Genomic DNA, 243793 nt, shown 5'->3' with positions numbered 1-243793 from the left:
GTGTAGCCTGATGAAGTTTGCAGATGACACCAAGTTGAGTGGGGAAGTAGACACTCCAGAAGGGAGAGCTGCTCTGCAGGGAGATCTGGATAGGCTGGAAGGGTGGGCCACCAAGAACCTTATGAAGTTCAACAAGGAAAAGTGTAAGATCATGCACCTGGGAAAACACCATCCAGGAGTGCAGCACAGGCTGGGATCCACCTGGTTGGAGAGCAGCTCTGTGGAAAGGGACCTGGGGGTCCTGGTGGACAAGAAGCTCAACGTGAGCGAACAGTGTGCTGCTGCGGCCAAGAAGGCCAACAGGATGCTGGGTTGCATCAAAAAGGGCATTGCCAGCAGAGAGAAAGGAGTCATTATCCCACTCTACTCAGCGCTTGTCAGGCCACACCTGGAGCACTGTGCACAGTTCTGGTCCCCTCTGTACAAAAAAAATATGTGGACAGGTTGGAAGGGGTCCAGAGAAGGGCCACCAAGATGATCAAAGGACTGGGAAGCCTGCCATATGAGGATAGGCTGGGAGAACTGGGTTTGTTCAGCCTTGAGAAAAGGAGGCTCAGAGGGGATCTCATCACGATGTACCAGTACTTAAGGGATAGCTACAAAGAAGATGGAGACTCCCTTTTTACCAGGAGTCCCATGGAGAGGACAAGGGGGAATGGACACAAGTTGCTCTTGGGGAGATTCCGATTGGACACAAGAGGGAAATTTTTCACATTGAAGACAGTCAACCATTGGAATAATCTCCCCAGGGAAGTGGTTGACTTGGCCACATTGGACGCTTTCAAGAGCCATCTGGGCAGGGTGCTGAGCCGTCTTGTCTAGACTGTGCTCTTACCTAGAAAGGTTGGACTAGATGATCCCTGAGGTCCCTTCCAACCTGTGATTCTGCGATAACAACAGAACCTCTACTAAGGCCTAATTACAATTATTTCATTCATAAATAGCTTGTGTAGAAAGTGTTTTAAGTAAACGTCAATGTCGGTGATTTCAGCAATTGAGAAGGATAAAACACAAGCAGTGTGGTTACTCACAATGGTGAGGCTGCCTTAGATAATTAAAACCCCTCATCCCCGCCACCAGGAAAAAAAAAAAGACCCAAAACAAAGCTGCAAGTATTAAAAGAAAAACCAACAGTCCCTATTCAGGAAACAGGCAACTCAAACAAGAGTTGCCAGTGATGTAATTTCATTTAACGTTGCCTGAGTCACAAGTTCATGAGGAAGTGGTAACACCTACAGAATTACTGTATAAAAGTCAGACTATGAAGCATGAAACGAAAATAAAGACACTTAAAAGACAAAGCAAACCGCCCAAGCAAAATCATACCTACTTTATAGGTTTCTTCACCTCTTACACTAATTTGTCACTAGAAATTAATTTGCTTGTTCATCCACATCCCTCCATTACCAGTGAGGCACTGAGCACTGGGTGTGGGAAGAGATATTGACAGGGAGCGAAAGAAGAGAGGGGTGGGGGGCAAGGACACCAATTTACTAGTTGTCAAAAACTAGAGTTTAAATGCATTTAGAGTGGGCCAGACTTGGAACCTCCTCGGCCGTTGCCTTTCTTCCAGGCCTATTGACATGATGTGGAAAGAATTTTAGCAGCATTTCTCCACAACATTTTAGCCCATGCTGGTTTTGATTTACAAAGTAAAATCATTCCAGAAATGAGACACCAGCTTGCATTTCAGATGCACCGGACTCCTGCGGTACTGCCTTGCAGTGATGCATCAACTGCAGTTTAAGAGGGTGCAGGCATTAGATGAAAAGAGAAATGGAGAAGAAAAACACTACTGACCTCCTCCGTAAGAATGAAATCACTATAATGTCTCCCTTTTCTTATTCAGGTAGTACATAATAGTATTTCACTAAACAAATAAAACAATGAAACATTCTGCTGAGATTTTACAAAAATCAAATGCCCTGATGCCAAAAGTGCAAACTGAAATTACACACAAGCCTAGATTTTTGGATGCTCAAAGACTACTGAAGCAGCAATCCACAGCCAAAGAATCTAAGAACAGAAAGTAACTGTATGGCAAAGAAGTTAAAAAGAATTTTTTTTTTAAATTGTGTTTTTGATTTGCAGCAGTACGACACTATATGTATGCTTCAGTATTTTCTTGTTAGCTTACTAAAATATTTTAAGAAGTAATTTGAAATTTTTAGCTTTTAACATGAAATGCATATGTGCATGTGACCTTCAGTTCCAGAGGCAAAGTCCATTGTACTTCATATCAATGTCCCATATAAACATCTATCCAAAGAACAAGAGGAATCAGGCATTTAGACTGCTATAGTAGATGGAAAGGCAATGTGTACTCCATACCAGCCAGAAAACATAACACGTTTGTTTTTAGAACTCCTGACTGCCCCTTTTTATCCCCAAGCTGAAGAAAGTGCCTGCAAGAAGCTACAATGGCAAGGGAGTACCAGCCTGATTAAACTGAAAGAAACCAGACTATTTCTGTTGCAAAGTTCAGACAAGCGCTGATGGGTTCTAAAAACCTTTCCACCAGATTTGAAAAAAAAAACGCTATGGTTAAATTGCAACAGGCAGAAAATATTGTCAATTATTAAGGGCAACAATTAGAGCTTGGAATTATAGATGGTTGGAGTACTCATCTGCATCCTTATTCTGGGGTGAGATCATTTGAACTGTGAAATTAGGTGCAAAAAATTGCTGCCCTAAGATACAGAATACCTTAAGGTACTTAACATCAATGCTACTCAAGCTTATTGCTATTAATTCTTTGGGGATTAGCTTTAGTTTCTCTTCTGCGGTGCCAATTTCCTTGCCAGGCTGAAATAATCCTCAAGTAACTTACCCAAAAGACTTCACTACAACCTGGACACAACACCAATATTTGGCTGGTGGCAGAATATGGACTGCTGAATTTCAGCTACTGTACTTAAAAGAATAGTGGCTACAAATAAGCCCAAGCCACAGCCTATTTTGGTTAACACTACATGACTTCAAGCAATAGTCAACAATACTTCAACAAAACAAGGGGGCAGAGCAACAGACCAATTTCTCTGGCCTGGGATAACTAAGAATGAAAAACATAGACATTCTTTGCCAAGTACATATATCCAATTTCCATACATTTAAAGTTGAGGAATTAAATAGAAGTTTAAGAAAAAAAAGCCGGAGTTAAGAAAAAAAAAGCCAGGAGTCCTCTGTGTCAACCTAGGAGTAGTGCTACCATAAAGCAAGGAGTCCTGCAGTCTGTCCTTTTGTCAATCACCCCTCACTATGGTCAGCAGTAGTGGACCAAAAGGTGTCAGTAGAAGTAAAATGAGACTGAAAACACTGTCAACAAATCATTAGGGTTTTTTATTTCAAAACCTATCCAGTGCTGCACAAATATGAAAACAAACCTTTTAAAAATTATTACACTGGACAGCTGAAGTGATAATAGACAGGGAAAGTCTGCATTAATTTCAAACCTAAAGCGTTACCTGTGTGGTGCCACAGTATTTCTAAAAACTGCTAGGGTTCTGGAGAAAGCCCAGGCAGCTGCAAGGAAATTGAAATGGGACAGGTAGGTAGGCTTTTTGTAGGTGAGGAATTTACACATTGCCAGACTGCGACAGTGCAAAGTCCTTCCAGTGTGGTATTTCTGTCTTCTACAACAATTAATCCAGGTGCTCTAAAAGAGAAAAATGTGCAAAACACCATGTTGAATGAAGGTTTCATTTTGGCAGGATATGCATGAGCACATCATCTGCACTGAAAATATAAAAAAAAAGAAAAAAGAAAATTAATTAATGAAGCCATGTCAAAATATTCAGGGAAAAAAATACGGTAACAGGCTCGGGACATCTTCCAGACTATGTTTCTTAGAAAGTCTTATGAAGTTTACCATGTTGCAGATATTTCTTTAATGGCTCTTCTTTGGCTTCTTTTTTGAAGGGAAGTATTTAATTATTATTTTTAAAACCCTAAAAAATTGGGTACAAAATTTTGGAAAAGTAGCAAGGAAAAATCCCACCACCTAGCTGTTCATGCTCTCTTCAGCTTTTGTGTACTCTCCGTGCAAAGTTACAGTTCAGCAAACATTGAATCAATGGACAGCAGAAGAATGGCTATTAGCACTGTTAGAGCACTGCAGAATAGCTGGCAGGATAGGAAAAAAGGTTGACTATGTGTTAGTTTGCAAGATATTTATTTTTGAAAGAATGTGAGCTATCCTTCCTATTCCCATAAGAAGTTAGGACTCTCCTTGAACTCTTAAAGACACGGTTATGCTCAGAAAAGAAACTATATAAAAATATCCTCATGGATTCTGTCATGTCTCTTAATGATTCTGTAAGAAACAGGCAGAGTTCTTCCTGACCAACAGCACAAAAGCTGGTATCAGAAGCTTAGTGATCTTTTCACACATTACTGGCATTAATGAGAATCCTGCATACCAAAGTCTATTCTCAGTCACATCTCAGCAATCTCACTGTTTTTATGATTTGGCTGAAGAGAGGAACAAAGCTCAAAGGAAAGTTGGATGAACTCTCCATGGCCCAACACTGTCCCAGAGTAGCACAATGAAGTAGCTATTAGCCATTCCAATTAGACTAGTTAACATACATTTCGAAGGAATTGGTTCACTAGTAGGGAGAAACAAGTGCTATGATATGATTCTACAGTGCATACTGAGAAGTTCAGAAACACATAACCCCATTTCAGTAAGAGTTTTCTATAAGAGCACAAGTGAGAAATTAAAAGAAAATGCTTATGTATGGAAAATTATTCAATTTTACTAATACTTTTGCTGCATATATTTAAGCTGAGTAGCCAGATCTTATATAAAGAAAAAGCATTAGAGGGATCATTATACAGGATGGAGAATATCAAAGATGACAAAAATGAAATTTTAGTTTATGTCACTGGACTTCACTGAGGACGCAGTAGCAAAGCCTTACAGAACACTGGGAAGGCAAAAGTATTTTTCCAAGCTCAAACTCAATGGTATTAAGGGCTGGAGCAATCACTACAGTTTCCTTTGATGCGCCAAAGTAACTATTGTGCTGTTGGCTTCTACTGAAGCAGAATCTCCCTTTAGTTCTTGCGAGTCATCAGCTTCCTAGGAATATAACTCCTATAGTTCCATTCCTTGGTGATTTTCTAGACCAACCTGTCTGGGCCATTATGATACTGTCTTCATGGATCTAAGTGTCATTTTCAAATTTGTGCCCTTTCTCCCTTGTAGAAACTAGTATTGGAGGCTTAAGACTCAAACTAGCCCCATGCTAGTGAAATTTATTCCCGACGGACAGACTATGAAACAGCAGATTGTGAAAGCAAGGACGAAAGCAAGTGAAGGCTTTAAAGAAGACGACTCTCATAGAGAATCTCAAGTTCCTCACTTTCATGAATGTGGTACTACTCTGTAACAAATTCTAGACTTCAGCCAGCAAACACTTCGAGAGGATGACACAGAAGAAAAATTCTAGTCCGTAGAAGTGTGAAAGCAAAACAGAGGCTATCATTCCACATGTTTCTGTAATACTCAAGCACAAAAATTATGTGAACAGCTCTCCATTGAGACCTGCGGTCTTCTAACACTATTTGATAACTCCCCAGATGTGATATGTAGCTGTCATAGTTACCTTCTGTGAGATTTGGTCCCACTCACACTGCCATATAATCATAGAATGTCTCAAGTTGGAAGGGACCCATAAAGATAACAGAGTCTGTGCCATTACATTACTATTACAGTTTAGGAAGGTGAGCAGGTTCCTCTGAGGCTGTTCATTCCTCTTCCTAACAGGTTTAGTTTATGCCTGAAAAGCCATGGTAGCTGTTGGGTTCTACAATCATAGTTTGAGTCTGGGCTCTTCACTGATGCCATGAGGTCATGACAGCACAAATAAAATTTAAATCCTACCTCCTTAATGAAGAAAGGCCAAAGTTTAGCTTCTTCCATTAAACAACAATAACAGGAGCTGAGGACTGTGCTGAAATCCTGCCATTACATGCACACAAGCCAGTAAATAAATGTATTTATCTGTTAATAGTACTTGAATGTGCATTAATTCATTTGAATGGATTCTCATGATTTGTCACTCAGTAAATGCCTAGAAATTGAGTAAAAGCAAAGTAAGAACAATTCTGGTCCACAAGGAGAAAGAAAACAACATTATAGTTAGACAACGGAAGTTATTCCAAGTCAAACCAAAGTGTTTCTGAACATCAGAGACATCTGGGAAGCATATGTACAGGAAACAGCTCAGTCTGAGAGAGTTGTATGTTACTGAAATTACAGAGGTAAGGAAATATTATATTAACCCTGAGTTTTGAACCTTTTGACTTGTATACTTCTGCAGCTAAATAGATACATGCAGTTTTACATTTAAATATCTGAAACTCTGCTTATCCTGTTGAAATTACTTTCAAATAATTACTAATATTTATCAGATTTCAGAAAGATGCCTAGTTTTCCAGTTTTAGATAACCAAAAACCACCATACTTTTACACTCCATAGTCAGCAACTCCAAGAGATAAAAATTCAGATCACTCCCTTTTAACGACCCTGGTACTGATTCATGATTCCAGATTGGCTACAGCAAGGCTAACAAAATGGAAGTAATTTGAGCTCATAACTAATTCTGTACATTAACAAGCTGTTTTAAAATGGACACGGCATATTATTAGTCTTATTGTTCATTACCCAACCACAAAAAGATCAGTTTCCTATGATTACTAGCTTTTAAAAAATATATTTGATTCATATATATTTTTGTATTACTAAATAAGACACTCCCTTAGGCTACTTAAGAAATCACATCAATTTAATTAATATGACAGTTAAAAGAAATAGAAATAATAGCTATTTTAGACACTTGATGCAAACCTCGGCATGTTCCAATAAATCTTCTTTTATCATTGGACTCTGGGAGTTGCAGATATCCTTGCTTTTAGGCAAATTTGACCTGGCAAAAATTCTTCTGATGTAGCATACGAGAGAAGCTGTGAAATTATCTACACCAAATATTCAGAACTTATGTTAAGGAAGGAACTAAAATAATTGGATTGACCAAGTAATTTTCGTAATATATAGGGTAAATAAAGACTGCTTGGCAGATAAAGTGATTTGCTTTTTTTCTGAGTTAGTCCATAACCCCCACAATATAAAGCCATAGAAGGGATTTCAAATAAACTTCTACAACCTATTCCAAGATAAAAAACAGTAGATTCACTTTCAATTTTGTAGTAATGTTATTTGATATTTTACTTTTTTCTCAAGTTATCTTTTAAACCCAAGGATTCTCAAAGCACTGTTTTTACTCAGCCATAAACTCTGAAGCCATTCCTGATGCTGCAAAAATTGAAAAATTTAAAATCCAACCAAAATGAAAATCACAATTGCTCTTTTTTAACACCTGTAAAGTAGTGCACGACAGCATCCAAGAATAGCAAAGTCAGAGAACCAATTTCTTATTTCAGTTAAGCATTTCTCTACAAGTTTTGACTGAATCAATCATCCACACCCCCAAAGCAATTTTTACTTTATAACAGTGTTCTCTAAACTTCAGGGGAGCCTAATCATACCAATGCATTTTCGTCTTTCCTGTGTAAAAATAAGTCAAACGACATTTGTTCCATTGCATGAAATTATAAGATCTTTACAGAGAATAAGACTTCCATTGACTCAGGCAAAAACAATCAGTATGTACTTTGAAACATCAAGCAATGTGGTGTAGGCAGTAGGTGTAGGTTCTTACCTACTCCTGCTCTCCTTTAAAGATGCAGTTTAAATCACAATAGCAGAATAATCTCATTCTTAACAATAAATTCCAACTAAAAGGGTACAAACCTGGGAAAGATGAAACAAGACATTTAGACATATTGCTTGGACACGTCCATTCACAAGCAAAATAAAAACTGGGACAAATGAAACACCAAAGTTTACTTAAGCAGCATATTTTATCCATAAGCCATATTTAGAAACTAAAAAAAAAAAAGACTACCATGCTTACACATAACCACATTGCTTTAGTTATTTACATAATAAAAATAAAAATGTGGCGTTATATCAATAACAGACTGCTTTTAAGGTGAAGATATTAATGTCAAAATGTGGATTATATTTGTCTGTATTTGTAGCAGTCAGAATGGGTAAGCAATCATTAACTTGTCAAATAACAGATAAAAGGCAGCACTGCAGTCCAAAGTAGGTCATCCTCCACCTTATTCAGCTGATTTTCAGACTGTTTCATCATCACTCATGTCCCAGATCTGCAACAAAAAAGGAAGTGTAATTTTAGTTTGTGGAGTTCAAATACGCTTTTAATATACCTTTATAAAATTAGTATCACTATTTAGAAGGAAAACTAAATAACATTTTATGGATTGTTGACTAGTACCAATGGAGCTTTACATAAAATTCAGTGTTTTTCTCTTCTGTTAACAATCTACACACAGTTCATTATTTGTAATCTTGGGGGTATTTTTTAACATGTACTTTTCAGCAGTTGTTCCTGAATTGACAGTTTGCTTGTGTGCTATTTATTGCAATTTACAGTAAGCCGTAGACCAAAACCCAGACATTTTGTTTCGGTTTGCTGACTCACTCACATACTTAATGAGGATAATAACTTATAATAAATAGCATACTTCACTAAACATTGCCAAAATTTTTCAAGACATTTATGAAGAACTAATTGTTCTCCACTACTTCATTTTGCACTCAAATATTAGATCTCATAAACAGCACCCTAAAGATGAGAAGTCATATGGAAATTTCCACTTCCCTATTCTTTAAAGAAACTTTAAAACTACACAAATTTTTTCTGCAGTACAATATAATTGTACTTTTACTTTGCTACTTGATCAGGAAGTGGTTCGAGATTGCAGGGGAAAAAGTGAATATTTTCACAGAACATCAACAATCTGGCATCCTTGTGAACACACTAAGGTGAGTGTTACAAATTCATACCAGTTATCAGGGAGCAGAATGCATGATCTGAGGAAAAATACAGGGACTTGCAAGCAGAACTGTTTGGAGGGGGTGGGAGGTAGGGAAAGAGATTCTGGATATCTAATACAAGCTTTTTCTTCCAAAGAAATGTGGGTGCTCTTAAAAAACTGATTTTTTGGGGGTTTAGCTCATGGCAAATACCCTCCTTCCACTTAGAATCACAGAATCATAGAATGTCCTGAGTTGGAAGGCACCCACAAAGATCATCAAGTCCAACTCCTGTCCCTACACAGGACAACCCCAAATTTATACCATACCTCTGAGGGCACTGTAGAAGTGCTTGTTCAATATGGTCAGGCTTGGTGCTGTGACTACCTCCCCAGGGAGCCTGTTTCAGTGCTCTACCACCTGCTGGGTGAAGAACCTTTTCCTAATATCCAACCCAAACCTCCCCAGGCACATCTTCCTTCCATTCCCTTGGGATCTGTCACTGGTGACCATAAAGAGATCAGCGCCTGCCCCATCTCTTCCCCTTGTGAGGAAGCTGCAGACCATGATGAGGTCTGCCCTCAGCCTCCTCTTCTCTAGGCTAAAGTCTCTTCGTTTGTTCAGCCGCTCCTCATATGGTTTCTCCTCTAAACCCTTCACCATCTTTGTGGCCCTCCACTGGACACTCTCTAGTAGTTTTACATCCTTAATGTTCTGTGATGCCCAAAACTGCACACAGTACTCAAGGTGAGGCTGGTCTTGCAGTAGCTTGGGATCTGGACTAACATGGGTACTCAGCTTTGTGTTGGATTTAATAATATCATAATGTCAATTTTATAATATGGAAAACTTTATCTCTGACTTAGAGCATTTCAAACTTGTCTAAATTAGCAGCAACACTGCTGGAGTACCATGTAGTCTTTTTGACTACAAGAACAAGAATGCCATTTCCATGGCATACAGCACTCAAAACTCATAGTTTTGAGTGCTGCATGCACTGCCCATAGCCTAACAAAAAACGAGCAGCATCAGTCCTTTGTCCCTGTGGAAAATGAAACATAATTTGTGTGTTGGCATAAAGTCGCCCACTAAGTTATTCTCTCATTTTACATCCTGACAACTAAACTATATCCAAAGAAATACAGAACATGAACAGTGATTTAGACTGTAAATTCTTCAGGGCACAAAGCAGTGTTTTATATGTATACAGTGTCTAGTACAACGGGACAGTGTTCACAGTTGCATCGTCTAACACACGCATTAGCATTAGACAAATAAAAAATAGAAACAACTCCATTTCTAGACAGCTAAAAATGATCTATAGTTTTACTAAACCCCTTCAAGACAAAATGTAGTGTTTCTAGAATTTGAAAACATTATGAAAAAAGCTCTTCAAACCCAACCTCAGAAAACATATAACATCAAAGATTTCTATGCAGTGCTACAAGCTGTGTAAAATGAAAACTCGGAATGGCAAGATTTTCTCAATTCCTAGAAGCGTTGCAAAATGGTGGTGTAAATTCTTATGGAAAATACTGAAGGAACAGTTTGTTTACAAAAGGAAAAAAGTTTTCATTCTGCCCTAGATGAGCAGCTTGAAGCTTGCCAAAGCAAACACAAATGTCCAGCTCACCAGTCAGGGTCAAGGATGTGGAAAATAAAATACAAAACCAAAAATCTTTAAATAGAGTTTATGATATGATTCAAGCTGGCAAAAAGCAAGAAATCCAAAGTTCAACCTGATAGTCCATCTTTGTCTAGGCCACTCCAATTTTTGAAAACAAAGCCCATAGATTGTAACTCTCACAAACATCTCTCTGTCAAAGCAGCACAATAAATACTTTTAAAAATACACCATGAGGTGATTCAAAGGCAAAAGGAAAAGAAGCCAACTGACAGCCCTAAAAAAGTCTTTCTTATCTACTAAACAGATATACTGGAGTGTAGCCAGCTCCTCTGCTCTGTGCTTTCCCATCATCTGTTCTGATCTGAACAGTGTGGGTGAGAAGGAAAGTACACTGTTTTGTTTTTTACAGAGGAACACTGGTAAGGGTGCCAGTTACATTAGTAATTTTGTGCTATGAAAATACTTCCATCCAGGAACTGGCTAGCTGTTCCGTAATTCCTGTAAAGCTTGGAGAGCACTTTTACTTTACACATCTAATGTGCAATGCTTGCATTACTCTAACACCCCATACAATACAAACAGCAGCTCCAATGACACTGTAATTTCTTTTTATTGAAACCAAAGGGAAGAAACCAGTCTTCGGCCTTAGTAGTCGAGGACAGGCAACCCACAGAGGGCCTCAAGTAATTTGAAGACTAACAGACCAAGCAAATTGCACAGCCAGCAGGAAGATGAAAGCAAAGAGAAAAGAATGGCAAATTTCTCCTGTCAAAAGCACACCTCTTTTCTAGGACTCCTTTAGTACAAAAGGACGTGCAAAAAGACTGAAAATGAGGTTCAGAGGTATTTAACTGCTAAGCAAGCATCCTGGATTGGGGAGAATTATTTTCAAGTGTTTGAAAAGGATGCTATTATTGTACTTCCAGAAGAACAACAGTTTTACAAGACAGTTTACACTTCATCTAAATATCAGAGCAGTCACAACAGCACTGTGTGTTGTAATTTACTAAGGTTTATAAAGAACGAAGTAGTAGTACCTTAATATATGACACGCAGAAAGGAGCAGAGAACATGAAACACAAGGGGAAAATTCAATACAAAAGTTAACAATTACATGTTAACCTAAAGAAAACAAGCTATACTGTGCAAAATAAGTCGTGTTAAATGTCAATACTGATAGCTAAATTATAACACATCATAGGCTCTTAGTTAATAGCAATACACCTTCTCATGAAAAGACGTTTAAAATACACAGACCATGACTACACAAACTTTGGTATTACTTCAAAAGAGAAAACCTTTTAAGAACAGAGATCATAAGATACAGAAAGCCATGAAAGACAATGTCTAAAATGACTGTCATGCCAAGAATCTGATATCTAAACCAAGCTATGAATTTGAATTTTGTTTTCACTTCTCTTCTGTCCTGCAGCACACCTGGGTGAGTCAAACCTAAACACAGCTACAGGCAATAACAGAAGAAGTCATAGAATAGGAAGATAATAAACCAGCTGTCACAACCAACCCAGTTTGTACAAATCTGGACAGATTATCTGAATGCACGTTTCTTCAAATATGTGCTTTTATAGTCAAGCTTCTTTGTAGAGGTTCTTAAATTTCAGATGCAAATTTATTTATTTATTTATTCAGGGTAAGAGAAGAATTCCTGCATTTGTTTGCTTGAAATGATAAGTATTTTCTTACATAATAGGAAGAATGGGAAAAAACCCATGTGTATTAACTTATATGTTCACAAGTTCCCAGTGATGGATTTAACACAGCTCCAGACTGCACATTCAGTAACTCCTACTGAGAGAGAGTTTTGCATTTCCTTCACACAACAGCAACAATTGGTACCTAAAATTTAACTTCCACATCAATGGTTCCAATGGTTCCAAAACTGGTGTTCATGTACTGAAGCAAGCAGGGGGTTTGCATCTCAGAATTAACATACATCTCAGAATTAACATGTAATTCAAATACATAACTACTTTTTATCTTACAAATAAACTTGCAAGAATATGAACACAACCCCAGGAGATTTTTATGTTTTTGCCAGCATGGATCTAGCAGGATTTGCCACAAAAAAATGGCTACCTCATTAAGAGAGACAAAACAAACAAACAACCCACCCCCACAAATACTACTTTCTACACACAACTGAGATAAATTTACATACGCATGTACCAAAACACTCTGCTTAGAAAAACCTGGAATAGTTTTCTTATGCAAATGACAGTATTTACTATGTTATAAATGCTCCAAATATGGTGAAGAGTAGGTAAAGAGTAAAATTCTACAGACAGAGGCAAGGGTCAATAGTTAGATGTTACATACATCAAACAGCACAGCTGAGTAACACATGAGAACATACAGCTTCCCAGATCAGTTAAGGCTCATCATATCTTAGTTTTTGACTTAGAAATGTACACTTACTCAGGAAATCTAAACAAGTGACAAAAAGAATACATTCAAGCATATGTTTAAATTTAAAGCAACTAAATTATTTTATAATTATAAAATGTGAGCTTTTTGATAGATACTAGGTTAAACATGTTTTTATTCTGTGCTCTACCAGAGAGACAATACATTAAAACTTCTGGCAGCTTAAATTACTTTACAAAACATGTGTGTACATGTGTCTACATATACTTGTACTAGGAACGAACTAGACATAGCAGGCCGCATTAACACTCCTTGTGACTTGTTCAGTATTGATCTTGGTCAACCGGCTGTATCTTTCAGGAATGGCAACAGAAATGAAATTGCAACTTGAAATTCATTAAATGCCTGCAAGTTCTAACATGCAACTTTTTCAGACTTCATGGTATAGACTGAGGGATAATTTTCAAGTTTAGCACCCTCCTTTCATCTTGGATACCTGATGCACAGTAAGCACTACCTTTCATCTTACTGAAACCAAAAACACTTCAAGCATTTTGCATATTCAGCAATTCCTTCCCCATCCCCTTTTCCCACAGGAAAAAAAGCCATAAATAAAAAACCAACATGAACATTATGCTATGCTGATGTGAGCATTTAGCTTTGTTAAGAATTTATATCTAGATGAATGTCAGAGCCTGCACAGTGCACTCTATGGTAAAGTATTTTCTTTGCTATCTAAGAAACTGGGGTAATGCACTTAAACAAGGATCCACTCTTTCTCCCAGTGGCAAGAGCTTATCCTACAACAATCACAGTGGTTCCCCCACAACAACTGTTCATCCAGTCCATACCTCACCATTCTTCTACAACAGATTTCTATTTCTGCAGCAAGATATGGATAACTTTTTTAGAAGTGGCTGGCTGCTAACTTTTTATAATGAAACTACAGCTAAAATCAGTTTTGGCTATCATCTGAAGAATTAACTACAGACTATCAGATACTTCTTACTTCAGTTGACACAGAAATTACAAACTTAAAACCACACAAAAAGAAATTAACCTTTAAAAACAAAAATAAAAGCCAATGATCATAAAACCAGCATTTCTTTCTTCAAGCTGCTTTATTTAAATAGTAGGTAGAGAAATCATGGACAATTTTTCCAGACCCCTGTACACAATGGTCCTACCCTAGCTAGTTGACATGGCTGACAAACTCCTAGCAACCTTAGTACCTATACAAGTTCTTTTTTTTCCCCGTTTCTGCCTTCACAGCCTTTCCTGTCTGAATGGTTTATTATCTTGCAATAAAATTCAAGTCCATCAACTCTGTACTTTTTTTCAATGATGGTGCCCCTGACTGATGCTTGTTTTCCTTTCATAGCCTTTCCAAAACTCTGTATTTTCAGCCCATAACCACTGCTTAAAATCTAGGACAAGGTTACAAGGCATTCTCATTTTTATCTCATCCAACAGCACCCATTATTCTTCAGGTTCCTCTTGCATACAGTCTTCTTGAATATATGTATAATATTTCTTATGAGTGGCGTCACTTTTCACACAAACTGCAAACACTATGCCGCTCAAAATCACTTGACTGATTTCCATCTTGCCAGCTGCAGTATGTTTAAGATTCCTGCCATCACCTTTCAGGACACCTCCTTTTTCCTCTGATGACCTCCAATTCTATCAAGCTACAGCTATCTTGAATTTGATTTTCTGTCCCTTTACCATTTACTCTATTTTTCTGTCCTTTTTATCCAGCGCCTACTGTTTTAGGAGCTTGGGACAAAGGGATCACAGTCGTCTTCTGAAAATGTCCTCTTCCAGGATGGGCTTTATACTTTGTTTGACCCACCTGCGTTTGAGCTATTACTGCAACAGTTGCTCAACATACAGATTCAGCAGGCTCCTTAACATGCTCATACACTTGAAATCAGATAATTTTCTAAATATATTGTAGAACTCACATCTGAAGATTCCAAATACTTTGTAAGATATATTTAAGAACAAAGAAATTTGAAAGATACAGTTTAGAAAAAGGCAAGCAAATAATACAGAAAGTATATGTTTACAGTGTAAACTTTTAGCTAGAAAGCCTTTTAAATATCGACTAATAATATGTTCCAAACATATACAAATACTAGCACTGGACAGTAATTAGTCCCTTCTGGTTTTACAGCAGTTTTCCTAGTTATTCATCAGATTATTACATTAAAACATTACCGAAAAGGTTTTTTACATGACTAACAGTTAATGAAAAAATACAATAAAAGAAACAAAAAAATGCATACTAGGGTTTTTTTGGGATAAGAATGCCTCAGACACATTTCCTTTCATTGTTTCTTGTTTTACAAGGGAAAAAAAACAAAGCAGAGAAGCAAGCAAATACAAAACAAATTTCCTCTCTAAAAGTGCTTTGGAGCTGAAAAGGCCATTTTTCAGAGCACAGCACTTGAGTTCCTGGAATGACGTATGCCTGAGAGGCTAGTTTCTACTATTAAGATAGTTTCTACTGTTATTTTCTTTTCCTCAGGCTCTTAAAAACTGAAAACAAAGAAGTGTGAAAATAAACGACCGCCCCCCCACACTAAGCAGGTTTGATGATTGCCATTATCCTATTTTGTGTGGGATTTTAAACTTCATTTTACTACCACCAAAAGGCAACTATCCAAACAAAACGTGTGTTTCAATGAAGCTGCAATTAATGTAAATACTGTCATAGATTAGATCTGATATAAACCCATTGACTAAAATGAAAATGAAAACATTATAGTATAGAAAAGTATACATTCAAATTGTTCTATCATCTTCTTGCTTTGATATGCCCAGATTTTACATTAAAAATAAAAACATGTGTAAGTCTATATCCATTTCATTTGTAAATCCTGCAAAAAAATTAACAATGTAGATGTAAACACACACTTACTTTCAAGGGTTTCACAGACTCGTACATGAAATCTAGCTTACATACATAACTGGATCTCTCGGAATAACTAACACCATTTATACATGTGAATCTATGCCATTCCAGCTACAGACTTTATTTGTTTTGCTGTAAATCAATACCTTGTCATTTTCCACTACATCTTTTTAATTCACAGGTGTTGCATAACTGCTGCCTAAGACCTGTAAATTAGCTTTCAGGTCATACAGAACCAAACATTTGATAGTTTCTGATCAAAAAAGAGCACTGGTTTAACTACACATGCTAGTCAGTTGAATTTCAGAAATAAACAATTCAGAAACAATAAAGAGATTATAAAACATGATACTTAAGGTACATTCAGTGTTCTAATATGGGGTGACAGAATCACAGACTGAGCTTGACTGGAGGATGCATCTGGAGATCCATTTTTTCCACTCAAAGCAGGGCCAACTAGATCAGGTTGCTCAGGGTCTTGTCCAGCTGAGTTTTAAATATTTCTGAGATTTCATCACAGCCTCTCTAAGAATCCTGTTCCAGTGTTTTACTTTAAGTCCGAACATAAGATTAAATCATCTCTTGAAACAGCCCATACCATCACATACCCATAAATATGCCCTCTATCATTACCATCCTCACAATGCTTCTTTATAGCACCTGCCCATGGTTGACAGAGCAACACCATCCTGACAGGAGGAGAAGACTCATCTACTTCCAGTCTTTTAATCAGCTTAAAGATGCTAAGTTATAAAGGTACAGTTCTATTCACCTAATAAACCAGATAACCCTTATATTCAAAAGCAATTCAGATGATAACTAGATGGCTGGTCAGACATGGGACACATTCCTGGATGTGCGTTCTGACAGTCTGTGTGAAGAATCAATCATCTCACCACTCCTCATGGAGAGAGAGAGATCTGCGGTGGAAGAAAGAACTAAGATTGGTATTTGCAAACCATGTCTTATCATGAAGGGAGACTGTCAAGTGTTATGAAAGCCTTTCAGAACGGGAAAAATCTCCCTCTTGTTTTCAAAAAAAAAACCAAAACCCCTCAACTTCTACAAGTCAATAAAGTCCACAGAATTCCTTGAAGTTGTATTGACTGATTAAAGTGCATAGACCATTTTCAGATGAGAGAGAATACCTAACAATAAAAGTATTACTGGAAGGTCACCTAATTCCGATATGAGTCATATTTCAACCCAACGCCTAAGGTATATTCTTGTTTAATCGACTATACTCCATCTTCACAAAGTGTAGATGGCAAAGACAAACAAAATATGCATTATTCCAAATAATTCTGAAATCAGTATGGATTACTTTCAACTCAATTCCCATTATCAGAAAATAACAATTGGCAGAAAAAACATGACACGTATTTCCCATGCGTGGTTATGTCATCTTACATGCACATTTTGTACACGTATTTAGTATGAACATATTTACTCTAGTGAACTGTATATGTAACACGTAAGTAATAGAAAGCTTGAAAAGTAATCAAAATACTAATTAGTTACAATTTTTATTTATCCAGTGACCTCACTGATCTCATCACTTCTTCCATGGAGGTACATGTGGTGTATATACAACATTTCTATCTTGTGGAGGAGGCATCAGGAAGTTGTGGAAAACTTTTTTCTCTTATGCAGAAAGAATGCTTTTCATATAGCTAGAAACTAAACTGATTTCTGAAGACACCAGCTGAAACTAAATGAATAAAGGAAGATGGTTCCAGTATTGAATGCATAAATGATACTGCAATAATCAGGTTTATTTCACATTATACAGTTCAAAACCTTAGAGAAGATAAATGCATTTGTATTAAAATCTGACATGCCAGTTTCTCCCTTGATTATTACTAAAATCCTACATGTCACTTCTCTCATTATGTTTATCAAATAGTATAAAAATAAGTATTACACAGAAAACTGCAAGAGTTGGCATAAAAGCACAACTAGTAAAATATTTAGATATTAAAGGTAGAGATATTGTAGAAATACAACAGACACATCAGGTTTATGGTTCAGTTCTACTAAAACCCTATTGTTTCAAAATGGACAGAAAATTAACATGAGAAAGCACAAGGTACATCAGCAATAACAGACTTCTACAATCACACTGCCTCACTCTTAAAGTATTTGCTATGCCCATACATTACACAATTTTCCACATAATAGAGGCAGCCTCAAGTTCATTTAAAAACCTATGTAGTGACTCAGGAAACAGTTCTGAAACTACATGTCCAACTCAGATTCAGCTGAAAACCTGCACAAGTGTCAGATTAATTTTTATAACACTTCCATTAATACGGAAACAACTGAACAATTAAGAATTTTGATGATACTGTGCAGAGATTTTGTGCTATGAGGGTCTTACATGACTCTTAGGAATCTGTAACTCTTTCTGAAATTGCTTTTGGTTTTCTGACCACATATTTTCAACATCTGTTGGACTAACAAATCATTTGTGAATACCTGTATGTGTCCTAGCTATCAAATCTCCTTATTTAATTCTCTAATTTTCCCTTTATCTGTCCTGCTAGATCTGCTTTAACAAAGTAGAAAACCACTTGCTCTCCTTTTGGTTTTTTCATTCCCAGAATGCAATGAGAAAGCAATATTTGAACAAGCTCTTGCCAGTAGGTGAACCTTATTTTAGCCTAATGGCGCAAAACTGTTGGAAGATGGCGTAATCATGCCAAGTGATTAGTTTCTTTGAGTGCAGAGTTCATCAATTAAAAAATCAAATGCACTCTGTTGCAATTCATTATTTGTAACCCAGTGCTCTGAAAAAGCAAAGAAATACAGCCACTCCAATGTAATCTATCTGGTACAAAATCTTTTTATAAGTCTATTTAGGCTAGTCAAGCGTAGCAAAGCACTGTTACAACACTTCTATAGTATCATAGTAACATGAAGTATGCAGCATGCTACCTTATGGTGCTCTAACACAAAGTATATTGCAGATGTGCTATACTAAAGGTTTCCAGTTGCTTACAAGCCAAACATCTTGTTTTGTCTCAGAATGTGTCCTGTCCCGCCCCCCCCATTATGGGATTACTTTAATCTTTTTGCCTATTACATTACTCCAATTACACTGAGTTTATGGGATCAACAGGGACCGCAGAAAGAACACGTTAATCCAAGTGTGAACGACAGAGTGAGAAGCTATTTTTAAAAGTTTAATTGCAGGGCAGCAAATATAGTTAGTATGTTTTTAAAATGGGAATATAAACCAGGGCTGTTAAGTGAATTTTCCGTAAAATTTATCTTAAAACAAGCAACAGATCTCCTGCACTATGAAAACATACTTTACTTCTTTGTGGCACTAAATTTACATTATCTTAAATGTCCCATTGTTGTCACTTTACTACCTCCTCTTCCCCCTCAAAGAAAGTACTGGAATGTACTTATGAGGTTGTTCTGCTTAATTTTGAACAACTGTTTTAATTCAAACAGAAAATTGTAAAAAACGGCAGGGCCTTCAGGGATATCCTCTCATGCTGTGACTCCTGGCAGGTTGCACGAGCCAAGCGATGCCAGGCTACAACAGCGTTCAGCTGAGACGTGTCCCCAGAGCAACAAACTGCAGCAGAAAGCAGTGCTGACTTTTCATCAGGCTGAGCTTTTCCTTTTGTGCCAAGAGGAGCAGGCTCAAGAGGCAGTTTGACAATATGCTGTGACACCTTTTCGGACAACATTCAAAACCAAGGTCATACTCATTTATAAACATTTAAGTTCATATAACACTTCAAAAATGGTTTTCTTTTCACTAGTGAATAAAATTATTCATTTTACTCAGTTTACAAAGCTCTTCAATTCCTTACAGAACTGGTAATAAACAGAAATTAAAGGGAACAGGGGACTACAGATATTGCAGAGGGTAAAACTGAAGACTTGCTATAAACCAAAACACAAAAGGCACCCTGTAAATAATTGAAACATTAAGCTATAGTTCACAAATCCTCTTTTAAACTAAAAAAAAAAAAAAAACACCAAACCCCCAAAAAACAAAAAAACCCACAAACCTGAGAAGCACTCTCAAAATGTTAATTTAAATGTTTGGGTCTAAATTTGAGAAACATAAGGTCTTTAATAACTACCACGTGGGTCTAAGGCAGGCAAATTATTTTATCCAACATAAACACCTTAAAAGAACTATTTTAACCATCTCTTTACTTTGGCAACATGGGACCGCACTCCCTAAATATGGATCTTGTCTTGTGTAAACTGGTCTACTTTTGCTTCGCCATGCTCACTAACAAGCTGCATTCAGGATTGCAACTCCATATATAATAACCTTGTTCTTATCCGTTCTGACTTAACGCCAAACTTTTCATAACATTTTTCTGGCTCGATGGAATATTCCTACAAAATGCCGGTTCTGGATTCACCTGTTGTGTAATGGAGAACACTTAAAACAACTAAACCCCCACACTTACCTCAAAAACATTAACACAAAGTACAGAGTACTATTGTTCCAAAGCTCCACTGGGAGCTCACTGGGAGAAAAGTGATACATTTTTGTATTTTCTATAAAGCTGACCACTACTCCTGGATTAACTGCTCAAACTGCCTGCTACTTTATAACAAAATTTATTTAAAAGCTCTTATGTAGGTATAATTTTTCTCTTCTAGTGTGATAAACAAATGAATTACAATTCTAATGAAACTGTTCTTTCTCCTCATAACAGTATATAAAAAAAATTTATTTTGTAACCAAGAACTGAGGTTTTGATTTCCTCCACATCAGAGATGCATGTTTTTCCCCATTTTGTTTTTCATTATGGGTAACAGGACATATTTTCTAAGGAGCTAAATCAGAATTAGAGTCGTATCATACCCAGGTTGTGGTCTACGACACTACAAAAATAACATTAGAGAAAAAGAGTTTCAATAGCTATAAATGAAGTTTGGTTTCTTCATAATTGTAAGCGGGGCAGTATCAGCTAAGTGCCAGTCATTTCTGCCTTTGAAATCCTCTCCTTCTTTCTCCTCTCAGTAATGCAAACCATCCTGGATAGCAGATTCTGCATTTTTTGAGCTACACATCAAGACAATTTTAAACCACATCATAAATACTTTTAACATGGTCCTGTTTGTCCAGAGGTCCTTGTTAAAGCCCACATCACCTTATGCCTTAAGTTCCTCTAATTTTCTCATTGTTCTGACAGTTACACTGCATCAACGCCATTCAAAACATAGATTTATCATTTAGGTTTGTTACTCCAGTTATAAATCTCCTTGTGTCTATGTGTGCTGGCAATACATTCTCCCACATCTCACAAACTCCTTGTCTTTAACTGTATGTTATTTCACTGTATAGCCCAAACCAGCTCCTATCAAGTTACAGACAACAAGTCATTCTGCTATTAAGTAAAGCTTTCGTTGTCCACTCACCTATTTTATCAGTTTCTACGGGGCTTTCTCACACATTGACCTACCCACAGGGGATAAATTCTCAAGCAAAATTACAAGATAAAAAGTTGATAACTTGTTCTTTGATATTCCTCAGAACTAAATTATCACATTCAGGATTCAAAAAAAACCAAGTGATGGGCTGCAATAAAACTTTGCTGCTAAAGTAGAATTTGTGAATACAGCTTTGAACTACTAAAGACAGCAATTTCATTTTTTGGGGGGAATTAAAACAGGATATTAAGAGCAGGAACTATTCTATTCGCTGCCCCTCTGCGCCACATTTAATATAATGATCCATGGTCTAGTTTCATTGTAAAGATGAAGCAAAGTTTTCCTTCATCTTCAAAGTCGTGAGCTGCTTCTTCCATTGATAAGACTATGTAGTCAACAAAACTTGGCATAGCCAACCTTTAGAAATTTTTCCAGATATACACAGCTGTAAGTGAGAGAATAAGCTTGTTTAGAATTGTGATTTTTTTATAAATCAGTGCTCTATCAGTGCACTCTGATAGGCAAGCTTTGAAGAAATACGAAGAATCTTCCTAGCCACATATATGTCACCAAATGAATGATTTAAAAAAAAAAACCAACCAAAACCAACAATTCCTTCTTTCTCTAAGACAAAATATCAGTTCAATAACTTCCTTCAGTTACTGTATCCAACAGTAAAGTACAGAAGAAAACCTTTTATGAAAATATATTTTTTAAATTTATTTTGCTCAACTTCGATTTAAACTAGTTTTAGCATTGAAAATAAAGGTTTACCATGAAATTCAGGGATTAAAACGCATATAAAGTTCACCAAGTTAGATACTTCTGTCACTTCTTAGCAAAATATTTCCTCCCTCTGTTCCAGTGAATAATCAGTCATGGAATCAGATAAGAGACTCATTGGAGAAGCACGTACAGGAAGAAGAGAAGGGAATGGGCAAAAGTTGCAACAAGAGAAATTCTGTCTGGACATAAGGAAAAAATGTCAAGTGACAGCAGTTAAGCACTGGGACAAGCTGCCCAGTGATTCAGCCCTGCACCAAAGGGGAATCTGGATGTGATCACCTCCAGAGCTCCGTCCAGTCTCAATTTTCTATGCCTCTGTAATACCCAACTGGTAGTTATGTGTTATAATTTAAGTCGTATTAACATTATTAGGTTACTCAGTTATATCCATCATGAACAATTAAATCCTCTAATGGGTTTAGCATCTTAACTGAATCTTGTTTACTTTAAAGGCTTATTTGTTGGTGGGGTAGGGGGGATCGCTAAGGGAAAGAGGCGGTGGCATCTCTTTTTCAAGCATAGCTCAACATGCACCATGATGAAGTTTCATTCATAAAACACCGAGGTAGCAAAGTTTTAACCAAATACTGTCTACCTATTTTAACACAGAACAAGTAACCTATACTTATTACAAATAGATTCTTTATAATTATTATTTTTAAAGTCACGAAACTGTTTTCTAATTCAAAAGGTTTCTGAAACGCTAAATGATTAGCAGCCATAGTCTGATATAGTAATTTCCTGCTAATCTGATATCTAAATATTGTTGCTCTGGGTGACTTTGATGATGTAAGGAAGTAGCCACTCATGGAAACTTTTGTATTCCTTTGTCTTTGTTGTAACACAGCTCAACTAAAATTCCAACAAAGAAAAAGGTTCCATAATGTTAACCAACAATACTGAGGGATTAAAAAAATCCCAACCCATTAACAATCATATCTCAGGTTTGGATCTATATGCTTCATTTTCTGTCATGGCTTCTTTGAAGATTGTTCAATACTTTAAACTCACTACCTTCAGAAAATTTCTCTAATTACCAGATAGACATGAGACAGATATGAGAGTAGGAAACCTAAAGAAAACAGGTCCACCTTGAAGAAAAGACTATGTATCTGGTTTGTCAGCCTACCTCAGCAGATAAACGACTCTTCAACTGCTCTCAGGACAGCAGAGTATTCTCCCACTGGAAGCTACACCTTCAGAGGTGGCAGACAGTCCAATCGTGCACCTATAACTAGGTGATCGCTCATCGCTAGGCCAATACCCACAGTGATCACACTATTCAGCATAATAAACCTAGTCTTATTTCTCTCAGAACTTTTATTAGTGACTTCCCTGTTCCTTGTCTTATCTAATTCAATAGCAAAAAGTTCCCCCTGATATCAGTTACACGGCATCAGTCCTCAGTTCCATTTCCATCCTGGGGATATCAGTCGAGAGCTCTAAATTTACATTCAAGAGCCCCCACATTAAAGCAAAATTCTGAGCAGAGATTCTAGATTCTTTTTGTGAGTCATGATGACAGGAAAACTGTTGTGGTCAATAAATAAACATTGCTGGGTTTTCTTACATTGTTTTCATATAAAGCAAGGTTTGCTTTTTTTGGCTATGTCAAGTATTGCTTCCAGGGAACTAGAAAAACTAGAAATATCCGAAGACTGGAAGTGTTTTTATTTATGTAAAGAATACGGTGTTCCTTGAAAAGTTAAATTTCTTGAGTTAACCCTAAAATGAAGAGAACATGAACAGCTAAAATATTTTTGCACAAGTTGAAAAACTCCTCTACCAGTTGGGAGCAAGCTGGAACTTGCATGGGGCCCTGCACTCACTGGGAAACATCTTGATTGTTCAGAGCAGACAAAGTCTGTTTAGTCATGTCTGCTGAAGTGGTAAGGATATTACAACACATCTGTGCAGTCTGTTTCCACAGAGGTCAATCACTTCTTGAAGCCTGTTTTTAAACCACTTTCCTCCAGCCAGAACAACACACAGACACCATTACACAGGTTGGCCATACACCTGGCTAACAGACAAGTAAGCTTTTAATAGAAGCACATGAGCAATCAGAGAAACAATCTCAGAGTCCTAGTAGACATGCAGTGCCAACACACTTACACCAATGTCCGGGAGGGATTTTGTAAGAGTCTAAGTATGCCTCAGTGAAATTTCAAAACAAGGACATTCAACGTTTCAGTGCCCACTGAGGATAGCAATAACATATTTAAAACACACAGGGACCCACAGCATGGCAAATGGAACAGGCAGCAGCTGTAACTGGTAGATTAATTCAAATTGGTTTCTTCATTTAAAAAGGATGGGGCAGGTAACACAGGATTCTTTAAGATATTCTAGCAAGTTTTTTAATCCATATCCCAAAAGAGCCAAAAGCTATTCACCTACAGAACACACTGCATGACACAATAACATACTTAGAAACAGCATTGCAGTGGTTCTTATGTAAATCAACTATGCAAGGAGTAAGTGCAGTTTTGTGCTCTACAAACAGCCAAACATTGTTTTCCTGCTTTGGCAGTGGTACCTCAATTTTCAACATACACCCTCTCTTTTACCTATATTGCATTACTGGAAGGAAGAGAGTTTCAAGATGCATCTATACAACGATTATGAAATTACATGTGAAGTGCCAGCTCTGTAGAGAGCAGCTTCATGATGACCTTTCAAATGTTGGTCAATCTTGCTCCACAAGACTGTGTTAAGGTCAAGACAACCAGCAAAATATTATACAAATCCATATACAAATGAGGATACAAATCTTACTGTGTTTGGATCTCTGTCTCATCTAGGGCATGGAAATACATACTCTTCAGCTTAATTTTGCACTCTGGAGCATCTTCAGCCTTGCAGGTGAGAAGGACACAATAACAGGTGGCAGCTTAAGTTATTTATATTTATTTTAACAAATTATTAGTAAATAAAAATGAATAAAATAAATGGTCTAAGCTTATTTTAAAGTCCAATCCTTCAGAACAGAAAACTAGATCTAGGCTTCATGTCCCATTAAATAACTGAGTAGGATTTGGTTTTCACAAGTAAAAGCATCAGGTTCAATAAAAGGAATGATGGATCTCCATTGATGTCTCTCCAAGCTGCAGTCAAGTTCTAATCTGGGCAATGATAACATCAGTGATATTAGTTTAGAAACAATTGCTGTTTGCTTTATTTACAGCAGCCAATCAAAAAGGGATTTATCTCTAAACTAGTACTTTTCCCACATGAAGGAAGAATGAAATTCATATGGAGACCCAGTACAAAGCTGGGCAGGCACATCACATATTTGCTGCTAACAAGAAGAAAAAAAGTCAAAAACAACAAATGATTCAAAAGGCAGAACAAGTTCCACATTATTCTAATTATAAAAGTTCATGCACAAAGATTAGAAGTACCATTAAAACTTATGGAAAATTATGCAGTCAGTCAAGGTTTATTAAAAGACAATGGTGAATGGGATAATTATTTCATTACTGTACGCTTCTGAACTGGACTTGAACATTAGATGAGCAGGAGAGTGTAGCAGAGGTGATATAGTTATACTCCTTGACTTATACAGTATGACATGCTTACATAAATAAAGGTAGTCTTTGTTACTTTGAGAAAATTGTGGTGTCACCTTGATTTATAATCCATTCAAAAAGGCAAATTAGATTAAAGGACAGCACCTAACCTGATTAAATCAAGCAGCAATGAGATTGAAGAATAAATATATTTAGGTTTTATGATTATTGGTGACGGCTTTATGAAAAATGAGTTACAGAAGATTTATTGGAAGTGTTTCATAGAACTGAGATTGAAAAGGTATTAACTGGGGTTCTAATATCACTACAGACTGGAAGCATTTTGCAGTAAAAGAAAGGTGTCAGAAAGCTGACAGCAGTGGCGATGAGAGTTCAAAACAAGATAGATATAAAGTAAAATAATAAAGACAAGCTGAAAGTTAGGTCACAAGATACAAGCAAAAAACTTACGGTTAGTGACAATATAAAGGACAAAGTGGAGCTAGAATAAAAAAATTATTTAAGAAAAAACGTAGGTAAAACACTCGACAAAGCAGATATCATCTGTAGGGACACTGTCATATGGGAGCTGTTAAAAGAGAAAACCCTGGACATGAAATTCTATCAGTGCTACACAAAGATACTCCCTGATAGAAAGTAGGCTTCAGTATTAATGTTACTTTTGCCTGAAGAATTAGGTTTTTCTTTGGAAGCTTTCAAACAATGATCCAACCCAAATTCTTTAAGAAATATGGAATAAAATTATTTTTGAAGTTTAAGAACCAGATCAAACAATATAGGTATCTCCTTGTCTCCTGACAGCACTGTTTTTTAAGAATTGATGACAACGAGCTAGTCACCAACAGTGTGGAACTCAGCTGACTAAGTATGGACAGACCAACAGTTGTCATTAGGATAAATAACTGCTTCAGAGCTGGTTACTGAAGTCATATTCCCAAGGGCTGTACAATGGGAATTCCAGCCCCCTTCTGAACCTAGTCCTTTAAAATTGCTTTGGTTGTTTTGGCCCTAGGCTGCATATTAGAAACAATAAAAGTAGTTATTTCATACTCAAAGCAAGACAGTTCGATTGCCAGTGTCAACATGACAAAGTGCTTATGGCTATAGGAGTGGGGGGAGGAAGCAAAAATGGGGGGAGGGAGGGACACGATGAGAGAAAGCTCTGTAGTTAACACTAGGCAAGTAGGAACAGAATTTCTCTCTCCAGTGGAAGCCTGGACTTACCTCACCATATTTTTTACCTTCTGTATGTTGACAATTCTGTATGACTTGTTGTTCTGGCAGTAATTACAAATCAAATTCATTATAATTATCTTACAACATAAAGATGAAGAAATGTCCTTGGAAACAATTCTGTGTCTTTGATATACATTCAATGCTTATTTAATCAGCATGTCCTTTTTCAGCAGCAATGTAAAGAAATAAACAAGGAAATAGAGTAAGATAATTTATTGAGACAAAACCAAAATGCTATGCTTTATGCTGACCTACACATAGAAGGTAAGGAGATTTTTTTCCTCCCACAAAGTTACTGGGAACAAATGTTCAGTTTCAGCAGTAGAATACTGTTTTTTTGACAGCATATAAATTTGAATTCATGACAGACATATACAACCGCAACAGACTGTACTGGCTTATCACAGTACCTGAGAATATCCAAATTACACCCAAATAAGACTTTTCAAATATAGTAATTAAAATAATGACTGAGATGCATGTAAGTGTTCACCAAGAGCCACAATCAAAGTCTTAACTTAATTAATCTTGAAGAATTCTTCCACTACCTAAGAAGAAATATTTATAATTGGAGACATAATAAGATCTGTAGAGAGTATGCTTCAGGAATTTGCAAAGTTCAAATGGATTTGACAACACTGCAATGTCAATTTGAGTTTTTAAATATTTTGACTCATGCTGTTGTTGATTTTTTTATCAACAGAAAATGCTCAGATGAATATAGTCAAAAGATCCTCAAGAAAAATCCAGGTAACATTAAATTTAAAATTATATACTTTATATTTATATGATATGAGTACACTTACAGAACATGGCAAAAATTTTCTGTCGTAGTAAAAAGCCTGAAACAAGACTGAATGCAAAATCAGTAAGTTAGCTTGATGAACCCTTTCAGATACAACATAGTATGCAGTAATCTTAAATTTTATTTTAGTTTATGTACAGTAAGCTCTCACATACTTTTTTTATAAACTCTTATTTGACAATTTCAATTATTTTATTCCCTAGCACTTCTCCTTTTTTGGACAGCTGTTTCTTCAAACATTTTGCCCCAAGGCAAATCAGCTGTCTTCAGAGCTGAATGAAATTCCCTTCTCTGGCTCAAAGGAAAACTTTTGTTTGTTTGTTTAACTAGAAAGAAGCCAACCATCAAAAAGCAGAAATCCTTACTTATAATCTGGGTCTTCAGATGCTGAGAACATTTTCCCCACAAATATCTCTATACTCTGACTCTGAAATGAAAGAAAATAAGCTCGTCTACCACAGGTTTGAGTCTGTCTGAACTATCTTTACTGAAATTAGGTTTTCTCTAATAGTCTGCAATTAACCATACCAAGGTTTCTGAAAAAAACAGGAATGTTCTTAAACCCTGACTATCACTTATCACAGTAAGATGTTACCATCTGTTAGCTGAGACACAGTAGCCAACTCTGGGTGCAGCCTTCATTACTACCTCATAACATTAAACTGCAGGCTCAGTTTCATGTTACTGCAAATATTGGACTGTCTTCAAAAGACACTGTCCTGCTCCCCTCTTCTGCACTATATCTAGCAAACAAATAATCACACATGAACTGTCAGCAGACAGTAAAATTGTTAAAACTGGCATTACTTGTAACTATTTTCCTCCAGTGCTCACTGGTATTAAATAACGATGTTATAGTAGCACTCCAGGAATCCTGTCATGATGTCATCATTTGCTAAGACATGCTCAAGCTAATCAGAAATCTACTTCTTGAGTTCCCACTGTACTCTAAGGCCTGCATACTGCCTATGGATGGAGTCAGTCAGTGTACCTTATAAAGCCTCACTGTTGCCATCAGTGCTCCTTTTGGCTACCCATCTTCTTGCAAACAGAATATTCTGGACTGTTTATTGATACATCACTACATTTGAAGTATTTTGGTTACAGTATCAACAAATCAAGTGTCAACTACCTGCAATTTTATCTTCAAGCCATGATTCTTAAATGGATAATTTCTTACAGATACCATATATTAAACCGAGCTGTGAACAGTAACATGAAGGAGAAAAAATAATGGTCTTCTAAATCAGTGTAATTAAAAAAACTGGTGCGTGGCTTGGAATAATGCAGGAAAATTATGTTTAAACTAGAAAATTATAGATGGGTATAACTGCCATCACTGATTCAGAAGAGAAAGGGAGACACAGGAAGGGATAGGAGATGCAGAAAATTTGGGAAGAGGAAGTTCATAGAGAGCTATATTTAGGCAGGGTTTCTTCATCTCAGATTTTCCAGAAAATATATTACAGACAATAGTTTTAAGACAAATGAAAGGCACTCAGAGCTGTCCGGAATATGACAAGTATCCAGTTACCAGCAACAAACGAGTTCTCATAAAATCATCCATCTCTTTCCAACAAATCAAACCGCCTCTGAGCTCACAGTCCTCACTTAGGCCTGACCCCTTAATTCTCTTCAATCATCTGATAAATTTAAACTCTAGCTGTAGCCTGGGTGAGATGTAGGCTTTGGCAGAGAAATCAGCCTAACAAGCCCTCTGCTTGCTCACTCTTGCCTACTGCTGCAGATTATCATACTTTTAGTGATGGCCAATATAACTGTTCATGAATTTGTGCTGTGAAATTACTATGGAAAGTGACCTACCTTTGAAGAGCAAAACTTGAACAGAATCTAAAAACAGTTCCTAACAGCAAAAAAAAGGGGGAAATGGAAGTGACTGGATGGCAGTGAAGCCAAGGAGAAACTCTACTAATCAGTCTCAGAGTGAATGATTCAGCTTCAGCCAGCCTAAAATTTGCAGCTTTTCCTTTGCATGTAAATGTTGTATGCCAAAAGATTCTCTTGCTTTTCCAACCATGTCAGTACATCTAATACAAGGTATTACCTTCTCTCTAAACTTTGCTGTGCTTATTCCTTAGATTGCCACAGCTGTATCACCACTAGCTAACTGTTCCACATCACAAACTCAACATTGAGAATCACTGCAACTATTTAACAATGACAGAAGCAATTGATAATTTGGACAATTGGAACACTTTCGGCTTAAGAATATGTCTAATGAGAGACACCATCTTTAACATGAAGCTGCTTCCCAGAGCAAACTAATACATGCCTTCAGTGTTGATTCAAATGAAGAAGACTCGCTTACCCAATTGCCACTTCCCTTCAGGTACTTGCTTCTGTCTTTCAAACAATCATGCATGACCCTCCTGTTTATGAGATAAAATCAGAATGTGTCTTTCAGTGACTAAGATCTTAATTCCGCTCTCTTTGAAGTCAGTTGGAATTTTGGCATTTATTTAAATGATGAAGGATCAGATCCCAGAGTTTTTGTGCAGCAGTTTTGGAAGAATGCCAGTCTTAATAAACTCAATTAAAACATATTTTAAAGACATGACCAATCAAAATATTTATTTTCAGTCTCATAGACTCAACTCAGTGTTTGGCATATCTTTTCAGCTGAAATGCACAATGATGCTCCTTGGCAGAGGTAATACAGCACTGCAACATGTCCTACAGATTTCATTAAACAATATTCTTGTTAATGCAAGCATTTGAATCAGAAGCTTGTAAAGACTTAGCAGTACTGAAATACTATTCCCATTTTCCTTCTCATCTTCACTAATGGAACAATGTCTTTGATAAATCTGGCACATCAAGATCTTAATCCTACTCTTGGAAGAAGTTCATGAACTTACCATGGTTTTCCCCTTGAGAAAAAAAATCCTTGTCAAGATAAGCTATAAAATTTATTCTTCATAAATTAATTCTATTGCTTCAATGAAAAACAAGGGAGCCAAAAAAAAATTGTCAAGGGTATTATTATCACTACTTTCTAAAAGTACTATATAGTAATTAAAGTGGAAATTAAGACTTTTTCCACTGTGGGTTGTTATCACCATGTTCTTATAATTTTCAGTACAAAACATACTATGATAACTTGCTATCTTCAGAGATTTTAGAATCACAAATAGAATTAGAAGTTGAGGTGTAAGGGTATCTGAAGGCTTCCAGGGAGAAAAGGCAGCAACCATTTCTCATGTATACACAATCTAACTCATTTGCAGAGTGCAGAGGTGAAGAGATCAACTGAAAGCAGATTCTTAGTGCAACAATTTCATAGTTCTTAGAAGTCTTGCATTAACAGGTTTTTAAAAGATTAATAGAAGTCCAGCCTTCCTTGTAATCTTTTTTATATCTCACTGATTACATGAATGAATTCTCCAGGATTTCAATTTCTACAGTCTTTTGAAAGCTCAAAGTATTCTATAAATATCCATTTCCACATCTTGCTGCCTCCACTACAGGCACAAAGACCGGCACACGTTCTCTACTCTTAATATTTAATTCATCTCCTTTCTATTATGAGAAGGCTTTTTATTTGAGAACTAACCAAAACCAGTTCTTTACGTGAAATGCAAAATTAAAAACAATTTGTCAGAGGTGTAAACTGCTCTGAAAAAAAAAAAAAGACTCACCATCTGTAAACTGATGATTAGTAAGAGATCAGTGAATAATATTCAACATTCTGAAAAGCTGCAGGGATGGTTCTGCTAATAAGGAATTGCTAACTTAAAATAACAACTGTGTGCTTATCACGTATAAGAACACATAGTGTTAATAGCCAGTCACATAGCACGAAGAACAAAATATTCTATATAATTTTAAAATGTATTTTTGTGCCTACTTCTAACAATGCTATATATATGAATATTTTAATTGGTTTAAAAATTTTAATATATATTTTTAAAAGCATAATACAGTTTTTGTGCAGAGCAAAAGAACTTCTGGTTTTAATTACTGTATCACAGTTAAATTACCTAATGTACATAAGATCTGCAATGTCTTGGAAACAATAGTGGGTGGTGTTTCCTGGAATAAGGCGATATGTCCTATGACTGGAAAGGAACACACACCACCTCATTTTAATGTCCAGTCACACAGCTCAATCCACACAGTCAGGCAAGAATTAAGAATAGGAAACAGAGGGACTTCTTGTCAGGGTAACTATTCAGAGCATGGAAAAGTTAATTTAGTAGCCTGAGGCAAATAGTTAAAAGTAGCCGAAGTCAGTTATATTTGTTTCTACAAAATAGTGTATCTATTGCATCTACTGCTAGATTAAGCAAGACCACAGAAAACATAAATAACTGATCTTAACAATGGTTTTAAGATTTACATATTTCAACAGTACACCACACAATACTGCAAGACATTCTGAAAATCAGTTAAAAAAATTAAGAATCTTTCACCATTTTACTTGATTAAAAGAAAGTTACTGTACTTAATGTATGCATATGTACTGCATTTAGATACACAAACTGAGTATCGAATAGAAGTCTTCCAAGTAAGCCACTGAAAGCCATTTCATACTGAGACAGAAAACCTAATGTGCTAGGACACATTATCCATGCTTTTTTTTACTTTTCTGTATATGATTTAAAAGAACTACAATTAAAACAAGTCTTGCATAGTTTACACCCAATTGTATTTTTTAAAGCTTCATTCCAAGCTAATCTAGCAAAAGTAATCTAATTCATATTCTATCTCCAGCAGGCATAGCTAGAATCAATTTTCAATTATTCACATTGTGAGACTCCAAAATGTTCTCAAAGCATTCATAAATTAAATTGATTGTTCAACACTGCATACCATCATACTAAACTTTAAAATAATGTACATTAATCACTTAGTGGATAAATGCAAATGGTCACATTTTCAACCAGTGCACCAATTAGCGCTGTTAATTCAGAAGTGCACAGCTTGAAAGTTACTCTGCAACATACACTGCATTAGAACAGTCCGCTTTCACAAAATAAAGTCAGAGGTGTACATTACAAATTGCTAAATTTTTTACTGTAGGAGTAGACATTAAATTATGAACCTTTTATCAGTTTCTCAACACAGCTTAATATTTGTTTTGAAGCATATGAGTTGTCTTGCACATAATTTGTATGAAAAACAGGTTATGTAGATCACAATGGACCTTGTAAATTATGCAACTGCTGAGTTCAAAACTCCTACCATTCAGTCAAGATATTCCCTCTAGTTTATCTTAAAAATCACAAGAGATGAGTCTGTTTTTAAACTGATCAAGGAAGGCTTGAACTGTATTACTCTATATGTAAGTCAATAGCAAAACTTTCTTTGGCTTCATTGTAAGATTTTCAACTTGTTCAAAGCTGGTTTTGTACATTTATTACTAAACATGGTTTCAACATAGTTTAGACTTGATCAACATAGTTATAAGCTACATTGTTCTAAGGACAGAAAGCAGCAACATGTGAACAAGCTGTCTAAATCCAACAATAAGCACAATTATTTTTAAGGCAAGGTTTTGCAAAACCTAGGTTTATGGTAGATAGTTATTAACTGATATAAAAATTGATGACCAGCATGAACAGAAGAGTTATAGTCAGCTCTACTTCCAGAGACTTAGGCGCTGGACATACCTACTGCACCCAAACAGAAGACTCAGTATGATACATAATATATTCTATATTAATGAGTAAATGCAAGAATTATAAAAATTCTTGGTCTCTTCCTAGCAGTAGAAACCACTAGAATTCTGAGCCTAAATTCCTTCTTCAAAAAGGAAGACAGAGATGGGAACAACAATTATTTTCCGAAACTGTCCTGACAAAACAGAAACAGCAGCTTTGCTACAGGGGAAAACAGTAGGTCTCTCAGACCAGAAATAGCTCTAATAATTATCAAGCTGAAGTTTAGCAAAAGTAGGGGTTTTTTTGCATGTGTCACCACAGTTCCCAATTTCAGAGGCAGTATTCATGAATAGCTGATGTGGCTAATACTTGTCTTCTAATATCATGTCCTATATTTAAAAACAACCAAGTTAGGAGGTTTCTGAATTAGCTCTTGTTTCTACTGTAATTAAGCCATTTACCCGTCCATGTCAACTCCACTGAAATCCATGAATTTAAAAGTTTTCTTACAATTTTTATAAAAATTACATTAAACAATTTAATTAAGCAATACAATCAAGGGCAACTCATTTCTGCTAACTAAAAAGCATGGCTAAACACTTAAGCTCAGTATGAGATTTCAGTGTAGTTCAACTGTAAGTGATCAAAACTGAGAAGCATTGGCTTAGCAACATACAAGAACTGAGCACAATGACAGATTTATGCCTGTGTGTTCTCCTCCAACAGTTATTATACTTTTGCTTAAAACTACAGAAAAAATTAGGTTAGGACACCTGGAGGTCATTTACTGTAACCCCCACTCCAAATAGGGCCAACACAACCAGGCTCAGGCCCTTTCCAGTTGAATTCTGAGTATCTCTAAGAATTAAGATCCCACAACCTCCTTCTGTACCTGGTCCAGCATTTGACCACCCTCATGATAAAAACAAAACAAAACAAAAACCAACAAAACAAAAAAACTCACACACAACACAAAAACAACACCCCAAATAAAAACGCACACAACCTTTTTCCTTATATAAAATCAGGTTTTCCCATGCTACAGCTATCCTGTCACCAGTTGCTTCCAGGAACAATCTGGCTCCATTTTCCCTGCACAGTCCCCTCAGGTACTGGATGAGGGCACCAAGATCTTGAAAACTCGCGGGCCCCTCCTCCCCCCCCAAATGAGGAGTAATATGCTGAGGTGGAGGAAGAATGTCTGATGGTAAGACAAGCAGACCTGCTAGAGTAACAGAGCAAATAAAATTGGGTCTTCTAGTCAATCCCAAAGAGTTCTAAGTCTCCTGAGCAGTCTATTGGTGTCTGCTGAAATATAAGATTCTCTCCTGGGGTCTCATTTACTCAAGTGTCACAAAAATAGTTTGCATGCAACTGTAAAGGAAATTAATCCCATTTTAAGCCTTCTCAGCCTGAACTAATGTCACTGTCTTCACTCTCTAAAGAATTGCTCCCATGTATAAGAAAAAAGTTGCAACCTCTGCAACTTCTTTTGAAACACCAAGAAACAAATCAAGGCTAAAGGTGCGAATATCTACCTCTTGCATACAAGTATCCACTACCTCCCAGATGTTAGCTGTAAAATCACATACCCCTGGAAGACGTGTCAGATTGACTACTTTACTACTGTGCAATTAAATACTGTATGTGTAAACTAACAGTAAAAACCAGTAAACTAATGACTGCATCCCACTGCTTAAATTCACCCTTTTGCTTTCCTGCATTTGACAGCATTGCATGCTTAGACAGAAATTTTCTGTTCCAAGAGCTGTGCCCTTACTAGGTTTGGGGGATTATTTTTTAAAAAACTTTTAAATTACATAAAACCATGAAAGTGTGGAATGTAATCACTTTTAAACCCAAACCTATTCCTCAGGATTCTATTGAAAGTTCTCTCAGAATGAAGACGAAGACCTCTCTGTTTGCATTGGTAATTTAAAGTAAAACTTTTGGCACTTCACCACATTCTTGTTGAACAGACGACAACACTATTGCTTTCTAAAATTACAAATCTTTATGGTTAAAAGTTTTTTCTTCACAACAGCAGAATCATTTTTTTCAGCTTCACACAAATGAAGTCTGCATTGGTTATAATTAGAGCGGTTTAGCTAAGTGCCCGTTTTCTTTAAGTTAACCTTGGTCTTAATTAGAAACCAGATTTCAATACCTATTCAAAGATGTGACTTCCCTATGAAAAATACTATAACAAATTCTATAGTAAATGAAACAATGGGCAGGTATAATCTTACTTTTTTGACTACAAGGAAAAATTCAGTCAAAAAAAAGAGTTAAGAGGTTCTTTTATTTAGTTAAGACTAACAAGTCCAAACAAACAAAGACAAACACTCAATTTCAGATTATCTTCCTCCAAGCAGGAAAAAGAATATCTTTAAAGACAAATGACATTTGATTTTTTTTTCTCCAAATATTAAAATATCCAACACATTTCATTAGGTAAATCCCCCAAAAGACAATTTGCACACAGTAAAGAACTACTCCCTGACTGCTAAATATTTTTCTATTTAATACAACTGAAACAAAGCACGAAAGCATAAATACTTTCAAAATCCAGCACATACTGAGCCTTTTCAAAGAAGGTTTTACCTCTTCATTTTCAAAACACCACATACAATAGAGGCTTGAGTTTCCATTCTAATATGCTATATTTTGGTCAGCATCTTGTATAACTCAGAGGTTTGCATTTGCACACAGCCAGAGAAGTATCTCTAGAGCTGTCTGGATGCAAAATAAGAACAACCCCTCCAACAAGGAATTCCATCTTTATACCACGTTCACAGCAACCATACTGCCACAGCTACAATTCTGATTCACAGGTAGTTAGCCAATTAACTAAAAAAAAAAAACAAACCCAAAACCAACCACCAAAAAAACCACAAACCACCAGAACAAGCCTTGATCACATCCTGACAGTCTAGAACTGCACTGTGGAAAAGAAAGTGGAGGAGGGAGGGAAGCTCCAGGTTAGCTTGGATGCCTATTCAACACCACGGCTTCTCTGCGAACACTAGCCATATGTATCTCTGAAAATTTTTCATGACTTAATTGCAAGTCTTCCAAGTAAGTTTACTTTCCAGTTGTATGTCCTTACTTAGTTGATTTTTTAAAATTGCTTTCTTACGACTCTTATGCACCAATGGAAACAAAGACAAGCAAGGGCTGCTGTTTTGTTGAAGTGCTGGAAGACATCTGTGAAGGCAAGCCAAATCCCTCCTCTTTTTTCTCTTATTCAAATATTTGATTAATAATAACATCAGCATTCAGAAAATGCTAAGTCTCTTGTATCAACTAACCACTTGGACAGCAAGATAAACTAAACCTGAAAGAAGCAGATTATTTGCCTAACATTTCCAAAGACTCACCATACATTGTTTAAGTCATGATACAATACTCTACAAACATGAAGCCATATCAGTTTGGCTGAAGTATTAAAACCAAAACTCCCTTCAAATAATAGCAACAAAAAAGTCAGACGCAGCCCTAGATATTAGCATAGTTTAGGCACTAAGTGCATACAAAATCCACTGTCCAAATTTTCACTTAGTGTTATTTTTATCCCACAGTTCAAATATCCAAAGATGAGTATTTTAATACATTGGAATGAAATTTGACTATTGAACAGAGGAAAAAAAAAAATAGATTTAAGCCACTTCCAATACAATTTTTATATTTTGATCTTTTAAATCCCTTCCTTAGCAACAAAACACAACAAAGCATAAATACAAAGTTAATTTATTACCTACCTCTCATTGCTTAAGTTTCTTCTTTTCTCTACTAGTCAGCTAAATGTGACAGAGCTCCATAAGAAACAGCATTAGTCAGTGGCCTAAAGCAGAAATGGCAATATAGGGGTTCCATTTGCTGAATGTACACTTTTTTTTTTTATTTCTCCCTCTATATGTGAAGAGGGGAATGTGAGAACACTGTGAAACTAATTACACTTGAGACATGATAACTGATGAAGTGCCAAGTGTAAGACAACGTAATCACAAATCAAATTTTGTAATACCCATGTACCTGTTTATTACATTTGAATTTCTCTTATTTTCCCACGAGAAGCTATCGACGATAGATGGGAAAAGTCCGCTAAATAAGCAGGAGCATTCAAGAGGAGAATTTCTATCACAATTCAGTTATGTTAATTTTGAACTAATTCATAACCTGAAGATGTTGACTGGTTGTCGTGGTTTAGCCGGCAGCTCAGCCCCACACAGTCGCTCGCTCACTCCCCCACCGGTAGATGGGGGAGAGAATCAGAAGGGTAATGCTCGTGGGTTGGGATAAGAACAGTTTAATAATTAAAATTAAAAGAAACAACAACAGAAATGCAATGTAAGGAGAACAACAAGAGGCACAAAACCCCGGGGGGAGGGGAAGGGAGGGGGAACGAACCGCCAAAACAAATCGCACTCAATGCAGCCACCCAAGCCACAAACTGCCCCCTCTCAATATACTGGTCATGGTGTCACATGGTATGGCATGAACCTGCCATTGGCCAGTCGGGGTCAACCGCCTCCACCATGGCCCTGCCCCTCCCAGCTCCCTGCCACACGGCAGACTGGGAAGCTGGAAAGGTAGCTGACCCGCCACGGTGAGGAGAATTAACCCCTTCTCAGCCAAAACCAGCACACTGGTATTGAGTAACTTCAAGGAGTTTAAGATCTCAGAGAAGATCACTACATGCGAAAAGCCTGGCAGATACTGAGAAATACCTCAGAGGCTTCTCTTCTCAAATTAATCCTTCACCTCCAAAAATACACAGAGTACTGTTAGCATCATATAAATACATCAGATGTAATCTATTCTAATTCCCTTCCCATTTCAACAGAGCAAATCATATGGAGCTGTATTTTGTAAAGATATCTGCAAAAAATCTATATTGTTTCGAATTATTAAAAACAGCCCTTGAAATGGGACAATGTCTGCACAGTAACTACAATAACTGTAACGACATAAAAGGGGAATACCACTGAAGACTGTTAATTTCTAATTTAAGCATTTGAATGTCAATACAAATACCTAAATTAAAGACAACTAACAGGAACAGGGAAACCCTGTCTGCACTATGGAAAGAACTGCAGGAATAAATAAGCATTACAGTTACAATCATGAAAAGATCATGCCTAAAAACCTGACTTTATTATCAACGACCCTGCATTTTCCTAAATTATAGATTTACATACACATTTCAAAACTAAAATGAACCAAAATATAATTTAATTAATTCTCAATTTTTTGTTATGTTATTGTCAGAATGTAACCACCCATGTGAAATCAAGTACATATGCATTTATATCAGGCACAGAAAACAGAACAATGCTGAAATAGATGGTAAATAGGCAAATTCGAAAAATAAATCTCCTTGCTGGACTACAGAAATAAATTTTAAAAGAATGCATGCCCAGCTAAGAATATGCAGTTTCAATGTCAGAAGCTTTCTGTTTTGTAACTATATCTATCACAGAGGAAACAAAAATCAGCATTCAATTTTGTTTTGCCTTTTTTTTTTCTTTTAAATAGGTAAGCTTTCTTTCTAGTCTCCCCCCAATCCCATCACCCTCCCCACCCCAGTTATCACGTTATCTGGTAACATTAGAAATCAAAACCAACTTGAGTGGCTTAGTTATTCTGTGAAAGCAGTCAGGCAAATACACGATTAAAATATCTTTAAATGTATCCTCTAGTTATAATAATTTTAAAATAAAAAGGAATAACTGATTTAAGCTTTGCAGACGTATAGTAGTATCCTCAGAAACCATAATACAGAATCAAAGAACACTCTGCATGACAGCAAAGGATCAGAAAAACAACATACAAACAGGCTGAAGAGGTAATGAGCTGGAGTTTACTTTTTCACTTCAACTTGCCCTTCAATTACATTATAACACATCTATTAATTAGTAAGAACACGGTTTTGGTACATGCTGTATTAAAATTACTTGTAATGCAAAAATTCACCCACAGGCATGGCACAGAGAATACTGATGTAGCCTTAATGAAAATTAGCACAGAGGAGCAATGCAATTGCATTTGAACCAGTGGCAAGTATCATGTTGTTGCTGGTCAACAGTACCTTACACCCATACTTACTGTAACACACATCACCTGAGAATGTGTGTGGGTTTAGATAAATACTCCAGGGGCACTTCTTATGATTGAGTCAGTTTGTGTTCAATATAACAGGAAAAAAATAATTAATTTTTCAGATGTGGGTTCATAAAGATAAAACCTCAGCACCCCAGGGACATTTACATGTATGCTCATCAATCACATGACAAATAAAGTGAAGAGGATTAGGAAAGAGGAGAGAGGAAGTCTTGTCACCATTACTCTAAATACCAAAGGTGCACTAATTCTCAATTTACAAGAGCTGAAGAAGCCTTACATGGGCCACTGTGAACCAAAGCCATGCCAAATTATTTACTGAAACAGAAATACTTCTAGTTTTTCTCAGAGTTATAACGGGTAATGCTGTGGTTATTGACTGTGTAGTCATATAAGCAATTTTCTTTGTTCAAAAGTAAATCCTTTATGGGTCATACACGAGTGCTCAAGTCACGCTGTATGAAAGCCTACTATGAAGTTACACTGGAGTTCCAGTCGAAAAACTTCAAATAAGAACGTTTCTGCTCTCTTCCATAGAGGGAACTGATAAACATCTGGTCTCTGGAAATTACTCTGTGATGTTTGGATTTTGAACCAGCAAACTACTCTCACACACTGTGGTATATCATCACATGATACTGTACTTTTCTACGAAAAACCTAGTAAAATGAAAATACTTCATTACCATGAACCCTTGTTTCTTAAAAGTTACATAATTACTGTGCAATCTTTTATAAGATCTTATTTATTTTAGCTTTAATTATTCACTTCAATGAAAGAATTATTTCATAAAATAAATCTTTTCACTTTAAAAAAATACAAGTCTTTTTTTCTTCACTGTATATATTTTGTTTACAGTTGCCAAACTGTTATTTCACATATGCAAAAAGAAAACTGGACTGAATACATATGAAATAAACTATTGGCAAAGGAAGTGCAAGGGCTTGCCATTGAGAAGATTAGATTCACAAGAAATGCCTTTTACTTTTTCCAAAATCAACAAATGTATTAAAAAAAAACCTCATAAAAAGGGAAAGAAAAGATTTGTATGACAGGAGAAGGGATTTTTTCAGGTAAATCTGAATCTCCAAGTTACTTAAATTATCCTCGAAAGACGTACACATTTCAATTGTACATTCACAAGAACACTAGGGTTCACTACACTGAGTAAAGACAGAAAATTATGAAGTACTATTTTTATTCAAGTCCATATTCCCCATTTGTTTAGCAAGACTGAAAACTCCTGATTACATCATAAGAATTCTGATTAGATTTTTGTGGAAAAAGCACTTAAATTCTGCAGCTTTCATTAATTTTTATTCTATCTTGCTTAGTCCATAGCCTACAGTATAATCTGTTTTAGTTCATAAGGCACATTGTATGTCCTTAATTTGAGAGATCAAGAGAAAGAATACATTAAAAAGCAAAGTTCTAACATACTGTATGTACAATTCACTGCAGACTAATAGTTAATTTCAAGACAGGAAGTTATTGCGCACACAGTGTTTCTATCTCTCTAGTTCTCAGCTGTGGTAGAAAATTGTTTTTAGCCAAATACATGCTTGTAAAATTTTAAATGAAATTATTTCATTAATCAGCTTCATCTCACCAAACTTCTACAGATTCAGTTCCCAGAAAAGTTTTCTAGGTGCAGATTTTCTAAAAGGAATCTCAAAGATGGAGTGTTAGCAGATCGGACAGACACAAGTTAGGGAAAAGTAGTATTGCAAAGACGCTACATAACTTCACTTTTCTAAAGAAATATTTTCTAAAGCTTATTATAGTTATCATGTGTATACTTTATACTATCAATAACATACTGCTAAGAATCAGATTAAATTATACCATCAGCTATTTCATGCTATCCCTTGTTTATAACAGTCCAAACATGTAGCTAAGACAAGTTTACATTTCTTACAACTCCACAACAGCCAAAATACAAAAGTAAACACACACCTATGAAATGCTCTACTTTTAAAAGAATTTTAAAGCTAGTAACTTTCTCACAATCTTTTAAAACTTTACAGGTGAAAAAACAATGAAAGTAAGATTGAACTCCCTGACAAAAACCATAGAAGAGCAGTAACAAAACTTGGATAGGATTCAAGGATCCCCAATTGCTCCTTTTCTGCTAGAATGCACATGCCTTTCTAAACCCAAAACAAAAACAAAACATGTGAGAAGATCTACAACAAATGAAACTGTCCTTTTATCCCTGTCACAACCACAAATTTTGGTTCAAGTGTAGTTATTATGCAGAAAGTCACACTTCCACAACACAGCACAAAATACTGTCAGATTAGAATGCTTAAAGTCTTATTAGCAGAAACTGTTACCTTTCAACTCTGTTTCTTCCTCACCCCTTAGTAGGTCTCAGAAGATCCTAGCAGGTACAAACATGCTCTCTGTTAATTACAGAACTGGATTACTGTTGTAACTGATTCCCAGTTTCAGCAAATTATAATCAAATACCTATTGTGCATAACAATCATTTAATGGCCAAAAAACCATAATAAAGCAAGCTTTAATGAAGAAAGCTGGAAACTAGCCAGAACTTCATGGCAGTACACTCAAAAAGAAAGAGTTACAATCTGTATTTAAGATTAAGAGAAGCTTTTAATCCAGATGGCCAGAATTAAACATGGCAGTGCGGGGAAATTTTGATCAAAAGCTAGTACAACATGAAAGTACCAAAATTCCCCCAGTAAACCACAGCTAATTATTTCAAACAGAGGTTGCACATTCATTTTGTACTGTGAAGAACTCTGAGGAAAATATAAATGAATGCATTGCTAACTCTGTGACAATACACTTACCCACTAACTTTTTTGACAGAAGTGTGGAACAGTTGAGCAGCAAAAAATCTATTAGCTGGCATTTATTTGCAAAAATACTTATAAAATATTTCAGATTAGTATACACTTAGTTTTAAGACACAGATGAGTAAACTGCAGCTGCTGCAACAGGAACTTGAAAAGATTCTTAGTTTCAGTACTGTTTTATTATTATAGATGACATCCAAGTTTCAATTTGCTCTCCTCTAATTCACTTTGAACTGCTGACATACCACTTATTAATATTAGTTTTTCCTGATTCATCACCCAGTCAGCATAGAGGATGTGAGATTTCCTATTTTGCATAAGCCACACTATAAAGGGACTGTTCATCATCACAGACTTGTCATTGGATGTGTGTGAACAGGCCACTTACTGTATGGCTCCAGACAGCATTACATTTGATGAGTCGGAATAGTATCATCTGATATCAGTTGTTGAGTATTTCTAAAGCCCTAAAATTAAAATTATTCTTTAGCAACTAAAAACACCATTTTTTAAGAGATCAATATAGCAGTATGATATTTTGGTTTTTCATGACCGTCTTTCTGCTTGTGTGGGTTTTATACAAACACCAGAGTGGAGAAGTACACGTGGAAGATGCTTTCTCAGCTCCTCTATGTGCTGGTTTTGTCTGAGAAGGGGATAATTCTCACTGTGGGGTTCGGCTACCTTTCCAGCTTCCCACGCTCTGCTGCGTGGCAGGGGGCTGGGAGGGGCAGGGCCATGGTGGGGGCAGCTGACCCCGACTGGCCAATGGCAGGTTCATGCCATACCATGTGACACCATGACCAGTATATTAAGGGGGGGGGCAGTTTGCGGCTCAGGGGCGGCGCGGCATCGGGTCGGTGGGCAGCTGCATTGTGCGATTTGTTTCAGCGGTTCGTTCCCCCTCCCCCAGGGGCTTTGCGCCTCTCGTTGTTCTCCTTTACATTGCATTTCTGTTGTTGTTTCTTTTAATTTTAATTATTAAACTGTTCTTATCCCAACCCACGAGCGTTACCCTTCTGATTCTCTCCCCCATCTACCGGTGGGGGAGTGAGCGAGCGGCTGTGTGGGGCTGAGCTGCCGGCTAAACCACGACACTCTATAAGAATTCTTATCTTTTGCAAAGGTTTTTTATGTTGATGAAATAAAACATTTGTAAAATTCATTAATGCATTAGAAATCATGGAGCCTCGTCAAGCCTGAACTTACACAAAACCAGCAACATTTACCCTCCTATAAACACCTAACAAGAACCCATTTTGTAAAACAATTTATTCTGATTCTGATGTGTACACCCCCTTCTTTGATCTTTTTGCTGAGGCTGAGCTAGTGCTGAACCATGACATAAATCACTCTGTCACAGTTACAAGTTAGGAGTACTGATTCAGATGAAAAAATAATGAATCCTTGTCAGGCTCTTTGTAACAGACAGTGGGCAAATCCCAGTGTCTAGAGAACAGTGTTGCTTCACTTAGCCCCATGAACATCAGAGCATGATCTCTCGTTTCTGCATTCTGATGCTATCCCTGTGCTGTTCTGGAGAACCAAGAAGTCATAGAATCATAGAATGTCCTGAGTTGGAAGGGACCCACAAGGATCAACCAGTGATGCGGTTTTTGACAGAGTGACTTTCTGCTCTTAAGATAGTTTTAGTTGGAAAAAGAGGGCTGTATCTTCAATTTGTATTTTTTTCATTTTATAATTTTCTGGAAGCAGTAATCTTTGGAAGTCTGCCAGGCTCCCTTAAATGAAAAGGATCATGCAAAATCTGATCAGTCTATATCTCTGTACTGATGTCCATATTTATGCTTTTCACTTCTGTTATTCATGTGCAGGTACAGAAGGTGGCTTCAGTTATCTCTGTTAATCCATCACCCGCTCCCACCTACAGAACAAAGTCTGCTTGCATGCCCAGGGCAGCACAGCACTGCAATGTTTCTGTAGTTCTCAATTCTACCTAACAGATTAAAGGAGTTGAGAAGAACTTGCTGAGAACAGAAGTGATATACACAGGTTTGACAGAAGAGTGGAAACTAAGGCTGAAAAGTCTGTCTGAAGCCCCAAGCAACAGGTTCGTACTGGCTGCATAACATTTTTCCATTTCTAAATGTTATAAGTTTCCCTGTGAGCTCACTCGGGGTTAATGAAATATTATTGACACAAATCAAAATCAGAAAAAATATTGCAGCAACTGAACATGATCTGAATTAAAAGTTGTACTTCTGGTGATAACAGGATCTCCTGGATTATTTGCAGATTGATCAGTAGAAAGAAAATCTTGTCCAAAAGCAACAACAAGAGCTTTTATGGGCATGGAACTGCTACCCCCTTGAGGCAATGAGCAATCCAATGATGTTAATTCCCTCTTACCCCCAATGTTTCAGACAAAACTCTTCTGCAGTATGAACAACATTAGGGCTTCTGCTGTACCAAGAACTGCTACTGTCACATTAAATGGTGCATTGGTTTATTATGCCAGTAAAATATGAACTGTCACTTGCAATAGCTTACACACAGGCAAAGAAAAGCCAATACGAATGTAACTATTATTATGGTTAACTAGTCATGAAAAACAGCCCTGAAAGAAGCAAGAAAACAAAAAATACCAAAATCACATGTGAAATTTATTAACGAAAAATACAGAAGGAAAAACTAGTTGAGGGAAAAAGATCAAAATTGCCAAAATAGTTGCAAAATGTAAAAAGATTTAGAACAGCAGCATCTAGCCTATGTACCTAAACTTTTCCAGCTCTTCTTCCAGAACACATGGAAATCAATGAAATAATATCTCACTTGGTACTGCATCTGCACTTGCTAACTGAAACAGCATTGCTTCAAAGCTCTACTCTCTCTGCTTCTACAAGAGAATTCTTAGTATAATTAAGTTAAAAATTACAAAATACCATACTGAAATAAACATTGGAGAACAAATTATTACAAAATGCTCATAAAAACGTCCCCCAAAATCAATGTATTGTTTATTTGTGGAATGCTTGCAATTGTTTTTTAAGGGAGTCATAAAAATGCCTCACTCACCAGGAATCCATTCATGAGGACAATGAATTAATTTCCAGAGGACCTGGTTTTTTATACAACTCAAGAGAATTATTTTTGGATACGAATTTTAAAAAATGATTTTAAGGTATCAGTTTTATTCCTTAAAGTGAGCAAAGACTTGCCTACAATGTAAACAATGAAAATTAACAAAAAAACAACCCACAAATCTTGTAACCTAAATACGATACCCACTGTCTGGACTTCTGTATTTCCATGAAGAACATAAGAACATCTGATTTTCATTTTGGATTACAACATTCTGCTAAAAATACTAATATACTGGGATTTATTTTAATTTAATTGCAAAATTTCAAGATGAACAACTTCAGCTACGATCTGATCAGTATTCTGTAACTGGGAATTCACATTCTAACTCTGGAAACAACAATTAAAATCTAGTGTTGAATCCTAGTTGAAATAAGCTTTGATGATCTCAGAGGAAATAGTAGTTCTCATCAGAAAAAACACCACATAAAACACAGATCAATGGGCAGCTTTTCTCACTGCTTAGCCAGGGAAAATTTGGCTAGCGACTTGGTATCTTTGTAATTCCAGGAACTTCCAGTATTTTTCTGTGAAGAGATACTCAATTGCCAGAGATTAAAAACTAGACTTAAAATGTGCTTAAGTCAATGGTGAGAACAATAACGACAAACTTCCATCTGGTATTTCACTTACTTAGCTATTCTGTTCAGTGTATAAAGATGCAGAGAGATCTGAGTTGAACATAAAAACAGTCGGTCACAGAAGGGGCTTCTTTTTGTGTGCGCATGTGTGGGGGGTGAAAATGTACTTAATGTACTTCAGAAATGTTAGTAACGTCAACATGCTGCAGCTTGTAACAAAAGAACAAAAGAACAAAACATGTGACCTAAGAGGCCGAAAACAGTTTTAATAAAATAGACTCCATAACTGCTGTACAACTGTATTTGTAAAACTGCAGATTTAGTCTAGCTTTTTCATGTGCTCCACTCTTTTCATGGTATTCTGGTGAAATAGCAGCATTATTTAGGATACACACACAAAATATAATTTTTTTAAAAAAAATTCCAATAAAAAGTATAAAAAGCCCTAACACAAAATCTTGACAGGAAATGAGCCAGGAACCGATGAACTGAGTTGTGTCTGAACTCACTATTATTTTTGACAATACATTTACAACATTTAAAAAAGAAAAAAAAGAGGTTGCTGTGCATTTAAGGCAGTAAGTATCTTATGTGGATAGCCTTAATTTTCCTTAGGAACCTATGAAATTACATTAGATCAAATACCAGTCTTGAGCAGGAAGAAGTAAGATGGGGTGTGGGGGGGTGGGGGGAAGGGAAGGCAGGAAGATAAATAAAGCTATTTCTAGATAAATGTTAGTGTTTACAATGTAATTTTGATGTTCAATTGTCAAATCTAGAAAGCAGCAGGCCTTGGCAACAGATGTATATTAGAATAATACTCTAGGCACAAACTGTCCCACAGGTGAGGAAGGTTGCTGACAAGGAGCAATGGACTGAAACGGTATTTCCCAAAAATGACAGTTAAATTGCACCTGATACTTAACAGTCGAGAAAAACAGGTACTGACAATTTCTTATTGCTCAACGGGAATAGAGCTATTGGAAGATGCATGTTTCTACAAGAACAATGGGAAATTAACCAGGCTACTAAATTGATTTTATAGGTGAAAAGGATAAACACTGAGGTAAAGCAATTGTGCTGTGGATCCAGAAAACATACACACAAAGAAAGCACACACACACAGAGTAACTAAAGAAAACAAAGGAAATACCAATGCAGTACTTGATCCCAATCTTAAGTACCAGTCTTTGTAAAGAACACATTTAAATATTTAAAAGCAAACAAAAATAAATTCAAATATAAACCAGTTAACAGCTTCACAGCTACCAATAATGTGCTTCATTTAAGTTGTCAAGCAGTTGCTGAAAATGAAAGCGTTTGCAGGCATAAATAGAATAAATTACACATTATTTATTTACCCAGATCAGTATGAATGGAAAAAAGACGGAAGAAAAATTCTTAAGTTTTTTTTAACATGACAATCTGCTCAGGAAAACTGCAAGAAAGAACTCTTTATGAACAGCATTTCTGTATGGCATTCTGATAGAAAATGAAGTCCATTTTTGAAAAGTAACCAGTTTAGAGGCATTCCTGTGTCAACTTACCACCATTATTATAATTAAATAATACAAATATAATAGGAACTGTTTATTCAGAATTTACCATTAAAAACATGAAGTAAGTTTGTAAATCTGGAAGTTGAAAAGATTAACATTTTTATTTCAAATCATGCAGATGTACTGTCGTAGTTTAGCCAGCAACTCAGCACCACACAGTCGCTCGCTCGCTCCCCCACCGGTGGGATGGGGGAGAGAATCAGAAGGGTAACGCTCGTGGGTTAAGATAAGAACAGTTTAATAATTAAAATAAAAAAACAACAACAAAAGTGCAATGGAAAGGAAAACAAGAGGTGCGAAAACCCGGGGGAGGGTGAGGGAGGGGGGAGGGGGATGAACCACCGGAACAAACTGCATGTGACGCAGCCGCTCACTGCCCGCCGACCCAACACTGCACCTCCCTGAGCCGCAAACTGCTCCCCTTAATATACTGGTCATGGTGTCACATGGTATGGGATGAGCATCCCATTGGCCAGTCGGGGTCAGCTGCCCTGGCCGTGGCCCCACCCCTCCCAGCCTCCCGCCAACACGACAGAGCGCGGGAAGCTGGAAAGGTACCCGACCACCACAGTGAAGAGAATTAACCCCTCCTCAGCCAAAACCAGCACATGCAGACACAGGTGATACAAAGTAGACATTCAAAGCTAATGCAAACAGGTGTGAATCAAATAGAGAAATTATGGATGACAGGACATGAGAAAAAAAGGGTTATGATACAGTTAAACACAAAGTAAGCTACAGATCGGCTTGAAGTAATTGAATGAGAGCAGAATTTCATTGCTAAAATGACAGTGATGATAGGTCTTGGAAAACTAAAGTGATACAGAGAAAATTTTAAAAATAACGGCAACAGAAGGTTTAAACAAAACTATATTGGAATAGGACTGGAGCTTTTTATAATAAACTGGAAAATAGAAGGATGAGACATTTTGAATACTTAAAGTAAACATTTGTGGCCCATGAATGAAATAGTTCTATCTCCCAACAACAACAAAAACGGTTACAGCAAAAGGAAAACCAGGAAAGTATTGAAGAGGAAAGAAAAAAAATGGTGGTCTGCATAGTAACAACATCTGCAACTATGTCAATATAAGCACAATGGAGAGAATAGGAGCTGTCTTCACCCAAACAGGTGTAGAAATACCTTTGGGTGGGATACAGTAAGAAAAATTAGCTGAAACCTTGCAAGGCAAGATAAATTCTTACTGTTGTTTTTGTGGACTAACAGATTTTTCCTAATTGCCACTAACATATAATATTGGTAGGAGATCATTTCTATTCTTCCCTTCTGTCCTCCATCTCTAGACTTACAGACAGAATGGACTATTAGCATTTTAAGATTTTGATCCTGTGATGCCCTGGATAGCAGGGAGCAAGAAATTAAAAGTTAATATAATCCAATGCAATTTGGAACACAGTTTTTGCAAGTCAGCACACAACACTTGAGACCAGAAAACACTTTCCACACGGTTGGCTCTGCAGATACTCCTTTACCGTCTACATGATAAGGCATATGAATTTCCAGCACAAAGCGTTCAGGATAGTCAGGTGGGTTGATTTGTTTTTTAAACAGCACTCATGCAGTTCTGGATGATCCTTCTCTATGCTTCTCTATTTACTTAGATATACTGAGAGTGTAAATACACACACTGCACTGGTGCGTCTCGAATGTATTACACCACATAGTGCATTAGACTTTTGAAATAAACCAGTCATTTGGGTAGGTTGTGACAGAAACCACACTCTACTTTTCATTGCATAAAAAAATAACCCAAATAGCATACTCTTAAGAGGAGTTAATATATGACTTTCAAATACTCTGGCATATTAAGCGTGTCACCCTAAGAAACTATACAATATGCACCTGGATTCTTTTTTACTCTCTCTTTGCTGCATCTACCCAGGATTCACTCCACAGCCATAAGAGCTATACTTCAGAAGGTACAAAAGACAATAGATATGAAAAATTATAGGTTTTATTCTGGAGGGGAATGGTTTATTGATGCTGAGAGCTTAATTTAGTAATCAGACACTATTTGAAGAGGTAAAAAAAAGCCCCAACTGATTATGGAATAGTTAGATGAGGAACTTATTCCAGCTTTTGACGTAGTTTTGTCCCAAATTCAAAGTTAAGAAGGCTAGGAAAGAACTTTTCCAATTTACTGAAATCCAATCTCATACTGGATTTCATCCAGGTCTATACCTCACAGGCAAAAGGGACTTAGTCATATTTTTATGTAACTAAATTCCTGAGTCACATGACAGAGGGACAGTCAAATGAAACTCAAGAATAATTTCTGCCATTAAATATTTTCTTTTCATAGTTTGCCTGTAAGAAACAAATGTTGTAAGACTACTTCAAAACTTAAAAGCCTTTCATAATTTGTTATTGCTCATTTCTCATTCAGAGTTACTAACACTCACATTAATACACATAACAGTAATTCTGCATCATGGTAACAAGAGCAAAGGATGACTGCTCAGCTAACTAACCACTCAATAAATAATCTGTAATTAACCAGCTGTTAAAATAATAATTGTTTTGAAAAATCTTTGCCATACTACAGACTTCATACAATGAAATGGAATGCAGCTGTCTAGAAAAAGTTACTGAATGTCACACTAGTTTCTGAGCTAATGAAGCAATGTTAAAATGCAGCCAATTTTATACAGCTGAGATTAATGGAATGATCAAATTGATGCGATATGCATTCACTGAAATCTTGATTCACATAAAAAAAGAGACCTTGCAGTAGCCCAGCACACCACAGTGGTGTCACGAATTTATATTTCATTGCCCCTTCTAATTACACTAACAGTGACTAAATTTTGGAAGTGCCACAGAAAAAAGCCAAATTTAAGTCCTTTGTTTCTAAAGCCACGTTTTCCCCCTTCCTCTTTGCCCGAGGCTTGCGATTTCCATTCTTCTAAACTCATCTATGTCCCTCTTAAACTCAGAACATTTAAAACTAACTCACTCAGCCTACCTAGCATTTCAACAGGCTCCAGACCCCTTTCAAACTACAATAGTGGTCAACCCCTTTGCCTGTCCCTAGGACAGCACCGCTTAGATTTCTGATGGTACTCAATTCTTGCCTTGCTCAGACACACATGACCAGTGTACTGGCATTGCTCTCATTCATCCTCATGCATCCTCGTTACATCTTTGCAGATACTGACTGCTCTCATTATTCTTTCTCTACAAGATCCAGACCATAGACGTCTCCTCCAGAAAAGCAACAGACCTTTCCCTCTCTCACATCCTTAATGAACAATAAGTCATTTAAGAAATACGCTTAAATTGATGTCTTGATCATGTCCAGTTATAAAGAATATTAGTTTCATTTCTCTGTGCAAATGCCGTTTGTTACTTTCTGTACATATCTAGCAATTCTGAGAATTAAAGAATACTAAAAAAAAATTCCATCATTCGCTCAGCATCAGTTAAAAGCTGTCAAACCTGCTGATTCATTCATCAGCATTTATTGCGCTTCATTAATTCTAGATCTAAACATTTTCAACATAATAACGAAGTTATATATAACTCAAAGTGGCAGCAGCTATAAATCCTTCAAGCCTTTGGCAACTTCTTTAATCCAAAGTAATCGTGTTTCCTTGTTTAACAAGTCTTGTGATGTCTGTAATACAACACACTTAGTATTATAGCGCTCTCGCGTGCCTGAAGTACTAATCAGATCCCATATTTAAATACTAAATTAGAGTACTCTCGATGCTTTTCCTGAAACAGATATACTAATCAGAATCCCCCACAAAATAATAATAAAAAAAGGACAACAAAGATCAAGACTGTGACGTTGGGTTTGATACCAGAGTCAAACACTGCAGCTTTCTGGTTATTGCTTTACTCTATTACCTCATCCCCTCACATTAAAATAACATTTCTAAATAGTCAGTCTATCCTATAAGCAATTTTCTCTGCCACAAGTTCTTTCCTTTTGCTTTTAAACAGAAGAGAGTAAAGAAAAATCCCACTTTATAATCAGAATGAAGGATAGCAGAATTTATGCTAGAGCTGGTGAACATCATTATCCTTTGAAAGTGAAGGGTCAATGATCACAATATTCACTCTTCAATTTAGAAATTTCTTTATGAAAATAAAATTTTCCTCTTTCATAATTGAGCTTAAATTCTAGCAGTTTTCCAAATACACTAACCTTTTTCTAGTATTGTCCTGAAAACTCATGTAACATCCTCCACCACCTATTACTTATAAGATAAGGATGTTACTAATGCTACATTTTAAAAAGTGGATTTGTTTGTTTGTTTTTTTTGTTTGTGATCAACATTGTTTAAGTTTAACCTCACTTAGCAGAAAAATCATGTTTGTGACCTTTAGGCCTCAAGGTAACTAAAAATATATTCAGCAGCAAGTATTACCTCATTTTCCAAATCTCCCATAACCATCTCCAATTTCCACTGTATAATAAGAAAATTCACTGTCAGCTCCTTGAACTTTATCAACATGTTTCAGCTATAACCAAGATTTTAGTCTGGTAAATAATCAAAATACAATCTGCAACACAAATCTACATATTAAACACATTAAACAATATTAGATTGCATATTAAATGCATTAAACAATTTGCTCCAATTTCTAAACTCTAGATTAAATCCAGAAAGTAGAAATATCAAAAAAAGCAGCCTCAACAAACACAAAACCTGTAATTCCAAGAAAAACAGGGTTTAAAGTATTTAACTATCCACCTGAAAGCATGAGCTTGTGTTTTACAGTTTGGACTCATTCCAAAGACTGTCCCCAGTTAATCCACCCCTCTCTTTGGGGAACCAAAGACAGCTGGAAAGGATGATGACCATACCAATATCCATGCATGCTGCTGTCATGAATGCGTGCTACAACAGTTGGACAAACTCACAGAGTACATATAATTCAGTATAGAATTCTCTCATAGGAGCTTGCCTGTTCCATTGTGCCATCAGAGGAAATGTGAAGTATTGTGAAAGCAGCAAGAAAGCCTACAACTGTGGCTGTTCTTTAGAGTTCTGCCATGACTGCCTATAATGATAAAGTTAAAACAGACTGCTCAGCAACCATTCACATATGAAAGCTACAACAGATGTTCTTTAATTCTTTATCTGAATGAATCTCAGTCATTTAACTTCCACAATTCTTTTTAGTATTTCTTATAGCGAGCCAAACTTATGCAAAGAGGTTACTTTTGGAGGCTGGAAATAACATTTTATTGTGCATTTGCCCCTTCTTTCTCCATTATATTTTTTAATTCTACTAAGAATTAAATTCTACCGAGAATTAAAATCAAGCCTCAGTTACATGACTGTCTGTCCCTGAAAACATGTATTTATATCAGTTATATATCAGAACTTATTTTATATATATCCTGTGGAAAAGAGAGTAAGCTAATTTCAATGATTGATATACTCTACCAGCCAACTCTGTTCTTTCAAAAAAGTGAGCACAGTAATCATAGGTACAGCAGTACAGCACAGTATTAGCACTATTTTGGTAGGCACCATGTGTGGCAGAGGCAAAGCCATAGATTAGTACATATAAGTCATTCACCCAGGAAGAAAAAAGTCTACACAATTGCCAACTAAGACAACTAACATGAAATGCATGTTTTTACAAGGGCTATTCAAAGAAATAGTATTGTGGGAAGAATGAGTCATAGGATAGCAAACTTTATATACTACAGTTACCCAGAGTGAGAAGACAAAGGGAATTAGAAGTTAGATTACTTTTCTTTTTTCAAAATAACCAAGACACTTTAGCAAAACCAGCTGTTGCACTGTAATAATTTTAAATAGCTTTGTTATGCCTTCACATTCCCTTCCAGCAGTAGTTTTCTCTTTTTCTTTTTAACTTGCATTTTGGGTTTGCTGTTGTTGGCACACTGTCTCAGTAGACACAAGATAAATAAACTTTTCAACAACATAAACCCTTTTAAAACTGTATCTCTTAACCCCTTCCCCTTGAGAGGCTGGAAAATAATTACTTAATTCTTTACAGGTTTACTTGTGTATCCCTTCTCTATTTCTGCAACTTTCCTTTCTACTTTAATTATAAGAAAATAAATAAACATCTTAATAGTTATCTCCATCTAAATCACACTTTGTATCTCTTCCTTAACTATGTATTTTTTGTATCTATTGATTAACCCACAGAATTTCACACTTAACTAGCAGGGGATCAAATTCATTGTCAGGTAGGCTTCAGTCACTACTTTAATATTACAGAAATTTATTTCATGTATAGTAAGTACTTAGAACACATATTTTAAGATTATAAAGTACTAACATGCTTACACATACAGAATATTTCTCCAAAACTACTCGTATAATCTCACTGCTTTAAGTTAATTCCAAGTAGACTAATTTTATTATGTTTACTTTTGTGTTTTAACTGGAATACAGTCAATTCACTTCTTGTCTTAATTTGCTATGAAAATCACTTGCCATTAAATAATCCTATTGCTAAAGCACAAAATGCTGTAAAAAGACAACATCTGCATGTATACCTTCATACATAGAGATTTCGGCATAAATGCTATGCACAGCCTTACTCCTCTGAGCGCACAGAAGGACTGAAGTTTACACTGGTACACGGTGCTTTAACTGAGGACAATGCTGACATGTATACTCTAGAAAATTTTGAAAAGGACTTTCATGGATAAGTTAAAATAAATCTATCAAAAATAGTCCTTACAAAAATTATCAGTGTCTGATTTAGTTATCTTTTCACACGTTACAGAATCATTGTTTTATTTCTTTTACATTACAAGAACCTCTCAGATCAAAGAATCGTAGAATCATTAAGGTTGGAAAAGACCTTTAAGATCATCAGGTCCAACCATTAACCTAACACTGCCAAGTCCACCACTAAACCATAACCTCAAGCACCACATCTACCCTTCTTTTAAATACCTCCAGGGATGGAGACTCCACCACCTCTCTGGCAGCCTGTTCCAATGCCTGACCACTCTTTCAGTGAAGAAATTTTTCCTAATACCCAATCTAAACCTTTCCTGGCTCAACTTGAGGCCGTTTCCTCTCATCCTATCGTTTATTACTTGGGAGAAGAGACTGACACCCACCTCATTACAACCTTCTTTCAGGCAGCTGTAGAGAGCAATAAGGTCTCCCCTCAGCCTCCTCTTCTCCAGACTAAACAACCCCAGTTCCCTCATCTGCTCCTCGTAAGACTTGTTCTCTAGACCCTTCATCAGCTTCGTTGCCCTCCTCTGGACATGCCCCAGCACCTCTATGTCCTTCTTATACTGAGGGGCACAAAACTGAACACAGTATTCAAGGTGCGGCCTCACCAGTGCTGAGTACAGGGGCACAATCACTTCCCTAACTCCTGCTGGCCACACTATTCCTGACACAAATGAGGATGCCATTGGCCTTCTTGGCCACCTGAGCACACTGCCGGCTCACGTTCAGCCGGCTGTCAACCAACACCCCCAGGTCCTTCTCCACAGGGCAGCTCTCCAGCCAGTCTTCCCCAAACCTGTAGCGTTGCATGGGGTTGTTGTGACCCAAGTGCAGGACCCAGCACTTGGCCCTGTTAAACTTCATACAATTGCCCTGGCCCATCAATTCAGCCTGTCCAAGTCCCTCTGTAGGGCCTTCCTGCCCTCAAGCAGATCAACACTCCTGCCCAACTTGGTGTCGTCTGCAAACTTACTAAGGGTGCACTCAATCCCCTCATCCAGATCATTGATAAAGATATTAAACAAGACTGGCCCCAACGCTGAGCCCTGGGGAACACCGCTCATGACTGGACATCAACTGGATTTAACTCCATTATCCACAGCTCTTTTGGCCTGGCTAGCCCGCCAGTTTTTTTACCCAGTGAAGAGTACACCTGTCCAAGCCATGAGCCCCCAGCTCCTCGAGGAGAATGCTGTGGGACACAGTGTCAAAGGTTTTACTAAAGTCCAAGTAGACAATGTCCACAGCCTTCCCCCTCATCCACTAGGTGGGTCTCCTGGTCATAGAAGGACACCAGGTTAGTGAGGCAGGACCAGCCTTTCACGAAGCCTTGTTGACTGGGCCCGATCCCCTGGGTGCCCCGCGTGTGCTGCATAATGGCACTCAAGATTATCTGCTCCATGACCTTTCCCAGCACCAAGGTCAGGCTGACAGTCCTGCAGTTCCTTGGATCTCCTTCTGACCCTTCTTGTAGATGGGCATCACATCAGCAAGCCTCCAGTCATTTGGGACCTCTCGTTAACCAGGACTGCTGGTAAATGATGGAGAGTGGCTTGGTGAGCTCCTCTGCCAGCTCCCTCAGTACTCTCGGGTGGATCCCATCTAGCCAGATAGACTTCAGAGTGTCCAGATGGAGCTGCAGGTCGTAAACTGCTTCCTCCTGGAATATGGGAGATTTATTCTGCAATCCGTCCCTGCCTTCCAGCTCAGGGGGCTGAATACCCTGGGGACAACTGGTCTTACTGTTAAAGACTTAGGCAAAGAAGGCATTTAGTACCTCAGCTTTTTCCTCATCCTCAGTGGCAATGTTCCCCTCCGTGTCCAATAGAGGATGGAGATCCTCTTTAATTCTCTTTTTGTTGTCAATGTACTCGTAAAAACATTTTTTGTTATCCTTTACAGCAGTGGCCAGGTTCAGTTCTATCTGGGCTTTTGCTTGCTTAATTTTCTCCCTGCAAGACCTAGCGAGGCCTCTGTACTCTTCTTGTGTTACCTATCCCTTCTTCCAAAAGCAGTAGACTCTCCTTTTTTTCCTGAGTGTTAGCAGAAGCTCCCTGTTCAGCCAGGCTGATCGTCTTCCCCACCGGTTCATCTTGTGGCACATGGGGACAGTCTGCTCCTGCACCTTCAAGATTTCATTCTTGAAGAAAACGCAGCCTTCCTGGACCCCTTTGCCCTTTAGGACTTCCTCCCAAGGGACTCTCCCAATCAGCGCCCTGAACAGGCCAAAGTCTGCCCTCCTTAAGTCCATCATAGTGGTTCTGCTGACCCCTCTTCTTACTTCGCCAAGAACTGAGAACTCAATCATATCATGGTCACTAAGCCCAAGACAATCTCCAACCACTACATGTTCCACCAGTCCTTCTCTGTTTGTGAACAGGACAAAGCGAGAAGTAGATTGTCACACTATTATTCTTACTGTTACTGTCTGTTACAACGCTTTTGATACTTTTTCCCTCTACCATAAACTATGATCCTGTATTAAATATACAAGTCATGAGCAGCACTCATTTTAACTTAGTGACAGACTGCTGCAATCTGATTGCTGAGGTGCAGAACTGAGAACATTGACAAGTTATTTTAGCATTGTAAGCAAGATAGGACAACTGAATGTTAAATCTATTACAGGTTTAGAGTTATCAGTGGTTCTCACTAGCCAGGTAACAAATATCTCTCTAAAACACATGATTAGTGTTGTAAAGTACTAGTCCTCTTCTAGACAGAGAGAAGTGGAAACGGAGTACAAGGACAGAACAGACTAGAAGCCAAAAACATTTGGATCTAATTGCGAAGATTTTAGGATTTCTGTGTGTTACTCCCCACAAATTTCAAGGTTTGAGACTCATAGAAAATTAGGCCAGGACTGTAGGAAATTCATGTTCATAACTCCACTGTTTTGAAGCGATACACCACTTCAGTGAATCAATATCAGTTTTAGACATGGTTGTTCAGCATTGCTTTGCCTTAAAACTCTGCATAATCATTAGGGAGATGTAGGAAAAGCACTTTGCAAAACTCTATCTCCACGGGCAACCTAGTTGATTTTTTAACTCCTTCGATAAACTTTCTTTAACTTTAGGTTATATAGGATTACATGTTGTGCCTGGATTAGTAGATTTTGTGTCTATTCCTGCTGATGGAGCAGCCAAAACACTCAGGATAGTATTTCCTTACCTATATACAGGACAGGTGAAATGCAAACATGGATAATTAGACAATAATATTATTATATTATTTAATAATACAATAATATAATTATGAGATAGACACATACAGAACTTCTGTCTCAGTCAATTTTCAGAAAGATGGGAAAGTTTTACTTTTGTTACGTAGGGAAACATGCACTTACTGCCCAAAACAGAAAAAAGACAATGAGGGATAGGGAATATTTGACATTGTGATGGTATTGTGCTTGCATTTGCACACACTTCATGCCCTATCTATTCCTATTTCGGATCCACCTGGATGGAGAGCAGCTCTGTGGAAAGGGACCCCGGGGTCCTTGTGGAGCGAACAGTGCGCTGTTTCAGCCAAGAAGGCCAACAGGATGCTAGGTTGCATCAAAAAGGGCATCACCAGCAGAGAGAAAGGAGTCATTATCCCACTCTACTCAGCGCTTGTCAGGCCACACCTGGAGTACTGTGCACAGTTCTGGTCCCCTCTACACAAAAAGGATGTGGACAGGCTGGAAGGGGTCCAGAGAAGAGCCATGAAGATGATCAAAGGACTGGGAAGCCTGCCATATGAGGATAGGCTGGGAGAACTGGGTTTGTTCAGCCTTGAGAAAAGGAGGCTTAGAGGGGAATCTCATCAACGTGTACCATTACTTAAGGGGTAGCTACAAAGAGGCTCCCTTTTTACAAGGAGTCCCGTCGAGAGGACAAGGGGGAATGGACACAAGTTGCTCTTGGGGAGATTCCGATTGGACACAAGAGGGAAATTTTTCACATTGAGGACAGTCAACCATTGGAATAATCTCCCCAGGGAAGTGGTTGACTCCACCACATTGGACACTTTCAAGATTCAGCTGGACAGGGTGCTGGGGCCATCTTGTCTAGACTGTGCTCTTCCTAGAAAGGTTGGACTAGATGATCCCTGAGGTCCCTTCCATTCTGGGATTCTTTGATTCTGTCTCCAGTTAAGTCCAAGAAACCACTCTTTTCCAGTCCTCCCCCACCACATTTGGTAGTTGGGTCTTCACTGCTTTCTCACTAACTGCTTAATAAATGTTAAACATTTTTATGAATCCTTCACAGACTTCAAATTCCTGAAGTCCTCAGTGCCATAGAGGGGTATGCCTAGATCATGGAGATGCTTTAGATGTACTACTCACTAGATTAGCCATTTCATTTACATAAGTCATTTGTAACTTCTTCAGCTTGTAATGTCACACACTGGCAAAGAAATTATGCCAGCATATTGAAACTGTTCAGTCATATTAATCCTAATTCATTTTGATGGATCATTACATATGAACATTGGGCGTATGTCTTCTGCCTTATGGAAAACAATAGTAAAAAAAAATAATTAAGTGTACTAAGTTCCTCAGAGGCACGATTAGTTTCTGAAGACATCAACAAATCCATTCTTCAGATTTTACAGATTCAGTATAGCAGTTCATGTCAAAATTTTGTGTGCTATATTTATCATTAACTAAAAATATTCTAAAATCTTAAATCAAGTACAATTTAATGTCATTTACCATCATGGCACAAACTGAAGCATTACTTCATCAGTTCAGCTACTCCTTGTTTAGATACTGATCTAATAAGAGCAAATAAAATACTTTAAGAAGAAAACCACTGTACCTTTGCAACAGGACATCAAAAAGCACAGACACTTTGAGCTGTCTTGGAAGACAATGGCTGATATTGAGCAGTACTAACCTGATCAATCTGTTCATAAAGAGGACAAACAATCCTGAATTGTTATCTACACAAGCTCATACTCAAAAACTGCATAGGCATCATGAAGAACATAGGCTAAACATTAATGCTACAGCAGTTTCACAGCACCTGGAAAGCTGCTATACTAAAAAGCTACATTTTTTTATAGCTCGTATAAAATGAGGCACTGACTGCTATTTGTTGCATAGGTTTTTTCCTTCATATATAAACTGATGAGGTTATAAGTTTATTCATAGCAGTACTTCCCATTTTATAGCTATGCAATATTTACTGTGAAATTTTATACAGATTTAAACTCTATCAATGTTTTGGAACTACGACACCAATTCACAATTCAATACGTGAAAAAATAACAAAAAAATTACCATCTGTTGCTAACCCAAATGCCATTATTCCATTTCTTTCAGTGGTTTTAGTGTAAAATTTTCCCATATATTTGAAATTTCAAACAAAAAAGCTTGATATCAACAGCAGCTTAAATGAAAATTCTTTACAGTCAAAAATCATTCCCTCTATCTCTGCCCCCAAGTATTAATTCTTACATTTGAATTTGCAGAGTTTTGTTTAATTTTACTAATAACTATACAAGTTTAATTATGTAGCTAATCAGTAGCACCTTTTATGGAAGGATGCCAGAATTTACGAGTCAAAATTTGCACATAAAAATATTTTATAAGGTTCTTTCATGTTTTTGAGGCAAGGTCACATAGGATTTTTATGACAACACAGGTTTATTCATTCTAAGTGATATGGGTGGCGTTTCTATAGCTGTCCTCACTTTTAAAATCTCTCTTTAGAATCCAAACATTAACGCGGGTTGACCAATGAAAAGATGTTTGTAACTGTAAAGCTCCCAGGCTCTCATCCTTGAGGTCTTCCTTGAAGCATTCCTGTGGTACCATACACTCAAAGAATCTTTTCATTCTGTACAACCCTACAATCAACTGTCCTTCCCCCTTCTTTCCCTTGGCTTCAACTAAGTAAAATGACTGCACACGGCCTTTCCCTATCCTGACAAGACAAATATATATTTATTTAAATATCTCATGGAACATGAGTATTTGTGCACATTGGTTGCTGAAGTCAGTCCTAGGAAGAGCATTTGAGTATTGCTAGTAATAATAATTGAAGTTATCCGTAAAGTTATTAGGGGAAAGACGAAGAGATCACGTTTTCATACGAAACAGAGGAACCACTTCACAGATACTTCTAAATTCTTCAAAGAGCACCATAAGGTATCAGCATAAAGACAATTCTTGGGCTTGTTCAATGGCTGTAAAACCCAGTTTGAACTGTTTTCTGTTGATGTAACAACTACCTCTCCTTGGCAAAATTTCAAGAGCAGAAATACCATAGATTCAGCAGAACATTGTGGTGAATAACAGACTGACTACATCTATTTTAGGCATGGAATAGCAAAGCATAATAACCAGAATGCATTAGAAATTTCCATACATTTTAAAAACTATCATAACCAAGACTCATTTTTCATTTGGACTATGTTCAACAGGGATTTTTTTTGTAGAAAAAATTTACCACTATTTGAAGGTCTGGGAAATACTGTTTGATGAATGAAGAAAAATGATGACACTAATTGACATAATGAAAAAAATAAAAAAACCAAACAAAAACTCACCTCTTAAAAGAAAACAGATTAATCTCTTAATCTCTTAAAAAAGAGATTCCAGGGTAGGCCTGAATCTGTCAAAGTGAATTTCTCCTGAAATGCACCAGATTAAAAACATGAAGGAAAACAAAGAAATCTCACACAGAAAAGTCTGAAACATTAATTCTGGTCTACCCGTCAGTAGTGTCTGTTATAGGAAATTTTCATAACATCAAGTAAAATTCAATTCTGAATACTGCTTGGTTAACAGAAAAAATTAAGTTACAGAACTTACTATTATAATATTGTTGAAATTGGGTTTTTCTGTTTTGTTTGGGATTTTTTTTGCGCTATTCATATGTTCTTGTTTCAGCATCAAATAGGTTGCATAATATAGTGCAGAATCAGAAATAAGCAGGATATTTTTAACAGCCAAGCACACTGGAAATTGTGAATTTTCTTCCAAATTTGGATAAGCACTAAGTTAACTTTTAATACCAGCTGCCTATTATATAATTAAGCTCTAATCCCCACGAAATGGCTGAAAAATGGTCAGGCACAAACTTCAAATGCGTGCAGAATCAGAATAAAAAAGGGTTTTCTACATTTTCTCCTATTCCAGGAGCTAAAAATATTTTACTAGTGTGATTTTTTTTTAAATTAATCCCACCCTTCTAGTTCTAATCTGCATGATTTGTGATACAGTAAACCAGCACAGGAAGGGGTTTTTGCAAATACCAAATAGGGTTCATTCACTGACCACAAGAACTTCCCATAAAAACTACAGGTGCTATGGATCACATTGTAACAGTCAAAAAACCTGAAGTAAAAAAGTATAGTAAAGCATCCAAGTAATTTAGGAATTGAAATCCAAAGTAAGAAAGGGTATTTATACTTGGGTCTTACTAAGAACAGAGAGAAATTAAGTTTCTGTACTTCTGAAAATTGATATAGCTTAAAAAGTCTTGTATAGAAATCCAACTACACATAATACAGTGATTTCACGCAAAAAAAAAATCACTTTACCACTGCTATCGCTCCTTCTATCAATACATTTCAATAGATGCTTCAGTCCCAGTGATTTCAAGAGCACTTACATACACATTCAAGTAAGGATAAGCCTGGTTACTTTGCTTAATTGGGCCTTGAAGAACAATGGCAGTTGTTTCTGATGGAAAAGGGTAACAATAAAACGAGTACCGCTAAAGAAGTTTCTTAGAAAATCTTACAAAAGGGAGTGATTCTCCCACAACTGTGGGATAATCCTGACTATGGATTTTACTAATGTGTCAGTTTTTGCTTCCAGAAATGTGGCACATCAGTAAAACTTAATCTTTAACAGAGTAGTTGAGTACACATCAGGAAAATTATAATTTTAGACTAGATTAAATACAGAGAGCTCTCCACACCACTGAAACCCAATATACTTTGCAGGGTTAAGTCTGGCATATGTGGCAACCAAACCAGCTAGTTTTAGAGATGCACTGTGGTATGCAACCATCATTGGGCAGCCCAGCCAAGTTCTGAAGTGGAAGTCATTTGATTCGTTGTTGTTCTGTCTCCAAATCAATGTCTTTAGTTTCTGATGAGTAACTCAAGGGATGTATAGGTTTTCTTTATTTTAAGCCCAGCAATTCAACTTGACCACACATTGAACAAGTATCAAGTTAAAAAGTTCAGGTCAGAGGTAAGGAGACAAAAGTGATCTGGAAAACAGAAGTGCAATTTTTACATGAGCTTTGGCGGCTCCCAAAGTGAACTGTAACCAGTGCAAACAAGGTCTAAATGCTGATGTGGGAGTTTTCCACGGCTTCCATTGGCCTTCAAAGCCATGCATGTCATCAGAGTCTCTCGTTGAAGATATACATAAATATCTAATTGGTACTAAAAAAAAAAGTTCCACAGAACCTAAATTAGAACCAGATGTGGAAAAGGCAGATGCCTGAAATTTACTGTCATTTCAAGATAGAATAGAAACATTTGCAAATTTTATTATTTACTGCATGAATTGTCATGCTAACAAAGTAATGTAGAACATTTATAAATTCCTGATCACAGAATCGTAGAATGGTAGGAGATGGAAGGGACCTCTGGAGATCATCTTGTCCACCCCCCCTGCTTGAGCAGGCACACCTAGAGCAAGTGGCACAGGAACACATCCAGGTGGGTTTTGAATGTCTCCAGGGAAGGAGACTCCACAACCTCCCTGGGCAGCCTGTTCCACTGCTCTGCCACGCTCACAGTAAAAAAGTTTTTTCTCATACTGAGGTAGAACTTCCTGTGTTCCAACTTGTGCTCACTGCCCCTTGTCCCGTCATTGGGCACTATTGAAAAGAGCCTAGTCCCATTGTCTGGACACCCTCCCTTTAGATATTTATAGGTATTGATGAAATCCCCCCTCAGTCTTCTCTTCTCCAGGCTGAACAAACCCAAGAACCCAAGCCTCTCAGCCTTTCCTCATGGGGGAGATGCTCCAGTCCCGATAATCTTGGTAGCTCTCCACTGGACTTGGTCAAGCAGTTCCACATCCTTCTAAACTGGGGGGCCCGAAACTGGACACATTACTCCAAATGTGGTCTCACCAGGGCAGAGTAGAGAAGGAAGATAACCTCTCTCAATCTGCTAGCCACACTCCTTTTAATGCAGCCCAGGATACCATTGGCCTTCTTGGCCACAAGGGCACATTGCTGGGTCATGTTCAGCTTGCTGTCCACCAGCACTCCCAAGTCCTTCTCAACAGAGCCGCTTTCCAGTAGTTCAGCCCCAGCCTGTACTAGTGCATGGGGTTGTTCCTCCCCAGGTGCAGGACCTTGCACTTGCTATTGTTGAATTTCATCAGGTTTCCCTCGGCCCAGCTCTCCAGCCTGTCCAGGTCTTGCTGGATGGCAGCACAGCCTTCTGGTGTATCGGCCACTCCTCCCAGCTTGGTATCATCAGCAAACTTCCTGAGGTTACATTCTATCCAATCATCCAGGTCACTGATGAATACGTTGAACAGGACTGGAGCCAGCACAGACCCCTGGGGACCACCACTAGAGACAGGGCTCCATCCAGACTCTGCTCTGTTGATCATGACCCTCTAAGCTCTGTTGTTGAGCCAGTTCTCAATCCACCTCACTGTCCACTCATCCAACCCATGCTTCCATAGCTTGCCTATGAGGAGGCTATGGGAGAGAGTGTCAAATGCCTTACTGAAGTCAAGATAGACAACATCCACTGCTCTCCCTTCATCAACCCAGCCAGTCACACCATCGTAGAACACTATCAGGTTGGTCAAGCATGGTCTCCCCTTGGTGAGACTCCCTTGACTATTCCTGATAACCTTCTTGTCCTCTACATGCCTGGAGATGACCTCCAGGATGAACTGCTCCATCACCTTTCCAGGGATCGAGGTGAGGCTGACTGGTCTATAGTTCCCCAGGTCCTCCTTCATGCACTTTTTGAAGATTGGAGTGACATTCGCTGTCCTCCAGTCCTCAGGCACCTCTCCTGTCCTCCACAACCTTTCAAAGATGATGGAGAGTGGCTCAGCAAGAACATCCACCAGCTCCCTCAGCACTCATGTGTGCACCTCACCGGGGCCCATGGATTTGTGAGGATCCAGTTTGCATAGGTGATCTCTGACCCAATCCTTCTGAACCAATGGTAAGTCTTCCTTTGTCCCAATTTGTCCTCTCTTCTCTGGGGGCTGAGATGCCTGAGGCCCAGCCTTAGCAGTAAATTATGTATCTCATGTTAAAGAAATAGTGTGTTATTGACTAAAAACCCTACAATTAGTGTCAAATTTGAATGACAAACAATCTGTTACAATTCCTACTCCGGTTACATGCTGAATTATTATTATATTCTTATCAGTCATTTTAAAAAGGTAAGGTAAAGTATGTCAAGATAGTATTAATATTTAGGTCAACAGCACAGAACTTGAAGAAATTGAACAATGCAAGTTGAAAAGACATTTAGTAAGTGAAAAATCTTCCATATCTTACTGCAATTGTATATGAAACTAGCTAAGTGTTTGTTACATTAATTTAAAAAGTGTGATTTAACTTAAGGTGCAATATTTTAATGTATAAGACCTACATGACAAAACCTCCAGTTCTTCTGACCACAACAGAACACTCTGAGCACAATATTCAGTTAAATGTTCTTAATGAATCAACATTTTAAGAGCAATCCTTTCAAGAAAAGGACAAGATTGAGTAGTTTCCCTATAAGATGCAAGTTTATCAGCCTAATATCAGTGATTTTTTATATGGAATTACAACACAATTATGATGTCACTGCAGTAAATTTAAGGTTGAATGACATGTAACATCACAAGTCTATTTTCATTACAGTGGAGCAATGGCATTAGTCAAATTTTTCTACATAGAAGGAAAGGAAATCTTCAGTTACTAGAAGCCATTTTTATGGTTTCCAAACCCAAGAACCATCTACAAAATCTCTGTGAAGAGTTTGAGTGCAGAAAGGCAAGTAACTTCTCAACACTATTTTTGTTGCAATTTTTAGAATGCCATATATCAAGAATATCTTAAATCAACCTAATGAGCACTGGTCTTAACAAATCTAATGACTTCGTTTTAGAGAATACGTTCTGCCAACAGCAGTTCAAAAGTAGCCAGAAACCCGAAAAGCCGTTTCAGAGTCTTCAAACTCGCAATAAAAATTGCACCAACTGCATTGTATGAGAAAAATGAGCTCAAAATACAAGAACAATTCAATAGAAAATATACTAAAAGCACCCCCTCTGCGCTTAAAAGTTTTAAAAACTGACCCAGACTATGGACTGAGAGAGTAGAGGACAGCAAAACTACCTCTTTATTCTTCAGAGTCCACAGTGGCAAAATGTAACAAAAGAATAGGTCTTTTAATCCAAAGAAAGCAAGCATACTCCAGAATCTACAAATAATCTGTTGGACTTTACATTCATAAATACAAACTCTATCAAGACCATTAAAATTGTTAACCCAGATAAAACAGATGAGTTTTTACAAAAATGCTATGGGGAATCAATCAAGAAAAGTTGCTAGTTCTGCGGTAGTTGGGCTAATTTGGATGTGTTAGCTTTGCAAATATTTTGTAAGTCAGTTTTTCCACCTATGAGCAATGATTTCACTGCATAAACCTCAGTGCTGAACTAAAAGATTTCTGGAAGCAAACTAATTCCACTTCTATGTTAAACTTTGAACTTCACTAAGTTGCAATAAACTCACACCAGACTCTACATTTTGTAAAGAATATCTAAAACTTTATAAACAAACACCTGGATACATTCTGAAGCTGCAAAAGAAATGTATTAATTAATATTTGAAAAATAATAAATTATTAACTAGGGCAATTGTAACTGGTTTTACTGCTGTCATTAGCAGACTAGACAATTCTTAGCAGCCTAAAAGTCATGCATGGCAATCAGAGTATAATCACTCTTACTGCTAATGAGTAGCACCTGTTAAAGGGTATATGTTTTCCCTTGTTGGATCCTTCTCATGTATATTTAAATGTTTTCTAGGTATCACCAGGCTATTTTAAGAATGCATCAAGTATTTAAAGGTTTAATGTCTGCAGAATCTTCTCCAATTATTTTAAAAGATTAAAACATGAAACAGAGAGCCAAGTCATCATTATCCCCACAAACCTTATTAAGCAACACTGTTGAGCCCTTTCCAGCTGAAAAAAAACAGCTATACCATTTACACAGGTTACAGTAACTGAATAATCACTTCTCAAAGCCAACTTTGGAAACATCCATGTGATACAACTACAACAAAATTCAATTATAGATGTAGAACACTGTAGACATTTTAGACGTAGTAAGGATTACAAATCATTATTAAAATACAATATTAATCATAGAATCATAGATTCATTAAGATTGGAAAAGACCCTGAGGATCATCAAGTCCAACCGCTAACCTATCACTGCCAAGTCCACCATTAAACCATATCCTCAGGCACCACGTCTACCCGTCTTTTAAATACCTCCAGGGATGGAGACTCAACCACATCCCTGGGCAGCCTGTTCCAATGTTTGACAACCCTTTCGGTGAAAAAGTTTTTCCTAATATCCAACCTAAACGTCCCCTGGCGCAGCTTGAAGCCATTTCCTCTCGTCCTATCGCTTGTTACCAGGGAGAAGAGACCGACCCCCACCTTGCTAAGACAGATACCTGTTTCAATTTCTATGAGACAAACTCAATATCGCAACCTGTTTAGACAGGGTTCTCTCTCATGAGAACATAACAAACATACCCCAATTTCATTCCACATTACAACTTTTGTCACTAGACAAATAAGCAATGCTGCTTTCCCCATATTATAATCCATCAAACAGTATGATAATTACATTTTAGATGGACCTAAAAAGATAATTGATTCTCTTACACCACATAACACAAGTCACTTGTTTTCTTTAAAACAATACTTGAAAACTCAGATTAAAAAAGTTACGATTAATTAAAGAGAATGTCTAACCTACCTAGGAACCTGTGTAAATACTATGGTTGTCAGCCCATACTGGGCTATGTGCTATCATGGCTACCTACTGTCAGTACTTGTATACAGCACTTTTAATGCTTGCACAAACTGCAGTTTACACTGCCAGTGAAACACACCCTAAAAGACAACAGATAGGAACCTTCCTGATATAAATTCAGACCTGTCACTTAAAACATTTCTGTAATTTCACAAAATGTGACAAAAATAAAATGAATAATAATAATAGTGCTATGTATTTCTAACTGGCTATCAGCAAGCATCCCATCACCTATTCCTAAATAAGAATGATCTCTCACATCCAACAATATCTCTTATTCTATAACATTAACAGGAGACTTCTTATCTCACTGGATGGAATACGCATGTGGCTTGTAAATCAGATACCACCGCTCGATTCTATCAGTGATTCATTTAATCACATGGCTCTACAGCTGAACATAAAACCAAGCCCTCTTTACTGCCACCTGTTCATTCTTAATATCCAACGTATATTTTCTTACCTCAGCAGCCTGTGTCTCCTGGTGTAATAAAGTTAGACCTGTCAAATCTTCTAAGAAGGAATGCGAAGAATTAAAAACTTTAGCTAGGAAATTAAACCCTTCTTGTTCATACTGGTCAAGGACCTGTCAAATAAACAAATAGAAAAAGATTTCAAATAAGATGCCCGTAATGTGATTCCTCGTGGTATCTTGCTCACAAAATAGAAGTGCAATCTTTCTGAACATTCAGAAAATGACTGTATATTGTAAACAAGTAAAAATTACAGAGAAAAGAAGGATCATTTCTCCCAACTCTATTTCTAAAGTGGGGAAAGGTGGAGGTAAGAGGGAAGAGAAATGAAATTTAAAATTTCCGGGTTTAAATGTATTTTTAAGCTTATAACAAGACAGATGATATGACACGAAGAAAAACTTAGTTGCAGAGTCATGAAAGGAGCATTTGAGTTATACAAAACATAGTTAAAAACTGTTCCAATGTATCAGTTAAGGGAAGAGCCATGCTGGGACAGACTGAAAAATTCTCGGAGTCAGTGTCCAAGTCCAACATCCTCCCAATCTCCAGAGATTCATGGTTCTGAGACTACTGTACCTTAAAGGACTCCCTATTCTTCTACTCTGATTTTCCCAGATTATCTTTTATTTTGAGAATCTTACAGACTCCTACAAGAATTGTGAGGAAGGTTTTAGCCTACACTCCTCTCAAACCCCTGACCACAAAGAATTTTATTTCGTGCACCTTTAGCTTACCTATTTGGCAGGGTGATTTCAATCAGGTATGATGGAGATTGAGGAAAGGAAAGATGAACATGGCTCTACAAGATTTGTGAAAGCAGGTAGGAAGAAAATGGAAGGAACTTAGGATAGAGCAATCCCAGTACCCATTGTTTTCCTATTTTTGTTCTGAGTTCTACCACTGATCATTTAATATCCTGCTCTGCAGTCATGAGTTTCACAGATGAAGCAGCTGAGCTTAACAGACTGCAAAGCAACTTCTCCTATAGAAATTCATGTAGCACAGTAGGATGCATGCAAGGTCTCCAAAAACACATATTTATATACAAAGGAGCAGTATATATGACATCGATAGCAAGACAGGGGAAGGATCAACAGTATCACTCCATATAGAGATGATGAAATCTTTCAGAAGAGTCCATTGAATTGCTTAATCTATGAAACTGAATGTCTGCCAAAAACAATCTACTGCGAAGGTTATAGTTGCCTTTCTCAACACTTACATCTTCATCTCAATCATTATTTTCCTCAGATAAAAATCAACATCAGTTGAAGAGTGAAGGACAGTAAAAGAGGCTAATGATCAGGAAGTTTCACAGATGGCTGTTATTTTTTAGAATGCTGGATTTTTTTCAGAATTATAGCAATTTCTAAAAACCAGCATCTGTAAAAGCCAGCACCTCTTCAGTTGCTGATTCTGATAATGTATTCCTGCCTCTCACCCCACCAACCACATATGCCGTTCCTGTGTTTTTAAACCCTGTGCACGTCCTCTGTCCCTACATGAGTCCCTATTTACCACATCAACTTTTAGAATCATAGAATAGAATCATTAAGGTTGGAAAAGACCTTTAAGATCATCAGGTCCAACCATTAACCTAACACTGCCAAGTCCACCACTAAACCATAACCTCAAGCACCACATCTACCCTTCTTTTAAATACCTCCAGGGATGGAGACTCCACCACCTCTCTGGCAGCCTGTTCCAATGCCTGACCACTCTTTCAGTGAAGAAATTTTTCCTAATACCCAATCTAAACCTTTCCTGGCTCAACTTGAGGCCGTTTCCTCTCATCCTATCGTTTATTACTTGGGAGAAGAGACTGACACCCACCTCATTACAACCTTCTTTCAGGCAGCTGTAGAGAGCAATAAGGTCTCCCCTCAGCCTCCTCTTCTCCAGACTAAACAACCCCAGTTCCCTCATCTGCTCCTCGTAAGACTTGTTCTCTAGACCCTTCATCAGCTTCGTTGCCCTCCTCTGGACATGCCCCAGCACCTCTATGTCCTTCTTATACTGAGGGGCACAAAACTGAACACAGTATTCAAGGTGCGGCCTCACCAGTGCTGAGTACAGGGGCACAATCACTTCCCTAACTCCTGCTGGCCACACTATTCCTGACACAAATGAGGATGCCATTGGCCTTCTTGGCCACCTGAGCACACTGCCGGCTCACGTTCAGCCGGCTGTCAACCAACACCCCCAGGTCCTTCTCCACAGGGCAGCTCTCCAGCCAGTCTTCCCCAAACCTGTAGCGTTGCATGGGGTTGTTGTGACCCAAGTGCAGGACCCAGCACTTGGCCCTGTTAAACTTCATACAATTGCCCTGGCCCATCAATTCAGCCTGTCCAAGTCCCTCTGTAGGGCCTTCCTGCCCAACTTGGTGTCGTCTGCAAACTTACTAAGGGTGCACTCAATCCCCTCATCCAGATCATTGATAAAGATATTAAACAAGACTGGCCCCAACGCTGAGCCCTGGGGAACACCGCTCATGACTGGACATCAACTGGATTTAACTCCATTATCCACAGCTCTTTTGGCCTGGCTAGCCCGCCAGTTTTTTTACCCAGTGAAGAGTACACCTGTCCAAGCCATGAGCCCCCAGCTCCTCGAGGAGAATGCTGTGGGACACAGTGTCAAAGGTTTTACTGAAGTCCAGGTAGATAACATCCATGGCCTTTCCCTAAAAGGAAAATAGTGGGGGGTAGGGATAATTGTTTCGTTATGAATTTATCTACCTCAACCAAAATCCCAACTTACTCTCAAATATCTTCTTCTTTTCTAGTGTAAAGTTCTTAAAGGTGTCAAATAACTTTTGCATTAATAAATCTTGATACTGTGGGAACTTCCACAGCCAACAGCTTTCTTCAGCAAAACACATCCAGTGAGCTTTTACATTGAGCCCTACAGGAATTCAACTCATTTAGAAATATATTTATATTTAGCTGAAAGACTTTGAGTTTATGGATAAAAACAGACTAGGATCTCCACTCAGTTCTTTATGCCAAATGCCCATTTAGCAGCAAAATTAATTATCTACAGCAGCAAAATTATCTAATGCAAATTTAGGTTTCAAAAAAAAAAAAAAAAAAAGGAAAAAACCCAAACGAGGTGGCTTATGACAAACATTTGGCACCTTCTTGACCACTTTACACTTCCAAAATAAAAAAATAAATAAATGAAAACAGCACTTCAGGTTCTCTTCGTAAATCTGGAGAAATTACTCTTCATACTTTAAAGATTTATTTTGCCATACATGGGGTTTTGTGTATTTGTACAATGACCCATAAACATAATCAGAAATTTAAAAAGGGAAAGAAAAAAAAGATATTAAAAATGCTTAGGAACATTTCTTTGGCTTTTTCTTATTGTTTTTAATTCCTGAGATAAACACACAAAGACAAATTTATCTGACTGTTCACAATGCAATGCAGAGAACTGGACAACTTCAGCATTCCATTTGAGACGCGTCCTGTTAATATTATCCATTCTATATATTGTGAAATTGCACTGCGGATATATATTTAATGACTGTTCCGTGTTCCAAAATTCTAATAAACCAACCAGATGTGCAGAAGTCTCTTGCATCTGGCTCTTCCTGAAACACTGTATACAGACATCAACTTATAAACTTGGATTATGTTCACAGCTCTGCCTGTATATAAACCTCAAAGCTATCAACATTATCAAATGTTTTGCTATTGCTTTGATTTGTTGGAACCACAATACAGAGCTTTTGAGACATCTTTTTAGTGATGTAGGCCAGATTATAGTTCATGGTATGTTGAAACAATATACAGCCTATACACAATAAAACCATAGCCTTATTCTAAAATATTACAGCGTATTAAAGAAATGCAGGGACAACAACAATACAATACTTTGGTCTCTTCCCAGAGGTAAAAATTGCTACAATATGTATGCTACCCTGGGATACGCAAATATTACAAACAGCAGAGAACCGAGTGTAACCTTACTTACTCTATATGAGTCTACCAAATAGCCTTTAAATCTGGTCGATTTTGTTACTCCGCTAACTATGCCTTGATCCTCATTTCCAAAGAGCTGTGACTCAGGCCTGAAGTGAAAATTTCCAGGTATTTCGTCCTCCATAAGTACATTAGCGCAGCATGCCAGGGTGCCCTGTATAAACTGCCCCAGTTTATTCATAGATGTGCTTAACCTTTCTATGCTCCCTGTCATCTATAAATGAATTCTTATGTACTTACACAGAGCAGACTGTATGACTACACTGACATCCACAATGTCTAGCATTAGTTTTGGGTTAATCACATGGAAGAATTTTTATTAAATCCAAGTACCCACTGTATTGTGATTAGCATGAAAGAGACTAGGAAGTCTCCCGTTAAATATCTTATAAAATATTCATATTAATAAAACCCTAATATTAATAAAATAAGATCACGGAAACATGAGTTGAAGGTATATTATTTTTTTGGTCTAGTGAACTTTTTGTGGTTTAGTGGTTTTTGGTTTTTGTGGTTTTTTTTGTTTGTTTGGGTTTTTTTTTAAGTTGAGGAGAAATTTTTAATGTTAATATGATCAAATCTGCTATTGTTATGGAAAGATTTAAAAATTTATTTCCCCTCTGAAGAAACTCCATCATGTCACACTGCTAGACTTGCCATGGCACTACAAAGGCAAATTTATGTTAGGGTAACAAATCTGACTATAAAGACCCAGTATCTCCAAAAACCTAAACCTAAAGTACAACAATACAAAATATTTTTTCTTGTATTAGCATCCACAGAAGCCTGAAAAACTTTATCAAAAATTATACTTGCTGATTACTGTTACTTGATTTTTATAATAGGACCAGCCTGCTTAACAGAAGTATCTGTTAACTAGTTTTAAAACAGAAGTTCCAGCCACATGGCCCGGGGAACAACACATCAGAGAAGCAAAGAATGACCTGGCAGCATCACTCAGTTTTCTACCTGAGCAGTGGTGGTACCATTAAAGACGGCATACTCTGTAATGAAATCCTTTTAATATAAGCAGCAACTGAAAAAACATTTTGTCACCTTCAGGGACTTTATTTCCCAATTCAGATGATTAGAACTTTACAATAAATACCACAAAAGGGATAAATACCATTAACCTACCCATGTACCCATAAATTCAGTAACAGCTGTCCTCTGATAAATGTAATGTGGCACACTTTTGTTCAATAGCCACTGAACATACCTCAAAAAGAAGAAAACATGAGGCAAAATAAAACTTATCTCAAATTCCTATGCCAGGAGACCACACAGGAATTCTCTGCAGGTCATAAGGAATAAAGCCAGTCTAGACATCAAATAGACACAAAATAATTCTAAAAATGATTTCCAGATTTAGTAAGTGCCCAATCTGTTGCTGTGTGGAAAGGAAATTTTCTCCTATTTAATCATGTCCAGCAGAGTCTGAAGGCCCATTGTTGGCATGAGTTTGCTTTTTCAGATCTTAAGTGTTTCCTTTGCTGCTAACACCATACTTGGTACCAATGTCATTGTCCTCCTGTAAAGCTGTTATTCAGAATAAATACTTGAGAGATGTTATAAGTTTTATTATTTTTGATCTCAAATTAGTTAGTATCTGACCACAGAAGTAAAAAATCCCTCATGAACTTTTTCTGGGAATAAATATGTCACTATCTAGCCATTCAGTGTGTAGCAATTAATTTTCTCAAACAGGAAAAACTTCAAAGCAGCAACAAAAAGAACCAGAAGGATATAATTCTTCTGCCCAGCAAGGCAAGCTGGAGCAACACAGATTTATTAAGGAACTTTTATCTTCTTCTCACTTGCAGGTCACTTTCCAGAGCTCAGGAGGAGAATCAGAAAGTAGCATGCCTCCTGTATGTCATGTCTGTCACAAGTACTGTCAGGAGAACCCACATTTTAAAACCACACTCTTTTCTGACACATGTAAATCTCCTCTCAGGTTGATGCTATAATCTCGGTTCTGGTCTCCACTTTACAGAGCCAGAGCAACAACTGATTTTTCACACGATGGCATTTTACACAGTAATCCACTTTGTTAGCGATCTTTTTATTCTTGCCTGTTTACTGAAGGAAAAAAACCCAAATCTTAGGGTAGGAGGAAAAATAGAGGCTTAGAGTAAAAGAACTTGTTTTGAAATGAGAAACAGATGTGCATCCTTGGTGTGATATTATTTTTAATAGTGTCCTTCAGAAAGAAGTCCCAATTACTGGGTAGAAAAATATTCAGAAAGATGATCTGGCTCTAGGATTGCTTTGTAGCATAGAAGTTAATATACGGTTAAGTGAAAATACAAAAACCAAACTCCTAGTCCCAACAAGGTGGACACTGGTGTAAAATTGGCTCCCATGTTATGCTTCATTTAAAAATTAAGAGACAAATTTTTTCACCAGTATTTACAATTGTTTTGGCTTTTTTTTGTTTTCTATGTAGTTACCATCTGTAGAGCTTGAAACAGTGGTGTTTGCTTCCCTGAAAAAATAAAATAAGAAATGCTTCCAGATTTATTGTTTATACTGAGATATATGGGTAGCCTACCTCCAAAACAATATGGGTGGTCTGTTTGACACTCTTCCTGGCTTTAAACACTTTCCACTCAAAGGAGAGCACACTTCCCCTCACCGCCCTGCCTCCCCCCAAAGGGGACAGATATTTCACAATACATTTCAGAATCATAAAAATCACAAAATTCAATGTTCTATTTAGAAATTTTACATGCCTAGATACATTTTTGCACACTGCTTACTATCCAGTTATCACTGGTAATGCAGATTGAATAGAAAACTACTGCGAGTGTTAACACGCTGAAAAGAGACATTATAGTTTCAACAGCTGCTTGGAAAACAAGGAAGACATGTAAAAGTCTTGCCAGTTAAATGCTTCAAAGCTCAATGTATCTGCTATTGAAACAGGAAGTCTGGTGAAAGGCTACAATGCTGCGAAGAATCGTCTCAAGTGAGAAGAGAATAAGATGAGGCAGATGAACTATTGGGATCTTGGGTTTAGGCAATTGCACAGGCAGCACTGCTAACACTCAGAATTTTATTCTGAGACCTATAATTCTGGTTTCCTTAAAAAAATCCTCAGCTCCTAGACTATTGCCTTTTCATGAAGTTGCTTGCTTTTATTGCCATTTGGTCCTAAAAAGTTGTAATGAAAAGCCTAATAAGGTGATCCTGTAATAGCTCTAAAAAAAGAATGTAAAAAAATTGAACTTTTCTGAACATCACATAAAGATTTTTCAGAACTCAGTTCATTATATTGGAACAGTAAAGTCTGACAATGTTACATGACCACAAAGATGACTCTTAAGACACTTAATACTTGGAGTGTTATCAAAAGATTATCTTTGTGTATGAATGGTCATATACACTTGTGTATTCACACACAGTAAGTTTTAAGAACAAGATCATAAAAACAAAGTTCTGAAGAAGGCTGTATTCCATGTGCAAGCTGAAGAAGGCTATTCTGAAAATATTGGAAGGTTATAAACTGCAAGGCAAAAATGGCATCATTTTTGGCTCATGTCCAAATAATTAAAGCACCATCTGCATACACAATTTTCTCCTTACTTTTCTATAATCAGTATTAAAAATGAAAGCAAATCGGTATAAAACCTTAACTAATCCAAGTACAATATGTCAAAAATTCATTTAAGAATGAGATTGCTGTTTTCATTTAGAGTAGGCATGTTGTGATACAAATCTGTTGTCTGTTGCTACTACCTACATTGATTCTTAAATGTGATGGACAGAAAATGGAGCATTAACTTACTGAAAAGAGGTCCTGAAAGGTCTCAACAAGATATTTTTTTAGATTTTTTTTATTAGCTTAGGACTTTTCTGTTTCTTCTTCTGAATAATGAAAGCGAGGAAAGTAGAGTTCTTAGAAATTGAAGAGATGTCAGTTTAAGCATGGTGTCGTCTACAGTAAGTTCTTGGGAACTGCATGCATTCTGAAATAACCTTGATGTGTTTTATATACAAGTAACCATTTTCCCCCAATATGAAGTGATACACTAATAATACAGTCAAAACTGCAAGATTTTAGCTACTTTTTCCTTTCTAAAATATTTCTTACAAATTATTTGAAAAATAATGGCATCTTCAGATTACAGTCAATATAAGGAATTTCTACTGGACTCTCTACAGTTTAAGGCATTCCTGCCTGAAAGCATTAGTAAATAGAAGTGAAAAAAGAAAGAGATAGGAAGCGTAAAAGAAAATAGACATCTCAATTTTAGAGACTGAGAATAGAGGAACGAAAGAGTTTTCAAGTAGATAATATTAGTAGATCATGTGTCCTTACCTCTTTTAGTACACGGGTATATCCTTCAGTCCCCTAATAGCCATTTCTTGCTCACTCCACATTTTACACTTGACAGATATTTACAACTGTATTTACCCCTGTTCTGCTTCCTGTCCAAAATTTATGCTGATTAGCTCATCAGCAGTTACATTTTTGGCACCAGCTCATACTGGCATTAGTCACTATGTCCTCTACAGCAACTGCAGAAAGCCCTTCTTTTTTCCCCCAGTCACATCTGAAGTTACTGACAATTTGTGGCTGGATAATCTGTTTGTTACCCATATTAGGGCCAGGCATCTATAGCACAATTCTCATTTTTGCCTTGAAGAAACAATCTAGAAAGAGCACCCATTTTCTGCAGGGAATCCCTAATGCTGGGAATGAAGCAAGGACACTTCCCCAAACATCTAAGAAAATTATTCCTCTCAAAGAAAAGCAATTCTCTTATGCTGAATACCATTTTGGCTGTCTATACAATTTGATTCTACAAAGATTGGAGGGGTCTGTCTTTGATGGGTTGACTTAAGCAAGCAAAAAGCCAGTGCTGACTGGGTGCTGCGTATGAAGTCATTCCATTAGCTCTCTCCCGCCATCAGCAGTTCAACAATAAGGCATGATCTGTTGGGCAGTATGCACCCAAAACTATTGCTACCTTAAGCAGAAATTGCAACTGCTCAGTAGTTTCTAAATCCAGATGTCTACCTTAAAAATCCATATACTGTTGACTATTTCAGAGCAGAAGATTTTATTATCTGGTGATGCTACAATACCTATGTGAAACAGCACAACACTGTGGAGAAACCACAACATTTTCACCAAAACCACACATTTACTGTATATCATCAGTTTCAGTTATTTTACCAGCTTTTAAAATTCAATTTCCTTCACTTTTTTCCAATTTCAAAGAGAAGCACTTCTGCAAAGACATAGATATAGGCAACCCTGTAAAAACATGGAAAAATTAGTAAAGGTTAAACTTAAACTTTTCAAAAATGTCTACATGGGCATTTGCGAACAAAAGAACAGTTGCCTAATGAAACCAGGCTGATGATTCGTGAAGTTTAACGAAAGAAAATAGGTACAGATGTAGAGAAACTCATGTCAAAGACTGCAATGAGAAGAATGCAGAAAAGCATACAAGAAAAAACTACAAAGGTATTAAAGATTATCTGAGAAAAGATATAGCCATCCCTTGAATCTCATGAGACTAAAAATATAATTGAAATACAAGTAAGCTATATCATTTAAATATTACAATCTAAGATCTTAGCATAATTTGAATTTGAGATTTTAGGATGAAAATCATATTTGCATAAAGATTAGGGGAAAAAATAATCAGACTTTCACATCATCACTCAATTCTATGAGACAGCTGTTACAAGACCTGACCAAAGAAGAGGGAAATATGGATGTATTTCCATTCTTTCACTGCTGCGTGTTGGCATTACTTTTTAATATGTGGAGGTAGAATTATGGCCAAAGTTGTCAAATGCACACAGTGCTGCACTCTATAAATCTCAAGTAGTTACTTATTAAAATTAACAACGCAGAAGAATGCGTTGGCCTGAAAATTTTCAGTCATGTGATTTAGATTTGAACCTTTATGCAATCCTGCCAATTTTTCAACTTAGTTCAATTTTTCTTATGTACACTCTAACAACTGACAATTAGCACTCTGCTCATAACTTATATGAGTAAATATTTTGTCTCACTTATTGCACTAAATATGTCAACATATCAAATTACTTTAGTAGTCAGTAATATCAAAAGAATCGTGTATGTTCTAGCCAGGAACATGTGGGATTTTTTTTTTTTTTTTTTTACTTCAAGTAATTCCTCAGCATACAAATAAAGAATCTAGGCATAAAGGGCAGACAGGAAGCATGCTGTGTCAGTATTTTCTTTGATTAATATGCACTGAATCCTTGGAATAACTGAACAAAAAATAAAGCAATAGAAGGCATCAGGTTGCAAGTATGCAAAAACCTTATGGAAGTAAAAAGAACAATTACAAATTACTCATATCCAGCAAAATGAACAACTGACATTTTGAGCTCCAGATGGAAACCTACAGAATTAGGTTTGAGCTGTTTCTCCATTCAGCAGTGGTACAATGAACATCACCATACCATCACTACACATCGTATGTTCCTGGGTTTTATCCAGTTCAGTATTCTCCAACTTTGTTTTTGCAATTCTTGTATGAGAGTATCTCAGCAAGTATATATTTTATGTCAAAGTACTTTAGTTCAGTTTTGGTTTTACTGACACAAAAGGAATTCTTTAACAGCCTCACAGAGACATGACAAGACAGCATTAAGCTGCCATTAGAATAAATTAAAACAGTATTCTAGACACAGATATTGAACATATCTATACCAGAAAATTCTGGTGATGCTATCTCTTTCCCACTGATTGATAGTCTTTTATTTTGTAATAATTGTAGTTAAAATGTAATTGAATTGCAGGAAGAAAAAATATTAAAAAAAACCAAAACAAAGTCTACAGCCCACAGAATTTAATTTAAATGAAACACAAATACAACCTCTCAGAACTATGAATCAATTGTTTTTAACAATGGCAGGCTTCTTCGTCCCCTTAAAACCAGTATTTTAAAGGTAGTCAAACTTAAAAATGGTAAAATTCATTTTATTCACAGTGCAGAAACTATATGAGTGCAGTATTTTCACTTAAAGACTTCAATTAATTTTGTTTTTTCTTTTAGTTCAGATAATACGGATTTCTATGTAAGATGGACTTCAAAAACCATTCTATTCTTAGCAGTTTTAAGTGGGAGAAAATATCCTACATCCATTTAAGATCACTGAATAATTACAGGAACATATTTTTACTTCTTATAATGGTGTTTAAGGTGGAGACAAGTAAACTGGTCAATACAGTGGAAGAGTCAGTCACACCTGCCACTTTTTGGACCGAATTCTGGGATTCTCTGCAACATAGCTTTGATTCTATTATCTAACATGGTATGCTGCCACATCAGCATAAATCAACATGCTATTTCACTTAAACATCAGGAAACATTTAAGAAATTCACCAAATAAAAGAAACAAGGAATAACAAAATCATTTGTTTTCTTCTCTGAAGGGTAAAAGTGTGTTACTTATTACTGGAAAGGGATTCTTAATCTAGCAACTTTACTATTCTGAAACCAAAAGTAGTAACGATAGAATTGCTGATATGCTGGAGCAAAAAGAAGAGGGTATAAAACAAGTTTCAGAGAGTTGTACGTTCTCTGTTCTTTTTTCTCTCTTCCTCCTTCTCTCTCCCTCTCAAGAAATCTTCTTAATCATTTAATCAGAGGAGTTCAAAACTTCCATTGCAAAGAACACAATACTGGAGAACGGCTTCTAAAAACACTTTGCCGTAAACCTTAGCTATCTACTCCCTTGTGCCATGAAGACAAGACCCCAAACGATGATTTGGGGAGGAAAGTTGTTTTACTTTGTTATTTAAACACATTTTCTATGCCAAGTTGTATTTAAACACCCTAAGATATCTAATGGTTGCACCTGCCATCCAGGAAGAAGTCATCTTATGTGACAAAGACAAACGGTTTGGCTAGAAATAACAATTATCTTAGGATAATCAGGATAGGGGGCTGGGTAACAAAAACTGGTTTTGCTCAGCAAAACATGAAAGACACAAACCTCCAGTTTTCACCATTAAAATACAGTTGCAAACACCCACACTCAAAACAAACATTTTGATGCTGCACATACAGCTGCTAGCTTCTGAGAGGCTAAGATTTACTTATCCTGAACTCAGTAGTTTTGAAAATGTATTCTCCGCTCAGAGCCCTGAATGCAAAACAAATCCTCACCCATGTGAAAATATTTGGGGGGGAGGTTTAGTCTCACAAGACACAAACTGGTCTTTAACTTTTTATACACCCTGTCAATTCTTAATACAGATAAATGTATTAACAACATAAGCTAAATGGAATAATGTCTTAGCAATTTGTTGTGGAGAAGCACACTAATTTCTTCTCCTTAAGAGAAACAGTAAGTAACAACAGCAAGAAATTAGTCCCTACAGTAACTCCAACTAAACTACAACAGAGAATAAGAGGGAGTAGTCAAAAAGAAAAAAACATAATCTGAACTCTTTTATACTTGCTACTTTTATCTTAGTTGAAGAAAACGTAAGAAAACAATAAATTGATTAAGAAGTGATTTCGCAGATATGTTAAAAGTTGAAATGAGGACACAACAGAATGGCTATGAGCAATTGTTCATTAAAGATTTCTAGCATCATCATGTCTGGGGAAGGGGAGAAGATGACAAGTAAACACTGCCAGCAGCAGCATTGGTTAAAATTTTGCACAATCCTTCTTGTGATCTGACTGAATTTTTAAACAACCTTACTTCTCTTCAGTACCATAAGATAAAACACCAAATTTTGTTTTTTGGTTTTTTTTTTTTAAAACTTCTCCATTGACTTTGGGATGCTGTTTGGTGTCAACAACCTATGTTATCTATTAAACGTCAATAAACCTGCATCCCACAACTCTGAGTAACTGGTGCAAAATATTCGTCATTTTTAACTCTTACAATCTAGCCATAACAGTGCTAACACATGGGAATATCAGCCTGCTTTCTGAATTTTAGTAAATACTATTATTTAAGTTTGATCACAAATATATGCTATTTTTCCCCATGTTCTTTCCATCTATAACCTTTATTGTGGAGCTGTTATGTGCAAGGTAGTTTACTTGGCACTACTGCCTTCCCATAGGATTAGCTATGAAGTTTCCAGTCATCTTGAAGGACTAAGCAGGGAATAACAAGACATAACTTCTCCCCTGAACTACACATACTTCATAACATCAGGGTGGAGGTTTCAGGTACAGGACACAGATAATGAGCTCTCTCTCACCTTATTAGATTTCAGTGTTGCTTTTCAAAGTTCTATTTTCCAATTATCATCCATCCTGTCTGTACAGACACCTCCCCGCCTTCCCAAATGCACCAAACTGAATACACCACTGATTCCACACCTTTTTCTCTTTTCACAAAATAGGATAATGCTTAAAGTTAATGCTACTTTTAAGATTTCTGGGGTCTTGATCACATTTTTCCTCCTCTAAGGGAACAAAATTCCATCCTAATGGCCACATTACCATGGTCATAATTTCTTAGTGTGTGATGTGGCATTCTTAGTACACATCACAGCTTCCTTCTGTTAGTATCCTTTTACTTAGGATAAACTACATTATATTTTGTTGACCTTATCATAAAAATTCAGTATTTTTGAAATAGTAAGACCAGGCATTATTTTCAAGAATGCGCATCTTTCAGGCAACCAGCAGTACAACCATCCTCACCGTGACTAATTTTGAAAATATATATTATTTCAATTCTCTCACTGAATTTAAAATTGATATCCAGAGAGGTAACAACTGCATGACATTTCAAAAGTTATGAGCAAGATAATCCTGCCTCCTGCTCCCCCCAGTTAAAATGACATTTTTTCAAAGAGGACAAAAAAAAGTGATAAATTTCTGTAAGTCACTTATCATAAAGCAATTTTCTATGCCACATTAAGAAAAAGTATTTAATTTAACTCAGTATGCTGAGAATATGCCTAGGTATATTAATGATGCATACTTTAAGTCTGAATGAAATCTATCCAATATTAATACAGTGGCTGCACTGTACATCGAAGTCAAATGTTAACACATGTAAATTCAGGAAATAAGGAAAGTTACAAATGGACTCAGTTACATAGATTTAATGTTACAGCACAGCTACAGAAGTAACTTTTCAAACATTCTTTTCAATTTTTGCAGTGTTCATTCCTGAAGGACAAACATTTCTCCCCATTTTCTCCATCATTTCTGCAAGCTATACAAGAGTTAGCTTTTTTAGTACAGGAAAGACCAAGGTTTTTTTCCCTCCATGAATTATACATCTCTGTTTAACATCACACATACTTGAATTGAGAAATGTATAATATAAACAGATTAGAAACAATGTCACTGACCGATCTTTAATATGCTGTTACTGGGAGAACGCAAATATGAAAGTCTCTTCTCAATGCAGCTAGGGCAAGTATGGAGAGTCTTACTAGAATCAAAATTAAAATTAATTCAACTGAAAAAAAAACCCAGGAAGTTACTGAATAGTGCAGGTTACTGTCACAACTGATCACAACCATTTAAAGTAAAAATGCATGCAAAGCAGTTAGCAGATGAGAACAATAAAAGCATTGTTATGTCTTCACGATGACAGATTTCAAAACTGAAACACTCAACTTGCACAACACAGGCACTTAGTAAATGCCACAGCAAAAGTGTTTAACGTATTTCTGGGGTATTAAAAAGGGAAAACATCTGCAAGGGTAAGGAAATATCTTGACTGAAAACAGAAATTGTAACATAGTGCCTAGAATACCACCCCTGAACCTGTTGTCTACCCCATCATGAAATGCAATGAAATTGAAAAACATTTAAAGGCGATTAATCAGTGGTTAAAAAACTATTAATTAAGCAGCTCAATTTTTCAGCATACTTAACAGAAAGTTGAGAAAGAACTTGAAAATTAGTAGAGATACTCATGCTACTTTTTTTTTATTTGACAGTGAAGATAATTACACATCAGAGCAACTGTGGTAGGGGAAGGATAGAAGTATCTTTAAGGAAAATAAGCTAGCCTTCTAGCACGTGGACAACAAATCCAAACTCTGGAGGAAAGAATATCTGTTAACTATATGTAAAAACAGAGGGGACACCTGTATATCCAAGTTGGTTAGTAGCAACAGTTTTTTCTGACATTGAACTCAATCTATGAGGTCTCCTGGTTCATTCCATGATATACAATTAGGAGGGAGGAGCAATAAGAGGAAAATTTTCACTACCCTCATTAATATAAACACTGTCTGTTTTGCATTGAGAAGGATATATATTTTAACATTCATGGTTCAAGGGTTTAGCCAGATGCCTGCAAGGATCAGGTAGTACAGGATCAGGACCATTCTATTTTCCTATGGGATTGTAATGCTATTCACCATAATAAAATGAGAAAATACCCTCATCTTGTTCCCAACAGGATAAACAGACATCTTAGCACAGTGAGTAATAAGCTTAACATTCTTGTTAATAAGCTTAACATTCTGTAAGTAAAGCAGTTATTACAAATAAATATCTATACTAAAGAACTTTGGACTGTCCCTTCTCAGCAACAGAACAAGTTTGACATGGAAGAGGAAGTGCAACAGAAGAGCTTACACTGCTCCTTAGACCTACTACTCAGCTGGCAGTGCAGTGCTGCTAGCTCTGAAAGAGGATACTTCCCATTCTAGCACATGCTTGTGCAGAAACAGAATAAGATGGAGGGGGAAATCATACAAGGAAAATTTGGCCCATAATAAAAATAGATTGGTTTCCTGCTGTGACCATCCCAAAATTCCTGAACAATTGCCTGAGAGAAGCTTCTCTGGCATGCAGCCTGTTTATGACAATTCTGGGTAAGGAATAGCTGGCTGCTTGGGCGTCTGGGCTCTTCGGCTTCAAAAACAGATAGATGAAGTCATGACTGTGAGTCAAAATGAAATGGAATCTAACCTCTAAACATGCAGATCATTAGCAGCTTCTCCTAAGTCATCCAGCTGTACTGGATGGCGTAAGAATGTACTGGAATTTTTCTTAAAAGATAAAACTAATGAATTAGGAACTTCAAAAGAGCTCAAGAAAAAGAATGTGGACATAAGAAAGAAGCAAATTAATAAGGTACCAGCAAACTCAATTACATCAGAAAAGCCACTTCTCTCCTGTGCTAAAACTTTGAATCTATAGTAAATCTGACATAGATCAGGATGAAATTATGCTAAATCGCCTCATTAAAAAAAACACAAAACAACATAGACTACAATTAAATTGTAATTGGATTTGTCATTTCAAAGAATTAGGATCATATTTTCAGATAATACAGGGTGACATACTCTTATGCTAATAAACAGAGAGTTAGCAAAGTAAACAAATGCTGTGTTTCTACTGTAAGGAAATACGTGTACCAATGAAGCAAGCTTTCCAGCACAGAAGTAATTTAATACCCAAACCACATGAAAAGTGATCTCTCTGGGAATAGCACAGCTGCTAAAATCCAAGTCAGTTTTTATTAAATCATCAAGTCTGTTTATGTAAAACAGGGCTCCCTTAAAATGACCTCCAAGAAGAAATGATTTGCTAACAAAAAATTGATACCTGCATTTACTTTTTCTACATTGATGTATGGTTTTTATTGTTTATATATATCGATATGTCCTGGATCAGAGATAAAGAAAAAAAAACAGAAAGGCAAAAAGTTTATTCTAACAGTTTAACTTCTCCGGCTCCACCATCATAAAGTTTTTCCTTTTTTTTAATTACATATAAGTATTTTTTTTGAAACAAATCAACACATGTAGAATTTCTGCAAACCATAGTTCTGGAAAATATAAGAAAATAATCACTTTTAGCTAGTGCTGAGCTTTCAGCTATTCAATAGATAAATAGGTGTTTCTAAAAATAACAGCAGCTTTAAGTTTAGTGCTTCAACTTTTGAGGAGAAAATGGACATTAATAGTCCTTCAAAATCTGTCAAATGTGACTACTACAGGAATACTGTAGAAGAAGAAATTGTGCAAGTCCTCAAAAAAATGATAGTGCCTCAAGAGTTTTTGATAGCTGTTTGAAAGAAGGAAAACTGCAGTGAAAAGAACGGAAAGAATTTCTTGCCGTAAGTCTCAAGGTACACAAAAATAAACTAAATTAAAGCCACTCCTAAGCACGCCAAATCATGAGTCAAAACCTCTGAATCTTCATATTGAGATATCCCAGTCAAAACTGCTTGCACTTGCACTACATGGCCATAGAAAACTTGCCAGAAAAAAACTTTTCAAGGCCACAGTACAGAAGAAGAACCCAAGACTGAAGAGGAGGCCTCACACAGACACGTTAGTGGGCTGCTCTAGCGTTCTGGCAAGACATAGCTCAGACCCAAGCAACATCTGTAAATCCATTAGGTGACTCAGGGCTGTCAACACTATCATCAGAATGAAATGGTCTTTTCAATAAAGACGTGTTATGGAAGTAAATTTTTTTAAGTGTTCTTTATAAGTTTGGTCTGTATCATAAAACAGAAATTCAGACAACTTCGCATATTTGTAATGATACTAAATTCAAGAAAGCTAGAAAGATATATTTACTCACTGGACATCAGAAATAATTTCTTCTTAAAAAAATACCAATTTTATTCCTTCCTACAAAGGTAAAAGATATTACAAGATTTATGCAATAAACTTTTCAGAAATGTGTTGGCCCTAATGTCTGCTTGGTTTCTTTAGCTATGACTAGAATGTTTATGTGGAAATAGCATGCTAATAGGTGATACCAAAGAAATTTGGAAAATGGTTGAAAAAGAAGGGTATGAGGGCAAAGGAACTTTAGCTGAAGTGAGAAGACAGAGTCCAAGCCCTAAGGAAGAAAGAGAAAATGTCAAATACAAAGCAGGCCTCGGCACACCAAGACCAGCCTAGAGCATATAAATATGTTCATATAAATAAACTACAAACACAGACTTACTTTGGTTGAACAGGCTGTGCACTTATCAAATGCCAGGCTGACTGGAAGAACATTATCAAATCTTGATAAAAATCCACGGATCTGGAAGATGAAAGAAATTACAATACTATTTCATAATTACAAAAAGCATTCAAAAAATTCCACATGAACTGGACACATACATTCAATAAAAAGATAAAAAATAGCTATAACTAGCATAATACTGTTCTAACATAGTGATCTCCAATTACACCTGTAGTAAATTTATACTCAATATATATTACTGGTTTTCTATATACAAATAATTGCACAACTATCTAAATGCAACACTATTTAAACATAAATAGAGGCACAGCACCACCTGGAGTTTGACTCCAGTTTGATTGCAAAGTTTGATCAAAAAAAGTGTAATGGTATAACCAATTTAAACACATTTTTTCCCCATCTCTATAACAAATAATCTGAAAACTTAACTGTCACAGAATCACAGATTGGAAGGGACCTCAGGGATCATCTAGTCCAACCATTCCTTAACTATATTGTTAATATGATAGTACTGATACATAACTTTAAAATTCCAGACCATTGTTTCTGGTAACAGAGATGGCACTGAAAACACTTTGGAGCAGGGTTTGACCATTTAGACTACGAACTCTTTGGAGTATTGATCACCTTTTTTGTTCTGTGCTTTTACAGGTCTACTGCAATGAAGAGATGTCACTAAGAATGGAATTTAAGTAGCTTTGCAATACACATTAATATTGAAGTCTATCATGAAGAATACTTCCCCATATGCACTCCACATTTAATGCAGTTGAAATGGCATAAACCTTGGAAGCCAATAGCAGTATTAACACTAAGGTATTTTTGCAGAAACACCAAGCCATACATAATGTTAGAATAAAAAAAAAAAGTCATTTTTAAACAAATACCCGCACCTAGGAAAAGAGAACAAAACTACCAAATCAAGTCTTTCTGATACTACATTGCTTTGTAACTCTGTTATCCTAGGAACTCCAAGATGGTTCCTGGAAATAAATTTAGTTCATTTATGACAGGCTATGACATAAATGTGTGCAACATTTATTATCCACAAAGGAATACCTTCTTAATAACGAGGACTGATGCATTAATTTATTATTATTTTTCCACACAAGTGGGATAACCAAATGAACAAAGAACACCACAAAAAAAACCACACCAGAAAGTAACAGTTAATTCTAAACCCTTGGAGAAAATATTGCACTCACCGAGTTGATTAGAGGGGTGACTGCTAAGAGAAACTAGCAGTTTGTAAAAGGATTAGATGCCACAATATTTGAAAAAAAAAATCTATATTCATTTTATACCTAATCAAAAAATCAAAAATCAAAGTTGTATTTGAGTTAGAATGTCTAAGGGAGAAAACATTCATGATAGTCTCTGAATGTAAACGTAAAAACAGACATAGGGTTGACAGAAGTCATAATTCAATGAAAAGTTTTCGAGTTAAAATCCATATTTGATATGAATTACATCTCAAAGCCCAGTCCAAAATGAAACAATAACGCAAGTACAATCATAATGGGTATAAAAGAAATCAGACAGGACTGACTGGACAGTTAACATTCTTATCATCAGGAAATATATGAACTGTGAGATCATTATTTTTCTCATATAAACAGTAAACCTTTCTAAAGTTTACTGAGAAATATTCTAAAAAATACGACTACATAATCTTAAAAGAGTTAAAAGAGCTCAGGAATCAGCATAGAGTATATTTTTGTTAAGGAGGCAAAGCCTGTGTGTGCTCTTTGCCATATATCAGTTCCCAGCTTTTAAACAAAAGCATTTACTCACAAATTATTTACCTGATGAGGAACAAGTCCAAGAGAAGTAGGCGGCTCATTCATTCGATCATCACTACTGCTGGCCACAGCATAACCACTGCCAAAAATCAAAGAAGAAAAATTAGAACAATACTGAACAGTCAAGATTTCCAGTAAGCTTCAAGGCATTTTGTTACAGTTTACAGTTTAGAATCTGGAAAGGAACCTATCTGGAAAATCTGTTTCATAGTATCTAAGATTCAGCATGGGAATACAAAAACCTGTTTCAGAATCAGAGACTTGTAACATAATTATGTCCACCTCTAACTCCCTCTTTCTTTCACAGATTTTAAAGACAGAAAACAAGCCTATATTTCAGGTTACAAAATTTCAGAGTAATTTCTGTATTAAACCCACTTAATTAAGATTTTGCAATATTTGGCTTACCTTGAAGCCTTCATGTGATAGAAGTAGTTATGATAGCTCCTCGTTATACTCAAACACTCTCCTGAGCAAAGGAATGCCAAGATCCACTAACAGGAATACTTTCTTCTTTTGAAATATTCTCAGTACTTTTCTACTTTTAAACTCAGAAAGAGAGGAAACCCCCAATTTCTAAGATAAAACTTAAGAACTGATGAATCAGTTCTCTCTTAAACACTGTTAAATTATAGTAATATAGTACATATGACCTATACATTACATTAATTTACAGGCAACATTACACCTTACAAAACTGCCCTACTTAACATGTACTTCCTCCTCCCAAAAGATTATATTAAATCAATCTTATTTATCAGAGAACACCTTTTGAACACCAGTCCTTGTCTCAGAAATGACTCACCCTTCTGGATGCTGTAAAACAGAAACCATTAATTCCACTGCAAGAGCTCCCGCTATCATGGCTAATCCAGGTCGACTGACTGTGCACTGCTGATCCAATGTCCGATCCCTGGTGGACTACAAAGATAGACAATTCTGAAGTAACCCAAAAGTAACTAGCTGCCCTACTACACAAAACACCTTTAGTTCGGTGCAATTAATTTCTTTGATCTTCCAAATAAAAAACCTTTATGAAACACTATTTAAAGGAAAGAAAAATTCAAGTCACAACAAAAGAGATATATTATCACCATTTGCATAAGGTTCTACTCACATCCCCTGGTGCCACAACATCATTGCAGAAGTAGCAACCCAGTTTATAGCCAGGGATATTTGAAAAGAGTGATGATCCCAAAAGATCAGAAGAACCAGAGGCGTTGCTTAAACATGAATCACCAGATTCTTGCTGTTTTGGTTTCTTTAGTCCGTGTCTCATAACAACAAATGTGTCAAATCCCAGTGCAGCATTGATGACCAGCTGTGAACAATAAAGAGAAAACAACAGATTTTAAGTGAGCCAAAAGGGCAGGGGAAAAAAGGCCTCAAGGTTTTATTCACTCTAGATTTAAAAAAAAAATCCACATGCTGTAGATGGGCGAACAATCTATTAACTGCATTATCTATCACCCTAGCCATAAACAACAGATTTTCTGATAAGTGCAAAGTTCCAGTTGTCAAGCATTTAGAAAAAACAAAACCAAAACAAAAGTCTGTTTCAGAAATCCAAAACCATGCCTTTTTCTGTGTCTTTCAGGGAAATTTGATACAAAATAACAACTCCCTCTAATTGTTATACAAACCTATGCACACTTGCTGACAAAAAAAATAAAAGAAACAGGAACTCCATAATGTGTTGTGCTAGTTTACAGCTGAAGATAGGTTCACACTAACTAACATTCAATGTCTCAGTAAAGTTACTGAAGCTGCTACACACTGATATGAATTAACATCCATATATCCAAATTTGGGCCAACATTCATAGAATGATCAGTACCATTACTGGAAAAACTTATTTCAGTTCCAGCTCAGAATTTATTTTCAAGTTTGTGGCATATTCTGTATATTTATATTCTCCAAGTGCTAAAATATTCCAAGTGCCATTTAAGTACAACAGTGGCTTTCAATAAGAAGTTTTCATGTCAGTTCTATATGTAGTCTTTTCAGTTCGCTGTGGTCTGAAATATAACTCATTAAACACTCCTATGTGACAAAGTAATGAAATGCAAGTCTATTTTCCAAAAAGATTTCTGCTCAGTGAGGAAAGCAATTCATGATTACTTATGGTCTTCATATGCATCTGTTTAGTCACATGGGGAAGCTGTGGTACACAATTACACTGACATTATTTTCCCCTTTCTCTTCGGTTTGTGACAAGTGCTTAGTGTAATCTGAAGCTATATATGTTATGACCGAAATATCATAAAACTTAAACTAGCAGATTTTACTAAACTTACAGCAATGATTTAGATATAGCACAAAGCAAAAACAATTATACAATAATGACTGTAGCCATTAAAATATAAAGGAAGATACTATACTGCTTCATATGCAGATATTTAAGATAGAAATTCTGATACAGCAGTTTGTAATTTTTCATTCTTATAGCCAGGAATTTTTAAAAGACGGACTTTGAGGGAAGCTGTCGAGAATTAGCCGTCTTTACTAGTAAGCTTGTGAGGTTCATCATCATTCTTGGTATTTCAAATAATTTCTGCATATTAACTTTCAACCATGTTGTAGTTTATTCTTTCCTCAGTCCTAAAGTAGAACCATGCTGTTGAATCTGCAGTAGCATAGCCAGGCCTACAGCAAACAAAAGACTACATCTTCTCACTACATATACCTGTAAAACCTGAAGATGGTATTCCATTTTCAAAATATGAATAACATGGCATGGCTGGTATTATCAGAAATTAATATTATTGTTAAACACTTCCCACTGCAATACACTGTTTCTTTCTCTTCAGTTTACTGTCCAGCAACTATCTGAATCTGATTGATTTAATAAAAAACAGAAAAAAATAATCTGGTTTTGATACAAAAAGTATGGAAAAGTATATCTTTTGAGATGTGTTTCAAAAAAACCTAGCAAAATTGTAGAAGTTCCAGTGCTCAGCAGGAACAGGGATTTAATATCTGGCACAGGGATTTAATATTCAAGTTCTGTGTTTGCCTAAGACAACTGTTTTGTGAGGAAGACTACAGGAAGATGGAAGATCATTAATGCAATGGAATGATTATGTGGGGAAAACAACTCTTCTTTCTACACCTTACAGAGAACTTTACACAGATTATCATTCACTATGTTCTTCATATCCTGGAGTCCAAACTGCAGTAGTGCTTCGGATTTGCAGTTGTCATACAAATTCACATTTGAAGCAGAACTCTCATTAAATGTTTATCAACATGAAGAACACTGAAAAGCAGATGGTGACCATTTATGTTTGGACATCTTGAGATTGCAGTTCTGTGCTTATTCAGTGAGAAAGAATTCTATCTCCTCACATCAAAGTGATCTTATGAAAAGCCAGTAACTGTGACACAGTCAGACACACTATGCCACTGAGTATCAGAGAATTGTCACAAAGAAATAATATTTGTCCTCAAAGTACAAATTTGTCCACTGTAAGGCAAATATAGTGGGCAACTGCTAGCTAAGCAAATGTGGGGGAAAAGTTTCAGAGATCATTAAAACAATGCTATCCTGACTGAAGAAGGCAGGGAGGCTGCAAAATGCAGAAAAAAAATCAGTTCCTACTTAATCCTACTGTCAAGTTATCAAATTACATACACTCAATTACACCTGAAGTGAAGTCCACACTGATATTTTCATCAGCAGTGTAGTTCACTGGCAAAGGGAAGTTCATTTGAGCTACAAAGACATACAAGCCTATTGCTCAGAATCAGAAATCTTTTTAAAATAAGAAAAAATGAAAGAAAACAAAATATTTTAAGACCTTGGCTAAAAAAAAAAAAAAGATAATTGTTTGATCTGGAAAAACCCTGCTTGCAAAGCAGGTGCAGAGGAAATTTAATTAAGTTCAGATGAACATAAACATCAGCAGACAGGGGAAAAATACTTGGAATTTATAAGAAAAAACTAGTTTGCAAGTACCAGAAATCTGCATTCTCTCTCCTTTCTACTGCCCAGGTTTTTGGAAATAAATATAAACACTAACAAAAGAAACCACAACTAACCAACAACTATTAGGAAACTAGAGTTGTCATAGCTGAAAAATCACAAAAGTAAGGAAAGAACAAAATCAAAGACTGAATAGCAATATTGACTCAGCTGTGTCATATGTATGTTTTACTCTCTTGTGTTAAGTTCACAACTTAATAAATTGCTATGTACATCATTATATTTATGCCACAAAATATACAGGATATGCACTGTGGCTAAGCTGACACGTTAAAAGCTTAATACTTGCATTGTCTGATTTTGTGCTATTTTAACTGAGCAAACATGAAACCACACAATTCTTAAATGAATTAAGAAATATCAAGATTACTTGAGACTGTTTTACTAAAGTCTACATCATGATAGCAAGGGAAGTAAGTGTTCAGGATAATTTAGTTGGATTCTTCAGCAAAACCATATTTTCAACTCTGCATTAATTTGCAGAAAGATGCGGCTTCCATAATCCTGTTTAATTTAGAATATATTTTCACAGGAAAAGTTTGGGTGCAACACTGTCTTCAATAATAAAATTCACACAAGAGTAAAGGCTCATATCTAATCCTCAGTAAGATTTGCAGAATAGGAAAAAATGGCTCAAAATCTTCTCTCTATATGCTTTTGTGACTCTCCTGGAAAAATTTTGTTAAGCTTATATTTTATTTCTCAATCTGGTTCATCCAACCAGATCTGTATACTGACCACAACAGATGTTTTAACATTTTTACTACGTAAGCATTTGTGCATAGTCTCACTGATCTCGTATACACAGCATAATCTATAAAGCCTTAGATACTATTATTTAATATATAAATTCAGAATCTTAATTTCATGTACTGCAGCTCTCTCCCTTCTTTTTGCTTTGCCTGTAACATGAGGTTATTACTTTTAAGCTGCAGAAATAGCTGAAGCATTCAACACTACCTGAGTAAGTGTCACAGGCAGAGAGTTTGGATGCATTGGCTCAGCACAACAGTATGTTTTCCAATAAGGCAATGAGAAAAACCCAAAGTTATCTTTGGACCAAAAACAGCTGGCATACTTCTCAAGTTCAGAAATAACTTTGTGATTTTTTACTTTAGACATATATTTGAGAATGTGGTTTCATACAGGTTTCTACAACTCACATCCCTTACCAGTCAATCATTACTGTAATGTCTTTACTCCTCCTTACTATGATTCTTTTATTATAAAATTACTTCTCTTAGTATTACTATGAAATGTGCCCTTGGAGATGCTCAAAAGATACTGACTAGACAAGTCCCTGCGCAGCATGCTCTAAGTTGGCCCTATTTTCAACAGGGAGGTGGACCGGATCACCTCCAGAGGTCTCTTTCAACCTGTATCATTCCGTGATACAAGCTTCTATTTCTTTTTTTCAACATTCTCTTTTTGTCTTACACAGAAGCTTTGAGGCTGCAGAAAACAAGAAAAAAAATTTCTGCATAATCACAAAAGATTGGTCAAATATTTCAATTTTTCATAAAGGTCTTTTAGGTACGCACAGCTGGTTGATATGCAAGAGCTGAAATACAGTGACAGGAATATTAGCAAGGTATGGTACAATACCTTCCTCTTGCTGGCTGCAATGACAGCAGGAAGCCATCGACTCTCCCTAGTGTCCATTAGTAGGAAAACAACATCATGAGCATCAATAAGCTCTTCAAGTTTAGCCACATCCTTCCGAGCCTGTGCCATTGTTACTTCAGAAAATTTCACTGGGTGGCCTGGCATGGGGATGCTCATGTTATAGCCTTCTGAACTCTACACGGAGACAGACAGAAAACAACAAATAAAAAATATAACCTTGTGACCGAATAGGACTGTTATAAAGTTCGAAACAAAACTGTAGAGTAAAAATTCAATTACTGTTTGGCAGAATGGCAACTGTATTCTTTACATCTCCCTGTATATCAGTGCTGTGCACTAAAGCATAGTACTAAAGTTTCTGAGGGAACAGCAGTCTCAGCTGCTGTATTTGTGCAGAACAGAGCAGCTCAATGCAAAGGCAATAGTTTGGGTCATAAGAGCAAACCAACCATGTTCAGGTGGCTCTGTGCCTGAACAAGTCCAGTCTCTCAGGTGGTCTTATTAGGTCTTGTAAATCACTGCAAAAGAAGATAGCTGAACTGTTCCTAATCCCAGAGGTAACAAACATCTCTACAAAAGCAAGCAGAGAGATCTTACATATGATTATGATCATGCTGTTAAACCTCGATAAAATTTTTGTCCTGAATTATCTTTGCAGCCACCTCACCCACAACATTAACGGGATGTAGTTTATATTTCTGATTCTGAATATTGACTCAATTACAGTAGACAGATGAAGTATCACACATTCTCCACTTTGTTTTAAATTCTTTACGAGAAGAAGCTGTAGGACTACATACAAGTCTAGCAGCTTCAATAGCTTCAATTTTATTTGAATAACTGTCCCTTGAAAAAAAGACACCAGTTACTAGTAAAAGTGGCTGAGGTACACCTTTGCAGCCAAACTCTGGCAAAAAGAGCTAAAAGGGTACCTTGCAATGGCAAATGCATATTATTTGAAGGAGGAATAAATATGTGTATAACCCCAAAGACAGATCTCGTTCATTCCACAGAATTCAAAATCTCAGGGAGCCTCTACATGACAAAAAATTCTGCTTGACTGCTCACAAAAAGGCTTAGGTTTTAAGACCAGAACTTTCATCCTAACAAAAGATGTAAAATGCCTCCAAATTACCCAAAACAAAATAATATTTTGTTACCATCTTATGAAGTATTAGAATCACGAACTTACTGAAAAAAAGGGGACTGTATGTTGACACATGCAAAATCATAAAAGATAATGCAGTCTCCAATGCTTTCATTGATAGCTGACCAAAGCTGTGTTTCAGGCTCCGGTGCTTTAGTTTTGTTTATTTAAAGCAAACAGACATTTTGTCATTTCTGGTGCTAACATATCCTTCTCCCTCATTTTTATTAACATTTCTATTAACTTTCTGCATTTTTTTGTTAAACCATGGCTCAGATCACTTACAAAATATCTGTGCTCAGTGTATTAAACCTGAACAGAAGTATGCCATGGGTAGGTACACAGAAAGTTAAGAAATGTGATGCTGCCATCATTAAATTGCTCTATTGGAAATACCTACACAAAGAGGCCCCCCGTGCAGTATAGTACAAAGGACTAAAAAATACTGAATACACTGGAGTTCCATGCCTGAATACTTCAGGAAATGATTGTATAAGAGAGTCAAAGTTATATTCTGCAGCAGCTATACAAGTAGGCAACGCACAGAGTAATTTCTAATGTAAGGCTGGGAATCAATAAATTCTGCTATTTCTGAGTCCTCCCTTCTTTTTTATTATAAAACTCTAACCTACAGTTAATGATAATCTTAGAAGTGTAATGAAGCAACTCAAAAGCTCCTTGCCAAAGCACTCCTCTTTGTTTCACCTGCAATGATGAGATGGTTACTCTTCCAACTCGAAAGGATGTAAAATTAAAAAAATAAAAAAGAATGCACATAGAGCAGACAATCATTTCAAAGTCAACCAGGAGAAACTGCATTTTGTGTGCAAAATATTACTCACATTGAAATCAAAGGAAGTATATTAGACTGCAATTGAATTGCACAGAAATGTAAAACCAAATTTTCATTAATGTCTTCAGAACCAGCATTACTGCTTTGATTCCCATGGGCTTGAAAGGACTGTGTGGGTTTCCAAACAGCAAGAGACAGCTTTGGCTGTTCCTTCAGTATGAAAGAAACTAACAGGCTCAAAATCCAGGACAACTAATATTTCTATTCAAAGACATTTATACTGATAAACATGAGTTTTGGTAACAAGCAACAGTGCAGTCTGCAGTAACAGATGCAGCTCTATTTTGAGAAGTCTAGCAAAATCAGCTGGTTTATAAAAATCTCCAGCTGCAGTAGCTTCACTGTCCAAACTGTCCCAGAGCACCAAGACTTGATACAGGCTAAAGACTTATTGTTAGTCTATGTGCTTGGCTTGCTGTTTAAACCTCACCACTCTCACATGCTGTCATCTTGAGATTAACTGAACCCAAGTTTTTACAGTTAAGCCCTGTTAATTCTTGTTAATGCAAGCATGTTTCTCTGTATATGTACTGATGGTCAAACGTAATACCTCTTCTCCACGAATTCTACTGCAGAAATGAGTATGACAAAAAAACTTTATTAGAAACATTCTATCATAAGGGTACACAGGATCTGCACAATGGCTTTCTCCTCATTTATGCCACAAAGCAATGAAACTAGGTTTGAGTCCCAGTGAAGGCTGATCAGATGTGACCCACCCACAGCCCAAGGAAAAACAGAGAATGCGTAACACTGATAGGGATAATGTGCTAAGGAAACAGTGGTAGATGCAGAACATTTGAAGCTTATGGTAGAGGAAAAATTTCTTACACACAGTATGGGTTGCACACTGTATATGCTATTACTGAGCAGGAAAATTGTTTTTGTCCTATATATACACCAAATGTCCTAACATGTACTGATACAGACTCACTAAAGCATTATTATTGGTTCCCTCTTATTAATGAAAGTTGCTCTCCAGGTTGTATTTAACTCCTGCACCTCCCAAGACTCATCGCACTCTCAAGATTCCCTAGTACAGCCTGGTCCTTTGCTTTCTTGGTTACTTCTAACAGGAAAACTCATAACACTAACTTCTGGTCTTTATCTCTACATGCAAAACTGTATGATTTGGGATTCCACAAACAGCTTTTACTTCTTCTAATTAAATTACTCATTCTTTCTTAATATTAATGTTTTCATTTTATCAAGTTTAAAAAGCAAGAAATCAAGTGACACAAATCCTAGTTAGCATAATTTTGGTGCTCTGTGTGATACCGCACAGGTGCTTTCTTTTCTCTACTTGTTCTGCTGTTTAAAGTTCTATAACTAAATTAATATCCCCAAGTAACAATAACACTATACTTCAGCAAGGTTAAATAAAATTCTAGGAACTTTCACAGTGTCTATTCTGATTCACTTATCAAAAGTTGTGAAAGTGAAAAGTTTAGCTTTTTTTTTTTCGTATCTGGGATCATTCTGTGATATGCAAATATTAATTGAATTACTACTTAGTATTAATACTGATTTCATAAATAACAACAATAATAGGATCAACACAGATAAATGCAGAACAAAAACAGAGAGCAAACCCTGAATCAAACTACATGTTTGGAAGTGATCCTCTGTAAAGCTTGTTCACAACACTGCTCATCAACAACATAACAGATCTATATTCCACTGTTCGTAACTCTTAATATTACAACTAGTGACATAATCAGTGGCATTTTAAATACAGAATTGCATAGTAAGTATACATAACTGATTCTTATTACACTAAATGGTTAAGAGACTGTTCACCAGCTGAGCTCTTGTAACTATAGCTACCAATTCTAAGACAGTCTCAATTCCAAAGCAAAAACTCTAAACAATTGAGTGACTTCTATCACATGTCAAATGAGTATAAACAAATTTTGTTCATCACAGAGCAAGCTGAGAGTGTGTCTATTCTGAAATTACAGGCCATAGGAATTCTTCCCGGAAATGAAGGATGAAACTATGAGAACTGCAAATATTTGTAAGCTTTTTTTTTTATAATCTCCTTTTTTCAGCATTGAAAATTAGATACTATCTGCCTTTTATCCAGAAAATCAACTTAAATAAGACTGCAAATTTTGGGTGTAAAACATAGTAGAAAATCTCAACAATACCTCTCTTACTGCCTTCAAGACCTCCTGCTCCCATAATAGATGACCAACGTGTCTAAACTCACATTTAAGAGCAGGGTGGAAAAACACAGTATTAAAAGCAGCCATTACTGAAAGTTCCTTAGGACCTATGAGACAGCAAAAAAAATTTTACTTCACCATCAGTGAGTTACAAGATGCTTCAGATGATACTAAAGTATATTTCATTATGTGCTGGTTTTGGCTGAGAAGGGGTTAATTCTCCTCACTGTGGGGGTCGGCTACCTTTCCAGCTTCCCGCGTGGCGGGGGGGGCTAGGAGGGGCAGGGCCGTGGTGGGGGCGGCTGACCCCGACTGGCCAATGGCAGGTTCATTCCATACCATGTGACACCATGACCAATATATTGAGGGGGGGGCAGTGGCAGCGCAGAGGGGGCGCGGCGAGCAGCTGCGGCGCATACGGTTTGTTTCGGCAGTTCGTTCCCTCCCTCCCCCCTCCCCCGGGGCTTTGCGCCTCTCGTTGTTCTCCTTTACGTTGCATTTCTATTGTTGTTTCTTTTAATTTTAATTATTAAACTGTTCTTATCCCAACCCACGAGCGTTACCCTTCTGATTCTCTCCCCCATCTACTGGTGGGGGAATGAGCGAGCGACTGTGTGGGGCTGAGCTGCCGCTAAACCACAACAGTCGTTTTGGCGCCCAACGTGGGGCTCAAGGGTTGGAGATAACAACAGCTGCTGCTCACAGCACCATGTTGTCCTTTTTGCAGTTGGTGTTAAAAATCGGTGTTGGTTGTTTGAGTCTGCTGTGTTCTGCTGTGATTAGTAATGTTTTGCCTACAAGGTTTGTTATACAAACACTCGTTTTCAGCTTTATCTGGTATTTGGGGTTTTTGCTGAAACCATTACTGTGCTTTGGATACCACCTTGTTGAGGCAATTAGCAATTACACCTCCTCCTCTGAGAGATTTTATATGGAGGAAATACAGAATAGTACCTTTGCAACTTTGTTCTATGTCTGTGCCTTTGTTACAACAACCTTTTTGTATCTTGAACATCCTTGGGTGGTTAAGGTGCACTTATTGTTAGTTTTTGGGCATGTTGTTTTGGTTTTGACTAAGCAACTTAAGAATATCACCCAGAAATCTGCCCCGAGGCTTGATAGTTACGAGTGGCAGGGCATGTGGGATAGCATGGGCGAATACCTAGACAGTGAGCACCCCCAGTGTTTTGGAGTTTCACCCCCGAACAAGTGCAGAATCCTAAAAAACCAGTAGAATATTTGGAGAAAGTATGTTGTTACGCTGGGAACTCCAGAGAGACACAGATAACGGCAACATGCTGGGGTCTGGCCCATGCATACCAAGCCCTGCTCAACAGTATTCAGTGCCCCCAGGGGGAAGAGAATGTCTCTGGATTGAAATGCAAAGTGACTGGCACTGTAGACAATCCAGCCCTGACAACAGGCACTGCAGCCACTCAAACCCCCACAACAAGTAGTGGAGCTAGCTCAGAAAATAAACCCGTACCAGCATCAGTTGCCCCCATACACAAGACGAAATATTGGAAGCAGACATCAACTCGTTTAGAATGGGATGATGAAGAACCAGGGCCATCGCGGGGAGAGGAGGGAGAAGTAATACATGAAATAGAGACCACCCGATCCCTGTCCTTAAGTGAGTTGCGAGATATGCAAAAAGATTATACCCATCGTTCAGGTGAACACATTGTCACCTGGCTGCTCCGATGCTGGGATAATGGGGCCAGTAGCCTGAAACTAGAGGGAAAAGAAGCCAAACAATTGGGATCCCTTTCTGGGGAAGGGGGCATTGACAAAGCAATTGGAAAAAAACCACAAGCCCTCAGCCTCTGGAGGCGACTCCTGTCTGGAGTGAAGGAAAGGTATCCCTTTAAAGATGATGTTACATATCGTCCAGGAAAATGGACAACTATGGAGAAAGGCATCCAGTATGTAAGGGAATTAGCGGTGTTTGAGGTGATTTATGGTGACCTGGACGATCAACGGTCATCCAAAGATCCAGATGAGGCCGAGTGCACACGACCCATGTGGCGGAAGTTTGTACGGAGCGCACCATCTTCGCATGCAAACTCATTGGCAGTGATGTCCTGGAAAGATGACGAGACACCAATGGTGGCAGAGGTGATTGATAGACTCCGGGATTACGAAACAAATATCTCTTCCTCGCTCATCTCTGCTGTGGAGAAACTATCCCAAGAGGTCCAGCAACTCAAAAAAGATCTGTCCTACTCCCCACCTCGACAGAGTAGTGTCTCAGCTGTTAGGAATAAGCGTCCTTTGGCTCAAAGAAAGGGATACACACCACAGGCCACCCTATGGTTCTAACTGCGTGACCACGGAGAGGACATGATGAGGTGGGATGGCAAGCCTACTTCGACCCTACAGGCACGAGTACATGAACTGCAAGGAAGAACAGCCACTCAGCGAAGCTCTTCCAGGAAAGCTGCTGCTCCAATTTCCAGTGAGCAAGTCCCCAGACAGAGGAGTAGAAGTACAGATTTTATTTCTAAGTGTAATAGAGGGACTCCTGATTCACATTTACAGGAAGTGAGTTGTGACTGCCATGATCAGGACTAGAGGGGCCCTGCCTCCAGCCGGGTGGAGGAAAGGGATAACCGGGCTTACTGGACTGTGTGGATCCGATGGCCTGGCACGTCCGACCCACAGGAGTATAAAGCTTTAGTGGACACCAGCGCACAGTGCACCTTAATGCCATCAAACTATATACGGGCAGAACCCATCAGCATTGCTGGAGTGACAGGGGGATCCCAAGAGCTAACTGTGTTGGAGGCCGAAGTGAGCCTAACTGGCAATGAGTGGCAGAAGCACCCCATTGTGACTGGCCCAGAGGCTCCGTGCATCCTTGGCATAGACTGTCTCAGGAGAGGCTATTTCAAGGACCCCAAAGGGTACAAGTGGGCTTTTGGTGTAGCTGCCTTGGAGACAGACAGAGTTAAACAGCTGTCTACCTTGCCTGGTCTCTCAAAGGACCCTTCTGTGGTGGGGTTGCTGAAGGTCAAAGAACAACAGGTGCCAATCGCCACCACAACAGTGCACCGGCGGCAGTATCGCACCAACAGAGACTCTCTGATCCCCATCCATAAACTCATTCACCAACTGAGGAGCCAAGGAGTCATCAGTAAGACCCACTCACCCTTTAACAGTCCCATATGGCCAGTGCGGAAGTCTAATTGAGAGTGGAGACTAACAGTAGACTATCGTGGCCTGAATGAAGTCACTCCACCATTGAGTGCTGCTGTGCCAGACATGCTAGAACTTCAATACGAACTGGAGTCAAAGGCAGCCAAGTGGTATGCCACAACTGATATTGCTAATGCATTCTTCTCAATCCCTCTGGCAGCAGAATGCAGGCCACAGTTTGCTCTCACATGGAGGGGCGTCCAGTACACCTGGAATCGACTGCCCCAGGGGTGGAAACACAGTCCTACCATTTGCCATGGACTGATTCAGACTGTACTGGAACAGGGAGAAGCTCCAGAACACCTTCAATACATTGATGACATCATTGTGTGGGGCAACACAGCGGAAGAAGTTTTTGAGAAAGGAGAGAAAATAGTCCAAATCCTTCTGAAAGCTGGTTTTGCCATAAAACAAAGTAAGGTGAAGGGACCTGCACAAGAAATCCGTTTCTTAGGAATCAAATGGCAAGATGGACGTTGTCAGATCCCAATGGATGTGATCAACAAAATAGCAGCCATGTCTCCACCAACTAGCAAAAAGGAAACACAAGCTTTCTTGGGCGTTGTGGGTTTTTGGAGAATGCATATTCCAAATTACAGTATGATCGTAAGCCCTCTCTATCAAGTGACCCGGAAAAAGAATGATTTCAAATGGGGCCCTGAGCAATGACAAGCCTTTGAACAGATTAAACGAGAAATAGTTCATGCAGTAGCTCTTGGGCCAGTCCGGGCAGGACAAGATGTAAAAAATGTGCTCTACACTGCAGCCGGGGAGAATGGCCCTACCTGGAGCCTCTGGCAGAAAGCACATGGGGAGACCCGGGGTCGACCCCTAGGGTTTTGCAGTCGGGGATACAGCTGGTCTGAAGCCCGCTATACTCCAACTGAAAAAGAGATATTGGCAGCATATGAAGGGGTCCGAGCTGCTTCAGAAGTGGTTGGTACTAAAGCACAGTTGCTCCTGGCACCCCGACTGCCAGTGCTGGGCTGGATGTTCAAAGGAAACATCCCCTCTACACACCAGGCAACTGATGCTACGTGGAGTAAATGGGTTGCACTGATCACCCAGCGGGCTCGAGTAGGAAACCCCAGTCGCCCAGGAATCTTGGAAGTGATTATGGACTGGCCAGAAGGCAAAGATTTTGGATTATCACCAGAGGAGGAGGTGACACGTGCTGAAGAAGCCCCACTGCATAACAAACTGCCAGAAAATGAGAAGCAATATGCCCTGTTCATTGATGGGTCCTGTCGCCTTGTGGGAAAGCACCGGAGATGGAAGGCTGCTGTATGGAGTCCTACACGACAAGTAGCAGAAACTGCTGAAGGAGAAGGTGAATCAAGCCAGTTTGCAGAGGTAAAGGCCATCCAGCTGGCCTTAGACATTGCTGAATGGGAAAAGCGGCCAGTGCTCTATCTCTATACTGACTCCTGGATGGTGGCAAATGCCTTGTGGGGCTGGCTACAGCAGTGGAAGCAAAACAACTGGCAGCGCAGAGGCAAACCCATCTGGGCTGCCACATTGTGGCAAGATATTGCTGCCCGGGTAGAGAAACTGGTTGTAAAGGTACATCATGTGGATGCTCACGTCCCCAAGAGTCGGGCCACTGAAGAACATCGAAACAACCAGCAGGTAGATCAGGCTGCCAAGATTGAAGTGGCTGAGGTAGATCTGGACTGGCAACATAAGGGTGAACTATTTCTAGCTCGGTGGGGCCATGACACCTCAGGCCATCAAGGGAGAGATGCAACATACAGGTGGGCTAGTGATCGAGGGGTGGACTTGACTATGGATATTATTGCACAGGTTATCCACGAATGTGACACATGCGCTGCAATCAAGCAAGCGAAGTGGGTAAAGCCTCTGTGGTATGGGGGACGATGGCTGAAATATAAATATGGGGAGGCCTGGCAAATTGACTATATCACACTCCCACAAACCCGCCAAGGCAAGGGCCATGTGCTTACAATGGTAGAAACAACGACTGGCTGGCTGGAAACATACCCCGTGCCCCACGCCACTGCCCGGAACACTATCCTGGGTCTTGAAAAACAAGTCCTGTGGCGACATGGCACCCAAGAGAGAATTGAGTCAGACAATGGGACTCATTTCCGAAATAGCCTCATAGACACCTGGGCCAAAGAGCATGGCATTGAGTGGGTGTATCACATCCCCTATCACGCACCAGCCTCTGGGAAAATTGAACTGTACAATGGACTGTTAAAAACTACACTGAGAGCAATGGGGGGTGGAACATTCAAGCACTGGGATACACATTTAGCAAAAGCCACATGGTTAGTCAACACGAGGGGATCTGCCAACCGAGCTGGCCCTGCCCAGTCAGAAGTCCTACATACCGTGGAAGGGGATAGAGTCCCTGTAGTGCACACAAAAAGTATGCTGGGAAAAACAGTCTGGGTTCTTCCTGCCTCCGGCAAAGGCAAACCCATTATTGGGATTGCTTTTTCTCGAGGACCTGGGTGCACTTGGTGGGTGATGCGGGAGGATGGAGAAATCCGATGTGTGCCTCAAGGGGATTTGATTTTGGGTGAAAACAGTCAATGAACTGAACGGCACAATGTGAACTGCTATATAATAAATACTGTGTGTCACCTCTGTGTTGTATCAATGATATCAGAGTACGAGCCTCCCAACCCATGGAAGATCAACTATGAAACAAGCCGTGCAGCAGTGATGGAACGATGACTGACTCGGCATGCAGCAACCCAATGCCACACACCATCTCTCCCACCCTGAAAGACTGATACAACAGATGGAGCCCAGAGTCATGGACTGGGTGAACTCAATGGACATTTTAATGGACATTTTACAGGGAAGGTCCATGAACTAAGGGAATGATGTCTGTGTATTATGTTAAAAGATGGGAAGGGGAGGGGTGGTGGTTGGTACGGTTGTATTGCATCATATGGGACCTGGGCATGGTGTAAATGGTATGGAATAAGGGGTGGAGAATGTGCTGGTTTTGGGTGAGAAGGGGTTAATTCTCCTCACTGTGGGGGTCGGCTACCTTTCCAGCTTCCCACGCGCTGCCGCGTGGCGGGGGGGGCTGGGAGGGGCAGGGCCATGGTGGGGGCGGCTGACCCCGACTGGCCAATGGCAGGTTCATTCCATACCATGTGACACCATGACCAATATATTGAGGGGGGGGGCAGTGGCAGCGCAGAGGGGGCGCGGCGTCGGGTCGGTGGGCGGCGAGCAGCTGCGGCGCATGCGGTTTGTTTCGGCAGTTCGTTCCCCCTCTCCCCTCCCCTCCCCCCTCCCCCGGGGCTTTGCGCCTCTCGTTGTTCTCCTTTACATTGCATTTCTATTGTTGTTTCTTTTAATTTTAATTATTAAACTGTTCTTATCCCAACCCACGAGCGTTACCCTTCTGATTCTCTCCCCCATCTACTGGTGGGGGAGTGAGCGAGCGACTGTGTGGAGCTGAGCTGCAGGCTAAGCCACGACCCATTATTACAAATATTGTCTCCCTAAAGTGTAACACATGTAGAGTACCTGAAGTAAAATGCTTATAGGTTTGTCAGTAACCAGTGTAACACCTGTGTAGTATTTTTCTCGCTCATAATAATGCATAATTACTAGAACTTGGAATAGTTATTTAAAGTCACTGGTTTTCTTCCAAGGAACGTATTAACACATTGTAAATACTGATCTTACCACTCCTGGGAAGATTTTCTGCAGCCTGTCTGCTGCTGCAAGTGCCTTAGGCTTCCCACCGCTAAGACAGTCTTCAAACTCATACAGGGGCTGCCGTACTGGGTTGGAGTAGGAGATCTTTGCATTGTCCACAAATGTAATCTTCCTGACTCCCCAACCCTAAAGAAGAAAGTAATTTAAATCATGATAAGTACAATGGGCTTAGCCATATACTTTTGAGTAATGCCAGAAACTCAAGTGGAGTTTTGTCCAATCTTTCTAGAAAGGTCAAGCTACAAAAGCTTTTGAAGCTATTCACAGCAACAACCTTGTACTTGCACTGAATTAAGATAACAGAAAATACGGTCTGCTCAAATATATCGCTTAGCAGTAATCCCTCAAAACCCTGCTGAATTCAGTGGGATTTGGTAAACATCTCTAAAAACAGCACAGTTACTTATTTCAAGTGCTTCACAGTGAATTTGATCATATTAGCTTGATAATTTGTTCCAGAATTTCTTCTCCCATCTTTTTTTAATGTAAATTCAACACAAATTACTATTCTGCTACGGTTCTCTTAATAACTCCTAATTCTACTATTAGCAGGACTTCAAGTTATTTCCATTGGCTATGGATCTTACATCTTCCACAGTTTATAATATCAACTAATATGTATTATGTGTACTTAAATACAGAGGAATACAACTTTTCTCTTATGTGCCATGGTAGCTGCTAAAAAAACAAACCCCAAACCCATACAGAATTTATGAGAAAGAGCAATTATTTTTAAGATTCACTCAAGACTTACCATCAAGGTCCTTGCAACACTACAACCCAGCGTACCAGCTCCTAGCAGTAGACACTTGGCAGACACAATTTTTTCCAAATCAAGAGTAGGCACCAAACGCCAGCACATCAATTTCAAATTAAGATCCACTGATGATTCTGCTAACCTATACCATGAAATAAATAGCAACACACTTCTGAATGTTCTTGCGTTTCTCCAGCAAAGCAATTATTTCTTACTGAAATAGAAGTTCAATGCTTCCCCCCCCCAAGGAGAGAAAGAATTAATCAATTCAATATACAGGTAATACAAAAACCAAAGTCCCCCAACCATACTTCCACCTAATAATACGGTACATGGCAAGGAGATCAGAAAAAACTTATTTATGCTGCTTATGCACTTATGAGATGACACATGCACTATGTTCTTAAGGGTCCTAACCATAAATTTTTAGTAATTCTGCCAATCGGACAAACAGGAAAAACACGCAAACAGAAGATGCCAAAAGTCATCCTATAGAAATACACAAACACTTCCTGAAACTCAGTATCTTTGGAACCTCCTCTTGTAACCAATGTGTTGGCTGAACACTGTGGCTGTACTGCTTAAAAACAGAGGAGTAAATCACTGATGAAACAAGAGCAGAAAGACAGCTAGTAAAGTGAGTTTGTAGGCATTTCACAAGATGGGTATTAACCACAAAATTTTTCTAGGGAAGTGCTCTTTTTCAAAAGCTAGGATACACAGAAAAGGTGTAAACTAGCCTCTCTGGATTTGCTGTAAAAATATACTACAGCCACATACTTCCTTAGGAATTAGAACAAGTCTCTAAGGGCTTCTGAAAAATCTAACAATCCAAAATTAACATTTTATTAACAAAATTGATGCAAGCATGAAAGCAAAATCAGTGTCTCAGCCAAAATTTCTGTTCAGCTGAGTGACAAGACACAGACCATTCATTCATAACCTTTTGTTTCTTTTTTAAATTAACTGGTTTCCTGCATCCAGTTACATCTGTCCTTAACATGAACTATCATGCTTGCCCCCCTAAAGAGTGTGGTCAGCTCTTTGTGGAAGTTTTAGAAGGAAAATGAGGTAGGAAATCCATGCTCAACCTAGTGTCAGATTTTTGTATTCATCAAAACACAGGGTGTTAAAATTCTCACCAAGTCAGGTCATCACAATTCTCAGATTCCTGACAGTTTCATTCCCTTATACATCATAAGCATAACTTTTCAGTGTCCACTAAGTTATTTGTTCAACAAGGATTCAAGATCACAATTGCCAAGGCTGGCGTATTACCCACAGTCTCTGTGGGAATTAACAGAAGCAAGCACGCATACAAGTAAAGAAGGTCAAGTTACATTTACTTAAAGAATTAAGAGCCCTCAGATGAACGTTCTCTAATGTCTATGAACATACTCTGAATTGTCACAATTGCAAGATAAAAATGGCTTAGCTTGATAGGTAAAATATGTTAACCTAAATTATTAGATCAACACACTCCTACAGTGTTTCAAAGTCAAGAACACACAAGTAGTCAGTGAAAGCAGATAAGCCAACAGGCTGTGTAACTAGACTGTTTTCAATCCATTGCCCATACACTATGTGCAGAATGATAAAAATGACTAAGGTCATGTTTCCCGTGCTCCTTCCTGTCACACTCTTAACAATTCCAAAAGGCTGACCTTTTCTTCATGTTTATTTTCATTACATTTAACAACCTGCAAGTTATAGAATTCAATAAAAACCACAGGCCTGTAGCACTACAACCTACATTCCACTCAGTTTTAAATATAACGCATTTGAAATTTTAAGCTGGAGTCAAAAATTGTAAATATCTATTGAGGTCCTTACCTCCAATAGGAATGTCCAAACAATATACAGTATATGTGTTACTGTATATTCTTACCTAACAGAGACAGACAGTCCTTGCATTTCATATTTCAACTTATGACTTAAGCCCAAGTAAAGAAAACTATAGAAATTTAAAAGATAATAAACCTCTTTGGATCCATGCATTCGCTGAGATTCACCATCCTTGGACCCATGCCTCCCTTTTGGTTTTTCTCCCACCCAACAGCTTTTGGACAATCTGTTTGACGTATTACAAAAAAAAAGGAAAAAAGAAGGAAAAGAAAGAATGAAAGCCTTAATAACACATATCAGAAAAAAAAAATTGTCGGATTTAACCTCATTGGAAAAAAGGAAACAAATTCTACACCTGTAAGTAATTAAACTGTATCTTAACAACCTAGTATACATTGCTATAGAAATTTTGCTGTTTTACATCAACCAAAAGCACTGCTTCTTGGAGAAGTGATTTACTCTCAGGTGTCTTATGTGCTGCTTTTGCCTGTCCAGCTTGCTTCAAATCTAGGACAGAGATGACATAATTCCTCATCAAGCCTCCAGATCCTTAATGTCAAACAGACTGCTAAGTTCAGAACTCAGTAAATTTTGCCAAGTTCAATCACCTCTTCATGTTCCCTAGACCCTATCTGTAAATTCAGTAAAAAATCATATATCCTAATTATGTAATAATTAAACAATTCACAACAATATGTAAAGCATTCAGAACTTCTTGAAGTAGAGAAATTCTGTGATACTGTGCTGTACGCTAAAATTAAGTCTGAGTTTATGCTCTAATGTTACAAGTTTATTGCTTTAAAATACATATGCCTACCTCACTATGGGATTGAAGAAACAATTCCACTCTGCAGCAGGCTTCTACCATTTTCAAAATAGAAAGTTTGTATCACATGAATTCACTATTATATGCATTTTTTCTAGCTGAGGGACTACATACAAATTAAACAAGAAGAAAAGAGACTGGTTGCTAAATGCCTGGGTTTTGTATTTCATATGACACCAGGAGTTTTTTATTATTTATTTAAATCAGAAACACAATTTAAGGAGGAAAACATTAAAAGATAATATGCTTCCTTGTGTCTTTTTTGAAGGAACCATTTCCTTCATAGACATTAAACAGAAATTCAAACAATTTAAAATCCATTTTAAATAACTTAGCAGAAGAAATGATCTAGTATTAATAATTTATTGTTTCCATCTTCACAGTGATTGAGGAGGGAGAAAAAATGGGAAAGGATTTTTTTTTTAATTGGATTACCTGGGCCAAGGACTCTCTCTGGAAGTTTTATTTCAAAGATAATGCTGTGTGTTATGTCTCTCACTCCTTGCATGGTCCTGTCTCTGAAGCACAGCACTTCAACTGACTGGAGAATGCTGCCCCTGCCATTTAAGAGAACAAGATAAACAGAGAAAGACATGCAACTTCTTTAATAGGAAAAGGACTTCTTTTAAACACTATTTCACACAGGTTTAGTCTCTTGCAGATTCTGAATAAGGCTTTTTCTGTTAGTACTCAAATGCTGTTGTTCTGATCAGGTATAAATAAAAACAATTGCTTAGTAAGTGAAAAAGACTAGTTTGTTGTAAAACATCTCTAAAGAAATTACACTGTCAGCCTGTCCTCTGCCATTTATACAACGCTGCTGGACAAACTGCATATTTAGAAGAATAAAAAGAACAGCAGCAATTGAGCACTCATCAGGTGACATGATGTACTTTGCCACAGCACACACAAGATCCTCTTAGTTCTCAATATAGAATCATAGAATCATTAAGGTTGGAAAAGACCTTTAGGATCATCACGTCCAACCATCACCCCAACACTACCATGTCTCCTAAACCATGCCCTGAAGTGCCACATCTACACGTCTTTTAAATACCTCCAGGGAAGGTCACTCCACCACCTCTCTGGGCAACCTGTTCCAACACTTAACCACCCTTTCAGAGAAGAAATTTTTCCTAATATCCAATCTAAAGCTCCCCTGATGCAGCTTGAGGTCATTTCCTCTCGTTCTATCACTAATGACCAGGGAGAAGAGACCAACACCCACCTCACTACAACCTCCTTTCAGGTAGTTGTAGAGACCGATAGTATCATTTGTTCCCCTAATGATTCAAATAGTCAAATCAAACAATTAGAACTTTAGTGCCTAAAAACCTCTGAACCTCAGAATGCATAAAGCTTTCTGGGCACTTACACATCCTTCTATGCCACAGTTCAGCTAGCAGCCCAGAAAACACCATACCTAACAGAGCATTTCTTCTCCTTGCTGTGTGCTTTGTAATAAAAATGTAAAAGTCAAAACTTTTTCATAAAGCAACTTAACTACATTTTCGTTACAGCAACCCAAGTTTATATGATACTTTAAATGATACTTTTTTTCAAATACCAGAGTGTAAAACTATGTCCTGTCTTCCAACTTCTGCCCAACAAAAAATTCAAGAGAGTACATTACCAGAAAACCTAAGAGTATCTGATTTTCAGAATTTAGGTCTACTATTACTTGGCACTAGTTAGTTATATAAAATCATAGAATACTTTAAACAATATTTGAAAAAGCTGGAGGGTATTGGCAGGGTCTGAAGCATGTATTTCCAGGTACATGCATGCAAGGACTAGGAGCAACAGGAACTTGTGACTGACAGAGGTAAACAGAATAACGTCCAAAATCAGAATCATTGGAGGGGAATTATGTCAAGGTTAAAAGTTAAAACTCAGGTGGGTCATACGAATAAAGTACCATGGGGTGAGAAATGCCTAATTTGCTACCAACCAATAGATAATCTTGTCAGAAAGAATAAAATAGATACCATTTGTGGGCTGCCAGGATCAGGAAATTTCTCAGTGGCCATCCTGGATAGTGGGATAAATTACATGGATCATAAACTCCAACAGTCACCTGCAAATAAAATTGCTCTAAATGAGAAGTCATCTATCCCTACTGATATTCAGTTCACAGTAACAGTTATTTGGCATTTTTAACATAAAATTTCTGGACAGAGAATGCCTACACACACATTTTAGGTATTTACAAATGTTTAATACATGGTCACACTAGATTTCAGACAAGTGTTTGCCACAGCTTTGAGATTTGTTCCATTTAGCCTCTTTACGGAATTCACATATCACTACAGTACGTGTGCCTTTAAACACACCATTATGGGGGAAGCCCAATAACTGAAGCCTTGCTCTTGAAAAAAAATTCTGTATTGATTTTGGTATGATCAAAAAGTGAAAGAGGACAGGCCAGCAAGGTGTCAAGTCAAAGCAAAAACATAAAAACAGAGCATAAAAATGTTTAAAGTCAACCTTCAAGATGAGACCTAAATAAAGGAGCAGGACATTGCGTCTCATGTTCAACCAATGTAATGCCACGCTTGTAACTGAGACATCTAAACTAGGGGCTTATACTTCACAGTCAACACAGAACCAAGACACATCCAGAGATTAGAAAGATGCCACTGCCTACCTTTAGATATGCTGAAAATCTGAACTCGGCCATCACTAGTGGTACCTGTGTCTCTCATATCTACAGAGCTCTTTCCTTCTGCTTCTTTGCCTATAGATGGATTTAGAGTGACTGGTCTCAACTCTACCACATCAGTGAGGTATCCCTAGAACAGGCTGAAATGCAGATGAGCCAACCTAATGGACGCAGATAGGAGAAATGGGCCCACTCCCCATCCCTCCTCCCAGCTATACACTGCTACCGCTTTGCAACTGCTGACTCAAGCATGCATAAGACCCATTGGTAAGCTGATTCAATTTCATCGACTAGGAGAAAACTAACTCAGCAACAGCAAAAATATATTTTTCTTCCAGGGGAGCAAGTTCATTTGGCTCACTGAAATACAAACTCAACAGGCAGTATTGATGCAATAAATCTTCTCCAACATGTGTAAAATTTTGGCACTTCCCTCCAAAGTGAATGTTAATGAAGAAATATATTCCATATTATTACAGATTTCTCTCATATTGAGAATGTCCCTATCTAATTAAGTATGCTCTTATCTGTGACCCATTATTGTAGTAATACTACCATTTTAAATCACAACCTTCACAATCTTATTTTACAAAGAACAACTGCGGACCTAGGTCTTAATTTCAGAAAAACAAATTTGGAAAAGCAAAAGAATACTTGAAGATGAAGTATTATAAAACATGTATAAATTGCTTTTATAAGGTGTGACAAGACCTCCTTAAAAAAAAATGAGGTCTTTTTTGCACTTACTAGCTCTTCACCATAACTCAACGAATTTCATTTCCCGACACTTCAGTGATGTGCAAGATAAACAAAAAATTTTGAAGTTCACCAAAAATAAAGACAATAAAGCATTCAGAAAGGCCTAGCAAAGTTCAGCAGCTGAGCAACATGGTACAAAACAGAATTCAATGGACATAAACACAAGCCAACCAAGCCAGTCAATTCTTGCTGTAATGACATCTGTTTCATGTACCGTTATAATTCTTCCCTAACTGAAAGCAATGGACAGGACTCACTTTATGCTCAAAGGACATGCATGATCTCTGCATTTAACAGGAAGAAATATCTATTCCTCTTCTGGTGCACAACCCATCTATCTTCCAAAATTACAAAGCATTTACCTTGAACATTCTTCAGATACAGATTCCCATCAATTTTTACCCAAAGCTCTCATGTTATAACACATACATGTGGCAAAACACACATTGAAAGTTGAAAACTCCCATAACTGATTACTGTTACCACAACCAACAAATACATAAAAAGTATATAAGTACCAATTTTTAGTACACAAACAATAGAAGTGTTTTGCATTATTATAGCATTGTAGGGAAAGTGGTTGGAAAACTCTAATCATTATGCTAACTCCATCACAAACTTATGTCGTTTCTGTTTTGATAATGAAAGAGACAGAATATGAAGAACTTTGTTTTCAAGCTGACCGTTAATCTGATGTAACTGGGCTTTTGCGTAAGAACTAGATGCACATAACTCGACACAAAAATCAATCCAAGCTGCTGTCTTCAGCTATTTACTCAGCCTATTCATTGGCCAACTGTTGTGCCCAGCTCAATATTATAGACACTTTTCAAATAATTTGTAAATTAAACATTTGTAGGTTATAAAAAGACAAAATTCTCATTACCTTTCCCCCTTGGTCTTGGAAGAAATCATCCCACTTTTTCAGTAGAGATATCACAACAGAATTGTCATGATACTTGATTAAAAAATAAGGCAAGGCTGTAACACCCTCTTTCTGGCAAAGTTCGTCATATGCTTTCTGAAGTGCTTGAATCTAAAAGCAAAAAGACAACTGTAACCAAAAGCTTTAACATTCTTATACAGAACCACAGAAAGTGTTTCAGCACCTGGGAAGGCTAGCTCACTCAAATAATCTTAGAGTATGGTGTATTCAGAAGTTTAAAGCCCATTATCACTACAGCATTTGAGATCAAAACTTCAGTTGCTAAACCAGCATTTGTCAATACAAATTTTAAACGGGGGCATTATTATAGATGCTGCAAAATGATCTACCAATCGATATTGAAACAAGATAAAAATATCATTCTGATAGTCACAGCAGTTTTATAAGAAAGTAAATCTGTCCCTCTGTTATTAGCAAACAAACAGAATCCCATCCAATTTATTTTGTTACATGTATTTTCAGTGTTTACTTGAAACTCTGTCTTTGGATCATGACAGGTATTTTTACACTATTTATTACTACAGAACTAATGAGGGTCTTCTGAGAAGGAGGGAACTAAGCATTTTTCACCGAAAAAACCCCAAACTGTTTCTCATTGATTATTACTCCATTAAAAAGCCATTCAAGGTTTTGCATTAACTTCCATCAAAGCAAAAAGGCACATGTGGGCAAGTTGATTTTTTTCACCCTTTTCCACTGTAATATGAAAGAAATTACAGGAAATTGTTAACTTTTCTCCTTTAAAAAAACCCAAACTTCCCTATCCAGTTATTTTTCTTGTCCAATCATGCATTTTATTAACAATTTTGTAATTGCTAATGACTTAGTTCTCCCAGGGGATGCCCCTTTAAAAAAGTTTCTTAAAAATATGAGTTTCAAAAATATAGCTATATATTCAATAAGCTGTATATAAAAATTAAAATGAACATAACTGCCTCTTCAAGAATTGTCATATCTGCACCTAAATGAATAAAGCTGAAGTGATGTTAAGCTGAGAGATTTTATACAATAACAGGAAAAGAGGTAAACAAAAAACCCACATGGAAATAAGAAAAGTGAAGATTTTAAAAGAAATTAGATTCTCAAATTAATTCAGTATGCACTAACAAAAATATATTACATTTTACAGGCCACAAAACTGCTTAATGCAACAGACTTCATAACATTCAGTATTTCGAATACCTGATTTAATGGGAATCTGTCACCAAGACACACTGGTTTCTGAATTATATGTATTCCATCAGGGAAGCAGAGAGCAGGGTAGCAAAACCAATAATAGAAATGATACTTTTTTAAATCCTAGAAAAAAAATTCTTGTAAATTAGATAATAAACATAAAATTAAAGTAAATTACTGTTTGGAATATTAATCATAATTGATGGCTGATGATACTAACCATAGTTCTCTCTAATTCACAAGCCACTGTGTTATGATTTTAGAAAATAAAAAAATACTAGAAGATTTCCCTTCTCTATATGTTTTTATGTAAGATTTAAACAGACAATGTGTGTACAATATTTCAGGTTTTGTTAGCTGGAGCATTATTTATTAAAACATTCAATTTGTTAAACATGAAACAACTGCTTTACTTTTACTAATACCTATCAGTCCACCAGATAATCTTATACATTTGTAGGAAAGAATGAGATGGCATCAGCATTTTTTAAAGAATACATCCTAATATATTTTATATCTGTACATGAGAATGGCTTATTAGTTTTTTTTAAAATGTTTCAGACATTTTAAGGTGTCTGAGAATGATCCTGATAACATTAATATGCTAATACCAATACAGTATTTCTCCTAAAAATTAATTACATCGTCATTTCCACTACAGTGTTCCAAGTATGAGACATACTATCGTTACTCACTGCGAATGTCAGCAGCAGGAACCTGTTCAAGAGCATAGGGTTTTCAAGAGCAGCTCCAGACTTTATTGATTCCCATATCTCTCATTGATTGAGGGGTTAAGAATGAAGAGAAAGGGCAGAGAAACAAAATACCAAGGTAGCATGAGAACAGCTGCAGAAATCTTTAATTTTTCCAGCTACCTTAAAAACATTGAAATTAACACTCTCAGTAAACCACTGTGTCCTTTTCCTAACTGATTTCATCCATGCTATTATTTATGCTAAAAGGATTTGAAAGGTAAGACACGCGCTCTCTAACACAAAAAATTATGGAAGCTGGGAAACAAGAGGAGCCTTAGTCCATGCATCAGGCATGGAGTATCAAACAAAACGAAACAAACCTAATCAGCAACAGTCCCTCATGTATATGAACTATTAACACTAGCACAATATGGAACATACTGTGAGACTAATATAGCCTTTTATTGCACACTTATGTTTTTCATTCATGGGACTATAGGTACTAGATATGTGAATAAGCTACTAGGAAATTTGACAAAAAAAATTGAGACATGCAAGAAGGCACTATACTGCACGTTGGTGAGAAGTTATAATACTTGTATGAGGCAGACCTCTTATCTTTGTCTTAAAAAAGATAAACAACAAAAAAAGCCACAAGAGTGAATAAAGCGTTCCAACATTCCCAGTTTCCCTGAAGATAGATATTGCATCATACCTACCACTGGCAGGGAAGCACTAGGCCACAGGAACACAAAACATTTATAGCTTTGAGTGAATATATGCATAAAAACTTTGCTACTCAAGGCCAGCAAGCAACCAACCAATCTATTTAAAGGAATCAAGGACAGGTTGAAGTGATGTGTTTCAAAAAGAAAAAGGTTGCCTTAGTTTCATTTTCACTCCTTCCCAAGCTGTGACATTTAACTTAGTTTGTTACAGTGCAAGCAGACAAGCCCCCTCCTTTGACAGACTTCTTTTTCTCGCTTTATCTCAGTCTTCTGGCTGTTCTGGAGCTTCCCCATCCCTTTGTCACACAGATGTATTGTAATAATTTAAAGTTTAAAGCAGGCACTTGGTGGTTTCTGGGTAGCAAGACAACTTTTAAAAATGTTGTCTGCAGAACTCAAGTCACTGGCAGCTCCAATAGCACTGTTAAGCTTAAAATGTGGCCTAGTAGAACACTGAATTAAGTCCTCCAAGTATAATTAGCTACTTTCTACTCTCTTGCAAAGAACAGTAAAAAGCAAAGATCAGACCTGTCAGTATTTAAGAGGCATTTGGACAATGCCCTTAACAACATGCTTTAACTTTTGGTGAGTCCTGAAGTGGTCAAGAAGTTGGACTACATGATCGTTGTAGGCCCCTCCCAACTGAAATATTCTGTTCTATTCCTTCCAGAATAAGAAAAATCCTAAAGTTACTATAGGAGTGAGTACAGACAGTATCTCCAATATTGGGACAGTGACTATAAAGCACTTCACCGGCTATTTCTCTCTACCAGCTGATTTGATTTTTAATCTTACCTCATTTGCTTCTTTTTCCAGAAGTGATTTCTTATCACAGGACTTGAAAGTCTCAAAAGTGTTGGTATTATACAATGTTCCGACAGCAGGACAGCAGCGTGCTGGTATTGAAGCATTCCTGAATAAAAGAAACAAACCTCTGGGAACTGGATACTAATGCCTTTAACAAGTTCTGCAGTAGTAGCAGTAGCTATCCTATGGTGTAAGGTTGCCCTGAAATTGTCAAATGATGAGGCACAGTAATAAGAGTTAATAACAGTGCTAACAAAAACATTTTCATGATCCTAATGCTTTATTGAACATGGATTGGTATAAGAACCTGTGCAAATACGCATCTGTATTACGACCTCAGGAATACATCAGGCATCTGTATTACCTCTAGCAAGGTGGCAGTACATCACTGATTGAAGATCTTAAAATTCTATGCAAATATAAACTACCCACAACAAATGTGATTTTCCCTAAGAAAAAATTAAGATTGAACTATAGATGTCTAGATTTTATTCACGTAAAGAGTTACTCAGTTAAAATTTTATGTTTAAAAGACATCCGAAAGGAAGCCTAAACCAGACAAAAGATTTTATAGCTTCTAACATCATCAGCTGGAGAACCTGCTGTTTGTAAGCAACTGTATATATTTTTCCCCCTTTTTGAATTTGAATTTTAAATTTGGTAAAAAACTATAATATTCCCTGATTTATTTGGTTGACTCCTTTAGCATGGTTCTCTCAAATGGATATGTTTCTGATCACTGCTCAAACTCAAGTACAGAAAATGTTTAAGTTACCTAATAAATACACACAATGTAGTTTCCAAAAATTTTTAAAGCTAAAAGCAAACTCTTCATGATCATCTAAACTGACTACCTAAAGTATAAAAACAGAAGCACAGAAAATTACTACAGTAGAAGAAATAATTAAGCATGCATAAATGGACTTCCCATAATTTTATTTCACCATAACATTTGAGAAATCAAATACCATCCAATTCTTGTTCCCAACATCACAGCTTTCTTCCAACTGCACTTCGCTGCATATGCTTTCAGTAACGTACCTAAAAGTTCTTACATAAGAATTAATGGAATAATATGTCTTATGAAATAATATCAAAATGCACAAAGCCTCACTAGGCTCCTAACATTCTCACCAAGCAAGACAGACAAAGTCACTTCTGTTATTTACAACATTGTAATCACCAATTTAAAACAAACAAGACACTAACTATGAAGACATCTGTTCCTATGTTAGTTATACCAACTTAGGCACTTGCTGGAAACGAAAACCATGTGGAAAAAATATTTTCCCTCTCATCTCATTTTTGCTGGGTACACTGAGCAGCTTTGGTTTACCTTTCACTTTGGGGGTAAAGGCAAAAGTACAAAATTCCAGTTGTAAAGTTTAAATGCTTTGAAAGATATTACAATGTAACAACCAGGGACTGTAAAAACTTTTTGGAGATCCTAATTCTAATGATGAATCCTCAGTAAAAAGAGATCTAAGGAAAAATTTGATCAGAGGTCAAATGACTGAAATACCCTCCCTTACACAGAAGGGCCAAAGAAATGGAAAAAAAAAAAAATATAAACCTATATTCAACCAGTGAATGAATTTGAGACCTACCAGTATATTTCAAATATGGCTCTTCAAATGAATATACTACTTCAGACAGACGGAGCTAATGTTCGACTCAAAGCAGTCTCTCTACTGTTATAAAAAAGGTCATGAGGACATGTATTTATTTCCACGTGGAATTTGCCCAAGTAACATTACATATCAAGGCGTGACTGTTACACAAGGAAAGCGCCTTCACATACAAATTAAGGTAAACCACAGTGTGTACTTACATATCAAAGGCACTAAACTCCAATGTCAAGCGAGCTGGCAAACCCAAAGGATCACCTGGACAAAAAGCAGCAACATGCTTCTTTTAAAACACAATACATAGATCAATTTGCCTCTTTTTGTTAATGTAAGTTATAAATTACCCACAGACACACCAGAATTCACAGCTTACCCAGCCGCGTTTTGTAATGTTTCAGCAAAATACCTAAAATACGTTACACAAATACTTAGATGAATGAGAGGAGAAACCCAAATTACTAAGCAAGATGTTCAGTTTCTACCTACCATTGTAGTAGTACCCTTTGATAACTTTTGGGGTCTCATCCAGTCGGTACTCATTGAGTTTCTTCTGGGTTAGTTCATGCCAGAATCCTGCATCCAAGGCACTACTGAAGGGAACAAACTGCAGCTTTGAGATTCCAGGATCTACAGGATGGTGTACCTCATTACTGGCAGTTGCCATGATTTCCGTTAATGACTGCTGTTAAACAGAATTCTGTAAAAGCAGATATGCCTGATAAGTATATATGCAGTTGACCATATTACTGACAACTAATCAAAGCTTCTTTTTAATACATTTTGTGGGCTTAAAGCATAGAAAGCCTTACTCCTCTGAATGTCTAAGTAACTCCAGTTTTTAAAAATCATTGATCAGATGTCCTTCCAGTTCAAGCAAAGTCCTTCCAATTTCTTGTATGTAAAATTGTGGAAGGCAAGTACATGTCCTGTTTGGCCAAGCTGCCTAAAAGGATCTGATTTCCTGATAGATAATCCATGACTTCTCCTATTACTTAGGATACTACACCTGAACTATGTGCTTCTGAGTTATATCTTGTATTGAGCTGCCATACGTAAAAATAACAAAATGCTAAACCCTATATCTGCATTCCTTCAATTACCTAGATATCTGTCTAAAAGCCTGTTAGTGCTATTTAAGTTCTGATGGCATTTAAAATTCATATTAGTATTATATTAGTATATTAGTACCATATTAGTATTAGTTTTGAAACTCCTCACAGAGATGTGCACATACACTATTTATCACAATGCATCCATCTACCAAGCTAGTAACTGCTGTCTTCTAAGTCCAGAAGGGAGATCAACAGCTATCAATCTAGGTTTTGTTCACAATGCTTACCAAACCAACCTTCTGAACACAACCTTGAAATTATTCCTTCAATTAACTGATTTTTAAAGACTAAACGTTTTAGTTTACACAACATAATCCCATGTGATTGCCTTTTGTTACTGATCCTTCACAATACCTGTTACCCTTACACATGGAGGTGTAAGATCAACAGGAGGATTTTATGTACAGAAAAGTCAAAATAAGGTTCCCAGCATAGCTATATTATCTGACACCAATTTAAACAGATGCTGTACTGTAGCTTGGATTGAACTGAACAGTTCCAATTTTATTGTCCTTTGAAGTCACTTGTGCAACAGAAACAGAGCTTACATGCTTTTCTTCCATGCTTTTTACAACAGCGGGAAGGGAACAAGAAGTAGTTTTAATTCCTTAGTAACTGCCAAACAGCCAGCTCTTCTCTGAAAGAATTTCTCAAATGTGTCAAAGTTAATTTGAAAAAGACAGAGTTATGCTTTTCCTTAGATGATACTTCCTTAAACAAGGTCTGCAGCATAATCGAGCTATACATTCTACATTCAGTTTATACAATTTATCTCCTTCTAGTGTAAATGCTTTCCCTACTTGCTGGTAAGTTGTGGAATGTAGTTTTCTGGGTACAGGTTTGAGGTTTTCCATATTTTTCATGGTGAAAGCTCTATGTTTCAGTTCTGTCATGATGGCTTGCTTCAACTGGCATATTCCAGATATGCCATTGTTACCTTGGTACCCCCCATTTTGGTTGATCTGGTTTGGGGTTTTCTTCTTCCTTTTCTTAATTTTTAACGGCAGCTGGAATTTGTGGTAATGTGAATTTTAATAGCTTTGAAAAACCTCTGAAATCTCTTTTCATTAGCATGAAAAAAAATCAGTTTCTTGAAACTTTGCAAGTACTAGAACTATAACCACCAGAACTAACTGGATGGAAATTTCTGACCATTTTTATAAACCTCTTTTTCTGTAAGTTGTAGTAGTTAAATAAATTAGCAAACATTTAGCTTTTACTACTACATAGGTCTTAAGCCTTACAAAATTTTTTTGTCTGCAACACAATGTCACAGAAAGCTTATCATAAAACAGGCAAAAAATTGTTTTGTCGTATAGGTGTTAGCAATAACAGTCAGATTATATGGTACTTGATGCCAAGGCTTCCATAACAAAACTTTTATTCAGAGGTCCAATAGCTGCCTAGTCAATATTAATACATTAAATCCCCCCCCCCACTTTTTACAGATATTTGGGAAGGTATTACTTAACACTTCATTTTTTTAATTAATGACGAAAAGCAACATAAAGCTGTTACTTTCCTTGCCAAACAAGATCTATTAAAACTAGAAGTTTACTCATTTTGGATTTTCTTTAAGTTAAAGATTTCACCAGTGTAAAAAACTATGTGGTAGGCAATCAAAACTTCTCCTATACCCTGGAGGTTTAATCATTAAAAGAAAGGCTGATGTTCTAGTTTTCATGCCCAACAGTTAAGTATATTGTCAAACACTTAAAATGATCAAGAAGCCATCTGACAGTACCTCACAGTACCTGAACACCAAACACTGAAAATACCAGCCTAAAAGCATCCACTGGGAATGAATTTTAACACCCTACTTATTTTCATTAATCCTGTACCAAAAGAGTTATTATTATTATAAAACGGAAGGAATAAAAACAGGGGGCCTCACTATATTATGCATATGCAAAGAGAGAAGCATATACATTCCTTTCTGATGTACTGACACTTTTGAAAATATTCTTTAATGTACTTCGATGTAAATATTCGCTTACATGCTTTCTTAATGCACGATCAATAAGCCAAGGAAAATTTGTATAACAAATTTTAGAATACTGAAATAAAAGATTAAATGTATACATTTTGTAAAACTTGCATACAGAAATTCACATAAAGCCTCTAATAGTATAACAGTCACTAGGAGAATATAACAAACAAAGAAGAAAAAAAAAGACATCCAAAACTTTACATGTCGAACAACCTCTGAGTTTCAAAAGAGCCCAGCTGAAAAAATGTGCTTGACATGAAAAGATTCACTGGTATGTTTTAGGCACTCCTCAGTTTTGTGACCAGCAGGAAATTTAACAAGTATAATCAGCACGGATAACCCAAAGTCAAGACGCACTATCACTAGTCTAATTCTAGCACTTGTTCTTAAATAAGCAGCCATTTTAAACTGATCTAACAGAGGAATATAAAGTGAAAAAACACACCAAGACTTTTAATGATGTCTCCCCCGACAGACGTAATTAATATGTTGTAAAAGTATGATTAGCTGTTTCGCAGCATTAAAAATTATCATGAAGTTATAGGTTTTAAACCAAATCCACATAAACCCCTAAAATCTACAGCTTTTTTACAAAACTTTTTATCCTGTCGTCTAGAGTTGAGTATTTTGAAGATCTCCTCTACGTCTAAGCGACAAAGGAAATCACTATTGCCTACCATTAACTCAGGGGCACTTTCGGAAAAGGCGGTTCTTAGCTGAAGGACGTTAAGCTCATCCGAAGCCCGTTCTCAAGCCCATTTTCTCCCCAAGCCTGCTCCATTTCGAACCGCGTTACCTACACAGAAAGGCGGCCTTGGCAGCCACCAGCTCCGCTAGCTCCCGCCGCCCCTTAGGCCGGCGCGGAACCGAGGCGTGGGGCGGCCCCCGCCCGCCCGGCGGGGCTGCGGCCCCCCGCTCCCGCCCGCCCTGCGGCTCTCCCGCCCAGCAGCCAGCGGCGGGCCGGCCCCGGCGGCCCCAGGCCCCGGCACGCAACGAACTTCGGGGGCCAAATGGGAACCGAGGGGCGGCAGGAGCTGGGTGGGGGGAGGGGGCACCCTCCGCGCCCCCGAGCGCAACCGGCACGCGCGCGGACCGCTCACCAGCTGAACCGCTCTTTACTTCCGGCATTGCCTAGTGGCACAGCGAAGTGACGTCATCCTGCCCCCGCTACGTCACGGAGCCGGTCGTCACGCAGGCGCCGTGTGGTGGGGTATGAACTATAAATCGTGCGTTTTCCTCCACTGTGGTTGTGACTGCTGCATAGATCTGCACGAGGATGCTCCCGGTGAATAAACTTCTGATGTTCTAGTAAAAAAGTATTCAGGGATGTAGTGTGAGTGGTGCATCCCTGCAGCTGTGAGAAATAACCATGTTGGGGCTGAACTGTGAGCATGTAGGGTCAGGTGTGGCTGTTTCCCTCAGCAGTACCATGGCTGCATCGTCAGTTATGTGTTCAGTTTTGTGTCTCCCTCCAACTTCCCCAGTCCAAGAGAGAGATCACAAACCAACAAGAGGCCAGCAGAGGGTCACTAAAATGGGCTGGGATCTGGGGCATGTGATACAAGAGATTGGGAGACATGGGTTTGCTTTGTGCAGAGAAAACAAGGCTAAAGGGGATTTAATGGAAGCCTTATGTAACCTAAAGCAGAGAAGATGGAGGCAAATTCTTCTCAGAGATGCACAGCAAAAAGCAGGAAGGAAAAGCACACGTGTCAAAAACAAGGAGAATTCAAAATTAATATATAGAGAAAAAAATTGCCTAATGTGGCTGGTTAAGCACTGGGATAGGTTCCCACAGAGACTTTGTAATCTCCACCCTTGGGAACTTGACTGCACAAGCCTTAGGGCAATATGGTCTAACTTTGATGTTAGCTCTGCTTTGAGCAAGAGGTTGGACTAAGTGGAATGCAGAAGTCCCTATCTAGATTAGATCTAGATACAGACAAATCTAGATTACAAAGGTCTAGAATACAGACAAAGTATGTCTTCTGCAAAACAAGCATTACCTCTTTAGATAGTTTATGTCATTCACCTGTCAGGGAAAACAAATTTCCCAGAGCTGCCTTCTATTTCAGGGCACACAATACTTCAGTAACACCCATATTGCAGAAACTGCCAGTAAAATTGGGAGTAAGCCTCAGAGGAAAAGTCGCCAGTCAGATAAGCATGGGTGAGGTCACATAAAGACAATTATTCAGGCAGCATTAGGGGAAAATTTTCATTGCTGCTATTTATGCAAATTGAGATCGGATATTTGGATAGAGGACCTTGCTGTAGAGCATGGACTGAACAGACCTTCCAGGAATTTCAGGAATAAAATGAACTGGAATAAACTTGGGAAGTTTCCTATAAATGCTATACCTTGAATCTGGCTGCATGACATCAGTAAAATTCTACAGTTCCTCATTCTGCATGCCATGTGCTTTATTAGCATTGGTAATACCTTTACTCTGTTGGACACCTCATAACTCAGTGCTGCAGTTTATTTCCCCAAGGCTGGAAAATATTTTGTTTTATCACGTTTTGGTCTTTGCATTCTCTCTTTACATGAAATACAAAGGGAACATTGATGACATTGATCCTATCAAAATAGCTGGAGTGTTGTTACCCAGTCTCCATAGAACTATAACCCGGCTTAGATTCGTAGGCTTTGAACACTTCCAGTTTCATAATGTGGTTTATGAAACAGCTGTCAGCATATAACAGGTCATGAGAAATAATATCAATACAGGGCAGATGGAAATTTCTACAGAGCCCACATCCCCATATTATCTCAACTAGACATATCATACCTGAAAAGAAATCAGATCCTAGGAGTTAGATTTCTTGCACAACAGTTGTAGCTTCAGTGAAATGGGAGATGCATCTGGTAGGCTTGCAGTCTTGGACTATCTTTTTTTTTTTTCACACAAGCTGAGCTGGGAAATAAACTTGAGATTTACACATGAAACTGCTGCTATATACATATAAGCACACTGCAGTGAAGCCTTACAATGTAAGGGAAAGAAACAGCTTCAGTCAAAGATCTCTCTCTGTGCCTGGGATCTTCAGAAAAATGGCTATAACAAAGTTAATCTGAGATTTATGCTGGTGTTGATTGATTGCTGCAGGTAGGGTTTACCTTGTGAGATCTTCACATGAGCAAATAAAAGTGTCTGTAATAAACATAAGAAGAGTAATCAACTAGAAGACAGGCTCTTTAAAAACAAGGAACAAATCTGTTGGGTGTTTTTGGCATGTTTTTCCATAGGTAGGGCTTTCAATTTCCCCAAGGAAAATCTTGCAGCAAAAGAAAATCATCCTGGAATCGAAGATGAGAATAAAATAGAAGCAGATTCAAGCACATCCATTCCTGGGAAATATGGACTCAGTATGTTTTGGAGGAAATAGCTTCTCAGAACTATTTACTTTAGATTAGGATCTGTTATAAGTTTTCATAAAAATAATATTTATTTAGGTTTATATAGTGCTTTTAATTTAAATGAATTTTATACAACATTCTCAGTGAACAAAATCACAAAATATAGGCAGAACCTGGCAGAACTATTCAATCAATTTATTTACTAAAAATAATGTCAGAAGTCATCTAGTCCTATGCTGTACACCTGTTACTGCTGTAAGGGTGGGACACTGCAAAAATAAAAGTCTGTTGTAGCAACAAATACTAGTGGTGATTCACAACATGGACTCCATATTCATGCATAAGCAAAGCCAAAGTCGTTTATTAACAAAAGATCAGCCGTAATATAGTCTGCCTCCTGAGCTAGTATTTTTCCCCTCTCTCTGCCTCTGAATGTGTTCTGTTACACTAGCTCCATGTATGATATAAACATAGATAAGCGCGTTCTCCTGCTTCGGTGCTCCAGCTGTGCCCCTGACCTTCTGTCCTGCATATCAAGGCCTCAGTTCTGTGTTTTTGTGGGTTGTTTTTCTATCCCATGGTTTGCATCCAATAAGTGCTGTCACGGGAGGCCACATTCACTTACTCCACAGGAAATATTTAAAATCTCCTGGACATGGTCCTGTGCATTCTGCTGTGGGTGTACTTGCTCAGGCAGGGGTGTTGGACAATATGATCTCCAGAGGTCCCTTCCAACCCCTACCATTCTGTGATTCTGTAATGGTACCAAAGGTATCCTTTATTATAATCATAATTTTTAGACTAATTTTCAGGGATTTGGTTTTGGTTGCTGTTTCATGTATTAATATATTTTAAAGTCAGAAAAGGCAATTGTCCTGATCAAGAGGATAGACTTCTTGATAACTCTAAGTAGCGCTTGGGTGAGCATGTTTCAGCAGTGTATACTAATAAATCTAGCTGACTTAGTGTGCTGCTTTTTTATTTCCTCCGGGATCACCTAAATTACCATCCACTTTGACTAGAATTGCTGTGGCATATCACAATAGAAAAAAGATCATAATGGCTGTGAATCTGAGCAATTGTCTGTTAAAGGCCATTAGATTAGAGTGTAAGTTTCAAAAGATGCTGCTTTGTAGTCGAAGAGAAGATGTATTTTACTACATGTGCAGATACTGCTCCTGCAGTGAAAATGTCTGAATTCTGGAATGAATTTTGCTGCTTCTGTATTCTGTCTCTGTATTTTGCCTTCTCTTCTCCTATATTTGAATTCCCTGATTGCAGCTAATTGCATGCTACTTGAGCCCAAAGTCAAGTGATCTCTGAACCTCGTACAATGCATTGAAATAGACTGAATTTAAGTTTATTCCTTTAACACATTTTTCCATTTCATTAAAATGCAGAGATATTAGGGCTTCATTTAATATTGGAAACTTTAAATACAGCTATTGACATTCAAGTGTTTAATTCAGAGAAATCAAACTGACAGAGAATAATAATGCTTTGCACTTAGTGTATTATATCCAAAGTTTATGAGCATCATGTAAACATCTGAAGTGTTGCATTGTTACTGTAAGTCTTGTCATATTTACTTTATGAAATAGGCACATGTGGCACAGAGGGACTCTAAGTAGCTCAAGATCATTAATTAAGAACATAGAATTCCTCCAACCATTAAACTACCTTTTTTCGCTTCTGATGTAACAAAGATCTTACAGAGAACATCCCTTGAGCTCATCCCACCAAACTCTTGACAGTACTTGAAGGAGTTCCAGTTCCATCAGAACTTTGTTGTTAAGCTAACTGAGCAATTTCAGAGGCAAGAAGACATTGAGGAAGTGGTAAATTCATCAGCACTACAAAATGAATGGGAGGACATTCTTTTTACATTGAACCTTCAGGATGTCTCTCTCATCATCCTGCCCAAAATGTATGGAAAAGCCTTACATAAACTCACCATTACACGCAAATGTGACTTTAGCTGTTGACGTTATCTGGTTCTGGGATTTCTTCTTAAAACTAACATACTCCACAGTGTTTACTCAAAATGTTTCTTTTGCTTAGTTCCATAGCAGAAGAATGAATGCTTTACTGGTGTGCCACAAACAAGGCGGTACGTAGTCTTGCGATATTCAGCTAATATAGGGCCTGAGAACTCCTCTGCCTCAATTCTCCTCCCCACTCCCCAATCTGTATACTCTTTTTTTTTTATTTTGGTGTAATTTTTCTGTGAAGTTGTAAGCTTCCTGATAAGTTAGCTGATGTGACATATGCCGCTATGTACTTCTTTGCTGAGGAATTATGTTTTCTTCCTTTGGGAACAAATCTATACCTGACTGCACTAAAGAAGGGGGGATTCATTCCTTTTGTGTGACAGGGCATGTCTGACTTTGAGAATTAGTATTTAGAAACAGTTAAATCAATGGCTGAGCAAGTGAATGCTCAAAGTTGGTAGAGTGAACCTTAGCTGAAAACTTCTCTGTCAAGGCTGCCACCCAGCTTTTCCAGAGGAAGCTCACTTTCCAGATGCTTGTCATTCAAGTTGTGGACAAGGCCGTGAGCAACACAATGTAATGTCAAAGTCAGCCCATCTTTGAGTTGTAGGTTGTACTTAGATGTCTTCCTGAGATCACTTCCAACCTAAAGTATTCTATTATTGTGTGTTTCTCCTGAAATATTTTACAGCATTTACAGCAGGAATTATAAAATGCAATTAAACATAAAGGATAGAAAGGTAAACATACTTCATGGATTTTATTTTCTGTTTTGCAAGCTTGAGTTGTTGCTCATGAGTTTGCTTCATTATAGTAGGAAGAGTGCCTACTACAAGATATATGGATTAGTATTGCCACTGCTTAGGTTATATGTGTAGTCTATAATCAACTATATTCTGTAAGTCTAGAAACAATAGCCTACCTTTCGTGAATAGATTGTGATAGTATGTTGAGCATGGGAAGTCTAAGCAAAATTTCTAGGACATAAAAATATGGTGGTTTTTTTCAGTGAAGTTAACATGTACATGAAGTTAACATAAGTGAAGCAAGCATGATATCAGAGAGATATGGCAGGTTACAGTATGACTTGACATTTCAAAGAGGTTTATGATTTGGGGGAATCTATAAATCTATAGGGTAGATGTTTTTAAACAGTTGAAGCTTCTTTCTTTGACTATGCAAAGTACCTCTTCTTGCAGATCTCCCTTCACAAGCAATGTGTTCCCATGTTTAATGGAGTAACTTGAAAGAGGAAAATATATTTCACCAATCACAGAAACCTTATTCTATTTCTTCCTTTCCTGTAGCTGAATAATTTATAATCACTGAAGATCTCTATTTGTATCTCCAGTTTTTGTTCTTCATGAGAGAGGTAATCTCAAATTGTAAAATGTGTACAACATATAACAGTTCTGAGACTGCCCCTGAGTTTTTCAGATTCCTGATCTGAATCAGTTCTTCAAATATGTTAAACCTGTTAAATGCATGTTTCCCACTTTTACTAACACTTGTTTATAAATGACCATTTTCCAAAGTCTTCTACTTTATCCATGGTGTTTGTCTTTGAAACGGGAACATTTTGTTTGGTTGAACTCTTGAGCTGCTTTTTAGCTCCAAAAAAATCAGACCAGTATCAGTGAATGTGAAGGATCTTTTTGAACGTCTTCTTAAAATTCTGGTTACAAAGAGGATACAGGAATGGATTTAAGGTGGAGTTCACATAGCCAAGCCATATAGTGAACATGTGCAATTTCGAAAATTGTTCATGGCCATGGAAAGCTATTACCATATATAATACAAAATAGGGAATCCAGCACAGCATAAAGGCTGCCATTATGGCCCCTAACTGCTTAGCAGCTTTCCTCTCCCTGCTCCCGTGCAGTCCTTGAATGTGCCTTTTGGAATGAGTATGCAGATTTTGCCAGGTTTTCCTCAGGTAACTCAGTCCTCTGAAATCTCTGTTCCCAGCCTTTTCCTGAGGGCTGCAGGCTCTTTCAGGGTTTGGACTGGAGTGTTCTCTACAGGGTACCTCCTCTGTGAAAGTATGGTTGTCTGATCCATCACTTATGTCACTGTCTTGTGAGCAAGGCTCCTCTTCATTTCCATTGTCTTTTGTTACACACACACAGTTCTTTCCTGCCTTATCCAGGCCTGGCTCAGACTGGGTAGTGGTGAGAGGAAAACAGCTCCATTTAAGGACTTTCCTATTACTCTTGCTAAGAAATGCCTTTGAAGACTTGTCAGGATTACTGAAATGAAGCTCTGCCTCCATATTTTCGGGCTGAGGGGAGCTTTGCTTGTCTTTTGGAGGTGTGTCCTCATCTAAGATTTGCTTTTGGAGGCAAATATTTAGCTCATCCTTCATCTTACTATGATGTATAGGGGATTTTTCTGAGAAAGACCGGTATGATCCATTGATTAGCTCTCGGTGCTGACAGTGTTTTCGAACAGCTCTGAATATTTTATAGTAGAGCCATAACATTATGATAGAGGGTAGATAGAAGTTGACAATGGCTGTCAAAACTTTAAACCAGGTGACTTCCGAGAATTCAGTTTCACACTTGTTTTCCTTTACTTTCCTTTCTCCATTAGCAAAAACATGCCATCCTAGGATTGGAATGATCCACAGGAAAGAGAGCAACCAAACCCCCAAAATCATTAGTGATGCTCTCATTTTTGTTCTATACTTGAGATATTTCAGTGGTTGCTGAACTGAACGATAACGATCAATGCACAATGTGAAGAGATTGAAAATGGATGCAGTACTGGCCACATAATCCATTGATAGCCAGAATAAACAGGCGGGTAAACCTAGAGTCCACACAGGACTTAAGAGATAAACAATATTCAGGGGCATAACAGCTGCACCAACTATAAGATCTGCAATAGAGAGGCTGACGATGTATAAATTGCCAACTGTTTGCAGCTTCTTTTCAGTTTTCACAGCACATAGTACTAATATATTCATGACAATAGTGATCAGTGAAATGCTTCCCAGCAACAGACCTAGAAGAGCTAAGTGAGGGTTAGTTGAGTTCTCAATTGTGGTTTTTGACATCTTTTTCACAAAAGCACAGAGCGAAAATCAGAGATGATGTCCAGGCCTTGGAAATTCAGTCTTGGTTTACACTCCTGGATGAGAACGTGCTGGATTGCTTTGTGATTTTTATTTCCAGAACTATAGAAAAGAAAATAAATATGCTCAATTACTGTAGTACTAAAATAAAATAATAAAACTAATCTGTGTTTCAGCTTAGCACTGTCCCTTTTAGGACTTTCCTAAATAATTAATTTTACAACATTTTACACATGGGTAATTTAAGATGTGTTCTTGAAAAGTACTGGAGCAATCTCCATTAACCAATCCAAAATGGCATGCAGGGGTGTTTCATGGCACTTCATATAATCCTGACCACAGAACCTGCAGAAGAGATTTCAGTCCTCACTGTCTGAGTTTCTTATATCTCATTAAATAGCTGATCACGAACCAGAATGTAAACTACATATCAGCAAACCAATTTGAAGTGTGTTAATAGAAAGCAAATTAACATGTTTTGTACTAAATAGTTTTAAACAACCCGGTGATTATTCACAGACTACACCTAATAGTTTGAGAATACAGCAGTTGGATTTAATTATCCACCAATTATCATAGAAGCATAGAATCATTTAGGTTAGAAAAGACCTTTGAGATCATCGCGTCCAACCACTAACCTAACAATGCCAAGTCCACCATTAAACCATGTCCCTAAGTGCCGCTTCTACACATCTTTTCAATACCTCCAGGGATGGTGACTCAACCCCTTCCTTGGGCAACCTGTTCCAACACTTGGTAACCCTTTCATTTCCTAATATCCAATCTGAACCTCCCCTGGTGCAACTTGAAGCCATTTTATCTTGTCCTATCGCTTGTTACTTGGGAGAATAGACCAGCATCCACCTCGTTTTATCCCTTTCCCCCTTCAAATCTAGCTTAAAGCTTTTTCAATGAGCCCTGCTAACTCCTGTGCAAAGATCCTTTTCCCCTTTGAGACAGGCATACCCCATCTGTCACCAGCAGGCCTGGTGTCACGTAGACCGACCCATGATCAAAAAACCCAAAATTCTGCCAGTGACACCAGAGCTGGAGCCAGGTATTGATCTGCTGGCTCTTCCTGTTTCTTCTCTTATTACTCCCTACAACTGGAAGGAACCCTTAACCAGTCATCCCAAGGCCCTGAAGTCTCTTTTGATTGCCTTTGGACTTCTAGTTGCAACTTCGTCACTGCCTACCTGAAAAATCAATATGGATAATAATCTGAGGGCCATACCAGGGTAGGAAGCTTTCTCTTCACATCTTTTACCCAGGCCCCAGGGAGGCAGCAGACTTCCCTAAGAAGCAGGAATGGATATTCCTTTCTCATCTGCATATTGGGCCTTCTGTCCCCCTCAGAAGGGAGTCTTCTATGACAATGACCCATCTTTTTTTTCTTTATGGAAGCAGTGCTGACACAGGGTGTAGACCGACTTAGCCTCAGTAACAGCTCTAAGCTAGATGAGCCATTGACCTAATATTGTTCTGTCCCACTTGCAGAGCCTCATACCTATTATGCAAGGGCACTTGGGAAGGTGAGGTAGTCGCAGAGGAGGCGCACCTGCTGTGCTGGGCAGGAACTTGTCGCCATTGCCCCCATCCCTTAAGTCATTGTGTTCAGCCACATGGAGAGAGGATAGGGAATCCTCCATATCATGCGTCCTGTCTGCCTGACATGCCTGTCTCAGGAAAGGTAGCGTGCAATTCCAGTAGTCTGTCTCTGTCTTGTTCTCCCTGATACTCCTCAACCTACTCACCTCCTCCAGGAGCTCTGTCTCTAAGCAGAGGAGTTCCTCTATCTGGGCACACCTCCCACAGGTGTGCTCACTGCTGCCACCTTTACCCACATAAAAGCAGGGCACACCCTGTAGCCGTACACCTGGGTGGCTGCATGTTCCCGCCAGAGCTCTGTCTGGGAAGCTGCATCAGTCATGGTGGGTGCAGAGCTCAGAGAGGCCATGGCTTTCTGCCAGGTGGATACCATTGCTCCCTGGTTGAGCTGGCAGAGATTCCCTCAGCGTGAACTGCCATGCCATACCCTTGCTGATGTGCCCTAGTCAACAGCACTCCCTAAGGGCTCCTTTTATATGTGGAGGGGGGACTTGGCCATCATTGCTCCTTGCCCTGCCCAGGTCTCATCAGCCACTGTCACACGAGCTGTGGGCTCCTGGCAGGTCTCTCAGCTCCCCTGAGGTTCCACCCATTCAGGAAAGCTCCCCGTGCACTGAACTAGAGCACTCCCCTGAGGATTGTGCCAGCACTGGAGCTGCTCACCTTGGCAGGGGTATCATATGATGTGAAGTGACAAGGTATTCCAAACAATAAAAAGACTCCAGCTAGTATACACCTTTAACTGATACAAAGTCTTCAATAACTCCTTAGGTTGCAGCCAGTACCTATGTTTTCAGTGGTAGGCAATTGTTCAAATTACATGTAATGAGTAATCTCTTCCTACCCAATTTAGGCTTACATGGATTTCAAACATTTAAAGATGGCAGCCCTGTTTTATTTCGAATACAAACTAATAAAAGTTCAGGGTGTCATCATTTAACCCCAGCCAGCAACCAAGCACCACACAGCTGCTCGCTCGTGCCCCCCTCCCCAGTGGGAGGGGGAAGAGAATTGGAGGGGTAAAAGCGAGAAAGCTTGTGGGTTGAGATAAGAAAAGGTTGTGTTTATTATTATTGTTGTTATTATATAAATTTAACGAAAAGGAAATAACAAAAGGAGAGAGAGAAACAAAACCCAGGAAAAGTGATACAGCCGCTCACCACCCACCAACCAATGCCTAGCCAGCTCCCAAGCAGTAGTTTCTGCTCCCCAGTTTATATACTGAGCATACCATCACATGGTATGGAATATCCCTTTGTCCAGTTTGGGTCAGCTGTCCTGGCTGTGCACCCTACCAGCTTCTTGTGCACCTCCTTGCTGGCACAGCAGGGGAAGCTGAAAAGTCCTTGACTTAGTATAACTGCTTAGCAACAACTAAAGCATCAGTGCGTTATCATGTTACTCTCATGCTAAATCCAGAGCACAGCACTATACCAGCTACTAGGGGGAAAACTAACTCTATACCAACTGAAACTGGGATAGTATCCACCATCTACCATTCTATACCACCTACGTTGTGCCCAGGTCCCATACTTTCCAATGGGTTTACCCTTGTGCTGCCAACTGGTCTTCCATCACTGTAACCACTACCACAGGGCATTCATCACTGTCCATTAATCAATACAGAGATGAAGCACTGGCTACTTTTCTTGGTCAGCAATGTCTAAAGCCAGCTGGATGGCCTTCACATCTGCAAATTGGCTTGATTCACCCTCTCCTTCAGGAGTTTCTACAACTTGTCATATAGGACTCCATAAAGCAGCTTTCCATCTCTGGTGCTTTCCTACAGTACAATAGGACACAGCAGTGAACAGGGCATACTGTTTCTCATTTTCTGATAGTTTATTATACAGTGGGGCATCCTCAACACACATTACCTCATCCTCTGATGATATTACAAAATCTTCACCAGCTGGCCAATCCATGCTAACTTCCAAGATTCCTGGGTGATTGAGGTTTCCTATTCAAGCCTGTTGAGTGATCACTGCAAAGCACTTACTCCATGTAGCATCAGTTGTCTGACATATAGAGGGGACCATGCCTTTGTCCATCCAGCCAGCATCAGCAGTGAGGGTGCCAGGAGCAGCTGTGCTTCACTACCAAACGCTTCCAAAGCAGCCTGAATCCCTTCATGCGCTGCCAATATCTCTTTTTCAGTTAGAGTATTGCGGGCCTCAGACCCTCTGTATCCCCAACTCCAAAACCCTAGGGGTTGACCTCAAGTGTCCCCTGGTGCTTTCACCAAAGGCTCCAGGTAGTGCCATTCTCCCCATCTATGGTGTAAAGCACATTTTTTACATCTTGTCCTGCCCGGACTGGCCCAAGAGCTACTGTGTGAACTATCTCCTGTTTAATTTGTTCAAAGGCATGTTGTTGCTCAGGGCCCCATTTGAAATCATTCTTCTTCCAGTCACTTGATAGAGAGGGCTTACGATCATACTGTAATTTGGAATATGCATTCTCCAAAAACCCAAAACACCTAAGAAAGCTTGTGTTTCCTTTTGCTAGTTGGTGGAGCCACGGCTGTTATTTTGTTGACCACATCCATTGGGATCTGATGACATCCCTCTTGCCATTTTATTCCTAAAAGCTAGATCTCCTGTGCAGGTCCCTTCACCTTACTTTGTTTTATGGCAAAACCAGCTTTTGGAAGGATTTGGACTATTTTCTTCCCTTCCTCAAAAACTTCTTCCACTGTATTGCCCCACATGATGATGTCATCAATGTATTGTAGGTGTTAAGGAGCTCCACACTGTTCCAGTGCAGTATGGATCAGTCCATGGCAAATGGTAGGGCTGTGTTTCCACCCCTGGGGCAGTCAATTCCAGGTGTACTGGACGCCCCTCCATGTGAAAGCAAACTGTGGCCTGCATTCTGCTGCCAAAGGGATTGAGAAGAATGCATTAGCAATATCAGTTGTGGCATACCACTTGGCTGCCTTTGACTCCAGTTCATATTGAAGTTCTAGCATGTCCAGCGTGGCAGCACTCAGCAGTGGTGTGACTTCATTCAGGCCACAATAGTCTACTCTTAGCCTCCACTCTCCATTAGACTTCTGCACTGGACATATGGGACTGTTAAAGGGCGAGCGAGATACTTTCTTCATACTCCTGAAGCTGGCCATCCAATTCATTCACTGTTGGTCCCTCTTCATCTTTCCAAGTCACTATTGCCAATGAGTTCACATATGAAGATGGTGCGCTCCATACCAAATTCTGCTGCATGGGTAGTGTGCACTGGATTTCATCTGGATCTTTGGATGACTGCTCATTGTCCAAGTCATCATAAATCACGTCCAGCACAGCTAATCCCCTCAGGTACTAGATACCTCTCTCCATGGTGGTCCGTTTGCCCAGGCGATACATAATGTCTTCCTTGAAGCCATATCTTTCCTTCCTACCTGACAGTAGTCACCTCCAGAGGCTGAGGGCTTGTGCCCCTTTTCCAATCGCTTTGTCAATACCACCTTCCCTAGAAAGGGATCCCAGCTGTTCAGCTTTCTTAACCTCTAATTCCAGGCTACTGGCCCCATTATCCCAGCATCAGAGCAGCCAGGTGACAATGTGCTCGCCTGGACAACGGCTGAAACCTTTTTGCAGATCTCACAGCTCACTCAGGGATAGTGAGTAGCTGGTTTCCATGTCATTTATGAGGTCTTGCTCTTCCTCCTTCTCTCCTCTTGATGGCCCTGGTCTTCCATCATCTCTTTCTAAACAAGCTGACTTTCGCTTCCAAGATTTCTTCTTGTGTATAAGGGTTACTGATACTGGCACAGGTTGATTCTTTGGTTCATCCGCAGTACCTGTTGTGGGGGTTGGAGTAATCACAGTGCCTGTCGGTTTTTTTTCCCTCTCTTTTTCCTGAGGGTGCTGCGCAATACTGAATGGTGTTTGGTAGATATTAGCCAAGGCCCAGCACAGTGCAATAAGTTATGCCTCTCTGGAATAACCACAGTATTTTATTTTCAAGCATTCTATCATTTCATCAGGATCCTGTAATTGTTCAGAAGTGAAGTTTCAAACCATTGGCGGTGAGAAGATCTCTATGTACCCCCTGCCTGTATTCGCCCACATACCACACCACCCATGACCATCCAGGATTGGGGCAGATCTCCGAGTGATTTTTTAAAATAGTTGTTTAATGCTAAACAAGACCTGAAACACATTCAGGAGACATAGCAACAGGAGCATGATGGCTTGAACAACCCAAGAATATTCAAAATTGTCAAGAACTGGTGTAACTAGCCTGAAGAAGAAAGGGAAGGTGAAAGAACGGAGGCAAGCATCTGCTCCACCTTCCTCATAGACTAGTTCTCCGAAAAGGCGAAGACTGTCATTATTAATCATTTCCGAGAGATGGCGACCGAGACACGGAGATGACAGCAATACCAACTACACATACCAAATTAGTTTTTTAACCTGTAACATTATTGTATCACAAGCCAATGTTGCACAGCACAGTAAAATGATAATCTTGACCCAACTCCCAGAAGGGAAGCACCACAGGGAAGGGAAGGGAAGGGAAGGGAAGGGAAGGGAAGGGAAGGGAAGGGAAGGGAAGGGAAGGGAGGGGGAGGGGAGGGAGGGGGAGGGGAGGGAAGGGAAGGGAGGGGGAGGGGAGGGAAGGGAAGGGAAGGGAAGGGAAGGGAAGGGAAGGGAAGGGAAGGGAAGGGAAGGGAAGGGAAGGGAAGGGAAGGGAAGGGAAGGGAAGGGAAGGGAAGGGAAGGGAAGGGAAGGGAGGGGAAGGGAGGGGGAGGGGAGGGGAGGGGAGGGGATGGGAGGGAAGGGAAGGGAAGGGAAGGGAAGGGAAGGGAAGGGAAGGGAAGGGAAGGGAAGGGAAGGGAAGGGAAGGGAAGGGGAGGGAAGGGGAGGGAAGGGAAGGGGAGGGGAGGGGAGGGGAGGGGAGGGGAGGGGAGGGGAGGGAAAGGGAGGGAAAGGGAGGGAAAGGGAGGGGAGATTTCAGTTGGAAGTGACCTACAATTATCATCTAGTCCAACTGCCTGGCCACTTCAGGGCTGACCACAAGTTAAAGCGTGTTGTTAAGGGCATTGTCCAAATGCCTCTTAAACACTGAGAGGCTTGGGGCATTGACCGCCTCTCTAGGAAGCTTGTTCCAGTGTTTGACCACTCGGTAAAGAAATGCTTCCTAACTAATATCTAACAATAATGTTGCTACACTGGCAACTTATTTTGAAGTTTCACAATATGTGGTATTTCTTCTTAAAGCCATTGATCATCACTCAGCTGAATATAGCTTCTCTTTCAAAAGAATATCCCTCGCAATAAGCTTACAAATTTGTCCTGAAAGTTTCAAGTGCTAAGAGATTGATATAGACATTCTAAATATTGTAATTTAGACTCATGAGTTCAGAACAGTTGTGGATTGCACACATTAATGAGATGCTGCTGCTTTGTTTTTATTTAGAGTGTGTCAGATCCTGAGCTCACAAAAATTCTAGATATCTCTAAGTTATCACTTCTGTTTTTCCACTTACAGCAATTCACTGCTTGTTATTCTTTTTTATATCCAAACTTAGCACAGCAAAATAATTTTTTTTTTTTTTTGGTTGAGCTAATCCCCAGCACACATTTGGGCTCTGCCTAGGAAATAGTAATTGGCAATGCCTTCGCATTCTGTCAGTAAGAGGAGTTCAGAGATGAGCTAGAGTGAAAGACTACAGAAAATAGGTTAGCCCAAACAATTCATAGTAGACAGAAATGTTTAAATGAGCTGTTTCAATCTTTGAGAAATCCTGCTACGTTTTCTGTTTGTGTATACAGACTCCTATTTGGGAGCGACTGTGGCATGCTGCATAGAAAGGGACTGCTACTGCTTAGAAGACTTGGGTCTAGTATGTTGGGTAGCTTTAGGTAAAACACCTCACCTCTTTGTGCACTTGCTTCCTGATTTGCTGCCTGGGAATATCACCACCTTGAGATCTAGTGATAGAAAACTGCATCTATATGAGCTTGACTAGTTCATGTGCTACAGGCAACATTCCTCCTTTGGAGAACTTGCAGCCTAGCTACAATGGTGAAGAGTAAGAAAATACTACAATCCTTTTACTATAATTATTTCACAGTGGGCTTTTTGGTATTAATTGAAGCATAGAGTAGCGTAATGTGTTTTTTCTGAGACTCTCTTTGAGCCGCCAGCATGTAATGAAACGTTTAGACCTCTCATGAGTTACAAAGAGCCATTCTGTGGTAGAGGTTGCTTAGATAACTAGTGGAGGCTCTGATTCAGGTGAACATTGAATCACATGCGTATATTTAAGCATGTGTATGAGTTTAGCAATGTTTTGGTAGCAGGAGGGGTTGCAAGGGTGGCCCTTGTGAGAAGAGACTAGGGGCTGACCCCCTGATGTGGGACAGAGCCAGGTCCAGCTGGCTCCAAAATGGACACACCACTGGCCAAAGCTGAGTCAATCAGCAACACTGGTGGCACCTCTGTGATAACATATTTAAGAAAAGGTAAAAATGCTGCACAGCAGTGTGACAGGAGTGAATGAAAAAAAGTGTGAGAAATAACTCGGACACCAGGGCCAGGAAGAAGGAGGGGGAGGAGGTGCACAAGGTGCCAGAGCAGAGATTCCCTGCAGCCCAGCCCATGGAGAGGACAATGCCAGAGAAAATATCCGCATTGCAGCCAGTGGAGGACCCCATGCCAGAGCAGATGGGTGTGCCCTGAAGGAAACTCCAGCCCATGCTCACGCTAGAGCAGGTTCCTTGCAAGAACTGCAGCCCATGTTGCGGAGCCCATGCAGGAACAGGTTTTCTACCAGGAACTGCAGCCCATGGAGGACCCGTACTGGAGCAGTCTGTTCCTGAAGGGCTGCAGCCCATGGGAGGGACCCACATGGGAGCAGAGGAGAAGCATGGGAGGGAAGGAAGGAGTGGCAGAGAGGAACTGTTATGAAATGTTATTCACAGCTCCCCATTCCCCATTACCCCTATGCCACACAAAGGGTGGATTATGTAGAAGAGTCGAGAATGAAGGAGTGAAGTTGAGCCTGGGAAGAAGGGGGGGAAGGTATTTTAGGTTTTGTCTTTGTTTCTCACTATGTCCTTTAATCAGTAATAAATTAAATCAATTTTCCTCCTGTCGAGTCTGTTTTGCCTGTGATGGTAATTGATCTCCCTGTCTTTATCTTGACCCATGAGCTTTTTCACCTTATTTTCTTATCTTCTCCCACTGTCCTGTTGAGGAGGGAGAGTAAGAGAGCAGCTGGGTGCCAGTCTGGTAGCCAGCCAAGGTCAACACTCCACAGCATGTGAGCAGTCTTTTTCAGCAAAACATTTTGCTATTAGATGTTTAAGTGACTAATCTTCTCCCTACTTACCAAATGGCATAAGCATGAGCTGTCTGATTCTCAGCAAAGGCAGCGGCAAACCCCGTGGAAAGAAGAGACCTTGTCAAGGTCAGTTCTTCACAATACATACTGCAATATGTTCTGCAAGTAAGGATTTACATAAAGCAACCATGCAAACAAATAAAACAACATTGTGACCAGTGACTATTAAACTAATTGTCATGGTTTTAGCTGGGATAGAGTTAATTTTCTTCACTGCAGCTGGCATAGTGCTGTGCTTTGGACTTAGTATGAAAACAATGTTGATAACACACCAATGTTTTGGTTGTTGCTGGGTAGTGCTTGTACTAGTCAAGGACTTTTCTAGCTTCCCATGCTCTGCTGGGTGCACAAGAAGCTGGGAGGGGAGGGGGCACAGCTAAGAGAGTGGATTCAAACTGACCAAAGGGATATTCCGTATCACGTAACGTCATGCCCAGTATGTTAACTGGGAGGAGCTGGCTGGGGGAGGGAGGCAACAATCGTGGCTCAGGGACAGGCAGCGTCAGTTGGCGGGTGGTGAGCGGTTGTATCGTTTTTCTGGGTTGTTTTTTTTTTCCTTTTCCATTTTATTATATTATCATTATTGTTATTATTATCATAACTATTATTATAATAATAATTATTTTATTGTAATTATTAAACTGTTCTTATCTTAACCCACAAGTTTGGGGTTTTTTTGTGCTTTAGCTCTTCCGATTCTCTCCCCCATCCCACAGGGGTGGGCGGAGTGAGCGAGTGGCTGCGTGGTATTTAGTTGCCAACTGGGGCTGAACCACAACATGAATACAATGAATGCTTATTACAAATTTATTTTAACATGTTCTGGTCAGATCTGTCATTATCTCAACACTTAGTGCCCCACATTGGGCACCAAAAAGGACTGTCGTGTTTTAACCCAAGCCGGCAACCAAGCACCACACAGCTGCTCGCTCACCCTCCCCAGTGGGAGGGGGTTGAGAGTCGGAAGGCTAAAAGTCAGAAAAGTTGTGGGTTGAGAGAAGAACATAATAATAATAAATTGTAATTAAAAGGAAAACAAAAACGGAAAGAGGAACAAAACCCAGGAAAAAAAGTGATAAAACTGCTCACCTAGCCAGTCCCTGAGCAGTGATCACTGTCCACTGGCCAACCTCCCCCAGCTTATATGCTGAGCATGCTGTCATATGGTATGGAATATCCCTTTGGCCAGTTTGGGTCAGCTGTCCTGGCTGTGCACCCTACCAGCTTCTTGCTGGCAGGGAAGCTGAAAAGTCCTTGACTTAGTATAACTGCTTAGCAACAACTAAAGCATCAGTGTGTTATCACATTATTCTCATGCTAAATCCGAAACACAGCACTATACTAGCTACTAGGGGGAAAATTAACTCTATCTCAGCTGAAACCAGGACAAGGTTAAAAATAGGATTTCTCAGGATTAATAAGCATCAAGCAACACCTCAAATCTTTATAAACATAGGCTCTTTCAGGCTGAACCTTACAAGTCGTTCAGGTGCCAAAGAAACATAAGTAAGAATTGTTCTCCAATAACCTGGAGAACCCACATCACTCCTGCATGCTTGCTGTTGCTGTTTGCTGAATTAAAGTGGACAGTAAACTGGAAATAAGGGGATTTGAGATTGAGCACACAGCAAACCTTTCCTTTATGCCGAAGATTTTTTAAAATATAATTAATCTTTAATAAATGAGCTATCTTTATTTGTTTAGAACTTTGGCATGAACGATGTATAAAGATTTCAGAATGAAAATTCTTTAAAATCTTCTATATTCCTATGTCTAGAGTGCTTAGGAATTCCAGTACATGCACTGCAGTAAAAAATCCCAAAAGGACAACCTTAAACATTCACCATGGCATATACAAAACCTATTTTACAGTGAGCCACATTTGCCCAATTGGGCTTGTCTTGTAGTCACATTCTTTTCTACATACTATTTTGCAGGTGTTAGCAAAGAGCGGCAGATTTCACTTGTACAGACACAGTGGTGCGTAGCTTTATGGTGGCTTGATCTGTATCTGGAAACAGCTATAGATGCATACTTCACATGTGAGCGTAGAGGTTATATACTGAGATCATAGGTCTTAATTATAAAACATATTTTTTCTTCTATTTTCTAAAGCAAGCATAGTAACTCCAATATTGGCAATAAATGAGGAAAGGATAGAAGGGAAAGGAATGGAGGGAATGTAGAGGTAAGAAAAGCACCTTTTCAAAGTTGAGTACATATGCTATCCCATTATCTAGAAATTCTCTATGCCTTTGGTATCTTCTACTTCCCAACCACTAACTTCATGAGTTGATCTGAAGTCCAAAAAAATGCTTAAAGCGCTTTAAGTCCTGGAGCATATGATCTGTTGACCAATTCTACCTCCAGGGTATACAAGAAAAATATCTGTGAGGGTGATACATATTTTCTGCCATTTTTCACTTATAATGCTTGTCTGAGATTATGTTCTGGTAAATCTCTTAAAGCAATAAAGAAGGAAACTGAGACTGTAGACATATTAGCTCAAAGTATGTACTGACACTGAGACATGTACAGGTACAGGATTTCTCATCTTTGTTATTCTAAACATGGAAAAAACAATACAACACAATAGATTATTCAATGTTAATTTCATGCTAACTTTATCTCTTTCTTACTCCAGTAATCAAGGTTGAAGCCAAAATGTTTGTGTGCTTTCTTACAAGAAGCCAAATTCTTTCTTCCTTATGCTTTACTTACAAGTGCCTGGTAGTATGAAAGAAGAGGTGTACTTGGTAGCAGTAGCATCCACAGGCAGAGAAAATAGGTACACTATGGTGTATGAGCTCAAGAGCTGTATTCTGTAATTCTGTATTCTGTACAGCCTTCAGGTTCTGTCATGTACAGTTCTTCAGCAACAGCTAGTCACAGATGTCAGAAGATCAGAGAGGCCTCAAGGATCTCCTGTTTGAGAAAGAGAACAGAAGTTACTCCACAGATCTTAAATCAACATGTCTGGTGATGGGAAATGGTTATATCCCAGTCTGTCATTGTCTGTCTTTCCACAGCTACACACTGTAACCTCTCTGCTGGAGTTAAGCGTATGGGGCATGGTCAGGTCAAGAAGTTGATGTTAATTGCTTAAGGGGCCTCATAAAGAAATGGCTGACCTTCACGCCCACATATTTACTTTTAAATTGATGGCAAAATAAAGGGAGAGAAGGTGACTTGAACTGAGTCTTCAACAGAAAGAATAACAGCGAAGAAAGGTATCTGGTTAGACAGCTGTCCTTGGTTATTTATGAACTGCATATGGGATAAAACATAGAGCAGGAAACAGTAAACAGTATTGACTGCTTCACAGACTTTCTCTTTAGCACTGCTGTGGTGAAATAGGGTAGGATTTAGGAAGCAGCCTGCAGAGCTTGATCTGCATTTAGGAGTACTTCTGCTCCAGAGAAGGCAAAAAGGTCTAGTTTTTCAACTAATGCTCCACTTATATTAAAATATTTTCTATTAAATAACAAAGCTTGATTTGTTGCTTTCTTTCTGTTTTGGAGGAGCTTATACAGGCTATAAAAATCCAAGAATGATGCCAGGAGGTGTAAATCTTTTAAGAATGCTAAGAACAAGAAAAAGTCAGGGTAATGCATTTGGTCTTTTAAAATTCACACTCTAACAGGTATTCCATATTTATAATAATTCTGTCCTATAATGTAATTTTCATGACAATATCATCTGAGCAGTTGATAGTCCCTGATGGATTTTATCTTCTCTGCCTTATAGAGAGCTGGCCATGTACTATTGGATTTTAAAGTGAAATTGAGGAACAGGTCAAAGTGATCTGCTAAACATCGTACATTAATGTTAGATCTAAAACTAGCCAAGGCTCCCTTGCTCTCCAAACAGTGTCCTGACTACTATATTGTTCTATGCTGTCTAGACTTCGAGCCTGTATTCATTCAGACACCCTAGACAAGCAATGTTGATATTGAAAAAATTTTTTTAAAAAAACAACTTTAATGCAGTGCATGCAACTTAGTCTGGCTTAGATGTTCTGACATCTTCCATGATAATAAATTCACTTACATGACAGTGTCTAATGTGACTGGAGTGGGACTATACTGAGTAAAAAATGTCTATAGTATTAATCACTGTAATGGGCTTGCAAGAACCATTTGCTCAAGTCTAGAGTGAGTAGATCTTGAAGCTGGATTAGGATATTGAAGCTTTACAATAACACTGCATTTTCCTTACTGAACAATCTGTGGTTTTCACATATGATCTTTTACAACCCTGGCACTGTGAGTATTCTCCCACCAAAGGCAGTATTGTAAGGCTCCATATAATTTATGTTTTGGTGCATGATGATGATGAAAAGAAGCCAGTGTAAGAGGTAACTGGAAGAGGGTCTCCTCAGCATGAAAGTTGTGTACCGAGCACATACTTCCTACCTATCTAGTTTTTTTAAGCCAAGTCGTACCTCTGAATCCATTAAAAAGATGTACCAAGGGATTGAGTTGGCCAGAAAATGCTTAGGATAGAGCAGAAATGCAATCTAGTCCTTGCAACTGTCTCTTTGCATTCCTAGCATATGACACCATGTGCTGCTGCTGTTTCTGCCCGAGATCTTTCAGATCATGCAAAATTGTCCATAACAATGTTATGATAGGCAGTTAGCAGCATATCAGACATACTGCAATCTCTCACTCCTGCATGTACAGGAAAGACAATTTGGTGCTTTTCTTTAATTTTCTTATCTTTAATTTGGTGTCTTTCTTGAATTTGGTGTCTTTCTAAGAAGGCTTTGAACACAGCCTTGTGCATTTCACACCCATCAATGTCCATGCTCTTTTGATAGGAAGTAAGTTGCAGAGGGCCTACATCTCCCTCTCCTACACAAGCCAACTGAGCAGTAGAAGAGAAAGCAGTGAACTTCTCCTAAGAAGGAGAGGTGACTGTACACAAACAGCACACAGAGAGGTTGCATTTACTTGCAGAAATGTTATGGTTTTGGTCAGTGCCCTCTAATACTGCCCTGTATTTGGAGCACAGGCCCTTAATGTCACGATCTTGCCCACTAAGCTTATGCTGAACTGCTACATGATTGCCACTCTCTGCTAGAATTAGCCCATTTTGCCACACAACTTTGTCCAGTGGAAGATAACTAGAAAATAAACCTTGCCCCATATAATGAAATTTACTGATCACCTTGTCTGTGCTCTAGGGAAGATTGTAATCTACAAATATTTTGCTTATACTTCCTACCATCATCATTAGTAGTGATTTGCAATGACAGCTTCTTGCTCTTCACTGGGGCATGCACCATTTTGTAGTGGCTGTAGAGTGTTTGTGGTATATGTACCCCTGTTAAGGAGCCACTGGTTTAATTCCTTAGCTGTAACTCAGTTAACAGTAGAGGAACTGTAATAACACTGAATAAATGTGTTCTAATATTTGGATGATTTAACTCTCTACACTGAGCCAAACCTCACTAATACAGAACAGATTTTAAAGAAAACAATCAGCGTGAAATCTTGGATAGCTCTTTGGGATTTCTAAACCCTGACCTCACCATGAAATGCCTCCTTTAGATTTAGTGTCTGTAAAGAACTTTTTCTACAAGGAAAATCAGCAACTATGATTTGTTTGTTATTGTATCATAGTGATAATTCTTCCAAGGAACAAGAATCTACTGGGAGATGCTAAGTGGATGCCTTACTGACTCATTAGTGCAGGTGCAACCTATTAAGTCCTGACTAAGTGGGAGTAAGTTTTAGAAACAACTGCTGGCATACCTCTTATGATAGGTTTTAAAGAAACTACAGCTACAATAGGAAGAGGCTAGGATAGAATAAAGTTCTTGGTCATCAGACTAAGTTAAAGGCAGAAAGTAAGATTTGATTGGAGATGACTATGTTGTACTTAAACCTATTTGTGATTTTTCTTATAGTGATTTTTCTTTTAAATTATTCTTTAGGTGTTGTAAGTATTAACACACTAGAAGTTTGATTAACTTTCCTCCCAAAGACTTATTTGTTTCTCTGAAGGAAAACAATCTTTTGTTTCTCTGTAAGAAAATAACCTACCAGTATTTGAGGAATATTTTTGATAAACAGTAAATTAAAAAACGTAATAACCTGCCTTGATAACCCAATCAAATGATCTAGTATCTCAGCCCAGGGAGGACCAGTTGGTTTTTTTTTCCCCAGGAAAGTGTCTACCACTATCAAAGGAAAGGCTGGATTCTAGCTATGCTCAAGTTGTCTCTTCAAGTTAGTCTGAAATTAAAAGACTACATAATCTGAAGTTTTCGTGTATGACCTGTCAAACTATTTCAATCTTCCTAAATTGTCCTTTTCCCTGCACATACCTAGTTTAATGACGGTGAGAGTTATAAATAGATCTTTTACTATGTAAGCAATCCAGCCTGACTTATAAATACTCTCATTCCTTGTTTATATTATAACTCTTCATTTGTGTGAAGAAACTCTTAACCAAAACATTTGGACATCTGGCTGTCTAGTTTTGCATAAACTTGTCTAGTTTTGCATAAACTTGTATTGCATGCATTTGGTGGCACAGATTTTTTAGTTGTTCTTGATATAAATGCTGTCTTAGGGAAAAATGAGGCCAGAACTAGCATAGCAGATGGACACTATTGCAGATGTGCTGAAATCTGCTTCACAGACCAGGATGTAGGGAGAAAATTGCCGTCTGGGTTGTTGGATCGGTGATCTGTATACTGATTGATTTAAAGAGTTGGATGCCCTGGGAAATGGTGCAAGACTTTAGTGTGCCAGTGGTGACCGGCAAAGGTACTGTTCCTGGGGAGAGTAAAGGCAGACAGGATATTTCTGAAACCTTCTCCACACTTTCACTTCCAAAGAGAGTGGATGGTCCAACACTATAATTACTGCACTTCTTTTTTCCCCTCCTGGTTTAGTCACTTGTCTAAAAATTATAGTGAATAGGCTGTGTAGTTCCAGAGCAACAAAGCAGAATAGAAGGAGTGACATGGTTACACCCATACACCTAAGACATTTATTCAATTATCTCTAAGAATGCATGTGGCAACTCATTTTAAACTACTTTAACTGAAGGCTCCTTGAACTCATTTATGTATTTGTTCCAAATGCGCAGTACACTGTGATTGGTCCTCTCCTGCTTAGGGCACTGAGTGGGGGTCCACTTAATGCACTATTGCAAAGGGACTAGAGAAAGGTCATCACTTCTGCCCTTTTATACAGGAGATATATTGCTGAGCTGTGGCCTGGTCTGTGACATCAAATTTATTCTTATTACTCTAACTTGGATGCTGATGTTCTAAGGATAGCAAGCAGACTTTATAAACAACAAAAAGAATGTAGAGCCTACTGTGAAGGGAACTTGAAGTTTTAAAGTAACTTTGTGAAGTCTTTCAAGGAGAAAAAAATATGATTGTGACTGTATGATATACTGAATTTGTAACTTGCTTATGTAAGGATATTTTCTTTTCAGTCCGGTGAGTCTACTGTGCTATTGCTATGTTTCATTTGTATATGTGCTATCAGTACAGGCTGTCAGGATTGCAAATAAATACTTCTGCTCTTATTTAATTGGGGAAATATTAATTCCAGTTTCCTTAAGTGAGGCATAATTCAAAAAGCAAGCAAATTTTTGGGCAGGCTGAAATATTTGAAAATATAACTGAAAGTTTAGCTTGGGGCTTGTAGATGATGCTTGACTTGATTATACTTGGTATTTTCAGGTTTTAGCTTTTATAAAATCCCAGCAGTTGCTTCTACAGCCACATGCAACAATCTAATTGGCAGGCTACATGCTGCTGTCAACACAGATTTTCTGATTGCTGACCTTCATGCTCTTATTTGGCTGGGGGTCCAGGCTTTAGTAGGAATTAAATTATCTACTGTTTTAGCTATCTCCACAGCCTTCTGAAGTAAAGTTTTAGAACGAATAACACAAATCATTATATCTAGTCATGCTAGCCTTCTAATTTGCATACATGCATCCTAAGTCCTTACCTTTTTATAACAAACACTGAACTTTGTGAGGAAATAGACTACTTGAATCTAAGTCACCACTGCACTGTCTGAGCTCAAATCTTGATTAAGATGCTGTACTGTGTCTGCTTGGGAAAAGACTTGCCTCTTTCAGAAATAACTGTCTCCTCTCGTGCTCTGACCTTCCTCCCTACCTCCCCCTTACTGGTGTGCTGTTCTCTTCATTGGATTAAGAATACTGTACTGGATCCTATCTTTAATCTTCCTCTTGCTTTGCAGTCTGATATTCTTGGGTAACTACTAAGTTGCTACTGGATTCTGGTGGAGTGACAGGGAAGGAAAACTCAGCTTTTCATGCTGTACGGTAAGAACAAACATGCTCATTTTACCACTGACAAATTTCTCAGGGTCATTTTAAAGTACTGTTATATCATTAACATAAAGCTTTGCCATTCAAGAAAAAAAAAAACCAAACAACAAAAAGAACCCCAGACCAACAATCCACAAAACATCCCCAAACCACAGACAGTTCTGTTGTTCTGTTTGGGATAGTACTACAGTACTGTAATGTTGCTGATCTTTCCACTTTGAAATAGCATGCTGTGCTGTTCATCCATGGAAGGAATTTAGTTAGTCCCAAAGTTAACTAGCATACTCTGCGGCATGGCAGGGTGGTCAATCACTTTCTGACTTAACTGAGAAATGAAATCATAAACTATTATGAATGCACATCACTGCAGCAGAAGTAGACAAATTATTTTAACCTGTCAAAAGCAAATTATTCCTTTAAAATATGGAAGCTTGTGACTTCATGGTATAAATCCAGCTTCACTCTCAAGCAACTGAAAGTTTCAGATGCTTATTACTTCAGTTGTGCCTACACAGGGTTACTGATTTGAAGCCATTTGCATGAAAAGCATGATTTACTACTTGCTTGTGGCTTGTCTGTATGGAGAAACACCTTGTTAAAAATCTTCTGAAACAAATCTAATCCAGCCCAGTTATTTAACTTAAGCTGATACTGACTTTGCATCCTTCCATCTGATCTTATGTTTCTGTTCTTGGGCACTGCCAAACACAAGAGGTTTGTTTCAAAACTTAGATTCACACCATAAGGGCCGGTTCTTGAGTGAAGACTGATCATAGAAATATTCCTGTGGAGTTTCTCACTGTCATTAGCATAACCAGGGTGCCATCAAAGCTCTTTTCCTTGAGACAGGGGTCTGCCCTGAGGAAAACTTCTTTCTGGTTTTGATATTTGCTATGTGTTCTTGCGTCTCTGTGTTCCGCCTTTGATTTTTTTATAAAGTTGATTACTTGATCTCCCTAGATGACAACAAATACAACTTTTAATGTATGGTTCATATATGATGCTGGGAATATGTGAACCCAGAAGTATATGCTAGGTATTTTTTACAGTATACAAAAAAAAACCCAACACTAAACCTAAGAAAGTGATGATCAGAAGGCATGTTCTTGGAGCAGCGGCAATCTGTCAAAAATAAAAATTGAATCCAAAATACAAACATGTTAGTCTAAGGAAGTGCTCACATAACTAATAATATGCAATATACAAGCAAAATATCAAATATTTGCTCAGAAAAGACAGTTACCTTTACTATGTAAGGTATATAGCCAAGAAGTGAAGCTTAATGTGTGTCTAAAATGCTTTCCTGTGTAGAGAAATCCTTGTGTGAACAGAAGATACTGGCAATAGTAGCATTTAATTATATGAGCTTAAAACTGATGTATGCCTGTCCTGGTTTCAGCTGGGATAGTTAATTTTCTTTATAGTAGGTAGTATGGGGCTATGTTTTGGATTTGTGCTAAAACCAGTGTTCATAATGTGGAGATGTTTTTGTTGCTGCTAAGTAGTGCTTACACTAGTCAAGGACTTTTTCAGTTTCCTGTGCTCTGCTGGGTGCACAGGAAGCTGGGAGGGGACAGAGCCGGGACAGGTGACCCCAGCTGACCCAAGGGATATCCCACACTGCATGACATCATGCTCAGGATATAAAGCTGGTGGAAGAAGGAGGAAGTGGGGGGACATTTGGAGTGATGGTGTTTGTCTTCCCAAGTCACTGTTACATGTTATGGAGCCCTGATTTCCTGGAGATGGCTGAACACCTGCCTGCTGATGGGAAGGAGTGAATTAATTCCTTGTTTTCCTTTGCTTGTGCACATGGCTTTTGCTTTACCTGTTAAACTCTTTATCTCAGCACAGGCATTTTCTCACTTTTTCTCTTCTGATTTTCTCCCCCATCCCACTAAGGTAGAGTGAGTAGGTGGCTGTGTGGGGCTTGGTTGCTGGCTGGGGCTAAACCATAGCAATGCCCTAATTAATTTGCATAGATGAGCATACAATTTAATGCTAAGTAATACTTTACTCTAACTATGAAGAGGCCATGCCAAGACAGGAAGCTAAACACCAAAAACAAATTCAGTCCTGTAAGATTTGTTTTGGTATAGGGTGGTTAGGAGCTGTATCACTCTCCTAAAATGCATATAACTAGAAAAAGGTTAGTGAGTAATAGTGGAGGGGAAAGATATTTTTAATAATATTCTTTAGAGAATGGTTACCATTTGTGGCATGCAATCTTACTTTGGGTATGCCCTTATCTGTAAGCAGCTTATCATTAATACTCTCAGATTTTACATACTGTTCATGCATAAGTTCCTTCAAGTCGTTTTTCCCTGGTGTATTTATGGTACTGATTTCACTGCATGTCATCTCTTTTCTGTTTCTTCTCTTTAGAATTCACAAATAGTGTTGAAAGTCTACATGAATTAGAGTTCTGCAGGCTTACACCATATCTACTAATTCATGACATTGTTCTGGGTTCTTAACATTTTTCTTTTAGACGAATTGATTCTGAGAGCATATTAAGGACAGAGCATTTATGTCTTTGATATCTCTACACTGGAGTTTGTATATATCAAATCACATCCTGCTCATTTGAATTTTCATTGTTCCAATACTGATACATATTCAACTATGTTTTGTAATCCCAGAGATGTAAATCAATAGTTCAAAGTGGTCATGGAAAGCAAGGGAAGAGTACAAGAAAGTGTATTTTCCTGTGCATTTCAATACATCCTGCTTTATGCCAGAGCCGTTATGTTCTATTTTGTCAGTCCTCTACCTCAACTTCCCTGAGCTGTATGAGGTCTTTCCTGATCCTCCCTTGGACCTTTCTTCTGTGGTGAGGGGAATTTAATGGCTGGCCTGTATGATTAATATGAGACCTACAGGAATAGTATCAGGAAAAATTATTAAATATCCCCTGGCATTCAACTACTGACAGAACCTTGGCTAGGGAAACACTACTTGTTACTGAAGAAGAAGAAAAATGTTTGGATGTGGCTCATAATCTAGAGCGCCTTAATTTACAGGAATACAGTTGCAGGCTCGTTACTTCTCAGTAGAACCAGTGAATGCAGTAGTTTCTGTTCTGTTTTTTAAGGAACATTCTGAAAACAGTTTAGGGAAAAAACCAAACAAATGGAAACTGTAGTACGTGGAGCCCTGCAGTAGTGGGGGCTGTTGAGTGCCTTTTGTCACTGGTGGCTCTGCAACTAGCACAAGTGTTCTCTGGGGAAGAAAGCTGGCTGAGCTTGTTGTATTGTATTTCTGCACCTTTTTATTTTTTCCTCGACAAAAACATAATCGGCTTCGTGCGACTTGGATGCATACAGCCTAATTATGTTTGCTTTTATGAGAGGCCCTTTGCTCCACCACTCGGGGCAGTGATGAGGGCGAAAACAACGCTGTCAGCTATTAGCTAGGATGAGTCGGATAAGGAGCAGCCAACTTCTGCAAAATATTCTTAATGCTTATGCTTAGGAAGTCTTGTTAAAAACAAAGTGTGCTGGTGGGTTGTTTTGCTCTTGTTTGCATTCCCAGTCCTCCTTCTCCCTGTGCTCGGCGCTATCGCTGCCTGCCAAGCCAGGGAACAGCGAGGGCTCGGGAGCCGCAGCCTTCCTGCTGCTCCCCGCCTGCCCCCGAGGCGAGGATGCCGCTGCTCTCCTCTCGCCGCAGCTCCCTTCCCTTTCCCCTTCCCCGCCGCTGCCCCGCTCCCGCCCCCCGCTGTTGCGGGCCTCGTTCACTCACCGGCGAAGGAGAGAGGAGAGCGGGGACCGGCCGGCGGGAGCTCCGACAGGCGCAAGAAGCCCGGCAGAGGGGAAGGGCGGGTGGTGTCGGACTCCTCGCCGCTCTCCTTCGCCGTCCCCAGTCGGTGTCCGCGCCGCTGGGCAGGGCAGGGGTGAGATGCCCTGCCCTTCCCCGCCCCGCCCCGCCGGTGCGGAGCTGCTTGCTGCTCCTTTCCGCTTGCTGCACAGCAAGTTTTCGCCCGTCCCCGGTGCTGCGCTGCCGAGGGAAGAGCTCGGCTCTGCCGGCCGCCGCTCGCCGGGCTGAGGGGCTGGGGTTGGCGCTGCTGCTCCCCTCGGTACGGCTTTCCCCGCCTCGGGTCCAGTGCTGCCCGAGGACGCCGGCGCCCCGTATCGAGCCGAGGATACCCCCCCCGCCGTGGCGATCGGCCCCGCCGGGCCGGGGGGAAGGCGGCGAGAGTCTACGGCCGGCAGCGCCGCCGCGGCGGGGCCCCGGGAGCGGCCAGGGACGCCTCTGCTCGCGCTTTGAACCCCAGTGCATTGAAAACCTGTGGAAACAGAGGTGACTCCTGTCTGCAGCGGGGAAGCTGCCCTGAGGGGTGAAGGGATTAATCTATCTGAGGTAACGCCAGGAGCCTGCGGAGGATCAGAAAAACAAATCCTGGTTTGCAGTCATCCCAGCGCTTGATCTAGCCGCAGGACCATCATTCTTGCTCTTACAACGAGCACGTGTTCCTAAGTACCTGGGTATGTGGCAGTTTCGTTTAGTGGAGCCGTCTTACAAAAGTAGTTTAAGACCTGGAAAACATTATTGCATATCTTGGCTAAACTGATTTTTTTTTTTTTTGTGACTTCCGTACGTCCAGTACATCTGCTCTGTATTAATCATACACAAGGGTGTTGGGCTTTTTGCAAAGGAAAGCAACTAACTTTTTACTCGTTTCTTTAAATGCTTCTTGAATATTGCCAGGCCTGGCGCTGTGACTACCTCCCCAGGGAGCCTGTTCCAGGGCTTCTCCAGCCTCTGGGTGAAGAACCTTTTCCTAATATCCAACCTAAACCTCCCCAGGCACATCTTCCTTCCATTCCCTCAGGTCCTGTCATCGGTCACTAGAGAGAAGAGATCAGCGCCTGCCCCTCCTCCTCCCCTTGTGAGGAAGCTGTAGACTGTGATGAGGTCTCCCCTCAGCCTCCTCTTCTCTAGGCTGAACAAACCAAGTGACTTTAGCCGCTCCTCATATGGTTTCTCCTCTAAACCCTTCACCAACTTCATGGACCTTCTCTGGATGCTCTCTAGTAGCTTTATAACCTTAATATACTGTGGCACCCAAAACTGCACACAGTACTCTGTGCAGAGTAGAGTGGTTACCAGCTCCAAGTCTATATCTAGCCAGTGCCATGATTGAAAGCTCTTTCTATAATCAAACTTGTGCATTGTCTCTATATTTAAGAACATGTATGGGCTGTGGGAATAATACTAATATGCTTTTATGACTGATCTTATGAAATACTAAAGGTCTTGGTTTTGATGCCAGAAAGATTCCTGACACTTTCCAGAATTCAACCTTCAGACAAATACGGTAGAGCAACAGTGACTTCTAGTTGATGCTTGTTTTTAAGAGTAATTCTGTATCATTCATGTGTAAATGTCTTTGGAATCCTGAATTACATTGCTTTAATGAAAAACCTGCAGGTTTTGGAAGGGAGAAAGAGAACCATTAACTGAGTGTAGTGTCAAACTACACACCTCTCATTTTCTGAACAAAAAAATTGTCTGTTCTTTTATACTAAAGCCAATCAGCAAATCTCTGTATACTGCACCATTATGTGCTAAGACTACTTGTCTCCTAATCTTTTCAGTACCTTTACTTGAGAGGGAATAGTTCTGTAGACTATCCTTTGGCTATTGTTAGTGATTTGTGGTCTTTCTAATACCCAATAATATTGCATACTTTTTAGTGCTGTAGTTAGGGTTGCACAGATATAATTGAGGGTAAAACTAAACCCAGTGCAATTAGCACCTAGATGGAGGAACCTCAAGTAGATGAGTGTATTTTGATAATTGGTCACTAGTTTGACTGTTGTGTCCCTCTAATGATACGAAAACCAGTGGTAGAAATTTTCTGAACTGGAGTAGAGAACTGCTTCATCTACAGTTCTGTACCTTGCAAATCAAGTTTTCACTGAAATTAGTAGATGTTGCGGAAGGAAACTACTGTGGGAATAGAGTACATATCTGGTATCTTAATAAGCTTTGAAGTAACTAATTGCTATTAAGATCTACATTTGTGGTTTGAATGGTGGATCAATTTCAAAGTAGCAAATGTACTGAAATTGCTTCACTTGCAAGAATTGAAACCTTAGCTTTGTTTAATTTATCTGAAAAGCAGAAAGAATATTATTCTATGACTGAATGCGGCTTTCTTTTCTTGGTGAATGAATGTTAGTGTGACTGGTCTTCTAGTGCTGGGATTATTTTTTTTTTGTTAGCAATTTATTTGCCATAAACGAGGCCTTAAAGATATGTGATCCAGATGACTGAGTTTAAAATCAGGCTGGCTTTCTTGTAAATGATTCTGTATGCTTCCAGTTCTGACAGGTGAAAGGGCAGGAGATCCTTGTCCTTGTAATACAGAAAATATTGAATATGTTTGAAAGTTGATCGGTATCTTGGTTTGAAAAATACTTTTTAATTGTGACCTGACTCAATCTGATATCTCCCAAAAGTGTTCTAATCCAAATCTGAATGGACTTAACAACTCTAATTCTGCTTTTATACTGGATTTTGTTCAAAAAGTTCACACATATTTTCAGTGAAAAATTTAAATCTGTCTGCACTAAGAATTAAGACTGAAGCCAAGATGCCTTCCTAACAAAGCTGACAATTTTTGTGAAGAAGATTATTTTTTTAATACAATCTCGAATATGATCACTTGTGGAAAAAGATGCCATATCTGCAATAGGACTTATTAAAAAGAAGCACTCTGAATTATGTCAGATCAAACACACTGTAGTTTCAGAAGTGATAAGTGCAGGGCCTAAAATCTGACCCACTTAAATTATTTTGTCTTTTCTCTTATTTCAGTTTTTGTTTGTTTTTCTCTGCTTTTAGTTGAGACACATCCAACCTTTCTTATGTTCAGAGGGAAGAAAGAGTATGTGCATGGTTTTGGGCACCTCTAAAACGTATGCTGGAAAATCACAAGAGAAAACTTCTGGCCGTTTGAATAACTTCTATTATTATCTACTAGCTACTTTTTAAAGTAAGGTCTGGTTTTGGAAGGTTTGGGGATATGAAATTGTTGTGGTTGCTTTTGTTACTTGGGGTTTTTTTGCACATCTTGTGACATGCATCAGGCATGCCCTTTTGAAATTGTAGCATGGAGCTAGCCACGCATTCAAAAAGTACAGCCTGAGATTTAGCAGTCTTGTGCACTGGGTTGTAATGCTTGGATTGCAAGCCAGTACTCATTTTCTGATTAGAATTTTATGGTAGCTTAACAACTCATCTGAAATTCGAAGAAGCTACTTGAAAAGAAATAATGGCTACATCTCTTCAGCTGGAGTTCTTTGAGATGGATCCAGCATATTTACATTCACACTTAAATTAATTTTTTTCCTAATTATTAACTTGTCTCTGAAGAAGCAGCAGGAGGAAGCCTGGCAGCCAGAACAAAATAGCTGTCTTTTAATTTTCCATTATGGAATTTGTGACAGAGGAATAAATGTGTTTGTGTCATCACATGCTTATGGCTTAGAAATGCTCAAAGGGGAGAAGAAAAACCTTAATGTTTCATTATTAATCCTTCTTAAGGATGATGATTGTGCAAAAAGCATGTCAAGGATCCTCAGTGGCAGGTTGGCATAAACTGCATCTGCACTATAGGGGGCATACTTACGTAGCTGACAAATACTTGCATTTACAATTTGCATATATTTTATAGAAGATGTATGAAAGAATACTAAATAAAAGCTTGATAAAAATTCCAAATCCCTTTTCAACAGGATTACATTACTTCAAAGAAAAGCATGAGTTTAAGCTATTCTCATTATTAAGGTTATTTTGGAATTTCTGAAGGGAGATATCTTCCCCTTTGTTTTTGAAGCAGTCTTAGAGGGAATATGAATCACTTCAAGGCTTGGTTTTGGCAAGCATTTTTCATATTTCTTTTAGAAATATTGTCTTTGGTAATATTCTCTTGATGTCAGAAACAAGTTCCTTTTAGCTGTTCCTCATAAGTGTTTCTGGGATAAAAGTTGATGAATGCTAAGATACCACATGTGGTTCATATTCCAAATTATGCGAGTTCAGTTCTGTGTAGTATGACTGAAGTTTATACTAAAAATCTGTTGAAGAGGTTTTATTTAACATCCTTACTGGTTCTTACATAATTTCTTGAAATGTGCAATATAACTGCTAGGTAGAAATTTTTTCACAGATCCTTGTGCTACAGACACGCATAAATTTATTTCTCAAGGTGATTTAGGACTCTTTCCAGTAAGATAAATAAGTTACCTTAAGTATCCCTGTGTCTTGACTACATCTGGAAATTGTTCTCATCATTAATCAGACTGATGATCAGACTGATTTTGTTTTTCTGTTTTATGAAGCAAAGAGCAGGAATTAGGCCACCCAGGAGAATCTGTGGGAAACAGCTTGAATTGTACTTGTGAGGAGAAGTACACTGACAAATGTGTTATACTCCTGGAAAATATAAAGAACAGCTCCAGAAATAGTTGAATTGTTTTGATGCTGTTTTATACAAGGCTGCCGTGTTTGTAAAATTCATCACATTGCACTGTTTTTAATGGTCTACTTTAAAAATATGTTGGCGGGATATAAAACCTATGTGAAAAATAAGTATTTGTAAGTGATAAAAAGGGTCTTGAATAAGTGTAAGAGGGATTCAAGGAGGCAGTAGGCTTTCAGTGGAAGTTTAGGTGACTCTCCAGAGGCTTTATCCATTTGTTTTCATCTTCTACTGCATATGTTGTTTATTGTTTTGCTCACAGCTGAGAGGCCTACTGTTTTGTTGTGTTTTTTTTTTTTCCACAAAAAGTTAATCTCATCTGTGCACTTATTTACTTTAATGCTGCCAGCCCAGCTTGGGCTTTGGGGTGGAACCAGAAGTATTTATGGATGCCATGTGTTTCTGAGCACAGGCATAGAGAGAGTCCAAGGAGAATGCTTTTCTAGAGCAGTTTTAGTTGAGCAGAGGGCTCAGAAGGGAGTTGCTGGAGCTGGCTAGCACTGTGTTCATAACTTCTTTCCTCCCCTTCCTTTGTACCAGTCTATGTTTTTTCTCTAAAGTTGCTTCGGTTCACATAGCTGAAGGGAAATTAACATTAACATTATTGTCCTCGCGTAAACGTCTTCTGAGGCAAAGTTTAGCAGGAGCTTTATAATAGAATGCATTCTGAAAACAGAGCTCTTTGAAGTGCAAGAAAATAAGTTCACATACATAAGCTTGGCCTGGAAACTAGTATATTATATATAGTAAACTGAAACAAAATAGAAAAAGATATAAGGGGGTTAGCATCCCTATAAAAGGGAAAAACTAATGGCATTTTGTTTATGCATAAGCAAAGTGTCTTACCTGCTTTAAGTGTCATATGGACTTTTCCCAAGAGCTGTCCATAAAGCAAAGGCAGGAACCTTTGTGCTGTTGCTGGTATTAGTCAAGCTAAGCAAGCATGCCAAGAGCTTCTGCCACTGTAGTGACATTTGAAATAGATCTGGGGAATACCATGATATTGTTTTGTGCTTAGAGAGCTTGTTAAGAAGTGCTCAGTGATGAAGGACAATACATACCTGAGGCTGCTTTTCTCCAGATCATCATTCTATTCTCCACATATTGCTACAAATCTCAAATATTTATAAGATAAGATGGTTTACAGAAGTGTGATCCTTGCTTTCATTCAGTAAGTTAATGGGAATAAATCACCTTATTTTTATTGCCACTATGCTTAGAGTTTCCCTATTAAGCATACCTATTAGCTTCCTTATAGCATTCCAGTACCTTTATCTTCCTGGGGACTGAGTGTATGACTATGAATCAAAATAAGAATAGAAAACAAAGGAACCCTGGTTTTGCTCCTGATTAAATCCTCTTGATCCTTTACTTTAATAGGAAGCAATCTATTTTATTAATTCAAGTGGGTCACACAATGCAGCTAAAAGGAAATGTGGAATCTATACTTCTCTGCATAAATTTACATAATTAATCACTTAATCTTTTAATTTATTTAGGAATGTACTAGAAATGGCTTTGAAAAATGGATCACTAATTCCATCATGCCTTTATTAAGTACCATTATAGTGCAACATTCTGCACCACAGTATACTAGTCTCATTTCTTCTTTAAGAGTGCATTATAGCCCAGTTAGTACAGCCACTGGAGTCATCACCAGAAAATATTATGAACTTCTAATTAAACCCAAGAAATACCACAGGTGAATCTTTTACAATCTAATTAAATCAGGCATATAATTTGCTTTTAACTGTTTTCTTAGAACTGAGGATACATCCTGTTTTTAGAGGAGAAGGAATTTTTGCTTTCTCCATGAAAAGAAATTATTTGGTAATGCTCTGAGATTATGTAAGATTTACAGGAACAAATTATTTGTTCTAAAGATTTACTCAATAAAGATATAAATTATATCTGTGTAAGGTGATAGATTCCAATGTACATCATGGAACTAATAAGGAAGAATTTAGTCATAATCCTGGACCAGATTGCATAGAAACAATTTTGCTGCTGTTCCCACATTTAGTGGGAGCTATGTTCAGTGCAACACAAAACCACTATCTCAGCGTTACCTCAGAATTGCTGTAGATTCAGAACTTGTCCAGAAATGGTGGCTATTGCTTACCTGAAGTCTTGTTTGTGTGTTCAAAGTACATAAAATACATAAAATTGGTCATTCTGAGCTACTTTTAGGTGCACAAATAAGTACAGATCAGCCAACAAACTGGGAGTAGATTTTCAAGGTATTCAATAAAACTGTAGCAACTCATTGTCATTGTTTCCCACATGCCTGTTAGCACTGTTTGATATTCAGGCCATGTCCTCCCAGCAAAGAGTTTAGCTGAGTCCTCTTTGCTTGTTACACTTGTTCGAGAACATGCGTGTATCCTAACTCCCAGTCTGCTGTTATCACCCTGCTCTCCTTTAACGTAACATCTAAAATTTTGACGAAAAGCGTGATTGTTTTAACATTATCTTCTGCTCTATATAAACAAGAAGAAATAACATCAGTGAAATAAAAAATAAAGCCAGTGATAAATATGAAAAACAAAAAATGGAGTGTTTTACTCTACACGTACTTGTTCTCTCTGAACAAAGTCTATACTTAATATAAGCATCCATGAAGGAAGGAGGCTGACCATAACTTTCAGTAATGCTCGGATTTATCTTTACCTTTGAGTACTGGAAAAATTTTTTTTTAAATTAAATTAAACAATTGTTTATGAATTATGGCAAGGAAGGAGCTTTCTGCTTTTCTTTTTAATGGACCTAATTTCTTTCTTTCTCCATTTGCAATTCGTTTCTTTCTCCATTTGCCTTGCCATATGACAATGAAGAAATTAGAGGAAGAAAGAATGATAGGGACACAGAGGGAATTGAAAGAAATAAAATGTATTTAAAGAAGCAGAGAAAAGAAAAACTACAGGAAGCATCAAGGAATAGAAATATAACAATATATTTGTGTTGCCTAATATTTGATGATTCATCAAACTTTCATCAAACAAAACAGAGTTAGTTTACAAATTATAACTGTAGTTAACCAGAAAGTGACAAATGTGCCCTATTTAAAGAGTACAGAAAGGAAGGAAAAGTGATGAAAGAACAAAGAAAAATTGCAGCTTTCTGGTAGTCTGAGGCAACAGATATAAACTCTCATATTCTTATTGCAGTCAGAAAATAAACATTAAACAGCATCTCTCTAATCTTCTACTGTCTACATGCCTCCTGCTTTCACCCTTCTGATACGATTAAAAGATTTGATTCTGGCCAGTGCAATTATGGATAGTGACTCAGTGTCTGGCTGGACATTGCAGTGTTGTCATCTCCTTCATAGAGGCTCTCTAAGCAGAGACACAAAAGCAAAAGATGCTGGATTGATATCTGATTTGATTTGTCAATGACTCGGAGGCGGGGGGGGGGAATCTTCTTTTAAGCAGCTTGTGAATTATAACTGTCTTGAACACAACAAGACTAAGAATTTGTATGCATGCGTAAATAGAACTACATGCTCTCCTACTTGAGTGGTCTGTGGGAACTTTCTGTCCTTGTGTGGCACAGTTCTGCTGTCACGCATTTGCTTGCAGTATGTGTTCCTTTATGGAGAATTAATATGGACTAGGTATTATATTTAAATGTAATACATTTTATTGTAATACATTTTAATGTAATACAATTCCCCAATTACCCCTCTGTAGATTAGCCCCATGTGACTTGTCTGTATCCTCAGGTTGGCAGGTACTCGCTTCAGGTAGAGCTGCTTTAACAGATATTGACAAGTATGATGGCTTTGATATTGCAAGCTCTGCCTCTTCTGCTCAAAAACCAGATGTGCACCACTGGGAGAAGGGGACATTTAGACTCCTTGTTGCTCACATCTTATGGCTTTTCTAATGTGAATTAGCTGCAGCGTACTCTGTAATTCAGAAAGAGAAGACTAGATTGGCCTACATTGCTTTAGCTGGTAGAATTTATACAACTGCAGATAGTTTTAAGTATTAATATGGTCATTTTAGTCTTTGTAACTAACAGCTTTAATGAGGAGACAAATACATAAAGAAGAGTGGCTGAAGACTTTATTTCAAGTTAAGAAGAAACAGCCCAGGGCTCTTTATTTTTTAAAGTAAACAAACAAAGAAAACATTTGGTAGTAAAAGGAAAAAAATGGGCTGTCAGCAATATAAACAAAAGCAGACTGTACACTGCAGAAATGCTGTATGCCACTGCTGATTTGAGTCGAAGGACATCTATAGAACTTGCAGAACTGGTACATGTTTAGTACTGTAATCTCTAAATGCACTTGGTCTTAGTGAAGGCTTGGAACTTGAAACCAGTGCATGAATATATCTTTTGTTTGTTTGTTGCAAGATTGACACGGTGTGAAAGGCCAGCCCATACGCAAAGAGAGGTAGCTGCACTGAATTTTTTTCCTACAAAAAGTTGATAATGAAAAACTGAGCATATGAAGTGTCATGGGCTAAAGCACCAAGTAGGTGGAGGAAAGCTTATGAAGGAAAAAGTTGGCATGCTATCCAGAGAAAGCAAGCCATTTCATTGCAAAAATGACTGATGTTCACATGTTTTAGCCCTTTTTCTCCAAGTTTACACATTAATTCAACACAGGAAAAAAGCATTTGAAGAAATAACTTTAAAGGTTTCCCTGCTAGTATTCACAGAAAGGGAGAATAGACAAAAACATGTGTAGGGTTTCTCTTAATTGAAAATCTGGCTGAATGCTTAAACTTTCTACACACAGGAAGTATTTTCTTAGTATTGTTTCAATTAAAACAAAACAAAAAAACCCTATGTAGAAGTTCCTTCTACACATTCACTTTTCCCCCTTTGTTCCTGTTCATCTGTCTGTTAACACAGTTTCACTGAAAGTTTTATCTCTTGCTATCTCTTCAAAGATCTGCTAGTACTGTAGAGAGAACAGTCTGCTGGCATGCTGACAGTGTAACAATTTATTAGAGGTAAACATATGAAATCCCACAGAATAAGGAGGAAATTGAACTCAAGCCACTGCCTTTTGGATAGGTTTGTTAGGAAAGGCTCATGTGCAGCCTGGGATATTAATAGTAACTCATCTCCACTGCATTCAGGGAAGTGCTAACCATGTAGTGTGCGTTAGTCTCACACCATCTGTCAGATCAGGTACTGCTAAGAGCCTGAAGGATTATTTACTTAATTGTGTCCCCACTGGGCTCAGTAAGCAGGTGATGAACTGCCCACGAAAGGATGTCTGATGTGTGAACAAAAAGCTTTTAGCATTTGGGGAAGTAAAGTAGCAGAAGGAGAGGTATATACCAAGTTTAAGGCAAGCAAAAGGTAAAACAGATTTTCATGAACCAAGCATTTTAACCTAGAACTGAATCGCACCGAGCTTCAGAACATACAGTCTAGTCCGTGACAACGGTGGTAACTTTGAGGTTTACAATTTCATAATAAGTTGCAATGGTAAAAAAGTATATTGACTTTTTTTTTTTTACAACAACAACAGCAATAATAATAATAGCAAGATCACAACCCTGCAGTTCAGGAGAGCAGATTTTGGCCTCTTCAAGGATCTGCTTAGAAGAGTCCCATCTCTCTAGGAGGGGAAAGCAGCAGATATTGCCTAACTTGACTTCAGTAAGGCTGTTGACACTGTCTCCCATAAGATCCTCACAGAGAAGCTGATGAGCTGGATGAGCAGACAGGGAGTAGACTGAAAACTGGCTGAATGGACAGGCCCAGAGCGTGGTGGTCAGTGGAAAGTCTAGTTGAATGCAGTAACTAGCAGTGCACCCCAGGGGTTGATACTGGGTCCGGTCCCGGTCAACACCTTCATTAATGATGTGGATGATGAGGCAGAGCATACCCTCAGCAAGTTTGATGACACGAAACTGGGAGGAGTGGCTGATATGCTAGAGGGTTGTGTTGCCATCTGGAGGGACCTCCACAGGAGAAGTGGGCTAACAGGAACCTCATGTAGTTCAACAAAGGGAAATGTAAGATCCTGCACATGAGAAGGAATCACACTGTGCATTGTATCTGCTGGGAGTTGATCAGCTAGAAAGCAGCTTTGCAGAAAGGGACCTGTGGGACTTTGTGGACAAGAAGTTGACCATGAGCCAGCAATGTACCTTCTGGCAAAGAAGGCTTATAGTATCCTGGGCTGAATTAGGAGGACTGTTGCCAGCAGACTGAGGGAGGTGATCTCTCCCTCTGCTTGGTGCTGGTAAGGCCACACCTGGAGTATTGTGTCCAGTTCTGAGCTCCCCAGTACAAGAGAGAGATATGGAGAACAACTGGAGAGTGTCCAGCAAAGATCTGCTAAGACGGTTAGTGGACTGAAGCATTCCTTCTATGAGGGAAGGCTGAGAGAGCTGGGAGTGTTTAGCCTAAAGAAAAATCTCAAGGGGAATCTCATTGATGTATGTAAATATCTGAAAGGAGGCTGTAAAGAAGATGGAGCCAGGCTCTAGTCAGTGGTGTCCAGGGACAGGAGGACTGCAGCAGGCTGCCCAGAGAGGCTGTGGAATTTCCATACTTGGAGATGCCATTTGGATGTGGTCCTGGACAACCTGCTCTTGGTGACCCTACTTGCGCAGCGATTTGGATGAGATGACCACCAGAGACCCCTTCCCACTTGAACCATTCTGTGATTTTGTGAATTATTCAAATTTGGCTTTTTACCAAAAAAGGCTGGTCAAGGCAATTAAATGGTACCAAGAGTTAAAATTAACATGTCTGTAAATTCTTGTTTAAGTCACCCTGTCATGTCTTAAATTCATTTCTTTGTGGCTGGTCAAAAACAAGTCCAGCAAAGGTAACAGAATGTTAACTTGGCCCTATTTACTCCTGGGCTAAATATGATGGTGAATAGGAGACTCCTCATGGTAACAACTTGAAATTAAAGTATAGCTATAGATCAGTAAAGGGAAAACCCATTCCCTAGCAAAGAAATATGAACTGCTGCATGGAGGAAGGTGTTGGGAAGAAAGTGTGACTTTTGGGGGGATCTGTTATAAGCAAAAGTCCGAGGCTCAAGAGTTTACAAGAGGAAGTGAATGTGGACTCCTCCTATGTAATGCAGCTCAATAAAGGTATGCAGTGACGTCAGCTGTTGAGGTGAAGGAGGAAAGGACTGGTCAAGCTTGTCTGAGGCAGAATTCAAAGAGAACAACTGAGACTGAAGCAGGATGGGTCCTTAAAGAAATTATTGGGCAGGATGTGTTGAGGAAGAGATGCTTTCTTTTGGAACTTGGCTGTGGATAAGAAACACCATTTCTAGGACCTTGGAGACATCAGTCATTCAGTCATTTTTGGTGCTGGCCATGGGAAATAGCTGGAAGAACTGAGCAAGTGTAACCATCAGAGCTGGTTAACGTAGGCCCTTTTATTTCAGGGAATGTTTTGAGATCTGAACAATATAATTTTAAAATGTATATTGACAAATTGACTCCAATGCAGTTTTGAAGTCCAGCTTTATAGCTTTTGCTCAAGGAGGGTAATATTCACCATACAGTCCAACAGATTATTTGGGCTTCTGTCTGAATGAGTTATCTGAAAGTATATTATCACAATGAGGGTTTTGCTAAGCTGCTCTTCAGTAGTTGCCTACAATTTAAGATGGTGTTAGACATTTCTGCCTATAAATTAATTTGCCCAAATATTGACTCAGTTGGCAAGGCACGTGGCAGCAGCAACGGTATGTCCTGCGACTGGGTGCTAGACTGGGGTAGAAAAGGGTGTTTCCTGCCAGAGAACCCTATAAAGAGCCTGGTGGGGCCCTCGCGCCAAAAACAACTGGCTGCTCTCGCGAGCGAGGCAGACGGGGCTTGGGCGTTGCTGGGGCAACGGTGGGAGATTTCAACGGCCCTCTAGGGAGCTCAAGCAACCAGGAGCTCGGGGAACAGGACGGGCAAACAGGGCGCGCTGTGTCAGAAAGGGTGTGGGGCATCAGAAAGGGCATGGCGCAGCAGTTTGCATGGCAGTTCACGCAGGCAGGGTGAGCAGGCAGCTGGCGAGCTCTCGTGGTCTATGCTCTCCCAGAAAAGACTTAGCCATGGTCTCCGCTCAGACAAGAGCTATCGCCAGAAGGCATGTAGCGGTGCAGACAGAACTCCCATAAAACATGCAGCCACTCAGGTCTCTGGCCGCAGGGAGTGCCAGAGCCTTGCTCCTGTCATGGAGAGCTCCCAAGGCAAGACCTGCGTGAGGCGCGAGCAGGTGGAGGATCTGCTCAGCATGGTGGCAGTGCTGAAAGAAGAAGTTGCAAGACTGAGGAGTATCAGGGAATGCGAGAGGGAGATAGACTGGTGGAGCCACTCCCTACCATCCCTGAGATAAGAGCACCAGATAGAAGCATCAGGAGAAGGAGTGGCCCCCCTGCCCTCGTGCCGCCAGGCAGAGGGAGGGGACCCAAGAGACACAGGATGGATGCTGATCCCTGCTCTGCGCAGTAGGCGAATCCTCTCCTGGCTGCCTGCTGCCTCCCTGGGGCAATAATAAGAGACATTACCATGAAGCTCCCTAGGCTAGTAAAAGGATCCGATTAGTATCTGCTAGTGGCTGTTCAAGTCAGCAGTGATGAGGTAGCTGAGAGAAGTGCAAAAGGGACTTTAGAGAACTGGGGTGATTACTTGAAGGATCAATAGCACAGGTAGTGTTCTCCTCCATCCCATCGGTAGCTGGGAGACATATGGAAAGGAACAGGAAGTCCCATCTCATTAACACATGGCTCAGAGGCTGGTGCCAGCGGTGGAATTTTGGGTTTTTTGATCATGGGACAGTTTACATGGAACCAGGCCTGCTGGAGACAGGTGGGGTTCACCTGCCGCGGAGGGGGAAATAGATTCTAGCTCAGGAGTTAGAAGGCCTCACTGAGAGACCTTTAAACTAGATACAAAGGGGGAAGGGGATAAAACCAGGCTTACTAGGGATGAGCCTAAGGGTAGCATGCCTGTGTTGGAGATGAGAACCATAGATCAACTGAAGTGCATTTACACCAATGCACGCAGCATGGACAATAAAAAGGAGGAGCTGGAAGCCATTGCACATCAGGGAAACTACGATGTGGTTGCCATCACGGAAACATGGTGGGATGACTCACACAACTGGAGCACTGCAGTGGATGGCTACAAGCTCTTTAGAAGGGACAGGCAAGGAAGGAGAGGTGGAGGAGTAACCTTGTATGTTAGAGAGTGCTTTGACTGTCTAGAACTCAACGACGGTAATGATAAGGTTGAGTGCTTATGGGTAAGGATCGGGGGAACGCCAATAAGGCAGATATCCTGGTGGGAGTCTGTTATAGACTACCCAACCAGGATGAGGAGACAGATGAAGTACTCTACAAGCAGTTGGCTAAAGTCTTACAATCTCTAGCCCTTGTTCTCGTGGGAGACTTCAACTCACCAGATATCTGCTGGAAATACAACACAGCAGAGAGAAAGCAGTCTCAGAGGTTCCTGGAGTGTGTTGGAGATAACTTCCTGCCACAGCTGGTAAGCGAGCCAACCAAGGGAGGTGCCCTGCTGGACCTGCTGTTTAAGAACAGAGAAGGCCTGGTGGGTGATGTGGTGGTCAGAGGCTGTCTTGGGCTCAGCGACCATGACGTGATAGAGGAGTTGATTCTTGGAGAAGTAAGGAAGAGGGACAGCAAAACCACTACTCTGAACTTCAGAAGGGCAGACTTTGGATTGTTAAGGAGTCTGGTTAACAGAGTCCCTTGGGAGGCAGTCCTGAAGGGCAAAGAAGTCCAGGAAGGCTGGATGTTATTAAAGAAGGAAGTCTCAAAGGTGCAGGAGCAGGCTGTCCCCATGTACTGTAAATTGAGCAGGTGCGGAGAAGACTGGCTTGGCTGAATAGGGAGCTTTGTCTGGAACTCAAGAAAAAAAAGGAGAGCTTACAACCTTTGGAAGAAGGGGCAGGTGACTCAGGAGGACTACAAGGATGTTGTGAGGTTACGCAGGGAAAAGATTAGAAAGGCGAAGTCCTAGTTGGAACTTAAACTGGCCGCCACCGTTAAAGATAACAAAAAATGTTTTTATAAATATATCAGTGACAAAAGGAGGGCCAGGGAGAATCTCCCTCCTTTGTTGGATGTGGCAGGTAACCTTGCCACAAAAGATGAGGAGAAGGCTGAGGTACTTAATGCTTTCTTTGCCTCAGTCTTTAATAGTCAGACTGGTCATCCTCTGGGTTGTCAGGCCCCTGTGCTGGGAAATGGAGCTAGTATGCAGAATGAAGTCCCAGTTGTTGAAGAGGTGGCAGTCACCAACCTGCTCTTTCACCTGGATGTTCACAAGTCCATGGGGCCAGATGGGATCCACCCAAGGATACTGAGGGAGCTGGCAGAGGAGCTGGCCAAGCCACTGTCCATCATTTATCAGCAGTCGTGGTCAATCGGGGAGGTCCTAGATGACTGGAAACTAGCGAATGTGACACCCCTCTACAAGAAGGGTCAGAAGGAGGATCTGGGGAACTGCAGGACTGTCAGCCTGACCTTGGTGCTGGGAAAGGTCATGGAGCAGATAATCTTGAATGCCATTATGCAGCACACGTGGGACACCCAGGGGATCGGGCTCAGCCAGCGTGGGTTTATGAAAGGCAGGTTCTGCCTCACTAACCTGGTCTCCTTCTATGATAAGGTGACCCGCTTAGTGGATGAGGGGGAAGGCTGTGGATGTTGTCTACCTGGACTTTAGTAAGGCCTTTGACACTGTCTCCCACAGCATTCTCCTGGAGAAGCTGGCAGCTCACGGCTTGGACAAGTGCACTCTGTGCTGGGTTAAAAACTGGTTGGATGGCCGAGGCCAGAGAGTGGTGGTGAATGGCGTCAAATCCAGTTGTCGGCCGGTCACGAGTGGTGTTCCCCAGGGCTCAGTGTTGGAGCCGGTCCTGTTCAAGATCTTCATTGATGATCTGGATGAGGAGATCGAGTGCACCCTCAGTAAGTTGGCAGATGACACCAAACTGGGTGGAAATGTCAATCTGCTGGAGGGGAGGAAGGCCCTACAGAGGGACCTGGACAGGCTGGATCGTTGGGCCAGGGCCAACGGTATGAGATTTAACAAGGCTAAGTGCCGGGTCCTGCACTTGGGTCACAACAACCCCATGCAACGCTACGGGCTTGTGGAGGAGTGGCTGGAGAGCTGCCTGGAGGAAAAGGTGTTGGTTGACAGCCAGCTGAACATGAGCTGGCATTGTGCTCAGGCAGCCAAGAAGGCCAACAGCATCCTCGTTTGTATCAGGAATAGTATGGCCAGAAGGAGCAGGGAGGTGATAGTCCCCCTGTACTCGGCACTGGTGAGGCCGCACCTCGAGTACTGTGTTCAGTTTTGGGCCCCTCAGTATAAGAAGGACATTGAGGTGCTGGAGCATGTCCAAAGAAGGGCAATGAAGCTGGTGAAGGGTCTAGAGAACAAGTCTTATGAGCAGCTGAGGGAACTGGGGTTGTTTAGTCTGGAGAAGAGAAGGCTGAGGGGAAACCTTATCACTCTCTACAACTGCCTGAATGGAGGTTGGAGCGAGGCGGGGGTCGGTCTCTTCGCCTTAGTAACAAGCAATAGGATGAGAGGAAATGGCCTCAAGCTGCACCAGGGGAAGTTTAGGTAGGATAGGAAAAACTTCTTCACCAGAAGGGTTGTCAGGCATTGGAACAGGCTGCCGAGGGAGGTGGTGGAGTCTCCATCCCTGGAAGTATTTAAAAGAAGGGTAGATGTGGTGCTTGAGGTTATGGTTTAGTGGTGGACTTGGCAGTGATAGGTTAGCGATTGGACTCGATGATCTTAAGGGTCTTAGGCGGGGTGGGCGGGAGGTATTAAAGCAGCAAAAGAAATTTTCTGCTAAAGTTCCAGCAAATGTTACTGAAGAACTTTGCAGTTCCTGATTCTGTACAAGGTGCTCCATACTGGGCATTCACAAAGCAGTTTCCATTCTGTGTACGGTGGTGCCTATTTGCTTGACATAGGTCAGTTTTCTTGCTCTTGAGAAGTGTAGCACACTTGCAGGCACAAAGTGAGCATTAGAGTTTCTGTGTACCTGAGAACCTGCCCAGATGAATGTCCATAAAGTAATAGAGCAGGTAGATTTGTGGTGTTGTTTCTCACTGATGGTGATAGAATTGGAAGATACACCCATGTCTATTTTTATGCTAAAATATTTTTCACTGATGTTTTGTGGGAAATAAAATTTTACTGTATAAAATCAACCTTTCCACTCTGCATTTTGAAGACTTTCTATAGGAGTCCTCTGGTTCAGACAGAAAATATAAGATGATGATGACAACACCAGATGATGTTTTTGCTCTGATTCTCACCAGCATGGATGAGTACAGCTTTACAACTGGATTCCATCTTTGTATCTAGAGTTACTTAGAATGAGAAATATATAGAAGCAATTATACTGCTAGACTCCAGGCTATGTCAGTTGCCTTGGAGGCTGACCTTTTGTAATGCTAAAAGTATTTTTTAAAAAATGTTAACAAAATTTAACATATTAACATAAATTGCAACATAACCTAAAGGAGGTACTTATTTGATTTGTGGGTTTCCAAATATTTTCAGTAAATTTAAGTGGAATGTGAAAGAATTACAAAAGGAATAAAGTTGGAGAAAACTTGGTTTCTGATTAGTGAAAGCAAGGAATTATTTCTTTGCCCTGGTAGGTGTTGATCTCCTTACTGATGGCATTAACAAGAAGTTGTTGTGGTCTATACAACTATTGATTTTGGTCAGGAAATAAAGTCAGTGCATTTGGCTTCATGCCGCATGGCCTTATTTTCAGGATGATTTCTGCAGTCTGGATGGGAAATGGAACTAAGTTGTACTACTGAATGAAAAAGATGTGTTGGCTTTTGCATATGGGGGTGGCAGGGATGAGGAGGCATTGTGGCTTTAGAAGAAAATGCAAGAGTAAAACTGTTTTCCAGTAAAACAGTTTTAGGAAAATGGTACAGTTGCTAGTAAAGAGATATTTGTGGCTGTTACTGGAAGAGACACAGGGCATTGTAAATGAACTCTCTAAATGAGAGCTGAAGTCTTATTAGAGTAAAATACATTACAAGAAAAGCCAGGAGCTTAGCTTAAATCACTGAGCCTCTGTTTTCAGCTTTGGACCATGGAGGTAGAGAGCCTCAGCCTCAAGTAAATAGATATAAACAAGTTGGAACTATGTGGAAAAAACTGCCAATATCTAACATTGTAGAACACAAATTATTATTATTTATTAGTCTTGTTCAGACTTCAAATCTTCAGTGGGGATAGCATTGTGGGATAAGCACTGTTCAAGAGCAGACTGTCTCTCTTCTGAAAACTTCAGCCGTCTCAGAGCTCTGTTGCTATCACCAGTGCCATCCCATCCATCACAGTCTGGGGACCAGACAGAACAGAAATGTGAGCCAACCGATCAGCTACTGTTTTATCTGAAGCAGGGTCAGGAGCTCTTGAAGATGACACTCTGTTTACCCACTGAATAAATGCTTTCACCAAAAACCTAAATTCTTTTATAAGGACTTGTTGAGTATGGGAACATTTTGCTTCTGTCAGAGTCTGCAAAAAATGCCTGGGGTGACGTCCTTCTTCCATGACCACAGATCCACTGGCATTTATAGTATAAGACTTACTTCTGTATGGTGACATGCTGCAAATGAGGGTTTGTTTAGCATGGGGTTTTCTCATGCCTGGCTAAACTGTCACACTGTTCCGCAGGCTTTAGTGTTTTGGGGACTGGACTTTTCTTTGATGCTTCCAACAGAGAAAATGGTGTTGCTTGCAGGTGTGATCAACTCAGACAGTCTGTCCATTGTTCTCCAAGTGTGACGCAAAGCATTCTTCCGTCTATTAATTATTTCTCATTTAGTGATTTATTATTACTAATGTCAGTAAATAGACATTGATACTATGGAAAGTATTTGAAAGAGGCAATTAGGGAGCTCATAATTAAGACAGACTAACACTCATAGATAGTAAATATCAACTTGAAGATGAGCTAGGCTTTCAGGAGTACATTAAATAAGAATGATGCTGCAGAACCAGTGGCACAGGTGCTCTCACTGTAACTAGGATGTAATACATGATTTTTTTTTTAGCCTGTGGAGTGCATTAAATGTTTTGCTTAAAGCACCCTAGATCTTCATTAACTGATGTAGTGAAATATAGGAGTATTTTAATGATTAATAGGAATCTAGTCCAGTAATCTCTAAGAAATGAGGATGAGTAGGATGTTGTAATAAGCTACAGGTCACTGCTTCTGAAGCTGTGTGTCACAAATTTCAATTAGAGCACTTCAAAAGTGAACTGGAATTGGAGCTGGGACAGGATTTAGATTTTTAATTTAGAATTCAATCTCCCTTCCACCCTGGTTTCTCTGGGAGGACACCTGCCTCAGTCCAATGACCCTAGTCCCATCATCTACAGCCCTAGCTTTGGCAAATGTGTTGGATTTATAACTCTGTCCCTGGGCCTCTTCAGTTTTTCCCAAAACACAGACTTATTTTCTATCTATGAGTGTTTTTCTGTTGTGTATGTTTTATTTCCTTTCAGACAGAATGACTTCACAGCAAAATGAAGAGAGGATAATGGCACAAATAGACATATACAGGCTAGTTTAGCAGGTTACACTGATTTTGGAGGTAAAAAGCAGCAAAGATCAAGTCATATTGGTTTTTATGTTGGCTTTTGACAGGAGCTTATATAGTAACTGTTCATGGAGGGCTTGTCTCTGACTTGCTGGCCTGTGTTGAATGCTGTGCTTCCATATCTTTACTAAATGAAACGTAGAATGGTTCCCTGTACTTATGTTGCAATTTTATCTTCTTTTTGCTATATAGATTTGCTCAACGTTTGTAGGCCAATATGCATCCAGGTGTTGTTTATCATGCAGCAAGTGCACATTTAATTTGGTTTCACAGCTGAGGGCAGTTAGTGGCATGCCTAAACAACATCAGAACCTTTGTTGTGTGTATCAACATGGTGTTAGGCCACATTTTTCAGAGGCATCCTTCCTTCAGAGGCGTTAGAATCCTATGAGTTACTCTATGGCACTGGAGTTTCTGACTTGTCCTGAAACTTTGCAAAAACTTTTAAAAATCTTATCTGTCTTTTAGTTATCTGAATATCTTTGTGTGCAGTCTCCATGGCCTCATCAGAATTCAGTAACTGAAGTCCACAATTTTTTTTTCCTTTTTCCATGAATATCAGTAACTATCAGGCTGTTGATTGTGTGGGCAGCCACTGTTCACAGCAACTTGATGGGATTAAATTTTAAAACCTAGCTTCAGAAAATGTATCTGCAAATGTGGCAGCTACAAGTGAGGTATATGCAAAACAGCACACGCAGATATTAGCTTGTACCTTTGCATGTGCTAACCTCTCTGGCTGTCAGCCAAAAGCTTCCTTTCTGTTCCTTGCATGAGTTCTTTCCCACTTTTGTAAAGTGCTGTTTTACAGGTATATATACAGCTATAGTTATAGCTTTTTTTTGCTGAAAATCCAAGCAATTCTCATTAGTGTTCTTAAGTTTTCTCTTAGCAGAAACTTTTATGTATTTCTCATGAAGTATTGTATGCACGCATTAGGCTGGCTATCAAATACTGAAGTGTTTGTAGTGGTGCATCCTAAGATGAGAGAACAAGCAGTGTAGCAATCTGAGATGAGCTAAGTAGCCCAATGAAACATTTAATACATTGTCCTGAAGCTGTCACAGTCATGTTGCACAGCTGACATTATGCTTACTGAAGTATGGGTTCTTTAGCACTGGTATTAAAAGTAAATGAAAACTAAAAGAAAAAATATGGAAAAAAACCCCTGTTTCAATAGTGTTGCTTTCATTTTCACAAACTGCTGCTCTGTGGCTCTGGAGACACAAATACTAGTCTACCTAATGAATTTTAGAAAGAAAAAAAAAGGGGAAATAATAAAAGGAAACTTTTGTAGACTATTCTGTACTTCAGTAAAAAAGTGAATTGGGGGGAGAGTTATAAACAGCAAAAGAAATAGACAACTAGTTTTTTAGAGTTATCAGCACAGTAAGGAATAGTGATTTGACAAAAACAAATGGATACATTTTCCCTAAAATTGGCATCTCTTTCTTAGGAAGATACTCCAGAAGATTATGAACGTAGGTGTGTCATGGTTGTTGTGGGGGATGGGCAGACAGGGTGTCTGTGCAGATGAGATGGTAGCGGTTTGTGGCCTTTTTGTGCTTTCAGGAGGAGTAGATGGTTCAGGTCTCATTGTTTTGCAGTAGTAGAAATAAGGAAATTGTTAAGTGCTTTTTCTTATCAGCAGGATACCAAAAGCCTCTCAGCTCTCTTTTGAGACAATACCTCTGTGGAAGAGTTCTGGCAGCAGCTGTGAAGCACTCTGCCAGGATGGTGCTAGTTGTTCTTTCATGTTTCATTTTCAGCTGACTGGGTAGCAACTCTTTGGCTTCCAAAATACCAGAATACCTATAGGAAGTGAAATTGGATGAAGGACAGCTGGATCCTAAAATACTGCATTTATGTGCCACTTTTGCCAGTAAGGAGTTAACAGAGATTTAACTGTACCCCCAGATAGGATTAAGTTGTAGGATGTGTTTTAGCTGGGGAGTAGTGTTACATGCAGAGGTGGAGGAACCTTTGAGAAAGTGACCTTTTGTTGACCGTTCAGGACAATGGTCTCAACAACAAAGAGGAAGATGAATGAAAGGGAAAGAAAGCAGACCTCCGTAGAGGGGGGAGGTAAGAAAAAGCAATGGGGTAAAAAAAATTAGCATTGTTTGCTTTACACAGCACTCTTGAGATAGGGGACTGAGTAGGGTTCATCTTTTGGTGCACTCCGTTGGCATCATCTATGGCTCAAATCAGTAGTTAGATGTCTCCAAAAAGTTACTAGAAAGATTTGATGAGACAGTTTAAATAAGAAGTGTCCGTACAAGTTCTGAGCAGAAAATGTGAAGAGAACTCACGTTCATAGATGTGATATGGGGCAGAAAGGGTAATCTGACTGTCCTGATACTGAATAACACCTAATATCACTTTTTATTAGGATTGTAGCTTGATTATAAAATAAGGATTCTTATTCACTTCTAAGTCTTTTTGCTTCTCTTTTAGGGGAAAGGAGCTGTCTCAAATTGAAAGAGAGCTGTTGCTGGGGAGGTGGGGGGAGAAGAGGAGGCTTGTCATTGAAATAAAAAATTACCAGAGTTTCCCAAGGGAAACACTTTGTTTGGGATTATTTAGTCCTTTAAGGTTCCATGTGAAGAATCCATGTTGGCTCCTTTAAGGTTCCATGAGAAGGAAAAGCAATCATACAGCTGAAAAATAACACTTGTTTGCACATTTGGAACTGGGGGTGGTCTTTTATAACGCCCATCACAGTTTTGGTTTTTTTTTTTTCTTCTGGTAACTGTTGTATGTTGGCTTATTGGAATAAAAAGAGGAAGTAGTTAGGTGTTCTAAGAACAACTTCTACAAGTTCACAGAGAAGCTGCTTGTTAGAAATTGTCGTATTGACAGAATTACATTAGCCAGTCATAGTTTTTGTAGACAAAAAATTAAATGTTTAATGCTTGTGCTAATTACAGTCTGAGAATAGAACACAATACATTGTGAAATTGCAAAGGATGGGTTTTAACTTATTTCTTTATAAGCTAGAGCCTCATAATCAATTTTTTAGAGGAAAATCCAGGCATAAGCACTATGCAGGTAGAAAGGAGAATTCTTTCTTTCACCCATATACTGTCTTTTTCAAAGTAGAGTCATGCTTTAAATACATATATATGCAATAGATATACAAGTATTTAGAGCATGGCTCTAATTTGAAAATATGTGTCAAAAATAAGTGTGAGAGAAAAAGGATTTCTAACAAATCCTCTTTAGATTCAGTTCAGGATTTAGATGAGGAATTACATTTAGCTTCTTATTGTTGCTGTTGGGAAATTAAGGGGGAAAAGCATATATACGTAGATATAGCACATTTTCACCTTGCTGCTGCTTTCTTCCCCATCTGCTTCACCTCCTAACCTAAACTGCTACAGAATGGATACCTTACTGCATGTCAAACCTCCCCTTATGATGGGGTACAAATAGGAAATCTGAACGCCTCTACAGCCTCCACTGGATCAAGAGCAAAGGAAGTAGAAGTAATAAGGTTCGTTACCACTAAAATGCCTTCCAGTATGTGAAATAATGATCCAGGTCCTGCTGCTATGAATTTTGAATAGGTACTTCAGCTGGGAGCAATATTTTCCTGATGTTGGGTGATACTCAGCACAAATAATGATGGAAGAATCTGGCTCATGATGCGGAAAACCAGGAAGAAGAGCTAGCACTAATTACTGGTACCTAAACACTGGTTTCTAAAAATTAAGAACTCTATTTTCCTTCTGATTTGTCCTAGGAAATATTTTGGGGAAAAATAGAATTGAGATCATGACCTCTGTTTAATGTAGCTACATATAATCTTTTGCTTGTTTGACTGTGTTTTCCTGTGTGCATGGTTACTTGTAATTAAACAGGGCATTAGAGAAATCACTCTACCATCTGGTACTTGTTTACAATGGCATATTATTTCTCTTGACAACTTTGTTCTTTCAAGTTCAAGAAATAATAACACCTCATGGCGAAGTTTATAAAAAAATAATTGTTGATCTTTGGTACAGTCTTCTATGGAGAATTAGTTGTGACAACTCAATAATTCACTTCTTTATGGAGTGATCCAAGAACTGCTTCGGAGGCTAATGTTGCCAAGTAACACAGCAAGCATTTTTATTCATATGGCTTCTTTCAGATGTTGCGTACACCTTTTGATAATAAAGGAAAATTAGCTTTACACTCAAGTGAATTGTGAATTTACTGTATTATTCTTATACTCTTTAACTCCTAATAGACCTATGAGCTTGAGATGTTAAAACTTGTCATTGTAAGAACAGTAAACTGATATCGCTCTCCTGGCTTGAAATTCTGGAGCAGTGATGAGAAACATATGGGCAATTGAGCTGCAAGTATCTTGTAATCTTTAGTGTCTTGTTTCTACTATAGGAATATATATTATGTGACTGGCAATTGAGGTATGAGTAGGGTTAGGTCTCTATAATCTGAACTCTGAAATTCTTCTGAAAATCTGTGGGAGCTGCATCCTACAGTGCAGTAGTGACAGTTTCAGGCATCATTGCCACTCTTGCTCATCTGAGAGCCATTCCATGAGCTCACTTTCCCACAGCTGCCTTATAAATGTGGTGGTACATCCTCTCACAGTATATTTTCATATTTTTTTAAGGCCAAGAAGTTTGGCTATGAGTGCTTCAAAGAAAGATGGTCTTCTACAAGATTTGTTGATGAGCAGGGGGAATAATGTTATGTATTTATCCAGAACTGTTCATGAGAGCTGACTCTAACCTGGAATTTTGATGGTTTTGGAAAATGCCTATGTTATTCTGAGGAAGCATACAGCATACTTCTGAAGTATTTCTTAAAGTTCTGAAAAAAATCCTTCTTAAAATGTTTTAAATATTGTGTATTGCTTCTTTCTAATAATGGTAACATGTTGTAAATTAATAACTGCAGAATTAATTTCAACAGATCTTGTAGCAAATTTTTCCAAACTTCAGAAAACAATTCAGAAGTCTGCTCATTAGAAAATTGTTTTGAAATCTCTGCTATATTCAGAACCACTCCATCTACTGTCTGTTTCTGCTACCTGGATACGTACCTTTTTAATGGTAAGTTAACATAGATAGAATTCGGATTGAACGTGTAAGTGTTTATATCACAGACATTGCATATTGGTGAATCATTCAAAAAACTGACTCTGACACTGAGGAAGGGTATAACAATACGAGTGATGCGAGTGATGGAGGATTTAATGTATGCAGACAGTAGGACTGTGAATTCTAGGTTACTTCACTTCTTGCTGGCCAGGCAGGCATAAACTCTTGCTGTAAACTACCTCCAGACTCTGACAAAGGATAGGCTGAATAATTCATGGTACTGTAACTACAGTTTTCATCGCAGTATCCAGTGCCTGTCAGTCTTTGTATGCAAGATTTTGCAGGTGCAAGTCTTGACAGAACTTTCAAAATTCCCTAAGACAGTATTTAATGGAATAATAGACAGTAGCTCTTGAGAACTAAGAAGTTTCTCTTCCACCAGTTAAGGCCATTATTACGCCCCTCCCCAGAAATGCTCTGCCCCACTCTGTAATATTGCTCATGTGAAAGAAGAACAAGCAAAAGATATAATTCATGTAGCTAGTTTAGAACAGAAATGGATTTTCCTTTAAGATCACAAAATCATGGAATGGCTGAGTTTGGAAGGGACCTCTGTCTCTTAAAGATTTTCACTAACACATTTCCTGAGATTAGAGCAAGCATTGCCTTTTCTGAATTGGGCCAAAGACTGTAAGGCTTTGTTCTCATTGTAAAGGTATTGACATGGTTGTATTTGTCTAAAATCCTAATGGAGAAGGACAAAGTTGCTTTTTCCCTTGATAACATCAATGAACAGATTGACGATTATTGCTTATGTAGTGGGTAGTACTACCTATGTGAAAAAAAACCCAAACCCAGATTGTTGTTCCTGTGGGGATTTTACTGAGAGAAACCTGGTATAGGTGTGCTTTTATTCTTAATATTGTTCAATCTGGCATATTTCTGAACACTTAGAAATCTGAACTCTGAGCTTCTGAACAAGAACCCTCCAAACATGAGCAGAAAATAGGTGTGCGTAATGACCTGTGTGTGAGTGTAGGGAGAGTCTGAAACAAAAAAAAAAGGTAAGGAATTAATCCATTAGTTTATTGTTAATAATCATACAATAATATATTACTATCTATAATCCTATTTTCCAATCACAAAGATCACCTTTTTCAAACCATGAAGTGTTAAGTTTGAAACTTACATTGATAATTATCTTGCCACCTAACTTCCCATGTTACTTCCAATAATTTTACCATAAATATCTAGCTGAATGTTTATTCTATAATCTTTCAGCCTCCTCCTCATGTGGCAGAAGTCTGAACAGTGCCTGCCAAATTCACTGGTTTCTTCCTGACAGCTTCTTATTTAATTCTGCATTTTACACCAAGATCGTGCAGTGCTTTGATCATCCAAAATATAATTCATTAAGTGTAATATAATATTAAATCACACTGATAAAGTACCTATTTCCTTTTCATTCTGAGAAGCTGTAAAAAGCCCCCTGGTTTTTATTTCTTTCTAGGCTGTCCAAGATATTCCAGTAATTAGCTTCAAACACCTCTGCTGAAGAATGCTGCCATTGAGCACTTAAGGCCTTGAGTTCATATAGTCAATGTGAACGATAAATATTGTAGACTCATATAATTAAGGTTGGAATGGATCTATCTTGACTGGTCATTTGGTCCAATCCCTTACCCAAAACAGGGCCTTTGGATTGTAAGAAATGATCTTGACTTTTGGCTTTTCTTAATGTTTTATTTTCTAAGCATTGACAATTTTCTGAAGTGTATTTTGCCTTTTTTTCCTGTAATCAATTCTAAGACCAGGAAAGCAATCTGGGAAAACTGATGATGATTCTGATGGGAGCATTCTTTTCTATGCCATTCTGTGTACATAAATTGCTGTCCCTCCCTGTACAGGAAGAGTGTATGCCACTCTGGGGAAAAGTATACTCTTAACTTTTCTTCACTGAACACCAATTGCTGCAGACTTGAGTCAGGACCGCTTTAATTTTAGTAAGAGGGGCTCTGTGTGTTTGCTCTAAAACTTACAGATAAACCCAACTTTCTTCCATTCAAAACAATTCATACTCCTAGTGAGGAGGTGAGCAGTTGATGTAAATGTTTCAAGAAGTCTTAATTTCTTAAAAATCTACCCAAGGTCAAAGTGGTTTATAATGTGAGAACTAGGTTTGTTCAGCCTTGAGAAAAGGAGGCTTAGAGGGGATCTCATTACAATGTACCAGTACTTAAGGCGTAGCTACAAAGAAGATGGAGGTTCCCGTTTTACAAGGAATCTCGTGGAGAGGACAAGGGGGAATGGACACAAGTTGCTCCTGGGGAGATTCCGATTGGACATAGAAGGAAAATTTTTCACATTGAGGACAGTCAGTTATTGGAATAATCTCCCCAGGGAAGTGGTTGCCTCAGTATGTTGGACACCTTCAAGAGTTGTCTGGACAGGGTGCTGGGCCATCTTGTTTAGACTGTGCTCTTCCCAGAAAGGTTGGACTAGATGATCCCTGAGGTCCCTTCCAACCTGTGCTTCTGTGATTCTGACTAGCTGCTATTTAAATGAAAATGTTATAGGTCTGTGTTTTGGTTTGTCTAAGTACAGTCTATATTTTTGAAATCTGAACCACAGCTGATCAACTTGTAGGTTTCCAAATTTTGACATTGATCAAAAAATGAAAAGAAGGACTTCTTTTTCACATCAGTGGACTTTGGCTCAGCTAAAGCATCTGGCTATAAGGATCCTGCAACCTGAAGTCTTAAGCTGTAGGAAGGCATCCTAAGCTACAATACTAAGGTGTATAAATATGACTGTCAAGTACATTTGGCTATTCTGTAAAGCAGAATCATAGTATAAAACACTGCCTTTGTTCATTTCCTTCCTGTGCCTTATCTTTCTTTGTTCTGTTTATTACTCACCTTGTCATATTCCAAGATAATTTTCCTGGGGAATGCTCATGTTTGTGCAATACTTGGTTCAGTGTAATCTGTTGCCTTTGACTGGGACTGCAAGTGGCAGTAAAATTTACATTAATACAGTCCTTAAAGCAGGATTTTCATAGAATCGTAGAATAGTTTGGGTTAGAAGGGACCTTTAGAGGTCATCTAGTCCAACCATCGGGCTCAGGTTGCTCAATGACTTACAACTGCTTTTAGAAGTATGAAATCTGCTGCCATTTTATTCAAGCTTTTCAGATTTGTTTTTTCAAATCTTTTATTCTCCTGAGGCACACAAATATCTCAGCAATAAATATTGTAGAAAAGCCTATAAATATTACAGAAATGTAATATATTTGTTGAATGAGGTTCAGCTGTAGGCTTATTGTAACTTTCAAATTCTTTGACCTGAATGAAATAAATTGAAGTGCTGAGCTTTTGCTGAAAAACATCTGAGGATGAATGAGGTGCGTAGGATTTAGAGTAAACTACTTGTTTGTTTGCTTAACTTCCAAGTGTTACTGATTTCATTAGAACAAGCAATTTCAATAATACTTGATTCTCTGTATTTTAGTGTTTATGCAACTGTTGCATGTGTTTTCTGAACTAAAAGGAAATAGCAGCCTCTGCTGGCAAAAAAGCCCAAACCAAAACAGGAAAAACCCGATCAAAACCCACCAAACCTTCTAGAAAAAGTTTTTTTAAGCCATTTATACAAGCATGTATTTAGTGATCTGAAATTGTGAAAAAAAAAAACCCCAAACCCAAAACAAATTAAATGTGTCATTGACAGTGTGATTTTTTTACATCATCTCCTCACCTACTTCATTAAACCGATACTACAGTCCTCCAAATCTTGTAGCTTGTTCCAAAGCTTGACCCATCTGCTGGCCCTGCATCCTGCACAGGCCACTGTTCAGCATTAGAGGAACTGCCTAACTTTGTGAAACTCATGGAGATCTAGAGATTTTGAGGAAAGAAGTTGACTGTCCTGGGCTGCCAGATGTGTGTTAAGCAGTTGCACTCTATATACAGGCTGTTGTGAAAGAAAGGAAGCTTTTTAAGAAACGCTCAGTAGAATGCATATTCATCTGTTTCCCTTTCTTCACCCCTGAAAATTAAAATTACACTTCTGTCTTTTTTGTGTGTGTGTGTTAAATGAATTATCTCACTAGAGGTTCTGCAGCATTAATCATGGGCTTTACTAGGACAGCACCTACCTCTGTGTTGCGGTTTAGCCCCAGCCAGCAACCAAGCACCATGCAGCTGCTTGCCCACTCCCCCCTGGTGGGATGGGGGAGAGAATCAGAAAATGAAAAGTGAGGAAACTCCTCTGCTGAGATAAAGACAGTTTAACAGGTAAAGCAAAAGCCACGCACACAAGCAAAGCAAAACAAGGAATTCATTCACTCCTTCCCATCAGCAGGCAGGTGTTCAGCCATCTCCAGGAAAGCAGGGCTCCATCACGCATAACTGTGACTTGGGAAGAGACTGTGACTTGGGAAAACTAAACACTGTTTATTGAAACACTAAACACTGTTTATTTGAGCAGTAAAATGTCCCAGTAAATTTATTGTTGTATGGAAGAAATTTAATCTTATCTTTCTTAAGAAATAAAGCCTCCACCTGCAGCTGATCACCACTCTTTTATATAATGAAAATAATGAATAATTTTAGTGAGTATGAAATGAATAATTTTAAGAATTCTAAACTGCAGTCAGATTGCTAAACAAGAGGGGTATGCTAGGAAAGATGAAGTAGTCATGAAGCTTAAATTATTGGACTGAAACAGTGGATGTCACTACTCCAAAAGATCTTCTGTTAAAAAAACAAACCAGGATGAGAGATTTGATGTCTATAATAGTTTCTAGCTTGGCTATTTCTGAGAATGTTTCTGAGTGTAGTGCTTTGATCAGGAGCCCTGTGGTGAGAGATTAGATGCAAATTCTTCTGTCCCTGTGATCTTTTCTTAACAATGATAATGAGAATAATTAGAGGATTCTGGTAAAAGTTTAGCAACTCTTGCAGAACTCAGGGGAATTTTAAAGCTCACAGAAAATTTTTTTCCTGTTTCTAAGTAACAGTCTCATCTCCTGCATCTTTTTCCTGACAATGTACCAATGAGACGTGAATCTATATGTTAAGGAGAATGTATACTCTTGCATAACTTTTTTTCCCCCTTTTTTTTTAAAAGAATCTGCTTTGAGTCCCCTTAACCAGTGGCTGGTTAGGTGTTTCAAGGAAAGATTTCCTGTAGGGGAAAAAGCTGAACTAGACTTGTTAGTGCAACCACATTTGGAAAATGGATAAACTGAAAGGTAGGATAAGAAGTAGTTGAGCTGTAGAACTTGACCCAGAAGAAAGAAATATAGTGCTACAAGTTACAGGGTGGGGAAGGTGGGTAAAGCCCAGCACATCCTGTGGCTGTGGTGGCGCTAAAAGCACCTATGGTAAGGACTCGATGACCAGAGCTGATCCTAGTGTGTCATTAAGACTTTAGCAAGAGATATGCAAGCTGTTTCCTGTAGTTCCTTTTTTCTCAGGGTGTGAATAGGAAAAGACAAGTCCTAGGGGGAAGAGAAGGGCTAATGTGCTTGGCAGAGTCTTCAGAACTGCATATAACATTAAATGTTTCATAGCAGCTGAAATTTCAAGGGTTGTGCTTTCCAAGCTGTCAGGTTGAGCCTGATCTTTCCTGGGATGACTAGTGAATAGCTGAGGAGGATTCCTCAGTCTGCTTCTAGTGGTGAAGCGTTCATTTTATATTTCCAGTCTTGAGTGTAAGCTGGGACAGACTCTAAACTACCTTAAGTGACAGACTAGTGCCAGGAAAGTACTAGCTGAGCTTAAACAATGAGGAAATTTAAAAAAATACCTTCAACTCTCAACATTTCCTCTGATGAGGTGCTCCTGCCTAGGAGCTTTTATGCCTGCATAATCTTTCTGCTGTCTCATGTAAAGTTAGAAGTGTATGTGGTAGCAGGAAACAAAATTAGCTATATTTGCCTGAGTCATTTTGAGGCCAGATGGTAATGGAAAAGTGGACAAGATTTGTTATTTGGCATTTACACCACCATTCTTCTTGCCACTGGATGGCAATGTTTGACCAAAAAGCCTAACCAAAAATGAGGAAATAATAAAACAGAAAACTGATACCCTGTTTTATTGGCAGAGAAGGCACACGCCTTCCTTTGGGTATATGGCTTTCTGGAATCTGAAGAAGAGGAAAATATTATATTGTATTAAACCAAACCAAATTTCTTTGGTCTAACTACTTTTTATTTTTTAATTCCAGTTGTGCTTAGAAATATCTTGGGCTCAGAACTTCAGTGTGTTAGATGCTGTAGAAAATGTATATAAATCATGTCATGCCTATGAGAATTCGATAACTTCCACTGTATCCAAGGTCATTTAAGAAGTACGTACTTTTAAGATTTTGAAAGTTAGACTCCAAATCTGAGCAATTTTTTTACAGTGAAGCGTGTATTTTAGAATGTACCCAGCTGCAAAAAAGAAGCAAAAGTTTGTAAATTATATTGACTGTGATAGAACTATTTGCCAGCACATTAACTGTAATTGTGAAGGTGACACTGGTGAGGTGTTTTCTTAGTGTTAGACTGAAAATTGCAATGAGACAATTGGAACACCTCTGGCTGCTCTGTTCAGCTGCATGTAGCTCTGTACATTGCACTTTGTAACCCAGGTAGTGATACAGCCAGCTATAGGAACTGGACATTAAATAATATTATAACTAGATCAGAGCATATTTTACAGATTTTTGTTCAACTAATAAGCCTAGGAAAAGTACTTGTTGCACTTTGACCCCAGTTGCTTTACTTAAGTGTTGGTTGTAGACAATTCATAAAATCACAGAATGGTTTGGATTGGAAGGGACCTTTAGAGGTCATCTAGTCCAAACCCCCTGCAGTGAGCAGGGACATCTTCAACTACATCAAGTTGCTCAGAGCCCCATCCAGCCTGACCTTGAATGGCATCTACCACTTCTCTGGGCAACCTGTTCCAGTGTTTCACCCCCTCAGTGTAAAAAACTTTTTCCTTATATCCAGTCTAAGTCTACGCTCCTTTAGTTTCAAATCATTACCCCTTGTCCTGTCACAACAGGCCTTTCTAAAGAGGTTGCCTCCATCCTTCCTATAGTCCCCCTTTAAGTATTGAGAGGCCGCAAGGAGGTCTCCCCGCAGCCTTCTCTTCTCCAGTCAGAACAACCCCAATTCTCTCAGCATTTCTTCATAGGAGAGGTGTTCCAGCCCTCTGGTCACTTTTGTGGCCCTCCTCTGGACCTGCTCCAACAGGTCCATGTCTTTCCTGTGCTGAGCCGTGCAGAGCTGAACGAGGCAGGGTCTCACCAGAGCAGAGTAGAAGGGCAGAATCACCTCCCTCGAGCTGCTGGCCACACTTCTTTTGATGCAGCCCAGGATAACAATGGCCGCCTGGGCTGCAAGAGCACATTGTTGGCTCATGTCCAGCTTTTCATCCACCAGTACCCGCAAGTCCTTCTCCACAGGGCTGCTCTCAATCCCTTCATCCCATAGCCTGTACTGATACCGGGGCTTGCCCTGACCCAGGTGCAGGACCTCGCACTTGGCCTTGTTGAACCTCATGAGGTTCTCACAGGCCCGCCTCTCCAGCTTGTCTAGGTCTCTTTGAATGACATCCCGTCCTTCTGGTGCGGCAACTATACTGCTCAGCTTGGTGTCATCTGCAAACTTGCCGAGGGGGCACTCAATCCCACTGTCTATGTCACTAATGAATATATTTAATAGTACTGGTCCCAGTACAGACCCCTGAGGGATACCACTCATCACTGGTTTCCGTCTGGACATCAAGCCATTGACCACTACCCTCTGGATTCAACCATCCAACCAATTCCTTATCTATCAAACAGTCCATCCACAGATCCACATCTCTCCAATTAAGAGAGAAGGATGCTGTGGGGGACCATGTCAAAGGCCTTACAGAAATCCAGATAGATGACATCCATAGCTATTCCCTTGCCCAATTCTCTGTGCACTTAGCAATGTGGAAAGCTTAGTGCCCACTTTACCATACGTGACTTCTGCTATAACAAGCAATTCAGTCACTAGTGTATATAAATTTTGCTACAGTGAATATGCTTCAAATCACACAGGTGCATTAAAACCTAAAACACTCTTTTATGTCATGCACAGCTACAATTGTTTGTCAGAAAAGATCAATTTATTGACTGTAACAAATAGAGATTAATGGAACTATTCCTGTTTAAATTTTGAATGTACGATTTATGGCTAGAACATATTTCATTGGGTGAGACAAAGTGAGCATTTAACTTAATGCTGTATCTCCAACAGGGTCCAGTGGCAGATGACTAAGAACGAATGTAAGAAGATATAGAGGTCTCCTCTTTTGAAAGACTACTTTCATAAATTTGTTGTTTGGTTGTTGTTGTTGGTTTTTGTTGTTGTTGTTGGTTTTTTTTTTGTTTTATGTTTTAAATGAATGTCTTGCAGAGAGGAGTTCCACAGCTCTATTACATTTCGTGTAAGTACCTCATTTCATTTTGGTTTTGGACTGACTGTTGTTTAGAAAAAGTATGTCAGACCCTTAGAAAAATCTCAGTCTTTGTAGGCCTGCTCTGCCATTAGCCAGCATTTCTATGGATTCTTATTAGGCTTTGTGCCATGTCAGCAGTTGCTTGGGAACCCATTTTCTTTGGTTTATTTGAAAATGGTCAGTGTGGAAGGAAAAAGTGGATTGCAGTGGAGATAGAATGTAAAGGTCTGTTATTCTGTCTGGACCAGTGCTCATGTGCATGAAAAACTTGAGGAGACTGGACATGAAGGAAGAGGTAAAAGTGCATGTAACTAACTGGCTGATTAGATTTACAGGTTAATTCATAGTTCCTTTAACAGGCCATTTTTTTCTAAAGAGGACCTCTTTACCAATGCTTCAAGCAAAGACCTACTAATAAAACCATTAACTAGACATATTTGGTTTATTTCCAAAGATGAAAGTCAAGCCATTCAGCCTGGCTTACAAAGCTGGAATACGTGATAAGTGTCCTGCCTCAGGAAGTCATACTCTGGTTGTATGATAACATGCTGTGGAGGTACCAGGCCTGGCAGTCATAATGTGTTGTTTTATGCACAGCAGAATGCAGATCATGGAGCTGGTGTTGCTTAGCTCCCAGATAAACCACCAAGAGCCTTGTTCTGCATTAAAATCATTATTGTCTAATTAATTTAAGGCTAATCTTGTTTTAGTCAAAGACAGAATTTCTTCCTCCCTTGAAGTAAACACTCGAAGGTGTTTAGGATTTATGCTGCAGTGTAAAAGCATTGAAAATTTTACTTTTCCAAGATTCCTTGCTCCTCTGTCAATCGTATATAAACTCCAACTCTACAGTTAAATACTTTGAGTTATGGCAGAAGTGTGAGTTAGGAGAGGTGCTGCAACAGAGAGTTTGGAAATGGTGTTTCAGAAATTCTGGGTTGTGGTTCTAAGCCATGCTGACCTACTGCAAAGATGGTTGCAAATGAGAAATTTTGCTTCCCATCTCTCTGTTTCTGCTGGCAGTGTTTACTTTTGTCAAATAATCTAGAATGTAATGGAGAGAAAGATGTGTGCCTGTTTGGTTTTTTTTCCTTTCTTTCTTTTTCATGCTATCCTATAAAAGATAGCTTCAGATTTTTACTGTAGTCAATGAAAAATGGAAATCAGTTCAATGGAAATTAGCTCAGTGAGAATGGAGATCATTTAAGAGTCCAAATAAAGAAAGAGGCCATAGAGATTATAAACTGGAAGACTTGGTGGCAATAAGTACATGTGAGAAATTTGTAGTTTATGAATCTTTGAAGTGTAATACACTTCATTGCCATGGAGAGAGATACAAAAGACATGATCATTCTACAGCCATCGCTTTTTCAAAAATCTCCAGACAGTAGAACTTGCCAGGTTTTCCAAAACTGTATGGAATGACTGTGTAAGCCTTTGTATACATAAAATTACAGTTACAGACACTTAAAAAGAAAAGTTAAAAGCCAGTCTAGCTCTCCAGGAGGCCAAAAGGCACTTTGCAAGTAAACACTGGTCTCTTTCTTCCTTACTTGATGCTTTGAAACTTATGGTATCTTATTCCTGACCTTTACCCTCAAACTTAACATTGATTTTCAGATGTATTTATTATTGAAAGCTTTCAGGTCTTGGGAGTTGGCAGAGTGCACATCCTCTACCTAGTGCTTGACTGTGCAGAGTGTATTTGATACTTGATAATGTTGTGCTTCCTACCCTATTTCTCAGAAGCTGAGCTTGCTCTGCTTGAATTGGCCAACATCCAAACACTTCTGTCTAATGTTTATGTGCTATAAAAATATGTTTCATTGAATGAATTATCACTTAGTTCATACTTTTGAGAGGGCCAAATCTGTAAGGCATTTCTAAGAGCTTACAGACTGACTTCTGAGGTTGCATTCCAACAGTGTTCAATGTTCTGTAATACAGTAAAACATTGATGCACTCTGATGCCCTCATTTAAAGCTCACTTGGGGTGGAAGGGGTCCAGAGAAGGGCCACCAAGATGATCAGAGGACTGGGAAGCCTGCCATACAAGGAGAAGCTGGGAGAACTGGGTTTGTTCAGCCTTGAGAAAAGGAGGCTTAGAGGGGATCTCATTACAATGTACCAGTACTTAAGGCGTAGCTACAAAGAAGATGGAGGTTCCCGTTTTACAAGGAATCTCATGGAGAGGACAAGGGGGAATGGACACAAGTTGCTCTTGGGGAGATTCCGATTGGACATAGAAGGAAAATTTTTCACATTGAGGACAGTCAGTTATTGGAATAATCTCCCCAGGGAAGTGGTTGCCTCAGTATGTTGGACACCTTCAAGAGTTGTCTGGACAGGGTGCTGGGCCATCTTGTTTAGACTGTGCTCTTCCCAGAAAGGTTGGACTAGATGATCCCTGAGGTCCCTTCCAACCTGTGATTCTGTGATTCTACCTTCTAGTACAGTAGCACTCAGAATAGTTACTGGCTCACAGCAAGAATTGATATAAGAATAGGGCACTGGAGCCATCATGTCTAATCTTTTTCTTTCCTAAGCATGCTGTCTCTTCAGCACTTCCTAGCATTCCTCTGTGCTGTATTTTGCTTAAGAAGAGGTACCCACACCTGCTTTAGTAAACAGACACCACCAGCAGCAAGTTAGATTTTTTTTGTCAATTGTTTTTCTTTTCTTTCTGCTCATTGCTTTTCTGACATTCCCTTTTCTCAGGACTGATGATAACATAAATGTTTAGTAATATGTAACCTGATGTAATCTGGCAGAGATGTCAGCCAGTTTGATAAATACGTATTTAGTATCTGGAGTGTTTGGTTCAGTTTTAGACATTGTTTCTCTCACTAAAACAGAAGTCCATTTTCTCTCTCATTCAAACAAACAGCAGTTTTCCCCTCACCCTGTGTATACCAGAGTGTTGAAGACTGCTTTAGTAGAGGAAAAAACTTTCTGTCATTAAATCTAAACATGGGAAGAGAGCAAGCTGCCAAGAGTCGTTGTGATCCCTAAGCTGGGGTCTGTGGTGAAGTTCTGTAGAGGTGATAGTACAAGTATAGAAACAGCAATGGAGGTAGCACCATATAAAATTGATCCAAATTGGTGGTGGAAATACAGGGGAATGAAACAAGTGCTAAATAAAACAGATCAATGTGTTACTTGGCTGCTAAGAGTAATATGTAGTAGAAAACGCTTTGTATGCTTTAGATGGTTCAATATTTTCCATTGTCAGTTAGTTGCCTAGAATTTGGCAGGAAAAAAAAAAGGAAAAAGTTTGAGGCTGCAATTTCCTGTAGAATATGGACTCAAGTAAAACAGGGTAATTGACCCATTTGTGAGTCTGAATTCCACTGAGGGAAATACATTATTTTGTGAACATAAAATAATTGTACCACTGTTTTCACGGGGGAGTTATAGCACCTTAATGCTTTGGTGCAAGGACTTGTAGTTCCTTTATAATGATGCCTTAATGAAAGGGCCTTTTCACATCCTTGCAATAATCTGCTCAAATATGGCTGGATTATGAGTCTCATTAGAGACAGGGAGGTTTGGATAGCTAAATTATCTTAAAACCCCATCTGTGCTGAGCGTGATCCAATGTATGTGTGCCAGGGTCTGCTTGCATTTGCCTCTCCCAATTGTTGCATAGTTACTGAGACACCCAGCAGGGAACTGAAAGAAAAGTGAAGGCAAGTGTTACAGTTTTTATTTGCTACCTGCTATAACATAAAGGTGACTTTTGTGTTTGAAATCAGTGGTGTTTGGAACAGGAAAAGAATAGAAAAAGAAAAAGGCTAGCATGAAGGATCATAACACTGAATTAATGTTTTGTTTTGCTTTGTTTTAAGAAGTGTTTTAAGTGATTGACAGATACTCTATCTAGAAACTTTCACGTATTAATCCACATATATCTACATCTGTATCTTTTGCAGCTCAAATGTACTTGGTAAAATACAGGTTTACATGGGCCTTTTACTTGGGGGAAAATTAGGTCTCTTTATATTTCCATTTAAAGTTTGCTTGCATTCACACTGCAAAGAGAAACTTATAAAGACATTTCAATAGGATGTTTAAAGATTACTGCAATTATGAAGCAAGGAAGAGAAGACTACTTCTAAAGTTCTAATTATAGTTTTGCTAATGGAGATCAGAGGAATGTTATTCCTTTGGATTTATTTGAATCTGTTCCTTTCTGTGCCTGTCCAGATCAAAGTGCTACAGTATTTACAGAATATTACTCTCTTTAGATGCTGCTTGCTGTTCTACGAAGTGTCATTTTTAAGGTCAGGTTATCTGTAGGTTGCATGGGCCCCACCCCTCCTTGGGGTCAGGGTATCACAGAGACCTTCCCCCCCCCCCCAACCTATAACTGCATTTTGGCTGCAAATATGCGAAGCGTGAGGTAGGGGAAGCAGAGCACTGGCAAACATGTTTGTAGTGCTAGATGAGATAAAGAAATGGAAAAGGCAGCATCAGATAACTTTTTCCATACTGAAGTAGCACTTGTGATAGTGTGATGTCTTTTTATAAGTTTTTCTGCCCACTACCTTTTTTTTCAAAGGAGTCAGGAAAATCTGCCTTGCTAGTTTGAACAACAGTACAGGCTTCTAACCTGGGGAAATATTGTTGGTATGGGAAATGAAGGTACCAGACTTCATGATCAGCCACAAGGTAAAGCTTTGAATAGTTCATCATGTGCACAGTAGTGCTGGGTTTTCTGCTCCAGAGCAATTTAACAATTGTAGGTCACTTCTCCAAACTTGAGCAACTTTATTAGGGCCATTTATCATTAAAGTCACTGAAAACGTGCATGTGTGCCATGGGTTCTGTCAAAATTCCACTTTCTACCTCTGAATAGTTGTAAAGACTTGGTGATTAGAGAAAAATTGCTGCTCCCCTCCCTACCTTCTCTGTGTGTGTGTATCTAAGGGACAGAATCTACTTGTTCTGAACTCTGATCCCAAAGAGAAAAAAAAAACCCAACCTTTTTTAAAGAAGCCTTCTTAAGCAAAGACTCAATTTGCTTAATTTACATCAATGAAAATAAAATTAAGAAACCACTAAAATGCTGACTGAATCTTAGAATGGAAATATTTAATTAAGAAATCTCTGTAGGTGTCACTACTTGCTATTCCCATAGTATTTATATCACAGCTGCAGAGTGGGGATTTACTGATGTTACAAATAATCTGAAACTAGTGATCTGTAAATACCAAATACTGTATGAATGGAAAAATCTGAAGGGAGGATTCTGTGAAAATTTTCTATTTCTTGGACCAGCTTCTTAGTTGCACTGCTGTGTTGATCATCAGCTTGGCTGAAGTCTGCATTTGCTCCTGATCTTGACTGGTGATGTGGGAAGAGAATTTTCTTTCCATTATATGTAAAATGAGATACATTGACTAAGGCTACTTGGAATACTGCTGTGAATGTAAGACATTCATATCATAAAAACCCTCACTATTAAGTGTGCTATGTACATAATAGAAGTCTTCTCTAAAAGGTAAAACCATAGTAATGCAAAATGGCATGTCACAAAAAGTTTTGCCACCCTAAAAATACATTCTTTAACTATAAAAGTGGTTGCAACTCATCATATTTTGTTCATTCATTATCAAATATTATTGGCTGTATTGTCCATACCACATCAAGTGTTTACTTTTGATACATATTTGTGAATTTATTCTACTATGTGAACTTATTTTATGGAGATGGGAGAATTCATCTTGGGAAACGCTAAATGAAGCAAATCCCAAGAGCAACCAAGGCATTGTGTCTAATAATGAGCCTGACACAGAAAAGTACTAGCAATGTAATTTGACTATCAATCACTGTCATCTCTGGAGCATCTGAAGCTTATGGCAGCTGCAAGAACAGCTGTAACGCAGGTCTATTGTCCTTGTGACCATCCCATGTATTTCTGAAGCTTATTAATGGCATTTTTAGGGCTTGAAAACTGGATGGTAGTAATATAAATCTGAATATTCTAAATGACACTGGCTCATTAGGCACTGCTTTCTACAATAATATCTAATTTTTGAGAGTTCACTTGGCAAAAGAAAAGACATTTGAAATGGTACAAGTGTTACAGCTTTACAAATGCAAGCAGCCTTTTCCCATTTAGCACAAAGAGAGAGGAAAACACTCAACAGATGTATCTAATTGCTCCTTCTAGTCTGTGTACTTTATTTCTTCCAAATGCCTGAGGGAAGACTTTGCCTTTATGTGAGGGCAAGACACATAGAATGTTGCCTGTTATAGAGATGAGGCCCTGAACAGATACAGATGGACCAGTATATTCCATAGCAAGATGAGGAAGGTGTATAGTTTCTGTATGTTTACCTGCTTCCACTAACAGCAATTTATGATGAACAAGATCTTTGTTGTATATGTTATTCCTTGCACTCCTAGAATTTCTGGATTTAGGATCCACCCTCTTCCTCGTTGAATTTCTGTTTGCTAATTTTTTTAACGGTTTTGTACCTTGCAGATTTTGAATTCTTCAGAAGAGTTGGGCTTTTCCAAGGCATGTGAAATCTAGACCAGTGGCTAAGTTGCATATGGGATTTTTGTTTAATTAAAAAAAAAAAAGTAAAAAAAAAAAAGTGTTGGAGGCTTTTGAAAAGGAAGGTTCATGGGTCACAAAATAACAAATTTTAGCTCCTGGGTTACTAACTGTTCCAACATAAGCTTCATAGTCTCAGGAGGCTTAGCCCTCGTTTGCCTCCTTGATCTTTGTTAAGTGAATTGAAGATATTTAATATATTTTAGCATCTCTCTTTCATATGTAAGCAACTGCTGAAGCCTCTGTGGGGTATTTAGTGCTGCATATTGAACATAAAACTTCATAGGCACTATTCATTTTCCAAAGTTCTAGTCAATTTGGTGTAGTATTTTGACTGAAAATTTACAGTGGTTTTGATGAATGTATTTTGCTTGGCAGTTGTAAGAATGTCAAGCCATATGGAGCCCCATTGAAAGCTGAAACAAGCTCAAGGCTTGTAGCAATGTTTAAAAAAAATCTAACACAACTTCTATTTCTAATAGGGAATCCTCTAACTAGTTTCATATATGCCACTGAATCTCAAAGACACGACAGTTGTGGTGGAGAACTATATTTAAAAATATGATGGAGCACCCCATTATGAGTTCCTCTGGTCAAAGACTGCTCCAACTGTTTCTGTGGCTCTCACATTGTGCGTTGTAATTGCATGCAATCCTTATTGTTCAGGCAATGACAGAATTATTATTTGATTCAGATAATTATGCAATGCAGACAGCATTGGTTAACAGTGCTTTTTGTACATTTATTTCCTCTTCCTTTTTTTTTCTTTTTGTTGTGTTTCTGGCTCAGAAAAAATTTGAGTACCTGCTGAATATCAAAGGCTCTTTACTAGTGTGTACCTCCTTTTATGTTTATCTGTTCCATCATACTATTCTCTCTGATAACAAAATGCTCTGTTACACAATAATATACAGTTGGGGTTGAGAGCAAAACTCTGTTAATGTTATAAGCATTAAAGAAGTTCAACAAGGAGGTGTTTGTAACTGAGGTAAAGAAAAAGAAAGTAGTGATGATTTGGGATTTCCTATCATTAACTTGTTGATTTCTTCTACCTCATAATTTTCTTTGATAGAATCTTTCTGAAAACTAAGTAGAGATGAATGGTGTATCTGACTGATTTATGTAATCAAATTAAAGTGAGAGAATTACAGTTATTTAGTACTTGCATCTGCTGAAAGACACTGGTAAGCCAGTCATACTCAGGTAAGCTCAAGTGATGAAGTTATTCATATGACTTCACACCTTCCACTAACAAGATTACTTCTGTTGCATAATGTTTATGTTGCATTTTACACGTATGTCAAAACAACAATTGTTATGTGTCCTCAAATGTTATGGATATTAAAATGCAGCATAATATTTTTGGTCTTCTGTAGTGATTCTAACCTACGAAATAATTACAACTAGGATTCAGTGTTACGGGTTAGTACTTAGTCTTCTAAATTTAGTGTTTCATTTTGAGCAGACAAAAGTATTTTTAAGGGGTTTAGCTTTCAAAACTCAGATATTTAACTTCACATGACAGCAACTAAGTAACTCCAGTAAAATCTAATAACATCTGAAAATAAATAGATATGCATATTATATCTAACAGAGAGAAGTAGTATTTATATGATACAGCTTCTCTAGACAAAAGTAATCATAAAAATGATATGAGGATAGCTATGTTTGGTTTTAGTATTTCAGAGGATGGTTGGTCCTCTGAGGCATGGGATATGGAGCAGCTGACATGTATGCTGCAATCATTGAACAGTATTTGAAAAGGAGTGTAAATGGATTAGTGGGTAATATTGTGTAAGGTACTTCTATCATAACCATTACAATTGTGGGAAGAGAATTCATGAGGCAATATGTAAAAAGCTATAAAGTTGTTTCAGGACTGGAACAGTTAAAGTGAAGTAATCTGTGAGTCCCAGCAAATCTTGAAGGAGCTCATATAAGTATGTAAAGGAGAGCTAATTCCAACATATGTATATATTTTTAAAGTTTGGACACATTAGGCCTTTAGTAATAGGGAACTGTGTTACCAGACACCTATGAAAGAGAGGGAATATATAAGAACATATACACACACACAGGCTGTGTGGATAATTCTACTGATGAAGCAATGTCTGTAATTTTTACATGAGGTTTATATTGTAAGGCATGTAAGTAACAGTGAAAATGACTGGGCTGTAGGAGAGTTGGCTTCTATTTTTGTCTCTGTTGTAATGCTTGTCTCAATTTTCCCATTTGTAAACAAAAGGAATGGTGTTTGGCTGTCTTGTGGACTGCTTGAACATGGGCACCGGAAGAATATAATAGACAAACGACTCCCCCCCACTTATTTTCTGTCATGTATATTCCTTCTGCTACTTGAAGTTCTGTATCTCCCTTCTTCCTCATCCCTAAAAGCTTGTGTTCTTTTTCTTTCCCTTCTTTTTTTTCTTACAAAGGAAAGTGTTGAACAAATTCCAAATGGTCTGCAGTGTAGCATATAGTCATGCTCTTCTTTTCCTATTTCACTGTAATTTTTTTGGTAATTGTTTTTCTTCACATTCAGTATTTAAAAAATGAGCTCTTTGAGAGGCACCTAAATGGACTTACTCTTTCTCTTCTCTTTTTTCCTCTGCCGTTCTATACTGTGGTCAAGCCACAGTTCAAATCTTGCTGACTAATCCATTTCAAGCTCTAATTTCACCCATCGCAATAGCTCTTCAGTCTCTAGGACTGTAATTGTCATGGTATCTTGGTGTTGAGAGAATCACTGTTCATTAATAGCCACTGCTTGGAGCCAGCTGAATTTAGCTTTGCAGCACAGCAAGTCTGTGTGTAGGCTTGTTGGCCGTACCTATAAATAGCTGCATGTATTGACTGCACCTTTGAACAATACCTTTGGCACATTTCAAAGACTGTCTAGAGCCCTGACTCTAAAATTAAGTAATTTTTGCGAGTTTCCTGAAAATGGGATGGCCAAGGACAGTGTCATCTTTTGGTACCAGTGTGAGAAGCTGTTATTATGAACAGATGAAATGTTCACACAGGCTTCTTCTGCACCATTTCTGCTATGACTTCTGCTCTGAGTTTGAGTGTACAGTACAAAACTGTCTTTATTTGAGCAAGAGTACAATGTCAAATGCATTTTTTCTTTCAACGAAGGACTGTTCGTATCCAAAGGAATGGAAGCACCCTTGTACATTATCATGGTGTGCCCACAGTATAGTCTAGAAGTGGAATATAGTCAAGTTGATTCTGTCTTCTACCTTACAGTTTAATTTCACCCTGAACTTGAGAATAATAAAGATTATACACATTAATTAAAAGTAATACACCTTATTACTTTTTAGTTAAGTGATCATAAGTAGGCCCATAAAAATAAACACAGCCTGTATTTACCAAGCTGCTTTTACCTAGAATAAAGCTTTTGGTTTATTTACCAAAAACACCTCTGAAACCCACAAGTTCATGCTGAAAGACATGCAACAAACTTAATGTACCTTCCTGAAATAATTTTACTTCTAAGTTCACTGCTATTGCTTAATTTTCAGATTTATTTCTTGGTCACTTATTTCTTCTTGATTAAAATATATGCTGATTAATGCTGAACTGAAAGGCTTTGGCTGTTCAAGAACTGACATCACAAATAGTCTTTCAACTTCCAAAATTGCCTGGAGGAGATCTGCTCCCTCAGATATTTTTTCCCCCTCCCCTGTGGTAGCTTGATTATAATATCCAAATGTCCACATCTTTCTTCATGCACATGCTATTTTGCCCACTTTAAAAAAAAAAAAAAAGTGCAATTATTCACCAAAGCGCAAAAAATAGGAATACTTATATTTCATGCAAGATCATGGAAAATGTGTGTTCTACTTCTACCACTTTTTGCCTGCCAAAATATGTATACCTTATTTTACAAACTCAGTTTTGCCTGTTGAAGCAGACAGGATCACCTGGAGTGCCTTAGCTAGAAGCGTGCACGGAGAATAAAACCCCCTAAACCTCTGGATTTCAGTGCTAATCTTGTAATTTACTCTGATATAAAATGCTGTACAGCAAGGAATTTACAATTACGTAAAGGAGACTATATAAAAAAAGACTCTTTTCTGAAGAAATGTATAAGTCAGTAGATAGAAACTGAATCCAGATAAATATAAATTAGGTATCAGGTATGCATATTACTGGGTTCTATGTGGATGTAACTGGCTGTTACACTCTGCTACACTGGAGGTCAGGCAGGTCCTAAAGTGTGTATGTCTTTCATAGAATAAATGAGTAAATTTTGTCTATTTAACAGAAGATGTTTGGGAATGTTTCTCTTGGCAGTCATACTCTGTGTTGCAAAGCAGTGTTAAACTATCTGGCATATTTTCCTGTTTTAGGGGAAGGATTTTGATTTTACTTGGTTGATTACTTTCTTTAAAGAGAGTAATTTATACCAATATCACAACAATATTATTAAGATAAATTAGATTTACATTTCCAATTATTGAACTTTACTAGATAAAAAAGTAGCAGGAGATTATATTCCAATAACTGGCTTCTCACAGTCTTGCATCAGAAGTTTATAAACAGATCCTCTTTCCAAAACAGCTCTGTTTTGCTTTAGATCAGACTAACGTTGAACCAAAACTGGACTCCATCAGCAGTTCCTGCCTCCTCCTGATCTTTTTTAAGGAGGCATTGATATTGAAAGTATTTGGGGAAGGTCATTATTTTAGATAAAGGGACATAACTTTATGGACTTAGTGGAGCTCTGACAGAACACGTTACCTGAGAATCTGCACCCTTATATTTAAATATGATAGTGATGTTTAGATCTGTTTGAACAGCAAGGCCTATCTTAAGGAAAGTTTGCTTCACACTGCTTTTATTGTCACTTGCAGTGAAACCAGTAAAATTCCACCTCGCATGGGAGGAAAACTTGGGCTGCAAGTTATGACGGCAGAGTGGTGTGGCCAGTAATGGCTTTGGATTTCAGACAATGACATCGTCAATGCCAAGAATAGTAGTGAGTTCATTTCCTTCCTTCGTCTCATTCTGAATGGAGACTTTCCTATCTTTCAGCTGGCAGTATAGTCATATTTGTAGGCCCACTTGGAAAGGAAGTGGATAATATCTTGGGAATTCTGCAACTAAAATCTCTGATGGCTGGCTGATTGGGTGAACAATGAGATACTGCAAAAGGATGTATGCTGAAGGGTGCCTTTGTGTGATGATACATGCTGTGTGCAACATAAATCATATGTTGATTGAACTTCTAGGGTATCCATTTTGGTGGACAAAGAGAGGTGTCAGTGTTACTTAACTAATTGCATTGTGTCTGACTGTTCCAAGCTATTGTTCCATGCAATGCAGTGCTTGGCAGCAAAGCCTGTATTAGGAGGCTGTTACTTGATTGCTGTCCCTCTACGCTGGTCACTGTGCTGTCAACATAGCTGCTTGTAAGGCTGTGTCACGAGGGTATGACTGCCATTAAAAAGCAAATGACTGAGTTATCTGACTAGGTGTTTTATTTTGGGATTTTGTTTTGTTTTGCTTTTGGGGGATGGTTTGTTTTGTTTTTAAATCAGTTAACTCACCTGGCTAATCATTTCCCCAAGGAAATGGAAATTTGAACTGCAATTGAATTAAATCTGGGTGTCTTAGTCTGGAGAGGTAAGTCTTTTATCTTTCCTTCCAGATTCATGAAATTTTGTTTAGCTGCAAAGTACGTGAGGGGGAAGGAATGACAAGGAGGAAGAAACAGCAATTTCTTACATCTACATCATAGTTATAAATGATATGTTGTTGAGTTATATTACCTTAGATGCTTCTTCTGCAAGTTAATACTGGTAACTGAGAACAAAATGTGACCTTCTGTATCTAAGAATTGAAAGAACATCTAATGGAAAGTTTCAGCAGTTAAATTTGGCTGTGATGGGGTCACTTGAACTGGTTTTGGAACTTGTCACTAATTTATTGACAAAATTATCCCTTTGTCAGTCAAGCTGGGAGATACCTCTTAGCAGGTGCAGAATTATCTCTAAAGATTGAAAGCATACATGAAGAGACATGAAATATAAATTCTAAGTTACTGGGTTTATTTAATAAACCAGAATAAAAAGACACCAGCCTGTTGCAGCCCTGCCTAGTGGGTGACATGGTGTGATATTTCTAGGGTATAATACTGATGCCTAAGAATAAGTAAGTGCCTTTGTTTAAAGAAAAGTATTCTTACAATAAAATAAAAATTCTTTAAAAATAGTTTTAAGAAAGTTAATGATAGGAAAATAAGGCCTAATCTGGAGACTATATTTGTTGGATAGCAAAAGGTTAGCAATACAGGTGATACATTAGTATGGGATTACCATATGCATGTAGTCCTGATGGTCTGACTGTGCTGTTTCGCATGGTCCTGTGTGTGAATACTCTTATTTTAGTTAACTGTGTTCTCAGTAGGGTCATCATTTGATACACCATGTGTGTATGTGAGGCCTAACTGCTAACCCAATGTTAGTATCTGGCAAAGAAGTGAATGTTAGCTTGCTTCATTTCATATATAAATACAGCAGAACTTAAAATGTTTCAATAAATCTATTTTCATTGCAAATTAATGAGTGTTTTTGAAGACCTGACACTGATGTGTCTGCAGGTTGCTCCTGCTGTCTTAGGTATCTCAATCACATGAGGGTGAAGTGTATTTTGGTCCCTGACCTTTTGGTCCCTGACCTTTTAGTCCCTGCCCCATTGATAGAGGAGTGTTATCCTTAGGGTTAATATATTTGCTACTCAACCTTGCAATAAAACATCTCTGAGGCTCTGAAAAAGCACTTAATTCTCTTTATTCACTGGAAGAAAGATGGGGAGACCTTGTCTTCCCTGGATTGCTTTGAAGCAGCTTGAAGAGCCCTGAGGGCAGCACTGCAGGAAGTGCCAAGTGGTGTGCGTAATGCTGTTCTGAACAGAGAAGCCCACCCTCCTGCTAGGGCAGTTCTGTAGAAACGTTTGTCCTGCCATCGCATCTCCCGTTTCAAAATGGAGCAAATGTCTTGTTTGTTTGTTTTCAAATACAAAATTTCCTGCAGAGGGGTATCAAATCCTCCTGTGACTTGCCAGTAGCTTATAGTGTTGCACAACAGACGTGGTACAGAACAGAAATACCGTCCGTAATAGTTACGCAGAAGGAACGTCCGCGGGTTTCGGTTGCTGCCGTGCGCAGGGCTGCAGGGGCGCGGCGGGGGCTGGGGGCCGCTCCGTCGCCTCCCCGCGAGGCCGCCAGGTGGCAGATGGGGACAGAAACGGGCAGCGCCCAGCACCTGGCGGCTCCGTGGCAGCTTAGCGCACCTTTGTTTTGGTAATGAAAGGTAAGAAAGCTATGTAAAGAAAGCTTTACATAGCTTTCTAAAAGCCAAAGGGACGCAGACCTATTGTGTTCTGTCACAACGGGGTGATTCCCGCCTTTAAAATTAACGCCTTTATGAGTTAATATGTTATCCAGGAGTGCTTTGGTGTTACATCCTCTGGACTGAGTGCAATTCCAACTTAGCAGCAGTGCTGGCCTTCAGCTATAAGCATAGTGTGTGAATAATTGATGATTTAAATTTTTTTTTTTCAGTTCAGGGCTAAATTGAAAATATTGGGGGGGTTGGGGGGGAAGGATTGTTCCCACCCAAAATCAAATACTGAAATGACATTTCCACTTGAATATGAGGAGGAACATAGAGAGGAAATGAACCAGGTAGATTTCAGTGTAGTTTACAAAAACTGAGTAGTAGTTCTTAATCTCTATTTTTTTCCTCTTATTTTTTTGCTGATCTAACTCTCGGCTAATTTTTTCCATAATGTGAGAGACCTGCATTCAGCTCCTACTTGTGTCTGAGGGCATGTCAGCCAGTATCCTTCCAAGGAAGTGCCTTCAGCAGCGGCTTATTCTCTCTCGTTAATGCTATTCCACTTCATATAAAATACATAACTATTAATCACAGACAGCCTTGGGGCTAGGATACTCTTGGCAGAGTGGCTTCATTAGGGATTTGATTTTGATCATCTTGACGTTGGAAAGTGCTTTTGCAGGGGTATGGGGGGAAGATATTGGCATTTCATTTTCCTCTTCCTTCCTCATGCTCAACTTTATTAATCTATGTCAGTAAGTGTTACCAGAATCCTTACTTCACAGGCCAAGGTCGGTACTGGATTTGACCAAATTATTGTATAAGCCATCAGCAGCAAATAACTTGATGGAATTTTGCCTCTGTTTCAGCTGTGATTGGCTTGCTCTTTTTCTACAGGGATGAATGCTTCACAGTAAGCATCTGATGATCTCTACTTGATAATCAAGTCTGTTGGTGAACAGTAATTGGCTAGAGAAATTGCATGCTGCCTTGCTGCATTATTGCTTTTTCGGTCTGGAGGGGACTAGAACTGAAAGTAGCAATTAAATAATAATTATGAAACATCACCCTTTTGGATGATGTCTGTCTGGCTTGCTTCCAGAAAAATACAGTTCCTGTAGCTGTGTTCAGTGTGTGTATGGTATGGTCCTTTGGGGACTACTGATGCAAATAAAATTGGGGCATGCAAACACAAAAACATGCCAAAGGGTGAGTGATAGTCCAATAATAATTTGAAGTGTGGTCCTCTAAGAGAGGTATAAGCATCTGGGGACAGATCTGCCAGTAGTACCCAAAATTCATGGATATTTCATATTTGTTCTGAAGTAGCAGCCAGCTGGTGTACAATGGCAGAACAAGTCCCTGCTCCATGGAATTTGAACCCCAAGTTGAAAAAGACCTTATTTTCCAGAGGCATCAACTCCCACTCAGACACCTGCTGAAGAGGCAGAGATTAATAAAGTGCTTGGGTACCTGACAGTGTCTTACCAATTTGTTTTGGTACCCAGGACAGGGTCATGTCTTGGAGTCCCTGCCCCAACCTTCTCTCTAGTCTCCACCATCACTGCCTTCATTATTGTTTACTGCTGCTTCCAGCTGCAGACCCAAAATGCCTCATAATAAGTGACAGCAGCAGCATCTGGATTTGAGCAGCTTCCTCAATCCACCTACACTTTCTTTCACTGCCTGTGTTAGGGTGACTCCTTCAAAAACAAAAGAACAGCCAAACTCCTTTGAAAATCAACACCCTATTATATGCACTGAAGAAAGAACTGGGTGAACTTTTCTGTGGTTTTCACTTTGCTCTTTTCATTTGTAAAGACGTGATGGTAAATTATTGCACAGCTTCCATCCATAAAAACTTTTTTTTTTCAAGTGTAATATTTCTCCAGTGTGTTCATTTCTCTTTGATTGCACCGAAGTGGGTTACATCCCTCATTGCAAGTAATTGCATAAATGGTATTAAGCAGGTCTGCCACTGTGACTGAGTCCTTATCTGTCAGGGTGTCTTCCTTGACCAGGAAATGGTTCCTCCCATAGAGTAATTTTCTCTTACACATATCTGTTTAGCTTTCCACAGGGAACAACTGTACATGCTATTTATGGAGCATGTTTTTAGCAGGGCACATTTTTAAATGGGTTGAAACCACAGTCCTTTTCACAAAGGCAGGCAAAAAATTACTACTTGGCCTTTTTCCAGGTAAGCACTTGAGCCCCTCAGGTTTGCAATACAGGCTGCTTTTGATCACAGGGCACTTATGCTGCTGTTGTGAATGTAGACCTGAAAACAAACCCCCTGTATCCAAAGGAGTGCCACACTTTTAAGGATGCATAACTTCTTTTGATCTTCCGTAAGTCAAATATAGCATTTTAAAATCTCACATCCTCTCAAAAAATGGTGTTTTTGAGGAAGAGTTGCTGTAGAAGAGGAGGAATTATGATCCAGAAAATGACCCGTAAAAAGACTTTCAGGAAGGATTAGTCTTGCAGCTAATTTTGTCCTTCAGATATATTTTTCTTCATTTTCATCTCTAATTAATATTTACTAATAAAGACAGAATTCTCATTCTTGCATACTGTATTAAAACCCCATCTAGACAATATATTTTTTGGTTATTGCTTTTTGTTTTTTTCTGATGGAGATCCATGCTTCAGTTTCTTAGAAGAATCTTGCTACCTCTGTATATGTTCATTTTATATGTTTTATATTTGCAGAGTGTAAAATTTCCTTTGGACTACACATACCTTTTTCAATCTATCTGGGCAGAGAACATTTGATTCTGAAGTAAATGTGTTCCAGCAGACCCTGCACTAGGCCCACATCATCATACAGAAAGCACTGCTGCATTCCTTGGTGGAGTATTATAGTTGTCAGACACTACAAAAGTAGACATTATTCAGTACATCCATGTCATATATTCTAATGATTTGAATGTCTTGTAGTATCTCGAATGAGGCAGGAATCTAAACAACCAGTCTATGATTTAACAGTCTTGAAAACCAAGTATATCTTCTCCATTAATCAGCCTCTTCTGAAGTGCATTATCTCACTGTGCCTGACACAGCACTGACAGGCTGCTACCCTTTGTAGGCTAATGGACCCTGTTTAGACACGAATAACTTAAGTAATTAGCAGAGATGTTTACCACAGGTGTAAGCACTGCACAAATGATGACTTGAATTTTTAAAGACTAAAACGTGAACAGAGTGAGAAAACCAAGAAGAAAATTACAAATATTTCAGTCCTTTTGCTTGCTGGAGCAACATGCTTGCTGGTATGGAGAAAGAAAGAAAGTTCCTCACTGTTCCTGTCTTTCTCTTGCTTATAGGCCAGAGCTAATGCAAATGTCATCCCCACACCAGTACTTCCAGGAAAGCTCCTGAAGATGTAATTTCTAGGAGTTCATGTCAGAATTTGGAGTTCTTAGAAGACTGGTTTTTTCCTTGGGCCAAAGCTTTATTTTTGGAATATATAAATGCAGGTGCAGCTGAAGGCAAAGTCACATTGCCTGTACTTAGAGGTCCTCTGTTACAAATATGCTCTGGGGTTGTTTCATTCACCTTCATCTTTTAAAACAGAAAAATCCCAGCCCCAGCACTTGCTATCCTATGTACAATTTGTGCATATTAGAGATTAAAATAATTCAGATCAGTTTTGATTTAGTTATGGGACAACAGCCCAGTGATGGATGGCTTAAGGAGCTACTAGAAAATGGCTTGTCCATTGTTGATAATATGAGCCATCTCCCTGATGTTCCTTCAGTGTATGACAGAATGGTGGATATGAAACACATCTATGTTGGCCCTGCAGCTGTGTCCTGACTCAGTGCCTTTTTGGTATATTTCTTATTTGTGCAGATACTAAGCGTACATTAGTATGAGTTATACATGCAGAGGGAAGAGTGGAGTTAGTGAAATGTTGATAATAAATTGGGAAGGTATAGGACAATGATGGGTATACCACTCTAGGAAAGTGTTCTGACTTGAATGTTGCAACAGCTATGCTGTGCTGTATTTCAGAAAAATTAGGGAGCTGCTGGCTTTGGTACTGCCTTTATTGGAAGAGGTAGAATTTGATGTGGAATTGCTGAAGTGTGGAAAAGCATCTATACTAAAGGGTTGATTTAAAGGTCTGTAGAAAAGGGTTGCAGCATTTTAGCTAGGACTTATATCAGCTTCTTTGCTGAATATAGAGTGAACAAGTGGCTGTCTCAGTCTAGCTACTTTAAAAACCTGTAGAAGCAAGGAGGAGAGTCACCAGTCCAACAGCGATCAGCTAGCTTTGGACTAGTTAAGAACCTAGGTAACCTCTTCAGCCACTTGCTTTTGCTTTCTGAGTGTGAAAACCCTAGGGTGACAGGAAGACTCCATATCCCACCAAGAAGCCTTAAATAGGATAGTCTGTCTTAAATGGCAAATTCACGAAATACTGGAAACAAAACTGAGGTCTCTGCTTGGCAGCCATTGACACAAACAGTCTGTTTAGCCATTGTGGCAAAGCTCAAATCTGAGAACTTCCTGGTTCTCAGGTGCATCCATAATGCTGTGCACAGCAGAATCATAGTTAACTGTGATCTACCCGAATGTTTGTATTTTTGCATGGAATGAATCATAGAATATCTTGAGTTGAAAGGGACCGTAAGAATCATTGAGTCCAACTCCCTGCTCTTTGCAGGACTACCTAAAACTAAACCATATGACTAAGATGCTCCTTGAACTCTGACAGGCTTGGTGCTGTGACCACTTCCCTGGGAAGGCTGTTGCGGTGACCAGCCACCCTCTCAGTGAAGAACCTTTTCCTAATGTCCAGTCTGAACTTCTCCTGATGCAGCTTCATTCCATTTCCTCATGTCCTATCGCTGGTCACCACAGAGAAGAGCAGCACCTCCTCCTCTGCTGCCCCCCTTGAGGAAGGTGTAGACTGCGATGAGGGCACCCCTCAGCCTTCTCTTCTCCAAGCTGAACAAATCAGTTAACCTCAGCTGCTCCTTCTAAGTCATGCTTTCGAGGCCTTTCACCATCTTGGCCACCCTCCTCTGGACATGCTTTAATAGTTCAGTGTCCTTCTTACACTGAGGCACCCAAAACTGTGCACAGTACTTGAGGTGGGGCCACACCAGTGGTGCGTGGAGTGCGACAATCATCTCCTTCGACTGGCTAGCTATGCTGTGCTTGATGCATCCCAGGACATGGTTGGCCCTTTTGGCTGCCAGGGCACACCGTTGTCTCCTATTCAGCTTGCCATCAAACCAAACCCTCAGATCTCTCTCCACAGGGCTGTTCTCCAGCCTCTCATTCCCCAGTTTGTATGTATAAGCAGCATTACCCCATCCCAGATGGAGAATCTGGCACTCGCTCTTGTTAAATTTCATATGGTTGGTTGTTGCCCAGCTCACTGGTCTATCCAGATCTTTCTGTAAGGCCTCTCTACCCTCAAGGGAGTCCACAGATCCTCCTAGTGTAGTATCATCATCAGACTTACTCAATGTACATTGAATTCCTGCATCCAGATAATTTATAGAAACATTATAGAGCACTTGCCCTAAAATCAAGCCCTAAGGAACCCAACTGGTGACTGGCCACCACTCAGATGTAACCCCATTTCCTATAACCCTTTGAGCCTGACCCAACAGCACATTGCTCACCCAACCTATTATGGACTTGTCTAGCTGTATGCTGGACACTTTTTCCAGAAGGATACTGTGAGAGACAGTATCAAAAGCTTTGCTAAAATCCAAAACCACCACATCTACTGGCTTCCCTTGGTCAACTAGATGGATGACCTTGTCATAAAGGGATGTTAAGTTGGTTAAGCAGGACTTTCCCCTTGTGAACCTGTGCTGGCTGTGACCAATGCCCGCATTGTTTCTCAAGTGCTTTTCAATAACTCCCAGAATAACCTTCTCTATAATTTTACCAGCCACTGAAGTGAGACTGACAGGCCTGTAATTATCAGGGTCTTCCTTCTTACCCTTCTTGAAAACTGGGACACTGTTTGCCAGCTTCCAGTTGACTGGGACCTTTCTGTATGAATCATATGAAATAGTGCTGTGTTCTTGAACTGGTTTCCTTCGTGAGATAGAGGCCATCTTAGTGATTTTTCTCTGACCTATGTATTCCACTGCATATAATTACTTGTTGCCAGATAAGGCAGTTTTTAATTGCCTTGTGATTCCTGAATAGGACAGGAGGTCCCTAATGATCTAAATATTGGCACAGGAAGCCAGTTGCGAGGAAGAAGATGTTTTCCTTTGCATTAAGTTTCAACTCTAATTTCTATTGTATTCACCCAATATTTGGAGAGACAGAATGCAAGTGTGCTAGCACAAAGCCAACAGGCACAACTGGAAGCTCAGAAAGGAGTTATTTTTTGTACCTGATAGTCCAGGGGAAAAATAATCAAAAATTAAGAGCTGTGGGTAGACAACAAGGAGAACAAGACATCTTATCAGTAGCTGTCAAGAGTACTGATAAGAGAGATGTTAATTTCTCTATTTGAATTCCTGTTGAGGCTGTGGCTGCCATTCCTGTTCAAGGGCAGACAACTGAGATGAGCAAGTTCTACTCTCTGATTATGACAGACGAGAGATGGGCTAGCATGGAAAACATCACTGTCAGGAATCAGCAAAGTGATGCAGAAAAACAGACCCTGTTGCTAAGAAGAATAAAAAGCAGTATCTATAAGATGCATTATTTGAAATATAGAACATGGAAAGCCAGTGGAATGGATCACATTCTATCTGTTGCATCCAAGCTCTTTGCTGGCATTCTGTGATGTCTGCCTGGCATCTTGGTTGTTATAACAAACACTGTAGTTCTGTGGAAAAGAGCACCTTGCTGGACCTGCAGAGAGAGGCTGTTTTAAGACTGTCTTTCTCTCTTAAAACACAAGTAGTGGACAAACTAATTTACAAATTGTGGAATTTCCGTATGTGAGGTAAGGCTCTTTTCTCAGTAGGATTTGTGGATGGTGGTTTAGTGTACTAGGGACATAGGCTGTGAACTGATAATATTAGTTTTATTCACATACATGCTTCTGCATTATTCACTGTAACCCAGTTGCTTCAATGACTTGTTAATGTAGATGTGTCTTAGGACTCAGAAGAGTTGTATGGGACAGCAGCCTACGTATTCTGAGTCGTAGGCAAGAATTTTGACTACTGCTTATCTTCCCTTTAAACTGCTGGAGCTGTTTAAGTAGAACTCAAAAATCTTTAATGTCAAGTTTTAAAAGCCCAGCACTTCCCCCTGCAAAGTTGAGCCATTGCACTGTTGCAGGGGGGAAAAAAAAAGCAGCTAGCAGAGAATGTAAGAATCCCTCTTTCCTTCCCTTTTCCATAATCTCTGACAGCTGCAGTAGAACAAGCCATGACTTTAGTAGTTTTAAACATCTGAAGCACTCCTTTTACCAGTCCTTTAGATAAATGAAAGATGGGTACTGTTCCTTTCTTCTGGTATAAAATGTTGCAAAAGCTACAGAAGTATAAAAAGCAGGAAATCAAACATGCAACCTGGAAATAATTGGGACCCTCAATTATTCAAACTATAAATTGAAATCAAGTGGCTGCAAGCTGCAGTTAGTTATTTTTAGATTGCTCTGATGGTTTGATGATTTGAAGTCCCATCACTGCCTCCAGTATTTATCACAGCAATCTATTTTAAATTTGATCAGAGACTATACAATCCACCAGAGTTTGTTCTTATGTTATTTAGAAGTTGACTGGTGAGGCAAGAGTCTGCCCCTGTTTTCAGTCTTGCAGCAGCAGTGTGTGTAATGCCAATAGTACTTTTGGATAAATTCCTCACTGATACTGGCTTCTACATGTTTCAATATGTAATGGATACTTGTGAGAGCAGAAAACCTTCCAGTGATGTTATTGTAAAAGCAGTAAGGCTGCTTTGATTATGTGCAGCATCTAAGGCTGCAAAAAGATGTAATGCATAGGGAAAGGTAGGGAAGGAAAAACGATCAGGGCATCAGAGAACTAATGAAGTTATAAGAAGGTATGCCAGACCTTCAGTGGTAAGATCAGGTCTCCATGACAATAAGCACAGGGTGACAGAGAAGGTAACAGAGATGAATTAGTATGCCAGAGCCACAGAACAGAGAGCAGTAAATCAGCAGTTAAGCAGGCAGCTCAGATAGGCAGTGGAGTCAGAAAGGAGAAGATGTCATCAGTAGAAAGCCAGGCTCAAGAATTATGCTGTTAGCAGACTTCATTTTCTTGAGATTTATGAAAAACAAAAACTGTTAGTATGAGCTAATTGCCTGAAAGTACTGTATTTAACCATAAAAGTATCAGATCTTTGAAAGGTGCTTTTCAGGGCACATTCACGTTTCCTTTCTGTAATGTTTTGAGCAAGACAGCAGATATATAAATCTTTATATGTGTATGAATAGTATATGAAAACAGCTTAACAGTTTCCAACTCCAAGTGTTAATAACATGTGAATCAAACCTCTTATTCTTACTAAAAATGATAATACTGTTTTACTTATTCCAGTGTTTAAGCCATTGAGATATGCTCAGATTAAATTTTCAAACTCGCTTCATATCACTGGCCTGAAGATAAACCTTGTTTCAGGTTAGATTTGTTTTTATTAGAGACTTGACTTCAAAAGCCTGAACTTTTTGAAAACCACCAGATACTGTGTTAGCCACTGTAGAGCTGTAGGTTTTGGCAACACACTGTTTTTCTCCCTGAACAGGCTATGTACACTCTAATTGTCTGTTGTGGGCTTTTTTCTTTTAAAACATGATTCAGATTTTTGGTGGACAACTCCCCTGTACTAGATCAGAATTTTTTTTTTCTAAAAGCTTCTGAATAAATTATTCAACAGGGACTTTTACAATAGGTTAAAGTGAAACATGCAAATTAGAGACTTATTACGATAGCTACATGTCTTCTGTTTGCGTAACACTTTTCATACTAAAGGTAATTCTGTGACAGCAGTTAGTCAAATTGCTGAAAATGGTCATATATTATGATGGCTTAAAGTGGCATAAGAAACTTGAGGTTTCACTTTTGATATTGTACTTGGATAGACTACATCATTCAAGAATGACATTCAGTCCATCTGACAGAAAACACAGCAATAATGTAGTAATTTTTCCAGATGTGAAGGCAAAAGATGCAAGAAGTTGCCTTTAAATGAAGTGAATTGGACTGGAATTTGCATTAACATCCTAATTCCTCCTGAAGACATCCTAAGACTCTACGCCCACAGATAATAAGAACCTTGGTCATAGAGGACTCGTGTCCAAGTCAGCACAAGCATCAGAGGAGCCACTAAATACTTGAAACAATGCCAGTCTGAGTGCAGAGACCAAAACTATTGTTCTTGTTAGCACTCCCAATTTTCTCAGATTCTCCTTGGAACACAGTAGTGCCTTTTATTGACTTTTTGAACAGTACCAAGCTAAAGTAGTGGAGTTTCTGACAGTCCTTGCTTGGCTTTTCTGAAAGGTAAGAGGCGTATGAGATTCTCTAGTCCTGAGTGGATACACTATTGCAAATCAAAGCAGGCATTCATTGCAGCTTACCATAAATAAATTCAGAATTACTTGGTTTGTTTTTCTCATGTTCTCTGTTTCTTATTTCATACAGTATCATCTTCTACAAACAGTCGTGAGTAACAGTGTTCCAGGGAGTGGCTTTGATCTAATAAACTTAATTTAAAAGTGAAATAGCACACTATGAAAGAGAAAACAAGCAACTCTTCCTGTTGTAGAGACCTTTGGGATCCTGTTTGATCCCTCCAAGGATTGAAGGGGCAGGCTGCTTTGAATGGTGTTTCCTGGTGATGGTGGATCAGTGCACCAAACTTATTTTTAATCAAGCCAATGTGAAATAGTTTTTCAAGTAAAAATTTAGGATTCATTATTAAGTTGTTCTATATACGTATGAAAACCAACGGGGTTGTAATAATTGTCCTGTTCATCAATAGGTTTTCTTTGGTTTATTTTGGGATTGGGTTTTTTTTTTTTCAAGTCTTGTATTGTGTTTGTTGCTTGTGATTCCATTAATCTCTGTTTATATTTTAATTTTTCTTATTATTTGTTCTATTATTTTGCAGGGACACAATCTCTACAAAATGTGTTATTATTATAAATGAAACACATTGCTTTCAGCATGCTCATAGCACTTGCAGTAAACCAGTGTGTATCACTACTTTTTTTGTATCTGGAGTTTTGATGATCAGCCTTTAGGATTCAAGAAATTAACATTTCCCCAGTTTATCTTGGGAAGGTGTAACCCTGGAGAAATGGATGAAGGTTTTGCTTTCATTTCATAAGCAGTGGAAGAAAAGGAACAGGTGAACCATTGGTATGGATCCTTTCTCTGCATGTCTGGCTGGAGGACCTTGCATCATACCCTCAGATCAATAATGACCTTTGGATTGGAGGATTGGGGAAAAGCTGGTTTTCTTTTTAAAATTTATCTATTTTTTTAATTCTCAGATAAGTTTGGTAGACACTTAGGAATGGGCTTCCTCTACAATACAGGGTGTGATTTGCCTCTGAGCCCCCTTGAGTATCTCTCATCAAATCCATTTCTTACCATTGCAGGGCCTTGGGCACTGGTGGAGTTTTGGTCTCTGTCACTCTCTAATGTAGCACATAAGTACTGATTTTTTTGAGGACTGACATACTTTGATCTAACCACAGTTATGGCATTTAACGTGAGTTATCTTGGTGTAACTTAGTGGCCTGTGGTATTCTGAGGATATACTGGCAAACTTTAATGTGTCTTTTTGGCAGTAGGCTCTGTGAAAATCCCATAAAACCATTATGCTCAAATAATTATGCTACTAGAAATAGCCATCATGTTTACAATATTTTCCTGATGCAAGACTGTCATGGATAGCTCCTTTTTTCCTAAGCCACCATCCTAAGCCTAGCCTGTTCAATATGGCAGACTCCAGCTACCACTGCTCAAAAATTGTCATTTTGTCATTAATATCTACTGAAGCCTGTGTTCCAGCTAGGGAGCAGCTGCTCCAATTTTTCGTTTTTATATATTATGCCAACTAAATAAGTTAGCTTCTGCCATGTTGTGCTGGTTTTGGGTGAGAAGGGGTTAATTCTCCCCACTGTGGGGGTCGGCTACCTTTCCAGCTTCCCTCGCTCTGCCGCTTGGCGGGGGGAGAAGGGGCTGGGTGGGGCAGGGCCACGGTGGGGGCGGCTGACCCCGACTGGCCAATGGCAGGTTCATTCCACACCATGTGACACCATGACCAGTATACTGAGGGGGGGGCAGTTGCAGCTCGGGAGCGCGCGGCATCGGGTCGGCGGGCGGCGAGTGGCTGCGGCGCGTGCGGTTTGTTTCGGCAGTTCGTTCCCCCTCTCCCCTCCCTTCCCCCTCTCCCCTCCCCCGGGGCTTTGCGCCTCTCGTTGTTCTCCTTTACATTGCATTTCTGTTGTTGTTTCTTTTAATTTTAATTATTAAACTGTTCTTATCCCAACCCACGAGCGTTACCCTTCTGATTCTCTCCCCCATCTACCGGTGGGGGAGTGAGCGAGCGACTGTGTGGGGCTGAGCTGCCGGCTAAACCACGATAGATGTGCTTGATTGGAGACAGAGTCTTATTTTACTGCTTTTGCATACCTGAAGTATGCATAATAGAAGGCTAGTGCTGGGCCAGTGTTAAAGTCCAGGAAATCAATATTTAAGGAAGTATTTATCAGATTACTTTCTTGTTGGATTCTACATAGGCTGGAAAACTGGGAAAAATTCCAAGACCAGAAGGGATCCTTTAGGTTCCGTGTTTAAACTCTGCAAAGAGTTATGCTAATGTCTGTGTAAGCCTTAGGATTTGTAAAAAGGAGGAGGCAAGACCCTTCTTTTTGCTGTAAGGTTTTGGCTGCAGATGGCTAGACTGAAGCTTAGGATTAGTTTGGACCAATGGTTTTGGCTTAGTTTGTTAGTATTCAGGAAACCAGGAATTTTGTTTTTGTTTTATTACAAGTGTGAGTAGATTGGTTGGAAGATGGCAGATTTTCAGATTTTGGTATACCTCTGAAGGATATGGAGGAGAAAGTTAGGGTTTTGATTTAGAAAACCCAGACATGGAGAGCATTTTATTTTCATGAATATTCCATAGTTTGTTGTGTTAAGGTCTATTCAGCAGCATCCTGGAATTGCTTTAGCCTAATGACAAGAACACTCTTGCTGGGTGGGTGCCTTGAGCAGATTCTTTTTACAACTTTATCAAGGGTTTTACACACAAGGGTCTGCAATAAAGAATGGCATTTGGCCTTCTGTTTTCTTTTTCACACCAAATGAAAAGTTGATGTTGAATGAAATAAGTTCTTTTCAGTTAAAGGGAAAAAAGACAAAATTTAATGTGATCTAATGTTTTTTTAAAAAATTAGAACATATAAAAATGTAGAACATATGAAATATTTAAACTTTTTTGTCTTACTAAGAAATTTAATTTGGATTTTATATCTCAAAGGTTTTTGAGTATTGCTATTTAATGAAGGAAACAGGCTATGATATATTCTTGAAAGAAAAAAAATGTTTGCACTCTAATATGTTCATAAATATAATAAAAGGGTAAAATTATAGAATATGAGAAAGAAATATTGCATGAGAACTAGAAAAAAGAAGTCTTGGTGCATCAGGAGGTGAACAGTTTATTGCCTACCTTGTCCAAGTTTCCTTCTCAGTAGAATTCTAATATCTGCCATGCAAATCTGATTGAGTCATGGCCTAATTATTTCACTCCAGCTGCTTTTTCTTTCTTTGAGGTCAGAATTTATTAATTTAAGAAGATTATTCCTTTAATTACCATATACATTCTAAGAGCTTGTCAGGCGGCAAATGTGCTCTTTGCCCATAAGTGGCATTAAAGCATCTACAGTGCGTGTTCAAGCTGGCATAAAACGGTTATGGTTGTTTTGTTTTGTTTTCTGCCATATCAGATGATCTGTTCACAGACATCTGTGTGAATGGTGTTGACTCTTATGCTAAGGTCATGATTTTTGTGACATCAGTGCAGCGTTGCTAAGCACCAGTTAGCAACTTAAATCCCACATTTAGTTCCTTTGGTTTCGTATTTCGTATCTATCCTGACATGTTCATGTTCAAAACCTGGGAATGCTGGTTAGTCTTTGTGCATGTTTCTCACATGAGGTCACTAGAAACAGTCCAAACTGTTTGGCCCAGCCCTCTGGAATGTGGTGGACTTGAGCAAAGGTTTCTGAGCTGGTCAAGCAGATATACCAATACAGACTGGGGGAAAAATAAACAGAAAATATAGTGGTACAGAAACAGAAGATGGGGAACTAAAGCGATACAAAAGAGTAGAGGGGGCCACTGTATTGTCTCTTGGATAACATGACAGCTGATCTCACAGGTACCTATTTTAAAAACTCATATTTATTTAAAGCTGCATGGTAGTTATCCTCCTCTACACAAATGGCAGGCTAAAAATGTACTTTAAATTGTAGCATGCATAAGCAGAAAATGAGATTCATGTTTACATGCCCTACATTTTACATTTACATTTGTTTTGAATTGTATGTTCTCTTCACTATTAGCTCTTTCTCTCTTTAATTCCACATGAATATTAGGCAGTAGTTTATAAATGTTAATTAAACTTTACTATTCACAGATGGGTAGGAATTATTCTTGTTTGATAGATATGAAACACAAAGTGGAAACTAATTAGTATAACCTGCGTAGGTGGGAGACCAATAAACAGTTGCCCTGATGGTTCTTTGGTTTTGAATTATCACTGGCAAGTCCAGCAGCATGTTGGAGATCTGCTTCCATAGTGTCTGAGGTCTTCCTGATCAGAGTCACATAATGTTAACCTCTCTGCAGGATAGCAAATTCTAACTGGGTCCAGTGAGGTCAACCTCCCTTTCCCAGGCTGAAGCCCAAAATTACTAACTAACCTGCCCTGCATTGGTATGTTAATTTCAAGCACATACGGTGGTGGTTGTCTATCACTGATAAAAATGACAGACAACAATTTATTCTCCACAGATATCCAATTTAATAAAGAAATAGTGTATTATTAGCTCTGTAGGGGTGTACTGTGACAAGATGCATGTGTTATCAGATGTCAGTCAGGCTATTTGTTATGTCTCCACAATACCTCAGCATCAACATGAAGTCATTGCTAACCAAATCTCATCTGGTGGATTCAGCTAAGCCATTCAAGCCTCAAGCCTCCTTTTGTTAAACCCCACAGGAGAAATAGCAGTTGATTTTTTCATGTATAAAAATTGCAAAATGCAGTTGTTTGTGAAAACTATCCATCTTGAAATACTACTGGTTTGGATTTGTCTTATGCTGTAGACTCCCATGCAGCAGATGGTTTGCCAGTTAGGCAGGCGAACCGTCTTATTTACAAGGTGGCACTCTGCATGCGTTTTTGGTAGTGATATAGTGCACAGTAAACGTTCCTTTGTGATGTGAATTTGCTTTTTGTTTGCATTTGGAGCCAAGCAGTATGCATTTATGTTCAGTACTAGTATACTCATAGTGGTTTCCTTCTCTGTTACCCAAAAGTGGGCTCTGAATCAGTACTACTGCATCACTCCTTATCTCATTTCACTAGCTAAAAATAGCACTGCATCTTTTGGTAACTTTATTAATTTAGTAATTATTTTTTTTCCAAGAAACAGATGCTGCAGTGACACATCTTTCTTATCAGAGCAAACCAGGATTTATCAGTCAGCTAGAATATAGTATTTGGTTCTAAGGTTACAAAGAATTCTTCTGAGGTGATATTAAAATCTAGTAGGGCAATATAATTCTCTTTTTCATCCTTCTGATTATCCCTTTCTTATAGAAGATTTCTCATTATATACATTCCATCTTTGCATTGAGCAGATGTCTTGCTCTTTTAACATATTCTGCATTCTTATTTAAAGTCTAATTATTAATCTCTCTCCAAATGCTTCCATACTTTGTCTGTTGACAAGCATAAATTCATGTTGTCCCAGGAATGATTATTGCACACAGCTTTAATTCTGTTGCTTCAGCAGAGAGCATTAAGTTCAGTCTTTAAAGCTAATGGTAAAAAAGGGGATGTAGGTAGAATAAAACTGTACCTAGATTTCATAAAGTCAATGCATGCATTTGCAGAAATACCTGAAGGAACATAGTAGCTCTGTTCTCCAATTGTATTGGTATTTGTTACTAAAATAAGGGCTAGATTTAAGAAAAAAATCCCAAGGACTTGGTAGCTGCTAGTGTGAGGCTGATGGGTAGATTTTCAGAAGCTCAGGACTCAAGTGTTCATGGCTTTTTTGAAATTCTGACTGCTAACATTGTATGCCTAGTTAGGAGCTTGGAGGCTTTTTGAAAATGAAGGCCATAAAGTTCAGTCTGCCTCCAAAGCAGAAAAAAGAGCTGAATTAGGATGCTGAGAACAGACCTGCAGGCTTCAAATAAATGCATCTTAAAAGCTACATATGTCTTAAAGGGCTGCCATGAAGGGAGCAAGGTCAAGGTGGAACGCTAAAGGAGAAAAAAGTCTACATCTCACTGGAAGAAAGACTGGGGACAGGCAAAGGGCATGTTCTCTAAAAAGATTTGAAAATAATACAGGACTAAAAGGAAGTGACCAGAGAAAATGAGCTCAAGCATGATTTAGTGAAAATGTAGATGAGGAACAGACTCATGTTAACTGGACAGTTGGTGACACTTCTTGTCCTGAAGGACAAACATACCTATTTTCCAGACAGAAAAGGCAGTAAAGGGGCTAAAAGGAAAAGCCAATTGTCAGAGATTTAATAAAATCTATGTTTTCTTTTTCTCCCCCATCTTCCATGAAAGACGTGAAACAGCAAAGAAAAAAAATTATTTTCTTCACATGTGGAGCACCAAACATGAAATATTCAGTGCAACTGATGATCAGACAAAAGAAAAATTCAGGGAACCCAATAGTTCTGGAAGCCTAAAATTGTGTGTGGTGGTTATTTGCCTGTGCAAAGCATTTGAACATCATCTTATTGGAGATCTGAAAACCACAGCAACATGTGCACGTAGGTTTCTGGGGAAGGAACATATATAAATATAAGTATACAACATTGTCAGTCATCAGTCCGTCTTCTATTACCCTTTGAAACATTCTGTTTAAAGTCTAACAGCGTAGATTTACCTCAAGACATGGTGCTTGGTGATACTGATCCTCAAACTGATTCTTGTGTCTTAGTAGAGGAGGTATATCACTACTCTTGATATTCTCTTGGAGTGCAATAACCTGAAGGGTTTGTCTACATATTCTGCTTTTAATCACGGAATGTGCTTGGCAGAGTTTCCTGGGATTCTCTCCTTTAGAACCTTTTGAGGCTGATGAGACTAACTGTGGTGCAGCAAAGATGTAAAGAGTCATTGCTATAAATAGGAAATTGAAAAATAATAAAATAGAACATAACCTAGACATAATGCAAAAATCAACAGTCAAAGAAAACTAGACAAGGAGAAGCAGTGCTCTTGCTTCTCTCACCTTAGAAAAAGATAACAGGAAAGGTAAGAATGCATACCACAAGCTCTCATTTACTATTTCAATTTACAAGCACTTTCAATTTTTTCACTTAAAACTCCTTCTTTTTTTTTTTTTACTTTTTTTAGCTTCTTTCAAAAGTATGTAGTTACTAGAAACTACCTGAGATGGTTGTTGGGTGGGTTATAATGCACTTAAAAACCTAGCAAATATTAGGAATGTATAACTAGAAATAGTAACAAAACTTTGTCCAGATCATTTTGCCCATTTGAAATTGAATGTATTTTACCATTTGCACAGCTGTCAAATTAATTCTTCTCTTGCAGTGCCTTTTAGTTTGGTTTTGGTTTCGGTTTCATTGAATGTTTCAATGATGACTGTTTTTTACATAAATTATACTATGCTTTTGTTTTATAGTAAGCGCAGATTGGGTTTCTTATTGCTATAGGTATATACAGGTGTACCTTTGCTATTGTAACTCTGATAACTGTGTGTACAGCCATGAGTACATAGTTTATGGAGCGAAGAGAACTATTAGCTGTAGATCCTATAAGGGGCAGTCTGTGGCAGGAGTAAGAATAGATGTCAGGTTTTCTGAACTCTGTTTTTGTACATTAATCCAGAAATCATATATTTCACCTACTCTTTTAGTCTTTTTTCAGGAATTTGTTGGTCAGAGATGATGACCACCAAAAGCCTGCATAATCTCTGAAGGGAAAGCTTCTGTTTGTTGTTTGTTTGTTTTCTGCCATTAAAAAGTTATTCCTGAATTAAATCTATGTTACTTTGGAAATAAAATATATAATATGGGTTATAAGCAAGCCTACCTCTGGTATAAGGATCCATATAAGAAGGTAAGGTGATACATTTCCAGGTGAAGACAAATGATAGATTAATGTAGTTTGGGGAGGGGGAATTTAATGTGGTGAGTTATATGCTGTAAAGTAATCATTGTATGGTAATAATGTCATCTGACAAATCATTAAGTACCATTTAATTCTTTGAGTGATTGAAAGTAATATAATAAATATATTGCTTCGGTGTTTAATAGGGTAATTATGACTACATGATGTTTACTGGTCTCTTGTAATTTTCATTTGTCAAAAAAAGGAATTTTGTATGCCATGAAAAATGGCAAAATATGGTAGCTGGTAGAAGATGATATGGAAGTCTTGCTTGGGGGAGCAGGGGAAGGTGGCGGGAAGAAAGGAGTCAGTCAGATGAAGCTAAGGGAACAAAACAGTCTGGGATTCAGTCCAGAATGTTTGTAGAGCATTTTTTTTCCCTTTGAGAAGCATAATCAAAACATTTTTGAATGGCTGTGCTGATTTTGGGTGGGATGCTGTTAATTTTCTTCATAGTAGCTAGCGTGGGGCTGTGTTTTGGATTTGTGCTAGAGTGTGGATAACACAGGGATGTTTTCGCTATTGCTGAGCAACGCTTACACAGAGTCCAGGCCTTTGCTCCTCACACCATCCCACCAGAGAGTGGGCTGGCAGAAAATGTTGGGAAGAGACACAGATGGGAGGCGCTGATCCCAACTGACCAAAGGGATATTCCACACCATATGATATCATACTCAGCAATAAAACTAGGGAAGGTTGGTGGGGGGGAGCGCTGCTGCTCGGGGACTGGCTGGGCATTGATCAGTTCATGGTGAGCAATAGTTTTCATTTGCATCACTTGTCTTTCTTGGGTTTTATTTCTCTCTCTCTGTTATTTTCCTTTTCATTACTATTATTTTTTTATTTATTTACATTATTAAGCTGTTCTTATCTCAACCCACAAGTTTTCTCACTTTTACCCTCCCAATTCTCTTCCCTCTATACTGCTGTGGGGGGAGTGAGCAAGTGGCTAGGTGGTGCTTAGTTGCCAGCTGGGGTTAAACCATGACAATGGCAAAAGGAGTCTTGTCATGAACTTTGTAGACATTAACAAATTTTGACAATATCTACTGCCATTAATTCTGGGACATTTTGGTCAGTTAGGGAATGACAACAAAATTGGTTTTCACCAGGGTTATATATACAGAGGCAGCTTTCACAGTTAAAGCACATATTCAGTCTGTATTTATGTTAGCATAGACATTGGCATGAAACACCAGGCATTGTCTCACCTCTCCCATTTTTGGCATCAACGTTGACTTCATATGAGGAAAAGTGTAGGTATATACAGCATACTTTGCATAATTCAGCTAGGGATTGCTAGGAGACAGATTTTTTGGACAACATAGCTCTTAGTGTCACAGCTTAAAGAACACACAGCTAGCAGCAATATTATTTAGCACTTGAAAAATTATAATCAGTTGTGTGTGTGTGTGTGGGGAATCTGTTCGTACCTCTAAAGCCTCAACAGTAGCAGTACGTTTACAAGGTAAAGCAACACAGGAGGACAATCAATTAACAGAGTTCTGCTTGGCAGAAGCAGAAACTCAGAAATAATGTATGTAATTGGCAAAAAAAATCAGCAGCTAAATAGGCTCTGATCATTGAAAATCCACAGTTTAAGGGCAGGCTTAACTTTGCTGTTCCCTGACAGCAGCTCACATGTATTTTTACGTTAATAAACTAAGAATTCACCAAAGATACAGGCAGACATCTGATTGCCTTTGGAAGTAATTCCTTCAGGAAAATTCCCAATATTGCTGTAAATAAATTTTTTGTATAGGCCAGGACTTGTCAGAGTCCAAAGCTACCCAGAAAAAAGGTGGAAATAGTCTGAAACATGTTTAATATGGTGTGGAAATTGGAAGAGTTTGTAAAAGCAGTTGACTGAAAGAATCTACCCATTAAAGAGCACCAAGAGAAGAAAACCTCTTTGAACTTATACAGCATGCCTAGGATTGAACAGCAGAAAGCAACATGTAGCCGATCACATCAGCCCGTTAGGCTTGCTGTAGTAGTCCTGAAAAAATTAACATAAATAAGATATTTTTTTTCCTGGCTTTATAATCATTGTAGAGAAGAAACTTTCTTTGGTGGTTCCTGGGGAAATTAATTTCTGTTTGAAGACCTAGCAGAGACCAGTGAATAACCCCAACCCTCATTTAGTAGCTGCATCACATGTGCCTTACCTTCTTCTTTTTAGTAGGAAAATAAGGGGTTTGTTTTATGAGAAGAGAGTTAATTGTTTTGGCTGTTACAAGGTTCGGCAAGCATTATCAGTCTGCAATTAACTTTGAAGACTTCTGCTTTATTCAGTCCTTAACGAAGGTTTTAGATGTATAAAATGTGCATTTTTCTTTATCCCAACTCCACTGGTCTAAAAACAAGCAATAAAATATATACAGTAACTCTCCCTAAAATCTTTGCTTTCCTTAAATCATCATGGATGTAACAGCTTTGTTATATCAGCATTATGGTCTTTATACAGAAGGAGATCACACGTTATCAGTCTGATTTTGACTGACCAAAAAATTATTTAACTAATAGAGAGTTTTGCACTTGGGTTTTCCAGCATCAGAGAAAACTTACTGACTGTGCATCATCCAACAATGAATTTGAGTTTTTAAAGTGTTTGGTTTTTTTTTTTAACCTAAACTACCAACTCTGGCATCAGCTAATAATTCAAAGTTTCTGTAAATTAGTTATTTCACACTTTATTGGTCTGTACCTGTAAGCGAGCAGTCAGTTAGCTAGTTATTTCCCAAAAATTTTTTCCAGGCCATTTTCTGTCTTCTGCTTGTTTGCTGTGTCAGTTCAATCCCTTAAAGCTTTGGAGCAAATATGTGTGGTGGGTTGGCACTCTGTTCAAATTGCAACAAACTCCAAAGGCGTTTAAAGGGTAGTGTCAGTTTTCCCATAGTCATGCTGCCAGGAAAAACCCTGTTACAAGTAGCTGCTTATGCCAGCTACCAAACATTGTTACATCACAGGAACAAGACAAATCAACCAAAGCTGTCCAGAACAAGAGGCTGGCCTGTGGGAGCAGAAGTCCATGTAGCATTAGAGGAAAACTGCTGCTTCACATTGAGATAGCAAAAGTCTCTGGATAGGATCCTGATCAGTGTGTAGGGTATTGGTGGTACTAATGACTAAATTCTTTTACATACATGGAATGGATTTAATTATTAAAGTGTCTCTCCTGAGATCAAGATCCAGTCTTGCAACACTGGATCTATTACAGAGGTGCTTCTTGAACTCAAAGGTTCCCAGCTGAGACATTCTGCTGGCTACAAAGGGAGCTGTTGTGATCCTGTAAGAAGACGCAAAATCCATTTGCGTTAAATCCTGCAAAGGGAATTGAGCTGAAAGTCCTCTGGAGAACTAAATTTTCTGGAGATTCCTGTTCATACAACTCCTTTGATGCTCTTTTTTTAGCATGCTTAAAATTGGTTTTTCGGGATCTGACCTGGGAGATCCTTGAAACGTTCTTAAAGTTTGCTGAATTGCCTGCAGGAAATTATATAGTACACTTTGCATGGTAGTGACATACTTCCTGCCCTCCCTTCCCACAGTTTAGCAAAGTATAGAAGATGGTGCCTAACTTAATGCTTCTGCATAATTAATGAAGACTTCATTACTGCTTTGTTCAGCACATTAATGTGCACTTGAAGTGGAGAATAGGTTGCTGATATATATTGCATCAGCAGGAGTTGCCCCTGCTCCCCATAGCATTCCGATTCATATGAAAGAATTGGATGCCCTATTTAGATACTGTCATGCATTCTTCTCTACATGCATTTCTGCCAGCTTGAACCTGTCCCACTAGCTTTGTGAAATAATATCTCAAAAGAATGAAGTAATGCCTAAACCATCTGATCAACATTGTCTGGCACAATACTTACATAATTCTTGGGAGGTAGTGTTGATAGAAATTTATGACCAGGATGGCTTTTATTCACTGGTTCAGAAACAAATCCACTGGTAAAATCACTTGATTTTTTTTTTTTTTTTGAGGAACCTCCCCAGTTAGCAGCATTCAACAATACCCACTTTGAAGTGGCTGCTTCGTAGCTCAACCATCATGCACACACACCAGTGACATGTAGCTCTAGATTATTGGTTGTTTTTCTGGGGTCAAGGAAGGAGGACGTAGCATCTATTTGAAGAAAATAATTTAACACTTTCACGGTTTCTGAGGAAGAATTAAACCATCCCTTAGAGTCAGGTTGGAACTGTATTTTAGAATGTATAAATTGTCAGTGGCTATAATGCTATGACATGTAAAGGCTCATTTTACATGGAGAAAGTTTAGGGAAGTAAAGTGATTTATGAGGAATAATGTTTGCATTAGCAGATTGATATAATAACTCAAGCATTCCGTCAGATTTTACTTTGGTCCATTTATTTTGTACTTCCCTTGCCCAAGGCTGTGTTTCTCATGGCAATAAAACGTCAACTTACGGCACTGAGCTAAGCAAGAGTAGTAGAGAAAAGAGTTCAAAACAAGGTAACACACAAACCAGAAGAATCCAGATGAGGGTTCTTATTTAAAATACATTTATTTAAAATATAAATACATAGAAAATCAATACTTAGGAGTAAATCTGTCCTAGCTTTTGAAATCATCTCACTACAGCTTGCATCTGGCATGTCATTTTGGGGACATCAGTCAGTTTGAATGTCATATGTACATATGAAATCAGACTTCATCAGGTGACAAAGATTTTGCTGAAACCTGAGAAGCTGAAAGCATCCTTTGTGAGCCCACACTTCAAAAATAATTTCTTAAACACGAGCCGAGGACAGTGGTAGTGGCAGCTTTTCACAAGGTGCTACTATACTCATGGGTCATGCAAACTGAAGTATTTGAAAATGACCACTGCTTAAAATGAAATAACTGAGATTGTAAAGAACATAGAGTTTGCGTTGTACGAGAAGATCATGCAGCAATTTCAGATTTTGTAGTGAAGACACTTATCAGGATTATTGTTATTACCAGGGAACACTGAGCCTAAATGGAAGAAAAATTCAAATAAGTCTCCAGGGGAAGGTAGTGTTCCGTAGCAATGGAAAATGCATTTTATTTTTCACTGATACTGCATTACAGTAGCGTACGGCAAACAAAACAGCTGTGGCTGTAGTTTCTGGACATGGCCAAACACAAGGGAAAATGCTTGTGTCACACTTGCTTGATTTGCAAGTGATTTTCTGCCAAATTAAATTAGAGCTTTAATGTAGCAAATAGAGCTCATTTTCACCTGTTAGTGCAGCTGCCATCTTGCCAATGTAATGTCTTTTTAGAGTGGAATAGGCAGTTTGCTTGCTTGTGTTTTTTTTCCCTGTCAGTGCCTGGATAACTGTCATTGACAGAGGAGGGCAGAACAAACAGGTCAGAAGAAATGAAGTGCTGTCAAGTCTCCCTTTCCTGAAGCTGCCACGCTGCTACTTGCTGTTTGCTGAATTCCCAGCCCTTCTCCCAAAGTCTCCCTTCAAAGTGGCACATGCCACTTTATGTCTAGTTGAGCTGGTGCAGAACTGCAGATCCCTTCTCTTGCTGTCTTGAAGGGTTCAAACCAGGGGAAAAAAAAATAATCTGCCTATGAATTTTAGTCTCCTAGAGAATGCCTAGCCTCAGCACACTGCTTCAGTTCCATAGTACCACTGTTTCATAAGAAACAAACCTTTATAGTGGGTTACTTTTTCAACTCTAAATATGTTAGCTACTTGACAAACTTGACACTGTATAGAGCAGTTTTGTTAACCAACCTTTCAAGTAATTAGTATGCTTAATGCTTGCTTGTTATCCCCATGTTTTACTTTCCTAAAAAGTAGTGGTACTCAACTATTTCTGCAAAGGGCTCAGCAGTGATAAAAATGACACTACTTCAGGCAGGGCTGAGTGAAGACTGCCCTTTTTCTCAAACAGGACAGAGAGGATAATATTCCTGGGTATCACTTTCAAGCACAGTGGGAACAATGGTGTCTGGATCCTGGATTTTGCAGTGAAATGTTGGAGATGGTGCAAGCCTGCCCCAATTCATCACTGCCTCTGGAGAGGGAAAGCTACCAATATTACATTCAATGCTGCTTTCTATGTGCCATTTTTGGATGCCTACTCTGAGGGCTGGATTAAAGAGGGAACGCAAGCCTTTGGGAAATAGATATATCTGGCTGTGCTAGCTGAAGAACTTTGCCACAAATTATGATGAGTGCCAGCAGCCCTGCAGTACCAATATGTTTACCAACAGAAACGTATGAAGTAAATTGCGAATTAGTGCATATCTACATCTGAGTGTTTTATTTTGCTGTAGTGAGTTCTTGGTTTTCCAGTTGCTCTCTAAATATTAAAAAAACACCACAACCTCTTGGCTTTATTATTGAATCCATTGTTTGTACAAAATTGTCTTTTGTCAGTGAGACCTCATCAGAGAGAATCAAAATGAAAAAATGGAATTAGTTCATCAATGAATGGGGACGAGCTGAGAAAAAACTACTGTGGAGCTCACAGAAGAACATGGAAAACATCAAAAGAGGTATTAATTATATTTATTGACAAATGAAACAAAAATAAACTTGATGGATATTTATATGCATGAAAGGGTTGAGTTGAATTTCTGTTCTACAATTCTCTGGTTTGCTTGCATATTAAGACATACTCGGTACTCATGATTGGCTATGTTTTGTTAAACTTAGTATGAATAATAGTCCTAAAAACCTACTGATTTTGACTGTTTTTTAGTATTTCAAGTGGCTGTTTGGAAAGCAGCATTCAACCAAGCAAACAAAACAGTGGGATTTTAAATGACCAGTGAACAACTCATAGTAAACAAGCAGAGGAAAAAAATCTCACAGAGTTAACAACCTTTAGGCTGGGAATTAGTCATCTAAACAATTTTCCAATCAATATACAAACAAAATCAGGAGCCACTCAACAATAAATTACATAAGAAGTGACTATTATAACTAGCAATCCTAAGGACCAGTTTACCTGGCTTTGATACATGGATCATCTGGGCCTACTCTGGAAACATGAGAGGTACTGTAGTTGCAAATATTTATTTACAGAAAAAGTGATTAAAAAGAGAAGAAAACGCTGTGAAAATAATCTCTTCTGTGACTGACTCATGGTGGCTGGGTGCTCCTGATGCCTCCATCTTGTTGATTTCAGACCTGTGAGGCTGGGTACATCTATCTGCCTGAACACAGTACTTGGCGGAGTGAAGCTGTAATTGGAGTAAGCTGGCTGGAAGTAGTAGAATATTAGTGTTGATTAGGGGTTGAGCCTCTCCTCATATATACAAGTTGCAGTAATGGAATCTGACCTTTTTATGAGCCCCCTTGATAGAAAATGCCATCATGTATTAATGGGTGGTATTAAATAAAGTGTAATCAGTGAATGAAAGGGCAACCCTTGCCCATTAGATACTACACCATCATTGTCCAGCCTTGACTGGGACAATGAAAGCTCTAATTTAAAATGCTGTCTTGAGAGGAAAGCATATTAATGACTGGAGCTTGTGTTGATTGTTACCAGATTTTGTTCTAAAGGTTTTTCTTCTTCATTGTCTTTGTGCCTCAATCAGTACTGTCTGGTTGTAGGCCAAGGGAGACATGCACGTACTGAAAAGCTGCTTAGGAGCCTCCCATACTTTTTCATTTTCCTTACACTGGAATTAAGTACAGGGAAGTTAACAAGGTGAGGCCTAGAAGAAAATCTTAAAAACAGAAGGCCAGTATGTTAAAGGCCAGTGAGTATTTTGGCTGCTAATTGTCTTGGCCAGCTTTCCAAGCCTTAATTATTTTTAGAGCATTTTCACCTTCCCTGTTATATCTAGGCATTTGTCTGTTAGCAACATTTCCTGTGAGATTTTTGCTTTGTCTACATTCATTGCTTGACAGTTGTTAGGAGATGATATATGTCTTTTTAGTACACACACACACACTCTCTCTCACTCATTCACCCACTCACTGTCTGACCCTGTGTAATGCAGTAAATCCATTAATGGATACAACATTATAATAGCATAAGACAAAGATAAAAGGCATGAAGGAACCTGAGGAGAACCATCCCTAAATGTAGTATCCACATGGTTTTATTGACGTCAATGGAATAATTGCATGGGAGTACAGAATGCAGAGACTGGTACATGATTTTCTTGCTTACATCAAATAAATCAGGTTATAGGCATATATTCAGAGAGAGTTAGCCTCTAGTTTCTCAGTGATATAAAAAGATTTAAAATATATCCCCACTAGAGTTGCACAATTGTCTGAGAATAATTATCTTAGCTTATTAAAGGCTTAAACTTGCAGGTCCTGACAATTCTGGTCTTAACCCTCAATGTACTTAAGTAATGAGCATTGCCTGACTCTGCATATTGCATATGGTCTTCAGAGACATGCTGTTTCATGTGTTTCACAATCATGGTGTTTGGCATATCAGATGACTGAAGGGAGTTGGTTTTGGAAGCAGAATTGGTTATAGCTAGAATGGGCTGGGAGGTTGACATCCAAATAGCATGGTTATAGCATTATGCAGCACCCATATCTGTGTGTACTGCACAGTAGACTTTGACCTGCTGCTGCTGCTTTTTTTTCCCTGCTAAGAAAATGGGGGGTTTTGGATGCCTTTTCCACTCTTGTCGCCAGTCTTCTGGTGTTGTCTGCAACTGCTGTAGCCACAGAAACACTTGGTAATGTGAGGGTCAGTTGCTGCTGCTGCAAGCACACCCCCTTGCACTCCTGCATTTGGGGGTTTCCTGCTGCACCCCTGAAGATTTTCTGCTATGTTCTCTGCTGCTGTTTACAGAAATGAAAAAGCAGGTGTGGGGTTTGATGGCTTAGTTGGTACTAGTTTTCTTCTGTTTCTTTTTGGCTTACTGGCTTGTGGCTAACAGCTGTTGATTGTTGGGTACAAGGACTCTTAGCTTCAATCAAGTATTGCAGGTTTTGAACACAGTAGATGCTTTGCTAAGCAAGGTGGGGTTAAAATGGACTGTGACATAGAATTAAGTGGGGAGAAAGCAATTTCATATGTAAGTAAAGGTGCCTTCCTTCAATGTTTTTTGGTATGGAATAAAAGATAGAAGACACCTTCTGGCTTAACTTCTGTGGTCTGTGAAATGATTGTCTTTTATTGTGGTTGATGTCAGCAAACTTGCTTGTCTCCTTTTGGATAATTTGTTTTTGATAGATTTTTCTGGTATTGTTCTTACAGAAGATGTACCGTTATAGAAAATTCTTGTAGAATGTAAGAATGTAAGAGTGGCTTTACCGAAGGAATTCAGCAGTGAGCCTTTCTTTTGCCTTCTAAGTTTTTTCATTGCTAGTGAGAGGTCTGTTCAAGGAACACGTATCTCAAAGAATTTATAGAAGAGTTCAGAAAGATTTTAATTTCTGTTATGCTCATACGGGTGATAGTTTTAAAATAAACTTTTGCTCCCTCAAAATCAGGTTTTTGTATTTCACAGTTCTCTCAATCTAAACTCACCAATCCTCTAATCACCTTAAATTAGCTCTAAAAGTCTTGTTTCTCCACTAAACTCTTTTGATACTTTTAAAGAGCATTCTAATAAGACTCCTGTTTTGAAGGACTGGCTGTGAAAATATGTTTTTCCTGCAAACAGAATTTTTAACCACTAGGCTGTCAGAACTGAATGCCTATTTCTGTCCTTTTAGGTGAGATTTATGTTAATCTCTCACTGAATGAACAGGTGAAATGGAATATTGTTATATTCAAGAACGACAACTACTATATAGCTAAATGTTTCTTTGGGCCTGCAGGCTAAGGCTGCTATCTAGAACCGAAAACAAAATATATTACTTTAACGACTGTGGGCAAAGCATCCTAAATCTTTTTCTCTTCCTGTTTTCCCCATAATTTGTGTTACACAGAAAATCAAGCGTCTGCTATGATTCAGTCACGGTTGTTGTGCATTTTCTGTACCACATTATTTTCTGTTACTTAATTTTTTTTTTAAATACTGTGAATCTATACAAGGTTATGTTTACTCTGTTTTGATGTGAGAATGCCACCATGTTACAAGATATAAACCTGTCTTGTCATAGAGGAATTATTATGAATAGGTCTATTGAAGTCTCTTAGAGCACAGTGATAGCTAAGAGTCTTGTGATCTGTAAATCCGTTTATGATTTTTATGGCAGATGATAGTGCATGAACAGAGTGGGATTAGATATCTGGACCTGGGGCTTGTTTTCTGAGGAACTTCAGACTGAAGAAGACCCTGTGAGGCAAAGTAAAGTTGGGAGAGGTGAGCTCCTGGAATCTTCAGCCCACATGGACTGTAGAATCCCTACCCAGGTGCAGGGAAGCACAGGTCCCTGCTCATTTTTTGCATTTTATAGAGTAGAATGTATGTGCTTATGACCACTGGAGAGGCATCCCATCCCTTCATAAGTTTTTGAAGATTTTCCTTACTTCAGGGATGGAGAAGTCTTACAGTTAGTTGTAGACAGAGGCAAAGGTGACAGAAAGTGTATCATGGTCATGCTAGGCCATAGGGAAGTGCTCCGAGAGTGGGACATGTCTTTTGTTTTGAATTCCACAGTAGTAATTTTGTCTAGTTGTTGTGGTGTCACATCCAGATTGTGAAACCACTGGGATATCGGTATATTGACTGCCATTGCTGTGCTGTACCCTCTTCTACGCTTTCTTCAGAGAGTAATTTAGAGCCAAACAAAATGGTTCCTTCAACTGTGAATGGCTTGGCCTTGAAATTTCAGAATAATTTAAAATCTTTTAGTTGAATTAGAAAACTAAATTTTGAATTAACTAAATTTGTCTTTGATGCTTTGTTTCAGAGTTATGCTTAGTTGGTTTCATTCTGAAATAAAATATTTGGATCTTTTGAATCTTGGATTCTATTTGGAAGAAACTTGTCACCAAATTTGACTCTGTTTTATAGATAGTTTGGATGGCAAATATATATTATCTGTTGGAAATGTAGCTGCTGGAGTAGCAAAAGTCATTCTCTGTGCTGAACACTGTATGTTTAAATAGATAAAGTAGGGAAGCAACAGACTCCATCTATTTTACTGACGGTCAGCTGAGGCTCAGAACCAGACCCATGTTCCAACCTGTTTCCAAACAGGGATCAATTTACTGCTGTTGATCTGTGAGGCAAGTAACAGATCAGTACTGAAAACTAAGGTATGAACTAAAGTACAGTACTATATTGCTTTTTATGATATTTTTAATGAAAGCTTAACACTATGGTAGTTAACAGGAAATGTTGAGGGTTGAGAGTAAGCTGTAGACCAAAAAGGGTGGGAATCAGTATAGATAAAGGAAAGCAGAATGTTGCAGTTGATCTATTAGATGTATGATTTTTGCTCTAAACAAATATATCTCTACATGTAAGGTAGTAAAATGATGGGGTTTTTTTTCCAAAATTAAGTTCTGTGAGATTCCCCTCAAATAATTGGATTGCATAGGAATAGTGTAGCATATAAAAAAGTAAACTTTTCAAATTTGCTGGATAGCTTAAGTGAATTTTATTTTTATTATTTCCTTACAATGCTCGTAGTCTCTGTGGGTGGATAACAGGAAAAAAAAGGAGTTCAGGCAGCACAGAGACCTTGCTTTAGAACTAAATTGCAGCCTGGAGGAGTTATGCTTTATGGTCAAATTTTAAAGCCTTTGATAATAAGAAAATTAAAGAAAGTGATTTTTACATTGCTGCAGAATACATAATGTTCTCTGTCTATAACCTGTCCTAGATTACTGTGGCTTATGCAGGACTTAAACATTCATAAGAGCAACAGTCCTTTGGGAGTCTTGCTATTTGCTCAGAGGAAATATCAATACTTTTCAGCAGAAAAGAATATGGTTCATGAACTGATCTCCTTTCTTCTGCTTTTGTTTTAATAGTCATCTTGGGAGTATGCTTCGGTTAACCAAGGTTGTGCTGCTTGGTTTAGTGGAGAACAGTGAGATGAGATTTAATGTAGTGTGAAAGATATTGAGCATGGGAGAAAAGGGAGGGAGGAGAGGAAAAAGTTTATGCTCCCTTCTTGTCAGCATAATTTTGTCCCTGCTGTATCTTTTTTTCCTGTGCACTAGGATGTGAAGCATGTTGCTTAGCAACAGGAGGTGAACAACCTGTGCAGAGAAATAACAGCAGGGGAAGAGGAGGGAGCATGAATATATATGGCCCTTATTTCAGTTGCTCATTTTAGAAATTATACAGGAAATCTTTCACTAAGGCTGTTTTCTTCTGCATTTCTTTCCCCAAACAAGTGCCTTCTCTGCTTTTCTCACTGAGCAGGATGCACCCAGCTGTGGATTATTGTGGTAAAGGAGTTTGGTCATCTGGAAATGATAAAAGTCTAGGATCCCCAGAGTGAATAAAATGCAAAAATGCACTGGAGGAAATTTTGTTTGCTGGAATGCAAAAGGTTAAGTTGCTTGGGCTGAACTCTGCAAAGTCTGGAATGAACTGAGGTAATGAGGGAAGGAGATCCCTCCCATCAAGAAGAGGGATGATGTACTTTGGAACAAGTCCTTCTAATGGCTGCAGTTATCAGAGGAGATGGAGCTTGTTAACAAAGTCCCATATTAAGTGTCTGGTCTCAGGATCTCGCTTTCATGAAATTACCTTCATCAATCAATGCTGTTTTGTGTTAAGAACCAAGAAGAGGGATGGTGTGTCATTCTGCCAGATTCTGTGGGCAGAGGAAAAGCTTTGGCTCACCCCTTATGAATTTTAGGAGAAAAGCCAGGGAAGGTATCTGTTCTAGGCTTTTTATCGTCAGGTGACTTTAATGGCTGAGACCAAAAAAAAAAATTTCCACATCCTTACAACTTTTTTCTACAGGTGCAAGCAGAAACACTAGATTTAAGTTGGCCTCTGATTTCACAGAATGCCACTGACTGTATAAAAAACTCTGAGGAAAGAGCTGTAAAATGGATTTTTATCAATTGGCTATGTGGGCAGTGCGGTCCATGAAGCACAGCCCATACAGTGCTGTTCGAAATTCATATCCATTTTTAAATGCATATACTGAAATACAGGTCCTCTACCTCAATACACAAAAATGGGAGATGGAAGAAGAGGCCGCAAATAGTATTTGTATGCAAAACACTTAGTGCCGGCAGAGCTTGTGATAGAGCGCTGAGGAGATTAACAATTAGCTCTGGCTGTGCAGGTAGCAGAAGTAAAGCAAGATGACCTAATGCTGAGATCAAAATAGTTAACCAGCCCATGGCATTAGCCCCATTACTTTCTTGCCTGCTAGAAAATGTCAGAATAAATACTTGTCTTTTTCTAGTGAGCCTGGAAAATGTAACAAGTTTGAGCAATACGATATGGCAGGGGTTCATGCTCGTAAGCTGAGGTACTCCAGCCTTGGCTCCCCAAAGTCCTTGCTGAACTCCACTGTTCAGGTGGAAATTGTGGAGGGGATGGTTCCTAAAGTAGATTCTTGTCGTGGCTTTGAAACTCAAATCTGAAGTGAACTGACACCAAAATATTACACTGAATATAGTGCAAAGTTGTAACTTGCTACTGTTGGGTATTTTGTACAGAGATCACTGCCAAGTAAGCAGCCAGATGAGTTTTTCTCCCACTTGATTCCTAATATTTAGACCCACAAAAACAGGTCGATTCCCAGTTTTCCTTGATTCTAGAAGAGATTGGACACCTACGTAATTCTGGTGATCTGAGACAAAGAACCTTCTGCTGACAGCCCTGCAAATGGTATGTCGAAACTTTACCTTTGCTATTGGTCACTGGGGGAATTTTGTGACTTTTGGTATTTTAAATGCCCAGTTCTTACAGTTCCTTCTAAACCTTATATTAATTATGCATATTGCATGACTGCCAGCGACTGTGGTTAAATAGACTCTGCCTTTCAGGAAGAGTTGAGAGAGCCCTTCACTCTGCGTCATTAAAATATATAGTGTAATCAGTGTCACAGGTTGCTGACTTGTTTGGAAATGGCAAGAACCTACAATTCCAGAGCAACTGCAGAAGCCAGTGAGTTTCCAGTTCTCTTTCGCTCTTAGGAAGTGTTAGTCAGTAGCATAGCAGCAGCTGAGGGGAGACAAGCTAATGAAGATTGATAGCAAGTTGTGTGTATGAAGTATTTGTATTGCTGTATGACATTAGGTGTAATGAAGCAGTGTCTATTGCAATGCAGGAATACTGAATTATGTTTATTTATTTTAAAGGAATAGTCCTGGAATTATGAAGACAATATGCAAGTTATTTTAAAGTCATGTTCATGTGAGGAAAGCTCTGTGCTAGCTTTTGTGACAAGCTTAGAAGGGCTTCTAAACAGAGGCTAGTGCCTATGTTTGGGTGGATGACCCCAAAATGAGGCAATATCCACACCAAAATATTTCAAAGAATATAATTTTGTACAAAGCTCCATGTCCTGAGAAGACAATGGCTGGAGTTGCTTGCATTGTACTTTTTTACAGGAGCGGGAGGGAAGTGGAATTCCAAAATTGTAAATCAAGTCTAACTACAGAGAAAGGAAGATTAGGATGATATTGTGCTGAACGCTAACTCTAGACTTTATTGAGACAGCCCAACCTCTGCTTTGGTGCTGGAAAACTGGACAAGAAAATGTCGGGGTAAAAGAAACTCCTTCCACTTTTAAGACTTCCCTTTCTGGGAGGGTTGTGACAGTGTACCAGAGCAGCATGCCAGCCAGATGTCAATACCAAGCCATTTCCACCGCCTCAACCTCCCCCTTTCAGTTTTTTTCCTGTAGACTGAAGTTTGAAGCCCAGTTGGCACCAGGAAATTCTTGCTGATGGGAACCATTTGATTTGGGAACTGCTACAGGGAAAATACAAAGAAAATGGTATTTAGTTCTTTACTGTCTATTTTTGTATAAATTAAGGACTTAAAAGGAGACTAAAGCATTTGTATGTTTGTGGCAGAGGTTCAAGAGGTGGAAAGGACATGTGATTACCAGCCATTTGATGTGTACATTTGATTCATTGTCTGCCTTGGAGCTCTGAGCTGAGGCAACTAGAGCTTTGAAAAGCTGTAAGGGATTTAACTACTGCATGGAAGAAAGGCTATCTGTACCTGACTATAATCTCTAGAGGACTTTACCTGAATATTTTGCTTTGTAGTTTGTGAGATTTTTTTTTCAATCCTGTTATCTCAACATAAGATCACTAAGCAGCATGTACGTAAGGGCACAGTTAACTCTGAGCTGTCTAAAAGCTGTGATGTGATATCAAATTTCCTTAGTGTCTAATGTTGCAAATGTTAAGATATTTTTCCAGATTTACATATAAACAATTTAGATTTAAATTCAACCACTGTATTTGCAGAAATAATTTCAGTAGATTAGCTTAATCCCCAGTATGTTCTTTTTAAGAAGATAGTTTTTTTAAAGTTGAAGCTGATGTTTTTAAAAGATTTAGATGAGTAATGTCATGCTCTGCTTTATCTAAACTGCCTTTTTCCTTTTAAATAATTAAGCATGGAAAATTTTTCTCAGACAGCATACAGCATCTGACAATATCCAGATATATTTTATTTTTGTCTAGGTTCTAGAATTGTTTGCCTACAGTTAAATATTTTAACAGAGCGCGCCACGCTGATACTATTTTGTTTGGGTTTTTATTTTTTTCTTTTTGACCTTGGTGTGTCCTTAAGGTTTACTGGCAATGTTGTTGAATTGCTTGGAGGCTAGTCTCAGCAAAGAACGCCATGTATGTACAATGTCAGCTCCATGCCAGAAGGCTTGTAAGGTGAAAAACATTTACTGTATTTTGCTCTGACTTTCTCAAAAATGTTCACAAATGAACATTTTCTTACTACAAATGGGTTTTGGATTTTGTTTAGGTTTTTAAAAAGGAAGGAGGAAATCTGTTGCAAAATGGGAACAGTGAGAGAAAAGATAAGTAAGGAAGGTTTTGAAAATACTCTCCAACGTATTTATGATTTACTTAGCCAAAAAGGGTATAAACCACAAAAGGCTTGTGATTAAAAAAAATAATAATAAAAAAAAGACAAAAAGAGATGCAGTAAGAAGCTGCCAGTGTTACTATTTCATATTAAGTTGACTGAGCAAATAATGAGAGCTAAAATATGTGATCTGCTTTGTTCATGTACCTATCTTGGATTAATTAAATCTGTCATTTATTTAAATACACGTTGTCATATTAAGGTTTCTACCTAAAACAAAAAGATGTCAGGAAAAATAGAAGCATTTGATTTAAAATCAAAAGCATGTACATAAGCCGTAAGTCAGTAGATTTTGTAAATTCTACACAAAGGCTGCCTGTGTTCTATGATCATGTGGAATTTTTCATTCTCTGGAGATCAGTTATATGAGCAGTATCCTTGTACTTAAGTTTTCTAGGAAATCTTTAGGGAATTTTATTTTAGTTTAGTTGAAGCTTGTGCTTGTTGATGCTTGACTCCATGGACTTGGTTCTGCTGAGCTTCTACTTAATAATCAAATTACTTTCCTTTCAACATCCGGACAAATTCTGATAATGTGAAACTCATAATTTGTGATGAACTGTGTGGAGTTATGTCTTCATGAGGAAGACCACAAATGACAGTGAGAAAGAGTTTTTGTGTCTGAATATTGCAGAGTTGGTGTGAGCAGCAAACTGAACAGAAAATATGGGTTTTTTACAGCATGTGCTTTTGCTGCTTTGGATAGCAGTAGAAGCAAACACAGTATGTTTAATTGGTGTAATTCCAGCGCTATTGCCAAATGAAGGAATACTCACAACGATGTACATATTTACAGAGAAACTCAGGGCACGTATGATTTAAAGTCATCTTTATTGCATATTGCTTGGACATGCTGCTCATGTGTGTTTGGTGTAAAATTTGCAGCCAAAGCAGAAACCCATGCACTGGGAGAGGAAGGGAAGGTTCCTTTCAAACTGAGGCCCTGGGACTGAATCTGCAGGTGCCAAATGATGCTTTGTAAGGTTATTTTCCATTAAATTCATTCTACAATCTAGTTACCACTGACTGAAATGGTAATGCACTTTGCAATGAGTAAAACTAGTTTTAAGTGTATCATGTATATGGACCATATTCTGGTAGGGTAGTGCCTCAACCTGTGTAGCTGAGTAGTGAGACCTACCCACTTGCTCCAAAATAGCTTAGGTGAGGACTGTATAATTAGGAACACCAGCCCAAAGTCTGAAAGCTTTAAATAAATTGTGAAATGTAAGGTAGAAACTTGTCCTGGTACATGCTTGAGAACACATCAGTCTTCACAATGAGAGTGGGTAACACTGGAGCCAGTCATCCAGTGTTGTGGCATCTCCATCCTTGGAGATTTTTGAAACTGGATAAGACCACAGGCAAGAATCTAACTTTGCAGTCAGCAAAGTCTGCACCTTGTGAAGGCTGGACTAACTGTCCTTTAGAGGTCCTGTCCAGCCTGATTTTCTCTGCGATGCTATGATAGATTTCCGAGTATGCAGTATTGTGCTGTTATCCACAGTGGATCTTGGAAAGGAGATGGGTCATCTGTATTCCGAATTACATGTCCATTCACTTTAGTCCAGTAGTAGTGGACTGCAGGAATTTCTGTACAGGACAACACAGTGGGTAATTATTGTGATCTTAGTCTTATGTTCTGAAAGTATTGAGTTGATGTTTCCAAAAACATAGGGAAATATTGTTGAAACAAATGGATTTTAACAAGTATAAAAACATTAGTGGAATTTGGACAATGTCTGAAGAGTCATGTAGCCGCAGCTACTTCCTTTATGTACCCTTGCATCATGTCACTATAAGCTGAGTGTTTTACATAAAAATTACTACATGCTATGTGAAATAGCATGAGTGAACCAGAGAAGCCTTTGACTCCCCTGTTAGACTTGCTTGTTTTTTGTTTTGTTAGGAGTTTAAAATTTTCAGGTTTTAATAAGGTTTATGAACTTTTCAGCATGATCTATGCTTTCCTGTATATGAATGTTAACTTCAAACCTGAGTTTTATTTCAAATGGAGTGAAATGAATGGAGTTTTATGGATTCAGAATGAAACGTGATGTCCAGTGGTTGTTTCTACTTTCTCAGTGTCAAGTTCAAAAAGTAAAAATCTCTGAAGAGAAGTGGGATCCCAAGTCCTCGTGACCACACTTTAATGAGAAGAGGGAGGTGCTTTAAAGAACCAGTAGAGAAAATGTTTATGTAAGCAAAACTAATTGCCACTGCTTAGCTTTAGTGGTGGCCTTATTTTGCATTTGCTCTCAGAAACTCATACAAAACACCCATTCATTTAGATAGAAAGCTTGCTTATATATCTAGATTTAAAGGTTGATCCTTAAGCACCTCAGTAGTTTTGACGTTTCTTATCTTACATATTTGTATTGCACATTGCTCAGCTTTATAAATATGAAATGCAATGCAACACAGCAAAGCACTGTTATCTATCTGAATAACTGCAGCTCCACTAGGAAAAGAGACTACCTAATTTAGATGAAAAGCAGGTGCTAGCTTTTGACAGAGAGGAAGATAGAGCCAAGATAATCAATAAGTGGCTGTTCATTGATGTATTAGAGCTACTACAGCGTCTGGTTTGAACACTGGGCAAGCTTCTGTAGAAATCAGTAAAGCAATTTAATTGGTTTACATGAATCCGTTGCTACTATAAAAATACTGTTGAATTGACGCATAGAAAAAAAACCTTAGAGTTGTCTACAACAGCAGTCCCCCTCTGCTCTCCAAATGGATTATGGCTTTCATCTTGTGGACCTGAGAAAGATGACAGTGAACTGTTATTGTGGAAAGTACCTTCATAGCTCTAATTCTGAAGTCCAGCTGTATTGCTGGAACCAATTATAATACCTTACTCAGCAGGTATCAACTCCAGCCTCTCATCTTTGATCCAAGGCAGAAAGGACTGGGGGGAACTATTACATGACTGACTGGGATTCCAGAAAATATCTGATGGTCAAAGCACAATTCTCTGTTTTCCTCAAGAGGGTGGAGTGAATGCAACTGAATATAGTAATCATCTGTAGCAGTCTGGGAGAAATTATGAGGAAATGGAAATTCTTCACCCTTTGGAATTTTTCTAATCTCCAGGACAAAACTGGTGGGAGCATATACTCTAAAGAACCTTTTGTAGTGTTTGGTTTTCAACTCCAGCTGGTTCCCAAGACCTCAAGTTTGTCCCAGCTGCAAAGCTCATATGACATGATTATTAGCTTGATTGGTAGGCATAACAAGATGACTCTATGACAGATTAATGGAGTAAATTATGGTGCTGCAGGGGCTAGCTTAACATACTTAGTGGGAAATTGATTTGCTCAGCATCTGGAGAGGACCTATGATGTTAAAATATTGATACTTTCCTTAAATTCTGACTCCTCAACCCCCCCATATCCATCTGAACTTTAATCCTATTGGGACCCATAATACATTTTTAAATAATAAATTCCAGGTACCCCTCATTTTTTGTTAGGAAGTGTAAGCATGGAGAGGAATACCTTGGCCCTTTATCTGCTCACTGAAGTTTGAGGAAAGGAATTTTTCATCCCTGTCCTTCAGGCAGTGACATGTTATAGTGACCGTGCTTTAGTGTAAACTGAGAAGGGGGTCACAAAGCATAATGTGATCCTCAGGGAAGTTGATGCCTGTGAAGTACTGGCCTTAGTTTGCAATTTTGCAGTGGTGGGAAGGAATTGATGGAGCTGTTGCACTGTACATCTTGTTTATGGGCAAATAAGACACATGCTTTTTATTTAAAGTCAAGAATGTACTGTTATAACCGAAATCTTAATGATCTAATTCAAGATTCTTTTGTAGTCTAGATGGGGTTGATCTCCATTTCTTCTTCACTCTAGGATTTGTCTGTGGTCAGTTTTTTATATGTTTGCTGACATGCTTTTACATTTCTGTTTCCTTCTTTACTGATCTGCAACTCTACATTACACCTGAATTTATTGTATGTGGTGTCTTTCACATATTTTAAATAGTATTTTTTTGTTCTCTGTTTTCCTTAAAACCAGTTTTGTCCATCTTAGGTTTGCATGTAGCCTTGGGCATCTCTTGTACCCCACGTCTTACCATCTCATGTCTGAATTCCTGCACGCCTTGTCATATGTCTCCAGTCCTCAAGGCCTGCCCTGTTGCACCAGGCCTTTATTTCTCTAAATTACATCTACAGTCATTAAAAATACCATTTTACATATAATTACTGCTTGTTACTACAGTCTCTATAAAACAATGGTCATAACATACAAAGATAACAAAAGTAAAACAGATTATCCATAGATAGCTGGTCATTTCGAGAAATTGCTGTCACAGCTAAACCAAGTAAAACAAAGCTGCAGGCAGGTCAAGAGAAGTTCAGCCAGAGCAGTCCTGCCAAACTGCAGATCTGAGGCCTTGCAAACCCTGTACAAAACTTGTGGCCTGTTACTAGCACCGCTAACTACGCAACAAAAAAGTTCCTAAGCCCTCTTCCTACTGGTGGAGATGACTACAATTTACATGGGCAAAACTGCCAGTGTATTTTCACAAGGTCATTTAAAATCAGATCTAGAAGAGGCTTTTTGTATGTACACAGTTTGCATGTACACATTCCTCATATGCACATTGCATTTGTATGTATGTTTTAGGGTTTTTCACACTTGTACAAGATGCATCAAGCAATGTAGTTTTTCTAACAAGAAATTCCTAGACTTGAAATCATTAGAAACATCTCAGTCAAGCCCCATAGAAAAGCTGCACTCCTTTGCCCCGAGACAGCAGGTAGTATATACTGGTACCTTGCAGCACTGTGTTGCACTTTTTCACATAGCTAAACGTTCTTAACCAAATGAATCCTTGCCAGCTGTGCCCTTTTAGGGCTCAATTCAACCAGAGCTCTGCCACAAGGCTGAATGCTATCACATGTGTGGTCTCACTGTTAATGACCAAAACTGGAACATGCATGTGTTAATTCCAACAAGGAAATGGCCCAGACCTGAAGCAAACTCTTGGCTACTGGCTGTATATTTAAGCAAACACTATCCTGTCGTACGCCCAGAGGGGGAAAGGACTTCAAGGATGCAGTCAATCAACAGTACTTTGGTGTGAACTGAGACCAAAAGGAAACAAAATTTCCTTTCAAAATTCAGAGGAAAAGTGGATCAAGGGAAAAAATTCAGAGCAATCTTCTTTAATTAGACACAATTCAACCTAAGGAAACCCATAACACAGTATTGCTTGCATAAGGTCTCTAGGTACAAGATTGTTTATATGAATAACATTTCCTCAGTGTTATATCACTAGACAGGAGAATCCCTGAACAGATTTTCCGCCTACTCCATTGCTTTCTTGTTTTTCAAGTGGCTTTCTAAGAGATGATGCTTCCCTGTGTTTGTATTTAACTGTCATCACCTGCCCACACAATGGATCTTTTTCATTTAGCAGAGAGAAAGTTCTTGCTCTGAATGGGGTAGTTTTTGGTCCATTTGAATTGTTGCTCCTTGCTCTACCCTCAGGAGATCTGGTTAGCACAGGTGAAAATGTTGTTTTCACCTTTGCCAAAGTTGCCACAGACTTCTAAATTAAGCCTTGACTCTTTCTCTCCACTCTGTTACTGAGTTTTACCTTTAGTCTCTTTTCTTCAAACACCACTAGGATATTTTGTGTCCCCAGAAGGATATAATCTCTTAGATAGTGTTTGAAATTAAGAATACATGTTTTGTTAATTAACAATTTCATAATGCTCTTCATTTCTAAGTGGAGGAAAATCCCACCACTCCATCACATCTGAAGACTACTTGACCATTTTTGTCCCCAACACACATTCTGGAGCATTGGAAGACTGTGCTCTGTCAACTCCTTGGAGGCAAGGGTGGAGGGAGGCTCTTCTGGGCTGCTGGCCCAAGCTCACCTGACAGGGAATGGCTGTGCCCATTAGAGCCAAAGAGGTTGTGACAAGAACAGACTGGTTTGTTGATGATGGCTTTTAATTTTTTTAAAGCAGTAAATAAAACCAACCATCAGTAGGTCTGAGTGGTTCATACTGTGCACAGCAGAAATCGTTGCAAAGCATAACAGGTGCTCAAAAAAAGAAAAAACAAAAAAGAAAAAAAAAAAGACCCTAACAGTCTGAATTTATTGAAGGAAAAGTGGCTTAATGTTAGCACCTGCAGTCACCTCAGAGCACAGTCTTTACTCCCCACTCATGCAATTCTCAAAGAAGGGAAACGGATAGCAAAGCTTTGTCACAGGCCATTTCACACTAGTAGGTTCAGCAATCAGAGAGTTCCTTTGTACCTGAAGTATTTTTTAACTTTGTAATGAGTTCATGTGGATCAAAGGCATGTTTTACTCTGGTTCTTCAAGAGGAAAGAAAATATAGGGTTATTTAAGAATGAATACATCTAAAAAAATGGATGTCACCAGCAATAATTTATTCACAATATTTTAATTCTAATTAATTTCTAAACTGTTAGAGAGGAAATATTTGCATGAGAAAATCTTTGTAGCTTTGGCTTTTTAAAAAATAAAATCACCTGTACGTGATGTAATAATTAGCAAGAAGTACAAAGTGATCTGATACCCATTCTTCTGTATCAAACTGACTTTCATTTTTAATCATAAATGCTGCCATTCTTAGCTCTTGAATAAGCATGATTTCCATCAAGCTGCCTAGGGGCTGTACTCAGCCTTGGGAGAAGGGACACAGGTCACTACTTTGTTCTCTTTTCCAAGACCATACCAAAACTCTTGAACAGTAGGAAAAGTGTTGAGAACCTCATCAGATAAATGCAGCAGCGCTTCTCCCTAAGTCTTTGGCATTCCTACTTCGCATCCTTCTGTGGCAAATGAAGGTCATTGACAACTACTATGGCGCATTCATTGGTAGAAGAAGTGAATGGGATATTTCAACCTCCTTGCCAGATCTCTGGCATGTGGGCAAATAAAGAATTCAGACAAGATGGACCATATCTTTTGGTGCAAGCGCAAGAAACACATGCAATTACTTTATATTCACATTGTAAGATCTTTTTTTAAGGCATGTGAGGTAGCAGTAGCTAAACACTGCTATTTAGTTCAGTAGCATGAGGAAGAAATGCCAGTGTTCCCTTAGAAATTGATCTTGATCATCAAATTGTTATCAGTTTCACTGACATTAGGTTATAGAACTAAGAGTAAATATGGCTAACAATATGGAAAAAAACCTTTTTTTTTTTTCCCTCTTGCACTGGATATGAAAGGCCACTTACTTTAAAGTACACAAAACATCCCTGGTGTGTTCAGTTCTTGAGATGAACGCTAGTCCTTAGGAATAGGAACACGTGCTCTAAGTCTGTAGCATTAACTATACAAGCTGGAAATGCTTCTGTAAGATTATTACTCTTACAGACCCATGAGCTCATTTAGATGGACATTACATTATCACAAGTTCAATATGTGCCTACAGGTTAAATTACACCACAGATGATCCACAGATATTGCTGGCAACACCCGTCTGCTAATGACAACACACTAGAGAATACGTGTCCACAAGAATAAATTTATCTGCCTGTGATGTTTGATAGCTGAGCTTCTTATCCATGATACCCAAACCCAATCCACCCTGTTTTCTTTGTAAGCACTTACTGAAGGCACTGAGGGAAAAAAAAAACAAGATATGAAGGAAAGAATTGTTCAAAGTTTAGCTTAATTATTTTTAGCTGTAAATGAAAACTATTGTGTTAACACTGCTACGCTTTTTTGGGAAAGAGAGGCTGGGCTTTTAATACAGTTTCTTCTTTTTATTGACTTCTAATGTGCCATTAACATCCTGCTAGAGGTTAGATGCTAACATCGGCACATCAGAAATATCAGAGCTACTATTTGGCAGGATGAATGAGTCCTTGTGAGAAGTTTCATGTTTTCCAGCTTTACTGTTTTCAGGACCAAATTACTTATCTGAAGCTAGTTTGGTGTCTTTAAGTTGCAGATAAATAAGAAATCTTTGTTTTACAATTTTTAAGATTTTCAGGTCTGAACGGCAAAGAGAGTATTTCCATTTAAAAAAAATCCCTTGCATACTTTATCAATAAGTTTCTAAAAATCATGTCCTTTTATCAGTCCAATGTTCCTTTTAAAGCTGTAGCTGTTAAGTGTTTTGCTTCAGTGTTTACAAGGGTTCTGTGTCCTTTTGAAGTGGTTCATCCAGTTATGCAGTTGTGGTGACATAAAGAGGTGGTTTGAGAGAGGTGGTAAGAGACAAAAGTGGAAGCCTCAGCCAGCAAAACAAAAAATATGTGTTTAATTTTTACTTAATAACCTGAGTTGAGCCATTTTCTCTTCATATAGGCATTTTACATTTGAATCTTATACCTCTCAAAGGTTCACAAATGTTAGGAAGTACAACTGATGTTTGGAGATATATTATGTGATGTCTGACTTTCTTCACTGCCTCTTCTTTTGAAAAATTCATACATATGTGTCTTTGCTCATACAAACTTCCATGTTTCTTGTGGCTTTCCTGTTAGTTTCATATGGAATTTTACACCAGCTGAATTTTGTTCCCCACACTTGTTGATTAAAAACATGGCCAAGGATTTAAAACAAAACAAAATAACACAGAAAACCAACAAAATAACCTTCAAAAAAAAAGTGGTAATAGCTGTAAGAGCAAATCTGGCACTGACAGTCAGAGAACTGCAATGGAGGAGCTCTAATTCCCATAGTGCATATTGTGCTACAGAAATGGAGAGCAACTGTCTAGAGAAGATTCAACCAGTGAGAAATGATGTACTGTTCACTCATGTTCACCTCCCTGCAGTGTCAGGACATTAAAGGGAGAACATCTCTGGTATTGTGTAGAGATGCATTTACTGGTCTTGACAGACTGAGCTTTGGCTTTATGCTGGTTGGTTCTAGGCTGTCTCTGAAGCAGCTTTGTCCTGAAATAGAATACCAAGTGGGCAACTGCTTGTGCATACTTGTGGCTACATCCACTTCAGTTCCCATTGCATGCATTGCAAATCAGCAGTGCCATGGTGTCTGCTGGGAAACACCGGTGCAACTTACTACCATGAGATTCTCACAAGAAAAAAAATCCCAGCTGCTGTCAGAATGCATGCAGAACATCCAGGCTCAATTTCTTATTTTCCTTCTATTTTTACATAGGAAAACACTTTGCTTCTGAAAAATACCAGATGTGGTCTGAATAAATTATTTCTAATGTACTCTTACTATTAAACAGAATTCTGTTCCAAAACCAAATAATCTTGGGCTCTAAAAAGGGAGCCTAACTTGATGCCTTTCAACTCTAGAAAGGATTTCTTTAGCCTGTTAATTTTTTTAATGACCACAAAATGTTTCTTTGAACATAGTCTCTCTTGTGTCCCAAGGCAATTTTGTGTAATGCTCAGCAGCAAAGGAAAATTGGCATGTTAAAATCACAGCCTTATCAGGTGTACCTGGCATGTACAGATAGGAGACAGCATAAAACATGCTGAAAGTTGTAGTAATGTTTTTAGCATGTGTTAATATTAGCAAGCTTTAGTTGATTGTTTTATAAGAGAACAGCACACTCCCAATTTATTTATCACAAGTTTCTTTACAATTTCTGAAATCGATTCTTTGCTTCTCTTTGTCACCTTCTCTGTAAACAAAGCATTATCTGTCTTAAAAATTACGATACCTTCTGGTGCTACCAATCCTCTTCATGTTTTATTTTTCAGAAATGGAATGGATACAGTGGTTACACTGGGCTTTGGTGTTGAGAGGAGTATTTTAGCTGTTATCTAACCAATAAGACCAGCTATAAATCATCTTTGCTGGAGGATACTGGCGTTATTCCAACAGACATGCTACACCTGCTATTTCCTTTAGCAGAATTTCCATTGCTGTTCCTAAAGCCAATTTTTTGCATGTTGTTTGTAAAATAGTCAGACTGTAACATCACTATTGATTGCTGAATTCAGGGGCCAGATGTTGGTAGCTTTTAGATAAAGTCAGCTTGGTGGCCTTAGCGGATAAATAGCTGCTTCTGCAGAAAAAAAAAAAGATACTCCTGTCAGGGTGGATGTAGGAAGGAAAAAAGGGCTAATTCAAGTTGAGTTGTCACAGGTGTAGTTCAGAGGTGTTCCTAGAAAGAACATGTTACCCTGAATGTGGGAGGTGTGCAGTAATATTGAGTATTTATCACATACAGTTGGCATAAATCCTATGGATTGGACAAGATTTATTGGGGGAGTGTATGTGTGAAGATGACTTAATGTCTGCAATATTGTCTGGGTGGCTGCACCCAGTCAGAGGTGGCTGTTATGAGCAGATTGCTGAATTCTCCGCAGCACTGTAAAAGAGCTATGGATGGCAAGACGGATTCTATTCTGGTTTGCATTACAGCTGTGGGCCCAGGTCCACTGAGTTACACCAACATTAACAGGGGAGTCTTCCAGCATTGAGTCTGGTTTGAGGTGTTATGGGTTAACACACCTCATGGAGGCATGTGAGGAATTAATGGGAGCTTGTAAGGAGTAACTTGCAGCACAGGCTTGTGAAATTAAAATGTCACCTTAACCTCTCCTCCCCCCACAGACAGGGGTGTTTCACTGCCATGGAAATCCGCTGGTCATTGCTGTAACTTGGTCTCGGATTTGTTATTCATAGCAGCAACTAATAGATAAATAGAGATCAGTGAATGAACTTTTTGCCCTATCTTGAAAGCTAAGGTAAAACAAAAAGTACTGCTCTTGAATTGTGTTTGCGTATTTTTTAAAATAATGAGATTTTTGGCCTAGCTGAAATCCTTGGGGCAGCTCCGGTAACAGTGAGAAATAATGATAAACTGCATTGAGCAGATATAGACAACTGCCTTAGTAATGAGAAATGATTGAAATGTTAAAATACATACAACTAATACAATCACACAACTTACACTTTTTTTCCTTTAAAACTCACGAGAAAGTTACCAGGGCCCATGAGGGCAGCACCTGCCAAAAAAGGCCTGAATGAGGTCAGTTTAAATGGTGAACATCGTCCACTAGATCTGAGCTGAGACTGTTAATCTCTCTTCACTGAAGAGTCAAGTTCACCCTCAGATACAAGCTACAGGTTGCGGGCCACCCAGCTTTCCAGCATATGTATTTATTGATTTTAAGGGAAAGGAATTTTCCTCCTTTGTCCTTCCTTACTTACATCAGTCATGAAAAAAACCGTACATAGGTTGTTTGAAGACTTGGCCAGTTTTGGCGTTTGTACTTAGACTGACAAAATGCTAGTCTGTGCAGAGCATTGGAGGAACATTGTTTTGACAGCCCATTGAGTTTTACATTTCCAAACTTTCCTGGTTAATGTACCATGGACTGCAGTTTGCTCCCTCCTCCTTTTGACTCACTGTGCTGACGCCATGGCCCTTGGAGCTGCTCGCTGCTGGCACATGTGACTGAGGACTAGCTGGGAGCATCCCAGCACCCATCTGCAATGCCTTCGGTGGCAACAGCATGAGAAAGAGCTTTGTTTATTTCTGAGTCTGCTTCACCAAAGGAAATCTGCCTGTCGCAGCACACAGGTTTATGAAGAAAAAAGTGACTTTTACAGAAATTATGTAACAAACATGCTCAGAAAGAGACAATAAAAAGCCATATGGGCTAGGTCACATGAATGTGTACTCTTGGTGCAAAAAGGGTCCTTTCAAAGGGATGATATTTAGACACTGCTATGATAGTGCAATAGCATTCTTTCAATTTGCATTTTTATGTTAATGTAAGCTGTTAATGAGGCTATTCCTATAGCAATAATTTTATCTTGGAAAATTTTAAATGAAATTCTAAATTTTCCTGAAAAGCCAGGCATAAATAAAAATACCCCTCATCCACTAGTCCTAGTTTCATCATCTTGGAGAATTTCATTTCATAAGATAAAGCCAATCAAAGCAGAATGCGGAAATACAAAATAAGCATGCCAGAAGCCCCTGGAGAAGCCTGTGGTTTACAAAGAATGGACGAGCCAAAAACATAACATATCATAAAATACTGAATGTTAAGTAATATGTAGTATGTAAATAACTAAGAAATAAACTTTTCTGAGCATATTTGTGGAAGCTTTTTGTGCAAGGGAGAAGCTTAAAAGCAACACACACACGCAGTTCATGCACACAGTTGAATAACTTTGAATGATGGGACTGAGTACAATTACTATACTCCAACACAAAAGCCAGTAGATTGGTACCTTAATGTTCTCCAGACTTGTTTATTAAACCATTTACTTATAAGCTTGCATTTTATTAAATTTCAGACATTCAAATCAATGTCTTTCACCCCCTCAAAACCCCAACCAACAGTCCCATAAAATAGTGCTTTAGGGCCAAAAATCCCTGTTTCAGTGCACACTGGTTTTCTTTGCCTTACCTTGACCAGACCAAAAGAAGTATTTAAAAAGGAAAAAAGGCTACTATAATAGATTAACACAGATACTGCAGATTTGTAGTAAATCTTTAACTCATTGATTAGCTGATTGAGATCTTACCCCCTTTATTTTCTCATTTGAAAAGGACCTCATTTAAAAGGAATTCGCTGGCATTTTACTTGTTGCTTAAGATTACTGGTATCTTGTTCACTCATTTATTTGATCAGAATTGGAAACCTTGAACTATCTTTTCTAATATATTAGTCTTGAAATGCAAAATTGTACAGGGCTGAGTAGAGCCAACTGGATCAGGTAAAGCATCAAGTTAACACGGTGGAGTGCCAGAGTAGCAATGTGTTTTGGTTGGGTTTTGGTGTGTCAGTGCGTTTACTTTTGCTGCAGAAGCTGCTGAGTTTGTTGCTGTCCTGAGAGCTACCTGGTAAGCATGGGCTTGGTTGACTTGAGACACCGGAAGAAAAAAACTCCAGTGTGTGTTGTTGGCACATCTTAATTACTAGCATTCTTATCTTAGTGTGCCCATCCTGCAATATATTTACTGCTAAAGCAATATCCTGACCAGTTACTGTGTAAGCTAATAATGGCAGTGAAACAATTCAACATAGATGATAGAGCAATTCCCTGGTGAGCACAAATTCAGTATTTCTCAGTGCATACTGATGACTCTGCATACCTTGCCCACAAGTAACTTGTTACAGTGAAGATTCAGCTGTGCAAGAACAAATCTTCCTTCTCTGAGTTATTCCCAGATTGCACTTCTTTCAGATGGGACATTGGACCTGATCAGTCATTGGTGTCAGATGTTGGAATCTCAGTGTCTTCAGTGCCAAGATGAATAGAAGGAGGGATTAATTTTCTCTGAGTAGTGTGGGAGGCTTGAGGTGGAGTGCTTTTAAACCAAAATCTGAGTCTAATTTTGTAATTTTGAGGCAGATCCTGACAGACAAGTTGTGTCACGATACAGCTTTCTAACAGTAGAAGTAACTAGGCTGGAAAAGGTCAGCCTCATCTCCCCTAGACCAAGAACAAGTCTGTGGAAAGATCAGCAGTAAAGGTCATGGGTTGCTGCTGTGTGACAGTTGGTAAAGAGCAGGTTAAAAACTGCTGAGCTCTGTCACTTTTAGGGCAAAGTTAGTTGCCCACAGTGTGAGTTGGTGTTTCTCTCCAGTGTTCTGATTATTTTGGTCATTCATTCAGTGAAATATTTGCAGTGCGGTGAACTGAAATGACCTAGAAATAATTCCCTAACACAACCAGTTGCTCTGGCTTATATTCAGAGAGAGATTTATTGTTTTACTCATAGATGATCTTGATCAAAATGCTCCTCAGTCATCCCTGGGTAGCAGTTTCTAGCCCTACAGTGCCAGCTAGCTTTATAGCTGCAATGCACTGATGCTGAACACCCCTTGCGCTGGTGTGCAACCCCCTTGTGCTGGTGTGGGAAGGTGAGGGTAAGTGGTTTGGAAATGGCTGGCTGGCTGGTTAAACGCTTTTATCTGGCATTACTATTCCTGCCACGGTGCCAGACCAGGTGGCTGAGCAGGGAGTCAAAGTCCTGACTGTACTGGCTGTAATTATTTTTAATTGAGTGTTTGTGGGGACAGCTATTTGTCTGCAGGGAGGATTGGGATGTAGAAGTCGCTGTATGTTTGCATATGGTAGTGCCAGTAAATGATAGTGCCAGTGATGTCTGGAAAACCCTTTTGTAGACTAAAACTAGCTGCTTAGGCTTTTTTATGTTAACCTTCTTTAGATGTTCCTAGGTTGTTCTAGAATAATTATAATGAACAGAAATCATACTGATGTAATGTAATAAGGCAGTGACTTGTGCCATTCAA

At 38.6% G+C, this 243793-nt stretch overlaps 2 protein-coding genes across 12 annotated transcripts; both read right to left on the bottom strand.

Moving 5' to 3' along the window:
• Window positions 1–6126: 6126 nt before the first annotated feature.
• ATG7 (autophagy related 7) lies at window positions 6127–121159 on the bottom strand. 11 transcript variants are annotated; one of them, XR_012661108.1, is made up of 24 exons: window positions 121094–121154; window positions 117378–117588; window positions 117095–117149; window positions 115252–115369; window positions 113729–113806; window positions 113040–113156; window positions 111798–111947; window positions 109479–109567; window positions 107926–108047; window positions 106800–106890; window positions 104817–104961; window positions 104030–104188; window positions 92968–93162; window positions 88495–88698; window positions 88183–88298; window positions 87381–87456; window positions 85552–85632; window positions 67646–67768; window positions 29946–30006; window positions 29441–29480; window positions 27982–28043; window positions 27618–27664; window positions 24821–26972; window positions 6127–8239 (listed from the first exon to the last, which is right to left on the bottom strand). XR_012661108.1 is itself a non-coding variant. In XM_075096600.1 (20 exons), the coding sequence occupies exons 2-19, from the start codon at window positions 117553–117555 to the stop codon at window positions 60700–60702; spliced, it is 2163 nt and encodes a 720-aa protein (XP_074952701.1). In that variant the 5' UTR covers window positions 117556–117588; window positions 121094–121154; the 3' UTR covers window positions 6127–8239; window positions 60682–60699. The 11 variants fall into 11 exon arrangements, 7 of the variants coding, with proteins under 7 accessions (XP_074952701.1, XP_074952704.1, XP_074952705.1 ...); XR_012661106.1 differs by lacking the exon at window positions 29441–29480; XR_012661107.1 differs by lacking the exons at window positions 27982–28043; window positions 29441–29480.
• Window positions 121160–124706: 3547 nt separating this feature from the next.
• Window positions 124707–128498, bottom strand: HRH1 (histamine receptor H1). Its single transcript, XM_075096599.1, has one exon. It carries the CDS (start codon window positions 128401–128403, stop codon window positions 126979–126981), a length of 1425 nt encoding a protein of 474 aa, XP_074952700.1. The 5' UTR covers window positions 128404–128498; the 3' UTR covers window positions 124707–126978.
• Window positions 128499–243793: the final 115295 nt, after the last annotated feature.

The sequence above is a fragment of the Phalacrocorax aristotelis genome, chromosome 6, assembly GCF_949628215.1.
Source record: "Phalacrocorax aristotelis chromosome 6, bGulAri2.1, whole genome shotgun sequence".
Classification (NCBI taxonomy): Eukaryota; Metazoa; Chordata; class Aves; order Suliformes; family Phalacrocoracidae; genus Phalacrocorax; species Phalacrocorax aristotelis.
This window is presented reverse-complemented; position numbering and strand designations above follow the sequence as displayed.

Coding starts and splice junctions, on each gene's coding strand:
- ATG7 (XM_075096600.1), bottom strand. CDS start 117,555: ATGGCAACTGCCAGTAATGAGGTACACCATCCTGTAGATCCTGGAATC. Junction 113,807..115,251: donor TGGAAAAAGAAGCAAATGAG/GTAAGATTAAAA, acceptor AATCAATGAGAG/ATATGGGAATCAATAAAGTC. Junction 87,457..88,182: donor GTTTTACAGCATCCAGAAGG/GTGAGTCATTTC, acceptor GATTTTTGGCAG/TGGTTATGCTGTGGCCAGCA.
- HRH1 (XM_075096599.1), bottom strand. CDS start 128,403: ATGTCAAAAACCACAATTGAGAACTCAACTAACCCTCACTTAGCTCTT.